Source organism: Tachypleus tridentatus, chromosome 1 (genome assembly GCF_004210375.1).
Source record: "Tachypleus tridentatus isolate NWPU-2018 chromosome 1, ASM421037v1, whole genome shotgun sequence".
NCBI lineage: Eukaryota > Metazoa > Arthropoda > Merostomata > Xiphosura > Limulidae > Tachypleus > Tachypleus tridentatus.
Window position 1 is genome coordinate 52339985 of NC_134825.1, and position 268601 is coordinate 52608585.

Consider the following 268601-nt stretch of genomic DNA (forward strand, 5'->3'; position numbering starts at 1 on the left):
AAGACAACTGGAAAAGTTCTTCCTGTGTAAGGTAATCAAGCAAATCCACTGAAGGTTCTATATTTGATGACCCTGTGGAAATGTTCTTGACTAGAATCTAAGCTCCTCTGCAGGTTGACATATTCTTCTCTGGAATTACCCATTTAGTTGTTTCCTCACTGAAATACTTCTAGAGATTATCACAGTGAATGACCTTTAACTTGGACCACCTGTTTTTCTGGATTCAATATGTAACAGCTTTACTGTTAGACATTTAAGTTAGTGCCTACGTTTGTTTTGTTATAGTTTTCATTTTTGCCTGTGACGTATATTCTTAAATGTGTATTGCGCAAGTCTCGTCTGTCCTTGAAATTTGTAGGACGTTTGGTTTGAATTTCGCGCAAAGCTACAAGAAAGCTATTTTTGCTAGCCATCTTTAATTTAGTAGTGTAAGACTAGAGTGAAAACAGCTAGTCATCACCACCATTGCCATCTCTTGGGCTACTCTTTTACCAACAAATACTGGGATTCACTGCCAAAATTTTATAAACTCGCGTGATTCCTGTGAAAAGCGAAGGGAGAGGAGAATATTATTGGACAGCTACAGTTAGTGTGCTATAGGCCATGGAATCTGCAATTGTGATTAACGTCTAGTAATCGGAAAACTATAGAACTGGACTAGGAACATTTATAGATTTCGAACATTACAAACCGTGTAGCTTCAGTGAATTACTTCGGACGTTATTATTTCTACGAGGTCATTAAATATCTAGTTTAGGCGATGCGTAATAATATCATCTCAAATTAAGAGACCGAATATAACACTCAGTATAGTTTGGAAGTTTGTAAAACTGTTATACATATACATGTATATATCATCTTTTGTAATAACTATTAGTAATAATCGTTGTTATAAATTGTATTGTTTTTGGTTCTATATTAAAATATAGTAGTGTTAAAAAAGAAAATTGTGTGTATCAATCTTGTTGGCAAAGAACATAAATTTAATATATATTAACATTTAATTAACTACTAAATTCAACTTTTCGGTTAATTTAAATAATATTACCTAATATATGTAACAAATAAATCATATAATTGATTATTTTCATTGCAAAATATTATCATTAAAAACAACTGCTTAATGTTGGAGTTTGTTCTTTCCTGTTGTAGAGAATGTAGAGCCATACAAAATTACCTCTATAGAATTTCATCTTATCAGCTGTCTTGCTATAGTGGCTTTTCATTTTATCATTAGCCAATTTGAGTCATTGCTGGGTAAAGTAAAGTAATGGTGGTTTATAGTCTCTCTCTTTATATTCTAGTGATATGATCTCGGCCTAATGATATGAGCACAGAAGGTTCAATGGTAATTTCTCTCCATTATGACGGTTTAATGATAATACATTTATATGCTATTGCTCACTAGCTCAAAGGTAGCAGCGGAATATATAGGTTCCATATTTTATGATGTTCATACGCAGGGGCGTAGATTTTTTACACCCGATGAGGTGGGGATGATTTTTGCAACCACTTATGTGGACTGTTCAATTTGCAAACTGGTAATCTCTGATTACGTGAACCTGAAAGCTGTAAACATGCAGTCACAGTGTTATCTTGTTGCCACGATACTTCAAGGTCTCCATGTAGTTTTGTAAAAGTGAGGTGTTGTAAACAGTTTTCAAAATGTTAATAGAATAGAGACAAATGTGTCACAAGTTAACTGCCACATGAATTTACTCCTGCACACTACACAGTATAAAAGATGGCCATTATACTTGACAAGGTTACTAATAACTTTCATTGCATGAATTACGTTTTCAAATATTAATAAAATTAATAATTATCCTTGATAAATTTATATCTACTGAAAAACTGTTCATGTTGTTTGATAAAAATAATTAAAATGTCTTTGCGAACTCTTGAAAATTACACATCAATACAATGTAGCACATAATTATTCATACTTTTCACTGAAGTAAGATTATTTAGTCCTCTAGTCTACATGTTCCCAAACGTAGAACTCCTTTGTAATGATCTGTTTATGAATTATTTCACAAGCTCTTCTATATTTATCTTGTCGACCTCATCTTTGTGAGTGTGACAAACTGCCACATGGTTGAGGCGGCACTAAGACATAGTTGACCTTAATCACGTCTTCAACCGTCTTAATTCAGAAAAGCTGCGTTCACATTCGCATCTGGATACTGGACATACAAGCAAAATTTTCATGAGAAGAAACACTTCACTAAACATCTGCTGTCTTGTTTCATGCATTTTACAGTAAGCATCCTTCGCACCTTTCAGAGATACTGCTTTTGTTGTTCCTTTGAACCTAGGCAACTGAAACTCAAGCCGTTGTGCAGAGATTTCTGGATAGAAGTTTATAACCGAGTTGTCAATCTTGCCAGATGTGATCATGTTCTCAAGCGCCAGATATTGCCTCATGTCATTGTTGTCTACATTGAATCTAGTGGTCAGATATTCTATGACTGTGTCCACAAATTCAAAATATTGGTTTATGTAGTAATTTCTAGCTGTTGCAGAATGGTGTGCTGAGCCATCACCTGTGATTCTTCTGGGGGGTCTGCAAATGCGTGATAGTTCAATTGGCACAAGATCTAGGGAAGTTACCTTTTTCTCAGTTTCATCAAATATCTTGTTCTAATTTTCCTCTGTTCGCAATACCCACAATTGCTCAACTGTCATTGCAGATGCTTCAATCATGCCAGATACTGTCGCTGATTTTGCTTGGAATGCACGGTTTAGTTCCTCTAATGCAGCTAATGGATGCTGAGGCATCAGCAATCCTAAAACTGTCTTTCCTTTGTCAAATCTGTCCAGCAGATCTCGTGCTTTCACTGCTACATCTGATTTTTCATTTGCTAATTCGGACAAAGAATCAACAATGTCACTGTAGTGATCATTAGCACATGTAATTGCAGATAGGCGGCACAACCAACGTGTTGGACACAGTGGGCAGATGTATTTAACTGGACCATTGTGGCTGTCTGACAATACAATATTTTCAAAGATTGTCTTGTATTTTCCTGGCCTCTGAAGCAAGACACCTACTTCTTGTACCCACTGGATAGAATCTCGAACACATTCACAAGCTCATCAATTTATTAATCTGGAATGGTGATCACAGATGATCCCGAAACTAACATACTTGTGTGACTTGAGGAGTGTCGGAACAAGCTGTGGAGGAGGCCCACGAGTCGGAGAGAGATCGAAGACTGCGGCGAGAGACTCAGTACCTCATTAACCTGCACTTGAAGGTTTCTTAGACGTAAATGTGGTCGAAGAAAGACGAGACGAGCAGAGAGATTCAAACAGTACGTCAGCATAGTTAAAACTCATGATCTAAATTAACCGAAATGTTGATACTAATATTTGGTGATGATTATGATGCGTTCACACTGGCCTCTTTTCAGGGCTGGGATCTATAAATCCTAAGAGAAAAGAATTTTGATGTGGGGGAAACGGGAGTACTCCGAGAAAATCCACTTTCACTGGTGGGGCGCCGAAAGAAAACAACCCCACCAGTGCCCAACACTGGAAGTATGAAGGCATATATGGTTAGTCATTCGAGTTTACATTCAGGGCATGTATGTAATTATATGGTGATCGGTATCGCTGCCAAGATTGTGGGGTGGCTGCTCGTTGTGGAAATTGTCTTGTTAATTGTGTGCGGTTGTTTGCTTTTCTATAGTATTTAGCTGCTAGATAGGTGAGTCTTTATTTGAGAGGCGAGATGGTGCTTGCTTTATCAAGGTAAGCTATCGGTGTGTACCTGGGGAGTCGATATGCCAGTCGGATGGCAAGATTCTGGGACTGTTGTAATTTTGAAGATGAAAGAGGGGTGCGTTTGCAGTGATCATGTTGCCGTATTCAATGATCGGTCAAATGCAAATTCTGTATATGGTAAGAATCGTTTTTGTTCTACATCCTTTGACAATATTACTGATTCTTCTGAGGTAGTTGATTCGTTTATAGACTTTTGATAGAATGGTTTTAAAGTGATCAGTCCAAGTTAGCTTCTTGTTGAACGTGATGCCAAGGAATTTTATAGTTGAAGAAAATTTAAGCTCAATGTCCATCATATTAAGTTTAACTTTAGAGATAGACTTGTTTTTCCTCGAGATTTTGCGTTTGAAGATTATAGCCTGTGTTTTAGTAGCATTAAGTGCGACCCGCCAGGTGTTGCATCAGGTGGTAATGCTATTTAGTGTGGATTGGAATTTAGCGGCGGCCAGTAGGGGTTCACGTGACATGCTCCATACTGCTATGTCGTCAGCATATTGCGACGCATAGGTGTACTTGAACTTCGGAAAGGGGATGTCGTTAACATATAGTAAATACAACAGAGGGGTTAGTACTGAACCTTGGGGAAGAGATGAACAGTGTGGGATGTAGCGTTGTTAATTCTTACTTTAGCTGTCCTGTTATCTAGAAAGCTAGCTATCCATCTTGTTAGGGTGGACGGGAGGTTAAACTGAAGGAGTTTAAACTCAAGACCCTGGTGCCAGACAGAATCAAAGGCTTGTTTAACATCCAAAAATAAACCCACTGTGGTGTGATTTCTATTAAAACATTGAATAACGGATTCGGTTAACCGAACTAAATGATCGGCAGTCTGTCTTTTTCTTCGGGAAGCATTTTGTATTTCAGAAAGTAACATATTATTTTCCAAATACCATGTAATGCGAGTAGCTAAAATTTTTTCTAATAATTTACCAATGCTATTAATTAGGCTAATGGGTCTATAGTCTTTTGGATTATTTGATGCAGGGGTTGTTTCAGGTATGACTTTAATTATAGCGAACTTGCATTGAGGCGGGTAGTACCCTGAGTAAAAAGAAAGGTTAAATAAGGCTGCTAAATGACTTATGAATGAAGTAGAGGCTTTTTTAAGAATGATATTACGTATGCTATCCTCACCTGGGGCACTATTTTTAAGTGTTTTGGTTGCTAGTTTGATTTCAACCTGCGTAATGGGTCTAGTAAGTTTTTGAAGGTCGGTGAGGTGGACACTGCTATTGTGGGATAAATAGCATGGGAAATTCGTACTAAGTAGTGTTATATTATCTTTGATGAAACTCTGGATTGTGCAAAAATGATTATGATCAAAGTGTGGCGAGTTCGGAATGGTGAAAACCTGTTTGTAGTAATCGACTAATAAGTTGGCTTTTTCGAGTTCGCTAGTTGCTGAGCTGCTATTGAATTTTTAAATTGGGAATGTTGTTGGTTAAGTTATCGTTGCATATGCTCTTGAACTTTCTCCAGAATATAGCCGGATCTTTGTATGAATTGTCTAATGACGCACATAACTCGGACCAATTTTGATCTTTTTGTTCATTAATTCGACGCTTGATAAGGTTAGTTACTTGGTTGATTTGGGTTTTAATCGCGGGGTCGCGGGAGATTATGAATTGGCGTCTGAGTTTACGTCTTTTGGTTATAAGTGAATGCACTGCTCTAGTAAGTTTCCATGAATTTGGATGATTGTTGATACGGCGCTTAGGAACTATTATGTTTATTGCATTAGTTATCGTGTTGGTGATGATTGATAGATAATCATTTATAGAATTAGGGTTGTTGGCCTGAGTAATAACTTGTGGCAGAGTGTTATCGATGTATTCCCAAAAAAAGAGTCCCAGTTAGTGGCAGAGTAATCAAAAATACTGGGTCGGGTAGTTGTGGTTTGAGGACAGGTACTATCTATAGATATATATATGGGGTAATGGTCACTGCCGATATCACTGTGCACTGTAAAGTCTCGTATATATGGGGAGTAGAACTGAACTGTACAATGTATTTAAGTCAAACGTGCGAACCTCACAGTGACTACCGAGCCGACTGATCGCCTGGGCATCGCTGGGACAATAATGTGTGCAAGTTACAACACAAGTAATTGCAAGTTTCTTGAAAAATACTTAAACAATCACAAATATATTACATTCTTGTTAAAGCTCATCAAAAGGCAAACACGTTGTGATATAATGTCTATAAGCACGTCTATTAAATAAAAACACCTAAACAAAAACTAGCAATACAATTAGAGTAGAGGCTTCAGGCCGTTGAAATCATTCCTTTTGTGTTCTAATCATACAAGTAAATACAATATTTTTACTATCTATGATAAGATAATATATTGTTCTTTTACCATAAAGCACCAGTACTTTATTAGAGATATTAGAGATAGCAGATATGATGAGATGGCGATTTGAACCGGCGATCTTCTGATTGTGGGTCCAGCGCCCTAATCATGCCAGGCCCACGATTAGTAGAGACGCATATAATATTGATATGGTAAATAACATTTATAAACCTTACTCAACAGAAGAAAATACTGGAAATAAAAAACAAATATTTTATATTTGAATTTGAGTTGCAACAAAAATAAGCTCCATTTAACGGTGTTACTACAATTGTTTCAATTCATAATCAGTGCGACTCGTAATCTGAGGGTCGCGGGTTCACATCCCCGTCGCGCCAAATATGCTTGCCCTTTCAGCCGTGGGGGCGTTATAATGTGTGGTCAATCCCACTATTCGTTGGTAAAAGAGTAGCCCAAGAGTTGGCAGTGAGTGGTGATGACTAGCTGCCTTCCCTCTAGTCTTACACTGCTAAATTAGGGACGGCTAGCACAGATAGCCCTCGAGTAGCTTTGTGCTAAATCAAAAAAAAAAAAAAAAATTAATTACTAATATTTGATGACACGCGCGTGTGTGATTTCTTACAGCAAAGCCACATGGGGCTATCTGCTGAGAAGAAGGCTTTACTGAGTTAACACTGAGCAAAGAATACATGTTAAAAGGATAAGTACGTAAATCTCTGAAGGGTCTAATAATCGTTCATCATATTAGTACTTTTGAAAGAACTTAATTTGTAAGTGAAAACAAAATAAATTACTATTAATCTATTTATGGAGAAAGTAAATATGGTTATAGTCCATCAGAATAAAAGTTCCTTATACGTTACCGGTTAAAAGTTCTCAAAGTCAAACAATAAATAGGCCTATGTTACTGTCATGCCTATGTATTACTATTACTATAAAGTAGAGATGCTTAAAATAAGCCTATAATTTATAGTTATACTAAGTTATAGCTAGGAAAACCAACTATATCGATATTTTAAAGTTTAAGCTCATTATGGTTGTATTAAACTTTTCCAAGATAGATTGCGTTCTAATTATTTTTATTTCTGCTTTGGTTGTGGATATTTTACGAACACGCAACGATATAACTGCAAACAATTCTAGGATTACCAGTATCAGTATGTGTTACAAGAAGTGCATCAACTCTTTACTCTCTAATGGTAACCTTACTGGTAACTCTAATGCGAATAGTACAAACGTAACCAGTGCTGAAGAACGCAAGGTCAAAAATTCTGTTGACAATAAAGGAATCAGAGAGATGGAAAATATTACTTTTGGGAATTTAAAACTTTTCAGTTCTGTTTGGTGCTATGGTTTAGATAATACAAATCGACTCTGTAGATTCCGGAATCTGTGTTATTTTCCAAAAACAAATGACTTTGTATTTTTTCATGGATCAAAGTCTGTGTACTTCGGTATTCCAGAGAATCAATTCAACCCAGCATTGGTTGATATGGCTTCAGTTGAGAATCATAATACACAGTACTTCCATTTCACAGATATGCCTGAATCAGAATCTCAAGGTTTCAATAAAACCTTTTTTGATAAAAGATTTTTTATATTTAACAGATTCAATCCAGGTAACTTGATGCATGTTTTGCATGATGACTTGATTCCACTGATATCATCCGTTAGAGAGATTTGTGGAGCAGTAACTATAAATGAAACTCAGGAGTGTTTGAAAAGCTTTGAACTATTCCTTGCTGATGAACATCCATCAGGAATGTTTTTCAACCTTTATGAAGAATTATCAGCAGGTAGTCCACTGTTAGCTACAAATCTCACTGATAATATATGCTTTGCAGAAAGTTTTGTCGGCTTACGTAAGCATACGTTATGGTATCAATATGGTTTCAAAATACCTCAAGGTCCTCTAAAAAGAAATATGAAACTTGTATCTGATGAAGTTAAGATATTTATAGAAATGTTTAGGGTAAAATTTGGTAAAAAATATAAGCACACAGATGATGAGAATTATGCTGTTTTAATAGCGAGGAATAACCGAATTATTATAAATGAAGCTGAGGTTATGAAAGAACTACATAAATGTTCTGGTTTAAAAGTGAAGAAAGTTAGCCTTGAAGAAAACAACTTGCATGAAATTATTCAAGTCATACATAATTCAAAGATGTTAGTTGGCATGCATGGAGCTCTTCTTGCTCTACTCATGTTCTTAAAGCCAAATTCTGTTGTAATTGAGTTGTTTCCTTATGGAGTAAATCCAGACAGTTATACTCCTTACAAAACATTGGCTACACTCCCAGGATTTGGTTTAATTTATCATTCATGGCAAAATACAGAATTAAACAATACCATAACCAAACCAGATAACCCAGTTGAATTGGGAGGTATACGTCACCTTCCTCTAACAGTTCAACAACAAATTTTGGACAATCCTGAAGTACCACAGCATTTATGTTGCAATAATCCTGAATGGTTGTTTAGGATTTATCAAGATACTGTAGTAAACATCAGTTCTTTTTCTCAAGTGTTACAGCATGCATTATTGCAGCAGGTGGAACGCAAGACCTTTCAACAACATAACGAGAACTTAATGAAGAGGAACCTCTACCCAGGAGAAGTGCAGAATCTAGCATGCCATCTTGTTTACAGAGATGAAACATGGGCTAGTTTGGTGCTTTTATGGAAAGAACCATGGAATTTAAAATATATAAATTCTTCTCTGGTTGTGTATGAAGTATTAGTGCAGGAAGCAAATACAGAGAAAGTGGATTATGTTCTGGTAAAAACAACCAAACACATTTTTCACAAACTTCTGCTAAACACTCATTATGTTATTTGGTTACGTTGTCAAGTAGATGGTAGATCAGGACATTTTAGCACGTACCCATTACATTGTTATACGTGAAGCTAAATATTTGTGTGTTGTCAACTTGTAATTCTGCTTCATGGTTATGCTACCAAGTGTATATCAGATAAAAAAAAAAAAGGTTTAATTTGTTGGCTCCCATGCCTATTTTGCCGATACTTTCCAGAGTCACACTAGTGATTTTACAATTACATTTTTAGTAAGAGTGTATATGTAGACATTGTGTCTCAACCAATAAGTCACCCTTTAAAAAGAAAACAGAGCACAACTCACTGGCAGGTCATGTAGGAGCCAATGTGTTAATTTTTAACTTAAAAACCTTCAGTTGAGTGTGAGCTTGTTGAAATGTACTTAAATCTGTAAACGAAATAGTTCAACAAACTGAATGACAAGAGACTCATTGAGCTGAGTTTAATATTCATACAATTTATGTAGTTATGCTTTCTGACTAGACAGACTTGCTTGTCTGTTTTTTTATGTTTTGTTTTTAATGTGAAAAGTATATAAAACCACCAATTTATTAATGCATATATAATAGTACAGTTGCAAGAGAAGGGAAAATTAATAGGGTGCAAAATACTTTTAACTAAATTTGATTTCATTAACACATGAATCCATTATTGCAACTTGTTCTGTATAATTACATGTGGCTCTTTATAAATACTCTGAATAAAATATTTAAAAGAAACAAGTGTACTGGTGGAAAGATATTAGATTTTCTTTATTTTTTTAACATTTTTAATTTAAAAGAAATGGGGTACAGTTGCATTTCACATCTGTTTACAGTAAAATTCCAAAACCTTTGTTGTCAGAAAACAATTGTTAGATAATTAGAATTTAAATTTGAAATCTCAGAAGATGTACTGAGGCTTTATTAGGCAGTTGTAAGCACAGCATAATGTTAGGTCAGCATTTAGGATTAGGAAAAAATTATAAAATCAATGTAGGAAATGCTCAAAAATATTCATGCATCTTGCAGCTCTCAGAATGTTTTGGATTTAGACAAAAATTAAAAAGGGGAGGATCTTTTTCTTTGAAGGATTTCCTTCCCCTGTTCTAGTGTGTTAATTAGACCATTTTGTTGTAATGAAAGTTCAATGAATATTTAAAATATTTATTGAAATGGTTTAGATTTGGTTTTGTATAGTTTTATTAAATGAGTATAGCACAAATTAAATTATGTGATTGATTCAGAATACTTGAACAGTATTTTGTAACTATACTTTGAAATTTTATTTTTAATTTACTCAGAAATTTTCAGTTTGAGTTACTAGCAGCTTAAAAGAAGTTTAATAATGGTGATTTAAAACTATGGATTGCATTTTTGTTTACTTTTTTTGTTTTAGGTTTTGTTTTGAATTCTTCTTTCCTAAATCTATTTTGGAAGAGCCAAAATTTTTGCTCTTTCTTGTGCCAGTTTTCTTTCAGCAAAACATCACCACTCCTCAGTTACTTTTAGGATTAATGATGCTTTGATAGTTGTACCTCTGTGAACAATATTTTTTTAAATACAAAATCTGAGTACTGTTGTTTGTATGTTATTTATTTAGATGAATAGGTCTATTTAGATTGAAAGTATTCATTCAAGTGCTTTTGTTAAAAACTTATTACCTACTAGACTAAAATTATTAGTTTTAAGTACAAAAACTTGTTAGTTTTATGAACTTGAAATCATTCCTTGATCATTAGAACTGTAAATCAGAGGAGCTTGTAAGTTAAAAGGTTTCCTCTAAACTTTTTTTTTTGAAAAATCGCTTGAAAAATAACACTTCTGTACAGTGGGTGGTCAGTTGAAAAAAATGTCCAAAATATGTTTCATACACACACACAACATAAGCAAGTTTACAAGTTTATTGAATTTTAATACCAAATTCATTCAACAAGTTTAAGGATTCAATGCAGCTGTAAAGATTTATTACTTCTTATTGTTAGTTTCTCAGATGGTTGAAAAATAGTTAACACATGCTCACATTCACAAGTTCAGAGCTGGGTGATTAGTGGCATTTGCTAATTCATCCATCAATAGACTCAGTAATCAGTTTCTACCATTTAATTATTGTGGCATTTAAAAACAAAGGTCATCATAAAAGTAAAAAGAATTGCAATGCTAGCTATTGGACTTCAGTACCAAATGTTGGAAGAACACAACCCATTATGTATTTTGTGTTTCAAAACAAATATTATGACAATTTTTCAATTACTTGAATACTTAGAATAATCAAAAACCCTAATTTTCATAAGTTAATTATTTTAATGAGTCATAATACTAGTTCAATTAAATTGAAATTATAATAGAAAATCTGGTACTTTTCTGTTGACCCCTGCAATTTTAATAAATTAAAAAAAGAAATATATACACACACACATTTTATTGTATGGTAAATGTCCATAATAAATTTTCTAAAAATATATTAATAAGCATTGTATTCATATAGTGAAAACTACCATTTTCAGGGGTATAACAAAAAGTACCAAAAATCTTATAGCAGTATTTCGATTACTAGATAAACGGAATAATTTGACACATAAATTTCAATCAGTTCATTGTTTTTGTGAAATTAATTAATAAATTGTTGGAATATCAAAATGGTAATAACCCAAAACATTTTGATTAGTTAACTATTTTCATGAAATAAATTATCTTCAATTACAATTATAATTAATGGGTTTGTAACTTCACACTAACGTAATCAATGCACTAAGTGAGATTATGATTTTTAAAAAAATACTAGATATTTTCTTATAAGAAAAATCATTTTAAGAAATAGTGATATTAATTTTCTATAGTCTTTTTTATCATGATGCTCATGTTTCTTTGAGTTTTAAAACAGAATAGTACCAACTGCACAAAATGATTATATTTCCTTGAGTTTTTATTAATGTAACACAAGCTTAATTTTGCACAGTTTTGAGTTATGAAATATTTTATTACCTTTTTCATGTTTTATATAGACAAAAATGTTTATTAGATAGTGAAATATATTTTTCTGATATTTCCAGTAAAATTTAGGTTAAAAATTATATGAAGCCCAGATAAAAGAAAGTCAAAACTCGAACCAGAGATCAATATTGTTTGTGAAAATTTAAAGTTGAAAAAAAATTGATTTGTTATTAATTAGCTAAATAAAATTACATACAGCTGGCATATTTAAAAAAAAAAAGTGAAATACAACCAAGTCAGCAATGCAAAATGAACCATCATAGATGAAGTGTAATATTACATAAACTTTACCTATGATTGATCTGTTAAAATTATCATTAATAAATTGCTAGAAATACTATTTGTAAAGTGTATCCAAGATTAAATGAGTTAATAAAATAGTACTGAACAAATTTGTAAGTCATAGTTTATCATGAGGCTACATACATGTAAGTCAGTCTTGATTTAGTATGGTATATTGCCCATCAGGATGTGTTTATGCATTGTATGTAGCATCAAACTGTATCCCATGCTTGTTGATATAGTGTTTTTAGAACTAATACCAAAATTTAGTCTTGTGTTAAATGTATATTGAGATCATTAACTGCAAAAGTCTACCATAGGGATCATTTTCGTTACTTAGAACTTGGGATTTGCTGGATTATTATGTTTTAACTTCAACCACAGATAGACAATCTTGTTGTACAGGTTGCATCACATGATTAAATTATTTTTGCATTAGAATTTATTTCTAAAAACTGTCTTTTATTCATGGTTTTATTATTCATTAATAAAAAGCAGTATGATAATGACATAAGCAAACATTTTCTTTTAAGAGAGTGATACATAAATCATGTTTCAAGTTGCAGAAATTTGTGTTTAATTATCAGTTTACAATAAATGAAAGTTTCAAATGCCATGGACAGAAAAAAACTCATTCTTAAAGTTTCAAGTTTCAGATACCCCTAACTTATGTTCTGTTGTTTGCTTGCACAGTGGTTACTTGATATTGTGTATTGCCCATTGTTTATCAGCCAGTCTTCTCTGTTGCTAATTATTAGCTAAAGTTTAAAAAGCAGCTATGTGTAGCTTGTATCTTATAAGAAAGGTTTAAGTAATTTATACTTCAACTCCTGAAGTCCATTTAATGACATTTCACCAACTTCTGTGTTTGGTACAACTGTAAAAAACATGTTTTTCTATTGAAGATTTATTTACCTCTTTTTTTAACTTTGCTTTTTATGAAAGTAAATACATTTTAAAATAATAAACAATAAATTTGCATGCATTGTAACTGTTATTCTATGGAAACAACTTAAAAATATTTACAGCATGCTCTCTTTTTCATTTTGGTTAACAGTTTTGGGACTGTTATGTTTAGAAACATTCTTGTGATTCATAAAGTATTTAAAGTACATCTTAAATTGTGAATGGTAGCTAAGGAATTAAATACAACGTAGTACCCAGACTATTTCAGCACACATTAAAATTGAGAATAAAACTTTTTATTCAGGTTTCTTCATACCTATAAAAACTTTTAGAAAAATATTCAACATCAGAAACAATAAACTGTTTAATATGCACATTATACAAGAATCTTTAACTTGTTTTAAATAGAAAATGCATTACTAAAGCTAATGATGTACTAAAATATAACCTATAAAAATACAAATATATTAAAGTTTTCTTCATACCTATAAAAACCTTTAGAAAAATACTCAACATCAGAAACAATAAACAGTTTAGTATGCACACTATTCAAGAATTTTTTAAAACTTAATATCTTCAGATAAGTGATAAAACATAATACAATTTAGACTATATTTATATTAGCAAATATGACTACTTGTACAGTTATTTTCCAAAGATGGAAAATAGTATACATTTTTTATGCTAATGTGCAGCTCTAATACCAAAGAAAAATAGAACACAGACAATTTTTTTCAAGCTGAAGTTGACAGTTCTAAGAGTAATAAAGACTAGCTTTATTAACTGAAAATATTTAATAAGTGTTTGAACCAATAACCATATACGCAAGTACAAAAATAGCCATTTTAGAAAACATTTTGTACATTAACCTTTGTGCACTTCTAAATGTTTTCAAAATGGCATTCAGTTGATCAATGCAACTTTTATACAAGAAATATCATTTGCAACAATGCATTATAGTATTTATATAAAGATTAGTTTTAAAGTGGTTGCTGGAAACACTTTTCCTTCACTAAAATCAAAGTTATTGTTATTCTTACACTATTTAAATAAAACTTCAAATTAAACAATGAAAATGTATACCAAACTTTTCTGAAATTAAATAAGGAAAACAATAACATTGTTATGAAAAAATATATAACAAGTTTAATATGAACTGTAATAATAAATAATATGAGACAATTTACTTGTCTATTATAGTTTTAATGTTTAACTATCTTTGTATCTTTTGTTATTGCTATATTAAAAAAAATATTTGGTTATTTACTTTGAATCACATATTTCTAATATTCCTCAAGATAATTGTTTCTTATTAATTTACAACAATATATTATATACATTATCAAAACATGTCAAAAACGAAAACTGTAAGATATTTATAACACAAGAAGTTACTGAGAAACCTAATTAAAAAAAAAAAAAAATTTACTTGTATTTATAAAATTACCTGTATGTAAATTACATATGCCATCTGCAGTTTTTGACTGCATTTTACTAAAATTTCCTATAAACAGTAAGAATATAAAAGCTATCTAGAAAAAAAAAAAAGAACAAAGAACTTTTACAGTACATAGAAAAACAAAATTTTGTAATAAAATAGTAATATTTTACAACATAAAATTATGGGGAAAAACAAAAAAATACCTTTCAAGTTATGGCTAGTTCTGTTTCATAGTTATAAAAACTACCTAACACAGCACTACAGAGATTAACAGATGCAAATCACAAAGTATTAATAATCATACTGTTAGTGAGAAGTTTGTTACAAGTGAATACAACAAAGAAAAGTATATTGAATGTATTAAAAATATGTATCCTTTAACAAACTTATATTATCTACTAGTAAACTGACCTGATAACTAAATATATAAGGCAATAAAATAAAATAAAAAAAATGGTTACAGTAAATGTTTGATTTTCTGTAAATAAATCATTTACTGTAGCCATTAACAGCTGCCTTTTAAAATAATACATATTTCAATGTTACTGTGTAATCTCCTGAAGATGGTGTTAATGTTAAAGTTTTTTTTTAAATAATGTAATTTATAGTTTCAATAAATATGTTATTGGTATACAGAAAGATGTTGCATTCTAAATATTCATTTGATTTCTAATTATTATGAGTACCAATAATTCATACTTGTATAAGAGATTATCAGAGCAAACTCTGTTAAAAGAACAAAAGTAAATAAGTGGCAAGTATCATTTTGTGATGCTACCAACTGGTCCTTGCAACATTATGCTTATATTTTGAATTTACTGCATCCATAAGTTTGCACAATCTTGTTTGACCATACATTCTACTTTTGCACCATTTTGAAATGGGAAGAATTTGTTTGCCAACTTCTTTTCACCTATCTTTAAGACTATTTTATCATTGCAAAAAATAAATAAAAAAATGCAGTAATAAAACTATTAGGAATTTTTATTACATACTGCTACATTTATTGTTAGGTCAATTAAATTTCGTTGCCAAAGGGTTTAGAGGCCAGTCAACTACAGGTTAAAAATGTTTTGGTTGCTCTTCTGCTATAAATGATGAAAATCTTTGAAGATTCATAAACATAAAGGAGCTACGTGTAACACACATACATTTAATGTAAAGCTAATGAATATTGGCTTCATTTTTATATTATTATTTTAAGTAAAGTTGTGAACAAAAAATATTTTATTTTAAAATCAAATTTACTGATATGTTATTTTGTTGGATCAGTGTTTGAACTACTGACTCTCTTTGTTTAGTGCTAATTGTGCAATTTATAAGTCATTCAATGATTACGAGACTGTCTTTATTATTGTGTGTGCATGTTTGAGGAAAAATGCATGTTAGAAAGATTTAACTTGTATGCTTATTTATAACTTCCAAGAAAAAAATAAAGTTTGGTAACTAAGAACTTAAGGTGCTGTTTTAGTTGGTTTTTCTATTCAAATTACAATTTGGCTTAAAAGTTTCTGTAGTTGATGTTTGTCTATAGATTTGTGGATTTTGTTCACTTCTGAATATTAAAGTGTTTTCTGATAATATTCTTTTGCTTATAGATGTATCTGTTTTATTTTAGCCTTAGAATGCTAGTGTTTGGTTACAAAGTTTTCCTATAAACCTATGCAGGTAGGCAATTCTCTTCCAAACCATTGGAAGTTTGTTATACTTATCATTTCTTTGTACTCATCAAAAGTGGTGGAGTATCACTTTGCCAGTTGGGTTGGTGTAAAGTTGTGTGACAGATTTAATATACTTCTTATAACTATTTCTCTTCAGTGCCTGTGGGAAAATCTCTGCTATCTGAACAGTTGACAGTAAATAGGCTTTAACAGAATAAAAAGGGAGAGTCCTTTAATAATGATATAAAACAAAGAGCGTCTAACAGACACTTCATTTCATGCATTTGATTGTAATCACACTCTGGTAACATACTGCCCAAAACCCAGTAAAACTGTGTTTTTCATCGTCTCTGAACAACACCTAATGAAAGAATGATGCTCCCTCCATAAGAGCCAGAGATAATCCATTACTACAATGAAACAGTATATCAAATGTGCATAATATATTTGTGTCAGGAAACTAATTTAAATATATACAACAATAAAAAGTAAGTATATGGGTGCATTGGGCTAAGGATTTTTATACGGTAGATGTCTCTGACTTGTCAACGATAAATTCAAAAAATAAATGAACAGCACGAACCCCACTGCTTTTCAAAATAACTTACATGTATATTCTGAACAAATTAAAAATTCCTTATACTATGGAAGTCATACTTATATCTTAAACACTATATAGCTTTCCTCTTCTTGTCTAAAGTCCACTTAAGCCTATTCAATTGCTTTAGAATTCAGTTGACTATTTTTTCTATATTTCTATCACCAAACAATCTGTGTATACTTCTTTTATGTTGTTGTTGAGCCACTGAATATAATTTTGAGCACATACTGTTAGATAGCACATTAATATCACCAGCAGTATTAGTACTATTAGTATTGGCCTAGTAATTAGGAGGCTTGATTCGCAATCTGTTGGTGGCGAGTTTGAATCCAAGCACCAAATATGCTTGCTCTTCCAGCCGTAGAGGCATTATAATGTACCTATCAATTTTACTATTCGTTTGTAAGAGGTGGGGGTAAGTGATGTTGACCAACTACCTTCCTTCTTGCCTGCCACTTCTAAATTAGGTATGGCTAGCCTTCAAGTAATTTTGTACAAAATTCAACACACTGGTGCTACTGATACTGTATTATTACATAACATACATCAAATATCTAATCAATTCGATTTTTGTGGGTTTTGTCAATGAATACAAGTACTAAGTAATTACATGGCATTTAGATTATATAATACATATTGTTACTTTGTATTACTGTTCTGTGTTCATCAGGAGTTATTGTTAGTATCAATGACATATTTGTAAACTACAATATGCAGCTAACAGTGGCTTTATCCACCTCTAACATAATATGCATTGATACTTTGAAAAGGTCTGTCATTGGGATTATAAATTTAAGTTTCAATATCCATGGCAAACAAAGCACAGATTGCCATTTGTGTGGCTTTGTTCTTTTAAAAAAAAACTCATACTTTATCATCATCACTTTAGACTGTTTAAATCCCAAATTTAAACCTAACTACTTTATTTCACACACAGTAATCTAAATAGCTTAAATAGTTGCAAAAGTTGTGATAACTTAACAAAATACAACGTACACAATTTTAAATAAATGTAAAACCACATTTATCAGTCAATTTATCACTCGTCTCTTGCTACTGAATTAATACGTATACACATATTTGCTGCAAGTACTTAATTCTAAAGTAGGGATAAAAGTATTTGATTGGTTGGTTGATTTGGTGTTTTATGCGCAAAGCATCTTGGCTATCTGCACCAAATGATTTGAACATTTAAATTAACTGATATTCAAAAGTAAAATAATCTTACTAATTACAGTACATATGACATTTTTAATTCAGGTTCCCATCAAAAGAAGTTCCTTTTAAATATACACAGTTTACAGAAGAAAAAGTTATAAACTTTTAGGTAAAAACTTGCCAGATTGTAATAATTTGAAATCCCTTTGTAAAAGTTGTTTAACAATCCAACAATAATATGAAATAGTCATTTAGAAATACCTATGACATCTAAGTTTAAATTAAAAATCCTATGAAAAGAAAACAATGAAAATTAAGTAGTTTCATAAAATTATGTGTGCAAATGTGTTTGATAAAGTTTATTTAAATATTTATTGGAAGCATTAATATTATTAATCAGGGAACACACTGAGTTGAGAACTTTTAATTAAAAGTTAGGTGATTTGATATCAGGTATTTTCAAAATGAACAGAACTTTAATTATGTAACAGATAAGTGAGAGACCTTCAGGATCAGAGATAGTGATGCCTGATTTAGAGCTGCTGACCAGAAGGAGCATGACAACTAAGTAACACTAATCACCAATATGTAAATGATCTATATTATGCAGGCTTATTGCATTTTCAAAATTTACACCTTTGTCTATAAAAGTTTTTTGATATTTTGTTTTTCAAATTAAGTATTTTGTGGCTTAATATAGAAAGTCAAGGTAAACCTATTTATGTTCTTTACATCCTAGTTACCATGGAACTGTGTCAGTCAGTAAGGGTGCCACTTTTGTTTTATTGTTGGATAGATTGCTATAATGTCAAACCTACATTATAGAAAATGACACTGATTTTTTTTTTTCTGACAAGTTGGGTGATTCCCCAAAAAAGCATCCCATGTTTCAAAGTGAGAGTGCCTCTCAGTCACGTGTAGCTTTTACATTCTGACAAGAATGCCATGCTTTTTTTTCTTTTTGTAAAGGCTGGAGCAACATAAAGCTTTCCAACTTACTTAAAACTTGAAATTCTTAACATCACATATGGTCTAGCATGACCAGATGGTTAAGGCACTCAACTTGTAATCCCTGTCACATTAAACATGCTCACCTTTTAAGCCATGGGGGTTTTATAAAGTGATGTTCAGTCCCACTATTCACTGGTAAAAGAGTAGCCTAAGAGTTGGTAATGACTAGCTGCATTCCTTCTAACCTTAGGGATGACTAGTGCAGATATCCCTTGTGCAGCTTTGAACAAAATTCAAAAACAAACATCACGTTGCTCTCCAATGAAACACCACAGTTTGTACTTGTTGTTAACACTAACTTTTGTTTGTGTGGAGCTTGCGTCCAATTTCTATCTTTGTGTCAAAGTCAGATTTCTGCTCTTCAATATGCTTTCTGGATAATTCTAGCTATCTGAATATTCCTATCCAATTACACCATGGAAACTCAGTGAAGCTAAGAATACTACAGCTATCAACTAATTAGTAGGATTGACTGCATCAGTTATAATGCCCCATAGATGAAAATATATATTCTTCAACTGCATATCACTATCGATTTGGACCTTGGATGTTTTATTGTTAGTCCAGGAAACTAACCACTGGGCAACATTTTTACTCCAACCAACCTGTTAGCTCTGCAAGTGTATAAATGGAAGAATTGATAATTTAAAGAAAAATAAAGTTTGTGTTTAAACTTTTTGTAGCAGAATTTATTCATGGAAATTATCTACTATTTAATGGAAGGTGTATTATGTCCTATATTACCTTGTATACAAAATTGTTCTATACCTGTAACATTGAAAAAAAAATACATTTCCAAAATTATGACAGCATTTGTAATTTTTTGAGACATTATTTTACCTCAGAAGAGTCAGGACTTACATTGTGTTTTTTCATTGGTTATCCTGCTGTTCGTGTATACTTGTTTTAGATAAACACCCTCGCCATTGTAGTGTTATAAATTGGTTTATTTTAATTTTCACAAAAATTTTGTTACTACTTCAAATAAATACCCTTTTATCTCATTTAAATTTCACTTTTATTTAAACCACAACACAAGTTCTTAATTCATTCTTTTATTTACACCTGTCCTCCTATAAGACTTCTACTAATCTCTTTTTCTTATAATACCAAAATTGCATATTTAGACGATAGGATTGAGTTATTTTAAAATACTGTGTTTGTGATTCAAGCATGTATACATAAGTGTTCACTGTCCCAACAAGGGACAGAATCTTGATAATCATGTGATATGATCATCAATTCTGATTTGATCATTAGGTGCATACAAACATATTTCTTCTAATCTTCATGCTTACTTGTCCCATTAGACAGTTGCAGTTAGTTGACCAATTAACTATTAGTGAATAAAGCTTTTTATTTGTTCATTATAATTTTGTTTCAATTGTTTGTTTTCCATATGCAAAATTATTCTCAACATAAAATACCCAGAACCTGTTAAGTTGCAGCTATTTGTAACTACCTGTTAGAAATCATTGTATCTGAATATTAAAGTAATACATTAATTTTGTCTGGTATTAAGATAGTGTGCATTATACGTGTGTGACATACTGATGCAACATCTTATGTGAATTTAAATTAGTCTGGTTGTGTTTTTTCAATTCAAAATTCATGAAATAAAGAATAATTGAAAGAATTATTTTATCCTTAACTAATTGGGTTGTAACAAATGCTATAATGTTTTAACATATAGACTCAACTTAATGCAAGACTTCTGAATTTTTAAATTTATAACTGCATTGATATACATCTATATATTTCTTAAATTTTAAATACCTTACTTTCATATATATCTAACAGGGGAACTCTTTTTATTAGGTACATGGTGAAAATTGCCATATTTAAACATCTGACATATTTGTTTAGACTATTTACTGATACACGAATAAGTATCAAGTGCTGAAGAGCAACTCTTATGATTTTTTTAAACTATTTAATTACCTGATTTGGGTTTACCCATTTCTCTCGTGGTGGAAATAACCCAACAGATAGCAAGCTATAGATTTTAGTTTCTATAGTAATCTGCCTGCTTCTGCCACAAAATTGCATTCTGTATTTTTGAATAGTGGGTACATTATAAGCACGGCAGTCAAAATTCCAATGTTAGATTAAAGTATCTTGAACTTTGGCACTGGATGCTGGTGACTAGTGGCTTTTCCTGTAGTCTGTCAGTTCACAAAATAGATAGCAGAAATTGCCCCTGTGTAGTTTTGTACAAATATTCTAAACTAAATCATAGCTATTCCTTCATATACATGACTTTTGAATGTGCAATAAAATGTGTTTAATATATTAAAAATACTGATGACATACAACACTTAAAAACAAGGCAAGTTCATTTGAAGAATGCATGGTTTTTATAGTTTTTATTTTTTCAATGTAATTTAAAAACATTATTTATACAGTATTCTCCTGTTTCTTCTCTTTCACAGTGAGTGTTATCTATCAAAAATATTGCTTTCTATTAATAAGAGTGTGATGTATTGTAACAACTACTATGAAATAAAATGTTAAAAAACCTTAACAATATGGCTTTGAACAATGTAGGTTTTCTGTCTTATATACTTTACAAGGGAGCGTAGCCAGTGGTTATTGCATTTGGATTATGAATCTGAGAGCCCACATGTTGCCTCATGTTACATTTACTTGTTTGTTTGTAGTTAAACACAAAGCTACACAAATGAACTGTTTGTACACTGCCCACCACATCTATCGAAATCTGGTTTCTAGCAGCGCAAGTCCTAAGAAAACACTGTGCCAATGTGTAACTAAAATTACACCTTAAATAAATACAAAGAAAAACAACACACTTCACACTTTTTAAAAACCTAAACCAAATATTAACCAGTAAACTCTGAAACATACAATACAAACTTTGGTTGTATTATCACATCCCTCAGTAATAGTAAGCATGACTTATAAGACAGTACAAAAACTTTCACTACTGATTTTAACAGCATTAATCTACTTTTATGAAATTACCCAGTAACAAATGATAAATATTCAAGCAAAAGTTAACATCAGTATATTATCTGATGTAAAAGAAACTAATTACAAGCAACAAAGAGTTACACAAATAAACACTGACACTGAGCATCTCATGAAAATTTGTGCAAATTAAAGGATTTAGTTTACTGAATTTTTCACAGCTACAAGCATTAGTCGTCAATAATTTTGAAATGATAGACTACAAAGAAAGTAGTAATTCAATAGCACCCACTGCTGGGCTATCCTTGTCTAATCAAGCAGTAGGATTTTATTGTTCTCATATAATCCATTCACAGCACTAAAGTGTGAAGCACTTGTTTTTTGTGGTACAGGACCTGCACTCAGCCCAATGGAACTGACACACAAAACATTAAGTAATACATCAGAATGCATGTAAGGATACATGTTTATTGACTTTTCTACAGATTTTAGTATCATATTTACATGGTTCAGACTGCACAATGTCAACCTGAGACGCATACAATTAAGAAATCTGGACACTTAATATTATACATACGTGTATACATATATGTTTTTCCTAGTACTTTTAAATTCAAGCACAGAACACAAACTGGCATAAACATTCTATCTATAGTTATCAATACTGATATATCAAACAAATCCTTTAATCAGTTATTACAATTGCTTAATTCACAAACACGATTCAATGATAGTTAAGGTATGATTCTGACTAGCTGTACTGCAGTCACAATTTTTCTAAAATTAAAGATCTTCACTTTGCTGGAATCTTTGATCATAGAAAATAAATGCAACAGGAGTCAAAGCCAGAAAAACTGCTTAAAAGTTGTCTTTGAATTTTAAATATTTGAAGTTACAGCTGTGACTTAATTCTTACTATCTTACAAAAATTACATTTGACTGTTTTCAAATTGCAATGTTAAAATAAGATTTTGCACAAACTAAACTTTATCCCTTTAACAATTTTTTTTTTAACTTCTTGGAAGTTACATCAAGGTTTTATATGTATTTATAATTTTTTGGCAGAATTACTTTTTTTGTTATTTTACTTTATGTATCTTCAATTTTGCTATTGTATAAAAGCAGTAAAAACAGTTTAGGCTAAAATGAAAAGTAAATAATTCTTAATTTTTTAAATTAATGGAGACAACTGATAATGTCAAACCAAGAAAGAAACGTTTCATTATACAAATAATTAAATTAAAGATGCAATTGTTCAACATCTATCTACTATTGAGGTTTAAGTATTTTGGATAGAACATCTGTCTCCCCGTGTATTATATTACGTATAAAATGATTCATTACTAGTTTTTCTATATGTGATTATGCACTTATCCATTGTCTCAGAACACAAGTGTAATGGATCAGAAAAAAAAACGTTTAGATTGATGATGAAATTTCTTTTTTCTAATATGTGATCAACTTCTCTTTCTTTTCCTTTGTGTGATGGGAAATATTAATACAGATCACAAGATTTTGTAAGTTGTGTTTGAAAAGCATTCAGTAAATACATTTAACCTTTAATACTACTAAAAAACAATTTATACATTTACATAAGTTAATTTAAGACATAGCAATATAAATACAACATAAATTTATATTCAGGAATCCTTGATTCAGAACTAATATGTGATTAATCTAGTTAATTTCATTGTAAAGTATATCAGGTTATTTTTCTCATAACTTTAAAGCAAACACAAGTTAATTAATCAAGTAACTTTATTATATTTTATGACTTATAAAGAATTGATGATACTGTATATAGGTTATTCAATACATCACAAGGAAAAGTGACTTGACCCCAAATATCTTCAAACTCAAGTTTTCCCTTTGATCTATAAGCTCACAATACTAACAATTCTTTCTGCTAGTCTTAAAGTTTTAACATTCTAAGAAATAACACGGTTCAACCATTTTATAAGTTTCAATTACCAATTAAATACTTTAAAACATTACTACTTTTATGTATTATCAAATTATAACAAAATTGCAAGCTTTATTTAAAACCAAAAAACAGTTACATCACATATAATTCTATTTTTAAAAGAAACATTTATTGAAGCACAGATTAGTCCTATTATGCAAGAAAATGTCTCAATGTAAGTCTATACCAGTTTTATAAAATTACCTATTAATAATCACCAGAGAACACTTTGTTAGTAATTCTTATCAGAGTATTAAATAAGAAAATACTATGCTCAATTATTTTTATATCAACCTTACACTTCTGTCATGAAGTTATCACGTAGACTGTGTTTGAAAAATTATGATTAATTACAATAAAGGAAAATTAAATATTTATGAAGTCTGTGTTGCTACTCAGGTTTTTATTACTATATATTTGTATAAAAACTGAAATTTTAATAATATTAAAAATAAGCATAAAAAATTTTACCTAAACATTTATTTTAAAGTTTAACTTGTAAGATTGCTCTTGCTATGTTCTGTGATATTAAGAGTGACTATGACCTGAAAACATTCCTCATTCAATCAATCAAGATTTAACAGCAAAGATTAAATAGACCACTGATTCAAACACATACAATCTTACTATAAAAACATGAGATCTAGTTTTTAAGAAAAAAGTAAAAAAAAAAAAAAAAAATTATACATGCTTTCTCAAATATTAGTTATTAGGACCAAATTGCTATCAACAATTCCAATAATGCAAAATATACTCTTGTCTGAGCTAGAAACATACAAGTATACCGTAAGTTACCTAGCCTATTAATAATTTTATGTAATATTTTATTATCAAATTTGTTTCAGATAGTTGGACAATAGTAAACTACAGGCACTCAGTTTATTAATTATTTTCACAGAAAAATTCTATATTTTCTTTCAAAAAATATTATTGTTAAATGAAAGTTGAAAAAACATGCTGTAATGAAATCAATTTTACAGTTTCAGAAAATCAAAGTTTCTATAGTTAATTCATATTTCTTTTCACACACATGCTACATATGCTTCCAAACTGCTTTACTGTAGTTAGTTGTGTTTTATTCACAGAAAGAAATACTTTACAAAAAACAAACTACAGTGTGTGCAAGAAACATTTACAGAAAAAAAAATCTAAATATAGTTTGTCATTAATGCAGATGCTTAAATAAATCACAGATAAATATATGCTTGAATATTACAAAACAAACAATAGAAAGCAAAATTAGTGTATCACTTCACAAACTTGTCTGTTTACATCAAGATGTTTTAAGTGCCAAATTGTCATAAAAACCAATCAAGGACACCACTTTACAGACTTATAGAAATGCTCATGTTCATGACAAACAATATCATTTAAAAGGAGTGCAGAAGCTGCATAAGTCATTACATAAAAAGACAAATGAACAAAAATCTGAAACACCATTTAAACTAAATAACAGATTTAACATTAAATATATTTTCAAATTTAAATTTTGAAAATAACTCCTTAAGCTGTAGTCCAATTATAAATAAATTCAAGAAGTTATGCATAAAAATAATAAACCAGAACCTTGTTTGCATTGAAAAAAACATGATTTGATGTGTTGTAATACTACTTGAAAAAACAAATTAAAGCTAAAGAAGGTTGAGGATGAAAAAAATATTGAAGAATAAAAAAAGATACTAGATCTTAGAAGAATACATGGGGATAATTCAAATTGGAGACTAAAAATTGTTAACAACACTGAAATTACAAATACATCAAGCCTCAATATTACTTTGTTACTGTAGCTACTTTTTGTACCTCAACAGCATCCCCCACCCTGACTGGAACTAGAATGTCCACCAGATGGCATGTTGGAATTTGTTGGTAGGTGTTGAGGACCAATTTTTATCCCATTGGCCTAAAAAATTATATTAAACATGGAAATACAATAGTTTCTTAATTATCATTCCCAATTATAAATTATGAATAACAATAATTAAAAGACCAATATAATTTAAAACAAACATATCAAAATACATTAGGTAAAAACATAGTTATTTAATTTTAATGCAAAATAAAACATGATATTAATACAGTTAAATAACTAGAACAACTACAAAAAATTAACAATGCCAATGGGACTATCTAACATGATTTAATCATCATTCAGATAACTAAGTTTACACACTGCAAAACACTAGTGAACTATTATTCATGTAAACAACTTAAAAATAAACCTAATGAGTAATTAAATGCCTCCAACACAAAAAAAAGTTCTTAATTTTATACTAGCTAATAAGTGGATTTAAGCCATGTTATCTCTGAACTGCACATACAGCTTCACACAAATTTACAATCAAGTTAGAACCTTTGATAACTCATCCAGTCTGTCTTTTTGGTTGATTTCTTACCTCATTATTTATATCAAAAACTCCTTCTTGGATTTTCTCATAAATTTCTTTAGCAGTATTGATAAAAGCCTATAGTCAAGAAAAAATAAAAGTATGTATTACTTGAGTGTATTTGATCAAACTGACATTAGAAATTCTCACTTCTGTAGTTATGAGAGGGAAAGGAACTGGTATCTTTTACATGTTATTTGTTGAACACAATCATTCATTTGCTGAGCAGTAAAAAAATGTGACAGTTAATATGAAGTTTTATAACTATTATTTAACAAAGCAGTAGTTATACAGTTATTCTGTCTATCAGATGACAAAAACCCTTCATCTCTGTCTTATGACAAGTGAAATGTCATGAACCAGAAATCCACATGAAATATTAAACTGACAGTATAAAATATCAGGCTGCACAAAAGGTTTTGGAAGTACAATGTTCCATTTTACACTGAGCAATGAGATCATGACTTATTCATTCACAAGAAGTAGCACACAAAGTTTTGTTTCTTTTTTTAATAGTATGTTTACATATATCTCAGAAACAATAACCAGTCTAGTCATTTTATGGTAACTGAGATGTAAATGATCTTTTTTATGTGTTACAATTAATAATGAAAAAAAAAATGCAACAACACAGTAACTTAAAGAAATTTAATGAAATTAGATGTTTAGTTATAATCCATTATTCCAGTGTTAATAAATCAGTGCCTAATTCAATGCTAACTTAACTGTGTCATTCACACAATGTTTCAGTTTAATGCAAGCCTTACAACTTAGATAGTTTACAAAATGTTGGTATTATATTTAGTTTATTTTTAAAATTACTGTGTTATTCATTTATTATGAATTAGCAACTGTTTAAAATAGTAAGATTGTTGCAACTATGATGCTGGAACTTTCTCAGTTTCTTGTTGCTTTTCATATTATTGCATCAGAATATCTAATATTATGTGGAATGTTCCAGACACCTGTTGGTGTATAAATATGAGTAGAAAAGTCATTTAGTTCTAGCTCTAGACTGCTTGATTGTTTAGTTTAGTGGTAAAGAGAGTATATGGCAATTTTTAAGGTGAAATTATCAAATATTATATTGTAATAACAAAGTAGAGGAGAATACTTTTCTTGTAAACTGTGTTCTGAAGTAATTGAATTGGTCTGCATAGACTTTGATGAAAAAGAGAATTACTTAAAGCTCTGGATACAACTATGGTGACCAACAGGATAATGGATATTTGTCTATAAATGTTTGATTTGTTTTTAATATGTAATTCTTAAAACAAACTTGCTGTTTTATTTACAGTTGAAATTTATTTGTAACAATTCACAGACACCTGCTGTAAAGAGTTCAGCCTCACAAAAACTAACACTAACTTACATGGTTACCAAAGTAGTTCAGAAGTAATTCTTCATAAATAAACATATGATATGAAACTAAACAAAAAGATACAAAAAACAAATCCAATGGCAAATAATTCATGAATAAATTGTTTTGGGTGTAAAAATAAAGATTTACAAGCTTTTCTTCTATGCTTAACATCTGTTACGTTTACTTACGTGCATTTTAACAATTCCATCTAAGTATCTTTTAAAAGTTCATTATAAAAAGAAAAGATTGAAAAATTTAGAAATAAAAAATATCTTTGGTTGTCTATATCAATACTTAATGCTTAAGAATAAAGGTTTTCTGTTGAATGTACATTCATAAATTTTAACAGCCATAAAAAATCAGCAACACAAGAATTAAATTATTTATTTACCTTTAGTTCAAAAAAGTTTTTGTAAGTTTTTGAATTGGATTATATTGGTTTTTAATAAGGTTATTAAAATTCTCTGCTTACATCTTCTCACGACAGTGAAATGCAAGTTAAAATATCATTAATGTCAGTTTATAGGTTTCTTGACATTCTACAATTAGGCATGTAACACTGAACTGTTTTAACGTGTTTTGATTTTTACTCCACCTCTTCAACATTAGCTGCAGTTTTAGCAGATGTTTCCATAAAAATTAATCCATGTTCTCTGGCAAATGCTTCTCCTTCTTCTTTTTTGACTTCTCTTCTTGATTCTAAGTCACTAACAAGATATATTTTGTTTATATTAATTAAAAACCTTTTTAGTTGATACATCTATGAGAACTTACCAGTATAAAGGATTAATTGTAACCTTAAACTTTTAGTAATAAAATGAAGCTAAAGAAAAACTTTCTTCTAACACTTAACTATATTTTATAGCAGTTATTCATAGCTATAAAAACAACTATTACATACTTTGAGAACTAAAATTAAGCTATGTTGTAAGCTTAAGTTGTGAAACATTAATTTTTTTTCATTCCAATATGAAAGATATGTTGGACTTAATTTTTAACTGACATGTTATAGCAAAAAGGTGGAATCAAAATGAAGAAGAAATCAAACATTTATAACATGACAACATTATGGGATCCAATGGTCCATCTCGGCTGTTTCACGCTCGAAACTAAATTACCTCAAAGAAAAAAACAAACTTAAAGTTATCATTCATACATTTCTCAAGTATTTCCTTAAACTCTTAAATTTACTGCCTATACAATATCTGAGGGAACCCATTTCAAAGGCCAGCCACCATGATGTAAAATTAAAATTGTCTTAGCTAATGATTCCTACACTACCAAAATTTATAACTGTTCCATAGTCCTACTGTTCTAACTGTTAAATTTGAAAAAAGAAGATGCATCAACACTATCCATTCCCTTTACAAGCTTAAACACCTCAATTAGACACCTAAAAACTTCTTTTTCCAACAGAAAACATTTTAAGAGATTTCATCCTCTCCTCATATGACAATCCCTCAACCCAAGACATCACTCAAGCAACCCTTCTCTGAATCAAAACTTTGATGTCTTTCCTGAGGTGGCCTAACCAGTGACCTGTACAATAGATTCAGATAACAATTTTATGGATCAGGAGATAGAAAAAGTCTACCTTCAATTAATTCTAATCTTTGAAGGCATCTTTCACAAACACAGGTTGACAAAAGTATTACTGTAATGGCATCAAGCAAAAGTAAATTTTTTTTGTATCTCTATCTGTATTAACCTGCAATAAACAAAACTAAAATATTAATTATGATTCAGAAAAAAGTATGCAAGAAAGATGCTTTTCATGACAATTAATGTTCCTTCTGAATGTTTGAGTCCGAGGGAACCAACTGGAAAAATGATTCCTTTTTATTTTTACATAAAACAAAAAACAACAGGATATTTTTAATTTTCTCATTTATTACATAGTAACTACAGTAACATCTAAATGTATTCTAAATTGCATAATGTTTTCCTTGCTCTTCCCACCACAAAATTCTCCTCACTGGGTAGAACACAATTTTAAAGACAGACACTCCCTCAGACAAGTCAATTCCCCAAAACATAACAGAACATTCCTGGCAGCAACAACATAACAAAAATATAGAAGTTGCAGTGACAAACTGATGCAAAATTTAGAAAAATGGTGAACACCATTACATGGTCAACATAAAAGTAATTTTAGTCTAAATCCTCAATGTATTTAAGAAATTGTCTCTGTCCCTGATGTTAAAATTTATACATAAAAAGTGCATTAATCCAAACAAACACTGTTTACACCACTGCTGCTCCACTCCAAGTATAACTGCAGTCTGGTTAACCCTTTCACAATGGGCTTGGTATAATGAGTTTGTATACATATTTGCATATGTTAAGTATTTATTATAGCATATGATGCACCTTGTGCATCTTCACAAAATTTGGTAGACTTTTAGTAAAGATTACAAGTACTTTGTATACTAAAACTTTAATTTTTATGATGAAATATTTTTACTAAAGATTTGTTTGTGAAAATAGAATCTGTTTTGTTACTACTGAAGCTTAGTAAATAAGTTGTATTCAAGTATAAAAAAATATGAAGCTTTAAGTAGACTAAAGATATAACCTACTTCCTTAAAATCTTGGTTTGAAAGAATGTGTTAGCCTTTTAACAGATTAAGATGGCTGATAGGGGGACATTCTGAGCTGTCAATTAGTTATTCGCATGTTATATATTTAAGTACATATAAGGGACCACTTTCAAAAATGAAAATAGGTGAACTGGGCCACTATGTTTGATTCAGTATGCAAACCATATCTCAACAAAATAAAAAGCTACATTTTTTCTTTACATATTAGCTTGTCAATATTGGTAATATGAGTTCTTAATTTGTATGAAACTATAGACTTAACATTTTGAAATCATAAAAAAGGCAAATATTGGTTTATTCACTGTTAACAAACTAATAACCTGTACTGTTTCAGTAGGTACCTTTGAGTCAGAATGGGATTTATTTTTTTCTCTCTTTGATATTAAATAGGAATACATTTTATTGTAAATCAGAAAACTAAATCACTTGTATACCTCTACATTACTGATTACATAATATTTATGGTGCTTCAAGTCACTACCGTTCTTTTATCTGCAATTTCAATAAAACTGGTAATGTGTGATGTGGAAGTTTTTCTTATAATACTGTAGCTACCATGTTAAATGGATGAACTAAACACTACTTTGTTTTGTACATCCAAGTTTTCAATGGTGTGGTACAGTGGTTCAATAATCAGATCTCCAGCAACATGTCAAAAGTGCATCTACAACCAAAAACAGCTGTGTCTAGGACTGACTGAACAGTTTTAAGTTGTCTGAAAGGTGGAGAATTAGCTATAAATGTAAACTAATTATCCCGATAGCTCAAGGGATGACAGTGTATATGCTTCTATTATCACTTCCTTATTCATAAGTCACTAAACCAAAAACATCTGCTGTATATGTTATTTTATTTGTCATTAAAGGTAAGTCTTTTGGTTTCCAATGCTTCACCAGCTTTTTAAATTTAAACTAAGGTTAAAGTCTTATACTTCACACACACAAGCAAACATATGTGTGTGTATATGTATGTACATATTTTGGTGAAACTTTAATCTATCGTTGTTAAGCCCAACTGATGACTACTGATACTGAACAAAAGGTCCTATGCAACAAAAAAGATGAATCTGAAATTGTCAATATAAGAAAAGATGATGAAAAAATCAGGAGATAAATTATTTTTACCTTAAAAACAAGGCCTATTATAATCAATTCTTTACCACTCTTAAGTGATGTTTTGCATTGTATTGATACTAGAATACTGATACTACCAACTCCTTATTTTTCGTTGGGTGATATATAAAAAAGTATTATTAGCAACCTGCTTTCCTAATACAGTGAATATAAAACACTGTCAATGATAGAGGCACTTTGCAAGTTTATCAATGTAAGTGTCCTGGAACAACTTTTCACAATTTCCTACCAACTTACATTTAATAAAGTAGGCATATCTGTGCTTCAATGATTGTTTTTTTTCGTGTGTTGTTATATTATAAAACTCTAGAATTTAGTATTAACAGGTCTTTGTCTCACTCAACCATTTATTGTGCAAGGAGATACTCAATTAAAAACAATTTAAAATGATTACAACTTCCAGAAAAATTTTTTTACATTTCTACGAAAAACTAAATTTTACTATACCTCATTCTTATACATGTAAGGCAGTGGATAAGCCTTTAGTTTTGTCTATCCATTAGTTTCACAATACAAATAGTAAGTGCCAAACAGTTAAACCAGAGTATTTAATTCCAGCATGTGGACTGTTACTAAAGTTATTCAAATGTTACTGCACATATACAATTTTAATACTTGGAAACAGATCACATATGAGGGGGTTACACTAGTTTTTTTTCCCCATTATTTTAAGAAACAATCTGTTTTAAACAGTAACCTTATTTATCAGAACAATAAAAATCTAAAACTCCCACTTCGAGTGAAAACCAAAACAGTTATAAATTACATCAGGTTATATGTTAATCGTTCATATTCTTCATTTAAAAGTAGTTGTAAACCTACGAGTTTAATTTATAGTAACCTATAATAATATAAAATTTTACTTTTTGTTTCCAATAAGCATTATGACCATGTTGGAGTTGGAGTGTTGACGAGCATCTTCTAGCCATGTAGTTAGGTGATTGAAAGTGTCTCGCCTGAAACAATAACAGAATTATACCTAATTAATGGAAAAATTGATGGGCAAGTCAATTCAAATTCATCCTATAACTAGATGGTACACAGGAACTGGTGTTGAACTCTTGTTTTAATAGCCAAAGTATACAAGAATATGACACATTCACCTTGAATAGGAAGCCAGGCATCTGCAAGTTAAAACTCATCTACCTCTTGGTAACCATTATACAGGAGAGTATAATAATAATAAAAAAAAAAGATAACGTGTCTTTCTCAAAAACACAGCAATGTCATCAGTAAGCCTTAAACTCCAATTATGAATCTATAGCATTAACCACTAGCCCATGCTGCCCTGTTTAGCATGAGTAAGACAAAAATGAGTATGTATATTCTGAGAGAACAGGATCTTTAAAACTTTTAAAATACAAGTTTTACAATGTTCGTAAGAAAAAAATGTATACATGTAGGTGTCAGTCAAAAATTATACACCTGGCATTTTACTTGGCAAACACAGAGCTCACATTACTGTATTGAATGATGTAATGCCCTAACAGCTTGCAAGCATATTTGGAGTATTTTTATTATTTTTCATAATCTTACCTATTCTAAGCTTATATAACAAGTTTCTAATTTTTTATAGTTTAGTTACTTTTGTAATAAATTTATAAAATGTGCATAAAAAAACAAGAAACATGCTGCTTGCATTTGATGCAATTTTTGTTGTTGGTTGCTAAGAAAATTAACTTTTTTTTTATAATGATGGTACTAAAACACTTATTTTTATTTACTGAAAGAAGAATAACAAATAAATTTAATCACTTTCTAGCTAAGATATGAGGGCTGAAATTATCTCACTTAGTAGATTGATTTGAATACCGTGAGATAAACTTTCAAACTGAATAAAAAATTGACAATACTCTGAACTGAAAACAAAACATACATCATTTGATAGGTTAAAACTTTGTCTTTCCATTGGTTATAAATCACTTAGTGTAAAGCATCAGAGAATTACTGGCAATTTGTAAAAGAGAGAATGTAGCAGACGGATATGATTTTTATAGTTATGATTCCATAAACTAATATAGAAGGCTATAAAAATTAGACTGCTTTTGTAAAATCTATATTATAATGAGTAATTTACATTAAATCCCATACTTCAAATATGTTTGCAAATAAATTAAAGAAGGGGGAAGACATATGGGAGACTGAAGATTGTTTTAATATTTCCTTGTAAAATTAAAAACTAGACACTTATATAATATTAACACTTCATTTATTAGCCATGTTTTTATGCTACGTTTATTCACATAACTGATATTAAATTAGTTTAATGAAATTTTGAATGTAAACTCTGTAAGAAGTTGTGGCATGTGCACTCACTTGTTACAAAAAAAAAAAAAAGAATTAATCAAAACTAGAGTTTCCAATTATTCCAACAATCAATTAATCAAAAATTATGAATAAATAGACTGTCATAAAAATAATCAACTAATTGATAGTGTTCTTTATTATTACTTATGATCATTCCAACAACATATTTATTGAAATTATGGTTTCAAATTATTACAATTTTTTGATTATATCAACTAAACATGTAACTGAAATATTGTAATTACATTTGTTTGTTTGAAATACATAGCTGCTTGATGGACTATTTGTGTGCTGCAAAATTTTAGCATTATAAATTGTTTTCTCTATCTACTTCAAGTTTGTTTTATTTCTTGCTCATACTAAGGGATTGGGGCTTGATTTCAGGGTTTTGGGTTTGATTGTCATTACCATCAAATTTTCTCACCCTGTGTTTGTCATGACAAAGTTACTAAGGCTACCTGCCAATCGATAATGTTTAAAAGGTTGGCAGCACTTGCCACTAACATTTTTTTTTTTCTTGAATTACTAATCAGAGTGAAGGCAACTATTTGGCAATACCTACCACCAACTTTGTTTTTTTGTATGTACCAGGTTTTCAAGAACTTTGCATTAATCTACAAAACAAATGTAATTAATTAATAGGGCATACATTTATGGACTAGAAAATACTACTAATCTCCTAGTTCAAACTAACAACAATATAAAATATATCACCTGAAAAGGATTACATAAATAACAACTTATAAACATTGTTTTATTTGGTATAAGCGAAAAAAACCCAATTGGGATATTTCAAATATAAACTATCCTTAACATATTCTTGAAAGTTATTTGCATTACTAAGAAATTTCAAAGTTGTATACAAAAATATATAATGCTAAGTGAGACTCAAACTAAACAGATTATCTGGTAGAATGACTAACCAAAACATTTACCATCACACATTTTACTACCTTAAATTTAACTTAATTTAAATTTGTTTATTACACCCAAATGTAATTTTTTTAGAAAACACTTCCTTAATCATCTATATTTTGTATCAAAGAGCAGAGCTTTTCCTACCTTGTAATGTCATACACAAGTAAAGCACCTGCTGCACCTCTGTAGTATGAACGAGTAATGGATCGGAATGCTTCCTGACCAGCCTGAGAATTTACAAACAAAGAATCTCATAACTAACTTGTATTGTTTATAATTCATTCAAGTAAAACTTTGCCAAAATATGGCCATATATATAACTTTTGAAAATTATATATATTTATCCAGCTTTGTTTTTAGTCAGAGAAAGACAAATGTCAATAAACTTAAGAACAGAAAACTATTTGCAAAACACATTCAACCACTCATTTCTAATTATAATAACAACCAAGACGTGCATTACTATAATTCCTAAGCACAAAATATACTATACACTATACACAAGTACAGTATGAAGTATACCATAGAATAAAATAGTATATAATCAAATTAATTTCAAAACATAAGAAAAATTCTTTGATTTTGGTTGTAAGGTTGATTTAGTGTTTTATGGCACAAAGCAGCTAAGCTATCTGTGCCAAACATCTGGTGAAAAGGTAAAAGTAAAGTAAATGTAGTAAAATTCATAAAAGGAAATGAAGGTAAAGCAAAAGTTTAAAAACAGAAATAGCATAAAACCAATGTTGACATCTAGTCTACAACGTTAAGAAAGAAACTACAGTAAGAGAAGTTGTAAAGGACTGTCTGTAGCAAAATAGTAATTATCATAACCTGCCAGGAAGACCAACAGGTAAATACAAGAACCACTGTCAGTCACCTGAAGTTGACCTTTCCAGTCCTGGTTCCGAGTTGTGTCATTATGGCCATTTTCAAAAAGTAAAGAAATAAAAGTTTTAAAAGACGTGTAGCAAAGTTTTAATAATAACTCGCCAGGATGACTAAAGGATAGTTCAAACAGCAGCGTTAGTCACCTGAAGTTGGCCTTTCCAGTCCTGGTGTTGGGTTATTTAATGTTATGGCCATTTTCTAATTTCAAATCAAACTAGAGAAACTGTAATTCTTAAAGGGAACCATATTAAAAAAGGTTAAAAGTATAAATCTAAAACACTTAAATGACATTAAAAAGATTTATGGCCATTAAAAAACTAAAAACTTGATCTAAGTGGACAGTGTCACCATCACCAATAACACTGTCTAACATTATGGATAAACCTTGGGACAGAACATGTTTAAAATGGTGCCGTCGTTGAGAGTCGTAATAATGGCAAGAAAGTAAAATGTGGCTTATTGTGATCTGAGTGTTACACAAACTATACACTGGTGCATCAGTTCCAGATAAAAGAATATGATGAGTTAAAAAACTATGACCAATGCGAAGTCTAGTTAGAACAACTTCCTCCTTCCAATCCCTACAAAAGCAAGACGGCCAAAGTCCAATATAGGGTTTTATTCAGAAAAGCTTGTTTTCATGTTGCTCACTCCAAGTCGACTGCCAGCTGGCATGGAGCCAAGCCTTGAATATAGGACCATAGTTCATGTATGGAATAGGCACAGCGGTGATAGTGCCAGAGCAGATAGCATTAGCTGCCACGTCTACAAGCTCATTCCCGCGAACACCAACATGGCCTGATATCCAGAAAAACTAGATAGAAGTAGATATTAAAGAGAAATGGGCCAGTTGGTTTTGAATAGCAGCGAGAACAGGGTGTGAACCAACGTGAAGCGATTCCAGGGCCAGTAGAGAACTAAGCGAGTCAGTATAAATAGTGCAGTTGGAGTACTGCTTTGCTTCTATGTGATCCAGGGCAAGAGAAATGGTGTACAATTCAGCAGTGAACACAGAAGCTGTATAGGGGATTCTGCGAGCAACCACAGAACTGCAACAAACCATGGCAGAGCTCACAGAGTCACCTGATTTGGAACCATCCGTATGAATAAGAATGGAAAAATGTTCAGTATATAAAAGACGGTACTTCCAATCAGGAGTATCTGCTTTTCTCAGATGACTTAAAAAAAGGTCACATGTGGGGACTGTAATAAGCCATGGAGGGATGGGCTGACCAGTGGATGCTGCAATGTTATCCAAGAAGAGACCCAATTCATCCAATTGTGCCTGGATGTGAAGGCCAAAAGGAGCAATGGCAGATCGTCTGTTCTGAAAAAGTATGACCCACCGAGGAAGAAAAACACAATCCCATGTGGGATGCTTTGGTAAGGAACGAAGTTTTGAAGCAAACGGTGAAGGTGCAAAGAAGGTTCATGAAACTATGTATAAGCTCTGAACTGGGGAGGTGCAGAAAGCCCCAGTGCAGAACCAAAGTCCTTGATGAATGGGATATAGCATCTTTAAGGTCAAGGGTCTAGCAGAGCCATAGACCAGTGATCCATAGTCAAGTTTCGACTGAATAAGAGCACGATATATCTTTAGCATAAAACAACAATCCACTCCCCAAGTAATGGTAGAGAGGACATGGATGATCAGTGCTCTTGTATATTTGACGCAAAGCTGCTTAATATGTGGTATAAAGGTCAGGTAACAGTCAAAGATAAGCTCCAAAAACTTGGTCTCAGGGACCACAGGCAGCACAACTTCACCAATACAGAGTTCAGTATCAGGATGAATACCCCATTGGCAGCAAAAGTGCATGCAAACTGTTTCAGAGAGAGAAATTAAAGCCATTTGCCATGGTCCACTTCAGTACATGATTGAGGGCAGTTTGTAGCTGCTGCTCAATATATCTCATGTTCGATGACTTTCACATTTCATGTCAGGGACTCCAAGTTACTGTAGAAAAGAACGGGAAAGTTCTGAACACACACGAACTTGGGATCTCCTAACCATTGAAAAATATTTAATAAAAATGGGCAAATGGTCATATAACCCATATATATGGAGGTCTCACAAAATGCCATACCTTTATGTTGTGTCATAAGCGTTCTCAATGTCAAAAAATATTGATGCAAAATGTTGTCTCTTTTGAGAAAGGCTTCTCTGATTGATGTTTCAAGTTGAATCAAGTGATCCAAGGTGGAGCACTGTTGTCAGAACCCACACTAGGTGGGTGAGAGGAGGTTGTTTGATTTGAGGAACCAAACAAGACGAGCATTAACCATCCTCTCTAAGGTCTTACAGAAACAGCTCGTCAAAGCAATTGGATGGTAGTTTGAAGGAATCTTGGGATCTTTCCCAGGCTTAGAGAAAGGCAGGACAATAGCCTGGTACCAGGCATCAGGAAAAACATTCTCCAGCCAGATCTGGTTAAAAACAATTAAAGAATATCAAGAGAAGCAGGAGATAGATGGCACAGTATGCCATAGTGTACCTCATCTGGTCCAACCAATGTACTGCCAGACCAATTAAGGGCCAGTTCCACCAGTGTAAAGAGATGATTATAGTCATAGAGACAATCAGCTTGAAAGGAAATAGGTGATCGCTCTGCCCGAGTCTTGATGGCTAAGAAGGTGGAGGAAGAAGCAGAAGTGCTAGATACCCAGTAAAAGCTTTCACGTAGAGTATGGGCAATGATCTGGGTATCAGCTACTTCTTGGCCATCAGAGGGCAAGATCGAGAAGGGGACAAAATTATATTTCCCACTGACCCTTCGAATCTTGTCTCACATGACTTTGGAACTGGAGGCAGAAGATACGCTGGTTGTGAACTTAATCCAAGATTCCTTCTGCCTTTGATGTCTTACTCACCAAGCATGTGCATGGGCCTGCTGGAAAGTGATGCTGTTTGAGAGTGTGGGATATCTATAAAAAGTATCCCAGGCCAGTTTTTGAGCCTTCAGTGCCATGTGGCAGGCAGGATTCCACCACGGACGAGGATATAGTGAAAAACGTGTCAAGGTTTTAGGAATACATTGAGCAGCTGCTTGTATAATACAGTCAGTTACTGCTGCCACACAGTCATCTATTGATGGCTGACAGATGATGGCAGGAACAAGTTCTGCACGAGTAGTGAAAGTGGCCCAGTCTGGCTTTCACCAGGGCACACAGGTTGGGTGGCATTGATCATGGCCAGTCTCTCTGACTAGGTGAGTGAAAATAAGAAGAACCAATATTGAAAAGAGAAAGGTTTTGATCAGAGAGCATAAGTTCCACAGAATGGCCCCTCCTATCAATAACAGCACTTCCCTAGAGGTGATGATGTCCAGGATGAGAAAGGGAGATGGCAACTGTTCAATGAGAGCATCAAGGTCTGAATGATCATATGTCTCTCCAGGTGACAGGTAGAGAGAATAAACAGTGATGGTATGACCCAAGGAAACAAGGATGGCTATGGCCTCCAAGGGTGTGTTGAGTAACAAAGACAGGGTGGGCACATGCTGATCAACTAACAATGCCACCCCTCCATGCACTTGTCCATCATACAGCCAGTCATTTCTGTACAAAGAAAACTGCTGAAAGGTGTATCGGCAGGTTTGAGAAATGTTTCCTGTAAGAAAAGACATGCAGGATGGTAGGAAGCAATCAGTGTTTTGATATCATTCAGATTAGAACCTAAACCTTGACAGTTCTGTTATATCAAGGTGGCCATTTTTAATGACATGTAGGTGAATTGGCTGGAGAACCCTTCTGTTTACGACCTTGTCATTTTTCGTTACTGTTCTTATTCGAGGGAGATCTACTGACCTCCATGGATCCTGCCTTGGGTCGATTGGGCAGGTCTTTTTTGTTGGAAGGGGATTCCAGTGACTGAGGATGCAAATGAATGTTTTGCATCTCAGGGTGGGAGAAGACGTATCTGAGGAAATGTCTGTACCTGGAACCAAAGAATGTGGATCTTGTGGTTTGTTGGAATGTATGGAAAGAACAGAGATGGGTGTAGAAGTTGTTTCATCAACTTTTTTAACCACTGAGGTCAAAAGTCTTTTCATTTCTTTTGAGAACAATTCTCTTGGAGGCAAAAAGAATCTGTCTACACCCCCACTGTAGTTTTGGAAGGAAGTACAGCAACATATGTCCAAGATGAAGTGGTGGACAGCAATTTTCAAGCCTCAAGTTAAATAACGTTATGAATTGTTTTCAAACCCTGCACATCTTTTTCTTCCAACCATTTAGAGCAAGAACAAAAGTAGGATGGGTGATAGCCATTGCAATTGACACAATGTGGGTCCGTTTCACACTCATCGACATCATGGTCCTTGCCACCACAACGAATGCATGCCAGGAAACCACAACATGACGTCTTTGAGTGATCGAACGTCTGACACTGGAAACATCGGAGAGGGTATGGAATGTATGGCCGTAACCTGCAATTAAGATAACCTGCCTTGATGGTGGCAAGTGCACGTGGTGATGTAAATGTCAGAACGAGGATATTGGTTGGCAATGTAACTCCATCTTTGCAAGTGGAGATATGCCTCAATGCAGAAACTCTGAGTGGAGAAACCAGCGAGAATTTCTGACTCAGGGATGTTCTTCAAATCCCTCTCAACAATAACTCCTTGTGATGAATTCAAAGTAGCATGAGGTGTAACCTCAATAGGTATATCCCCAATTGCCTTTGAATTCAAGAGGAGTCCACTGAGATGTGGATGTTTCCACCAATATGTCTCCAGATCGAAGCTTCATTACTGACTTTGGAGAGCCAGCAAGTCTCTCCAGTCCCTTATGAATAAAATAGGGGGACATTTGCCCTAAAGGTTTATCTGAAAGAGAATGTAGGATAAGAAAATGAAGTATAACAGGTGGTACAGATGTTGAAGATTGCTGCTCAGAAACTTCAAAAAGTGGTCATTTACCTATTGACTGTTTTTTCACTATTTCATTTACACTTTTATTTGGAAAAAGGAAATTTCAGTGCCCACTGACCCCACCCACCATGGAGCCCTACAAGGGAACACACTACGATGTTAAGCAAGGACACTTCAGCAATGCCAGGGTTTCATGAGCACTATACCCAAACACCAGCATCAGACACAATGTCCACAACACTTGTTGAGAACTTCCAACACTGGTACTTGGTTGACCCTAGCCAAAGTGGACCAGCCTACTGACCCAAAGGCTGCCCATCTACAGGAATTCAAGGCCAAAGTGGTGTGTTAGGGTTGGACCCCTCAACCACCAGGATCCTATGAGAATAGACCTTCTCGGGTCACCACACACAGCAAACATGTGGGTGGATGTTTATATCCCAGAAGAGGTAAACTGAAAGAACAGAACCTTCCCTGGGATATCCCCTCACCATGTACAGGAATCCACACCGAGAGGAACTCTTTTTGATGTTAATAATATTTTCTTGTATGAACAATCTAAAATATTTATAAGTTGCACTTAATATTACCTTACTCATTTGCACTGCTCATGGCCTGACACTGAACAAAACACTTTTCCTTACCAGTTTAACTAATTCCAACTACAAAAACTGTACAACTGTTCCAAAGCCATACCTCAATTCATTCAACTAAACCTTGTCATAGAACTTAATTTCCTACTAAGTTGTTTTTCAGACTGTTCTGCTTTCACACAGTTTTGACAGAAAGTGTTTGTACCCCTGCATCCCAAGTAGTTTTTTGCTCATAACTTAAAAAGTATCATGATTAGGCTAATAGGCATATAATATGGTATAAATATTATACTAACACACATCTACACAAATTTTTATGTAAATTAAATGACAAATAAACTGTTTATAAACAAATAATCAAAAATAGAAGTAGAAAGTGTCCATACAGTTCAGAACATGTGAAAAAACTGATATTCCCATAAAATTTTTTGTTTACTTTGGCGAATAAACTACATTATATCATTCCAGGACTAGGCACTTGGAGCATAATTATTGGAATTTAGTCAGCAAAAAATTTACTTCCGGCAATTTAGCATCATCTCCATTGTTATCTGCTTGGTCATCATGGTGAACAGGAAACAACTGTCCAATGATTTAAAAAAATAAATTATTGTAAAATACAAGACTCGTGTCTCTCTTTCCAGTATTGCTGCACAACTTAATGTGCCAAAATCTACTGTTCAAAGCATAATTGTCAAGTTTAAGCTTACAGGATCAACTGCTAACCTCCCTCGTTCGGACGCCCCACCAAAATTCTAGAGAGAACCAAGAGGAAGGTTCTCAGAGAAGTTAGTAGGAACTCTCGTTTAACACGTAATGACATACAGAAACTGGTAAGGGAAATTGGGGTTGAAGTTAGCACCTCTGCAATTACGAACATGTTACGCTCTTCTGGGTTCAAAGCATGCCGTCCTCGTAGAACTCCATATTTAAAGCCTGTTCATTTTGAAGCACGATTGAGGTATGTAAGAAAGCATGTAGATAAACCCTTTACCTACTGGAAGAGTATTATTTGGTCAGACGAGACTAAACTCGAGCTTTTCTGCCACAATGATGTTCGCAATATTTTCCATAAGAAGGGGGAACGAAATCTTCCAAAGAACACCGTCCCTACAGTTAAACACGGAGGTGGTTCGATCATGCTATGGGGTTCCTTCAGGTATTCTGGTATAGGCAGCCTTCACCGCGTCAACAGAATCATGAAAAAAGAAGAGTACGTTGATATATTCGGCACTTATATCAAGAACGATGCTTGGAACTTACAGCTTGGGCGTCATTGGATCTTCCAGCACAACAATGACCCTAAGCACACATTAAAATATGTGCAATCCTGGTTGCAGAGGAACCATGTAAGCAATCTGGAGTGGCCATCTTAGTCACTCAATCTCAACCCAATTGAAAACGTTTGGCATGAGTTGAAGACCAGGGTTTATCAGCGTCATCTGAAAAAAACTTGCAAGAGTTGGAGGCCTTCTGTAAAGAAGAATGGAAGAAAATACCAGTCGAGTACTGTCAAAATATCATGGAGGGCTATGAGGAGAGTTTGCACCAAGTAATTCACCTGAAAGGCTACACAATTGACCATTAAAGTAGATGCACGAACACTTTCTGCCCCTCCTATGTTTTGTTATTTGTTTATAAACAGTTTATTTGTTGTTCAATTTACATAAAAATTTATGTAGATGAGTGTTACTACAATATTTATAATATACTATACTTTCATTATCCTAATCGTGATATTTTTTAAGTTAAGAGGAAAAAACTACTCACAACGCAGGGGTACAAACACTTTCTGTCATAACTGTACATATCTAACAGTAAGAGAATTGGATTTAAAGTTCTTTCAGTAATTACTTGCTGCTTAAGATGAGGAAATGCTCAAAGAATATTTGATCTAATGTGCACAGGCTCTGGCCACTTGTCTAAGTCCATTCTATAATTCTAAATTTACTATCTTTATGTATGTAAAAAGTTTTTAGTACAAGTCTGTTGTTCACAAATATATTTGTATTCAAAATATGTCTGTAAATAGACATGAGCTTTATTCAGACTTACAAGCTGGAATGCATGGTGATGTTCATGTGAATAGATACTTTGAAAATTGTCAAAATGCACATCTGTAATTTTTCTCAGTATTCCTGTATACTGTATTTGATATTTCCTCTTCCACAAAGTGTCATTAAATTAGCAGTGTAGGGTAAAGTGAATATCTGACAATTGACAACAAATACATTATATCATATTGAATGATCATCAGTTTGTATATTTCAAGTCCCACTAGTGCACATATCGTTTATATGGTACTCTAATGTCAGTTTAGTGCTTCAGTTGTTCAACATATCTAAATTGAGTGAGATTTGTTTCAACTGAGTCTTATTTCTCTTTAAATTATGCAACTTTTTCCCACAATACTTTTTTTCACAATATGTATGGACAACTTACGTGACTTGTAAGAATATAGTAAAAAACAAGTATGCATTTCATTTCTGTACACAAAAACTTAATGTAAGAAAAAAAATTAAAATCATATTTACAGTGTCCCAGATCTGCAACTTAATCTGCTTTCCATCAATGGTAATCATCCTGGCTCCAAATTCCACACCTGCAAGATACAAGCAAGCAAGCTTTATAAACAAATTAACAATCACTGTATTTTTGCTTAGAAGCCTAAATAATATCAACAAAAAAATTATTTTGGGGCAATATATCTATCCATTCATTTCATTCCTTACCTAATATTCATATTACAATACTACCAAATGAGGTCTTTACTACTTACTTGATGCTGATCAAACCTTCTAAAAAAAGACTTACTCCAAAACATGTTATTTTTTTATATTTCTGCAAGATACAGACCCACTTAAAATTACCCCAAAGGGACCCAACAGGCATTAATGAGCAAAGGCACTTTACTATCACTCAGTTTTTTTAACTATTACATACTTGTCAGAAATGGTATTCTTTAACAAAAATCAAATACTCACCAATAGTTAAATCATGGACAGGTTGAAATCTTTTATCTGTAAATTGGAGTAGAAGGCAAGATTTTCCAACACCTACAAGCAAGAAAATAATTATATAGAATATTGTGTAGAGTTTTGTGTTATTATTAACAGTAAACATTACTTTTAGGAACTGGTTTATTTTCACTTCATATTTTATCAACACCACAGAACCTGTGATCTCCTAGTACAATTTAAAACCTATGCAAACTAATAATTCATTTGAAGAATTGTGGACCAAAATCATAAATTACAACCTTATGAAAAATTGTATACACTATTTTATGAGCATACTATAACAGATATTCAAGACCACACATGATACATAAGAATCTATGAGCATACAGACTTATAATGTCTACATTACATAAATAATTATAGGATTATACAAGTAATAAACAGCTGTTATTTCTGCAGTAACCCATTATACTGGATGTAATAGCTTTATGAAGAAAATATGCTGTATTATTTCTTGTTAACATGTAAAATAATGCTTAAATCAATCTTATAAATACCAATTATTATTAAAAAAGAGTTATATTTAGTATTTTGTTTTCTATTTTAAAGTTTCATAAAATAAGGTATTTCTATTAAATAGTTTTTTTTCACAATATAAGTCACTTGAATGCAATTTTCTTATTATTTGATAGTTATATTATTATTCTGTATTAATAAAGTTCAGGATCATAAATAATTTCTAACTTTGGAGTAATTAAATAGTGTGAAAAAATTATTTTGATTAGCTTGAACATTCTAGAACTGTGTTGCAGTACCACTGTTGACTGAGAATTTTCCAGAAGGGACATTTTACCCTTTGTGTTGAAATGTTATTCTGTGAAAAAAGGAAAAAAAAACAAACTTTTTTCTATTCAAGAAGAAAAGTATAAAGCAAAACAAATAAAACACTGGCAATGTCTGCTGCTAAACAGTTGTCTTTCCTCTAATCAGTGGTTCATTAACAATAAAAACATTTCTGTTAAGGTTACAACACTACTTTTTAGACAACTGTTTAGAAGCATACATTGCTAGTGTTGTAACTTGTTTTCTACTCACTATTCAACAGTTATACACTAGTAATGTGGCATATAGCCTTAGTATCTTTGCCATTACAAAAACAAGATTAGCAAATTTGGTGGCAATATTTCCATCACTTAGATAATGGAATAATCAAAAGGAATAATGATGAAAAACTTCAATTTGGATTAGTTGATTACTTTTCCGAGAATCTAGTAATAATCAAAAACACTAATTTGGGCTGATTAATTCAATTGTGATTTAAATTAACCTACTAGTTTAAGTGGTATTAACTGTAAAACACCAGGAATGTTATAGGTAGCAACATCAGTTTCAGAAAAACTCTTGTGACAGAGATATGACAAAAATAAATAAAAACATTGTAGGTATAATCTGTTTTGCAAATTTTGCATTTGATTGATCTTGCAAACAGTATAAAACACAAGTTGCATTAACCATAGATTGTGATATGCACAATTCCAATAAAGAAAAAAATTATTTTCACAAACTCACAGATGATAATGTTTCATTAGTGAAGAAAACTGAAAAGCTAAATACCAGTTTAAACAGATGCTAATGTAGTTTTGTAGTTATTGATGCACACAAGCAGCTGTAGGTGTCACTGGAATTCATGTGTATTGGCAGTGATAAAGGATATACACAAGGTGGAATTGTAACTGAAGTAACTGAGTTATTGTTGATTTTTTAAACTAAAGTTTCATTAATGTTTTATTCAGTCTTTCATAAGTTAACATATCAAAATGAATTATTAATCTAGAACAAAAAGATAGCTTGACAAACCTAAAGAGCAATGCAATAGTAGTTCTGAACACAGGTATGTTTTATCTAATAGATAAAATTATCACAAAGCTTAACAATCCTTTAGTTTTGTGATCTTCAAGAAAGGCATCTAGTGCATTTTCTAATAAATTCAGAATGATATGAAACAAGATTTGACTATCAAATTTGTTAATTAAATAATAACTTAACAGAACATCTATAGTTTTATGAGAACCACACTGCTGTATGTCTACCAACACTTGACACTATTAACTTATATGAAGCAGAACCTGTTTGTTCAGTATGTGAAACAAAAAAGTGACACTGAAAAAATAAACAGGTTCATGGTAGTTCTAGATTATTACATTATAAATCTTCTTATCATGCCATGAACATTTAAAGTTATTTGTTATGCTGCCAATATCATGTTAGCCATTGGAAGTACTTCCTAATATGAACAGAACTAAGACAACATTACGAGAATCAATGTTAACAAGTCATCTCTGTTTTCACAGTTATCAACTGAAAGGGAACTGTACAACTCATCTGACTATGATAGTATCATTGACATATTAAAAGTGAAGAACCAGCACCTAACATGTATAGCATAAAAGAAATTAACAAGATACATTGCACATATTTACTGTCAAAATACACTAAAAAAAACATTCAAATAATTCAGTGTATTATTACTTCATTGTTCTGTAGTAGTACCAGTTTTTCTTCAGAAAAAAATAAATTTTGCTAATAAATTTATCTCGAAAAATGTCAAACCACAATGATTGAATGTTGTAATAAAGCATATTAGTCAGTTTTAAACAGTTTTGACCTATATTCTCCTTAAAGAAAAGGAACTATTAAAACCTATGCACACAATAACAAAGCTGTTGCCATTCTAATGTTTAATTTTCCTTTATAATTGATTTTGTCTACCAAATTAATTGGTTACTATCCTTTGTTGTTTTATTTTTTGGTTCTATAATGCATTAGTTGATTTAATTATATATCTTGTGGATTTATATTTGTTAACTGGATAAAAAAAAAAAACAGCATGGTTTATTTATTCTGAAACAAGTAATATTTAATCTGGAATTGCATTAATTAATTGTACATTAATATCTAAATACTGGTACAAGGAATGTTAAAAATGTAATACCTTTAAGTACTATACTGTGAGTTATAGGATTTTTTCTTTTCTTTTTCTTTTACTTTCCATGAAGGATAACTCTCCATGGTACAGTTCCAGCAATGAAGTATTTCAACTGTTTTATTTTACATTTATCAACAATAATACAGAGCAGAGAAATTTATAAAATACATAAATTTCAAATTTGTTATCTGATATGTAACTAGTAAATAATTTATAAATAAATTATAGCCAAGCCTCTTCCAATAATTTTGTTGTTGTTGAAAACAGAGTACAGCAGTTATGTCACTATGAATGGATCTACTCATACCATTTGTCTATAGAAACTGTAAATCATGGCCATGCCACTGAGAACACTTTGTGAATGTAACACACATTGTCACTGGCTATATCTAAGAACTTAAGACTACAATATTATTTACTATTTGCTTCTAAAGGTGCTTCCTTAACATGGAGACCTCAAATTGAGAGATTAGTTTGTCAAGCTTTCTGTTTGCAATATTTTTATCACTAATTTACATAACCTTTAACAATCTATGTTTATTATTTACTGTTATGTTATTTAAACATTTTCATTTCTGGGACTAGTTGTCTATGTTAATAAAAAAAAACAATGGCAGGGCCACTAGGATATAAATTCAGGCATTCTCTGTATAAATTCAAATAAAATTCATCCAATTTTTTAAAATTAATGATGACAGTCTTACATTAGTGTATGAGATACTTCAGAATATGATTGTACTCTATGTATATTTCATTATAATTCAGAATATGATTGAACTATGTATATTTGAGTTTTGAATGCCTAAGGGGCTCTTGTAATGAGCTAAATGCAATGAAGTATCTGTACTATTTCTTGGATGCAAACAAAATTGTAGTCATTATATTCCTGAAAGATTAATATTTGAAAGATTAATCATTTACATATGATAAAAAATAATATTAAGTTTTTGCAGTTTCTTTCATCAAAAGAATCAATGATATGAATAAATTTGTGTGCTTGTTAAATGCTTTTAAAGCTTCACTAGTTACAAATTTACAATTAGAAAACTCACTCGACACATAAAAAATACCATATATTTTTTTTAGTTGACATAGTCACAATTTAAAGTGAAATGGAATTTTTTTTTGCTTTGTACATGCTTATTATTTACTGAGATTTTATTAATTCATTATATTTTGTAAAGTTCCTACCACCATGTATTTTTTCCTAAAAGGTATATAGGTAAAACAAACAGCATTAATGCTCCCAGTCATTCAGACAAAACTGTTAGAAATTTGATCAGCTGTAAGAGAAAATTTAAAAGAATACAAGTCCATGTGTAAGTGATTTACATTCAAATTCCTTCTGAATATGGTAATATTCAAGCAGATTACAAACCAATCATTTCCCATTTATTTTATACGTACAAAGCTTCATTTCTTAGGAAGGTGTCATTTTGAATAGATCTGAAACAAAAGAAGAGTTTTTGCTCTTACAACATAAGACATGTATAATATCTATGCAATTGTGTAAAAAATATGAATTCAGACCTCAAAGATAAATGCCAGTAACAGGAAAACAGTGAGAAAAGTTTGATCAGTTTCAGCAAACTGCAGGTAAGCTCATGATCTGAATATCTCAGGTATAATTCCCATTGCTGCCAAGCTTTCTCACCATCTTTATTATGGAAAAACTACTTTAGCAAAGAAAACCATGTATTATGGCCTGAAATAGATGAACTCTCTGGGTTGGAAAATAACATTCACCCATCCAGACAAGGTGTTTTTGGGTCTTTAGCAGAAAGATGTTCATAAAATGTAAGCTTGGCAAAAAAATAACACTTTAGGACAGATATACTGTATACTTCTGAAGAATGTTTGAAAAAATATTTACCTGTGAGCAGTCAATTGAAAATTTGTGAACACCACCATTTGCAATAAAAAACAAGACCCAGGCAGAGGTAGCAACTACTACCTGAATTTTGCTACTGGAAACAGTTTTTCTGCTTATATCTTTCCTTTCGTTTATTAAACATATTACCGATATAATGGATACAGCATTAATATCAATGTCTATTCAAAATAATGCAAATTTAAGTCCTTGAAATACGAAAATCAATTCCATTAAAAAAATATAATAAAATGTTACAATAAGTGCACTGCATTAACCAGGTCATTATGGCAAATGCCATGGTCAAAACTGTAAAGATTCTTCTATAATATGGACATTAAATACAGAACCAAATATAAAGCAAGCATCATCACAAAGGCAAAAAAACAAACTTATTTTACACATTTGTACTAATTAAATATGTTGGTAACATTACAAAATTAAGTTTAGCTTCCACAGTTAAACCTGAGACAGCAGTTTAGTCATGTTCTGTCTGAACAATATTCACCTGTCTTGTGAAGTCAAAATGAACATTGATTATTCTAGCAAAATACATTGAAATAGTCTTAAAATCTTGGTTTTTCATGATGTTAAAAAAACATAGGTTCAAGTTTGCCTCTGAAGAAAGTACACCTTTTGAAAGTGCTTGGGTTATAGGGTATCATTTTTATGCTAAATTGAACTCTGTTTTTAAAATATTGATGTTCTTTATTATTCATTATAACATAAAACTGCTCTTTTCTGTCTGCTTTCAATGAAGTAGTATCTAAAGTATGTCAAAACTATCATACTTTTAAAGTAATACACTTCAATGATTCATGATTCATAAACTTAATCATACTACACATGGTTTGACAGAATACACATTGGTTCTGCTTTTTATCATATTTTAATGAAAACAATGTTTTATTGATTAAACTAATAAAACATAAAATCTAATAGCCAAAGAATTATCAATTGTTTAAGTAGACAGTCTGTGAGAGACGGCAGCCTTCCACAGAATCACTCAAAAATATATAGTCATACACAACATACACACACACAAAAAAAACTATAAAATTAAAAGAAAAACAATAATTTGTTTTGTCTGAACCTTCTACAAGTAATTTTTGTGGGTATTATTCAATCATATTGCATACTCTTGCTTAACTATAATTTCTTTTAAAGATATTCTTTTAGGAAAACAGATCCAAAGTTCAGAGTTAAGCAAACAGGACATTTACATTTAATTTTTTTTAAGGCGTGGCCAATTTATTAACCATTCTCACACTGATGGTATATTCAATTTTATAAATGTCAGTTATTCACTGCTGTAGCACATCAGTTAAGACAATGTGTTACGATATAACATGCTGTGTATTTTGCATTTTTAAATCAGTCATATTACTCAGGCCCAACAGGTCTTCCAAGTCACCAGCTTCACTTACGAGTTGATCAAAAAAGTTTCAGCCACCTTTATACCATGAATAAAAGCAAGCTAAATCAATTGGTTTTGTAGTCACTTAGTTATATGCTGCTATGATATATGTTTGTTTACATCAGATAAAATTATTTTTCTTATCCTTTTCACACAAATTGGTGATAAAAACAAACCACAATAATATTAACTGTTTTCTGTCAATGCATACTTTTCAAAAATACTAAGTTTGACAATAAGTGTAATATATGTCATAAGTAACAGTTAAATTTGCTAATAAAAACCTAAAGATATTCACCACAAAAGTAAGTTTGTGTATCTTTCTTTTTTAACTACTCTTCATTATTCACATAGTATTTATTAGAGTTATTTCCAAGTTAAAACACTTTTAGGTATGATTACACTGATTCTCAAAATGAGAATTAGCAATTCAGCCTTCTCCTAAAAGACTGAAATGCCTTGGTGTAGGATTTCTTTTCAGGCACCTGAGAGAAACCTTTATCAAATAAATTCAAAAGAGCAAAACAGTTTTAATGCATACAAAAAATTGATATAATGATATAAAACAATGTATGGATGAATGAAGAAGGTAAGATCATTCAAATGTTTCTTTTGGGACTACTGTCCATGTACTAACAATTTCAACTTTTTGGACAATAATGTTACCAAATTAGTTGAAGCAACTAAACTTGGAACAGCTGATTTTCAGTATTTTTAATTGTGAACATACCAATAAAATTTAGGTTAAAATAGAGAAGTTTTTACTTCAGTTGTGTGATGGAGTGATATATTACGATTTTCCAATGTTAACCTGATCATGTTTGAGAGAATATTACAGCATTCAAAAGTCAGTTTAATTTAATCACTTCTCGTGGCCTGGAAAACTTGAAGTTTAGGTTTTGGATCAACTGACAAATCAACAACCTAAATTTTATATTAGGTTACCGAAAAAAATGTTATACATGTTTTCTTATATGAGGTTCATATTCTATTATTTATTATCATTCCAGTTTATCACGATATTCTCTGATATGCTAATATTTCAGTATTAATCTTGTATATCTATTAGGCCTCTAAGTTCTAGCTTGAAAGCCTCAAGCAATATCAACACTATGAGACTGCTAGAATAATTGTTTTAAACATTCAACACACCTACGAAATATTGTTCAGTTGCTAAACAACCACAGAAGTAACAGTTTTTAACAAACTGCTCCCAACTGCATAGTGTTATCATATGTTATATCAAAACCTTTTGATACAATATTGGGACTTAATTGGCAGATGGTACCCACATACCTGTAATATTTATAGTTATGGAATCTGAAGTCTACATGAACAAAACAAAAATACTTTTATGTTTCAAAATAAAACCATTATAAGAAAAATGTATATTCTGTAATGAACAAACTAAATCAATAAGAAATTCCACATAAGTTGCCATGATCATGATAGGATTTAACTATTTTAAATTGAGTACAATACTTTCTTCTTATGTATAAAAAATCCATTGTTTCAAAAATGAGAAAAAGTGAGTAGTTCTAGGCTTGAGTTTACATAGTAAGTAGAGAGCAGTTTTGTTACTGAATATGCAACCAAAAAACACCATGGAACCACTTAAGATTATTTATCAATGAATTTTTCGTATGCATTTTAGCAATTCAAATTATAGTCAGTAGCTTATATGGTTATTGACAAGCATAATCCAAGTGAATGGTAGCCTGTGATTTTCCCATTCAGAATTAAGGCAAAGAAAGTTTAATTCATTGCAAATCACAGAGGTAATATACCAAGGAATTTTGTACTGCTATGCACTAGTTCAGTAAAGAGAAGGCTGTAAAAATGATTCTAGACATATTGGATAAGCTAAATTATACTTTTTCATGATGACTTAAGTTATAAGGAGCAAAAACATATGGGTCAAGCCAAACTACAAAAATAGAAAGTCACTTATCCCTCCACATGCCAAAATGAAAATTTTTTGAAAATAGGTAGATTTAAATTTCTTTATCAAATACAAAAATATCATTTAATAAATAAATTTTAATTAAAAGGTTAATTATTTCAATTACATGATGTATATCTATCTATTTATAGACACAAAAAATTCATGCTGCAAATCACCCCATGTAAATAAAAGTAATAAACTTTAAGATGTGATTTACCTGGAAGACTTACTATCATGAAACACATTTTATACCAATAACAAACAATATCTATAATTTTCTCAAATACTGCTGTTAGTCATATTTATAACTAAAAGAAAGAGGTAAAGCACATAATCATCTGTTTTATTTGAGCCATTAACATCCATAATATGCTATTAAAATTTTGGATACAAGATACTGACTGGAGAAGTAATGAAATTTTTTAACATGAATTAGTCACAAAGGTATATAAATTACAGTAAATTTTGTATAACAAAAACAAAATTAAATGAAAGAAGTTGTGAAAAGTTAATAGGCCTAAAGCTCTTAAAGTATATAAAGGTATTTGCCTAATACAAACTGCAGATAACTCAAATTTTGCCTTTGAGGAAAAAGCAAAGTTATAACTCTGAAGGTAAAACTTAAATGCACTTTGACCACTCACATGATATCTGTATACAACATAGATTAAGTATATTCTTTGTTAAGTCACTTTTGGTTCATGTCAGTAAGACTAATGCAGTTGCTAAGTTTGCAAATACTGATCTAGTAAAGCTCAAAACTTATATAAATACCATAATTTTAAGAATTATGTACAAAGTTATGTTGTATAGTAACTTACATAATGCAAAAAATAAATAAATGACATATATACATATCTTGTGGAATATCGGCTATTGACAAGCACTTTATCAATATCAGGTGAAAGCTATGTCATCCCTGTTGCAATATTTGCTTACCTTCCAACAACACAAGCAACACAGCCATTTACACTTCTTGTAAACTAGGGTTAGGACTACTTTGATAGACATTAGCTGTATCACACTCACAAGAAAATTCGTTCATTATTATCTTCTGCTCAAGTAGCCTTTTCACAAATACAAAATTATAAATTCCCTAAAAAACACCAAAATAAATACACACCTGTATCTCCAATAATTATATACTTAAAGAGATATGCGTAAGACATTGTATAACTGTAATTTAGTATTTTTCTACCACAAACTGATTCAACATCGAACAAATATCAACCCAGAGCTCGTCGTATTGTCTGATTTATAGTTTACGTCACGAACAGAAACGTAGAAACACAGAAAACAACTGCTTAGTAGTGGACTCTAGTGTGAATATATGTAATAAAATAATTTAGCAAAATGATACGCTTGTAAGGGAAAAACGTGTTCGTCAAAAATATCATACTTGTCATTCCTTTGATAACATTGCTTCAACTGAAAAAATCAAAATGAAAAGAAATACCATGACAGTCTGTATTAGTCTCTTAATTACCTATATGACGAACACTTTTAACACTTTTAGCGAACCATATGTTTAATTACAAACCAATATTTGTGAAAGTCTAAAAGTCGACACTAAAGATCGAATGTTAGTCGTCTCTTATTTATCAGGAGCAAAAATACAGCCCATGTCATATATTAACAAAATATAAAATACGTACAACAAAGAAACACTTGGTCTTTTAAGATTGTTCTTGCACACTCACCCTTGAGAAAAGTAAAATAATTAAACCCACCCAACTTCCGATAACAATTACTTCCGTAAACTAATCATCCCTGTTAGAAAAGTAAAAGTGTCTTAACTGGAGCATATTCTGTCGTTTATAAATTTTAAACTTGTGTCACTTCGTCCTACTGTTTTAAAAATACAAAGAAACTAAGGATATTTAGCTTATCTATCTCTTGAAAAATATTGTAAATTTCGCTAAAACCACTTCCTCCCCTCCTTTTCTCAAGAGAAGATAAGTTGAAAAGCCTAACCCATCCTTATAAGTAACAATTACTTCTGAAATCATTATAGTTGTCTTACTCTAAACTTTCTTCTATGAGTCAATATCCTTTCTCAGATAAGAAGCCAAAGGTTGCACAGCATTTCAACGAGAGATTTGTATATAAAGAATATTACCTCATTTGACATCTTATAAGTATGTCTAAAAGTAGATCCAAAAATTAAAGTATTCTTATTACTATAATAACTGAGTGATTTATCCATGAATATGCCAAGAAGATTTCCTTTAGTCACATTTTTGAGTGGGTTCCCATATACATATTAAACATGTGATCCAAATTATGATAACTGAAATGCACTATCTTATATATTGATAAAAATAAGGATTTGTTTGTTTTTTTGAAATTTCGCACAAAGTTACTCGAGGGCTATCTGTGCTAGCCGTCCCTAATTTAGCAGTGTAAGACTAGAGGGAAGGCAGCTAGTCATCACCACCCACCGCCAACTCTTGGTCTACTCTTTTACGAACGAAAAGTGGGATTGACCGTCACATTATAACGCCCCCACGGCTGGGAGGGCGAGCATGTTTAGCGCGACGCGGGCACGAACCCGCGCCCCTCGGATTACGAGTCGCACGCCTTACGCGCTTGGCCATGCCGGGCCATTAAAAATAAGGATGAACTGTTGATATTTATATAACTTACCAATAGAGCCAAGTCATTATGTAGTAGATTCACATCCTTAATACAACTGGAAATAGCGAAGAATTTAGTGTCATCAACGAATTTAACTAATTTACCACTTATGCCCCCACCAATATTATTAATGGTTTAATTCGAACCCTAATGCTTATAAAAGGTTATCGTCGACAAACTGAGCTCTTCAATGATGAATAAGCTTGTCAAACATTTTCTATCCTTTAAATTAAATGCATTTCATTTTCAAAATTTCAGTACTTGTGATTAGTAAAGAAAGTTGTGAAGGAAATTATTAAGTTCTTGTCATTCTTTTTACTCACTGGACTAGAATGGTCACCAAATACATCACATGTTCTCACTATCAAACAGGATTACTGTATCTTGGGACATTCTGTTGATATATTATATTGAAGATTATCATATGTTTTCTATGTGTTTTAGTAATATAAAAATATTTAAAGTTTTTCATTTACTTAATTTCTATGAAGTTTTAACACAAGCATAGAAGCTTCCTTTATTCTAGTTCTTTTGTTTCTTTGTTCTCTATAGCAGATAGTAATTAATCTGTCTGAGGGAATCTTGTAGTATACTTTCTTTAAGTACTGGAAGGGTCAAGAATTGCAATTTTATTTGCTGGCTGAAGAAATGGTGTCTGCTTTTAACAACTGGTGAATGTTGTGAAAAAGCAACAGTGTGTGGTGAAGCATCTGTGAGTGAAATAATACAAGCTTTCATGCAAGATCAAAGCATTTATTCTTTCTTAGTTTCGTTTAATTTTAGATAATTACTAGATTACACTGGGGAACACTTTTTCAGTAACTTTGAGTTGCATTGGATATTTTAACTGATTCTGAAGGAGTTTTAGGCGCTGATTTCAAATCTGGAATTAGTTTTTCTCTACAAGCTCTAGTTTGTATGCAATTTGAGGTTAATGAAATTGTACAAACGTGAACTTGCGTAAACCATGTATAAGCATTTTCACGTCCATATATATAGATAGCTTCTAATATTTTGATCATTCTTCTTTTGTTTCAGATCAAACATGGCTTCCAAAAATAGATATCATTGCAGAAACAAGCCTGATGCCTTCTGCTACATATGTGGATGCTACACACTCAATCGTCAGAGACGTAACATATCCTCGTTCGTCAAGCGTGCCTACAAGGCATATTTTGAAGTTCATCTTGGTGATCAAGACAAGCAATGGGCTCCTCATGTTGTGTGCCACAATTGTGAGGAAATGCTTTGAGACTGGACCAAAGGAAACGCAATAGTCTGCCTTTTGGTGTTCCAATGATTTGGCGCGAACCCACCAACCATGTAACTGACTTATTTCTGCATGGTAAACACAACGGGTGTTGGGAAGAAAAACCGACATAAGATTACGTATCCGAACATTCCCTCAGCTATTTGGCCTGCTCCGCACTCTGAAGAAGTTCCTGTTCCAATTTTCAAAGGCTTGCCTTCATTGGACGATAAAGACATCGGACATGATACAAGCGAACAAGACAGTTGTGACAGTGAATTGTCAGAAAAGTGTACAAAATCGGAGAACTGTTCTTCAGACACTGAACCTTTCCCCGTCCCCAAGCCTCTTCCCCAGGCTGAACTGAATGATTTAGTGCGGGATTTAGGTCTTTCAAAGAAAGCAGTAGAGCTTTTGGCATCAAGATTACAAGCCAGAAATCTTGTTGATCACTCTGTTAAAGTATCATATTTCAGAAAGCGTGACCAGCTTTTTGTGACCTTCTTTTCAGAAGACAGACAGTTTGTTTACTGCCATGACATCCAAGGGCTTCTCAAAGAACTGGGTGTACCTTACTATAGTCCTGCTGAATGGAGACTCTTTTTAGACAGTTCAAAACGCAGTCTAAAGTGTGTTCTTTTACATAATGGGAATGTTTATGGAGCAGTACCTGTCGGTCACTCAGTGCATTTGAGGGGAAGACTATAATGATATGAGAATGGTCATGGATTTATTAAAATATCATGAGCACAATTGGATCATTTGTGTAGACTTAAAGATGGTCAACTTTCTTCTTGGACAACAGAAAGGTTTCACCAAGTTTCCATGTTTCCTCTGTATGTGGGACAGCCGAGCACGAGACAGACATTGGGTCCAGAAGGACTGGCCTATTCGTGACACCCTTGAAGCAGGCATGCCAAATATCATACAAGACCCAATTGTAAGCAGAGATAAGATCATCTTTCCTCCTCTTCACATCAAATTAGGTTTGATGAAGCAATTTGTCAAGGCACTGGAAACCGAAGGTGAATGTTTCCAACACATCATCACAGCTTTACCAGGGTTATCATTTGAGAAGATCAAAGCAGGCGTGTTTGATGGCCCACAGATTCGTACCCTAATTCCTGATGATCAGTTTGTTGCTAAGATGACCGCTTTAGAAAAGCCAGCATGGTTATCCTTTGTGGCAGTCGTTCAGAACTTCCTTGGAAACAATAAGACGGAGAACTACAGTGAACTTGTGAACAGAATACTCCTCGCTTTTCGTGATCTCGGGTGCAACATGAGCATCAAGCTTCATTTTTTGAACAGCCACCTTAATAAGTTCCCTGACAACCTGGGGGCTGTGAGTGACGAACAAGGAGAACGATTCCACCAAGACCTAAAGGTCATGGAAGAACGCTACCAAGGGCGCTGGGACAAAAGTATGATGGTTGACTACTGCTGGAGCATTAAACGAGATTGTCCAAATGAAGTGTACAAACGCAAAAGTTACAAACGCAAATTCCTACCTGAATAAAATACACAAACAAATTGATAAGCTATTCCTATAATTTCCTATAATAACGAAAAATTAAAAAATAAATAAAAATGTCAAATTGCATAAAATCTGTAGCTTGCAGACAAAAACCGACTTCAGATTTGAAATCAACACACTCAAATTGACTATAGAAAAGTCTTTTTTTAAATGCAACAAAATGAGTGTTCCCCAGTGTTATTAGAGATTCATCTCAAGAAATGGTAAGTTAACAAATTACTCCACAATCCTGCAGAAGCAACTGTACTTTGTACTTTCTTTTGTTATTGTTGTTTGGTTTAAATAAATGTCATATTAATTTTCTCTCACACTTGTCCAGTTTTTCCTTTTCACACAATAAAACTCAGTCAACTTTTGAAATACAGATTATTACTTTGGTTTTATGTTCAATTCTGTTGTTAAAGTGAATGTATTTAGTATCTAGAACATCTATGTAAGAAGTCAAGCTTTCTGTGGTACCTAGCTTCAAAGTTTTGAATTTACCCTAATGGATTGAACTGTTATTCACCATATCAAATCTTCAATGCAACAAGCTCCATAGTTGCTCCTTGTTCAAATGCTTAATGTAACTCAAAGATGGAGTATTTAGATTCATAATTAATCAGTTGAACAACCTATTCTGCAGTATAGCCATTTTGAAACACATTTGAAAATGGTCCAATACTTTATTTGTTTTACCTTCAAATATGAGAAGAAATATGCTTCATTTGTTCACAGACGTCTATGATCATGGCCAGAAACTCTCTTTTCTGGTTTCCCAATTCATCACCTGATCAAGATGTTGTTCTTGATATTGTTTGCACAGAATGGTAGGAGATCACATTGATACTCTGGTGAGTTGTAAGCACTTGATACAGGGTGGTGTAGCAATCAGTTTCTTTTAGCATGCAAAAATTGCCTCTACTGGATCTCAATGTTCTCCCTGGATCATGTTTTCTTCTGGAGTATCCTCCAGCCTGATGAGGATCACCATTACTCTATGATCAATTCACTTGGTTGTTCCATCTCACCTGCTTGTGAGACAGTTTCGTTTGGTGTACAGTTACCACCAAGAGTATTATCAGTCTCCCTCCATTCCCACGTAATACAAAACAGAGCTGAGGTTTAGCTACTCTGGCTGACTTTATTTTGGGATTTTTGTACAAACATCCCTATTCACCTTCATTCAGTGATCCACTGTTCCTCTAAGTCATAACTCCTTATAGTTGACTATAAAGTCATTACTTGCACTTAGAAACCTTTTCAAACTTAATAACAAAATCTAGCAATTAATAAAACTCTAGAATAATCTAGGCTTTACTTCTGGTCATATCACCAAAATTTCTTTTTACTTATCCACTTTGTATTATATTCAAATGAATGTAATATATGTTTGATCTTCACTTGATTCAAGACACCAATAATTATGGCCAACTTTCAGCAGGGCCCTCTTATTGTTTGCTCACCAGCTCGATTCACAACTGGTATACCTCCTGCTCAAGCGTGATTGTCTTTTAAATTGGATACTTCTAGAAGGCTGTAACAGCAATACCATTGTATGCAGAAATCTACTCTAACATAGGATGGTTTATTATTAACAAAGGTATCATCAGGAGTTTCATTCTTGGTAGTCTCTTAGGCATTTCTCAAAGCAATTTGGTAGGTGATGCATTGATAGCTGCTATTGGATATACAAGATTTTAGTGTAGGGTTATTATATAATTTATTTTGTGAGTTAATATTTAATGATTACTTAGTTTTAAGATAGGAGCGTTAAAGATGGATTGTTTTAAAAGTGTTAGTTGCGACAAAATTTAGTTACATAATTCTGTACGAGTAGTACCTTGTGTCTGTAATTACACCGTTGTCTAGGCTTTATCAATAATGCTGACGTCACGTTACACCACTTTTTTACATTTTTGTCGTTATCTTAACTGAGTTTGTAAATCATCGAGTTGCGTAGTTTAGAGAAAGTTCGAGGCCCCAGTGAACAAAATATAAATATAGGTGACCAAGCAATAGCAAGTCAAGTGCAGTTCAGTCAGAAAATTAGTCAAAGAAAACGTGAAATTAGCAGACGTATTAGTGACAAGCGATAACTGGTGATATTTTAAAGTGAGTTTCACAGTTTAGTAGAGATAAGAAGAACAATTTTCCTTGTCAATTAGATTCTTAGATAACTGAATAAGCCTAAGTAGTCTTTTGATAATAAAAAATATATATTTGTAGTTTGAGCTATAATCATTAAATCTATACTGCAAATAATGTGTGCTATACATTTGTCATAAAATTTATTGTCAACAAATCACAGACTTACATTAAATAATTCGGTCCCAATAAAACACTGACAATTGCTGAAGTAGAGATTAATTTACCTCGTCCACTTGATGGTCAATCTTGTCATCGACCTTAACTGCCCCTCATGTATGGTATAGGCTAGGGATGGGCAACTTATTTTTCATGGTGGCCACAACTGTGGCTAATGAAAACAACGTTAGCCACGCTATTAAAAAAAATTGAAAGACGTTTGTTTAATCAAAATCATTACATAACAACTAACCTTAAATGTGAAAATTGATGGGGGTTTTCATCAACAAGTTTCGTGAAATTTGGCTTAATACCTATGCTCGATGAGCATCTTAGCTCTACCTCTCAATTTATAGCAGTAAGCCAAGATCTGTGTTTAAACTTGAGAAAATCTAGCGTAGAAAATGTTGACTCACACACCCATGTGGATCCAAATGTGGAAAATAATTTTGAAATTGTTATTTTTAAATTTGAAAGACTCATTTATCAGAATAGTGACACACATCTCTCTGATACAACATTTTTATTTACCTATTATATGTTCTACACTTTGCAGGGTAAGCATCTCGTCTTCAAATCCACACTTATCTAAGACAAAAAAGATGTAATTTTCTTTTTTTTCTCTAATGTAAATTTCCTAAGTCAAATTGAAATACATCATGCAAAAATTTAAACATCAATTTCAAAATCTGAGAAATGTGATTCCAATTTTTGAGACAGATTTTTGATCTAGTTTACATAGAGATCATCTTTAGCATCAGAGAAATCATAGCTCCTATTATTTTCCAGAAAACTATTCAACTTTGCAAAATGTGTCAAATCATTTTTTGTAATTGTTCCGTAAGAAGGTTTAGCTTTAATTGAAATTCATGAATAGACTGTGATTGCTCGCTTATTATTTTACCTTTTCCCTGAAGCTTTGTATTCAAATTATTCACGTGAGCCATCATATCACACTGAAAGTGCAAATGACACTGCCATGAAAAAGTTTCAATTTCAGGAAAATTTTCAACCTTACCTTTTTCAACAAGATATTCTTTTATTTGAAAAAATAAGTAAATCGTTCCAAGACTTCTCCTCTACTTAACCATCTTACATTTACAAAATCAATAATGTCATCCAAAGTGCAGTCAGTACTTTTCTTAAAAGACTCAACAAACTGTCGATGGATGAGAGAGCTACCACTTCTAATATACAGTCATGTGAAAAAGTTAGGACACACTATGAAAGCCTGTGTATTTTTGTAACATTTTTGGATATATAGATATTTAATCTCAATTTAAACAATACTGAGACACTATAGGAATATAACTAAACAATTAAAACTGAGGAAAAGACTTTTCAAGATCTTCTGTAAATGTAATTCTACAAAAATGCATATTCTAACTGAGGAAAAAGTTAGGATAATCTCACATTTATTCCCACTTAAAATGTCTCAACTCACACACAGAAGTATCACACCAGGTGCACATGATCAGAAAATTGTTACTCAGCATTTTGAATTAGGCTTGCTCTATTTAAACCTCAGACATATAGTTTGGTGTGCTCCGACTGTTGAAGTAAGAGTGAGAATCATGGTGAGAGCAAAAGAGCTGTCTGAAGCCTTTAGAAAGAAAATTGTAGCAGCTTATGAGTCTGGTAAGGGATTTATAAAGATCCCAAAAGATTTTGAAATCAGCCATTTCACTGTCCAGAAAATAGTCAACAAATGGAGGGTTTTCAAAACAACTGCCAACAGGCCCAGGTCTGGTTGTCGAAGCAAGTTCACCCCGAGAGCAGACCGCGAGAAACTAAAAGAGGTCTCCAAACACCCTAACATGTTGTCACGAGACCTACAGCAGGCTCTGGCTACTGTTGATGTGAAAGTGCATGCCTCTACAATCAGAAAGGGACTGCACAAGTTTAACTTGCATGGGAGGTGTGCAAGGAGGAAACCTTTGCTCTCTAAGGGAAACATCAAGGCCAGACTGAAGTTTGTCAGAGAGAATGTAGACAAAGACCAGGACTTCTGGAATAATGTTCTTTGGACAGATGAGTCCAAAATTGAATTATTTGGACTCCAGAACAGAGGACATGTTTGGCGTAAACCAAATACAGCATTCCAGGAAAATAACCTCATACCAACTGTGAAGCATGGAGGTGGAAGTGTCATTGTTTGGAGCTGCTTTGTTGCAGCAGGACCTGGATAGCTCACAATCATAGAATCCACTATGAATTCTACTGTGTATCAGAGGGTGCTTGAGGAACATGTGAGTCCATCTGTAAAAAAATTAAAGTTGAAGCGGAACTGAACCCTGCAAAACGATAATGACCCAAAACATACCAGCAAATCCACCAAGGACTGGCTGAAAACTAAGAAATTGAGAGTCCTGGAATGGCCGAGTCAAAGTCCAGATCTTATCCCATTGAGATGCTGTGGGGTGACGTGAAACTGGTTGTACATGCAAAAAACTCCTCAAAAATCTCACAGCTGAAAGAATTCTGCATTGAGGAGTGGGGCAAACTTTCTTCAGGCCGATGTCAGAGACTGGTAGATGGCTACAAGAAGCGTCTCACTGCAGTTATTTCAGCCAAAGGGGGTAACAATAGCTATTAGGGAGTAGGGTGTTCTAACTTTTTCCTCAAAATGTTACAAAAATACACAGGCTTTCATAGGGTGCCCTAACTTTTTCACATGACTGTAATTCACAATTTTTACAACAATGTCCATCAAATTTTTCAATTCATCACTTTTAGACACATGAGCACATAAATTTTCCTGATACAAAATGCAATGGAAAGATGACAGCGTGAAATTCACATTATTTTCAATCAAATGTTACTTTAAAAGAGAAACAAATCCTAATTTCGCCCCAGTCATGGCAGGAGCTTGTTTTGTTTATTTGGTTTGAATTTTGCGCAAAGCTACTCGAGGGCTATCTGTGCTAGCCATCCCTGATTTAGCAGTGTAAGACCAGAGGGAAGGCAGCTAGTCATTACCCCCACCGACAACTCTTGGCTACTCTTTTACCAACGAATAGTTGGATTGACCGTCATATTATAACGCCCCCACGGCTGAAAGGGTGAGCATGTTTGATGCGACGTAGATTCGAACCCGCAACCCTCAGATTACGAGTCGAACGCCTTAACCCACCTCGCCATGTCAACAGCTTTGTGACAAAAATAAGTTTTTTAAAAAACAGATTGAATTTTTTTGATATTTCAAGAAATTTTTGAAAGATGTTTTTCCACATGTTCGATCTCGTAATCCACAAAGGCCAAACATTTCTTCCCTCACTTGAAGATCTGAAGTTACATATCGAACTCAACATTTCAACTGTGCAGTGTCATTTAGTGTTAAAGAAAAATACAAACAGTCTTTTATTTGTTCAAGCAACTGATTTTCTATGTCTTTCGCTAACTCTAGCAATCTGCAAACAATTGTTCTTCGACTTCATTGCAAATTATTTACCTTTTAAAGAACATCATCTTTTATTTTTGAATCATAATTCTCAAACAGAGTTTCAATGACCACAATCAATATTTCTTTCACGAGTTCAGCATCAGAGAATGATTTCTTTTTTTGAGCTAAAATTCAAGGTACTTTATAACTAGCTAAAGTAATTAGTTCTTTCTATGATAAAATCATTTTAGGCCTCCCTTTTGTTCATGAAGTTGTGCTTTCAGGTGGCTAATTTCATTCACACGATTTTTGCTATCAAATGGAAATTTTACATCAAATTCATTGTAAAAATTGTTAAAGTGTTGCTTAAGGTTGTATACTTTATTATTTCTAAAATTATTATTATTATTAATAATTATTATTATTCCTAAAAGTTTGTTACAGAAAAGACACACTGGCTTATTATTTGCTTCAATCACTGCAAATTTCAAACTTCCAACTTTCATTACATTCTCGTTTCACGTTTTTCCAGTCACGCACCATTCTCTTTTCAGCAGTAATGCCAGAATCACTTCAATTTGTTTATTTTCTGAGTGTTCATCGTCATCTGGATTCTTTCATTTTCGTATTATCCACTTATCCTTATTATGGGATTAAAAACAAAATATATGTAAACACTTGAAAGTTGCACAATAAAAATATGTTTGCATGTGCATGCAAAACAACGCACACTCGACAACAAACATCTAAATCAGACTGACGTTACAAAACGGGCGGAGTATGTAGCAGTGATGAAGCGCGCGACGTTAGCGATGACGTGAGGCAGTGCAGTTGCTAATTGCCAAATTTGCGATAAAACAAATGATGGAAAAAGTTCATTCATAAACTCTAGCTGGCCAGTGGCCACGGAGTTGCCCATCCCTGGTATAGACCCTCAGTCTATGCATTGTTGTGGTAATGGTAACAGTGACAGTGCTGACCTCGTAGTAAGGACCTTTGTGGCGAATGACATCATTCTGTGACACACACTTAGAGCGTTGTCGACCTTTGAGAGGATCAAACCAGTAAGGTTTTCTTGTGTTTTGAAATGTAGTGCATTCATCATTATTTTATTACTTTACAACCTTTGACAGAAAATCTCAAAAACAGGGTTTAAATGCACTATTAGTCATCAACTTCTCAACCACATGACTATTCTAGTTTATGAAGTAAATTAAGTAGCTATTACCTGGTATCTGGTGAATATCTTATCTACTAAAACTCTACTTGATGTCTTGGAAAGCAAGAGATCCTAAGCTCTTTCAATTTGGTAATTCGTATGATCAGCAAACCATTCTGCCCCCAGTGATACAGTGGTATGTTTGCATACTTACACCACTAAAAACCACATTTCGATACCCGTGGTGGGCAGGGCACAGATAGACCATTGTGTAGCTTTGTGCTTAATTACAAACAAACAAATTATACAAACGGTGGCAGTCAAGTTGAAATCGAATAATTTAATTTAAATATATTGTACACAATATGGAAAACTGAATGAACAAATCATTATTTATTACAAAAACAGAAAAATAACGTGTCTACTTACTTTTTGGGTTATGAATGATCCCTTTTCATTTGATTCGTGAATTGTTTAACTGGCTTTTTACGTTCAAGATGTCTTCCTTTTAACTAACTCACTTAAAATCCAGTACATGAATATTAACTTTATCAAGATCTATTTCAAAATGTTTAATTATAATGCTTATTACTTAATGGGGATGGGATACGATCCACAAAAATTGTGAAAAATGTATCCTCGAAATATCATCTGGACTACTGTAAGAGGACGCTGGCTATTACCATTCTTGCAAAATGTACAGAATTACAGTTATGCTCTTAATTGTCAAAACAAATTTTATCTTCTTAGAATGATAAGTGGCCAAAGGCAGCTAGAATGAAGGCAATCTAACGACCTTTTCGGCTATATATTATGCAAATATTGCACCGATTTAGAATAAATGAGAATTCAAAAAATTTACATTAATTTAAGAAAGTAAAAAATAACTGAAGAATCTAAACTTAGCTTCAAATTAGCAAAATAAAAAACGAAAAGCAAAATAAAAAATGAAAAGCAAAATATTGTTAAAGATCAAATACACAGAAAGTTGACAAGTTTTTAATTTTTTTTAATTTAATAAATTGTTGATTATTTGCGATGTCTGCAAATTGTTTAATGGGCTAATAAACTGGTGCTTAAACCGTCATTCAGTAAAAGTTTTAATTTTAGTGAAGTATTTGGAACAATGTTAGCTGTTGCGTATATCAATTTAAGTTGATTCAACTGCCATTTAAATTGTACAAGTAAATTTATTTTTTGTTACCCATTTTGAAAATAATTAGTAAACTTAATCCTACAATAACAAATGCTTCGGCCCGGTATGGCCAGGTGGATAAGACACTCGACTCCTAATTTGTGGGTCGCGGGTTCGAATTCCCTTCACACCAAACATGCTCACCCTTTCAACTGTGGAGGCGTTATAATGTGACGGCTAGTGCAAACAGCCCTCGTATAGCTTTGCGCGAATTGAAAAGAAACCAAACAAATGCTTCTATTGATATTGATTAAGAGCTGAGGATAGGTAGAGAATTGATGTCAAACATATGAGCTGTAATTTAAAAAAAAGCCCTTTAAAAACAGTATGGGTAGTTACAGTAATAATCTGATGGAGCACTACTTAAGAGACATGGTGTTAATGTGTTTGGTCGTCTGCCACAGAATAAGTGTGGGGAAAAATATATTATGATTGTGATGAATTATTTCACCAGATAATCAGAAGCCTATGCTCTTTCTAACCAGGAAGAAGAAACTCTAACAAATAACCTCATCAGTGTCTTCTGTGATACATTTGGGCTGCATCTTCAGTTTAAATCTTGTGAGATATTTTACTTGTTTGGCCTAAGGCATGAAGTCTGCAGTAGGAGATGTATTGATATCATGTGAGCAAGCTAAGTAATATCTTGAATTGATCAACATTATCTTGAAAAAGATAATTGGACAAGTCGTTCCAAATCTTTCACAAATTAGGCTAAAGTCTCTCATTTCTTTCGTATCTTTCTGAAATTTTGCTCTAGCTACTTGCTTCTTGAATGTCACTGTTGAATAAGACAACTGCCAATATTCAATAGTTATAATAGCTCTCAGCAGAAAAGTTACTTAATTCCCTTGTTTGCCCTTTACAATAGTAGCAAGATGAATAGCTTGTGATTTACTGTTCCACTTATTCACTTTGGAAGTAATTTTCATAAGCCTGGTATGCACGCATGATACATTTCCACAATCGTCTGTTTCTCTCAACTGACTAATTTTCAATGGCCAACTAAATTCTGGAATCGGATTTGATAGTAAAGTGGCTATAGTAGTTCAAAAAGACCATGCAGTAATAGTAATCAGTGTAAAACAAATAAATTATCTTATTCCATATGTTGTAGCAAATAAAGTTTAGTTTGTAATACTTGAACCATTGCAAAATGAGATATGGTTAATTTGAGTTTTGCATTTAATAATCCACTTTCCAGATATTTTATTTTATCACTAATGTGACTTCTTCAATTTTGTCATTATATTCTCTATGTATTTCTTCAGTCTTGTTGCTGTAATATCTCCGTACATTTTCAATAGCTTTCTCGATTTTCTTTCCAATCAACCTTGTTTGTGATCTAAATTCTTCTTTACGTATTAAGTTTCTTTTAACTCCTCTCTTAAATTCTGTTTGTTATCACTTGGTCTTTCTATAATTTCACGTCTTGTTCCTCTAATTTTTGGACTTTTCCTTCTTGACCCTTTTAAATATCTCTCACTATCTTTAGCAAAGTATTCCAGTCTAGTTACTAGATTGATACTGATCCCAGTTTTGCATATGTATCAGATAGATACATCCAAGTTTTATTTTGTTTTCATCAAATTAATCCTACTTCTCTCACCAATGCTCAATTGATTTTTTAAAACTATTTGGCGAAGGTAAGGCCAAGTTTTTTTTCTTTCTTAACCTATAGGATACTATCATTTATACACATTTGTAGGTTTAAGTTCACAAATAATGATTTCAGTTTCAATAGATATTTACTCTCTAATAATGTTATGGCTAACATACAAAAAACTTACATGTACAATTAATGGTTGACTGAGTAACTGAACATACGTGGTAACTAACAATTATCCTAATACTTTGGCCCAGCATGAGCAGGTGGCTAAGGCACTCAACTCGTAATCCGATGATCGCGGGTTCGAATCCGTCACACCAAACATGCTCGCTCTTTCAGCTGTGGGGGCGTTAAACTGTGATAGTCAAACCCACTATTTGTTGATAAAAGAGTAACTCAAGAGTTAGCGGTGGGTATTGATGACTAGCTGTCTTTTCTCTAGTTTTACACTACTAAATTAGGGACAGCTAGCGCAGATAGCCCTCGTGTAACTTTGCGCGAAATTCAAAACGATCCTAATACTTCACCGAACCACTGGTATTCTGCGAACTGGGAAACTGACGCAATTATTTATTGGCTCTCATATTTATAATATAGTTATGCTTATAAACACATCACAAGATCTCTCGATCATTAATATTTACGAACATTCTAGTTACTTTAGGATTATGCTTATAAATTAACTTGACCTTAATGTCATGTGTCCTCCAGCTATAAAAAAACTTTTAGAATACAGTTTATAACAATATATTTAATGTAATGAACAAATTAAAAGTTTAACTAAACTTTGGTGTAAGCTGGCGCGTACTTACAAATCAGAATGCGTACATAGAAAGGCTTTGTTTTCTTAAAGTTAAGTGCAAAATTACATAATGGGCTATTTGTGCTCTGCCCACCAATTGTATCAAAACGCGATTTCTAGCGTTTTAAGTCTGCAGACACATTGCTTGCTACTGGATTTTATGTGAAAATATATCCATGAGGGAAAAAGAAAGAAAAAACCGAAAAGCAATTTTTTTTTTACATATCAAGATACACAGAAAGGTGACAATTTCTGATTCCAAGTGTAAATGTATCCATAGGAAGGAAAAACAAAGAAGAGGTAACACGAAAATTAAACTATTTTAAAAGATCGAAATACGTAGAAAGCTGGCTATTTTTTAATCATTTTTTGTTTTAAAGTTTAATATGGCGTTGATCATTTGCAACACCTGCAGGTTGTTTCACGACAGTATTTAATCTGTATTCAATGTGTATAGTGCTCTAAGTGGAGAGAAACGCAAGGATACACGTACTCCCATTTCTTGTGCGTGATCATCGCGTTTCGGCGTGTGTGATTATGGATCACATCATCCGATATCCACAAGAATTGGGGTATGTGTATTTCCGCGCTACTCTCCGTTTCGAGCACTGAATATGTGTGTGTGTGTGTATAACAACAATTTTTCAGTTTCTTTTCAATGCCAAATGAACAAGAACTTTCCCAGAACTACAATATCAGCCGCACGCACACACTTATATAATTTTAACTAATATAATAATGCATCTAATTTATTACATTTAGTTAGAGGTATATGAATGTTGTGTTAGGCACGATTGAAGATTTAAAATATCTTCCAATGTTTAAAGTGGTTAAGAAAATGTGCCGGTATTCCTGCATTTGAAATGAAGATGGATTTATTTTTCTCAAACATACTCATGCTATTGCTATGAAAGCGCCAGAACCAGAGGTATTTTCTTACAAAATCCAGTATACGCGAGCAGGATGGTATGCAGCACTATATCTTCTTTCTCTCTTCTTCTTCAGAATTATCATTATGCCATATTATTTCTTACCACCTCACTGTCTATTCTACTTTATCAAGCTAACTCAAAAGTATTTTCTTCGACTTAAGTTATATAAATGGTGTAGTTAAATGGCAGTACTCTACCAATAACAAGTATGACCGAAATAACCGGATAATTTTAATAAACACTACTAGCACTAGAACAAATATTTGAGACCTTTAGTGCGCATACACAAATACATTACACAACCTCGTAAATTTCACTGATTTAATTCATAAAATTCACACACGATCATGTTTTCGATGAAATGATTCACAAAGTAAAATTGTAACTTACGTAGTATTAAAAATAACTTTATTCAGTTTTTTTCAATATCTTGTTTGAAGCGTCATCACTCTCACTATTCCAAAAAATACTGTCATTGCTGACTCTATAATCACACGAACTATCCAAGACGAGTTGAGCCTCTGACACAAATTATTTAGTTTCTCGTCCCTATACATCCGGGCCTTTATGAAAATTAGCGTTTTCCTATTGGTTTGCTTACCGGGCGAACAACATAACTCTTTTTACTTTGTAGCAACGTCAAATGCCATGCTATTGGACAAATGCGTGAATGTTTTATGATTGAAATTATTGATATTTGAAAAGTATTTCAAACAGTGAAAGTTCCAGAGATAAATAAAATAAAAGATAGTATGTTATTTATGACTGAAGCGTTAGATTTATTTAAATACTGAGAGTTAAAAGACAAAAATAATAAATTACCGTATTTTTATACTTTTGAGGCTAGCCAATCAGGGCAGACTTAACATAACCGAAGCTGACATCAACACGATGTACAATGTAAGCGACAAAAGCGACTCAAACTTAGAAAATCACGAATCAATGGAGTCTGGTATCTTTGATTGTAGAATGTAAGTACAAATTGAGTAGATGGCGTCATATGATATATTTTTTTAAATTTTTTAATGCTGAAATTGTAAATAGTAAAGATACTTGGTTCGTAGGTTGATTGTCAAATATCATCTTCCAGGAGAAACGATCACGAATTTGATATCTGATAACTCTTGAAAATGGCGTTCAAAGAAAAGTTAGCATGGTTCATTGTTCTCACGAGTTTACTCGAAAATATTTTTTTAGGATAATTAACGATTTTAAGTGTTTTATAATTTTGTTTGTTGAAATTTTCACCCTATACTAGCCCATATAATATATCTGGTATGTATACATAATCATCTTGACAGAGTTACCACATGTCATAAGGCAAATGACCTGATGCTGTACTATGTAGGGGCTTCACTCTGGGGTATGGGTATTCATGCCAAAGTTTGACGGTTGTAGTATTGCAGAATAGGCCTAATGTTAAGCCTAATCTAAATTGTATAAAAGTAAGGAAAGTATTGCTTAGAGTAAGAGAACTACAGTAATTATTTCAGTTGTTCAGGTCCAGCAGAAAATTTTTTTTTTTATTAAGAAAAGGTAATCCGAAATTTTCTTGGTATGTCTAGTGTGATGGTATTAATTATTATTATTAATTCAAGATCTTGAATTTGAAAATGTGGACTGCAAGTGTAGAAATGCACAATGTCATAGGCATGCATTGTAGTTATTATTTCTTGAAATGATAAAATATACATCATCAGTAGGTGGTACTATATATTTTGTAGCAATCCTAACTTTGTTTCATGCAGTCTACCTTGACCTGATAGTGATCTATGTATTTAAAACATGAAGTAAATATTAGTGTATTATACAAAAATATAATTAAGTTATACACACATTGATGTTAAAACTTAATTAAAAATATTCGACTTGCAACTTATTATTAGAATGTGCATATTTTGAACCCTAAGCAATTGTAAGAGGAACACATGATGTGCTCTGGTGATAGTAGTCTATTTATAATTCATTTAGGCTAATTTGTCATGAGCAAATTTGTTTTTCCATATTTTATGATGTAAATTTTCATTTACATATAGTACTGTCTTCATTCAGAAGGTTGGCAGTTATTTCCATGTTTTTTGTATACCTGTTGATGTAATTACTAATGGAAGATATTAATAAATTATAAAGATCTAATTTATTAATCTCTTCCATTAATCTCCTCCTTGTCTGTTTACACACTTGGCAAAGTTGCATCTTTTTTTGTTATTGTTAAAAGCAAAGTTCAACATTCCCCCATTTCCTTCGTTTACTATTTTGCTATTTACCTTGTCTTTCCAAAGTTCTAGTTCTTGTGTGTCTAATTTAGTGTACATCCTTCACACACCTGTAAAATATACTGCTGAATAAATGTTTTATCTCAGAACTTCTTTCTTAGCTTGTATGCTTACCTTGTGTCATGACCTGTCACTGTTTGTTTAGGATACATTTTTGCCATAATAATTCTAGTTTTATCTTTTCCAAGTATTTTCCCTCATCTAGTATTCACATCACTAATTACTTTTATACTTAATTGCTTTAGTGCTTTGAGATGAATATTGTGTTATGAATAACTACCATTTTCTTATTTAGATGTATTGGAAAATAGATATTGACATTGACTGTTTGATGAAGTTTTCATTGTTTGCCCATCTGAGGCATGATAGTGTCACCACGGTGAAAAATCTATCATGCCCAATATGGGCAAATAATGAAATCTTCATTGAACAATCCTTTTCATAATGGTTAACGACTAGTAGTAGGCAATCAGAACCACCAATGTAGGTTAAACAAGCAATCTCTAGGACTATTTGTAGTTGTTCATACTTTGCTGTAAGCTAATTAATTAATTGTTAGGCTTATTAATTGATTATTTTTAACTTATCAATTATTTGCATGAGATGTTTAAAAAAATGCAAGTCTTGAAAATTTAGATTTTGGTTTTTAAGGTAAAACTTTGTTTGATCAGTTATTTTTCCTACCATAACATTAAATGTAGTTAAATTATCACTGTGCGGTAAAATTAAATTTTGAAAATTATGAATAATATATTGTCGTTTTTCCATTCATTCTTTTACTCACAATTTTAACTTCTTACCTTTTGGTGTACTTTTAATTTTATTGTATTATTGTCAAGCTTATAATATGGCATAAGGTTTTCTTATTTAAAAAAAAACAGTGTATAACAGTGGGAACACATTAGCATAACCTCATTTACAGATATACTGTGTAAATAGCTAACTTGGACTAGCTTGTTTTCTCTTGAGTGTGCTATCAAATTTATAGGTTGTATATGCATTACTTAGTGTGAATGCTGCACTGTTAAAGTTGTAAAATTAAGGAGAATTGATAGTGCTTATATACCATGTGACAACAAAAGTGAAGATTGAAAATGTTTGTTTTCTTTGGAAATTAAGAAATTAAAACTTGGATAACATAAAGTTAATTATAAACTACATTGTGATAGTAATTTTATTCATATAAGTGAATAATGAAATTTTGAATGTAACTGTAAAATGTTAGAACATTCAAAATAGTCAGTCCCATATTAAAGGATTAATGTAGTTCTGAGTGTGCAAGTGCACCCTTAAAATACCAAGTGGTCTCTTGTCTTAAGGTAAAGTAATAAAAATCCCACCAATGTGAACTACTACAAAATCAGTTGTGGTTGTCATTGCTGTCAGTCAAGGTAAACGGGCAGGATATCCAACTGATGAAACAATGAATTTTAATAATTATCAATAAGAATGTAATAAAAAGTATTTTTGTTATGCTTATTACCAGGATGAGTTTGTTTTATTCTAAATAGGTAGATTCTGCGATTGGTATTTGATATTAATTCAGTTATATTTAGTATTAAAAATTTACATCCTAACATTTATAAAATGAGTTTCATATGTGAACATGTTGAATGACATGATAAGGGTAAAAATTACTTAATTTTAGTTCCTTAATGACGTTGATTCAGGGCAAACATTGATATTAAACAGTTAGTTTGAGGTGGGTGTTGGGTATGTGTATGTAGTATAAATTACAAATTGGCTTGACCCATATAAACAGCTGCTGATCTCATGGATGTTGCATGGTCTTTTGTATTTGTAGAGACTTGTTTATGCAACTGTCAATGAAACTAGGGAGTGCTATCAAACTAATTTACATATTTGAATATCACATCTAATTAGGGAAACCTTCATAACTATAGCATTTATACTCAAAAGAAACCCAACATTAATTATTTCTTTGTTTGCAAAGTGATTGATGAATGAACACTAGCTGTTACATGTTCCACATTTGGTAAGCCTGCTCATACTTGTTGTTATTGCTTTATGTTCATATGTATTTATTTGAAATATTTCAAAGCTTCACACTTTAAATTTGACACCTCAAGCTATTTGAACTCAAGTTCTGCAGAACCCTGTATAATAATTATGTTACACTTAGATTTAGTTAATGGAATTTTAATAATAATAATTATACTCTCTACTGTTGCTTACACATTAGTCTTGTATGATAAATCCAAAAATGATTTATAAGTCAATCTCAAGTATGGAAGCTAATGACCTGGTTAATATGTTCTTTTGTAACACAACCGTAATGAACATAAAGATATTGTTTCTCATCATGAAATTTTTTGCCATAAAATTATTAAACATTTTACTCCTTTTTTGCGTTACAATTTAATGTCTGCTTTTTAAATAATTTATGGGTGTTGGTCATTTCCCTATTTCTCCAAGCCCGTTCCCTTGGCTGTGGTTTTGATATATAGTATTTGCTACAAGAAAGTAACAGAAAAGAAGTAGTTAAAATAGTTTCTTCCCATGGAATAAGTACCTGAAATGTTGCATGGGCTCCATAAAATTAGTAATCTTACAATAGGTGTTGATACTTTTAAATCTTTATTTAAAATGTAAGAAATTTAGTGGAACACACTAAAGACAAGTATGTGTTTTTTCATATTTTGTAGCTGTATTTAAGACTTCAGATTTGATGCATATGACTAATTAAACAGCAAAAATAAAAGCAAGTATTAACTGTTGTAGTTACTTTTTTGAGATATAACTTAAAGACAGTGGACTGGAAGTAAAATGTGGTGTTTTCAGTCTGGCTTCAAGTTAAAAGACTGAAAGCCATATTATGTAGTTGTAAGAATCTGATGATTTATGAAATAACTGATATTTTCATTCAATGTGGTGTTTGCATGGAAGTACTTTTGCATAAATTTATTCAGCATTTTCAGTTTTATTACATTAGTATCTTCTGTTAATATTTTACTTTGATAATTTTAATATTTTAGATAATGTAAATATGCAATTTTTATCTTGTATACACACACACACACACACACACACACACACAGAGCTTCATTTTCCTTTTTGTATTCAATGTATTTCATCACAGTCTTTGTGTTCCTGCAACAGTATGATGTGGGTGGTATTATTCTCCTTGATTATTTAGACAGTAAAATTAAATGTGCTGCATGGTCATTTGGACAGTGCTTCATTAAATCTTTTTAATTTCCAAGGATTTCTTTCAAAGAAAATAACTCTTAAAAATACTCTTAAGTAAACTGCAATAACAGTTAGTGTACCATATGTAGTATTTTATTTTTCTGTGACATTAACTGTTTTTATACTGGACTGCTGGAAATGACCAACCTTGTAATCTTAAAGTAATAATCAAAGATTCTATACTGTAATTTTTAATGTTGTGTGTATTCACAAAATTTGGCAAAATTTCAGTAAATATAAAAAAAAGATTCTCTATTTTTCTGCAAAAGATTTGTAATCAAAGTGTTTAATATCTTAAGTGTAAGATAATTTTCATGTTGTGATTAAAAATATTTTTTTTATCTGAAAGTTTTCAGATTTCATTTGCATAGCCTCCAAAACCTGCTACATAAATATCAATTTTTCTTTCAGTAAAACTTTTTTTTTTTTTAACAACACAGACTTGGTTGATTTGACCGACCTTGTACCACCATATAAAGTATAAATGACTGTAGATTGTAACCAAAAGCTACAACTTTTTATTATGAATGGCCTGAGGTCATAACAGTTTACATATTTTTATACTTTATTTTATTATTTTTTGAACCATGTCTAATTCCACCATACACACTAAGTCACTTTTATAACAATAAAGAATATGTATAAAAAACAAAAAAAATATAGTACTTGCCTTTGATTATTTTATTTTTAGCTGTTGGTTATTGATGAAATGTAAATTTACTTTTTTGGTATTCATAAAGGTATTAGTACATACCCTAAATGTTTGGGTATTTAAATAATGTATCTAAGATCACAGAATAATAACATACACAAAACAACAATGTCCTGTAACTATCAGTGTAATCGACTTTCTAAATATGGCATGAGAGTCTTAAAACGATTAAAATATTTGGTCTGAATATAATTGGAGAAACTTTCAAATGGTTGTTTGGCTTTCATTAATGCACAGCAACTAGGCTATATGTGCCTTGTCAAAAGGAAGACAAAATAGAACATACTATTTATTGAAAAAAAATGTAATACAATATGCTGTGTGATAGATTAAAATTTCATCTCTTTATTCATTATTAAATTTTATAAAATGTCGAAGAGAACTATTGGCAATTTATGAAAGAGGGTATGTGATGTGTGTATATGGCAACTGTTATATTTTCTAGTTTGTAACTGTAAACAAATAAGGTTTTTAGGCTATAATAATTAGTCTTTGTCTTTATAATATCTGTATTATAATAAGAAATTTACATTGTGTTTGGTACTTCAGAGGAGGGTAATAAATAAGCTAGAGGGGAAAGACCTAAAGAACAAATGTTATTTTTTTCATACTAGGAGAAATTGAGGATGAAAAAAATTTTCTTTTGAAATTAATAACTTACAAGTCAATTCTTAATATTATACAAGTTACTGAGGATGTTTTGTGATACAAAGCTTATATTATATATTGATAATTAGGTATTTTAATTACATTTTTAAAATGACTAAAAAGTCATGACGTGCACTTTGACTTAACTGTTGCAAGAAGGTTTCAATTTAAATCAGGATAAAGAAAGCTTTTTCCTAGTTATGTCCTGGATTTAGTGGATGAGATATTTTAATTTGCAGTTACGTAAGTGTTTGATCACTTCTTTGTATTTACTGAAAAAATATTGTTTATGCACATATCTTTGGCATCGTTCAAAATATATTTGTTAATTTGATCTTGTTTCAGTTGCTTTATTTTATAATGTAATCACTGGTTGAAGTGTAACAAGTTTTGTGTGACATGAACAGTTATTTCTTGTAGAAACTTTTGCAGTCTTCACAATAAAAATATAAAGAAGAGAGGGATAGAGAGAACCAGATGTTACTACCAAACTACATATCTGTAAACGTGTTTAATTAATAATACACAACAATCTATGAGGTTAATTCAACAGAAAAATTCCATTTTGATTACTGCTAAGATATTGTAGTGACAATAAAGTTCTTATATAAGCTGTTAGTTTTACTGTTAAAAATTAAGTATATATTTATATTTTTTTAGTTATGGTAAAGAAACTATTTATTGCTTTTATGTCATATATTGCTTGTCATAGGGAAGACACCTAGCTAGTAGCATCTTTTTCAATCTGAACTACTAGACTTCAGAGTAACCTTGACACATGTTGACATGTAACATTAAATTGAAATATAATTATACCTGATAGCAAGCACAAATGGCATGCATGATAAAGAAAAGCACAAGATTTACAAAGCTAAAAATATATACAGAAAGCTGTGAATTTTTCTTGTGTTTCTGAGTTGTTCTTTTTAAATTTAATTAGTTTGTGATAACTTGCATTATTTGCATGTTATATAATGCACTAATTATGGGTTAGAATGCTCGTTATAGCATTTTTACAGAATTATTTTGTGAAAATTAAACTACCTTATTTGCAAGGGATATCAATAAATGTAGCATTAAAATGTGTTTTTTATTAAAATTTCCAAGTTTTCTAAGTTTAATTTCTATCAGAAATAGTTAAACTTGTCATTTTTCTCTTCCCTGTGGACTATAACTTTCTCCACTTTGAATTTTTACTTGTCTTTTTTAAGTTTTCTTTTTTACCTTATAAGGGCCTTCAAATTTCTACCAATTAAATACACAGAACTAGGTTTTTCAGTGAAAACTGAAGTCAGTTTTGATGAGAAATACAATTTACATATTTTTCTTTACTTTCATTCTAATTTTTGAATTTTTTGTTTTTGTTTTGATTGCATATCTGAAAGTATCATGAATTATCTTTGGATGATCAAATCACAAAAATGTAGGGTTAACAAAGGGTTTTTCTAGACTCTGCATGGCTGCTTTATGATTTATTACTATTCACAATACTTAGACAGGGTCCAGAGAGCAATAAAGCAATAATGAAAAGTATGTGTAAAACTCTGAAATGCAAAATAGTTTAGGATAAATTATTATAATTTATTGTTACAACCTACAGTCATTCTTGAAAGAAAAAAGAATAATTTGGACTATTTTTTAAATTAGCATTAGGGTTGACAACAGATAGAGGTTATGTGTAAACTAAAATGAAAAACTTATTGACAGATTAGTCTAAGTAAGACTGACTAAGGTTAATTGAGAGACAGATCTTTAATGGAAATACTTTACTAATGATATTATATACTTGTTTACGAGATTTTGTGAAAATGCATTCAGGGATCAAAATATTGCACTCCTGAGGAATTTAACTTTGCCTGAGAAATTACATTTTGTAGTTGGCTTTCCCAATAGGGAATACATGGTCTATCTGTATTCTTTTAGTTATCAATGAAAATTAATATAGTGCATAAATGGAATAAAAAAAAAACTATTCTTGAAGAAATGCAACTTTTTACTTGAAGAAATATAGCCTTTCCAATAGCTTTCCATTTGAGTGTTTGTAATTTAAGTTCATTATTTCTATCCTCAGCATTAAGTCAGTTTGAAATTGTAAATTTTACATTAAAACTCAATTCTAAAACACTTGAGAGGACCGATCTTGTGCACATAGGGCTAATTCTAGATTACATGCAAATTGGTTGATTAGTTTTAATTGTGACATGTGCACAGGTATGAAATTTATACTGAAATATTTTGGGGTGAACCTCAAGTTCAAAAGCTAACAAGTAGAGGTAGTGTGACAACCATTATTACTTTTTTAACATGCAGGTTAAGGTCTACCATGATGTTTAATTTGAAAAAAATGAAAATAAACATTTTTGTGGTCAAAGTTAATGTAGTGCTTCTCAACCTGCTGCAATATCTTTTGCCCTTATAAGTTTTTCACAACAGGTCACTGACCCAAGTTTAAAGACAAAAAAGTAGTAAATTAAAATGCAAAATTCTCTATTGTGACTTAACTGTACAGTACATCAAACTACAACTAGAATATGTAATAACTGATTTTTTTTTGCTCTTAAATTGGTTATATAATTGATAGCACTAATTCTGAGAAGCACTGATTTAGTGCTAGAAGGTCAAAAGTGTAAAAAAATGTCAATTTCAAGTTAATTTTAATGGTTTGTGTAATTTTCAGTGATAAGATCAATTGCATAAGATTTTGTTAAACCATTTCACAACAGCCTCTGTATAATATACTCTAGTTTGTATACACATTTGCACATATAAAGTGTTTGTACAATAACTTTTGATATAGTATGTGCATCTCCACAAAATTTGTTAGACTTTTAATAAAGATTACAAGTTTTTTGCATACTAAAAACCAAATTCTTTAAGTATTTTTATTGAAGATTTGTTTGTGAAAATATTGATCCTGATTCATTACTAGTTCTTGTGCAAAGTGAATTTATGACTGAAAAATCTATTCTTCATCCTAAAAATCTCTAATATCATTTGGGTAATCTCTGAGACTTAGTAAATACATTTCTTATGTTTGTTTTTGCTAAGACTATATTTTCTGTTATTTTCTCTATCCTAACTATGTTTGATCTGTTGATTTGACAGACCTCATGACCATCATAAAAAAAGTAAGAAATGTGAATTATGCTGTTGTTTATGCTATAATGACCATAGATTATAACATGAAAATGCAAATGATTGGTCTAAGCAGCTTACTTCTCATAACTGTTTATATTTGTATATAGTTATTTTTTTTTTATCATATTGACCTTCCAGTCGTTCCTGGTTAACATTACATAGCTTGCTGTGTTTTATGGACTAGTATTTTGCAATATGTAGTGACATTTCAATTATTATACATTATGTATGTAGATTATTACTACCTAGAAATAATATATTAAAATTATATTTTTTAAAATATAGAATATAGTATAGCAAATTATATGTTTAAAAATGGCTGGTATGGGTAGAGAAAGCACTAGTAGAGGAGTGAACAACATTTCAACCTTCTTCAGTCATCGTCATGGGTTTTCTCATCATCACGAAGTATAGCAAACAATTAACTCTTCCAGCTATGACTTGTGAACTCATTTGCAGCTGGGCAGTGGTTGCACAGTCTTTTAAAATTTTGCATGTGAAGAATATAAAACAAACTAATTTTTAGGTTTTACATATACAGTTGAATAATTAAGAAATCATAAGTTACTATATTAATACTATAAAATTCCAGTAATTTATCAAGCTTAATAATAAAATGTTAGTCAGGTCTTAAAAAAAATATGAAACATGATCTACATCTTTGAAATCATGGTTTGAAAGAATGGCATTTGACCCTTGACCTGTCACAAAAGGATTAATAACAGAATTGAATGCATACTATGATATTTTTATTCATAATGAGTGAAATTGTGGTTACGTCTAATACTATATATTGTGTGTGACACTTAAATATGATAGAACTTAAGCACTGTGTTAATTCATCAATAATGAATTTGATATGTTTTAATTTCTTAGAAAATACTTAATAGATGGAAAAACTTTAAGTCATTTCACATTTTTTAGATGTGTAAAGGGGAGTGAAGAATAAAATGTAAAAAATACAGATTATTTGCCGCTATTAAAACATTTTTAAGAACAAGCAGTATAAAGGCATCTAAGACTACTTTAAAAATATATTCAGAATAAGGTTAGTATTATCCTTCTAATAAAGAAAAACAAAACATTTTATTGATCCTCTTACAGAGTCCTACAGTTCCTACAGTTTAGTGCTGTTGGGACTTGAAATTTTACTGCTATACATTGCTTATTTATACAAACATTTTTAACACCCTATTGATGATGAGAAATCCACTTGAAATAAAAATGTTCCTCAGAATGGCTGGTATGGATATTAATACTTTTATTGATAAGGAGAGAGTAATGTTTTGACCTACCTAGGTCATCTTCAGGTAAAGAAAGACAGTTTGCAAGTGACCTTTGCGAGACATGTCTTAGGAACAAGAGTATAAACATGTACAGGATTATAGGAGGTGTGCAGTTGAGTGCTAGGTTATCAATTAGTATAGGTATAAAGGTGTTCCTTTATATTGGTGTAATTTTGGTTTTAGTTACTGTATAAGAAGGGCTTCTTTGATTTTGCCTTTCTCCTTATCAGTAAGTGTTAATACCCATACCAGCTGTTCTGAGATACATTTTTAACATCCTCTGCTCTTACAGAATTACAGTGCATGGACTTCTGGGAGCCATGCAAGTCCTGAAAATTGTGAGCTGCAGTAGTCCAGCATGAACATGTACAAACATTTAAAATTGCATAGCTCTAAGTTTAAGACCACACTACACATCCATTAAACCCCTCTCATCCTTGGTAATCTTTACTGGGTCTTACACTCAAACTTTTATTAAACATTTTGTTTACAAATTAGTGTAACATAAAGTCTTAGCTTATAATCCATATTTTTAATAGTCTATAAGTTTTATTGTTCTTAATTCTACAAGGCAATATTTAAAAAATCCTAAAATTCCCTTAGTGTGACACATGACACGTTTTCTCTAGGAATCTTGTTTATTTTATCCACTCATTAAAAAAAATTATGAAGTTACTCATTATAAATTTTTTATTGCTCAGACAAATGATAATTTTTGTCTTCAATTTTTCTTGGTTACAGAGCTATCGAACAGAGAATCAGACCGCTTTCTGTTACATCCTCTCATTCAGGATTTGTTAATAGTTCTTTCTTGCACTTAATTATATATTACCTGTAACCAATAGAAAGCTAAGGTTTTCATCTATCAAATGATACATAATGTCATGTTTTGAACTGGTTAGCATCAGTTTCGCTTATAATACATGGCTCATTCTCTTGGGGAAATTAACAATAAACTTGGAAGAATTTGTAACGGCTCTTGTCACTTAGCTAGAAAGCCAGAAAAAGCTTAAGAGTTAGGGAAAATTATGTACATTTTGTATGTTATTAGTTTACGTACTTCGGTTGCTGAATTAATGAAAAATAGTGCAATACTACCATCAATATATTAAAAAAAAGTTATTAATTGTCATTTAAGAAATGACAGTAAGAAAAAAGAAGATTGGGTAAGTACTATTTCTCATTTTTCATATATATTCTTTAGTCGTTATTATAAAAGTAGCTAAAATATAAAATATAGGAATCATTTTAGTTAAGTTTAGATCAGGTAAAATAACAATAAAATGAAGTTGAGTATGCATGTGAGCAAGTAACTTGTTGATAATGTGTGATGCATGTTCCCTAAGTACTTTACAACTTTTAATGGCACCAATAGTATTTAGACATGGTTCAAAGGGCAGTAATGTACACACACACACACACACACACGTATATATATATATATACACACACACGTATATATATATATATACACACACACACGTGTATATATATATATACACACACACACATATGCATACATGTGTGCCTATGCACACACACACAAACAGGTGTAGTGTTATGAGCTTAATGCTACTTAGGATAAATGAATGTAGTTTCATGTTACAATCTGAAGTCATTCTAGAAAGAACAAACAGGAAATTAGATTTCAGTTTTTTTTTTGGTGGTGATGAGGTCAGTCAAATTGGCTGATCCTATATAGAGATGTGGTAGGGAAAATAACATAAAATACAGTTACACTTGGACAAAATTTGTAATGTGTTTAGGAGGTTTTAAGGATTATGCAAAGGTAGTTTGAGATTTCTGAGATAAGAAAAAATATTTTTAATCTTACAATGAAAATAACTGTGGACTATTCAGAACTCAGTATACTCATGGACAGATCTTTATTTTAGTTTACTAAATGTGTGTTGTTGTTTTTTATGTTAAAGACTTATTAACCAAGAGGTTGTCAAAGTTTGTTGAGACATGCAAACTGTACTGAAAGTTAGAAGTATTAAATCTGTAAAGATTTTAGACAAATACAAAGAGGTTATGTGGTTGGTCAAACTGACAAGCCAGTGTTAAGAGTTAATTCACCAGCCATTAATCATACAAACACTCACAAATAATGAAGTATTTAAATTAATGTAATAATATTATATTGCTTTTCTCTACAGTGTATATTACAACTGTTCAGTGATATATATTAGAAACTATTTGTAGTGATAGCATTAACGTAAAACATGATTTCATTTTCAGATTGTGCACAGGACATTTTACATGCTATGCTACTTAGTCCTAATTAGATGTTAATGATATATTCCCAAATGCATAAAATACATATTCCCAACAGCAGATAGCCCGACGTGGCTTTGCTAAAAGAAAACACACATATTTCCAAAAATTTCAGCTGTCATTGGTACTGTATTTATTGTGTTTGTTGTATGTTCAGTGTGTAGTCAATTTTTAAGAAAGATTAAGGTTTTTCTAGCATTTTATTCCTTGGACAAGAAGTTTTTATTAAAACATTTCACATTACTGTACTAAAATTGCATAATTATGAAGTATTTGAAGATACTTCCTACATCAGTCAGTAACAGTATATTTGAAAATGATAGACAAGTTAAAACTTAATAATCAAGTTCTAAAGAATTACAAGAAAGGCCAAAAATGTAAGTATTGTATAAGTATGTTTATTTCAGAACTGGAATGGGAATCTCTAGACATTTAGTTCATGAAGGTGGATGCTATAGTACTTCAACTCTCATGCTGTGGGCTCAATTGGTTCAACATAGTTTGTGACCCCAAAGTGACTGTCAGAGTTTTCATACTGTAACTTTTAATGTGTTATGTATGTCTTCACAATATTTGGCAAGCTTTCAGAAAATGCAAGTCTTTTGTACATAAAGAATTTTTTAAAATTGTTATTAAAAATGTATATGTGAATATATGGAGTCAGTGTTGGCTACTTTAAGTGTAAAGATATTTTCATGTTAAGATTGAAAATACGTTTTCTTCACTGCAGATTTTCAAATTTCATTTGCATAATCTCTAAAGCTACCTAAATGTATATTGATGTTTTTTTTCCCTCCCCTAATTCTGTAACCGATCTTATATCCACCCTAAAAAAACAATCATAATTACCCTTTTTTTCTTTCTAGAATGATTGCAACTTGTAACATGAAACTACAATGGTTCATCCTAAATACCTTAATGCTTGTAATAGTATACCCCTATTTATACTTCATTTTATTGTTTTACCTCTTGAATCATGTCTAACTGATAATCCCACCACACAAATTATAAATTGCTCTGCAAACATGTAGCTCACATTATCACATCAAATTACATGACACGCTAGCTGCTCATGAGCATGCCATTATTTTTAATTATATCATGCACAACTTTGCATTGTGTACACAAGAAAATTTAGTAAAATACAAAATAATTACATTAGATTTTAGATTTTTTATGTTCTATTTATATGTAAATGTATTAGATTTGTCAATTCCAACTGGCTCAAATTACTTAGTGTTGTTTGGTTGTTTTTTTTTTTTTACTTTTGCTACCAGCTTAGTTATACATTTGCACATATTAAATTTTTACACTGTAACTTTTTATACAGCTTGTGTATCTTCACAAAATTTGGTAGACTTTTAGTAAATATTACAAGTATTTTATGCACTAAAAATGATTTTTAATGAAATATTTTTACTAAGGATTTGTTTGTGAAAATAGTCTGTTTTGTTGCTACTTTTGAGTGCAAAGTGATTTCATGTTATGATTAAAAAAAACTTTGTCCCAAAAATCTCAAATTATTTGTGTAATTTTTAAAACTATGTAAATATATTTCAAATGTTTGTTTTCAGTGATAATTTTTAATTTTTTTAAATTTTCAATACTTTAAGTGTGATCTATCTCTGAACCAATCTTGTAAACATCATAAAAAATTGGGAAATAAATATAAATTATACTCTTTTCTTGATAGAATGACTATATGTTAACACGAAAATACAAATGTTTAATCTAAGCAGCTTAAGTCTCATAACAATATACACACACACACACACACACACATTTTTTTTATTATATTGACCTTCCAGTCATGCCCAGCTAACATTATGTAACTTGTGTTGATGCAGTGCAGGGGTAGTTGTTACGAGTTTGTTGGGTAACATAAAACTGACCTTTAGTCTTCTGTCTTGGTTGTGTTTTAGTGGATTAGTATATTGTAATATACAGTCACATTTCAATTATTATTTATATTTGTGTGTGTGTGTGTAGATTATTACTGTTTAGAAATATTAAACATTTTTATAAATACAGAACAGTAAGTCGGAGTAAAGGAAACAATTGTCTCTTCTCACTATGACTTTTGTACTTGATTGTTGCTGGACATATATTGCTAAGCCTTTTATTTTTTAATTTCACACATGAAAGATATCAGAGAAAATTTTTATTTTAGGTTTTATATATACAGTTGAATAACTAAAAATCATAAATAACTAGTTTTTCACTGTTTTGGCTGTGTTTTAGTAGACTAGTATGTTGTAATATACAGTTACATTTCAGTTATTATACATTATATATGTATATAGATTATTACTACTTAGAAATAAATTATTAAACCTATTTTTCTTACAATATAGAACAATAAATCAAGAAGTAAAGTGAATAATTCTTTTCGCCCTACAACCTTTGTACTTGTTTGTTGCTGGATGTAGGTTATGAAGGCTTTTAAAATTTCACACGTGGAGGATATCAAACAAAATTTTTTTAGGTTTTAAATATACATTTGAATAATCAAATAACTACACTGATACCATGGAATTCCACTGTAATATATTAATCTTAATAACTAAGAATTATTTAGATTTTATAAAATATAAAACTTCAAGTGGTCTAAAGACACAACCTACCTCATTGAAATCTTGGATCGAAAGAATGTGGAAACTTTTTCAAAAAGTAACACAGTTTAGAAAAATCACTGGGGACATTCTAAGCTGTTGATTGGTTATTCATATGTCATATATTGAAGTAAGTGTATATAAGGAACCATTCCTAAAAATGGAAAGAGTTGAATGAGGCCATCATGTTTGATGCAGCACATGAGCCATATCTCAGTAAAATTAAAAGATCGTAGGTTCTTATTTTATATTCTAGCTTGTCAACTTGTCAATATTAGTAATTCCTGTTCCTAATTTGTTCAAAACTATATTTTGACATTGAAAACATCTAACTTTAATCAGTTTAAACATACCATGTGACTCACTAAAATCTATATTTGGATGTGTGTGTTTTTAATATTTACTTTTAAATTAACAAGTTAACTTGCATACAATATTAATTTTGAATTATCTACAATATGATTCCAAACTTATTGACATAAATTCATAAAATAGTAGTTTAATAAAGTTTGATTGCAAGCCAACAAATGCAATGACTTGGGACTTTTGACCTGTGACCTGTTGCAAAAGGATTAATGCAACAAAGAAAAATATTTACAAGCATCCTCTTGTATCTAAACCTTGTAGTAGTTCAGTATGAAGATTGAATTAGGCAGGAGATGTTTCAAGACTTTAGTTTGGCTCTGCCCACCAGTTGAAAATTAAAATGATGGTGTTATCATAATGATTAGATTTTAGGTTTTTATTTATTTTCTGATGGGTTTCACACTTTGGAAGGTAATGCAACTGAAAATATTTTTAACACTTTAGACTTAAAACCTTCTAGTGAAGAATGTGGGTCTGCCTCAGACTTCTGCAGTAACTTGTCGCTATGTTGTCTGTGACATATATTGAAAAGTGGTTGTCCATCAGGGGCTTTGTAATTTTGTAGACTTTATCCTATATTATTACTACAGCAGTTTATTTTGGTTCTTGTAGCACTTGAAGGGAGTATGAAGTACTTATTAATCTTTTGAAGGTTACTTGAACAATCTCTATCAAAACTAATTTTCATACCACTGAGACTTCTAAGTTAAAGCATAGAGCAACATAATAAATAATTAGAATCTAATGTATACCATTTAGGAATTGAGTGACAATACTTATTTATTCCATGTTAATTTCTGTGCAATCATATCCACTATCCAAAACCTTGTTGACCCAATTTTCCAAATCATGGTTTGTCATAATTTGAACTAGAGCTTCAAAAATGTGCAGTATTGTAGTATTAGGGTTTGCAGTCAGTACCAGTACAGATGGCATTTGGTATTCAGTACTGGTACTGGTTTATACTATGCCATATGTTGAGAATAATATCTGTTATTGCATGTGCCATCTTTGGAATCATGACAGAATGCATTTTTCACTTGTCACAGAATTATAAATGTTTGATGTGGTAGTTTTTAATTCATATTTCAGCCAGTAAGAGGATCTCACTGTGACAATTGGCAATAGCATGAAATATGAGAAATTGGAGGCTTCTACACACTGGAAGAGAATGTGAAGTGCCTATGTGATTAATTGCATGTTAAGTATCCATGCATGATATTAACCCTTAGCATGCAGGCAAGTCAAACTGTGCATATTGTTGTTTTAGTGAGTTACATTCAAAATTAAACTACCTAATTATCGTGGTATATAAACTTGACATCAAACCACAGATAATAAATTAAATTTTATTATTATATGAGTTTTAAGTTTTTAATTAAATAAGGAAATATATAAAACCAACCTCATTCCCCTAGTGTAGAATTTGGATATTTGTTCTTGAGCCATCATCTCTTCTGGATTTTTTTGTCCATCCAGGAGCATCTAAAAAAACCTATGAAAATGTAATTTTTTTTCTAAAATTTCATCACTGATTTTCTGAATCTATATATTTTTATATTTTTCAGTCTTGTGGGGCTAAAGAGTAATCAATGAAAATACAGAAACCACTTTTCATATCTCTCTCTGATGTGCTCGAATTTACAGCTCAGGGTTTTCTGAGGCTGACTCTCATGAAATTTATAACCAGTAGAAAGTCTAGATGGGGTCTTATTCATCTTGGTGTACACAGCAGATAGCCCAATGTGACTTTGCTATAAGAGAATACACAGATTTTAACTGATCCATTGACCTAGTCGTCACTCCATGTGGGCTTACAGATAACTAACAGTTTGGTTTAATATGAAAAACCTTTTACCACAAATGCACACTGGGAAGAATAGTTGTTCTTAATGCTAAAGCCATGATTAGAGATGTTTGTGTACCAGTACTGACAACCTGGTACCACCAGTACTATTGCAAACTTCTGTTAGTAAATCCTGTATATTTTAAGGTCATAAAATAATGGATAGATTCACCATTTTTATCAATATGACAGTACATAAGTTCCCCCTCTGTGACAACTAAAGCCAGTTGCACTAACATTCTTGATGAAAAAGCTCTTAATTTGCAAATGTTATCTACTACACATATTTAGTTTGCATAATTCAGAGAGCCAATTTTAAACAATGAGAAAAATTTAATTGAGTTAACAGTTAGATATTAAAAAAGTTGTTGATTATGGAGATTTGGAATCTTTTGTGCTATTAATATTAAAAGCTGATTCTTTAGGATTTGTGTTGAATTCTTAGTCCATTTTGTATCACTTTAGCCTTAAGTTGTACACAAGAAATTGAGAATATATATGTCAAGGAGATGTATATACGGTAGTTTTGTTTAAAGTTGATTCCAAAGTTATTGGACTTAATTTTGATTATCTTTAGTAAATTTTCTAAAAATCTGAAAGGTTGATGTCTTATCTTTGGTATTTTCTCAAAATCTGAATGATTTGTTAAATTTGTTCATTTAATATAAGGTTTGTCCTGATTTCAGACTTGTGAGATATGAACTAGTTGTCATCTGCTTTTGTTATCATTCCAGATGTTGGCTGAAAGGATATTTCTTGAAGTACTCTATCTTGATACAAAAATATGATGCAATGTAGAAGTAAAACACAAAATTTAAATTAATTCTATATGTGTATAATAATAAAGTTGAAACTTAAAACCACTATCCTTGTGAAATGAACTATTCTATATCCTATATTACTTAAAATAATTAAAGTATAATGAGGTGTTGATGGGTTCATTTTGAAACTTTAAGGAGAAACACTGATGTTCAATATTGATGAAATTTATTTATTACAAGTGTGGGTAAAGAAAACCAAGCAAGTTGAAAATGTCAGAATTTGGATGCAAATATATCAAAGAAAAAATAACTTAAGATGAAAAAATGTAAAATGAGTGTTTAGTAGCTGATAGGTTCCCCTCTCTTACATATAGCTTCTTTACACTTGTTTCCCATACTGGTGGTAACGTTTCACATGACTTGCTGGGACAGCATGAGACAGTTGTATGAGCATGTTGTTTGTTTCAAATTACATTTCATAGCAGTTCTTGCATGTGCTCAATTATATTTAGTTTTAGTGACTTTAGCAGGCCAGTCCAGTACCTCTTTTTTGTTTATTCTGAAAATATTATGACATGATCCTGGTGGTGTGAGGACAGGCATTATTGTTTTGATACATGAACTCATCTCTGATGGCACCACTGAAAGGGAAGCAGTGGGTATCGGTTCCTGGTCCATGTAAGGTTTTGGTGTCAAGAATCCTCTATCCACTGCATAGAAGTCTATATTGCTCCCATGTGCTAATGCCACCTCAGATGGTGATTGGGCCCCCTACCCAATGCATCATGATGGATAATATTACACTTTCCTTCATATTTCTAGACCCTTATATGTCAATTACCTGAAAGTGTATAGAACCTGCTCTCATTTCAGGGGCTGTTGCTAAATGTTCAGGTCCCTTCAGGGCAGTACAGGAGCTTAAACTGGTATTTAGTCTGTTCTTGACCATTGGCTTACTGAAGCATGATCTGGATGCCATTTGCACTGTTTATGTGGTTTCTGTAAGGGCTAAATTCTACAAATACTGGTTGTCTGCTGCAGCTGTAGCCCTTCTGAGTGCTTGGCTTGGCCTCATGGTGCTGTACTCGTATGTCTCTGGTATCTGTGTCACAATCTACTAACCACAGAATTATGACATCCCAATGACTTATACCATCTCAGTCTGAGTATGGCCCTCCTGAAGAGTGTGAGTTTCATTTACCTGGCTTCTAACAGCTTCTGCACTCTTTGTAAAAATCAATAAGCCTGCTCAGTTTTGGAATAATTTTAATTATCTAGTGGCTGTTCTAGGAATTGTTATGCATCTGTAAAATGCTCTACATTACATTCTGTAAGAGGTTCAAAACCAAATGAAACAGGCTAAAGAACTAGACTTAAGTGAACATGAGTGTGCTTTGTTTCTGAATTATTGGAAAGTTTGTATTTCATCTTATATATGCTATTTTTACATTATTTTTTCTATATCAATAAACAGTTATTTAAGTGATTGCTCTTGTAGTGTATTGAATCCATACTTGTTCAACATGAGTGCTTTCTTGACCAGTTAGTTATAATGTTTCCTCACCTGTATCGCTAGCTGGTGCACATGGCTACCAGTGTTTGTGTTATAACGATGCAGTGCTGTATTACTGCCCCATTCTGGCCTTCTCCATTATAGTTCCCATTCTTTTCCACCTATCTCAAAGGGATAATATTTCATAATTTTTTGATATGTGTTTCACAAGGACATTTGGCATCTACAGCTTTGTGAATGGCTCTTATATGGTCCTCTAAATGAAGCTAGCTTCTTCCCCCAAATGTCACAATCTTACAGATGTTTAACCATGTCAATGTACAAGCCATGTTGCTACCCTTCAGAGTTGGTATTTCTAGAATTCTGTTTTTTCTGTTTGTTAGTAGTTTACATTATTTTATCACATCACTGTATTTTTAGGCTTGAAGGTACTTGTTACTTGTGGGTTTTGATGTATCTTGCACAACAATTATTAACCATTTCTATGGTGTCTGGGATGGTGAATAACTTTATCTTTAAAACAGATACAAAACAAAAAGATACAGCAGTTAGTTTGCTTTTATTTTTTAATATTGAGGATATTCTTTTGATTTGTCCAGTTAGAACTTGCATGTTCTTTAACCTTTGCACTATTCTAGGCAACCTAACTCATTTGTTTACAAATTCTTTGGTTATATACATACAAACAACAAACAAACATGTTGTTTACTTCTGTGAAAAAGTGTATTTATTGGTTGTCATGTTGCATATACTTATGCTCTATACTTTATGCAAGATCATCATCAGAGGATTGCATTTTAGGATAGGGGATGCTATTTTGTATCTGAAGATGCCTTAGCAGGCACCTTTCCTATTTCTGCTTGCATGTCTGCATAACAGCAGAGATCTTGAAATGGAACTCTTTTTTTTATCAATAACTTGGCCAATTGTGTGACTCACTGGCCATTTTTTATATGGATGAATAGGGGCTGATCCCCTGAAAATGTACCATTTCAGAATCAGTATTCCTTCTACCTTGTTTATGCTATCATACGTGGCTAATTATAGGCCCTGTTGATTCATTACAAGAGTGACCACTTTGCTTGCATTGAAAGGTGTCATTGGTAAAGAGGAATTTGCCTTGCCGAGATGAATGCCTTCTTTTCAAGTGTTTTCTTAATGTTGAATCTTGTCTGTGTTGGCTTTATACAGCTATCATACACAACCTGTTTGGTGGTGATAGATTATGGCAGAAAGATATCTATGTATGCAGAGACCATAGTGGAAAATTCCAACTCTTTGGTTGCAAATAGAAGTTTGGCTTTTAATGCAAGATAATGATATTTATTTAGACATATCTCACTTGTATATTTTTTTAAAAGATGGATCAGAAGTGGCATGTTTTTATGGATTTAGGACATAAAACTACATCAATTTACATATTGAACTATACAAAATATGGACTGATTATTGTAAATAAAAAATAAAGATTTATTGTACCATGTACACAGACATATGTTTGTATAATGAAGACTGTTTTCACACCTGATTTAAAAAATATGTACATGAAGAAATTGGATGACCCCACCAATTACTGAATTAGTTTATTTTCCTATTAGAGTTGATGTAACTTTTTCAAAAATGTATTTATTTAGAAAAAGTGTAGAAAACATTTGCTATATAATTCCCAGTTCTAAAATTATGAGGAAGGTTAGAAGAGAATTAATAAGGGCTCTATTATGTTTCAAAGGACTTCTGACATCAAACAAGTTAAGGTGACAGGAAGGTTGCCAGTGTAACCATAGTTTTTTAAATAATTGGTTAAGAGATGATTCAGGAAGTTTTAGGCTTGATTTGTTTAAAAATAAAAATAGAAACTATTGCCAGGAGTTATCTAGAAAATCATTTGGAAAGTTAGCACCTTATGATTCCTGGTAAGTAATTCCTGTATAGTGGTGTGTTAAATTAGACAATTGATTCAGATATATGTTAGGACAGGCATATATGATGGAATATTACTGCAGTACTTATGACTTGAATTATGTAAAATCTTGCAAAACTAACAAATATAAATTTATTTTCTAGCTTTGAATATATTTGAAATTCAATAACAATAACTTATAGAATAGTTTTTCTAGATTATATCTGAATTTGTTACTATGATTTGCATGATAAACAATTACTATGCATTAGAAACTTTAACTTGCAAAGAGCTGTAAAATGTGGCTAAAAATAATTAATATATTCTTGTGGGGTTGATTCTGTTTGTTCATCTTTGAGATTTTTCAGAGATATGATTTCATGTGAAACATTTGTTGTTGCATGTTTTAAACCGGAAAATATTTTTTTCCAAGAATCTAACACTGTGTATATGTTGTTGTTTTGTTTGAGTGCTTCACAATATGAAACATAGTGACTTGCTATGGTTGACTGAAAGTCACAGTCCACAGCATTTGTTTTAAGTATCCATGAGTAACATTTTCTTATTTTTATAAGGTAAGCCAGAGACTTGTGTCATGGAGCCAAAGTTAGTTGTTTTTTAAGGTAATTGTTGTGTACAAGTGTTTTGTTAGTGCATAATCAAGACAACCATATTGTCTGATTTGTTGATGGTAAGTAGCTTTTTACATTACACATTTCTTAAAAATAACTATTTTACTTGAACATATAACAACTGTTTAAGGAGGAATTAGATTATAGAATTATAAATTTAAAAAAAATAAATACATTTTGTTTATATTTCCATGAAATTAAAGACAGTTTTGTAACTAGAGTTAATGAATTGATATTTATATGATTTGCTACTTTTCAGATAAAAGTACCTTCAGTGCTGCAGGAGTAGTTACTGATTTTTTTTATCATGCATGTATTAATGTTACTTAGTAATTACCATTCATTACCATTTTCATTTTGTGAATGAGTCAGCAATTTCTTTCAAGTCTGTGTTGTCCATATATGTTAGGAAATGGTGGATAAATAAACATACGTCGTAAACATAGTCGTACATCTTGATTAGTGAATACTTGATTTTTATAGCATTTTCATAATATAAAAAAGTTTTAGATTTTAGTTGAATAGGCACATCATTTGATAATTCATGATAGAAGAACAATTAAAATAAAAAATTAGTAATTTGTAGCAAAGTTAAGAAGCTGAAAGGTTTGATTAGTGGCAGAAAGCAGAATAATGAAAAAGATGGGAAATTGTGACTTGTGAGGGCTCCTGTGATGTACATTTTATACAATTTCTTGGTATTGTTCATTTCAGCATTTTGCATAGTAGCATTTTCATATTCCCTATTAATGGAAATGTGGGAATGAAACAGATACATTATAACAAGGTAAAGCTGTTTTCTAGAGTTTTGTGGCAAACCTTGTTTTGAAAGTATGCCATAGTGTATGTAATATGATGAAAATGTCCAGATTACAGCCGAATTTGTAGACATGACTGCTGTCTTGAGCTCTTGAGGAATAAAAACTATATATATGTTGGGATACTTGAATAAAACTTTTTACTTGTGAGATAGTTAAAAAATTTTTTATAATTTTTAACATGTTTTTATATTTGCTTGAAATTTTCTTTACTCAATGTACAAAGTAATTGAAACAAAAGTATAATAATTGTCAAATTGAAATTGAAAAATAACGAATTGTTGTAAGTAATAGCCCAGTAAGGATAAACTTACGTAAGTTATCCACATGCTGTAAAATATTTGTTTGCATGTTACTAACCCTGACAAAGAAAGTAGGGTAGGTTGATGTGCTGACAAAGAAAGTAGGGTAGGTTGATGAGAACTGTCTTTTTGGTTTTAGACCTTCTCCATAGTTTCTTTCAGAATAACGTACAGAAGCAGTACTTGGCACATTGACTGAAAGAGGAAAAAAACAAACTGGATACAGCTGAGCAGTTTAAAATTATATATAACTGTTAATTCTGTTTAAGTTCTAGCAGTGATGCAAAGGGTTTTTGCCATGATGTTTTATAGTTACATTCAGAATTTAATTAACTTTATTATATTATATCAGTAAAGTTAATGAATCAAGTGTTAGTATAAGGTAAGTTTTAATTTCAAAATAAATATTTATATTCTCAGTCTACACTTTTTCACTCCAAATTGCCCATTTAAACATTCTTTTCACCCCTCAGTGTTTGAGTTTTAATACAGATTTCAAACTTAAGATACTGCTGGGACATAAACTTATAGCCTCCATTAATCTTGGTTCACAGAAATACAAACCAAAAAGTCAAACCTACATGCCATGCTACCTTATTGCATACTGTCTTTTGAAATCCTTTTGAAAAATTAGTTACATTATAGAGTACACTAAGTCTTAGTGTACTAAATTATGTACAGGGTGTTTGGAAAGTCACTGTGCACTTATATATTTATTAACAGACATGTTTCAATATAGAATACAGGAGGTAAATATAAGTGACATTTATAAACAATGTTGAAAGTGACTCCCGTTGGCATTAATACAGGCCTGGATCCTTCTTATTTTGTTTCTAAACACTGCTATCAGTTACTGGCTTGAAATAGACTGAATAAAATATGATTACAAAACTGCACAGTGACTTTCCAAACATCCTGTATAGTGCTAGCTTCAACAACAGCATTTGAGTTATTTCACCTCTAAATTCAAAGATCATGTATTTTTCAATGTATGAAGTTAATTATATACCATTTTGAAAGTGCCTCCATGTTCAACCATTTATGCATATTACAGGTAACTGTAGATTACTTAATACCAATGAGAGTACTGCCAGATAAACTTTGACTTTGCTATATCAAGCAAAAACTTGAAGAAAAAATTATTTATTTTCAAAACCTTATCATACCACTCTTACAGGTTTAGCCATATTCATTCAGTGCTGCTCTGTGTATTCAAAAACATTCTTTCATTCCACAAGACTTTGAATTCCCATTTTACCCCATAAAATAATGTTGAAGGACAAGGGACATGTTGGTCCATCTTGGCTATTCCATCTTGTAAGCCAAACTAAAACTTTTAAAGAAAGTTTAAAGCCAGCTCTTATCATTCACATATCTATCAAACTTTTTTTTTCAAACTCACTCAAATTTATTGCCTCCACAACAATAGTAGACATCCCATTCCATAGGCCAACCACCCTATTTGAAAAATAAGATTGTCTCAGCTGAAGACAGTTTCTACCTTGCCTAAATCCATATTTGTGATCCCTAGTTTTATAATTCTAGCTTTTAAGTATGAAAAATGTTGATGCATCAACATTATTATCAATTCCTCATAAAATCTTCAACACTTCAATCAGACCCCCCCAAACTTTTTTTTTTTTCAAGAGAGAACAATTTGAAGGATCTTAATCTCCTGTCAGATGACAACCCCTCCTTCCTAAGTTCAATTTTGGTAACCCTCCTCTGAACTCTTTCCAACAATTCAATGTCTTTCTTAAGGTATGGAGACCAAGACTGAACATAATACTCCAAATGTGGCCTAACCATTGACCTATACAATGAAATTATAACCTCTTCAGACTTGTATTCAATATTTCTGAAGATACAACCTAAAATCCTATTAGCATTCCTACAAACAAAAGTATGCTGCTTGGATGGCTTAAGAGACTGATCCCTGAAAGATCTTTTCTTTCATGGCACTTAAGGTTATTCCCATTCAAATTGTAATTCAAATAATAATAGCCTACATGTAATATCTTGCATTTAATATAAAGTAAAACCCATCTGCCATTTATTTGCCCCACTCACTAAGTGATCTAAACACTTTTGTAAAGCATCAGCATTCTCTTTGCAGCGAGCTACATCCAAGACCTTTATCATCAGCAAATTAATGAATTTGTCGACCATTCCATCGTCTATGGAACAGGGTCAAAATACTGAGCACTGAGGTACCCAACATGTGCTATTAATCCAGTTTGAATGAATTCCATTTATAACAACTTGTCTTCTTCCATCAAGTCACGCTTCTATCCAGTTGATTAATTTATCCCCCACATCTTTAGTGATACAGGATTCTTTACAAGCCATAACACTTGTCAAAGACTTTCTGAAAACCCAAATACACCAAATCTACACCTTATCCTCTACATGTGTAGTAACATTTTCAAAGCATGTCAAAAGTTTTGTACTGCAAGATTTTCCTTTAATGAAACCAAATTAACTGTCTGATAAAATTCTAAACTTTGTTAAACGACTTTGCAAAGTATCTTTTATCAGACTTTCTTAAACTTTTCCTACAATTGATGTAAGAATAATAGGCCTATAATTACTGTAACAACTTCTAATACCTCTTGAAGATAGGAGTGACATTAGCTAATTTCCAATCTGTTGGAACTTGTTCACTATTTAAGGACAAAAAGTGTGGAAAGTGGCTCACATATCCAATCCTTGACCTCCATTAAATCCTCTGGGGAAATATCTGGTCCAGGACTCTTATCAGTCTTTAAATTTCTCAATTTTATTTTAAGAAGCTTAGAATTCGTGCAGTTGTCTTGTTCAACCTTTTTATCCACTGATTGCCCAAGATGAGGAATACTGTCTTTATTAGTAAAAAAAAATAAAGAAAAACAGAATTTATTAACCTAGCTATTTCTTAATTGTCAGATATCACCCCTCAGAGAGTCCTATCTCCATCCTAACATTTTATTTACTCCCAATGTACTTAAAAAAAAAACTAAAAAAATTTTTTTTCTGTCATATTTTTGTACATCCTTTTGAATAACCTAATTTTCTCTTTGATCAAATTTGTTGATCCTCTATAATTTTATAAATCTTCTATAATACCGCCCAGTTTAGATGCCTTAAATTTGTGATGGTTTTCTTTAATTTTATTTCTTATAACCTTTGTGACCAACCTGGTTTTCATTTGCAGCTATACCTTTTTTTTTCTGTAAGGTATATAATATTTTGAATCTTGGAAAATTTTCTGCATTTGGTCAGTGTCTCGAAATACTCATCTGTCCAGTTAACAACAGATAATTTTTCTTGCATCCCTTCAAAATTAACTTTTTTGAAATTTGGAATCAAAATATGATTATTCCCAATTTCTATATGAAGCAAAACATCAAACCTAATATAGCAATGATTTGTGATGAATAGAAACCCACGTGAAGTAAAAATGCATCTTAGAACAGCTGGCGTGGATATTAACACTTTTACCAAAATAAAGCAGAGAACAAGTTTTTGACCTTTTCAGGTCAAGTTAACCTTATTGGGTATGAAGTTTTGCTTGATGGCACTTGTATCCAAATAAAATCAAGTGTATATTATTCACATTGCAGTTAGTTGCTTTGGTAATTCTAATTAAAATATTTGAAAGATGGTACTTCTAAATGTGACATGAGAATAAATAAAGTATGTTATAAGTGATTGCACAAGTGCCATGAGTTCACCAAATGTTTGCAATCTCCTTTTTTTTTTTTACAGGTATCTTTATTCTTTAGAAAATAAGCATCATTTCTTTTTATAATTTATAATGGTTCCTTTTTTGGTGTTTAATGGTGAAGTAGTTTAATGAGCTGAAATTTATATAAGTATTCATGCAAAATTTTGTATAAACATATTTAGTAGTTTTCCTTCATAAAGTTCTTTTTTACACACTAAAAAGAATTTAAACTTCCAACTTGAAAGAAAAGTTTGCAGTAAGTAGTTCTTTTAATTATTCTACCTAACTCCTTCATTAGTCTGATTTTAGGTTTCTTATTTAAAGAAATGTAATAAATAATTACCAATTTGGTCATAATTATCAGCAGTAAATTAAAACAAATTTAGAAGAATTAGTTATTTAAAGAAAAAATTGAGCTTATGAAAGACATTTTTAACTTGGGTTTATTTTTGTAGTTTATTTGTGCTTGGGCTAACAGGTTGTTTTTCATTTGGTTTGATATGACTTTATTATATGATTGCTTAGAACTTTGGTTTTTATTTTAATGGGTAGTGAGTACAATATAAGAGAAAATATATGCATGTTTCATGAATCCTGTTTTGATATATAATTTAAGTAGATAAATTAACTTGTGAAGACATTAAAGTGTATGTCAAATATCATTTAAATTTACGCCACTAAGCCCACATAACATTTTCTCCAATGAACCACTGTTTCCTAGTGAAACATTTTGCATTACCAACTGTTGAGAGAGTGAATACTGTATAATTTGATCATCATCATTTACCACATAATGCATTGCATTTGTTTACTGAAGGTTTGCGTAAGTTGTAAGTAAATATTTTTATTGTGCATTACAGCTGTATTATTTATGAAGTACATAATTGTCCTTATTCACATTATGAAAAGTACAAATGAAAATACCTTATTTTTTTAGAAACGTTAACAAGATCACTTAGATGGATATACACATACTTTGACAACTTGTTATTGCCTAAATGAGCATTACCTATTCTGTATTTGCAGGTATTCAGGTGAAAAGGTGTTGGGGGCATTTGGTTCATCAGTTGCTATTGAGCTAAAAAAATTTTTTTAAATACTTAATACAGTGTAAAAAACTTTGCTGCTTCAGATATCCTCTATTTAAAAAAAAAGTTCCCATATGTGTATTTTTAAATCTCATAGGTTTTGATAAGATGGAGTAATTAGCCAGTAGAGACTATTTAAGCATTTTGTTAGACAAAGCCTCCAGATAAGAATTTCACAGCTGTCTAACAACAAATTTTCATTTTTTTTTGTAAAGTGTAACCTAAAGCTTTCATGTGGTTGAGGGTACAGAATTTGGGATGGTGAAAGATATCCTTAGTAACTTAGCCGTAAATGAATAAAATTTTCTTGTTTTTTTTTTTTTTTTCATTTTGTTTTGGTTTTCATGCTTTGTAAAGTTATAATTATTAAGTTTTATATTAAAAATAAATTGACATTATTTTTTATGTTGTTTAATTTTCAGTTCAGACAACTTGAATATCCAAAATACTAGGCTTTAACTTTGGCTAATTATGCATTTGTCTATTATATGAGTTATGGTTTGTTTTGATTTGTTGGAAATTGTCTTATTAATTGCTTAGTTATAGATTACAATACTTAAGGCTTTAATATTTAATATTTTTACATGTTTGTGTGCTTATGACAGTGTTAGATCCTTAACACTAAACTATCTGTAATAAGTTTAGCAAATTGTATACATGCTTGGTGTTTGTTAAGCATAACTTTTTTGTGTACTTTTGCTGTTAATTAAGCTAAAGTAATGACACATTGGAGAATAATTAATTTGATACTATTTGTAAAAAAAGTAATGTCAAAAAAGCAAATTTTGAGATGTGTTTAAAAACTTTTTATTGTTAATTAATAATTTTGTATATTTGCAGGGTTTTTCATTTAACTGATGTTACTGTAAAATATGATAATTTTGTACTTTTTTTGTAGGTTTATTTAAGCAGTGAAATTCTCCTTGCTGAGGTGATGTATCTTAGAATTCCTGCATCTGCAGCCAGACATGGATAAGTGAGTGATATTCGGCATGGATGACTACCACCTGCTTGGCGGAGGTATGTACGAGATGAGTGGCAGTGGAGGAATGTTGGAGGATCCAAGTCGCATTGTGGGAGGGGTAGGATATGGACCTGGACCTTCCCAAAATGTTGCAGGATCAGGTATGATGTCATCACATTTATCACCTAACCAAGCACAAAGCCCAGGACAAATGATTAGCAGTGTAATGACACAGCAACCCCATGCTAATACAGAGGGTTACCAGATGGGAATTCAGCAAGTTCAATATCAACAAAATGAGTTGCCACAGAAGTTTCAACACTATAGTGGTTATGGGAATAGGATGTCAGGTATGGTAAATAACCAGTTCTCAAGTGGAGGAAGACTGCACCATATGAGCAACAACTCTATCCCAGCTCCTGGGGACCAGGCACCACGCCCATTAACACCCTCTCAGATTGCAAATTATCAGCAAGGAAATATGCTGGCCACTCAGTATGCTCAGCATAGCCAGCAGCCTACGGGACCTTCAGTTAATCTTGGTCAAAGTGCATCACAGTATTCTGGCTATAGTCGAGGATCTGTGCCCCAGCAACAACCACTTAGTCAGACTGGAGATATGTGGCAAGGAAGTATGGGACAGCAGCATGGGCATCAGTACCTGCCTCAGGCTCCCTCCTACTCTCACCCTTCTCAACCAGCACCCATGTCATCAATGCAGAGGTGCATGGGTCCAATGAGTAATGCAACTGTGTCCATGCAAGCCCCAAGATCATCAACTCCGAACCAGTATATGTCACGGCAGGAATTTTCAATGCACTCCCCAAGTCAGACAACAACTGGTCAACACCCAGCAATTTACACTGCCCAACCTAGTCCTAATGGACCATATATGAGTCAGATGCGTGTTGCTGTCTCTCAGCCTTTGTCTCACATTCCTGTTACACAGTCAGAGCAAGCTATGCCCTCATATTCAGCTCAGGGACCATACTCTGTTAATTCTCAACCAGGGGTCACAAGGCCTCGTTACTCTCCTTCCAGCAGCCTTAATGCTATCACTCCAGGGGACTCACCAGCCATAGGGCCCTTACCTGGTTCCAGACCTATGCAGAGGACAGGATATTCATCCTATTCTCACTTGAACTCAAGCCAGCAGCCTATTACTCCCATGCAGCCAGCTACACCTACTAGAATACAACAGTATCCACAACAGTCTTACTCCCCTAGCCAATCTTTTCATCATCAATCATCACAGCACCAAGGACCCATGCTTGGAAGCTCTAGCCCCTCACAGTTGTCACCTTATCCTCAAGTGCAACAACCACCTCAAGCTCCTAACAGTCCACAGTTTCGCCCAGCTTTTCCTCCCTCTCAAGTGTGTGTTTCTCCAAGACGACCAACACCGACACCTCCAGCAGGTTCACCTATGTCCACTTCACACACACCTGAACGGCTTCCTCATCCTCCTATGTCTACAACTCCACAGTCTCAGGGAAGCTATCCAAGCCCTTGTGCAAGTCATTTGTCCAGTCCTGGTCAAGGACTGTCACCAGGAGGAGGTAACAATGGACCGTCCAGCAGTCTACAACAGTTAGAGCAGATGGTCATACCCCATGTAGGTGGTTCTGGTTCATCTAAAGCATCGACACCAAATACCAGTGTGTCATCCTCAATGGCTGGCCACCATATTGGATTAGTTGGTGCTTCTTACTACAACACTGTTGGTCAGTGTCAATCACAACAGCCACAGCAACAGATTAATTATCCATCAACTCCAACAGTATATTCTCAATCTCTTGTATCACAACAGTATGGGCACCAACAATACATTGGACAACCAGGTATATCTGTTTCCAGTATGCCTGCTTCAGTAAACAATGTAGTGGTTCATGTGCCAAATTCTAGACCAGTGAAGGCCTCTGGGCCCAGTGTTATAAATGATGGTGTAAGGAGTGTTAGTGTACCACCATCTGAAGTGTCGATGGCAACCAGTGTAACTTACAGCACAACCAGTAATGGAAATATTATGCATTCTTCACCTTCAGCATCTGAGATGTCCTATTCTTACTCTCAAGGTGCTCCCGGAATTTCTTCAAATCATAGCTCGATCTCCTCTTCAGGCCCACAATCCTATTCTGCTTCCCCTGCTTATGCTGAATGGAGCAGACCATCAACGTATGAAGTTCATGGCATTCAACAAGAACTGCAACATCTGTACTCATTACCCCAGTCTCCTCAGAATCAACAAAAGGTATGAAACTTACTGAAAAGTACATTTAAAATTAAAATGTTGTGATTTAGTGTTACTAAACAATTTATAAAATGGTTATTCTTTGCAGTGTTAATAATAAAGTGTAGTAGTCTGTGGGCACCTGTTCATGAATGAGAAGTGTACAACAGTTTAATTTTTTCTACAAATGTCAAGAACTATAAAGATACTGCTAATAGAAAACTTTGTATCAGATTACTTTACTGAGTGTATTAATATTTCAATTGTTTGACAGGCCATAAGTTTTAACTTAGAATTTATTTTTTAGGGTAATTTTTTCTTTACGTTTATTCAAATGACGTAGTGGTAACTGATTGTCTTGCTTTGATATTATTGAAACACTGATCTTAGATAAAAGAAAACGAAACAAACTATAATTTATAATTGTTTAGAACCAGTTTATTGTTTCAGTACAAGTGCAGTAAGTTGAAAAGAGCTACGACTATAAAAATCTGGAGAATTTTTAACTACACAAGAAATGTTGTATTAAGACTAAAAGCTAAATATATGTTATTAAAATTTTGTATTAATAAAAATAGTAAAGGTGGGTGATTATGGTATTTGCTAATAATTATCAGTGCACTGTACAGGGTGAAAGAGAGAGAAAATGGGAATTAACTGCCTTCATATCTCTTTCAACTATTGCATTATTTTACTTTTTTTACTTCTGTATTCATTTACAATTTTTTGTTTAAGTAATTTTCAAATTATTCTTGGTGTTTTCTATCACAGAACTCTTCTGAAGGTTGCCATTTGTGCATTTGAGAAGTTATTTTCTTGTCTAAAAAATGTGTTGCTGCAATTTTTTTTTCTTCAGATAGCTTGAAGAACAAGCTTGGTGAACAAATTACTAATGTTCACCACATACAAACATGGAGTCATCATTGTTTCTAATATATGTAACAATCCTACCTCGTTTTTACAAATATTGCAACTTAATAAAACTGTAGCATATCTATTGAAAGATGAAAACTATAATTTTAAACAAAGATTGGTCCAAGGGATTGACCCATAAACCATTCTGTGCTTGCTATAACTCTTATAACAATAAGTGTTCATGGAATTTTGTAGAGTATTTGTATGCAAAATATCAGATTTTTAAGTAATTTTATCATGCTTTTTTTAACCCTTTCACAAAGGGCTTGGTATAACATGCACAAGTTTGTGTACATACTTGCACATTTGTATTATAACTTGATACAGCATGTGTATATTTACAAAATGTGGTAGACTTTTAGTAAAGATTACAAGCTTTTTATACATGAAAAATTTGATTTTTAAATGAAACTTTTACTAAAGGTTTGTTTCAGAAAATAGTGTTTTGTCACGAGTTTCAGTGCAAAGTGATTTCACATTATGATTAAAAAAAACAATTCTTCCTTCCAAAAATCTCAAGTATTATTTGTGTAATCTCTAAAACCTTAATACATTTCAAATGTTTGTTTTCAGTAAGACTATATTTTGTTATTTTCCATACTCTAATTATGTGAGGTCTTGTCACTAAACCAACCTCGTAACCATCATCAAAAAAAAAGGAAATATAGTCTGTGTTTGTGCTAGAACAACTAGGTATTGTAACATGAAAATATAAATGTTTAATCTAGGTAGCATAAGTCTCATAATGCTGTTTATAAGCATATATATTTTACATTTTTTTATATTGATCTTCCAGTCATGCCTACCTAACATAACTTGCATTGACTCAGTGACTCAGGTCACCTATCGAATACTATAAAACTGCCCATTAGTTTTTCCCTGTTTTGGCTGTGTTTTAGTAGACTAGGATGTTGTAATATACAGTCACATTTCAGTTATTATACATTATATATGTATATAGATTATTACTACTTAGAAATAAATTAAACCTATTTTTCTTACAATATAGAACAATAAATCAAGAAGTAAAGTGAATAATTCTTTTCGCCCTACAACCTTTGTACTTGTTTGTTGCTGGATGTAGGTTATGAAGGCTTTTAAAATTTCACACGTGGAGGATATCAAACAAAATTTTTTTTAGGTTTTAAATATACATTTGAATAACCAAAAAATCAAATAACTACACTGATGCCATGGAATTCCACTGTAATATATTAATCTTAATAACTAAGAATTATTTAGATTTTATAAAATATAAAACTTCAAGTGGTCTAAAGACACAACCTACCTCATTGAAATCTTGGATCGAAAGAATGTGGAAACTTTTTCAAAAAGTAACACAGTTTAGAAAAATCACTGGGGACATTCTAAGCTGTTGATTGGTTATTCATATGTCATATCTTGAAGTAAGTTTATATAAGGAACAATTCCTAAAAATGGTGAGAGTTGAATGAGGCCACCATGTTTGATGCAGCACGAGCCATATCTCAGTAAAATTAAAAGATCGTAGGTTCTTATTTTATATTCTAGCTAGTCAACTTGTCAATATTAGTAATTCCAGTTCCTAATTTGTTCAAAACTATAGACATATTTTGACATTGAAAACATCTTACTTTAATCAGTTCTGCATTTAACATACCATGTGACTCACTAAAATTTATATTTGAATGTTTTCTTTTAATATTTACTTTTAAATTAAGAACATAACTTGTATATAAAAGTTTGAATTATAATCTACAGTTTGATTCCAAACTTATTGACATAAATTAATACAGTAGTAATTCAATAAAGTTTTGAATGAAAGTCAACAAACGGATGACATGGTCTTTGACCCTTGACCAGTTTCAAAAGGGTTAATGGTGACTTTCCATTATGCATAGTAATTTTTATTCTTATTCTAAAAATACTTTTGTGGATCAAACAAATTTTGAATTTCACATACAGAATCTTCATAACCTCAAGATAATTTATTTTAAATAGAAAAACCTTACATTTTGTCTGTTATTTTCATTATTTTTATACAGATATTGGTCAGTTTAACCAACCTTGTTACCACCAAAAAAAAAAAGGTGACACAACCACTATATTAACTCACTACCCTGTGCACTAACACTCATGATTACTTTTTCTTTTCATCAACACTAAACCACACAGGTGTGTTTAAAATTTTTCATCTTCAGTTTGGTGAGATTTAACCTAGTCAATGAAACTTTGATTTTCTTTATACCTTGGACATTGTTCTCATTCCTTCACTTTGCAAGTGACTGCTGCTTACTCCAGTGTGAGGAAGACATTTCACATTTGGGATCTGTTTCAAGAATGGCTTCTGGTGGACGGACAGCTGAGGACAACAATACAGTGGGCTGTAGGGTCCATTATACATGCAGATTCTTCTGTTTGTGTTCATTTTTCTGGAGTTCTATCTCCTCAATTTGATATCAAACCTGAAGAAAACACTTGATAACCTGTACCCTCCTTGAGTTTTCTTTCTGTATCTTGCTGCTGGATGAGGAAAACTTTCAATCTTTCACATTGTTTCAAGAATTAATATATAAAGTATGTTTAATGATTTAGATTTTGCTCATGTTTTGTAATGCTTCACATTCTGTGCTTCACTGCTCTAACTTTCATGATTGTTTTGTTTTCATCCTTCATTTGATATCAGTTTTTCACCCTGACTTTTTTCCTGAAACAGCTTCTTACCTGTAATCTTATGCCTTGCTTTCTCATGTCTTGGCTTATAACCATTCTAATTTTCCCTTTATTGATTCCAAGTCTTTGGTCTTTTTGAAATTTCTCTTACCTGTTTGTGGAGTGGACTCCTTTAAATCTGTTTTACTCTTTAGTCCTCAATGTTCCAGTCTTCATTAGTTGTTTTTTTTTTTATTTCCCTTTTTCATTACCCTTACTCTTTGCATCTTATATTTGAGGTGATTTATCGTGATTCAGATAAATTTTCAGAGGAAATTTGTTCCCTTCTACTTACTGCTATAGCTCATACAAATGCTTCTGTTCTATCACTACTTATTTTCTTTGCTGTTGGAACTTGTAACATAATGATAACCTTTCCACTCATTTTTGCCTACCTCCTTCCTTTCTCTCTGATCTTCATGTTCCCTTTCTTCATCCAGACATCTTTGGTGGCATTCTTAACTCTTTAGAATCATGGACTGAAGCAGCAGTACCTGTCCTTGCTATCTTCATTGGTATCTTGCTTTTCAAGGCCTTATTCTCCTACCCCCTTTTTCAACTTGATCCCTTTACCATTCACCTTTCCATTTCACATTCTAAGCCTTCCTTCTCTACCTCTCCCCTCTCTTTTAGCTGTCACATTAGCAATACAACTTGCCATTGCCAGTTTGATACTTGCCAGGGTTTGTTCATTGTGGTTGGTAAACAATTTTTCTGCCAAGTTCTCACTCATGAACCATTTTCCCATGTCTCTTACTTTCACAGTTCAATTTCTCCCTCCAGTCTTGAGGAGATAGTGTTAATTTTTTGATCAAGCATGCCATTTAAAGAGTATACAAACCTTTTCTAAGTTTCTACTTGCATCCCTTTGTGGTCCTCAAAAAGAGGGATTAGCATCTGGTAATATACCTCTCTTATTTGCTTTCTGATTGTTCCACACTTTTATGTGGAAAACTTCTTTTCTCTTCGTTAGTCGTTTTCACTCAGCTTGTGGAGGATTAAGGTCAACATTTTGGATGCATTACTTCCTATCCTGAATGCCCCATCAAGATGTTTTCAGCACTTTGTCCATTAGAATAATTTCTTCCAATTTTATCTTTATCCTTTCAGCATTATGTTGGCCCATTGTGTGTTCAAGTGCATCATGAGACTACGTACACAGTTTAACTGTTAAAAACAAACTTCTCTTTGCTCATTCTTAGGAGGAAGATTCCCTTCATACTTCACTCATTAAGGAGACTACTTTTTTGGGGTATCTTGTGAAAGTACTCAAATTCTTGCTTAAACCTATCAAATACTTTGCACATCTGGGAAGTTTCAACTTTCACTTTAGCCAAGTTCAGCCTCCTTTGTTATAAAGTGTCTAATCATCAAGATTTGCATTCCTCCTTTTTGTCCTGCATGAAAAGTTCTTTCCCTTTTGTGGACTCTAGCATCTCTGGAATCACTCTTTCCTTTAGGTCTTGCACACCTGTGCCTTCTCCAGTGGATATTGTAAGACCAATGGAGGGTTTACTTTCTTCAGCTGCCTTCTTTTTTACTTGAGTAACTGTCTGGGTGGCTGGACCATTACAACAAACTCCTCAGAAAATGCTTGCTTCCCTTCTTACTGAACTTTTACTTACTCACCAGTGTATCCCTCTCTGAATGACAACATGACTTTTAGCATTTGGACACTGGATGAGTACTCACTTCACATCAGTATACTCAGACTATTTACTCTCTATTGGGCATGCTCTCATTATCTACTTTTTCTGATGGATTGTTTAGTAAAAATGCATCAGACAATTCCAGGCTTGTTTCATACATCATACATTAACCCTTTGATGTATTGGTTGGACATGAAACACATATGCTTGATTTGGGAGACAGTTATGGGAAATTGCATGCATTAATTATGAGCAATCATCACACAATATGGTAAAATTTCACTTAGATTTCTAAATATCTTGTACACAAAGAATAGCATTATTTTAATATTTTTTTCTAATAAAAGTGTTCTTTATTTATAAGTTATTTGCATTAAAACTACCCAGAGTTTGATAAAATGCAAGGTGATTTTCATTATTTTGATTATAAAAATACTTTTCTTTATCTTATAGTATCATATTTCTATTACATAACCTGCAGAACCTCTTCAATAAATATCAGAAGTTTTCAAGATAAATGTTTTATTTTCTATTTTCCCTGCCATATCCATAACTCTAGCTCTATATCCTCAACATATAATGAATAAATGAAATAGTTAAAGTTAGGACAAAAGAAATACCTTTTAAATGTTTGTGGAATATCAAAATTCTTTTGGTTATATTTGTAAGTTCGGGTTTTTTCCCGTTTCATATTTAGTTAATTTTTAATGTTTTCTTGTCTTTTGCCATTTGTAATTCATTTTAACACGTCATTGGTACCATAGAAGCATATAACCGTATCTTTGGTGAAGAGTACAACATTTCAGTAGGATTTTTCATGTATTATTGTCAGTCTTGCGGACTGATACAATATGATGTATATTAAAAAAAAAACGTTTAAACCTCTTAGTTATGTCTATTATTCTGTAGTCAAAGATACTACAGCCAGTTATGTGTACCTCTTGATCAAATTGCATACCAATTTCAGAATAGCTGTGGTTGGATTATAGTTAAAAATTAGCACTTTCTAATGATTGTATGTTGGCTTATAAATCTTGCAAAAATCTATTGAAGGTGGGCATAGCATCAATCAGTAGTGACAGAATTTGTCACTTGTTTTGACAGCATTCATCCAGAGAATACTGAAATGTACATCTACACAATTGGCATTGTGTTACTGAAGATAGAGTCCAAATGAAAAGATTAAGTCTTGAAATTACACATGAGAAAAATATGTTTATTCTAATAGATTTTACAAAGAGTTAAGGTATGTGCATATTTCTGTTTGTTAATTTTAAGCATTTCAATCCATGTATGTTGATGATAATAGAAATAGCAGAGAAAATGGAAAATAAAAATATTTATCTAAAAATTTTGGTATTCATTTATTAGGTTCTAACGATCATGCAAATGAAATGTGAAAATGTAAGATAATTTGTATTTTTAAACTTCATATAAAAGTCACCTTGGAGGTGAATTGTTCAAAGTATGTGTGCACATAACTGCATTAAATAAGAATTTTTATTAGAAATAAAAAAATCAGAAGAGGGGTTTGTTGAATGGAACTTGAACCTAGAACATTTCTGAACTCTTGAAAGTCTGTAACTATTTTTGCATTATTATCCCAAAGTTGAACTTAATTTCTAGGATTTTAATGGTAGATTTCAGCACTTTTTTTTTTTAAGGAATGAAGTACTGTGGCTGCACAACATTATTAATTTTGCATCATTGTTCTTTAGTTTTTTTTTTGTTTCTTTCAGTTTAGTCAATTAGTGTGCATGGTTAGTCGTAGATGGGGCCAAGTGCAGTTAGTTCAAGCAATACTGTTAAGTGGCTATTGATGTCATATGATCTTTAGCATGAAGCTATTGTTATGAAAGTAAATAAATATATACATTTGTGCCTCAATTATCTGCAGTGGTCTGGGGAAAGCAAAATATCAAGGATAATAGGAACAACAGATAATTCAGGCATTAGTGTCTCATTTGCTAGCCCATTATTTAATCTAATTTGAATGTGTTTAAGTTCCTTGTTTTAAAGTATAATATTTTAACTCCCATCTTAATCACGTTGTGATGAAAAATTATTAAAGTTGTCATCATCATAACAGTAAAAGCCAAGAATTTGGTCAGTCTATCATATCTGTGTCTACATTTCATGAGTTACACAATTCCATTTTTTTCTTGTACATACTTCCCTTTTGATTGCCCATTTCTAGTTGAATTTAATCACTAACATAGGTGTAAATAGCTCCTATTTTTTAGCACTTTTTGTGCTGTTGACATGAAATACATCTGCACACTATCAATGTCTTTGAGAAATAAATAAAATATTAGTGGAAGTCTGTGCTTGGGAATTATGAAAAAGCCTTTGTAAAACAGATTGAAGATACCAGTTATCTGTATGGAAATGGATGATGCATAACTAAGCAATACTCCAACACAACCTAAATATGCATCTGTGGTTAAAAGATGCCTGCTTGCCATGTAGTAAAGAACAGTGGATGACAAGTAGAGTGAAATATTTAAGAAATCTTAATGTGTGTTTTTGTATTCTTTGCTTTTAATTAATAATCAAATAAAGTTAACCAAAGGACAAATATTTTGTATTCCTGTCTTAACAGTTAAAAATAAAAAAAACTAAGCAAGGCTTGAACCAACTAACTTCAGATTTGAATGCACTTCAGATCTAACGTGTGAAACCGTGGATATCATACACATGAACTTTTGCAACCAATATTAATTTCTGAATAATGATTTCTCCATAGCATGTAAATTATTGATTAGAATTGTAAAGGCACAATTATTTTGAGAAAGTTTTGGGGAAGAAAAATTGAATAATGGAAGTGCAGATAATCAAGGCAGTAGTGTAGCTCCTATTTTCTGATACAAACAGCAGTGAAATTAAGTTCAACATACCTGGCTTCTGAGTTTTTGGAATGCTCCTTGATATGAAAGTATTTATGGAAACATGTTTTATATAAATATCCTCTTCATCTTTTATACTTTGTGTCCTTCCCTTCATCAACAAAACCCCTTTGTCAGATCTTGGTGACAACTCTTTAGCCAGCTCAACCTTGACTTTCTCTGCTTCTTTGCTTGGCAACCAGAACCACTGTTTCTCTGCCCAACATCTTCCTTTCTTTCAGCCTCACACGTTATGTTTCATCAATGTTTATTATTCTTCACATTTATGGATGGAATTTATCAAGTCCATTGCTAGTTGAGCTTGACTTTCTTAGTGTATTGTCTTTTTTCTTCTTTTAGTCCTGTCACCCTCTTACTTTGTTGGCTTATCAATGTAAGTGTATGTGTATCATAGCAGGCCCATCTGCCGTTCTTCTACCTGCAACTGTAAACCATGTTTCTGTCTTCTCTACCTGGTTATATGACCATAGTTTGTTTTCTACCATTGCTGATTACTAGACAATGCTATTCACAATATTTCACCTTTTCCATTACTGAAGGATGTTTTCTTTCCCTGTCTTCTTCATATTATTCTGAATTTTCCTTCTCCACCAACCCTTTCCCTTTTATCTATAACTGACTGGGATTTTAGTATAGTAATTTTCTTTGCTGAAGTCAGTTATGGAATATATATCCTATTATCTCTGTTAAAAGTGGACAGAAGCTGTCCTAACTATTATTCCTATCACTAGAATTTGTTAGAGACTGCATCAAATTTGCTGAATTACCTCTGTCAGCAGAAGTAAATTACAGACTATATCAAAACACTACTACAACTATACCTGCTAGCAGAATTCATTCAGGAACTGGACTTATTATACTATGTGTCAGTGAAGAGAAACTCGTGCCTTAAAATATGTCCACCAACTATGGCTTATTATTGCTTAGTAAATGCATCAATTAATAATCTATATTTTTAATACATTAGTACAGATGAACCACAAGCAAAATGTACACAATTCAAGTGCTGTTAATTTCCTTTAAGGTGATACATAATCATCTGAGGAATGTTTACATATTTATTACAACATTGAAGAATGGAAAGACTTAAGGTTGAAGTCTTATAAAACCTAGACATAAAGGAATGGGGTCTACTAATGATCAAAAACCAAATGTGTTAAAATAAGAATTTCACAGAATATATCTTACCTCATGAAGATTTCTTTGTTTAAGGTTAAGCACAAAGAAGCACAATGTGGTGTCTGTGTTCTGCCTATCATAGATATTGAAACCCAGTTTATAGTGTTGTAAGTTCGTAGACATGCAACTGTGTCACTGAGGCCCCTTGGGAAGAAGCGTTGTCACGTATAAACATTTCTGAAACTTGTATAACAGAGTTTTAAGGATCGTAGCTGTTAATAGAAACAGTATTTGTAAGAGAAAACATACATCAATTCATGAGGTGCAAGTTTAATATAATGATGACCAATCAGCCATTTCTTTAATTTGTGGTTGTATTATTCATTGGTATACAGATGATTGCAGAAACTGAGAAGGGCATTTTTAGATGAACTGTTAAGTTCATCACCAAACATCATTTATAAAAAATGTTTCAGTTGACAGTTCTGCTAAGGGCTAACAAAAAAGGAATAAATACCAACATATTAGATTTCTTTGCCTCTTCTTCCCTTACTTTCCTGGCAAAGAATATACCCTGGTTAAGATGAGATGGAGTATCCTTTTGGGGCCTCTGGCATTAGATGTTGCACTCAATGGGCTTTTTTATCAGGCACTTTGTAAATGGAATTCTTAATGATAAAATTTTGCCCCAGCTTTTTTACTAATTTAACATGGAATTTTATATGAGTTTGTTTGAGGGATGAATTACTGTTTTGAAAATTGACATTTTCCTGATCTGAAAATGTATTTCCAATAACTCCTTACTTCCATACACATTCCCACCTGTTTTTCTCACTTTTTTTTGTCTTATGTTGTCAGAGAATGAAGTTGCCACTAGTGTACATGCATAAGTGGGAGGTATTGTTCATGGAAATTGTGTTATTGTTCTATTGATGGAGGCTTATGCCACAGGATGATATTGTCATACACCTGTGCAAATCATGTTTAATTCTGAAATTAGGTGGAAGATGTATCAAGGCAGATATAAACAGTACAGAAAATAACAAAATATGAAATCTTACTGAAAACAAATATTCAAAACATATTTGGGAGATTTTAGAGATTATACAAATAATATTTGAGATTTTTGGGACAAAGCATTTTTTAAATCATAACATGAAATCACTTTGCACTTGGACAAGTTATGAAAGACTCAATGTTTTCACAAACAAATCTTTAGTAAAAATATTTCATTAAAGAATCTAATTTTTTGTGTACAAAATTTTGTAATCTTTACTAAAAGTCTACCAAATTTTGTGAAGATACATATACTATATCAAAAGTTGTAGTGTATACACAAAAGTTAAAGTAAAAAAAAAAAAGTTTCAAAATCAGTTCATATGGTTCTTTTCTATATTTACCATACATATAATAAACAGATAACAATATGATCACATGAAAACAACACGTGTTTAGGTTATGAATAGAAAATTTTAGTATAATAATCCTTAGAGGTACGAGTCCATTACATCACTCCCTTGAACAAAGCCCTCCTAAGAGTCGGACAAGACAGGAAACTTTAATAAGAGCAAGCTTGGCCCACTTTCATTTATTTTAATGAGATTTACTTGCTGTATGAATCGTGGAACTTAGTAATTGTCTGCAATATTTTATTTAAAACAGGATCTTTACATGTACACTTTATCTGCTGTTGTGGAGTGACTATTCACTGTACAATGCAAAATTCACAGGGAACATAATTGTATACTTTTTATGGGAATTTGTATTTTTTTCCCTATTTTATACAGACTTCCTGTATTTTTGTAATCTTTGTAGCAAAATATTGAGGTATGAAAAAAAATCTGTAATTCTTCTGCCAATTTCAAATTTTTGAATAGTAGATGAAATTTCAACAGCTGTTTTTCAAATTCAGATTTTAAGAAATGTTCTCTGTTTCTTTATAAGTATCAGTTGGTTTTTAATACTTCTAATATTTCAAGAAATTGCTAAAAACCCTGCAGAGTCACATTCAAACTTTTTTTTTTCATTTCAGCCTTAAGATAACTTTCATATCTTGCACAAAAATCATTTAAAATCCATTTCACAATAAAGAATAATTGTAACTAGAGGAGGTAAATGTGTTGATGAGTTTCTTTACTGTTAATTGGATGAGTGTGTCTTAAAAATATAACTGCAAAAAACTTAATACTGATTAATATTACAAACAAGTAAAAAGAATTATATTTCAATTTAAATTAGTGATGAGGTTGTTAACTGTACAACTCTAGTAGTTGATTTAAAAATAAAAAAGCTTGGTCTAAATGCATATTTTTACAGCATTGCCTTCGAGTTACATGTTGTACATGCTTTCATACTGTCTTATTTCATACAATTCAGTATTGTTTTATGTGTTGTGGGGAATTAAGTTTTGTATCTATAACTGTGCAGTTACTTGATGTTTTGTAACTAACCAAGGGAAATGAATAATCATGAATGATTTTATTTATTAGCCAACAAGCAGTTAGCCAAGGTAAAAACCTACTGTTTTTGATATTCTTCAAGCAACCAACTTTTAAAGTCAAACAACATAGAAATTATAATTTGAATTTTATTTTATAAAATAAAACTTGGTAATTATAATGGTATCTTATTAATATACCTCTCATAAGATATTAGTATATTTTCAAACACTAACATGAGAAAAGTTGAATTTAATTTAAAAGTAAAAAAGATAGACTAAAACATTTTGTTGAACTGAAATGTGTACATAATTGTAAGTATGCCAAATTGATAGCTATAAATGTTTTTGATATAATTGATTGTTACTCTAAAATTCACTTGATACTAGAAACATTGTGAACTAAAAGCAAGTTAAGCACCATTCTATAATTTGTAAACAATTTGTGGTTGAGTATTACTGCTATGATAGTTGTCTTCCTGTATAAAAACGGAAAAATTGTCAAAGGGTAAATCAATCTGTCAGTTAAATATTTCTCCACATTTCGAAATAGATATAATGTAAAAATATTAAAATGTACTGTAGGCTAAAACAATGTTTTGAATTCTAAATTTTATATTCAGTTTCACATTGCTTATAAACAAAGCACTTGCAATTTCAACATGCACAATTTTCAAAAAATGCCCTATTTAAATGTGTAAATGAAGATAATACCAGTGAAAAGTAAGAAAACATTATGAATTTGAACAATAAAAAAAAGTTAATTTATTAGAAGACAGTGCAATTTGGGGACAGTAATGTGTTAGAATTATGGTAAATTTTATTTAATCAAAATGTTAAATACTAAAAGAATTAATGTAAATTAATATTAACTCCAGTAAAAGCAAGCTGCCTACTTAAAAATATAGATAAAAATCAAATGATAATGAGTAAAGGTTTCTTAAGATTATAATGCATTATGTTATTAATTGGAGTCCTCTTGCTGATAATAAAATGTTTTGTGTCATGAACTTAATATCTTGAAGGTTGGCTATCCTTGGATATATAAGTTAATTCTTGCTGTTCCTAAGGTGGTAAAGTTGGATTTTTCAGCTGTTTTTGCTCCTTCCTATAAAAACCTATATATGCTCATTTGCATGTAAATAAAACACAACAAAACTCAAAGGGTTAAACAATGGGGTAAAAAATATGAAAATATCCAGTGTGCTTGTCTGGATAGAACAGTTTTTTCTTTCAAAAAATTATCTTAGATCAGCAGAATTAAGAGATACAATGTCTTACATCACATTTTCTATGTAATCTTGGTTTAGAATCTGTGCATGTGTCATCAGAATCTGACATGCACATTAGGAAAAAATTTTATTTTTGAGTCAGAGCACAATTAATTCACTTTTGTTTTCTTTTGGGGTAAAAAGAAACTTTTTCCTTTTAGTTAATTACCACATGAATTTAGAAGCTTTTAATGGTATGGTGGAATTTTAGAACCTATAGTATTGTTTGTAAGTTCTACAGTTAAGATACTCTGTGTTTGCATTCTGTGTGCATAGTGGTAATTTTGAGGGGCATCCTTGAGATGTATTGTTATTTATATTGAAAAGTGTTAATAAGGGTATGTATTTAGCTGATGGAAATGGATTGTGTTAGCACTGTTTTGCTGGTGAATTTTGTATTAAGTAATCTGTGCAGATATGATAACATTTAATCATGTGTGAATTAGCTGTGCTGAATCTGGAATGCCTAACACATCATTGTTAACCTTTTCCATCTGGGCCATGGGTCAAAGACCATCCCATTTCATTTGTTGACTTGCATTCAAAATTTTATTGAACTATAATTTTTGAATTTGTTATTAAGTTTGGTATCAAACTATAGATTATAATTAAAATTTTCCAATTATACATTATATAATTTCTTACTTGAAAAAGCACACTTAAGCATAGATTTTTCGTGTGTTGCATGGTACATTGAATGCAGGAGCAGTAGTTCAGATTTTGATATTTGTTATTTTAGAATATGAAGTTTATAGTTTTGTATGAATTAGGAACTCAAATTACTGATATTGTAAAGTTACACTATAAAATAAGATCTTCCTATATTTTTTATTTGGTGAGATATTGCTCATTTTCTGAACCAAAGTAACCCCACTCACCTCTTTCCATTTTTGGAAATGGTTTTCTTTTTATACACTTCTATATATGACATTTGAATAATCATTCGAGAGCTCAGAATATCTCTCTATTGATGTTCTGAGCTATTTTCAAATATAACTGCAGTGTCTCTCTTTCAAGACAAACTTTTGCAGTAGTATTAATATAGCAATTTATGCTTTTTTGGTTCAAAATTTCTTAAGGTTTGGTAACCTACAGCAAAGAGCAACCAAGTACAAAGGTCATGACCAGAAGTGATAATTATAAGGTTTAATACTTAATTCAAAAATCTGATATTTTGTGTATGAAAGTCTTGTAATGTTTACTAATAACCTGCAACGTTTTGTAAATATGTGCATACATTATCAAAATTTATAGTATGATTACTGTCAAGGATATTTTTTGTGGTTCTAAGCTGGGTGAATCCATTACAACCTGTAATTTGCAAAAAATTAAGCATGATGTAGGATTGACAGTGTTAAAAGGTGCAGAAAAAATAAGTATAAACACAAAAATCACTATACAAGTACTTTATCCTTCCAGGAATAATTTTTATTTACAACTAAACATTAAACTCCTGTCAGTTGTGTGGATTCAGGTTTGATCAAAAGCTCCTAAACTCACTATACCACCTTACAGTAGATAATAATTCTAAGATTATAAGATTAACACGGTACTTTCTAGAAATGTCTGCTGTATAATGTTTTGATAATTAAAAAACTGGTGTACACATCTCAGTTGAATAAATGCTGTAACTCCTTGGTACATTGATTATTTAGGTTATTTATTTTGTTGAAATTGTTTTGGCAGGCATGTTTATGTAAGAAAATCTTACAAAAAGAGACATTAATTCCGTTAAAAACATAAAACAAGACAAAAAAATAAAAATTCTAAAAGCAGATAAAGGTAATGCTATAGTCATAATGAACATGAATGAATACATCCAAAAAATGAAGAACATCCTATCAGACACGAACAAATTTTAACCAATACACACAAATCCAACAAAGACACACGAGACACAACTAAACAAATTACTACTAAAAATGAAAAAAAAAAAAAATGTAATTTCACAAACACTTTATTCCTACCTACGTAAAACCGACTCACGCACACCACAAATATACGGCATCTCTAAACCTCATAAACCAGATTGTCCATTATGACCAATAATGTCCACATGTGAATCGTTTAATTACAATCTTGGTAAATACATAGCATGGGCATTCTCCAAATATGTAACATCAGCCAGCTCATTCATCAGAGACTCTCTTAATTTCAAGTCTAATCTAAATCACCTTAATCATAAAGCCTTAATGGCCAGTTTCTATGTTATATCCCTCTTTACAGAAGTTCCAACCACTGAAGCCTGCAAGATAGCCTTAGAACTCTATGTCCAAGACCCTAACCCAACTATAGACATTCCCAGCAACCAATTAGCAATCCTCATATAATTCACCACGATAAAGACAAACTTCATGTTCAACAACCACAACTAGATACAAACAAATGGCCTAAGCATGGGCAACCCAGTGTCACCAGTTCTAGCCAATATTTTTATGACACAAGTTGAAACACAAGCAATTAACACAGCATTACATCCACCACTATACTGGTACAGATATATAGATGACACGGTTGTGGAATTCAGATCTACAGAACACACACTTAATTTTTTCAATCACATTAACACTATACATCCAAACATCAACTTCACATGTGAACAGGAAGAAAGCAATCAAATATCATTTCTTAACCTCAAAATTACAAGAACTGACACACAATTCAAAACAGAAATCCACCGAAAAATTACCCATACTGGACTATACATTCCTTGGGACTCAGCACATAAAACAAAACAAAAACTCAACATACTAAGAAACCAAATAAACACAACCATAAAACTATGCTCACCGGGTAAAATTAATGACGAATTAGATAAAATAAAACAATACTTCATCAACATCAATAAGTTTCCTCTACAAGCCGTAGTAAACATTGTACGCACACACCTAGACAGAAAGCAAAATCAACCAACAAAAGTAAATATATCTCACGAATCAAAAAATCACGAAACCATATACTGCTGCATACCATATATTCCCGACATCAGCAGACAAATAACCAACATTTGGCAAAATGTAACAAATATTCCTATGTTAACTCATAGGAAAGTTAAAAATTTCAAAATATTTAAAATGTTTTGATGATACCAGAAAACCCCATTTATCTTGCACTTTTTTTTTTGTTGTTGAAGACATTTTGTTTTGTTCTCAGAAATGTATTACAAATATGCCTTGCTTCTATTTTGGGCTCTTATTACCTTTGTCAGAAGTAAACAATTTGTGGATGTTGGACTTTTTAATTGTGCAAAAAATATCAAAATTGACTTATCTTTGTAACATTAGAATTCTATATCTTTAAACAGATTTTGTAACAAGTTTTATAAACACAGTAAGTGTATACTGTATAATGTAGTGAACATGAATTAAATCAAACTGATAATTTTCTGACTACATAACTTATATTTTCACCAAAATATTTATTTCCTCTGCCACTAAAGGTGACTGAGGTAATGTTTTCACCTCTGTGTGTTTGTTGTTGGCAAGATTTTTCAAAAATGGCTGAATGGATTTCCACAAAATTTGTTATGTATTTGAACTATTATCCAACAGAAATATTTAGTTTTTGGAAGGTCAAGGTCATGAAAAATAAAATTTAACATTGTGACTAATTTTTTTTGCTACTTTTCAGTAACTCGCCAAAAATGATAGGATTTTGACAAAATATGGCAGCTATATGTAGAGTATTATTTCCCACTGTGGGTCAGTTGATAATAATGGATGAAGAGAAACATTTTACTTTTTAAGAGTCGAATGTGATCAGTGTTGCATAGGGAGGATATACACTCTGAGTACTCACCTAGTTTTTCTTAAAATTATAATAAAGTTTAAGATTTAAGTGGTTTCTCACTCCCTTTAAACTAAGCTATCTCTAAGAGGCTATGACCATTTTAACAAGGTCACCATAATTTTCATATGAATTTTTCAAAATTTATTTGTGAAGTATTCTCATAAGCTCATTTGTTTTCGAAGACCTCTTAAGTTTTTCGTTTTCATAATCAAACCTTTTTACAGTTGTCATTGAAATTTCAGACACTTTTAAAATATGTTTTAGAACGTTTATGTAAACCAAGTAGGCATCAGCTACACTTTCATTTTGTCTTTCCCTAAAATTAAAAAAAAAAAGATGTTTTGTAACTTTTGTACATTATTAATTTCCAATTCCTGCTTTGTAAAGTGTGGCTTACCAAAACTGAGTAAATGATGACAGTGGAAACACAATAAGCGTACGGAAATTAACATAGATGCAATCTTCAGTGTTGTGGAAGTAAAAAGAACGCCAATGTATTTTCTGTTGATTGCTGTGTGTGGTTAACTCTTTCGGGGAACAAGTAGAATAGCGTGTTGGTTTGCCGGTTCTTCTGAATGGCACTAAAGTTATTTCAGATAAAATAATGAGTAACCGGTAATGAAAGCGAAATAAATAATATGATGTTATTAACCCCCTTCCCCCCAAAGTTACTTGTAAATTACTTAAATAAAAATTGATAATATTTACAATTTAATTAGTCTCCCTCGCACTCCAACAGTTGTCGTTCATGGCATTTGATAATGTAAATAACACCTAGACAAATATTGTCGTATCCCAGCTGGCCTGATGAGCCCTATTATTGAAGAAAAGGCTTCGTTGGCATTGGATATGGCAGAAGTATTGTGGTTGACATGTATTTCTTTTAATTCCATCTTTTAGAATTATTATAATTAACCTTGTGTATTTCAAACGCTTGCGTAGTGATAACACTGAGTAACTTTCTAAGTATTTCGGTTACACAGTAGTGGTTTGCTCAAGTTGTAGTGGTTTGGGAAGAAATTGGGTTTTAAAACTGGATTTAGCAGAACTAATTTTTGCACTAAAAGTTAACAGGAACTTTTGATTTGTTGTGCACAGGATGAAGGAAATTTCATCAATAAAACCATTCATCAACTACCTCTATCTTGTGGATGTTATTATTCGGATATTTGTAAAATAGATGTTTTCATGAATATTTCGTTGTCTTGTAACAACCATAATTATCTAAACAAAAAAACATTGCATTTTTTTGGTAACATGGTTTTGCTTTCAATTACGCAATATATTTATTTTAAATGTAACATAATTTACGCTGGAGGATAATATAAACATTCCCATAAAGTAAAAGATATATATGTAGAAAAGCGTAAACGGAAAGCAAACTTATGATTACCTTTAATTCTCTTAGGAATGGTTGTTTTCATGTAAATCCAGATTGGCGCTGTTTACATAGTTTAAAAATAGCATTGGTAACTTATTTGTATGATTGTAACTAGTCTTAGTTTTTCGTAGGTTTTTGAATACACAGTTGTTAATGTATTCGGAAACTTTTAGTATGATAAGGTTAAACCACTGTACGCAAGATATATAACACGAACATTTATTACCGGATATTTCGTAGAGGCGAGATGCTTTCATAATTAGTATAAAATGTCCTTCCTTTTCTTCTGATTCATAGAAATGCTGTGTGGAACTATTTAATGCCCGTATTTATTTTGTAACATAGAAGTTAATCCTCTTTCACAATATGGATTGAGGAACGATTGAGGAACAAGTAAACGACAGAGAATGTGATTTGATATCTCATAGGAAAGTAAGAACTAGATTTTATTACGAATATAAATCGATACATCGTTCTCCTCACGATGGTAGCATCGGGAGCAAAGATAATTGCGTTGTGAATTTGAAAAAAAGCAACAAAACTACTTATTGATCCGAATACGCTCTGTAACCTTGTAGTGTCCTTCAGAACGGTGATTACATGTTAGACTTCAATAACGTATTTTCGTGGAAGAAATTTTTTATTTCGTTTTCCAGATTTAGCAGGAATTACGTGTAATGTTTGATTCAGTGTTGTTGCAAACGACAACTTATTTGACACGTCGCACTACAAACGACGAATTCACAGTTTTCTGTAATTTTTTTACAAACGTATTTTTACAAACTATTTTTAAAGAAATAACGAATAAGATGAAAAAGAAGTAAATGACAGATTGAAATAAAATTTCCTTGCATAAAAACAAAAGTACCATATCGAAATAAACGTTTAAGATATAAAAAGAAATTGCAGGAAACCTCGAAATAACAGAGTGAGCAACTGCAAAAAGCAAGTATATGTATTTGGTTGCATGCGAGATTCTGTGAACGGATATTTTTATTTATCCACTGTGGTGAATTATTGAAGATTTCATTCAGTAATTCATTTTTCGTAACGGGCACTTTTTAAATTAAGTTACTAAAGAACCCAATTCAGTATACAAGTTAAAAATACCCTATGTGGTGTCGTACCTGTAGCTAACTATGGGTTGCCACTCAACTATTTCAGGTTTTGCCATTTCCAGAAGGGTAGGTCTTATGATAATCTACTGAATTTTCGTTTTTCAGAAAGACTTGGATCTTAGAATTATGAGCACAAAAATGTATTCTGTGGTTGAAAGCTATAAATAGATTAATGACAAAAGTTATTTAAGGTGTTTTCGAAAGGTGTCTCCTGTTGACCACGTATGCATTGTAGGTGCAAGTTGTGACTACGCGCATATAAAAATGTGTATCTTAATGCGAATTTTTAGTTTTGTTCAATAATTCTTTCACAAGACTGGACGGAAAACATGAACAACTTTTAAGTACATCGATATGTCCGATCCAAGTAAATCAGTGAAATTGACGTAGAACTAAAAACTATCCGGAATACATGTTTTTTTATCGCGAATAAAGCAGAACTGAAAACAATTTGAAGTACATGAGGTCGGTGTCTAATGCAAGTACGCTTTTGTGATAATCTGTATGTAACTTTGTTAAAATATTTAAGGGTGGAGTGGATTATGTTTGATACAACTACCGTTCTGTGCGTCTTTTTTGGAAAACCTTTTTTCACGAGGCTCTTTCTACCTGAGCTTGAACGCTTTTTGTTGTTAAGAGATAATACAAAGCAGTATTCTGCAAATTTAAAAAAATAATTAATATTTTAAGGTAAAGTTTTTCAAGTCTATAAATAATAAACTTAGTTTACCAGTAACAATATAAATAAGTTTTATTGACTCACGCTATATAACTGATTGTGTGCTATCCTACTTGGCACTACACTGTACTAAATTCTCCCCTTGCGTTTCGTAACTTTAAAGATAATAAAATTAATCGAAGTAATGACGTGGCCAGTCATCCCAAAGGGAGGAAATATTATACGCTTCCTTAAAACTGTTATTCTTATTGGACATTGAACGTTTTTGGTCTTTGTGTACGTACCAACATGCATGTTACGGTCACAGAGATAGGTTTGTACTGGATGTGATGTGGCACCGGTTTAGTTATAACCCCCCTTCTCCTGTACACACCCCGATGAACGCCCCGTACGTTTTCGTGTATTCGTATATAATAGGAGGTAGTTACCATATAACGTTCAGACGTAGCGCATTGTTAATTTTTTTTTAAAATTAACTTTTAGGGCTATACCATTTTGATTTTAGGGGCTCACACTGCAAGGAGACAGTGAGTTACTTGATCATCTCTTGTGGACACATCAAACCCTGGGTCACTAAGCAAAATAATATGTAATATTAACACAATTTAAAATTATTTGTACTTTAATGACTCAAATGTTTTCAAACAAAATATAAATGTACTGATTAGTCTTTCGTGAAATATGTTAGAAGAGTTACCGAGTACAGATAGGAGAAAATTGACTGGCTACTCTGTGGTCTGAGTTAGTAATGGATTAAAAGCCTTTTTAGCAGAGTAGAACTTGTAACTTAGACTTACTTTTGAAAAATATATGGTTTTACTGTCACTTGTGTTCATTTACCAAACTCGTTATATATTGGGGATATAAAAGGCCTACTCTAATTACAAACTAAATTCTATAAATTGTCCTCGTAAGTTGTGTATATGGGACGCTTTTGTTATGCAGTTTTCAAAATATCTTCGCACCATAAAAGTATGCTATGTATCAAAACTTGTGTCAAAGCTGGTTAGATAGTTTGTTCGAGAATAATATGCTTCTGTTTTGTAATCAGGTGTTTTATGTGTCTCTGTGGAAACTTTCATAAGTTGAATATTGCAACTAATTTTCGAATCCAAACGTATCTGTATAGCGCAGTTATGAACAATAATAACTATTATGCATGTAATCTGATGTAAAGAAAAATTAACTTACACTGTCACTGTACGTTTAGTATAACCTCGATTCTTGGTGACTCGTTTCTGAGCTATTGTTACAATGCATGTATGTTTGTCACTTTACACACAGGTGTCGGGTCGTTTAGCAACTCGATGAGCACGAGTCATCGATTTTCCCCAGCCGTAACTGCGATTGTCAGTAATAATAATCGTTCGTGTTCCCTAAACATCGTTTTTGACTACCGTCAATCAGGTGTTTTGTGTGTGTTTTCGTTTTGCTTTTCCCCCTGTAATATAATCAGTTACTTGGATGTGTTGGTAAGTCATAATCGCCAGTAGCGTTATGATATTAACTGTAGTTAAAATATGTTTAGTTGTTAGGTTTTTCTTTTCGTATCTCGTATCGTTTACATTGGTCGTTTTGTTTGAGGAGCGTGACAATTGCTATCTGCCTTACCTTATAGCAGAATGAGTCTGATCCCATTCAGCTTTGAAGAGCGGCTCCGGCCTGTGAGCTATTGCTGGGGCACATTCAATGGTATTTGCATTCATTACGCATATCTGTGTATCATTTTTCCGCAGAGCCGCACTGATGACGCTTTTATGACTCCACCTCCATGTTGCTTTTCTAGTTTTAAATGAGTCAGCAGTAGAGCTATTGTTCTTGACCAACTCTTTGCTCATTTGTTTAGAGACGTCAGACTAGTATTATATATAAGAACAAGTTGTTTGTTTTTTATTTTAAATTTTTTTAAGCATGTGTGATTCTTCTTGCCATAAGAAATTTCATCTTTAAACCGTGAAGGTCAGTAAGTAAAGAATTAAGCGTAACTGTGTAAAATCAAAGTGTTAATACTAATTTATTGAGAACGGAGGCTGTAGTGCTTTCCGTCGTGCTTGGTCTGTTGCCGTGATCGTGCTGATGACCTGAGTCGAGTAGTTTATTTAAAAATATTAGAGCAAGCAGGTTTTGTAAAGCCGCGTGGCTGGCTGACGGGGCACGAAAAGGGGCTGTAACTAAAGTTCTTTGTCCGGACAGTTGCTAATACTGTACTCTAGGCGACAAGATGTACGCATTCATAAAGGTTGAATTTGTATGAAAGAAAAAAAATAGTATTTTTGTGGAGCATAGAGTGAGCCGTTTCGTATATTATATTACCTTTTAAGTAGTTCGGAAGTATGTGAATTAAGAAACGTCACCGCGCCGATACTGAGTTAGTACGTTCCATGAAAAGAACAACGTATAGGTATTGCTTGTCTGGTGACGTTATGTACCGGAAGTTAAGATTAACCAACCTTGGTATAATGATATCGCCCATTTATAAAGATCGCTCTTGTAGTTTCCTTATTGTTTTTTTTCTCTATCTCTTTTTTTTTTTAGTTTGTGTAAATCTTCACGTTTTTAATATTTTTTCTTCGTCTTCTCACACTACTTTGCCTGAAACTAAATACAATTTAACGCTAAGAAACCGAGTGAAAACAAAATGTCATAATATGTCAGCCTTACTTTTATTATTTACGTTTGCAATGAATCTTTGGTTGGTTATGACCTTGTGCTAAAGAAGATATTTCGTAATTTTATAGTGAGAAAAGAATTTTTTTTATAAAGTTAACAGTGGTTAATATATTTTAAAGTATTTTCATCATGAAACACTGGAGACAGCTATTATAATAATCTGACTATATTCACTACACCTATAAGAAACACTTGGACCTTGATCTTGAAACTTTGTAATTTATACATTTTGATTATTTAAATATTTAGAAACTAAAATTTAGGTATGAGAAAATATATTATTCAATAAACTGGCCATAGTTGTAATTTTGTATGTATACAATACTGTATTGAAAGGTAGTGAATAATAAAAAATAAAAAAATAAAAAGGAAGTTTAGTAAAAAGCCAGTGCGATAATTTCACTTTTGTCACATTGGAAGAAAATCTCCCTACAATTCCTGTGAATTAGATATAGTGAAAATTTAAGATAAACTGTGGAATGCAGTTGAAACATTTGGTACGGTGTTTGAAGAAGCTCCATGTTAGCAGCTGTTGCGTTTACAAAAGCATTTTGGGTTGAAGTGTTATAATACATCTTTGAAACTAGTGGACAACCATAAAACATAAACGTATTAAGCACTGATATGGTACAGAATAAGATGTTCCCTACAAAGTTTAAGTATAGTTAACAGATTTATATCAGAACTGCTCTATTTAGAAGCATGGCTCAAATTTTAACACTATAGCAAAAGTAGAGCTGAGTTTATGCATTTAAATAGCATCATATAAATATTAAGTTAGTGATGATGGAAATGTAGTAAGATATTTTTGAGGTTATTACCTACATTGTTTATGAACTTCAAAAAATAAAATTCAGTATTTATGTATAGAGAAAAATACAAAGTAACTAAACATGTTTTTCATGTAGATTTATAAATATTCAGTTACAAAAGTTTGAGTAAAGACAAAAAATTGATTTTTTTAAATATCCTGTGGCAGGTACCAATGGTAGTCAACATATTTTGAAATTGCAGTATATATTATCAGATTAAGTGTTTTGTATTTGTGGAGGAAAACTTGTAAAGGACAGCTTTGTTAATTTTTTCTCTCTCTCAAAATCACTGAAGGTGAATATTTAAATCCAGACATCTAAAGTAATCTGAGACTAAAACATTGATTGCATATTAAACATATTTTCATGGCTAGTTTTCCATGAATTTGTTGTGAAATTTATATTTGTAGTAGCAGTGTTTTGATGTAGAATACCTAATTTCTTCTTTCAGAATAAGCTATTTTGGGTCCAGGTGAAATTTTCTTATAATCACTGGTGAAAATTCAGGGTTCAGTAGTTGTTGTTTTTTCACAAGCTTGTTAACAAGAATTCTTGTTCATACAGTTCTCAAGCATACATTTACTGTCATTATGACATTAAATTACACAGTCTAATAGGTGTTTTAGTACTTAGGACTCTAAAATGCTGGTAATTGTAATTCTGAGTTGCCAACCGAGCATGGCCTTGGGTGATTTAACACAATTTTGAGAAAATATAAAATATTCCAGCTTTTTTTTTAATTCAATATACATGCACATATGTATTTGATAACTTTTTTTGTAGTTATTAATAAAAAGTTACAGAATGGTGTTTCTGTTGGCCTTTTCAAGAGTCACCACTGCTTACCATATTAGAGTAAGAAGAAATAATTGTTTCTCTTAAAATAGAAGAATTATTTATAGTATTTGAAATTTAATGTTTTTTTTTGAAAAGTAAGTAGCAAATCAAACCATGATACATTAAGTTTTTGTTTTCAATAATACATAGTAGAATTATGTAGGAAACATCAAATATTACACTGTTTGACATACTTTTTAAAATGCTTTATATTCAGATTTTCAGCAAGAGATGAAAATTTAAACAATCTATTGCTACATAGACAGTACTTCTATAATTTAACTGGACTTGAAAGAATGGGAATGTAATGTATGTGTTGGTTAATAATGCACTGTAGGAGTATATGTGTACAGCAGCTGGATAGAACTGGTTTGGTGTGTTTTTGTATGTAGGTAAATTCAAGTAATGCAAGTTCTGAAGGCTAATTGCCCAAAATACAGGTGTTTTATCAAGATACTACCTTTTTTAGAACACTAACAGCAGTTTTGTTTAATGCTATTGCACATGTAGCTGGAAATGTTCTCCTGTACGTGCGTCAGATATTAATTAATTATTGCCCAAAAATATTTTGAACAAAATCAGTAAGAATAATGATTATTTTAATGTGGATCAACTTAAATTGATGTGGATCAACTAGGGATACTAAAACAATTTGGAGCCATGGTAATTAATATGCAGAATGTTGTAATAGGTATGAATTTTTGAACATAGAAGCCAGTGGCCAGAATTGTTCACATATCACAGTTAACAGTATGTAATGTAATCAAAGATCTCCACTTGAAACAAGACTAACAGGACATGGATTCAACAAGATAAGACATTAGTGATATTTCCCATTCAACCATTTCATTCCTTGCATAGTTGAAGAAGTAAATGGGTATTTATACTATTCCATTCTCCTGGTCAAGTTGTTAAATGGCACTTACAGGCCTCTTTGCATTTGGACTGTTAATTTAAGTACTTGAAAAATGTCCTCTTAAACTAGATAGATTTTGGAAAACCAGAAGGAAAGAGAGATGCGTCAGCAGTTTTATAATGCAATGTAAATTATGTTTTAGGGTTACAGTCAAGATACATGGTCATAAGATAATGTTTGACCAGATGTGATGACAGAATGTGAGCAACTGTTATCCAATTATCTTTCAATATTTGTTGAATGTTCCTTCATGATGGCAAGAATGTTTCTATTCTGAGACATGAAACAGATTGGCATCACTGTATAAAAGTATTTGTGGTCAAGATTTCTCAGCAAAATACATTGAACCCCTTGCAAACTTTTTTTTTTACTTGAAGATGTTAAATAAGCATTTTATATCTTCTTTATAAGCACAGTAAATATCATTTTGTTGCTAACAAAACCTCTGAATGTAATAGTTGGGATTTTTGGTATAATCATTTCTGAAGATTTCTGTTGTCAAAATTTGCTGATTAAATCGTATTTAGTTTGTTTTTTTTGAGACAAAAAATAGTGTCAATTGTATTTGGTTTAAAAAGTAATACATTTTAGGAAAATTTAAGTATAAATTTATTTTGTTAAGGATACTAAATAAATTTGGGTGATAAATCTGCTTATGTTTCTGTTATTCAGTTGTCTAAACAAACTTTTGTGTTGTTTTAGGTCACTATATATACATTATTGGGTGAAGCACAAAAGTTAACTTTTCAGTTCTTGTGGTAAGACAAAAATAAACTCTATGAAGTGCTTTGTGGTTTGACTTTATATTGAAATTGAACTTTATTTGAATCAGTTATTTGAGCAGTGATAAAGTAAGATATCAACATAAATAGTTTTCTTTAGCTGAAAGCACTGTATATCAAATTCACTTTTTTGCAATTAATAATAAACAAATTGCAAATAAATGAATAAATATTACTAGTACTAGTCCCATTTGTTGATTTTTTAATATAAAATTTTTAATCATTTTAACTTCAAAACTGGTTTGGAAAGAAAAGACAAAGCCATATTTAAAAACAAAAATATTTCAAGTCTAAAGGTTAAAGAGCAACAGCAGAGATAAGCCTTAAAGGAAAAGTATTTGAAATTTGTATTGAAGAAATAACTGTGAATCAATTGTTTTAAGATCAGTTATAAATTCTTTCTGAAGACTTGCAGAAAAAAATAACCATTACCTGAAAATTTCTTATTTGAAATTTTTGCAAAATGAATGTTCTAATTTTCTGGCATTGATTAATGAACATGTATTAAAGAATTTCAAAATTTGACTTTTAGTTCCATTTTCAAAATAAAATCTGAGACTTTTAAAAAGAGAGGTGCTGAGCTAAGTGTTTCAACTATGTGACATTTAAAAATGACATTGAGTGGAAACCTTTGACTTGTATGTACAGTTACAGGTTAAGTCCAGTAGGGGCTATTGCTTATATCATGGATTAAAACTGTATCATTCAGTTTAAAAAATTAATACTTATTATGGTGTGTGCAATTAGAAAGTAAATTTGAGTATGAATGCTGAAGCTGATGTAAATGCTGTATTTAATTGTACACCATTTAATCAGTCACCATCCTCATGAATATTTTGTTTTGAGAAACTAAAGGTGATAGGAAAAAAAAGTTTAGTGGTTGCAACAACTTAGCCTTCTTGCAAGTAATTTGCAACATCAATATTGAGATTTATGAAGTTAGAGTTATTATACTGAGATGTATATTTTGCTTCTGAGTGCCAAGTATAAACTGTTAATATGACTACTTTTTTTATTTAACTTACATTCATTAGGTATATTCATATTGATTCACAGATACGACTATGGAAACCTAAAATTTTTATCATCATTTGATTTCATTCTGGACTTCAAACTTAGGTGTAAGCAGCTGAATATAAAAGTTTTTATTTTTGTTTCTAAAGATTAAAATTTACCTGAAAAAAAAAGCAACACAAATATGTATTGCTTCATTATTTTTTAAGTAATTCTGAATGAGACAATAATTTACAAATAACTTTATCATTTGGGTTAAAGATTATAAGTGATTGCTTCAAAATGATATATTTCTAAAAATGTTTTGGTGTTTTGTAATGGTTCTGGTAATATTAATATTCATCATCCCTGTGTAAAAGAGAATCTAAATAGAAGTAAATTCAGTTGAACTTCTTTAAATACTTCTGCAGTGGAGCAAAGTATGTGTGGCCCTAGAAGAATTAAGTCCAATAGTTAAGTGGCTCTAAAATGAGTTCAAGATTTGAACAATGATATTTAGGCAAATCACATAAAGACTAAAAATACAAGATTTTTATAAGTGCTGTAAGAGCATTTGTTGAAAAAAATGAAATTTCAGTAAAAATTCTTATTTGTTAATAATAAAGAATAAAAACTAAAAGAACAATTACTGAGAATAAATGTGTGTAGAAAAGTAATCCCACAAACATTCTTAATTAAAAACAGGGTAGAATGAGGTTAGAGATTGTTTCACTCCTATCCACTAAACTGGTCTAGAAACTCCATCAGTAAATCTGTCTGTATGAGAATGGATGTGTGGTCCTCTTAGGATGAATAAAGTTGCCAAAAAAGAAATTGTGTGTAAAGTATGTTGTCTAACCATCTTGAAATACTCAAATTTTTAAGTGAAAAATATTATGGTTTACATTATGATTTAATATGGTATTTATGGACTTGTATCACAGTTCACTTTTGCTAGAATTAATGGTATTTTTAACATTTTGAAAATGTTTTTCAACAGCAACACAGCAGTAAATCTGATTAATATGTTGTTCACCACTGTAGTTTATATAATATATTTACAAATAAAAAAATCTCCTTGGTCATGAGATGAAAACTGAATATTTTGTGGTTAACGTGTTCAAATAACATGTTAGAATTATTTTTTTATGCAGCAATGTGTGTAAAATATTTATTTTTTGGCATAGACAATATAAAAGTTTGTATAGCCATTAGATAATTATATGGGTGTAACAGTACACTCATGCACTAGTAAATATTTTTTGTTAATTTGATGCCTTCTGATATGAAAGTGGTGGATCATTTTTTTCCCATTTATTTTTGTGAATGATAAAAATTATGTAATTATTTAGTCAATCATTTGATGAGAGTTTTAAGATTCCATCTGTGAATTTTTTAAACAAGAGCTCTATGTAAATTAGTAATTGTCAGTAATTGTATGATAATTGTAACAAAAGTTTTAACAAACGACGCTACAAATTTATTTTAAAACATTAGTTTTTGTTTTTTTTAGGTATTCTTTAGTTCTTATTAAATATTTAATGTTAAAAAAGATTTGAATTTATACATTGTTATTTCATAAAAGTCGTGTTTTTTACAAAATCGTGAACGATCAGAAGGAGGATTTGAGTTTATTGCAAACAGTCAAAAGTGATATTTGGAAACATTTTTTAATTAACAGTACGTTAAAAGATGGTTTTGTTGATTGTTAGCAAAATTACAAGTGTAGAATGTTTGTAACACATTTTAGTATATATTACAATACAAAAAAATTCTGTTGCAGTATATTACATTGTTTTTTCTCGTGTTTATGATATTCAATAAAGCAATAAACTTTATTTGTGTGGTTAATTCATGTCAGGTACTCTCTTTTTTTCAGCTAATGAGGGTTTATTTTATTATTGTCTGTAGAACTGAAGATTAAGTTTTCATTCTTGTATTGTGTATACAGCTCTTAGTTTACAATATTCTTATAAACACGCTTTGAAGATTTACTGTGTGATGCTTAGATCAGCAAGGAAAATTGTCCTAATGTTCAGAAACCTATGAGGCATATATTCAATAAAAAAATATTCTTCTAGTTCAAAAAGACTCATTTCAAAATGAAAGTCATTGCAGCATTGGTTTAATAGCTGGGTTCTGTTTTGCCTGCACAGCATCTGGTTTTTCAAATAACCTCATGAAGAAGGAAGTGGCTACAAGTTTTCACTAGCCATTCCTCAAACATAATAGTCTAGTTCCTTTGCACCATAAAATACCAAACCAACCAACCAATCTCAAAACCTAAATTATACAACAAACATTTTGTATGATGTTCCAGACTGTGTACACTTGTAAAGTATACATAAAACTGTTAAATTTTATAATTTCAAAATATTTAGGTATTTTAGGACAGTAGTATGACAGTGTATATTATATTTATGTATTAAATATGTTGAACAAATTCAGGTAAATTGTATAAATCCAGTTGTAGGCATTTTATTCATCTTATGCTGCTTTAGCCTTTATTCAGTTAATGTCAGTGGAAGTATAAATATTCATATTCACAAATACATTCATCCTGCTGTTTAAGTACTTGTATTTGGTGTTTGTGAATGAATGTTGGGGCAAGTGCATGTTGTTGGGTCATATTAAACAAATTTACCATCATTTTAAAAAGATGTTTTTATACTTTCTGAATAGGAAAGGGGAACAATTAACTAACAGTATGCAGCTGTAAAAAAAATTGTTTATGTTCAGCAATTTTGCAGTTGCATTGTTTAGGAACTTTTCAGTGTTATAAGTGGTAGAGTTTAGGTAATTTTAAACTAAAGTTTTGCCCTTGTCAAAAGATATCTAGAATCTGTTAATTATATAGTGAAGTAACAAAGAATAAAGTTCATAAAACTATCTGTAAGGTTGTTGTAAAATGTTTGCCAGTACCTAAAATATGTGGTAGATGTGAATAGTTGCTCCATCATGAACATTCAGTATGTTAAGGTATTAAGCACTGTATTTTCAGAATGAATATATATTTGATCATAATCTTAGGTTTTAATATAATAAGGGATTACTGTTGAAGGGTGGCATTTTGAAGTTAGTCTATGGTGTTGCAGCAGGCCAAAATATGATAGGTTGAAAAATGTTTTTAGAAGAAAAGTTTGATGCCAGTAATCTCCTTAGAAAAGTAGTTAGAAAATTATTGAACAAAAAGTATTACTTCCTTTTTATTGAAATAACTGTAGTAAGATATCTGTTAGAAAAATACATACAAATAGTTGATATCTTTAATTTTGGTCATATATACTCATAGTGATAGAAATAAAACAAACACAAAAGTGTAATGAACTAATGTAATGTAAGATAAAAAGAACTGTATAAACATACAGTAGCTTACTGTGCTGATTTGAGCTCATAAACAATATTTCAGGAAGCAGGGGTGTAATTTTTTTTGAGTCTTTGTGAGTTAATGCATATTATGTTAGTGGTAGATTTAAGGTTAAAATTTTAACAAATAAGAAAGTAAACAAGAAGAAAACTGAATAAAATAAAGTGAAGGACACATGATTTAGAAATGTTTAACCATAGGTTAGGAATACTTATGTTAATATGAGACTGAACGATTACTACTTTTCTGATGCAGATTGGAGAACTTCAGGATCGGCTACGTATGTTACAGTCTCAAGTAAGCCAAGGTCCAAACACTTCACTTTCCATGCCTCCAACTGTCACAAGCCAGGGTGTACCTCCGTATCCTCAACAATCATCACAGTATAATTCTGTCCCACAGGCCCAGTATATACAACAACAGCAACATCTTGCACAATATGGATCTCCTCTCCCTCAAACCCCTTCTCAACAGGGCCTTTCACCCATTCCTCCAGCATCACAGTATTCGCCACGTGTCACAAATGATGCAAGTTTACCTACAGTTCCTGTTGGAGTTGATCAGGTGATTAGTTTAAATAATAATATTCAAAAGTTAGTTGCTCAGAAGGAAATGGTGTGTTGCAGTTAAGTCAAGTTGAAACATGTATCTTGAAAGTATGAAGATAGCAGGTATTAGTCATTTAATTTAGGTAAATATTTTATAGTGTTATGTAGCTAATAACTTAATGGTATAAAGTTTGGAAACCTTAGAAGTAAAACACCTATCAATAATAGTTGGTGAAAGTTTCATTCTGTATGTTGTTGAAAAAGTAAAACACCTGCCAATAGTAGTTGGTGAAAGTTTCATTCCGTATGTCGTTAAAAAAGTAAAACACCTGTCAATAATAGTTGGTGAAAGTTTCATTCCGTATGTCATTGAAACTTTTTGAAGGTATTTTTATACTTTTGGCATCACAGTGTTTTAGAGTTTTGATATTTGAGTACTAGATTTTAAATCTTTGTAAGGAGAACATTTTAGATAAGAATTTTTGTGACCTGTTACTTGTGAATATTAAAATATATAATTCATGCTCTTAAAATTAAAAGCATTTTAATTTGTAAAAATTTAAAATTAATGTTATTACTTATTGTGTGTAGGGTCCAGTCTCAGCTGTCACAGCTGATCAACAGATGGATACTTCTGTGATGATCCCTCAGCTTCCTCTTCAAAATGGGGACATATTTCTGGGACAGGGAGAAGGAATGTATCCAATGCCTCCTGAACAGACTTCTCTTCAGTCCCTTTCAGATCAAGCACCTACTGGTAAAAAATCTAAGGGTACCAAAAGCGGTTACAAATCTAAAAAATCTCAGGCAAAAGCAAACAGAATAGTAATGGAAGCAGTTGCTAAAGCACACTCTGCTGGTAACACAGATATTCCAAAGGTGGGGTTAAAAATAATTTAGTGTTAGATATATTTACAATTATACATTTCTGGAATGAATATTATTATATTTTTTTTTACTCAATATAAAGGTAGATTTGACAAAAATGAATAATTGTTGAAAAGAAATTTTTGAAAAATAAAAGACACGGAAATGGTATTCAAGAAAAAATATTTTTCTTTCCATCAAAACTTCATGTAGAAATAACATGTTTATCTGTTTAGCATATAATGGCTAATTTTTAAAAGTATATATTACTGTATTAAAACTTGTAAAAAAAAAAAAAAGAGTACTTTATCTTTTCAGGAGTTTACTTTTACCTAAAATAGTTATGAATTTAAATGAGCACCTTTTTAAAATGAATATTAAAGAAAATTCTATTACTGTTACTTTGTATCAATATTGTTTTTACAGTAGATTTTGATGGAGAAATTTTTTACTCAAAATTAATATGTTTACTGAAATAAAGCTGTATTGCAAAAAGTATTGCTAATATGTACTGCAAAGAATATTACACTGAAAGATTTTGCTGATTTGTACTGAATAAAGAATTTTACTTAAATATAAAAACTTAGAATAGCTGTAATAATGAATTATTTTTGAGAAATGTTTGGTAAGTAAAAAATGTACCATACACTAACAGATCTAACTGTGGACAAATGTACAAGAAAAGTATTATCCAGGTTTTTGTATTTAGCAAGCAGTATAGAAACACCAGTTACAGTTTACATTTCTAGAAATATTTACTTTATCTGCTTTTATTAATGACATTTTATGTTTAATAATGATTAAAAAAAAGTCACTAACTGCAGTAGATCTAGTTAAATCCTGTTGTTAAAACTTGTGTAAATGAAACATCTTAAAGTAAAAAAAATGTAAATCTTTTATTCCTAGTGTAAATTTTACATTATAACATTGTGAAAGCCTCTGCATTTGTATTAAGTTTTCACTTCTTTGTTAATATTTTTGGTTCAGGTTTTATCTACAGAAGAAGTGACATCTATGGGTTTTGAATTTGATGAGCAGTCTGACCATAAACCTAAAAAAGCAAAAAAGAGAAAAACAAAAGAAAAGGAAGTTAAAGATGGTGAAGAACCAAAAGAACCTAAACCTAAAAAACCAAAGAAAGCAAAAGCTCCAAAAGAACCAAAAGAGAAAACACCAAAACCACCTAAGCCACCAAAACCTCCCAAACAGCCTAAACCGAAGAAAGAATCAAAGAAATCAAAAGCTAAAAAGGAAATTCAAGGAGAGGAAGTAAAACACGGAGAAGGAGAAGAAGTTAAACCTGGAGAAGAAATTCAAGAAGAGTCTGCTGAGAAGAAGGAAGTAAAACCCAAAACAGTTCAACCCAAAGAAAAGACTAAATCTTCACCTAAGAAAAAATTACCAAAGTAAGGCCCCCTAAATTTTTCTTTAAAGTAATACATAATGTTGTATTTGTTTTTAGTTTTTGTCTTTTATTCAATTTTGTTTTATCTTGAGAAGAAGGGTTCCACAGAGATTGTAATAATGATATAAATTGAATCATTAACATAACTGAAGAAGTCCTTAGAAGAAATACCTGATCCTTGAAATTTTTTGTGTTTGACTTGACAGAATGTTATCTCACAGGTGGATACCAGTTATAATATCACTGCAGAAAACCTGTAAATGAAAACGTTGTGTCCACAAGCAAGAGGAAATGCTAGTTTCCTTGTCAGATTGAGAAAAAAAAAAATCAAATAATCAGAGGTTACAATAATGTACTCTGAGGATGAATAAGTAAACAGCTTGCTGGAAGCACATCAGTACTACAATTATTTGCCTTCTGTCTTCTGTAGAACCTGATGATAGCCGAGTAAAAGTAGACCATGGTGGATGGAGGTTCTGTTTTTGTTGGAACATAAGCATTGCTAGTTACTCATATATATCAGGTCATCCCATAAGTAATGTTTGAAAATTTAATATAGAAAGTGCATCATCATTTCTGTCTTTGTAAAAGGCTTTAATGAGTAAAATATGTAGTAGAAAGTGTATAAAATTGTTCAGAGAAATAAAAGAAACTAACCCAACTCCACTTTTTCAGATCATTAATAAATAAACTCATGAAGGTAGATGTGTGTGAGGAGTACATTAGGTATGTAATGCTTTATGAGTTTAAAAAAGGTAATAGTGCAGCAGAAACTACACAAAACATTTAAGGTGTTTATGGTGCAGTCTCTCTCAAGGAAAGAAAATGTCAAAGGAGGTTTCAGAAGTTCAGATCAGGTGACTACAGTTTAAGTGATGTGCCACATTCAGGTCATCCTGTTGAGTTTCATGATGACTTGCTGCAGGTTGCACTTGAAGATTGTGCTGTAACAGTTGAAGAACTAGCACAGAAGTGTAATTTAATCCATTCAACAGTTCACCATCATATGCAACAGCTAGGAAAGGTGTCAAAATTTGGAAAATGGGTCTCCCTTGATTTAACAGAAACAAACCTTAGACCAAGAACGGACATTTGCACTTCTCTGCACTCTTGTGAATGTAACTCACCTTTTTTGGACAAGTTAGTGACTGGAGATGAAAAATGGATATTTCATAAAGATGTTAAGCCCTGCAAACAATGGCTCAGTGCAAATAAACTGGCTAAAGCACAGCCCAAAATGGATCTCCACCGTAGGAAAGTCTTGTTAAGCATTTGGTGGGATATTGTTAATGTGATCCACTTTGAGTTGTTGCCACTCAATGTGACAATTACATCAGACTTCAATTGTCAACTGTTAGAGCAGTTGAATGTTGCACCGAAAGAAAAGAGGCCTGCTTTGATCAGTCATAAAGGTGTTGTGTTACACCAGGATAATGCACAGTACCATACAGCAAGGATCACATCTGTAAAGATTGAAGAGCTAGACTGGGAAAAACTTCCATATCCTTCTTATTCTCCAGACCTTGCCCCATCTGATAATTGTTGACCTGATATATAAAAGTGCTATTGAATTCTTGGTCAGAAAAATATTCATGATTGCATGAACATGATTCCTAGAATGAAATTCATGTCAGCTCATAAAGAGCACAAAAAGTTAAATGTCAGTAAGGGTAAAATAGAAAACAAGCAGAAAAAAAAATCTGAAGGCTACAAATTAACAGAGTTCAAAGCTACACAGTGGCTTTATGCATTGTGCTCATCAGAGGATCAAACTTCAGTTTTTACCCTTATTTTTACTACTGATAGACAAGAAAGGCATCGGATAAATATAAGAAAATCCAGAAGTCGTATCTTGATTTGTTTTTATTATTATTTTACTCTTTCATCTCTCTGAATGTTTTAATGATTGATTTCATGCTTTAATAGTAGATCAGTATAATTGCCATAACTGGTGGCTGTAGACTAGAAAAAGCTGTGATGCAAAACATCAGTGGTGTGAATATTACATTTATAAGCAGGCATTGGTGGTTTTGATGTCAAATCCTGATTGACCTTTGGCATCTATGTCATTTCTGTGCTCCACAGTAAATTAGAACTTTGTTTAAAGGAAAGTATGGTTAAACATAAAATGAAATTTGCCCTTGGTAAGAATTATATTGTTAAGAAATTTCCTGCTACTTTTGTAGTAAGAAAACATTTTTCATGTTATCTGTGTGCTATTGTGTTACAACCTGGATTTATAAATGAGATTAAAATAACATATGAACAACAAGGGCTCATTTGGTTCTTTACAGCTGCCCTTGCATAAGTAACCCTGATTTAAAAAAAAAAGCAAGAATTTAAACCCTCTTTTTTCTATGAAATTATGTGCTTCATTTTTAAACTTTTTGTGCAGCACCAGCCTCCACTGTTGCTGACAGAATCTTTTTGTTAATTAACCAGCCACATTGTTAGGAAAGGTAAAATGTGTTAACTGGGACCTTTCCTGTCTTTTTCCAGTTCTTAAATTGCACTTTAATCTCACTGTTTTCAGAATATAGCACAAAAGCATCAGGATAATTTATCTTTTTGTTATTAAATTTAGATGCTCATGAAGTTTTATGCTAAACTGTTAAAATAATGAGTAAAATCTTTATTAGGTGTATGTATAAATTAATACCTTGGTTCTGATTTTTTTAGGGTGTCTTTAAAGTTTTGCAAGAAAAACCGAAAACGGTTAGGTTCGTCTGATAAATCTGATTTGGAAGTAACTCCACCTCCCTCACCAGAGGGTGAAGGAGTTCAGGTTAGTGGTACTGAAAAGATTATTTTAAAATAAGATAAATGTTCTCAGGTTTTTTTTTTTTTTTTTATTAAGTACTAAGTACACAGCTTATTTCAGTATAGTTTTAATGGAACTGATTTCAGGTGGAACAACCTGATAGGCTATTTAAAGTTATTTATTACAAACAGTGTAAGATATATAATTGAGTGTATTGTAATGAAATAGAAACATAAAGTTTAGAAAATGAGTTTCTAAAGAGTTTTTTTTATTAGATAATAGGTATATATTTTTGCTCATAACCTTTTGAAATATTCTTGTTGTTAAATGTCCTTGTGTTTTTCCATACATGCAGTTTTAAATGGGTGTGTTGAAGTTGGTAGTCATTAATAATTTTGTTTATTATTAGAAACGGCGTTCTGCAAGAAATACAAAAAGAAAGAGATATAGAGATGATATTGAGCTGGCTCTTAGTGATGATGATGCACTGCTAGATGCTGGACTTGGTTTGGGGAAAGACTCTGAAAAAGCTGTTCAGGTTCTTGTAGTAAGTTCAAAAGATACATTTTTTCAACAGGAAAATTATTTTAGCTGTGAAAGAGGTTTTAAATAGATTTTCAGTAAGATTATACTGTTTATTTTTGTTCTTTATCAGTAAGATGAAGTTAATATATCACACTATCACTATCTGTACAATTCTCACAGGTTAGAGAAATTACTAAAAGCTTTGGAAAAGTTTTGTTTTTTCCTGAAACTAGGTCATGGAAGATAATTTTACTACAGAGTATTTTCAGTAAATAACTTATTTTCATCTCTCATTTTACTGCATTAATAAAACAGTCCTTAGGGTCATTTTCATAGAAAGAACACACAGTACATTTGAAAAGTGTATGTGTTATATAAAGAATATTCAGTTTCACAATAGTGAACCTAGTGTGGTCCTTCAGTATATTAAAAGTAAAAACATAATGACATTTGTTAAAATAGAAAGTGTTTATTCTGTAATACCATTTTTGTGATTTAAGTTAGAATTAAATATGTTGACTGGTATGCATCGTCATAAACAAATGAATAAACTACCTTTGTTGTGTATATTCTGGTAAAAATGTTAGTAATTTAAGAATGGCTTCAATATTACTGAATTATTACAAGATAGCATATAAGCACACTGCAACTCTCAGTATATTGCCTGTTTTGTCTTTATTAAAAAATACATGAACAGTGTTTAGCATTTTCTTACTTTATCACATAGGTAAATAAATCAAATGTCAGGGAACAACATGTTTAGTTTCAGGAATAGTCGGAGAATTTCATTCTGTCAGAACCATTGTTTGAAGTCATTGAGTCTTATAACAGTGTGAAATTACATATCCTGCAAAACTTGGCTTTCATTCTATTATGAATGAAATATTTGGTGGGATGTAGATTCATGTAAAGTTTTCAGTTTTTCTCTCTAAACCTGGCAACTCCTTACAGCAATATGAGTTCAAATTGTGTAGTGTTATAACTCAATCATAAGGAATGTTTTGTCTTTGTGTACAATGTGTGAAGGATAATAATAGATTGTTTGATCATATTATTTAGCACTTTTTTATTTAAAAAAATGTTGACTAACAGAATGGCCACTATGGAAATTAATAAAGTCAGGGATATGAAAACCACCAGCTTGGAAAAAAAATATCTAATGTGATATTTTCTTTATAATAAGACATTTGATCAAAACTGATGTAACTTGATTTTGTGTGAACACTTTCAGTTTGGATATAAGTTATGTACGAGGTCTGTTCAAAAAATACGCGGACTGACGTCATAAAACAAAATGTACTTTATTTAGAAGTTACAGGTCTGGGACCCCTTCAAAGTACTCTCCTCCCCAACGCACACACTTATCCCAACGGTGTTTCCACTTGTTGAAACAGTCCTGAATGCAGCTTCTTTTGTAATGTCCTCCAGCTCCTTCGTCGCATTTGCCTTAATCTCGGGAATCGTCTCAAATCTTTTTCCTTTCAAGGGTCTTTTGAGTTTGGGGAACAAGAAAAAATCACAAGGAGCAAGGTCAGGTGAGTAGGGGGGGTGGGGAAGAACAATGATCGAGTGTTTGGCCAAAACTCACGAGTTCTGAGGGCTGAATTTCACAGCAGCGGTGCATCTTCAATTTTTCGGTCAAAATCTGCAACAAGATTCAACTGATATCCCACACTCTTCAGCAAGCTCCTGACAGTCAGGCGTCGATTTGCCCGCACCAGGGTGTTGATTTTGTCGGCGTGTGGGTGCGTCAGTTGGCGTGGAAGGACGTCCAGGACACTCATCATCTTCAATGGACTGTCGACCATCCTTAAACCGTTCATGCCACTTGAAACATGCGTTCATGCCATCACCGTAAGCTGTGTTAAGCATGCAAAAGTTTCAGTTGCAGATTTTCAAGTTTAACACAAAATTGCTTCATAGCAACATCACCGTAAGCTGTGTTAAGCATAGCAAAAGTTTCAGTTGCAGATTTTCCAAGTTTAACACAAAATTTCACAGCAAGTCGTTGCTCCTTCAGGTCATTCATTCTGAAATTTGCCAAACGAAAAAATCGCACTTCACTTAAAACCGCGTAGCTAATACACAAATGAAGATATCTGCAATCGGGAAATGGCGTCGTAATCAGCTGATCTGTGCGAACCTAGCGACACCAAGCGGATTCACCTGGAACCAACTGGAGCTGCACAATTCAAACAGTCCACGTATTTTTTGAACAGCCCTCGTATATATTTATAAAATATTTTAATTTCCTGTTTTAGTGTTTAATGAGTGATTAGTTTTTGTAAGATTGAAATGAATGTTAAGAGTGTGATAGTTTGTGGAACATCATTTTGATTACTGAGTTAGTGGTTATATCAATTTCATGTGGTTTTGGTTTATAAGGTCAGTGAATTTTATTCACTTTCAAGGGAAATATCAATAGTAGAAGCTATAATCAGGTTTTTTCATTATGTCATTATGTAGATTTTTATGACATCACATGCCTTAAAATATTTTCTTGTAGGATGTAAACCATGAAGATACAATGGTTGTTGAAAAAGTGCTAACTTCAAGAATAGTAAAAAGAGAGGTAAGGCATATTTGTTATGTTGATTGATTGTGTTTTGTTACAGATACTGTTTTTGCATATAATTCAATTATTTGAAAAGTATTTTAATTTTCATACTGTATGGAATTTTCCCACCCTGTTAATCAATCATGAGGCCCAAAGTTCCATTGACAAGTCAGAGAGGAGAGAACTTACTTTTGTGCCTTTTCTAAGCTATTGTCTTCAGTTATGAAAATTGTATATTTAGTTTGTAAGCATGTAAAATAAAAGTGTGAAAAGTAAAATAATGTAATTTTAACCATCTTAGATAAAATACTTTTTTAAGCTTTGAATACATCAAAAAATCAAAATGTTTAAGAGGAAGTACATCATTACAAAAATGGGAAAAGTATCTTTAAAAATGTTTACTGGATAACTAGTGTATTTATTTTTTTAGGTTTCTTCCAATGTACTTTTTCTTAAGAAATGTCAGTATTATTTTTTAAACAACATTTATTTTGCTACCAGATAGAGCAGAAAATCATATCAGTAAGCTATACAACTTTTTTTTTATTAAGATATTATAATGTTTATATCCTTAGACATTTGATTTGTCATTAGTGACTGACTACCCTTGTTAATATCAGTGATTATGAGTTGAATTTTGTGTAATTATCAGTCTGAGAAAAAAAGTTTTTTTTCCCCTTAAATTTACCTTCCTTTATTTTGAACCATGTAGTATCATTACATTGAACTCCTCATGCATATAATTAGTATTATGTATTATTTGCCAAGCAACATTCTTTTGTGATCAAGATCATTAAGGTGGTTTAGGACTATTCAAGATTATGTCATTAGGTGAATGTAGTGTGTTTCTGACTGAATATGAAGAGATATAATAATAATTGTATGAAACATTTTGTTTCTGAAAGACAACTTTGGATTCTTGTTATTTTATGGTTTTAGTAATTAATTATCTCGCTTGAGAATCTTGCATTTACGCGTGAGTAAAATAGACCATATGTCAAGGAAAATGTAGACAAATTCAGTAATACTATATATCTGTGTTTAGAAATTGTTTTCAGTGAAATAGATTTAAGTATATACATTATGTAAACTGATAAAATGTAACTTAACATTATAATGTAGTGCTTTGTGTTTGAAATTTGCAATCAAATCAAAAATGACCACTCTGAAATTTAATGAATGGTTTTCTGTTTCAAATTTTAAAGTTAAATTATTCTTACTATTCTTATCTTTCTAAATAAATTTGTGTAAGGTTCAAAACTGAACTGTTTTGGTTACTGATGCCAGTTTTTTTTAATGCTACTAACAAAACTGTCTGCTGCTCTGTGGCAAACAAAACAAATGGTTCATGAGTTCCATATTTTCTTTGTGGTAATAACTATTTTGCCATATGAAATGAAGAAAATATATGTGTATAATACAAACAGTGGTTTAGTGCTGTTTTCACTTAATTGTAATAATAATAACAATCCACAAGTGATTAGAAAGTTAACAAAACATATTTACATATTTTTTCATACATAGAAAATGGCAGGAAAATAGCTTGCCATGAAAACTTTTCAAAATGCCAAAATAGTTGTATGTGCTTGATTACAGGATCAAAAAACAAAGCATCATTAAAAGATAACTATATAAATATAATTAATATTGTTAACAGCAAGGGTATACAACTGATGAGACAATGCATTCTAATATTTATAAGTACATAAATAAGAAAAGTGCATTTAGTTATATTGATGGCCAGGTTGATGTTTAGTTTGGCTCTTAGCACAATAGCTTATTCTGATTGTTCATTTATACCTTAATGCTAGTATCAAGTTACATCCTCCCATATTTAACTGTAAATGTAGCCAAAAATTCTTCAAAGTTGACCCTAAGAAACTGTAATAGAGTAAGGTAACAAACACATTTGTAAATTGTAATGATTCATTTTGCTTTTCATATTTATTCAACTAATAAGATCATTTCCCAATATTATCAAGCTTAACTAAAAGAAGACCATTCTCTACCTTTATTGTACATTTTTATGATGACAACTACTGTCTAAATGAGTAATTTACAAGAACATTGACAAAAGCCTACCAGTAACTGCAAGCTGAAATTATGTATTCTTATAAATACTGGAAAATTCATTGGAAATAAGCAAAAGTAATTGAGGAAAGATGAAAAGAAATAGACATGCATGTTTTTCATTTACAGAACAGAACTAGTAGCATTCTGATTAATAGTATAGTATGTTCAATAAATAATGTCTGATTGTCAGCGTAGTTTGAAAATTACATTAAATGTAATAGAAAGTGAAAAGTTCAGTTTAAATATAATTTATTGTGTGTATTGCTGGGAATTTATTTGATAAACATGCAGTACCCTGCTTTGTTTTCATTGTGTTGAGAATAATGTCTGAAAGAAAACCATTAATCTTGGGTCTTGTTTCCTGTAAAGGCCAGTTGTGTAATAGTATTATTGACAAGAAATGAAAGAACAAAAATGCAGATGTATTTACTGTCTGTTGACTTTACTTGTTGATCAATCAGCCTAAAAGATAAACATGTACTGTAATATTGTTCTAAAGCAACTGTGTCAAATTATTACCTTTAGGTTGTGACTGAAGAGTCTGAAGAACAAACATTAGAAGCAGATGTTGAAGAATATTTTGTTAAATATAAAGGACTGTAAGTAGTTCACTTCTCTGCCACGGTAGATCACTGTTTTGTTTTTAATTCAATAATATTTTATTCTATAACTTGTATATAACTGTTGTATTGTATTCTTAGGGCTAGTGTTTGAGGAAAAGTCTTTAGTGATCAGTAACCCTGTACTTCTTAATCATGTACTGGTTTTACATTAGTTATTGTTACTGAAATGTTTTATTATAGAAATATTAAATAAAGAGTACCTCTTTAAAATTTTAAATTTTTAAAAGTTGCACTTTTTTTTAAAATAAATATACTTCCATATCATTTGTCAACATGAAAACTGGATTTAGATGTAATTGCCAGACTAATTTCTGTGGTATAAATGTACATGTAAATGACTTCAGAAAGTTATTTTTACCAATATTTAATTGCTAATTTAAAAATGTTGAAAGTGATCTTGAATATACCACTTCATAATATTAATATTGTGAATTTTATTAGCTACTTAGTTTTTGAATCTGTGTTAAGCCTACGAAATGTATTTATTTTGCAGTTTGAACCAGTTATTGACTTTTGTTTGGCTGCTATTTTCCAACCAAACATCAAACATATTGCTTCTGAAAGAGCTCATTAGCAGAGAGCTGTATGTGTGTGATACATATTATAGACAACGTAGAAAGAAACCAAGTTGATCAAAGAATGCATACCTAAACAGTTACTGGTTTATCGAGAACCAAAACTTGAATTGTTTTGCTTTCATGTTAGGAAAGAAAAAAAAAATCCAGGAAAATGCCTAAATGCAACTGTGAGAATATATTTTGGTGTAGTATGTGCTTGCTAGACTTGCAATAGCTAACATGCTGTGATTCAAAACAAATTAATGAAATTAGAATATTTGATGCCAGATTTACACGACATAAGGCAAACAAACAAATACAGCAAACAAAAGTAAAGTTAGGCAAACAGTGGCAAAATGTCAAATTAACTAGAGGCTAGCACATCAAACATGCTGATAAAATTTGTCTATATTCAGTACAGTATGATTACAAAAAAAAAAACTTGAGAAACATTACTTTTATTGCAACTTTAGTTATTGTAACAAAAGAAAAGAACTATGCAATAAAAAGAAAGTTTTCAAAATCATTTATTGTACACATTTAGAAGTATACTTTGTTTTTATATTTGGATTTGAAAAGTTTTATTCAATATTATTTTTTAGTTCTTGAATTATTTTACATGCCAACATTTTTTATATGGATTTTAGATAACCTGTGAAACAATTTCAACATAAATTTTTAATATATTTGACTTTCTTGAAGCTCATACATTCATTGTGAATGGAGGACTGCTGAAGAACTAGAAAGAGGAGACAGACGAGTATTGCAGAAATTAAAGAGGTTTAAACAGAAGAAGGAATCAACCAATAACTTTTTTGATTTTGTAAGGACTTTGTTTATCAACAGCTTTTGAGAAAAAAGCAACAGTGATTTTTGTTTTTAACATTTGTCATAACAATTACGATGATTTAGTCAAGTAAAGAAACAGGTCTACTGTAGTGAATATAAATAAGATTTTAATTTTTCTTGCACTTCAGAAAGTTAATTCTATAAAACATCCAGTTCAGCCTTTAAACCTTTTGTAGGCACATAAAGATAAAATATTTAAATTTAATGTGTGAGAAATGCATTAAGTTCTAGTGATAAGCTGTTTATTTTTGGCTCAGTAATATGCTGCAACACCCAGTGCTGCAATACATAGTTAATTGGGTTGGAATGTGCTGACTACATATTATAATTGTCTTCATGCTGCTTTGTTTTTGTAGGATTTTTATTGTGGAGATGACTTTTAAGAGCTTTAAAATTTACCTGAGAGCATTTTTTATTGATTTATCAGATGCAGATATTTTAAGACTATGAGCTTTAAGCACTATATTCTTATTAATTACTATTTTTAAGTTTGTAGTTTATTTCCTTTATTTTGAGAGACTGCTTTGTAAATGTGTTTTTAATGTAAAAAATTGTAGAAAGCTCATATATTTTTGTTATAAAAATTAAGTTTGGTGCTAAAGTTATTGATCTAATTGTCAGTTGGAAGAAGAACCTTTTAATCCTGATTATGTGGAAGTGGATCGGGTTCTTGATGTAACAGAAACAAGTGAACTCTTAGATGTAACAGACCTAAGTGGAGAACTTCAAAAAGATGATGCAATAAAAACTGAAGATGTTAGTAAAGAAGAAAGTAAGATTATTGAAAAACCACAGTTATCAGAAGATATAGAAATAGAAAAGTATCTTTGTGAACATAAAAGTGAAGATATTAGTGACATAAAAATAGATAAAGATGACATTAAACTTAAAAGTAATGAAGAACGAACAAAAAATAATGAAAGTATTGAACTTAGGAAAAATGAGGAAAGTGTAGAAAATGAATTTGGTAAACACATAAAGAATCCAGCATGGGTTCTGGAGGAGGAACTTGGAAAAATAAATAAATATAGCTGCAAAGAAGGACCTGAAGCTGTTGCTGTAATAGAATGCAAACTAGAAGATGAGTCAGAAATGCCTACAGAAGAATCTGAACATCAAGAAGTAAAGGAAGCAAATGAATCATCTGCATTTGAGGGTAAACCAAAGAAAGTCCTACGACACTATTTAGTCAAGTGGCGAGGATTGTCTTATGAAGACAGTACATGGGAATTGGAAGAAGATGTAGACCCCATAAAGATAGAACAGTTCTATCGTTTTCGTGAACCACCTCCAAAGGATAAATGGAAGGTATATTTGCAATTTTATTAATATTGGCAGTTAATTAGATAATGTGTGTGTATTTATTCATTCTGATTTTAATTTCAACACCAAAATTTGAAATGCTCTTAAAAGCTGTTGTGGAATTAACTTTAGAGTGTCAAGCTAATTTGGAGGTATTTCTGCAGTAATGTGAAGTAAATTGGTGTATAGCAACTTTCTTGTAAAGCAGAAGTAGATATAAATTATTAACAGGAGGATAACTATTAAAACCAGATGTCTTATTGCTCCATCGTACAGTTGATCAAAATATAATCTTTAGCTTAAGAAGAAACCTAAGCCATCCGAGTGGAAAAAGATGGAAGAATCTCCTGTTTATAAGGGAGCTAACACCTTGCGAGAGTATCAACTGGAAGGTCTTAGTTGGCTGACATTTTGCTGGTATAATGGGTAGGTATATAAATGTTTAGTTTCAAGTTCTAACATTTTTGCTACAGGCATCATTTTTTTAATGCTATAAGGTTTTAGTGAGTTACATTCAAAATGCAAGTAAACTACTTTCTTGTTATGATATTTGAATAGGTTTGGCATAAAAAAGTAGTTAATTCAAATTTTGACATAATGTAAGTTTTAAGTTCATAATGTTATAAGGCAATTAAAAGAAATTCTCAATTTCTCCTGGTGTGAGAATTGTGACATTTGCTCTATAGATACCCTCTTTTCTCAAATTAATTTATCACCCTCCATAGGGGTACTTCATTTAATGTAAATTAATTATTATAATGGAATTATCTTTCAGCCAATATAGCCTTTAATCCGATTTGGTTACAGAGCCATAAAATATAAAAAATCAAACCCATCTTGCTGTGCCTATCTCTCACATCCCCCTTTTTCAGAAATTGCGAGCGGCTTTTCTGCCAGTTAATACTGCACTGCTTATAGCCAATAGAAATCCAAGGTTATAGTATATGAAATGATGTATTATAGTATATTGTTTTCTGTACACAGCATTGTATATTTAGCTTCTGGATCAAACTTTATTCTTGCAGGAAACACATCAATGTGCTTGGCTGAATTTGTAACAGCTCTTGTGACATTGGTAGAAAGGCAAAAAAATTCTGATAATTATGGAACATTGTATGCTTTTCTGTGTGTTGTTATGATTTTTGGTGCATTATTTAGTTAAAAAAGAAGAGTGGTAGTACCGTTAATATATTAAAAAAAAGAAGGGTTAAATGTCATTGATAGTTGACAGCAAAAAAAAAATAAAGACCAAGATAAGAACTTTATTTCATGTTTTTCATGCATAGTTATTTATTACAAATGCAACAAAAACGTAGAGATTAAAACTTTTTAGATACAATTAAGTAAAATAAAGAATATTAATAATAAAAACTTTGATACAATATCTTCCCTCCTCCCACAAAATAGCATTTCTTGGTTGGTACTGTGATATATTATTGTTAATGTTCAATGCTTGCCACTAGCCTATCACCTCCTGCTTCTGCATATTCATAAATGATTATGCAGCAGCTCTCCGCCATTAGTAGTATAACAGTACCCTTATCATTTGCACTTTTAAATCACTCAGTTGGCAGTAGTACTCTACAGATGTACTTTTTTTTTTGCTCAGCGTGTTTGTCAGCATTATCCTTTATACTACAAACTTAGATTTTTTTATTCTGTTTTGTTATTTCCATTTACAGAGGCTATTTTTCTAGTGTATATCATGGATATCACTTTGTGATGCATCATACCACTCAGTTGTGAGTTGGGTGGTGGCATTTTGTAGGTGTTAATGGTATATAGCACTTCTTATGTGATATACAGTACTGACAGATTCCATTTTCATGTTGTGGCATTCCTTCTTTGAAAGTACATTCCAAGTGGGTATGGTATTGGATATAGGTAGCCTAGTCACAATTAGCCATGTGTTGATAATATGATACCTTCGTACAGCAGACCTGATGTACAGTTCCACACACTATCAAGTTTTGGTTGTAGCACTCCTCCATGTGTTCTGGTTGGTATTCTCCCTTCTTTCCGTGGACTGGGTAAAAGCTGCCTAGTGTTATCATCTTTTGGATTGGTGATGTTGTCCAGTTTTTAAGTCCCTCTTCCTATTGTCTGCTAGATGAAAGCTATAAGAAATTGTTTTACTTGAGTAATATTTATATTATAAAGAGTAATTTACATTAAGTTCTTTATTTCTCAGAAGAGTGCTAAATAAATTGGAGAAGAGGAAATCAGTGAGAGCAAATGCCACAAATCTCATACTGGTAATAAAGTAGTTTAATTAAATTTGAATGTAACTCTTAAAAGGTTGTGACATGCACAGTTTGACTTACCCATTGCAAAGGGGTTAGGAAATTGTTTTATCAAATTATTCAACCAGCTTTTTGTTAAAGCAAATGAAATGTAGTATTGTTAAATGTAGTTAGGAAGCTTTTATCAGAAATAAAATTAACCGTGAACAACTTTAAAGGTTATTGTTAATCACCTGACTGTACTATATATATAGTTTTAAGAGACTGTATAATGGGTAAATATCATATCTTCTTGCTTGAAAAGAACAAAGTTTTGTAGATAAATTTGAAGTTTTTTCAAGTGATCTGGCTTAACTTGAAAAGATTCTAAGGAGAAGGTTCATTTGTTTTTGTGTTGAAAGTTTAAAATATTATTTCCAATATAATATTTCTCTTCTTATTGCTACACTCCATATCTGATTTTTTTTTCTCTGTGCATGTCATAAGCATTCTTCTCCCACTCTGTTGGAATCAAATGATTCCAATGTCTCTCAAGTAAATCATGAGTAACTTCTCCAACAATAGGAGCATGAAAAACGTAACTCAAGTGACTCCCCCTCTATACACTTCTACCAAACAATTATTTCTCATTTTGTATGGCTTGTACTTAAATGTATTTTTTTCTTTCAAGTTTTACGCTTGGCTTTAGAATACTTGCAAAGGTAGTTTTTATTTAAATTACTTCCATGTTTATTTAAGCTGTTTTTTTAATTTAATTTCAGTTTATTATTGTTGCATTATTATCTATAATTTGAAAGTTTGGTTGACTCTTTATTATGAATACTGAAGCTTATGTTACTAATTCAGGGATCACTTGTGCCTTGACTAGCATTATGTCACAGGTCTTAGGTGCAGGCAATGTGGCAGGAGATTTATCAGTTTGTTTTTTTTTTACAGAGAGATTGATTATTATTTGGCAACCTCTGATTCCCTGATCTTGCTCCACTTCCAAACACACTGAACTTGTTCAGGTTGAAGAGGACTTGGTTTGCCTGTTTCCTCTTCCTAATTTTGCTCTCTCTTTCCATTGCCCCTTTTTGAGGATTTAATTAGGCCTACTATGATCTTTTTGGATTTACATGACCAAAGTACATATCTGTTGGCCCTCACCCACCACAGGTTTTGGATCAGTTTCCTTTTGCATATCATTGTGAATTCTTTTCTAGACCAACAGTTGTTAGGTCCTGTTTTACCTATTTTGGGGGCAGTCCCCCAACCTCTTGTAACTGTGACCCATGCCTTGTTTTCCCACCTTCTTATCTTCACAACTCTTTTACATCATCACTCTGAGGCTTTCCACCAAAATACTGAAGGGTTTTCTGGTGACTTTTTCTCCCTTCTTTTCTCCGCAATGGCTCATTTGTTGTCTTCAGCTCTGTCTTTGCATACATGGTTTCTCTGTTGTTGGGACGTTATTGGTTGGGATACAATCTTAATTTTTATTCAAGTGGAGTATAGGAGTCCTTGCCACTGATGGTGAATGGGTTCTGCACAAAGATGGCTATAACAGTTTAGTAAAAAGTAGGGTGATGGTACTCTCAGCATGTGGATAACATGATATTTTCCAATATACAATATACAGTCACAAAAGAGTGAGATGTTAAATTGCAGTTTGTCCTTCGATTGGGAGCCCTCATCCTACCCCCCATGTAAATGTTGGTACCCCATGGCTGGGTGTTGGATTTAGAGTAGAACCACTCAGCGTAAGTCCTCACACATGTTTATAGTTGTCTGTATTCCTCTCTAAATTATACTTCTTTTGTGTTGTGGGTTACAGTAGAGGTAAAGGGGATTGTACTGGTTGTGTTGTTTTTGCTATCTTTCATTGTGTTTTATATCGAGGATGTTATTGCTTTTCAGATGGCTCCGTTCAGTTTTGCTGTTGGGGGAAAGTGGATTTTTATTGTATAGATATCTTTTTGATTAGCTGCACTCAGAAATCAGTGTTTAGAGTTTATAGTCTCTTCCCAGACTTTGAAGTGATAATCTTGTAGAGGCATATAAAGGGAGTTACATGTAGAAGTGATACAGGATGATTTGCATCAAAGATACGTTCAAATCACTTGATTCCAATAGCGGGATGGAGGGAACTTGTAGCATGCATAAATAAAAAAATTTCCATGCAGTGAACAGCACTGGATGAGAATAACTAATCTAAGTACCAACGGGAAATACATTTTCAGTATAGGAAAATAACAACGTTCAGGAACTTGATGAATTACATGTTTTGGTATTAATTAGCATTCATGTATATCATAAAACTTAAAAAAATAAAGGTTTGAACAAAAAAAGCAAACCTTTTTTTTCCAGCCAAAACTGTATTTTGGCAGACGAGATGGGTCTTGGTAAGACAATCCAGTCTATAGCATTTTTGAATGAAATTGCCAACTATGGAATTCCTGGGCCTTTTCTTGTAATTGCACCACTGTCAACTATAGCTAATTGGCAGAGGGAATTTGAGACTTGGACAGACCTGAATGTTATAACATACCATGGAACGTAAGAATTATTCTTCTGCTTAAGTGTTCTGTTGATATTTAACTCTTGTAAGTTTACTGGTTAAGTAATTTATTAAAACTAAGAGTTCATTAAGAGTTTTTCTAAATTATCATTTCTTTATTTGTGTGTACACAATTATTGTATGAACTAAATATTCCATTGTATAAAACTTGGAATTTAATTAATTTGAAAATAACTTGAATTATTAGCTTTTCAAAATATATTTAGGTTAAACTTAAAAGTCTAATGCAAGTGTACAGGCTAACCAGATAAAAAAGAAGGTTGAAGTAATTCCAAAGCAGTTAAGACAATTAATAATATGACCATGCAAATATAAAGCTGCTTCTTTATTAGTGAACGTAGTTTCTGCTATACATGTATAATGTTTTATTGCTGAAGTGAAAGTTTTTTTTGTAGATTATACATCAGATCTTGAAGAATTTTCCAGTTTATTACAGTTTTGCACAAAATAAATGTTGAAAATGCTAAAACATCCTGCATTTCTCTATACATGTAATACTACTTTTTGCTTTTATTTAACCAAAATTGTAAAACTTGGAGTTGAAATAGTATTTAATCACTACTTATCATATATCTGTTTCCTTTGTAGATCAACAAGTAGGAATATGATACAAGAATATGAGATGTACTATAAAAATGAAAAGGTAAGAATATTCAACCAGCCAAACTTGATGGTTAATGAAACAAAAATCAGGGTAATAAAATGTGGTTATAGATGACTTGCATGAAATTGTTGCTGATATATTTTAATGAAATTGAGTATTGAAGCAGTAAATTCTCAAATATGAAGATATATTTTTATTAATTAAATGATCTGAATAATACATTGTGCTACTGAAATAATCTAATGTATTGAAATGTAAAAAACAACAAAATTTTGAGACAACAGTAATAGTTTCCTATGTACAGTTTAGTGGTTCTAGATGATTTTGTATCTTGAAGTTGTTTAATTTATTTATTCTAAGCGAGAACGAATCGATGAAATATACAAGTTCAATGTGATGATTACAACTTTTGAGATTTTACTGACGGACTGTCTGGAACTTCGTGAAATCCCTTGGCGTTGTGTAATCATTGATGAAGCTCACAGATTGAAGAATAGAAACTGTAAACTATTGGAAGGCTTACGTCTGTTAAATATGGTGAGTTCTTATAACTGCTTGACTATATTTTTATAAAAATTAATAGTGCAAAGTTTCACATTGTGGCACTTATTTCAAACAATCTTATTATAGAATACTTGTGTTATTGGGGTTTACATTTTTGATGAATAGTTGGAAGATGTGTGGTGAAAATGAAAGTATGTCATGAAAACTAACTTGTTTTACTTTTTTTAATATTCTGTGACTTTTTATTATAGAATAACAAAAATGATAGTGGTTTTGAATCTAAATCCATTAATGGTAACAATAATTAATTCTGGTTTCAAAGAGTGGAAATTTTCAGGTTATTAACATAAATATTCTGAGTTGCAATTTGCCTAAAGTAAATCCTTTTTTATTTTCCTTTAGAGTTCTTAAAAAAATAATGATATAAATTTTCATATTAAGTGTGGTATGGTGCTGAGAAGATGCATTTTCATTGTGAACTTTGCTTAATGATACAGTTATAATTACTTTGTACTTTCAGGAACATAGAGTTCTTTTGACTGGTACACCTTTACAGAATAATGTTGAAGAATTGTTTAGTCTCCTGAATTTTGTAGAACCCAACAGATTTACATCAAATGAAGCTTTTCTTGAAGAGTTTGGAGATTTGAAAACAGAGTCACAAGTGGACAAGCTTAAAGCTGTAAGTTTTCTCTTTCAGTATTTCAAGTGTAATCAATTTTCCAAAAGTATTATTAGAATGTATTTAGCAAGTTTTATTTTAATTTTCATTGTATGTATTAAGGTGATTATGAGACATTCAGTCACACTGTTGACATGCAACAACAGTGATTCCCAAACAGTGTGCCACAAAATTTTGTATATGTATGGCATCAAGAATACTTTTTCATAACCGTGTAAAATAATCTAGTTTATTTTGGCCAATTTTGCCTTATTATCCTAACACAAGGCTTCACAGTAGAGTAAATGGGGAATTCCTGTATGCATGGTGACGCTTGCGTAGCTTCGTTTAGATAATCAGGTAAGTAAAATAATTTATTTTGTGTGGATTAATTGTGTGTTCAATCATATGTTTTTTAATTATTTTATTAAATTTAAATATAATGAATTGTTAGTATTTTTCTTTATTCAGAATAACCCCAAATTAATGTATTTTATATTTTTAACGAGAAAAACTCCACTTTTTGTGTCTGATGAGCGTGAATGTGTTGTAACTGCATGGTTCTACAAGTTAATTTTTAAATTTTGAACAAGGTTTGTTTTCTCTCCCTCTCTCATGTGTATAAACTGCTGAAAAAAACTAAAGGAATAAGTATGTTTTCTTATATAATTTATCTCATTGTTCCAAATGTCATAATATTTTTATTTTTGTAGGTAATTTGCCTCATTTCAGTTCCACCTGTACCCACTTTTTAATGTATGTTGAACAGTAAAACATGGAGAAATAAGATTTTTTAAAAATGACCAATATCACCAGAATTGATATCCCATATGAAACAATACTTTAAAACAGTTTACGTGCATTTATTCATTAAATGTTTGAAACTTTCAATTTCGAGTGTGACCTCCACAGGATGTAACATACTCCTGATTCTGATTTGGCACACTTTGAATCAATTTATCAATGTTATCTTGGGGTGTGACAGCCCACTCGTTTACCAGGGCTTGTCAGAGTTCTTGTACATTCTGAGGAGGGTGCTGGTGTTCGCTAACATTCCTTGACAGCATATCCCAACAATGTTCAATTGGATTTAAATCTGGAGATCTAGCAGGCCACTCAAAAGTCTATTCCTTTCTTGTCAAGGAAGTCTATACATAGTCTGGCGTGTGGGCTTGCATGTTAACCTGCATGAGAATGAACCCATCACTGACAGCACCGGCAAAAGGCCTCACAGTGGGTTCCAGAATTTTGTCTCTATATTGTCGTGCATTCAGAGCATCCCTGTTGAGTATGAGTAAGTTCATGCTGCCACCCAAGCATATGCCTGCCCAGACCATTACAGAATGTCCTCCATAAACGTCGACTTGCACAATGTTACAGGTGGAAAATCGCTCTCCTCGGCATCTCCACACACTCACATGTCCATCATCATGAGACACAGTGAACCTGCTCTTGTCTGTCCACAGCACGGTGGCCCATTGACAAAGTTCCCAGCCCAGGTGCTGACGAGCAAACTCCAATCCCACTGCACGATGCTGCACTGTCAGAATAACGTCTCTTGCAGGACATCTGGCCCTAAGGCGTCCTTTGTGCATACGATTGCAAACTGTTTGGGTTGACACACATTCCAGTGGAATACTGAAGGTCATTTCACAGTGACTGAGCTGTAGCTAACCTGTTCTACAGAGTGGAAGTCACGATGTTGCGGTCCTATCTGGATGTTGTGCAGAGACGACGGCCTTGACCTGGTCTCTTGCCGTAAGAGTTTGTCTCCTGGTAGCATTGGCAAAGTCGATTGATGATGCTTGGTGACACACTGACATGCTGTGCCACCCTCCTTTGGGTCTGGACCACCCTGGCCACCTTGTTCTCTGTCAGGTGGCACCTGACTGCTTGAGTACACAAGATGAAGGGACACATTGATTAAACGAGCCTCAAAAGATCCAGGGTGGTGTTTATTTTGAGAATTAATGAGGAGTGCATAATTTCACTTTACAGCCTTATCTAGGGTACCTTGAGTTGTATTCTACTTGAGTGAGATAAGTTTCGTTTGAGTTGCTTCAAACTTCATTTGCAAGCTTCAAAAATACACTTGTTGACATGTGTATACATTTTTCATACACAACTTTAGTTACGATAAAGATGTACTGAAATATGTACTTGTTCCTTTATTTTTTTAGCAGTTTATATATGGTTGAATCAAGCTGTTAGTCTGTTTATTTTAATTTCATAGTTTTTAAGTGGTTTTGCTTTTATATTTTCTGCTTGTTTACTGACTAAACACACATGCACACACACTTGATTTGAAATCAGAAAAGAGCAATGTGCTTTAATTTTAATTTTGTTTTCAGATATTAAAACCAATGATGCTAAGAAGATTGAAGGAAGATGTGGAGAAAAGCTTGGTACCAAAGGAAGAAACTATTGTAGAGGTGAATACTTTACAATTTCTATTATTTTTAGTCTTTCATTGAAAGTTTTGTTGTATTTGAGTATTTTAAAAAATGAAAATCACATTGATTATAATAACAATTTTTTTTATTTATGAAGAATAAAGTAGGCTGATACCAAATGGTAAGAATGTGATTGATCTATTATAATTTATGTTTAAAAGTGGGAATTTCGAAGTTGTAGAATTTGGAGAGCAATTATTGATTAATATCGTTTGAGTAGGAAGTTGGTGTTATATATTCCCTAGAGAAATTTTAAAAGGTCTAATGTGAATTTTGATTTCCGTAAGTTTGTTGTTTGTTATTATATCGTCATTGTGTTCAGCTTTTACATTTTAATATATGTTTTCTTCAACTATATCCATTAGAGAAATAATGTCAAAAAATCAGAAAATTGAAAATAAACTCTGAAGACAACATTAAAATTCTTGAAAAGGAATGACATTTTTGTATAAAAACAAATGAGCTAATTTTGCTGAATAAATAATTTACTCTGCTCTTGCTAATTGTTATTGCTTATTAGTTAATAATGTACATTTACTGCACAATGATGACTTGCCATGCTAATACTGAGAGATCACCAGCCTTGGCTGTTGATTGCATTGAGTTAAAGCTATCATTTGTTTGACTGAGTGCAGGAAATTCTGTTTTCAGTAGATAATTTTAATTTTGATGGAGATAGAATAAAAAATGAATTACGTAAATCAATTTTTTTAAGCCAAACTGCTCACTAAGTACATCAAAATTAGAATTGATGTTTAATTGGGGGGGGGTACAAATCAGTTCTTTCCTCTATTTTTTTCCATAAATATTTAAGTAGCACAATATTTTTTTATGATCTTTTGTTCCTTGCATTTTGATAGAATATTTTTGATCTTATGATATGATTGATCTCATTTGTTTTTATGCAGTCGAGCTTGTGTAATAAAAGCATTCATTGGTTGTTTTGAATGACCAGTAGAAAGTGTTTGACAAAACTTTATACATTTATAATGCTGTTTTATTGACACTACTGGAAGTTTACACAGGTTAAACAAACAAACACATTTACTAATAATTATCATCTGTATTATTTTGATATAATGCCACACCAGCTACTGATCAGTAGATAAGTGTGCAGGAATAAAGTACTGTATATCATAAATAATATATGTGATAACTTTTTAATGTTTCAAGCAGGTGTAAAATAATTAGAAAGATTTTCCACTATTTGTATTCAACGAAATGCTGAAGCATAAATAAAACAAAATATATGAATTTCAAGAGAGATGTTTTAATTATAAGTGGAAGGTGCAGTAATGCATTTTTATTTAGTTTAAGATTTGCGTTTTTATTGTGTGTGTGTTATTTCCATAAGTAATTTGTAATTTACATTTTTATTAATGTTTGCATTAACTTCATGTCAATTGATGTTTATTTATATTAGGTGGAACTTACAAATGTCCAGAAGAAGTACTATAGGGCTATCTTGGAGCGTAACTTTACCTTCCTTACTAAAGGAAGTACAGGGACTAATGTACCAAACCTGATGAACACCATGATGGAACTTAGAAAATGCTGCATTCACCCTTATTTGATTAATGGTGAGTTAAGTTAACAAATACACAAAATCTACAGTTTAAAAAAGTTTTGTGAAAGAAAATTGTTGGTGATAAATTACAATGTGTAATATTTTTACCACTTTAAAAGAAAATCTTGGGAAAGTGTTTTGAGAAGGGCATGTTTCTTGTGCCTTTCATATTTCTCCTGATGAAGAGATTGACTAAAATGTCAGTAAAAATATTTTATATGAGTTAAGACACCTGTAGGTGCTGTTTGAATGTTTTTTAATGCTGATTTTTTGATGTATTTAATTCATTGTGAATAAATTGTTTTTTGTTACTGTTTTATAAGTGGATAGTTGCCTTTGATGATAAAATCATTGTTATAATATTTTGAAAGTTTATTTGACACCATTTTCCAAAAGCACAGTTTTAAGGTTTTTTAAAATTAAACTCATGCAAAAATAAGCTATAGGAATGATTCTTTTTTTCAGGTGTTATAGAATTTTCATTTCTGGATAGCTGAAATTTCTAACTGCTTGTATTAATTAAAATTTATAATTATCTTATTTTTCTCGGGTTTAATGCAGTTTTAAAAACTATTTATTGAGCTCTGGGAAATAAAAAAAAAATTATCTTGTTAGGTGCTGAAGAACAAATCATATCTGAGTTTAAAGCAGAACATGGGGATGTACCTGAAAGTAATCTAAGTGCAATGATCCAAGCTTCAGGAAAGTTAGTGCTACTTGACAAGTTATTGCCTCGACTGCGTGCTAATGATCATAGAGTGCTGGTTTTCTCACAAATGGTTCGATGTCTTGATATCCTAGAAGACTATCTTGTTCATCGTAGGTAAGTTTATAGGACTTTCATTGTATAATTTTAGGTTTTTGTGGTGGAGAAGAAGGACACTTGGCATAGGTAATCATATAAATTGTATTGAAAGTTATAAGTCCTTATTTAGGAACTATTTCTATTCTCTTCAGTGATTAATATAAATCTTTAAGAGTTGTGTAAGCTGTGACAAAATAGTGCAAGAACTTAAGACAGTTTTGCACACAAAAAAGTTATAAAAGTTAAATCTTTCAACATGTACTTGGTTCCTGGGACTAACATCATAAGCATGTTTTACTTGTTATAGTTTTCAAGTTATAATTTTCAAATTAGTAAGTTTATGTTCACAAAATTTGGCAGATTATCAGTAAACATTAGAAGTTTTCATATGCAAAATATCAGATTATTTTGTTAAGTCTGAAGGTTAGGCAGTGTTTTTCTCGTACCTTTTTTATTTTTAAATATTGGTTGTCCAACATGCAAAGTAATTTTCATTTTAAAATTAATTTAAGTTTAATATAAATAGCACAAATATAACATACAGTTATACATATTTGTTACTTTTATCATATTGACCTTTCAGTAGTGCCCAGCTAGAAATTGTAGTCATATGGCATGTGCATTTATTTTACTATATAAAACTGACATTTAAGCTTTAGGAAGTGACTTTCTTAGCTGTGTCTTAGTGGAGTAGTATTTTGTTAAATACAGCCACATTTCAGTTTTAATAAATTATATGTCCATTTACATGTTTATTGCTTTCAACAAGTTCTTAAATGTATTTTTCTTAAAACATAGAATAGTAAATAAAGAAGTAAAGCAAACAATCATCTCTTCTAGTTATAACTTTTGTACTTGGTTGCTAAGCCTTAAGAAATTTTGCATGTGGAGGATGTGAAACAAAATAATCTTTGATTTTATACATATATCCAAACAACCAAAAAAACTTAAACTGCTATATCAGTGTTATAGAATTTCACTATTATTTATCAAGCTTATTAACGAATCTGTATTTGGGTCTTAAAAAAACTTGAAATTTCAAGTGGACTTAAGACTCAAATTGCCAGTTTGAAGATTTGTGTCAGAAGAATGATATGACTACTTAATAATTAAAAATAGGTGAGAAAACCACTAGGTTGACTTTCTAAGCTTTCAATTAATTATTCACATGCCATAGATTAAAAAGTAAAGTGTATTTTATGGAACATTTCCAGAAATAGAAAATTGTTATAAACTTCTGATTTGAATAAGTTCTGCATTCAGCATACCATGTGACACAAAAATCAATATGTAGGATTCCTTATTTGGTATTTACTTTTATATTAAGGAATTAACTAAAATTCTTATCTACAATTTATACCAAACTTACTGATGTACATTCATAAAATATTAGTTCAATAAAAAATTTTAATGCAAGTTAACAAATACAGTGTGACATGGCCTTTGACATATTCCCTGTCACCATACGGTTTTCAAAACCAGTATAAAGGTTTTTTTCTTTTTTTATTATTTCAAGCTTGCAATCTTTTGTTTGAATTTAATGGTAATAGACATTAAGAAGAAGTGATTTATGTGTATAAGCTATGTTCATAGAAGTAACAAAACCTTGTAACTGCATTAGTGGGTTATCTGAAAGCCAGTTAGATTATAGTAGTTTTGGGACATTCTCTTCATTTGACTGAATTTGTTGTGATCTGAAATTTATAATTGAAAGGTACACAAGTTTTTTTTAAATGACAAATTTAGAGAAAAAAATAGACTTGTGTAACTGCTTATTTGGGTATGTAATTTCATTCCCTGTTGTATATCAGTGCTGGAAAATCCATTGATATGTTGCCTTTCAAAGAAGAATAAACTGCTTGCCTGGTACAAGTCAGGCAATAAAACATGAAAATTTTCACTTCACTCTACATTGATGGTTTAGTTCATGTCAGTGTTAGGTTAGAAAAGTAATAGATAGTGTGATTTTTTTAACTTGAGAAACTTTTGATATTTATTTAGGAGGTTATAGAAGTTATGAAAACAAAATATGAAAAGTGTGAGATATAAATGTATTTTTATTGTTAGCACGAAAACTGCATCTTAGACTGATTTCCTGAAGGCTTTGTAAATTCACAGACAAATCTGTAGTAAAATTACTCTATTAAAACAAAATCTTGTCTTTTGTGTACAACACATTTGTAATGTTTATCGAAATCTTGCCAAAATTTTAGTTAAATGCACTCAGCACATTCCAAGCTATAGTAGTATGTTTAGTTTTATGGTTACATGGTTGTTGTAAGGTTAATCAAGTTAGGTTAACTGATTTTTATAATTTATGTGGTATAATTAGAAAAGTTATATTCTGAAATTTTGAAACTTTCAATAATACATTTAGAATGTATATTTTGAGTAGGTAATATCTTAATTGTAAACTTTATCACGTTAATTGTGTGTCTTACTGTGGAATTCTAAGTTCTGTGAAAAGGTTAGAAGTGGTTATTTTATGTCTAAATAACTTAAAAATTCTAAGTTTGTATTTAGATTTTAAAGTTAGTTATTAAGGTATTTATCATATAATGTTAACTAAAAAGGGTTATTTTCTAATTTTTAATGGTTAAATATTTTTCTTGGATTAATGAAGTTTTATTTTTTCACTTCTGATAAGTAATATAAGGATTTGTGAAAAAAAAGTGCACTAATTAAGAAGTTATAGTTTTTCTGTGTATCTTGCATGTGTTGTTTTCAAGGTTATGAAATCATAAACGGTTAAGTGCTAAGCCTGTTTAATTTACCAGAAAAATATTTTTGATGTAATATTGTTTTTCATAATATCTAATTACACAGGTATCCATATGAAAGAATAGATGGGAGAGTGCGTGGCAACTTGAGGCAGGCTGCTATTGACCGATTTTGCAAACAAGGTGAGTAATTCTATAGTGTTTCTTCTGAAGGTATATTAGCTAAATTCTTCCTGAACAGCATGCCTTTATTAACTTGTGTATCTTAAGATTTTATTGAATAGCATAGTTTCTCCATATTGATATATCATGTATTATTTAGCAATCTGCTATAGAACAGAGATTGTTGAGTTATTAATTTTTTACATTTAGTTGCATTATTATGTATTTATGCTACACTTGACCAATTTATTATGCATTTTAAAACTGCAGGCATAATGAAAGTTGTGTCTTAGAATTATGAAAACAGGAGAGGCTGTTATTTGTTTGTAATTCCTATTATGTAAATATGACTTGCAAAGCAAAGTAATCACAGTGGTGAATTATGACAAGTAAAAACAAATGTACAGGTTTTACTTTTGACTGAGTTTCAAGGCAACAATGTAAGCAGAGCACTAATGTTAATTCTTGAATAAACTTTGTAAAAGTTTGCATCTTTGGGAAATGTGATTGAATGCATAGTGAGCTGTTATTCCTTTTTTCAATTTCAAGAGGAAAGATTTTGGGATTCTTTTGCTATTGGGCATTAAAGGAGCACTTCTCAGTAATATAAAGATAAAAGATTTTACTGACTTTTGTTAGATATTTGCACTTTATAATGATTAACACAAAATAGGTTGAACATTATATTCTGAGATTGGATGTCACATGAAATTTGTGTTTTATATATTTCGTAATAATATTTTCTTGTGTGTATGAAACCATTTTCTTTGATTTTAGTTTCCTCTTTGGTAATCAGCTTTGCTGAAAATGACCAAGGCAAAACATGGAATATATTTTTAAAAATTCATTAAACATTTAAATTATGAATTTTTAAACAAATAATACGTAATTAATTAAAATATAAAAGTAAACCTATGTGCAGTTTATCTGTATATCAAACTAATATCTGTAAGAATAGAAAAAGTAACCAATTGGTTGGGACCCTGCTTTCAACAGTGGACTAAATGTTATTTTGCCTGTTTGTAAACATAAATATGTCTACATTTACTGTTAATTTGGAGACATTTCAATGGAATATTGTTCTTTCTTTGGAAATGGGCATAATTTATTTTCAACTTAAATAATTTTTTTAGTTTTTCTTCAACACAACTTTTTGGAACTTGACTTGAGTAACTCGGAAAATAAAATATACACGTACTTTGAACGTTTGCAAGAAAACACCTAAATTACACCACTTTCTAAAGTTAAGGAATTTTGAATCACAGGATCATTGTGATAACTGAAATATGAAATTATTGTTTGAGTTTCTTCTGAAATAAAGGAATAAATTCTGAAATATATAATGCTTGGAATTATTTTCTTTATAAAAATAGTTTTATTAAAATACATTGAAATAAGTAATTTAATTTAATTTTAAATGTAAATCAGTAATGTGCAGAAAGGTTTGTTTTTTTTAAAATAGCATTGTCATTATGTGGTTAAAGTAATGGGCAAGTTTTGTATAGTTGGGGATTATTTTGTGTGTTTTGTGTATATTGTCTAAGTAAACAAAAATCTGTTTTAGTAGATTCTGGTGTTAGTATTTTGGACTGTTTCAGTTAATACCTAATGAGTATTGACCAGTTTATTTTTACTGAATTTGACCAATCTATAATTTTCTTTAAGTAGTTCATATTTTGACATTGTTTTTCATGAGAATCTTGCCTGTTTATCTTTTTACTTTAAGAAGCTGAGTTGTTTGTTTTGTTCATCAGATTCTGACAGGTTTGTGTTCTTGCTCTGTACAAGAGCTGGTGGACTTGGTATTAACTTGACAGCAGCTGATACTGTTGTCATATTTGACTCAGATTGGAATCCTCAGAATGACCTTCAGGTAGAGTAATTAATTGGTGCACTTTATTTATATAATATGTAAAGCTTCTAAACAAAGTAATTAAAATGCTTTTTATTCTCTTTGTGAGAACATTAACTACAAGTAAATCATGAATTATTCATATATCGTTAAAAAACGTTTGTTTTACTTTTAATGTATAAACAACTGTTTTTTTTATTTTAAAACTAAATACTAGAATTTTTTTACACAGATTCTTTTAGTCAAATATTTTATGTTTTGTAATTAGGTGTACAAAATCAGTGAGGATTAACTGATTGTTTAAAAGAAAGTATAATTTGTAGAAATAATGTTAATGATTAGGTTTTAAGAATAAACTATTTCCTAATATACTGGACTTTTGCGCAAATTTTTGTTACTGTAGTTTACTGACAAAGTATTTCCAGCACAATCCTAGTGTAAGCATTTAAAACCTGAAATATAATTTTATTTTTAAATGTTAAAACATCAGTGTAAGGTATTTTTGTGACATAGCTTGATTTCCTTTTGACACTTTTACCTTTTCCAGGCTCAAGCCAGATGTCACAGGATAGGACAGTCAAGAGCTGTTAAAGTGTATCGACTAATCTGTAGAAATACGTATGAAAGGGAAATGTTTGACAAAGCAAGTTTAAAATTGGGGTTGGATAGAGCAGTTCTACAGTCCATGAATTCTCAGAAAGAAGGTCCTAGTTTGGTGAGAGTCATTTAGTACACTACATTAATAAATTGCTCTCTTTTTCAGATATTTCAGGAAAGAATACCATAAATTGAATTTTTTACTTGATGTGCATTTTTTCTTTTCCTTTTGTGAATCATGGGCATAAAATATAGATTAGAAATAAGTTTTATTCATCTTTATTTTGTTAATTTGTAAATGAAATTCAGTTTTATTTCTCCATTTTTGATACGTGTAACATCACTATACTTTGCTAATTTCATGCCTATTGAAATTTGTTGAATAAGTTGTTTCATCTTTTGTTTTCTTGAGTTACTACACTGTAGAAAAAGTTTATGTTATTTTAAAGTTGAAAATAGGTTCAGAAGATGAAGAAAAGTAATTTATTGAAAGAAAAATGCTTGATCACCAAATAAATTAAGTTTGAACAGCACATTATGTTTAATGTATTTATAGGGAGGGCAAATGACTAAAAAAGAGATAGAAGATTTGCTCAGAAAAGGAGCCTATGGGGCTCTAATGGATGATGATAATGCAGGAGACAAGTTCTGTGAAGAAGACATTGATCAAATTTTGGAACGCCGGACACGTACCATCACCATTGAGAGTGAAGGAAAAGGCTCAACTTTTGCTAAAGCAACATTTTCTGCAGGGAATATCAAAGATGATATTGCTTTAGATGATCCAGAATTTTGGGAAAAATGGGCCCAGAAAGCTAATATTGATGTAGATGAACTTAAAAATAAAGTAAGTAAAAGGAGCAAAAAGTGAAAGTGACACAGTAAGTGAATATTGAAATTAATGAAAGAAAGAATGGGAAAAATACAACTTCTAGCCCTTTTGTTGGTTATATGGAGTTGGCTTTAGAACATCAATACTGATTTAAAAGTGAACCTGACCATAAAACAAATTCAATATTCTTATATATAGCATTTCTCAAAGTTTATTTTAATTAGTTAAATTATTTGTTTTAAGAATATATATACTGTGCTTATCACTTACAGGAAATCAAAAGGGCAATAAGAGAATAAAATTTTATTGTAAATAGAGCTTAAAGCTATTTAGGATAATGAATGTAGTTTTATGTTACAATTTCAAGTGTTACTCTAGAAAGAAAAACAGTGTGGTTTAGATTTCTCTCTTTCTTTTTTTTCTTTTATAGTTAAATGGTCAGTAAAATTGAACAATCCACTATAGAGATGTAGGGTAGAAATAATAAAATTAAAGAAAGTTTTACCAAAAATAACAATACATGGAATGTGTTTAGGAGGTTTCAGGGATTACATAAATTTGAGATTTCTGAGCTAAGGAAAAATATTTTTTAATCGTAATAAGAAAAATTACTTTGTACACAGTGTATTCAAACAAACTCTATGTATTTGCAGACAAACTTTATTTCAGTTTAGTAAACGTACTTCACTAAGAAATGTAACGTTTTGTATGTGAAAGCATTATCTTAACTGAAAGAATGACAAATTTTGTAAGATATATACACTAAATCAAAACAAAAATTGTGTCATATTATGTTTTTCCTCAAATTATTTAATTTTACTGAACTAAATTTTTCTTTATGTACTATGTAATATTTTAAATTTATTGTCAATTTTATTTATACATCTTTAGAATGAACTTATTGTCAAAGAACCAAGGCGACGAACTCAGACACGAAGGTTTGGAGCTGATGATCATATGTTAGATCTGTCTGATTTAGAATCTAGTGATGATGATGATGATGCAATATCTTCCCGTACCAGAGGAGGTCGTGGTCGCTCACCAAGAGGAAACATTTGTGGCAGCAGAAACCGTGGACGAGGAGGTCGACGAGGGGGGGGATTTGATAGAGAGCGTGAGGAAGACTTATTGGAAGAGGTTGCTCCTGGTAATTGGACACGAGCAGAATGTTTTAAGGTTGAGAAGGGATTACTTACTTTTGGGTAAGCCAGAAAATATTTTGCATTCAGCTGATATGGAATGACTTTTCGAGTGCTGTTGATTATTACAGAGTGAAACCAGTGTACATTGTTTTATGTAATGAAACCATTTACAGTACTGAAAAACAATAAAACTGCATGAAAATATGTCAAACAAGAAAAAATTTGTTCAGCAAAATTTCAAATTGTTTTTCATAAGTTCTCAATCTGAGGGGATATTGTTACTATATTTGTCACAGTCAAAAATATACACTCATTGAAATGCTAGAGTGACTTATAACTATACCTGTCTACTATTAATGAGACTAGGGGGAATTATATGAAGATGTCAGTTTGTGAAAAAAATACATGCAAAAAGAAATCTGTCTTGCAAAATACAATAATGGTTTGTATATATATTATTCTTGTATAATAAATGTTTATACTCTTAAAGTAAAGAGAGAGGTTACAAACATAGTATTAGATATATTTTTGGTTTTGTTGTTGCAGTGTCTTATGTTTTAACTGTTTTTCAGAACCTTTTGTTTAAAATTAAGAACAGTTTCCTTCCTACTTTTTCAAGCATTATGCAATTACAAGCTTGTATGATATCTTAATGATTTCTCATATGACATGACACACTTTTGTTTTTGTAGATTTTGTGACTCTGTATCTTTTTACAGTTGGGGTCGTTGGGAGGAGTGTTTAGCATTAGGTCAATTTAAGAGAAGTTTGACAATAAAAGATGTAGAAGACATCTCGAGGACTGTTGTGAGTTATTAGTTGTTTTTTTTCAGGAACTATTAACAAATTTTAATTGAGTAATTATCTGAAGAGAAATCTTTTAATTCTAATGTTTCATCATATTTTAGTAGAAATAGCCATCTGTATATAGAATATAAATTTTAACTCAGATTGTAAAAGATCTGATACTGATTTTTCTTTGTAATATAAAAATGCTCTGTATATAACTAGATGTTGAATGTTTGTGGTCTTTTTGATATTTTGAATGACCTATGAGTCATGAAGAAATGTCATAGTTTGATTGTTTCCTTATATAACTTTGAAGCCTTTTTTATTCTGCACAGGTTTTAGTTCTATTATGCTAATACATTATTAGGAATGCTGTAACTGGTAATTTTTGTGACTCTTAAATGTGTTGTAAGAACCTCGTATATTTAATAAAAGGTACAGGTAGATCATGTTTACTCAGATAATAAATCTTGAAAGTAAAAATCTAAATGTTTATGTTGCACCATTGACCTTAACTGTTAAAATCTCCTTTACCTGGATTGTTTTTGGTACTTTAGCTCCTTTTCTGTCTCCAACACTACCGTGGGGATGAGAAAATCAAAGGGTTTATATGGGATTTGATTACTCCAACAGAGGATGGTGAAACTAGGATTCACAAGAATCATTCTGGTAAGAATTTAACTTGACTGGTGGTTTATGATATAACTCTCTCTTTTCTTCCAAAATAACGTACAGTTCATTCTTTTGTAACACAAATGATCTCTGAATTTTCAAGAAAGCTTTTGTTTTGAGTACCACAGAGCTTAATTTCCATGCAGGAGACAAACAAAAAAACTGTACAGTTGTAAGAAGTAAATTAGAAGTAAATGTAGATTTGCCTGACTAAAGTTAGTTGTTAAATGCATCTTGTAAGATTGGTTGACTTTGTAGACTTATTCATTGTCATGATGTAGATTGTGTTAACCCTTTTTATCAATAGGCTTTAATGCAGGGTGGCCCGTAAAGTCCCTACTCATCCATATATCTTATATATCCAGTGTATCTGTGTGGTGTCACTAGTATTCTTGCCCTCATGCACCCACATACTTGTCACAATACGCTCTTGAAGTGTAAATGGGCTTACATTGGCCATATTTCTCTGAAAAGAAAGAAACAAATTTATAATGCATGCGTAATTGAATAAAACATAATAACATATGGATGGGTAGGGACTTACGGGCCACCCTGTAGTTAGTAAGTTTGAAATGTGGGAATTTCAAGTACATGACATACTTTAAAATATGAGTATAATTTTTTTTTCAACCTACAATTTGTAATACAGTCAAAATCACTGTAAAGTCTAGTTATTTGCAATGTTGATATGCATACATTGTGTAATAGCTGAACTGATTCCATATTAGTGCTGATACCTGTACCATAAGTAGGCCCATTACTAAATATATTATGTCACTTTATCGAAGTAAGTAATATGTTAAAGTATTGTCTAAAATATTGAAACATACACACAAACACAGTACTTTTCTTCTCTCTATTTTATACATAAAGCTTATTTGTGGCCTATGTATAATAATATATCTAATGTGTTCTTAAAAGATGTAGTTATCTACCTTTGATAGAAAAGTACAATTCTTTTGTTTATTGATGGCATGGCTTTGGACTAAAGTTATTGAATATAAAAAAATTAACTGTCAAGACAATAACATCAGTAAAATAAACATGCACGAAAAGTGAGATGATGTGTTATTTTTTTATTGCTTACAGACAACAAAACCATAATTGACAACAAAAGCCTTACAGTCATATTCATTCAAATTTGAGGCATTATAACAAATTTTAATTCATATACTCTCGCATATTAGGAAAGCACTTCAGCAAATTTGTTGTGAGAAAGAAAATCAAGGTTTTAGATGATATATTTGCAACTTAAACAACTTTAGAAACCAGAAAGTTATAAAACAGTTGTGTAGATAGTTGGATTTTAGTTATTTATGTTATTGGCTTGAAACATTAACTTTCTTTAAACTATTCCAACTAAAAACAAAGCTTAAGTTGTTGAAAATCAATATATTTCTGGCTTTGTTTCATCTACTGACAGTTTTCTTTCTGTTGAATTGTAATATCTTCCAGCATGTGAATAAGTATTCCAACAAGAAGCTAAACACTAACAACTAGGGCTAGAGTTTTTATTTTCTCTTAATTATTTTATTAAAAAAATGACAGTCTTAACATAAAACTTGCACTCTCATAATCATTTCTCATAAATATTTTGGGAAAATTTGTTAAAATACATAGCATATAATTTTTCAAAATTTGTTGTTCACATCTGTGGATAATACCTTGAATGTACTGCCTGAAATGGATTACCTAAGGCTGCATTATGTGGCAGTAAAATATTGTTTTGGAATTAAAGAGTAACATACTTCATTTGTATAAAGATTTTCTTTTGAAATTTAAAATAAATACCACGTTCTTTGTCATTTTTTAAATTCTTCTAATTTGTTGCAATTTCAAGATGCAGTAAATTAGTGGTTCCCAATCTTTTTTATGCCCTGCACCTCTAAAAAATTTTAATATGTTCTCGCACCCCTCACAGTAATTATTTATTTAAGAATAAAGGTGAAGGTAGCCAAAACACATTTTTATAATTAGTTAAGAAAACTGAAATGTTATCTCACACCCCCAAGGAGTGCGAGCACCCCTGGTTGGGAACCACTGCAGTAAATGAATTAAAGCTGTGAAGTTAACTTCTGTTAGTTGGTTTACACTTTTGTTAAAATGTGGTGTTCAAGTCTGATGTATAATATTTTCTAAGAAGTGAGGTAATTGTGCATCTTGATTTGCATAAGTATGAAATTATATACAATTATGTAGTTAAAGAAACTTTTTTTTTGTATAAATGCATTATATTTTTATGTAGAATCTTGATTACAAAAAGTAAGTTATTTGTTTCTACAAATATATTATTATACAAATACATATGCTACTATCAAAATAATGCATATTAATTTTTTATGAAAGAGCAAAGAAATGTTTTGTAATTCACTTTACCTATCCATGTATGAATATATTATTCAGATACTAAAGATAATTGATGTTCATATGATTTTCTTTAGGTCTTTCAGCTCCTGTTCCTAGGGGTAGAAAAGGTCGAAAACTTAGGAAAGATGGAAGAGGCTCACCTAATACACTGGATGATTCATGGGCAGATTGGGCTCGAAATGATAAATACAACCCTGACTTCCTACTTAATGACATAGGTTACAGGAAACATCTTCAACGACATGCAAACAAGTAGGATCATATTTTTTGTTGGCAAGCAAACCATTCCCCCCTTTTTTGTTTCTCTTTTTGACATCTGCTAATAATCATTCATTTTTCTAAACTGTATACACCAAACAATTTCCTCTGAGTGTTGTGGAATAACTATTAAAATTGTAGAAGGTATGAAAAATTTCTGATTCTACGAGTCATGTATTTTTGTTTTTCTTAAGCCAAGTTATTAAAAACCATAAAGCTAATAAACATTAATTGCAATGTTCAAATAAGAGTGATATATGAAAATAAACTGCTGTATTTAAAAAAAATTAATACAGCTGTAGTATTGAAATATCTGGAAAGCTGCTTGTCAAGATATTCTCAACACAAAGTTGAATATAATCTCAAAATCAAAGAAACGTGTATATACTTTGCACCTTCAAACAGTTTATAAGTAAAACCTTAAAGGAGAGTAATTCTTGTATTCTTCTCACTGACTTAGAACACAATTCCATTATTGAAGCGGCTATATTATGGTCTCCAGGTTACTGTTCTGTATTTGTGAATATAGAGGAATTTCAGTTGTTAATAAAATTTCAAAGATAATAAAATGTAGCTTAATAATACAAATATAGGCATGAAACTAAAACACAACTTACTTTTTTATGGACAAGGAATTAAAGATACACCTGCAATCAACTTAAAAATATAGGTGTTGTGTACTTTAGATTTTGTAACTAATACTGTCAAGTGAGTTGAAACTGATATGTTGTTAGTTAGGTAACATTCATAATGACTAATAAAATCCTGAAGTTAATGATCAACATATGTTGACAAATAAGTATGAAACCTTTGCACAGAAATTCAATAAAAAATTACTAGTTTACAATTAGGGTGAAATTGTAAGTAATGTGAATTAGGCATAATGGTAACTTTTTGTAATCCTTGCTGTTGATATCTCGCATATATTTATTTTACTACACAGTGATGTCATGCCATGCTAATACTGAGAGATTACTTTGATAAGTAATAGTGGTCTCAGTGATGTTAAACTCTTATTGTTTGAACTGAGTGTAGTTTGTGCTAATCTTTTATTCATTTCTGTATTAATATTTTACTCTGTTTTTCTCCACATAGTTTTGTATAAATCATGCATAAAACTGTTACTAAGTGGTTATAAAATGAAACAATGGGCTCTGTATATACTGCATAGATTTCATTGAAATACACTTTCTGAACATGGGCTTGGTCAATTTTACTGGCCACATGACCTATTTGTACTCATTTAAAGGCCTCATGGGTTTGATATAACTAATTTTTAATGTAAATATATCTTCACAAAATTCAACAGACATTCAGTAAACATTGCAAGTCTTTCACATACAAAAAATTGTAAGAAATATTGTTAATAAACTAAAAAATTATCTGTGAATATACCGAGTATTTGTTTTGAGTAGTTTGTGTGATTTTTATGTTAATATTAAAAATACTTTATCTCAAAAATCTTAGATTTCCATTGTATAATCTCTAATACCTCCTAAACACATTTCACATTTTTTTGTTTGTCAGTAGAACTTTGTATTTTATCTGTTACTTGCTTGACCATAATTCTGTACAAGTTTGGTCATTTTAACTGACCTTGTAACCCCCACCAACACACAATCTGAAGTACTCCTTTTTTACTTCTTTTGGAAATGACTAAATTGTAACAATGTTAGTTTATTCTAAGTAGCTTTAAACTTGTTACAATTTACATCTATTAAAACTTAAATTTCCTTTGTGTGCTTTGTGAAAAATGTTTATATTATTATTTTATATTTTACTTAATCTAACCTAAAGAAACCCATATTTTTACATTTTAGTTAGTAGTTCAAGGTAATAAATATATTTAGAAAAAACAAGAAATAAAAGTACTTATCCTAGATTTTTTTTTTCTGTCATCTATCAGTAACACTTAACCTTACTGTTTGAGTAGAAATTGGAGTACTGCACTAAGTTATTTTTATTAAATTGTGTAATGCATCAAAGAATGTAGAATAATAACATTCAACATGCAGACAATGTCTTCTAATTATCACATTTTTTCTGGCTTTCTAACTGTGTGATAATAAGTGCTACAAGTTCATCCAAGCTTGTTATCTTTTCCATGGAAATGAAGTTTGTATTAATGGAGAAACTGACAATTCTTTATTAAGGAAAGAAAGTAATATATCATTTGATAGATTAAAACCTTGGCTTTTTAATACTTTTAGGTGATATAGAATTAAACATAAAGAGAATTAGCAAATCCTTAGAGAGGATGTGAATGGATGGGTCTGATTTTTTACTTTATGGCTATGTAACCAAAGAAACTTGAAGGCTGTAAAAATAATGGGTTGTCTGAGCAATCACAGTTTTATATTGATTAATTTTGTGTGTTAGATTTTGTACTTGTTAAAGGGGGTGATGAATAAACTAAAAAAGAGGGTGTGCTTAGAGAGAAAATGTCTTTCTCACACTAGGAGAAATTTAGTACTTTTTCTAAATAGTGCATTATGAAATTAAGAACTTAAAACTTATATTAAAATATGGACTGTTAGTTAATATTTTATGCTACACTAATTGGTATAACATAAAGAAAAAGTAGTTTGATAACATTTTGAATGTAAGTAAACAACTCCTTATGACCTAGTGATGCTTGGACAGAGAGGGATAATTGTAATTTTTCAGGATGACTCAAAGTGTAATGTATTTACCATGCACAGGGGGACATGACATTACAAATTGGTGACATGCATGAAGAAGTTATGTTAAGTGGGACACGTCTGTTATTGATAAAGTGTTGGTCATATATTGAGCACTGTGAAATGATTTACAACCATTGTTGTTTATTACCTATAGCAAAGCATTTATGTTCAACACAGGCACTATTCAAAAGTTTAATCCATTGTAATTTATACAGTTAAAGGAGAGCATTTGTAAAGTATTTGTACATTGAAGTTTTGTACATTTTTATTATTTGAATATTAACTGAAAATGTCAGTTTATACCTTATGTTTTCATAATTAATTTTTGGAATGTTCATTTGACAGCAAAAGTGGGTATGAAAAATACTGTTAGTAAAACAAATGCCAAAAATAAATTAACCAAATTTTTGTTGTTTTAATGTGCATTTATGTTGACATTCATGTTTTTGTTTCACTGATAAGTGATGGTTTTCTTGTAGATTTGTAAGAACAATGTATACTACTGTAGCAAAGTTTTGGAAAAAAAATCCAAGCACTTGTAATATGGCTTATTTAGTCTGGTTTTTATCAGTTTCAGGTAATAATTGTTGTTTATTATGTATGGTGGATTAGAGATTGTATTAAAATTCATTGAGGGACTCGTAAAATATATTCTTGAGCAATAGTGAGTAATGAGAGTTAATATCAAGAGCTGAGAAATTTGATGTGTGTTGTGTGTGTTTTTTCTCCCTTGTTAGAGTTCTGTTGAGGGTGAGGCTTCTCTACTATTTGAAGCATGAGGTTATTGGTGAGCTGTGGCAGCTTGTTGCTGCAGGATTTCCATCCTGGTCAGTTAGTAATACCTGTATCTCTCATTTTAAAACAATTTTTGTTCTACTTTATTGTAAATAGGTTTTTGTGTTAAGTTTTTGTACTGTAATATTTGACTGTGATTAATGTTTAACACTTTTCTTTTACTAACTACAAATTTTCTGTTTAATAATGGTGGTGTTAGTCAATAAAGGTACTTTAATATTAAAATTTGTGTTAGTAAGACAAAATTCAGAATAAATTAAAATGTTTTTCATATTTTAATATACTGGTGATTATGGCTTGGGATAAAATTAGATACTGTGGTCCTATTAATATAAGATATTTGTTTAATCTGGTACATGACCAATAACATATGGTTAACTACTATAATTTGTCATTTTAGAACACACAGGTTGCTTTGTTTAAGCTTATTGATGTGTTAATTTAAAAAGTTTTATATTATATGGAGAAATTTTGATTTATTAGTATAGGGCAGTTTTTCAAATAACTGGCACTTGAGATGATAAGAACAAATGTCACAGTGTTCAAAAAGTAGATTCAAAAGTGCTATTTATGTTTCTTATCTTCATTATTATATTTGACAAGTTTAATTATTTCGTTTTAAAATGTCTGTATATTTGTACAGTGATATTCCTATCCCAACACCCTTTGCTGATGGAGAACCACCTGTCCCCTGGTGGGACAAAGAAGCAGATAAATCCTTGTTAATTGGTGTTTACAAGCATGGTAGGTTTATTTTTATGATGCTTTTTTCACTAAAAACAAACACTAATAGTTTGCCTCATTCTTGTCAGATTTAATAATAATTTAAACTAATATATCTGAAATATTCTATAATGCTTAAAATTATGAAAATAATTGGAGCAATATGTATTTGCTACAAGAATTGGAGAAAAATCAGAATGTTGTTAAATTTGATTTTTTTTAATACTTCTATATGATTTCATACAAGTAGTATATAAATATCTCATAAGTTAACATATTTTGAATGTGGCCCAAGTACGTGACAAGGTGTTTAAGGAACTGTAATGCGATCTCACTATACTGATATGATGTCTCAGTTCTGTATTAATACTATTTGAATTGTGAACCAAAATGTTGTTCCCCATGTTTGAAGTGGCAAAGAGTACACAAAAATTTAAGGAGTTGGCCAAACATATCTATAAATTCATTGGAAAAGACTGTTTCTTGATAATAAGGCTTGTCAAACTTGTTTTTGTGACTTTCAAGTGCACCTGGGATTCTTGTATTAATTGAAACTCCACAATAAGCTTAAAGAGGCTGATTGGTGGTCGTTGAAAGTTATTGTTATAATTATGGTGACACAGCATCGCATAAAAACCATTGGGATTGTACTCAAAATCATTTGGCTTCTACTCTTCAAAATTGGATGCTACTGATTATCACATGTTAGTCCCAGGTTTGATCTTAAATTCACAAACTCCTCTTGTAGAGACAACTATTACAGTCTTATCATGCTTCTGTTGTACATAGATGAGATTTCAACTATTTCATGAAGATGTGCATCAATCTCATTACCATGGCTTTACATGGACTGATCTGTTCTAAACTTTAACCCAAACAAGCATCTCAGGAATTCTTCTAGCAATCACTTTCAGTCCACTGTGCTTGAGCCCATGACATTTCATAAGCAGAATTACTTCATTACAGAGAAGTTGGCTGTAGTCTATAAATTAAGACAGAGGATGCTATGCAACAGTTGGTGCTTTTGAAAAGATTTTTGTTTTCTACTGAGGTAAAAACAAATTGTCCATATATTCTGTAATGTACCATATTGAGCTGTACATAGGAAAGCTGAGGCAAATGAGTACAGTTTGTTCAAATGCATGTTAATAAAAAGGATGTACAACTATCAGTTGATTTTAGATTATGTATTTGCTGTATTCATTTTGAAAAGTGATCTCCTAAATATTTGTAATCTTTGGTGTTTATATGTAATTGTAGAATAAAATATTCTTTGTAATGAGAATTGCAATTTTAACTATTTGTATGTATTAAAATGAATCATCTAAAAAAAATAAGATTTTCATAAATAGTTTTATAACCAAGGTTATTGTTTTTTTTTCTTTGTAAGGATATGAACGCTACAATGTCATGAGGCAGGACCCAGCTTTGTGTTTTTTAGGAAAATGTGGTCCACCAGATGGAGCTGCTCTTCTTGCTGAAATGACTGCGTAAGTTATGACTGAAGGCTTTGATTGTAAAGTGATAAACGAAAATAATCTACAAGTTTGAAAATTTTCTTTGCTTCATGAATTCTGCAAAGTTAAAGATGTGACATTTTTAATGAAAGTTTTTTTTAATGTTCTTACTATAATCATTTTTCTTAAGTTACAGGTGTATGTGGGATATACTTGTGTAAGCTTAGTATTTGAATGATTATCTTTAGAGAGTTGAACTATTTTGCATTTATTATAAGAATCCAATTTACTGATATGTTTTAGGTCTGAGTGGTTGAATTAATATTTATTTTTTCTTTATTTGATTTTTGCAGTAATGATGAAGATATATTTGAGAAAGTAATGCAGAAAGATAGAGGAGAAAAAGACTTCTTGGATGATGATGATTCATCTACAGCCACTCTCACTTCAGAAGCTCAAACTCCCAAACTGGTTCCTCTTCCTGAGAATGGTGAAGTCAGCAGTATGTCAATTGACGAACCAGGTAATAACATAAAGGTTTGGCCCCATATATGTTGTTTGATAGAAGAAAGAGTTAGTATGAATGTGAGTGCAATAGGTATTTTGTATGACACTGTATTTTGCAGAGGGGCAAGTGCACATTATATCTTATACTGGCTCTATCATTTTAATGAACCTTATAACAATGAAACTATATATACTAAAATTCTTGAATGTACTAAGTGTATGATAAAATTTGACAAGCTTTTAATAAACATAAACATGTTGCATGTATGCACATATGCACAAGAACAATTTTTATTGAAGATTTGTCTGAATTTATGACATCCTCACTGAGTCTGAGTAAAAATTTGGGGTTTTCTTGCTTCAAATGAAAATACTTTTCATACTATGTTTGCAAAAACTCTTGAATCAGTATCAAGTTTTTTGTGTATAAAACTTTATCTTCTAACTGCAACAATTTTCAGGTTGTAACATACAATTACAGTTTATTTATCTTAGCAGCTTTAGGTATCTTAATGTTCCACATATATACAAGTTTTCACCACACACATTTAATCCTGTGGTTACAGGTCCTCTGCACATCAAAAGGTTTTACTAAGTTTACCTTCAGACGTTAAGTAAGCAACTTTACTATCATTTTATCTCAGTGAAATTATTTTTATAATACAGTGTTTTATTATCTTTTTTAATTCTTTTAAGAAAGAAAAGAAACTTTTCGAACACATCTCAGTCTTATGTTTTGTTGTCCTGTGATGCACAAGCCTTAACTTTTATGTCTGTGTACCTAAAGTAATTCTTCTCATGTACTAGACATCTTTCTGGAGAAAAACAAGGCTAGTTATTCTGTTTAAACATCCTTCTTTTGAATTCCCTTGTGCAACTTCCAAGAAAGGAAAAATAAATCTCTTGACAGAAATAATGCTCACTTTCTACAAAGTCTGTTTATTTGTGTAGGTTTTTATAGATAATAGAAACAACTTAATTTAAACTACAATTTCCCAATAGTTATTTTCAAATTGACATCCAGAGTTCCTTTGAAAGTTCATGACACTGCACTTGACATCGTTACTGTTTTCATCCTTGCTGGTATTCAGTTGTTTGTCACTTGGAACTATATTAGGTAGATAGACAATTAAATTGTTTTAGATCTTAGTTAATTGTGTTATTTATGTTTTAAAATATATATCAGAAGGGTTTAATATCTTTCTAAAATTATAACCCAAATTTTTCTTTTGTTCATGAGGTTTAGTGTAATACATGAGTGTAACATCCTGCCATAAACTAAAATATCTTTGTGAATGATACTTTAATATTACATAAGGATGCCCATTGGCATTTTATGCAATAAATACTAGCACAAAATAAAAGAAATGAACAGAAAATATTGAAAATTAATTATATATGAAAATACAAAAACTTACAAATAGCCAAATAATGATAGGTTTCAGAGAAGTATGTTATTCGACACTTACTAAATTTCCTTTTAGTGATAAAACCAGTGGCTGAAACTGTTTCGAACTTGACAACAACTTCTGTAAAAGTATGTAGTTTTAGTAAAGTAAAATATTTAATTATTTTTTTTCTACTAGTTTCTAATAAAAATTTCATTATTTTATGTCGTATTTGCACTCACTTAGACTAAATAGTTCACCTATGAGGCAGTTTTCATTTTGATAATAAAAATATTTATTATCTTACAGTTTCACATTTCATTTGCATAATTTCTAGAACATTTTAAATAAATATCAGAATATTTTTAAAGATAAATCTTTATTTTTCATAACTAGCTATTATCATTAACATACAGTTCAATCAATTGTTTAAAATTAAGAAATAGAAATTTGTACACACCTTTTAATTATTTTCTTTTTTAATTAATCTTAACATATTCCTGCATAGTTTCACAAATAAAAACTTCAAAATTTTTAGTAATATTTTGGAGATTACTTTTCAAATAAAGGAATAATAATTTAAATATAAAAAATTTGAATTGTAACATAGTTTTTGATGATAATTTCATTGAAATGTATTTAATTAATCTTTTAGTGTAATTCAGTAACATATAAGGGTTTTAAAAATTATATTGTTATTACTAAAGTTAAGAATATAATGAAAAGGAGATTTTTTTTGACAAAATGTTAAAAAGGTATGTTCATTTTTTCTATTAATTTTAAGTATTTAGTTGCTTAATGGTAATAATACTTGAAATATTCAAAATTTGAGTGTAAATAAGTAAAATGCAGAAATGATAAATCTTTGTTTAAAATAATTTCACTCTTTGTATACAAAATACTTGTAATTATAAAATCTTACCAGTTGTGAAAATATCTAAAGAAAGCTCAGAGTTGTCAAAAGTGTTATTGAACTGTGTATCATTCTGTATACAATAATAGTATATTCATTGATTGTAAAGTGATGACAATTTTTGTCACTGTTTTTTTGTTTAAGGTGTTAAGGTTTCAATATTATATTTAGTTATTTTTGTTAAAAAATACGTAGCAATAAGCTCAGCACTTTCTTTACGTATTGAGGTTCCATGTACTTAGAGGTTATACTTCAATACCCCTCCTTTTTTTTTCAAAAAATAATTTGTGTAGCTTTCAAATATGCATTTTAAAACATAAATGGTAATTCAAAGAGTAAAACAAAATGCATCGAAAATATTATTATTTACATGGCCTTTTAACTGAAGTACGTATACAGTTTTAAAAATGTCACTTCTCGGAACTTGTTTAAATATTTGTTTGAAATTAGGAAATTAAAATGTATATCAAAATTTGGTTTATAAATTACATGTTGGTTCTACGTTTATTGGCAAACAGTGGTAATAATTTTGTTTAACTAAATTAGTAAATGTAATGGTAAGATTGTTTCTTGTGCATTGTGTACTCATAGGGTTAAAATGATTTTGAAAATTCAAGTCAACAAATCATGGCAAGGACAGCTGATGAATAGTTACAGTGGAGTAATGTGTATCAGAACTACATTTTGACATAGTTTGCCATTTAGTCTTATCACTTGTGAGAAGTTATGCATGCATTGGACATTTTTTGTGCAAAATATTTATATACTTAGATAATAAAGATTGTTCAAATTAGAGATTTAGAAATTTTAAGATGGGGATATTTCTTGCTCATAATGGCATTAGAATGCAAAGGAAATGAATTTGGGAAAAAAGGAACATCTAGATAGAGACCTAAAGTACAATGCACTCCAGCCATGTTAAGTATAGCATGGCCTCAAAGATCAGTGGCAAAAGTTACTTGTGTTTTGTGGGCAAGTGTGCAAAATAATCAAGAGGAATCTTTGTCTTTAAAGTATCCCAGTAAGACAGGTTCTTCAAGATAAACATTCCAGTCATAATCATATCCCAAGCAGCTCAGGAAAGAAATTTTTTAAGACATTGCTGAAGTCATCAGATGTGATAATTATGGATTTCTGTGCAACTATACTTTTGAAAGTGAGTGCTGCAAACTACTGTCCTTATATAATGGATGAGTTTTGAAAGCCTTTTTAAGGAGGACTGGTGTAGTTAGGGCAATTTTTTGATAAAACGAGGCTTTTATAATAGAAACTGCTACAGAGCCATTAGACGTGGCAGCATAGACTGAAAACAGCATGGTAAAACTTCAAACTCGTTTTAATATAATGTACTTAGCTTCTATTTAACATAAAAAGACTAATAATATATGGTTTTCATGGGTTAAGTAAAATGGAAAAAGCCTTTAAATATTACATTTTATGTTCTTAACCTGAGAAAAATTGGGAATGTTAGTAAATTTCTTGTGATTCACTGATGCTTTTTGGACATGGAAGGCTATAAAGTAAACAATAATTAGAGTAGAGAAGTCACAGATTAATTTTGGCACATTTAGCATATCATTATGTATATTTTAGTTTATTGTTAACCCTTTTGCATTGGATAAGTCAAAGGGTGAATGTCATGACCTTTTATAGAGTTACATTCAAAAGTTAATTAAATTACTTTATTATTAACATGCACAAATAAACTTGACATCAAATGCATTTGATTGGTCAAATATTAAGAATATTTAAGTTTTTAATTTCATAAGGAAATATTAAAAAATTCTCAACCTACTCTAGTATAAGAATTAACATTTGCTTTGCCTCTCTTCTCTAATTTATCTACAACCCCTCCAAGATGTATGGAGTCCAGTGCAAGTTATTTATTATATAATTGTTACACAGCTAAAGCATAATTTTTCTAACCTTCAATCTCATTTGATTTCAGAGTCATAAAATAGAAAATGAGGCCCATTCTGCTACATCCCACTACTGTGTATTTTTTTTTAACAAATTAGTTTTATTTGGCATTCAATGCTATGTTATTTATAACTAATAAAGCCAAAGCTTTGAACTATCATACATTGTTTTATATACAGAGAATTGTCTATTTCATTTTCAGTTCAAACTTATTCCACAGGAAGCACAACAGTGAGATTAGCTGAACCTTTTACAGTTCTTATATGAGATAGTTAGAAAGCCAGAAAAATTGTGATATCTATAAGACATTGTCTGATTTCTACATGTTACTAATCATCTCACTTCAGGTATCTGCTTTTCTGTATGTCACAAGGTTTCAGTGAGTCACTTTCAAAAGTTTCACCACTTCCTTTTCCTGTTAAATATAGTGTAAAAACATAGGTAATAATCCATATTTTAATACTAAGTTTTAAGTTCTTATTTTTATAAGGCAATATTAAAAGAAGAGAATTTTTCTCACTGGAGGCATTGGGGCATTTGCATTCTAGGCATCCTCTCTCTCCTAATTTGTTCACCATGCCTCCAAGAAGTACAAAATTTATCATAAATCAATTAGCATGATATTGCCATCATTCAGGCAAAGCATAATTTTTATAGCCTCTAGAAAATCAGATCCTTCATGCTATGCTCACCTGTTACATCCTCTCCTTGAGAAACTGCATATAGTCTTCTCTTACTTTCAGTAATATATTATTTGTAACTAATATAAAACCAATGTTTTTATATCTTAAATGACACATTGCAGTGTTTTGACACATTGACAAAGAGTATTGTCAATTTCACTTTCAGTTCAAGCTTAATTCTCATGTGAAACACTTTGAGAATCTTAAATGAAGTTATAATGGTTCTTGTTGCATAGTTAGAAAACTGGAAAATTTATTATAGTTATGAGACATTGTTTTTGCATATTCTTATTCTATGTTCTTTGGTGCATTATTTAATTGATTGAAAAAATTATTTAATGCAGTACTACCATTAATATAAAAAGTAGGGTTAAGTGTCATCAACAGCAACAAAGTGTGTACTTTCTTGTTTGTGATGTGTATTTGTTTACTTATAAAAGTAGCTTAAATGTAAAAGTAGGAAACGTTTTTAAGACTAGAGTTAGATCAGGTGAAACATGATGATGATAAATAGGTGTATATTGTTAAAGACTTTAAGCTACTTAAGATAAACGTTTCTGGTTTTCAGTTAGTTTCCACTCATTTCAGAAAAGACGAATAACTTAGAATTATTTCATATCATTTCTATGGTGATTATAAGGTTGGTGAAATTGACCAACCTTGTATAGGGTTATAGTGTAGAAAGTAATAAAATTAACCTTTTGTGGAAAAAAAAGTTATTTATTTAGAAGGTTTAGGGATTATGCAAACAAAATTTGAAAGTTTTCAGATGAATAAAACTTTTTAATCTTAACATGAAACTCGCTTTTTACTTGGAGCAATCACCACTGACACCATATAATTAATGAAAAAGTTGTATAAAAATAATTAATCAAAAATTCATATCCTCACACACTCAGAGAGAGAGAGAGACAAAGTTTACTGAAAGCTTGCTAAATTTCAGCTAGATGTGCTAAATACTTTCATAGTCATAGTACATATAATATAACACCATAGTTGAATAATGGTTACGAGGTTATGTTATGTAAAATAAGCAAGCTCATTGTGATAAGATGAATTGCCATGGATTATAAAAATGGCTCAATTCATTCCCAATCACCTAAACATTAAATGTGAAATTACAAACCTTATACGAGCAATAGTGACAAGTTTTCTTTATGACCTGTAAATAATAACATTCTTATTGTTACTGTTTAACTTGTAGTGAACCATAATTTATTTTATAATCTTCAATCAACAATTTACAAACTTGTATTTCACTATTTTTTCAGGTAAACTAGCATTCCCTACAGTTTCTGATTTAAATACCAGGTTACGAAGGGTCATAACAAGTTATCAGAGAACACACAAGAAAGAAGAACTAAGACTAGCACAAAGAGCAAGGGTAAGTGCTAGTTTCTTTTTGAAATAAAAAAATATTCTCTATGTATCATTTGGGTTTTAGTAAATTTCTGTATGACATGGAAATTTCATAAACTCTGGTATAAATTGAAATTTTCAGGTTCTGTATCTTTTTAAATCTTTATCATTACTGTAAAATGAAATGAAAAAGGAACTAGAACATACAGAATCCAACATATATTTTATATTTTGATTTCAATAAATTTTGAAATTGTAGATACCATGATGTATTTAAAGTTATTAAAAATTGTTACTGGGTTGATTGTTTTAGCTCAGATCAATAGGTAGCTTCATTTGATCAGAAGTTAATATTGATTACTGACTACTTAAAACATTTGTAGTTAATTGTATAAATTTATTAGCAAAAGTAATGTAGAGAACACATCTTAAAAGTGTTATATTTGTTTAAAAGTGTGTGATTAAGAAACTTACAGATTTTTTGTCCTGTTGTTAATTCCATCCTGTCACCCAGGATGAACCAATGGTGAGGGAACTTTTCTTTGTTTCTGTGTTTGAAATTTTCTGTATTTCTCTTGGCTGGAACGAATTACCAAGCAGCATATGTTCTTACTAATTCTTGTTTGCTTATCGGTATGGCAAGCTGTCTTTAACAGCACATTACAAAGCTTAAATACTACTTTTTTTTGCTTTTTTTTTTTTTCTTTGCTCACAAGAACTAGTTCTGTATATTGCATGTTCTGAAGGTTAGGTAGCTGTATATCTTAAGATAATGTATTGGATTTTTAAACCTATTTTATATCTCATTTTAAAGTTTGAAATTTAGGTATTAGTTTGTAAAACTTTTTAAAGTAAATTAATATTCAAATTGTGAACAGCATTTCAAAATTATAGTTGCATGATGGTATAATAAAATAGTCTAGATATTTTATAAAGTATATTGTAAAACAAGTTTGAACTGAATTTTTAAAATAAAGATAGTGTTTATTGGTATAAATTATATACTTTAGATATTAAAATGTTCAAACATTGTTTGTGTAATAATAGAAATCTTTAATTAAAATAATCAAACTAACTGGTATTGAACTTAAAACTGGCTTTTTGAAGAATGGACCAAGTATATATTCATCCAATCTGTATATTGTATTATCACAAATTAGTTCAGTAAGTTTCAGTTTTATCTGTCCACATGTCAGAACTAAGATAATTACCTCATTAAAAGCTATTTTTTTAGCTATACATTTTTGATTTAGTGTGTTGTTTATTATCCAGAAATGTTCTTGAATTGCCATGTTTAATGACATAATTGATATTTTCATTATTTGTTGACTTCTTTTCACTAATCCTGGTTTTCTTTCAACTCGCATAGTAAGCAACAATTCTGAAAAAAACTTAAATTTCTGCATGTTGTTCTCAACATTGTAGATCTAAAGTTAATAAGATTTTACTGTTGTTCCATCAGAATAAGCTGAAACTCAGTAATTCTTAATACCTGCTCAATATCTTCTAATGATTTTATTTAATTAAAATATAAATATTTTAATGTTTGGGAAAGATTTATCTTGCAAACTAAACCTGTAAATATATCATTTCTTAAGAGTGATATTTTTAATATTTGTGTGAGAATTTTTTTTAATAATTTGCAGTACTTTAAAAGCTGAGAGGGAAACATACTTTATGCAGTTCTGTATTATTTTTTACATGTACAGAAGTTAATGTTTCATTCTGTTTACTATGGAACTGGAAACTAAGAGTTGCAGTTTTAAAAGTGGATGATTTTCAAGACTTGCTTTACATCTAACTCAAATATTGGTTTTATTTTTATTGTAGTACACAATAAGTATTGAAATTTATTGCCTGTGTGTAATTGTCTTTCAAAAACTACAGTGATATAAGGTATTTAACTTGAAATATTTTCCCATGCATGTCATCATAACATGTACCAACTTTATAGATTACAGAAAAGAATTTCCAATTATTTTTTATTGTTTCAGAACAATGGTCAGTCAAATAATGCATAATTCTTTCCTGAAATAATAATTGTGTGTTCTGAAAATGATTTGGTGTGCTTTCCCAGCTATTTCCAAATCTTGATATTTTGTGCAGAAATTATACAAAGTGTTTCTTAGTTTAGTTTTTTAATTTCCATCAAAATGTAGTTCAGTACACTCGTGGAATAGAATTGTGGATTGTGTTTTATGACAAAAAGAAACCCCTTGCCAAACATCATTTTAAGGCAATGAGAAAGGATTTACTCATGAATTTCATCTTTTTTTATTGTATTTTTCCTGATTGTCCTGTCCTTTGTCATTTTGTTTGGAATTGTTTATTGACTACAAGAATCCTACTATCAAACAAATATTTGTCCAGTTTCTTTTGAGATCATTTTTTATCAACCAGAGGATGTAATAGGCAGTGATCAATTTTCTAACTCTAAATGTTTAGTACATTTCTTTTTTTTTTTAATTTTATAGTTCCCCAGGTTTACTTTTCCATTCAGAGACTGCTATGGTGGAAGCAAAAAACAGAAAAATATAGTTAAGGTAGAGGACTTTTGACATACAATGGGAAGAGATATTTAGATTTCTCACAAGGGATGGTATATCATTTGATTTGGCTACCTTGTGAACTGTTTCTGAAAAATTACCTTATGGAATATTAATACTACTACTTGTTATGACACTTGAAATTGTTCAAGGTCATGCACTAAATAAAGCAAATTCCATATTTTTTTAATTATTTTCATAGTAGTGTAAATCAATTATGTGTTCTATTGTGGACTAGAATGATAAATTGCCTCTCTTTTGGATGTTGTCCATCTTTTACCATCCAGTAAGATTTCTGTTCTCTTATTTCACATCTCCATATCTTGAAGGTTGGTGAGAAATTATTGCTCAATTTCTGGCAACCACAACCTGAAGGATCTGGTTGAAATTTTAGTTTTAAAGACAGTACTCATTTCTACAAATGATACCACTACATATCTATTAACCAGAAACAGCATGTTTAACATCAAAATGGCAGAATCTCTGATGGTTTGAATACCTTTGAGTTTCTTAACAAACAGTTTTCTTTCAATTATGTAAAGTTCACAGTGTTTGTGAAATGGAGTGTTGGAATATTTGACCCTTAAAATATGTTTTCCTCTTGTTAGATTTTAAAGGATATAATTTTTTTTGTAATTGCTCCTATAATGAGAATGTTTTCAAATATTTTTTACCATCTGTGAACACCAGTTTATGAACTTCATATCCAGATCATTGAAGGTGTAGATTTTCACTTTTCAACATTTTTTATGTTGGCTGCAATGTATTATAATAGGAAATACATCAGAGATTGTTAAAATTACATTAAAAGTAACCTTCAGTATGTTGAGATTCTCTGGCATTGCTGGAAATATATGAAATTGATTTTGGAATGGTAACTATGAATTGTAAATATTACTCCAGACATCAAACACCATAAAAGGATGATGAACTCTATTGATTGGGATAATTATCTTTTGTTGAACATCTATATTTCTAATGTTAAGTGTATCTGTCAGCTCTTATTATCTGTGAAGTTTGTTGATCGATTGTAGTTTGTTAAAACAAATTGTTCCATGGGGATTTTTAAGCATATGGAATATTGTTCCTTGCTTAAGTAGAATGAATGAGTGAACAAGCAGTCAAGTTATTCTTGTCATGCAACTTTCATAAACAAAGTAATGCCAAATTAAGGCATGCTTTTGGCATGGAGTGATTTAATTGGAATGGGAAGTGATGATGTTTCCACTTCTTCATGTGACATTAATATCAGTACACTAAGTGTACTCTTATTTTTTCTAAAGTGATTTATGTACCATTTTAACATATGGCTAGATATGGCTTTGTTTTGTTGTAGCTAAATGATAATAAAGTAAGGTTATGATGATTTTTGAAATAATTGTTTTTGTGATATTGGATTAAATAATTGTTGATTAATTTGAATCCATCATTACAAAATATGACCAAAGGTATAAAAATCATTAAAACTAAGAAGTAGGAACAGCATAGTAAACACATTATACCATTTTCTAGAAATGGCCCATCTGCATATGTATTGTATTATATGAATGATTTTTAAAAATGAAGTTAAGCATGTATGACTTGCATCTCTTGTGACTAAGAATTACCACAATAATATAGTATAATTGGATATTTCATCATTGTAAAACTTGTTCATATGCAAACAAAATGATCAATTCTGAATAGAAACAATTTTCAATTTTGTGATTTTTAAGTTAGTATCTGTGGGATATTGAATAAGGTTCTATTAGTTGAGTAATTGTTACAGTCTTACAATAAAGCATATTCTCATTGTAGTCATTATATTTAACATGCTTGTTAGGGCTAAGATTATCTAAGATTACAGTTCAAGTCCCTTTACCAAAAATGTAACTTATGTATGCCAGCAGTCTGCCTGATGTTAAGTCAAGTTGCTTTAAAATTTTGTCTGGAAGATTAAACCAGACAACAACTAGACAGTTTTTGGAAGCTGATTTCACTGATGTTTATAATTTAGTTAAAGCAAAGCACTTGCACTGATAGTAAAATAGAGACTTGGCCATTATTAGCAGACAGACATTTTAAATACTGAATAAATTCTGCATGTGAATTCAGTAAAATGTTCTATAAAAATCTGTCAGCAATTCAAGAGAGTAATCACATAAATTTTATAAACTGGTGAAGAAGAATGAAAAGTTAAATTTTAATGCAATGCTTTTATTGTGTGTTTGCTCTAATTCTGTTTACATGTTTATACTATAAATTAGTAAGTAAATATCTCTACTTTTTAATTCGGGTGTTCCTTTTTACATACATTTACATTTTTTATTACAGTCTCCTAGAAGCCAAACAATAGTTGGTAATTTTATAAAACTTTCAAATAAATATTATTTTAACTGTTACCCTCACCTTGTTTACAACTATAGAATAAATGACCCTGGTGTTAAGAAACTTGTGTATAGTTTTTGTACTTTGTTTGAAATTGTGTAAAATATGCAACTCTTTAAGATCAACTTAATAATATTTGAGTTAATTTGTATAAAATCATAAATATGGGAGTTCTAATTAAAACTACTGTAATGACCACATTAACTCTTCTGAGGCCATTATATTGTGATTAAGAATGAAATTAATATATGTATGTATGAATATTGAAAATAGGTATTTTCATGAGGTTTATGAAAAATTAATTTTATCTATTATATACATATTGAGATGATTTATCCTAGACTTCAGCAACTGATATCTTTTCTTGATGTATGTTAACCAGTAGTTTTGTGGTTAAGATTGCTGAAAACTTGTTAGTTTAGTGTAAGTTACATTATGAATTAGGATAAACTCTTACATATTTCCATGCTCTAAAGCTCTCATTTTTAACAAATCAAAATTCAGAATCTTTAATAACAAAAAATATGCACATGTGCAGGTTTATTCATGAATGTTTGTTTGATGAGTAGTCTGTATAATTAGAAACTGTTAGCACATATACAACAAGAGTATTTGGTCTTTGTAAGGCTATTTTGTATTTTTTAAAAGTTGTGTGAGATGTTGGCCTTTACTATTACCAAATGGCAACTTATTCCATAGCTTTAATCACCTTCTTAGGTGTATAAAACTATCTTAACTGAAGACTAGTTTATTTTTTTCCAAATTTTAAACCAGTGTGTGTATGTCTTGTTTCCATAATTCAGACCAGAGAAATTGGGAATCTCTTTCATTGAGCTACCCAAATAATCTTGTAATCTTCTCAATGATTGTTATCCTTCTTTTCTCAAGAGAATAGATATTAACCTATCCTCTTCTGTCTCCTGCATTATCCTAGTAGCTCTCCTCTGAACTATTTCCAATAAGTCATTATTCTCTTTTAAATAAAACTATTCAGTACTATACAGAGTATTCCAGTTGAAACCTAAGTAGCAATTCATGTATAAATAATAACCTCTTCAGTCTCACGATCAGTACGCAAACTTAACTACGAGCAACTCATGCCTTGAGGGTTTGAATGGCTTATCCACAACAGTCCAAGATCATTTTCTTTAGTTAAACAGTTTAATAATTTTCCCATGTATAGCAAGTATATGATTACTTTGTACTTACTAAAAGTAAAGGTCATTTGCTTAATTTTGCAATCAATCCAAGCCATTCTGTTCTACCTCAACATCCTAAATACAGCTATAAATACCTAAGAGTTTAATGCAATCAGCAAAATTCACTAATTTTGCTCCTAACATTCAACATTGAAAATAACGAAAAGAGGAGGACCAAGTACTGATCCCTTAGTCACAGTACTAATAACAGTGATCGAATATGACTGTACTCTTATTAATCCTTTCTTAGCTGGCAAACATCTTTCAAGTGTTGAGTGCACATCTGCATATCAGATTTTTAAATTTAAGTATAAAGAATTTTAATTATAAATATTTCAGTTAAAACTATTTTAGATGTATATTATGTCACTTTATGAGACATTTAGTTAATGTAATTCACAAAAAAATCAAAAACTGTTGAACTTTGCAGTTGTTTGCAACTGAAGAATTTTGTCTGTAAACAATAGATGTAAAATAAAGTAGCAAATGGTTGCATGTCTAAAATTGAACTTACTGAAGAACATTTAAAACGATTTAAATTCTAAAACAAAAATAAATATTTTTGCTTAAACTGTATCTCACAACAAGGTATCTCACAACAAGCATAAAAGGTGATACAAAACTAAAGTTAAATAAAGAACATTAAGCTGAGAAAAGATGCTATTTAGTAGTCTTATCCTAAGTTTACCTGGCTTTTAATTATGAGAGAGGAAAAATTAAGGGATATCATTATCATTCCCAGTCACAGTCTGGAAAGAATTGATAACCTTTTTCTAGTTGTCTCAGTCAACCTTTCAACTGGTTAATTAGTGTGCTTTGCAGACTTTCACTGATGTCACTTTCATAATTAATTTTATATGTTGCACAATGTAAATCTGAAGTATACCAAATCCACAGGCTTTCTAGCATTTAGATAACAAGTAACATGCTTAAAAAAGTTAATATGTTAGTAAAGTTAGATTTTCTTTCAGTGTATCTATATTTCATGAAATGATACTGTAATTTTTGTATTAGTCTGTTCACAACAGAAGTGAGGCTGTCTGCTTTGTAATTTCTGAGGTAGCTCTTATCATCCTCTTTGATAATGGCAGTAAAGTTATGTTAACAACTGTTCAAAATAAGTATAGTTCTTTTTCTGTCTGCTTATAACTTACATCAAACAAGCAAGTGAACAAAAAAGTTCATCTGTCAGTTGAATTGTTTCAGATAGTAGGAAGTGGAAATGAATGCGTGATAATGTGTGACATCAAAACACAAGTATTGTTTGTTTTTACTCATTTAATAAGTGTTAGTTTAGTCAGCTGTATTTCAAATAAATAAAATTGTGTAGTTGTGTGTGTAAACAATAGTGATACGAATGGAGAATAAGATTGCTTGGCTTGCAGTTGTATGCTTATTTTATGTTATTAACAAGCACACACTATTGTTAATTAATAACTGGTTTTTCATTTTTAACTTGTTATAAATTAAATTTGTGAAAACTTATTATTAGTTAATCTTTATAGAATATTTTCAGTTCAATTTTTTATATAAAGTTTACTTTATTAGTATTTGGGGAGAATATAATTATATTGAATATGCAAATATTACTTTACATTGAAAGAGTTTACATTGGTAAATTTTCTGTTCTAGTTGGAATCTTCTACTTATTTGTATTGTACACGAGAATTATGGGAAATTATTCTTAATTTAAATATTTTGCTTAATAAACTTTTCAGTCTATTTTTATAAAAGCTAAGTATTATCACCATGAATTGATATGGCAAGATTGTACTTTTCAGTTCATATGATAACTTTTGATTTAAAGCTAGAATACTTTTATTTTGAGCACAAACTGTTAATTGTAATGCACACAGACATTTAAAACTTTTCCAACCATTTGGTAATTTGAAAATTGTTCAATTAGTATATTATCAATTTTATTGCTAGCATTGTTGTGTAATATTAACATGATGCTTCATTTTGTACTAGTTTGTAGTAGCTGTGTTTGTTTGTTTTTTATTGTATATGTGATTGATGTATAAAGTTCATACAGTATTTTATGAGTATCAAGAGAAACTGCAGTGCTATTTACAAGCTGGAAGACATTATTAGCATCACAGAATTTGTGATTATTTATGCATTTATTTCTTATCATAAACTATTAGTGTTTTGTTATTTTAAATTTGAATGATGAATTTTAGAGATTAAAATTTCAACCAGTTTATTTTTCTGGTATGAAAAAATTAAAGTTACTTTGTACTAAATGAAAATTAATTTTTAACATGCTGATGTGAATGGTTCATATGGTATTAATGTAGTAATTAAGAGGTTATTATTTTGCTTTATTCAGAGGATGGAAAGAAGGGAAAAATTTGAAGCAGCTATCAAGGAAAGAGAACTGAAGAAAAAGGAACTTCAGCAAAGGTAGCTACAAAAATGCGTCATTTTTCAAACATAGAGGTTGTATAGTCGTAAAATTTTTATAATTATAATGCAATAGTAATTAACATTGTGTTTGAATTTTTATGTTTGAACTCCTCACACAGTTTTGGAGCTAGCAAGACCAAACTTAGAAGACAGACTTTAGATGGCCTTGTTTCTGTGATATAGCTACCCTAGCAAGGGGGCTAAAATGCTTCCAGAAGCTTGCCCAAGCATGATGAAAGTCTAGGAGTAGATTTCAGGATCAATGAACATGAATCTGGCATTAAAATGTGTTTTTGATCTCTTCCTTGGAATTTCAGGACACCAATTTTGAAACTGTTCATATTCGTCACTCATAAGCTAGTAGGTTATATAGTAGGTTCAGATACAACACACATAGGCAGGTGCTCTATTAGCATTTCTATACAGATTAGCATTTGGGTACAGATCCCAGTTGAAGTAGCTATAGAGGTAATTGGGAATAATGGAGGAACTTGATTGGTACATTGGGGCATTTGAATTTCTTAAAGAAACACAAGTATTTTATTCTGTTATTTATTATTACTGTAAAATATTAGGGAAAGAGAGAGAGGAGTTGAGACATTTTCTATGTAAGGCAGTTTAAAATATGAAAAGTTCTTTTATTATTGAGCAAAATATCTTTTGTAATAGTACTTGTTAATTATGAAAAATATTTCGTTCTTAAATATATTTTGTGTTTCTATTAGGAATTTTGGCTGCTCCCTGATGATCTTCAACCTAAATGAACTTTTTTTTATTGGTTGTCTTTTAACTTTGAACTAAGAGTAAACTTTACTTCAGTTAAATTATTATAGATACTGAATTGCTATATAAAATTGGAAAGTTTTAAGCTAAAGTTTAAAAACTTGTATTTATCTTACTAGTTAAGTAAATATATGAATTGTAAATACTTTTGAGGTTCAGAAATTAATATATATATATTTTATAAAGCTGTAACAGAAGTTTACAGTGTATAAAATGTTATATATTTCATTGAAGAGAAATTTTAAGTACTTGTATCTAAAATGCGTATCTTAGACTACCAGACAGTACTTGTTAATTAACAGAAGGTGATTTTTGTGAAGTCAATTACAGCTAACATGTTGTTTATTTTTATAAGCAGATGGTCTCGAAGAGAGGAAGCAGATTTTTATCGTACTGTGTCCTCATTTGGTGTGGAATTCAAGCGCAGTGAACAGAAATACGTCTGGAATCGGTTTAGGGCTGTAGCAAGATTGGATAGAAAGTTTGATGATACTCTAACAGAATACTTCAAAGCCTTTTATGCAATGTGTAAGCGAGTTTGTGGCAGAAAACTGACTGATGATGAAGGTATGTTTTTCTAACTTTGCACTTGAAAATTAGGGATATTAAGAAAGTTATATTTAATTTTGCATGTCAGTTTTCTTTTAATTAATAAATATAAAATGTAACTCATTTCAATAAAAAGCGTTAAAGAAAGGCTCTTGATTTTTTTTTTCCTTTTCAGTGTCGATGTGTCTTGCAAATTATTATTTTGTAACTTTCTTAACTATCAGTTATTAAACTGTTAACTAAATACTATGTTCAAAGATAATGCTTTGCTGTTTGATTTGAAATAAATATTTTAAAGTGTTATATTTAATGTAAGAATTTTATAAAATAAAATATAATATTTTTTTAATAAAGTAAAGTAGTGAAAACTAATTGAGAAAATGTGTGTGTATCGTGACATTTGCTCACAGGAATAAAACTGAATTTTTGTTAATATTGTGTTATGCATAATTCAATACCAGTCATTTCATGATGAAACATCTATAAATCTGGAAAGAGAAAGTATCTCTTGCTGATGCTTGTATACCTTGGAGAACTGAAAATAACTGGAGGTTTATATATATATACATATATATGAAAGATAAATACATATTTAAAATAATTTGAATAGTAGAAAACTTATTAAAAAAAAACTCTGCTTACAGCTCAACTTCCGTTAATTGTGGAACCAATTTCAGAGGAGCGAGCCAGTCGTTGTCTCCAGAGAATTGATCTCCTTAACAAGATTCGGGAGGAAATCTTGTTTCATCCAGAATTGGAGGAAAGACTAAAATTGTGCCAGCCTTCAATGGATCTGCCAGATTGGTGGCAATGTGGAAAACATGATAAAGACTTGCTCATTGGTGCTGCAAAGTAAGAATAGAACATCTTTGTTGTTGTATTCAAAATAGATCATGCTTTATGTAACATACTTTCACTAATCTGTCAATATAAACTTAATACAATGTGTTACGTGTAGGTTTGGATAAAAATAAGGTACATTAGCCAACTATATAACTTAAAATGTAGATCATCTTGTATATTAATATTAATAAATTGTTTTAATATAACCAGTTCAATATCTTTTTATGCACACACCCTGAGGTTTCAGTGAGTTACATTCAATTTTAAAATTTAAAGTACTTTTTTACCATGGTATATGAATGAATATAGCATGAACATGTAGCAAACAACTCGTATCTTTATAAGTATATAAGTTTTAAGTTCTTACTTTTATAAGGTAAAATATATATATATATATATATATATTTGCCCTTGTGTAAGAAGTGAAATCTCTCTAGCCATTCTCTCTATTATAATTTGTTTATGACTGCTCCAAGAAGTATGAAATTTAATGTTAATTACTTACTACTGTAATATTGTCATCCCTTGGGCAATGCATAACTATTATAGTTTTCAGTTTTAATTGGTTACAGAGCCATTAAACAGAAAATCAGACCTCTCTTGCTGCACCCACATCTTATATCCTCTTTCAGAAACTGCCAGTGGTACTTTCTGATGTTCAATACTGTTGTATTTATAACCAAGAGAAAACTAAGGTTTTTATCTGTCAAATGATGTATTATATTGCATTATTTTCTGTAAATAGAATTGTCAATTTTAAGTCGGGCTTAATTACCATGGGAAGCATCAGCAAGTTTAAATGAAATATTATTTGCTCTTTTTGCATGTTGTTGTTGTGTTCTTTGGTGCATTATATAGTTAAATAATTTATTTAGTGCAGTTACTACCATTAGTATTAAAATATAGTAGGGTTAAATGTTATCAACAGTTGACAGCAAAAGTAAGACTTGGGTAAGTTTTTCTTCTTGTTTTTCAAATGTGTACTTTATTTATTATTATAAAAGTAAGTAACTAAAATGTAAAAATAATAATATTTTGTTAAATTAGGTGAAATAAATAAATAAAATGTCTGTGTGGCATGTTCGTGAGCAGATCCAGAGAAGCTCATGTGTAATGTAATTCAATAGCATAAAGTGAGCAGCTTGTTTACCAAGTAATTTACAACTTATAATGGCATGAATAATATTTACAGGGCTGAAATGGTAGTAAAATAATGAATGTTATGAATGTATATCTGTATAGGTTAAATAAACAGTTTCATATTACAAAGTGAAATCATTCTCGGAAGAAAGAAAATTTGTTACAGATTTTTTTTCCTCAGTTGTTATAATTATGGTAATTCAAATAAATCAACCCTTGTATAAAGTTAAGGTACAGAGAATAACAGAATATATATAAAGTGTTACTGGCATAAAAACATTTAAAATTTATTTAGGAGGTTGTAGAGATTGTGCATATAAAATTTGTGATTTTTAAGACAAAAGTATTTTTAATTTTAACATAGAAATCAATTAGCACTCAGACTAGTATATAGAAATACTAAATACTCAGCTAACTCTTTTGTAAAATAACTTAAATATACTGATTTTATGTGTACAAAAGACTTGTAATGTTTACTAAAAGTCTGCCTTATTCTGTGAAAACGCACAAAGCAAATTAAAAGTTCTAGTATTGGAACAACAATGAGAACAAATTGGTTATGAGGTTGATTGATCTGACCAACTTTGTAGCAAGAGTTAGATACAGTTTGATAGGCCATTAAACAATAAAATTTAAACAAGTGTATACTGTTATGAGTTTAAAATTTTTAAGATAAATGTAGCGTGATGTTACAAGTTGAAGTCGTTCTACAAAGAAAAATGGGTATATTAGGATTTTATTTTGCCAGTTATAGAGTTCATCAAATTTAATCACCTTGTAGAGAAAATAACAGGTAAAATATAAAGTTTTATTGAAACAAAATGTTTGAAATTTATTTGAAAGGTTGTTGAGATTACTCAAATGAAATTTGAAATTTTTCAGAGGAATAAAATATTTTTAATATTAACATGAAAATCACTTTATGCTTGGAGCAATCAACACTTTGACTTTGTGTATGTGTGTAAATATTCATGGAGAAATTCTTAGTTAAAATACTTTATTGAAAATCCAAATTTTTCTTCTAGAAATGACTTAATGATTTGCTGAGAGCTTGCAAAAGAAAATTTTATAAAGAAACACAAAACATTTAGATGTTGTGGTATGGAAACTGTAAAAGTCAGTTTGATCAGAAAAGTGCTGAATGTTACACCTTAGTTATGGTTATTTTGTTTTTTCTTTACTATATTTAAAATGTTAGTCGTATTACCAGTTTGAATCAGATTGGACAAACAGTATCCCTGAATGATCATTTTTACTATTACAGATATGGCATGAGCCGACTAGATTATCACCTTATTCATGACCCCAACCTCTCATTCAAGGACATTCTTAGAACAGTGCACCAGGGAAAGGCTTTTGGTAATAGTAGTCAAATACCAACACCTTCAGGTAATTTTTAATAGTGTATAATATCACTTATTTTCATAATTAGATAACTTGTACCATGACCAGTAGAGTACAGTACTTTCTTGAAAATTTAAAATGTTAATTTAGTTTTTTGTGAAATGGTAATTATAACTAAGCTCTAAAAGAACAGTTACTCACTTTCTAGAAAAGTAAACTTGTTGAAGTAAGAGTAATGCCTGTGAAGAATGTACTAAGTTTTGCTTGAGATTCTATTATAGTTTAGTATTTAGATTTTTTTTTTTTTATTGGCTATGACCTAATTTCTTTGTGTTGCTGTCTAAAAGATTGAGCATAGGGATATAAAAGAAGCAAATTCTAGTTACTTGTATGAAATTTTATTCATGTTCAAAACTAGTGTGAGCTCTTGAATATATTTAAATATTTCAGCTAACCAGAAGTTCTAACTTTGCAGAAGGGACCAGCCCTGAAGAGTTGAAAATTAAAGAGGATGCTTATGTCAAAGAAGAGAAAGCCATCCCTTCAAAAGATGTAAAGTCTGAAGATGAGTTGAAGAGTCTATCCAAAAGAGAGAATTCTGAGGATTTACTCACAAAAGAAGAAAGTGAAGCTAGAGATATAAAAAAAGAAATATTAAGTGATGATACAAAAGAAGAAAACAAAATTAACAATGTTGTAAATAATTCAGAAATAAAAGAACAAGATGATCAGATAAAAACAACTGAAAGAAAGAAAGAAAGTCAGGAAGTTCTGTCAGAAGGAATTAATATAACTGGTGAAGACAAAGAAATACTTGAAGACCACTTCCTTAGAGAAGAAGCTACTGCATTGATACATAAAAACAAAACTGTAGAGAAAGAAAATAAGGAAGTGGCAGAAGAGAGTGAAACACCTTCATCCAAAGGTGATATAGAATCTATTGAAACATGTCTTGAGAGAGAAAGTACGACAGAAGTTCCAGGTGAAGAAAACTCTAACATACCTTCCTCTTCTTCCCAAGCAGTGGAAGACAAAAACCCAGAAGGGGAGACAAACACATGTTTCTTGAAATCTGAGACTCCCTCTCATTTAGAAGAGTTTCAGGTATTTCCATTTATAAGTGACCTCAAATTGATCTGCATAATTTTTGTAGTTATCTACTTGATTATGTAGAGTCAGTACTTATCATAATAATTTTAATATTATGCAGGGGTATGTGTTTATTCTGATTTTAAGAACTGAATTTGTTTTAAAAAAATCTGTCACAAGAGAAAGGCAGATAGTATTACTCCAATAACTTTGATTATAAATCCATTGGCTTACCAAATTTATCTAAATATTAAAACGTGGAAATCTTGCTTCTTTATTCCTTGATTTGCATGTGTAAGTATTGTAAATGTGACTAATGAAGTTTATTTGTTTGTTCTGAAAAAGTACATGTAAATCTTTAATGTTGTCTTTACGCTTACCTATTCTGCCTTTTTTGTGAGAGAAAAAATTACTTTTTTAATCCATGTAGTCACCTGCTGGTATGTCAGTAAGTCTATAGATTTACGATGCTAAAATCAGGGGTTCAGTTCCCCTCGGTGGACACAGCAGATAGCTCAATGTGGCTTTGTTGAAATAAAAGCACACACATAATCCATGTAATTGGAGTAGCTTATTCACGCTTGGATTTTTTTTATTTAAATGTTTTTAAAGTTTTGATTAAACACAAACAATTGTATTAAGATTTTGATATTTTTTTATTGTATCTAGAGTTGAATCTTATCTTTTTTTAAAAAGTAACTGTGTGAATCACATGTTTACATAAATTTGTTGAGTTTAAGTGTAGCTAATTTTATTATGAAATAAATTTTTTTACCTTTAAGTATAATTTTTTGAAGTTTACAAAAATGTGTATTTGGGATAAAAAAATCACAAATGCTATTTATATTTCTTTGCATAGGATATTTCCCAAAATGATGAGATTATGAGCCAGGATAGTTTCAATCTGGACTTTGATCATAATGAGCCAACTGTAGCTCAGCTGCTAGCCCATTCTTCAAGGAATCCTCTGCATTGGCCTAAGGTATGTGACAATTCTAATTATATCCAAGAATGTTGGTATGTTTTTCCCAGGATGTTTGTTTTTTAAATTAACTGATACCTTCCTCATGAGTTGTAATCTCTTATTTGTGCTTCATTTTTGGTACTGTTGGCAATATATTACTTTTTATGCTTGTCAAAGTAGAAAAGCAATAGTTTATAATATTTAGCTAGAATTTGTAACTTCATGTTGCTTGTGGTTAGAAAAGTAATTGTTATTTTACCTATACCAAAACATCTAAATCCAATGCACTCTTTTATTTTTTGTGTGATAATGTTATTTTTCGTTAGTTAATTTCAGAAATTTGTATATTGTTTGAACTATTGTTTTCTGTTCGTTAAACAGGATAAAGTTCTTCAAATACGAATTGAGCACATATGTCATGCTGTAGAAAAGAATGAATGGCCTGTTATAAGGCATACATTTATGCCAAACTTCATGATGATGGGAAGCACAGCTGGAGCATCTGTGACCCCTTCATCTACACCCACAGTTCCTGGCAGTGTATCACCAAGGGCTGTGTCTCCTACACCTAGCTCTGTAAGTCAACTCAGTGATGATGCCTCTGTCCCATCCCAGCATACCCCAGATCAGACACCTCTTAAAGAACCAATACTGCAAGACATGCTTATTACTGCTTCAGAATATGGAGTAGGAAGAGGTAGCCCAATTCAGCCTGGGGTAAGTTCCAATTCCTTGCTGCAGTTCTCTACTGTTGAAATATATTATTGATTTTTATTACATTGTAATTAATTGTTATCAAGAAGAAAACTTTATTATTTGCATTATTTTAAGATCTCATAAAATTAAAACTTGAAATATTTTTACAAAACTTTCTCATTGTATTGATTTAAACAGTAAATATTTATGATAAAACAACTAAAGGGAAGTACAAACCATACATGACTTGCAGAAATCATCATAAGAGACTTAAACTCAGTGTTATATTTTCAGGTATTGATTTCATCTTTTATGTTTCTATCTTGATAAAAAATACAATATTTCATTACTAATTGTGCTAATCTGAACATTTTTGGATTGGGTCAACAGAATGAAGCTCTTGGAGGACGTCGTAGGAGGAGACGGAGAAGAAGATTTGAAATAGAAGCTGAAAGAGGTAAGTTTTTACTCTTAAGTGGTTGATGTTAAATGTCATGTTAAGGAACTAGCTACTTATTGTTTTAACAGATATGGTCTTTTTATATCTCATGTGCCTAGTTACTTTAGTTTTTATTAGATTTGTTGCATTAACTTTTTAAGTGTTAATGAAACAAAATGATTAACTCACTTTTGTGCATAACAGTCACAAAGGATAGGATTTATATTCCCAAGAGTATAACTTCACCCCTTACAAAAATACTATCTTGTGAGTCTGCTTATGAAATTTGTATGCTTCTATCCTTGAGGTAAATCTTACTTAAACCACTTATTTAATATGTGGTGTAGTGCATAAGAGTCATGTGACAATAGCCTTCAACCAATTGGAGGTGAAACAACTTTTGTGAACCATAAACTCCCTGTATACTTACAATCATACAAATTTCTCTTTTCCTTGGCATTGCATTAAACAGACATGCTCAAATTTCTCATTTGCATTCAGTTTGTTTGGATTTCCATTTATTAACAAAACTTTGATTTTTGTTTCAAGAGTGTTGATTATTACTATTTTGAACTTTCAAGTAATGGTGAGTTATACTTAATCCAGTGTGAGTGATGATGTTACACCCAGGGGCCTTATTTTTTCTAATATGACTTCTGGAGGCTCATTAACTGTTAGGGACATTGTGGTCTTTGTTCAACATTTCGTGGATTCCCAAATATTTCCTGGGCCTCCTCCTTCTGTCTCATCAGCTGACATTCCTTCTCACCAGCTGAGTGGTTCATTCATTCACAAATTTAACCTAATAATAATGTGCTTTACGTCTGTGTAGTACCTGACCATTCATGGGATGGCATCAACTAGCCAAACTCTTTCTTGATTTCATTTTCAAATATGTTCCTTTTGTTATTTTTATTTTTTTTTCTATGCCTTTTAACTCTATTATTGACTTGGCAGTTTTAAATTCCTTTCTGTGCATGTTATAAGTTTAACTGAGTTACATTCAAAATGTAAACACTTTACTATCAGTGTATTATGAGCATTATAATTCAGAAGTTTATATTATCTAAGTTTTAATTTCAGTTTTATTGTAACGATGCACAAGCACTCAAGAAACTTTAACTTTTGTTTTTATTACTTGAATAATACTCAATTTACAGTGTACAGGGCTAGTTACCTATCAGTTGTTTCAAATTACTTTGCATCAGTTCAGATAACAAATCTTGTAACAACCTGACAATAGCCATGCCCACCTTCTGTACTAAGAATTGTGAATTCTAAGTCATCCTCTACTAACTTCAAGTATATAATTATAACCATTAGAAAGATCTAATTTTAAAGTAGTCTCTCAGTTGTTATTTTAAACCTGGCTCTCATTATTAATTAACAAGCACATCAAACTGTTAAAGCAATGTTGGAGCTTCATCTTTATTAGCATTTAGTTTTTTCTCACCTTATACATATTAGTTTGATAAAGTTAAATTGTATTTAAGTTTTATGTTTATCATATTTTAGTTAATTGTTTTATTTATGTTTTAAAATTCATATTTCAAAGATTTAATATTTTTAAAAATACATAAAAGACTTGAGTTAGTTAGCAAAAGCAAAAACATTTTGTTGGAAGCTAAAGTAACTGCTGATGTTACCATTATATGACCCGCAACACCTGTTTGTGCATGTTGACTGAGTAATAAACAGTAAAGATCAGAAAAGGAATATAAGATATTAAGAATAAACTGTTAAATAAAAGGGTAAAGATGTGAGGTGATGAATATAATCTGATAATGGTATTTTAAGACTAAATGAATAGTTAAAAAGTATACATATATTGATATTTCTTAATTTTGAATATTTAAATGTACTGTTCATTGTGGTAATGACTACATTTAATGATGTGGTAGATAAAATGAAAAAATACAGACATTTTGATGCTTATTTAGGAGGTTCTGGAAATTATATAAATGAAATTTGAAAACTAAGAAAAAAAACATGAAAATACCTTGCACTTGAACTTTTCAGAGTGCAAAAAACTACAATAAGTTTTAAATTGTTAGTATAAATATCAAAATAAAAATGTTTCTGAAACCTCATACCTTTTAACAAAATTTGTCAAATTTTGAACAATTTTATTTGTTAGTTTTACTTTTGTTATTTACATCTTTGCCATGGAGACTGGGCTTGTTGCATTATTTTTCACTTTCTTGTTCCCTACTTTCATGTATTCATCTTTTTCTCATCATCTTCCTGTATTCCCTTTTCTCTCTCCACTTTTTGTCAGAGGCACTTCACTATGCTCCAGTGGAGTTTTCTATTGACATTTATTCTCTCTTTTTGCTAGACTAGTCTGTTTCACTTTTTCTGTTGTGTTTTTCTTTTCTCTATTACCCTGCTGTTGGGATTCTATTTCTTTGCTTGGATGTCTTCAGTGGTATTCCTTTCTCCTTGGAGATTTCGACTGAAGTTTTAGCTGTAGTCCAAGAAGATCCAGACTTCTGTAGGTCATCTCAGTGCAAATTCATTTTCTGGAACTGAAGCTCAGGAGACTTTTTCCTTGCCACTTGGGTAGCAACCATGGAGAGGATTTTAACTGGCTTAGCTTAATACAATATTGTGAAAAATTGGGTGGTGGCCTGTTCCTATGAGACTTGGCATTCATCTAACTCTTCCCCCTTTTCATTCTAGGTGAGGAGTTTACCCTGGTTGAGACAAAATGCTGTCTCTCATGAGCATGCCCCCTGAATCCCCCATGATCGGTTATCACATCCCGTAGGTTCTTCCATGTAGGTGTAGTTTGAAGGGTGCTCATCTGTGTATTTTAGTTTTTTGCACCAGACGCTCCACAGTTTCAACATGGTATTCTAGCACATTTCTGTGGCAAGTTAACTGAGAAGTTATTTGCCGTCCTGTTTCTGGAGAGCCTTTATTGTGTGATAATGTCGTGCACTGATACAATTCACATTAATCATGTGATAGGACTTACGTTAGGCTAGTGGCATGCAAATCTCTTTGGCAGATGCACAAGGAAGATGGTATTTCTATGTATAAAGGCAGATACTGAAAATACTTTTTCATATTAGGAAAATGTGTGTTTTAAGTTGTAGCAGCTGTTCTTACTGTTATTCATTATGATAAAATCTGCTGCTTGATTACTTTTAATTTTCAGATTTGAAATATTACATTCCCTTATCCCCAAGGAATTTGGATTTGCTTGAGGAATTTCATCTTTTTTAGTTGGCTTTCTATATCAGGAATGCTGCATGGTTCATCCATATTCCTTTAGTTATGGAAAGTGAAAGTAAACATACAGCATGAATTTAAAATAGTAAAAAAAATTCATGAGGGAATATAACCTTCCTGATAGCTTTTCTTCAAGCAAATGTAATTTTATCTCATTATTTCTATCTGATTTTAGCAAAACTACGTGCCCTGGTCTCCCACAGTCTTCAACAACAACAGCTTCATCAACAACTGCAACACCAGTTTCTGGCTCCTCCTCCTCCACCACCCTCTTTACTAAGGACACCATTACGGGAAGATCATAGTACATCTGATGAGGGTTCCTCAACTGTGACATCTTCATGTGTTACTTCAACTACTTCCACCAGTGGTCCTCCACCAGCTCACCAAAGCTCAGCACCTAGAGTTTCAGCTAGCTCAGGAACCCTTGATCTTAGAGTTAAACCCACACCAACACATGCTGGTGGCACTCCTACAACCCTTACACCTTCAAGTCCAGAATCCTTAGGATCACCATCAGCCCCCATGGATCTGAGTTCTAGTTCTCTGCCATTAAGTCTAACCTCCTCAGTGAACTATCACTCTACACCTCGAGGCAGGTCTCCTACTCACTGTAGCAGGGGTTCACCTAGAAACTCTCCAAACAACCGAGGTCAGTCAAGCCCACGAATGCCTAGTCCAAATGGTCATGGGCGAGGAAGAGGTAAAAGCAGGGTCAGGGGCAGAGGCAGGATAGGAAGTAAAATTGATGCTTTAGCTCTGAGTCTACAAGCCAGGAAACAGCAGGAAATGTTACTGGAGCAGGAACGGCAGCGCCAACACATGGAGCTACTGCAGTCTCTTGAAAAGTCTAAAGAAGAAGAACGACAGTTGTTACATGCCACAAGATCCTGTAAGGTAGGCATATTTTGTATTATTTTACACAAAATTCAACAATATTGTATTGTTACTCCTATTATAGAAGCATTAAACATATCCAAAAGGTTTTGCATTATATAAAACCATTATTTTGAATATTAAACAAAAATTGCCTTTTTGTGATCCTACCATAGATTCTTTAAATTCTCATTTAAATATCTGTTGAGTCATCACACAAACAATTAGTTGTTAGTACAAAACTTTCTAAAAACAGGCGCTACACATGCACACACGCATATCAGTAATAGTATGATAAACCTTTAGGTTGGTAATAAAAATAATCATTTTGAAGCTTAATTAAGGTAATTCCTAGACATAATATGGAATGTATTTCCTCATAATGAAAATAATATTTTGTTTATGACTGGCATGCTAGTTTCTAGAACTTAATCATGAAGTGAAAGCTCAGTGTGATTTATATTCTCATTTATAATTTTCAAAAATGAAAAAGGATAAATAAGCATAAATACTTATTATTTTTGTTAGAAGTGCATTACAATATGCTATAATTATTAACTATCTTCATTTAACAATTTATTTTGTCAGGAGCTTTGTCTGCTCGTAGAGATGAGTAGTTTAACTCAAGTGATCAGTATACTATGAACATTAATTAAGTAGCAGAAGATAATTTAAGTTTCAACAGAGTAAAGCAAACTTCATATAACTAAGTAACACTATCTACTGAATTTAAAGTGTAATATGAAAAATTAAATATAACTTAGTTTTTGAAAATATTTCAAGTTTATTGTGTTATCTATTAACATAATCTGTGTTTAAAAAAAATAATTTTGATTTAAAATCCAGTTGCTTGTGTGAATATAATGAATATTACTACTTTGTTTCTTTAAAATTAGGAAAGCTTCATATTCTTGTTTAATAGTTTTGTAAGCCTTTCATAAGTTATTTACCATTTCAATTCTTGGGTGTTGTTTTGAATGATTAATAGAAATGCTAAAAACTAATATGAGAAGTATATTTGAAATTTTAATATTAATTGATTTTTACAATTCTTAACATACTGTTTCTGTTTTCTGTACTTGGGATAAAATTGAATATCCATATTGGTGTTTTACAGTGATCATTGTTAGGAAATATTAAAATAATAACATTGTGGTTTACCACTCTGTCCATCTTAAACAGTATTAAAAGTATTGAAACATTTTATTGCTAAAAGGTAAAGACTTCAAGTTTTTTTAACATAATTACTCATCCACCAAAAGAAAAATATTACAATTTTGGCAGTAATATTTTGAACATGAGTAGGAATGCAAAATTGTACACTCTTGTTTTACAGTGAGTTAAAAATCACACCACAATTTACCTTGCAGTACATTAAAACTAAATCCCAGCACCACCACCTAATTAGATAAACTGAAGACCCCTACCTCCTTAAACATTAAACAATTTAGGGGGAGAATGTAGTTAAGGGACCTTAATTTACTAGCTTTTATACTTCTCCAGAGTTAATTGACAGGTGAAAAGAAAGCTAATAAAAGATTTCTGCTGTTCCATTCTCTTGTTAACTCATACCAAAAGACATATTATATTTTTAGCAATGAACTACTTACATTCAGCCCAGGCCACAGTTTTTGGACTAACAGTACTTGTTTGATGTACAGCTTTTTCTTGTTATTGCATCTAGACAGGATCTCAAAACCAGAACATGATCATCTGTACTAGATTTGTTGTTACTTAACACATTTTCATGTTTTTGGTTGTCTGATAATCGGTTCATTATACCTAGAGCTACTTTTGAGACACTTAAAATGATAAACTACTTTGATACTATAACAAGCAATATTTTGACCTTTAATCTGAAAAAGAAACTTGCATCTTCATTCTTGTCTACTTGTATTTGGGAATAAGTTATATGAAAATACCTCTGTAGTTGCTTCTTTGCTAACTTAACATGTAATATTTTTTTACCACATTATAGGTGTGTTTGTAAACAGTTTCTGAACAATTTTGTATGATATTATCGAGTTCCTTATACAGGTATTCAAATGTGCTAAAATTGTACAGGCACAAAGAACCAAAATCTTAAATTTTTCTTAACTAGTGATAAGATTAAACTAGTTAAATAAAAATAGATCTTTACATTCAAAGTTATTTCCATTTTTATGTATCAAAAGTGTCCAAGAAAGCAAGCTGGTGATCCTTTTGATATTTGACAACAAAGTTGGATGCAATTATAAATATTGAAATATTTCTAATGAAGTTATATATTATTTTTCTGATTATACTTTAAATAAAATAGAAAATGTCCATGATCTGAAGTTTGCCATACTTCTTTTGTAAAATTTAAATATTAAAATAATTCTGTAGTTCATAAAGTATCATTACAGAATGTTTCTGAATATCACATATGGTCTATATAATAATTTCATAGTGTTATAATTGAAATAATTGGTGTTGCCCTAACAAATTTAAATGATTATAATTATTTTAAATACAGTAGTCTTAGTAGAGAGATAATTATAACTTTATAAAATTTGAGTAAAAAAGAAAAATAGTTTTATGAATAAACTGAAGGTTTGGTTATTGGAAAATAGTTGGGATGAAGTGCAATTTATGAGTTTTACTTCTGTTTATGAAATTTTCTCATTCTTTCTGTGTTTTATGTGTGCACAATTCTGTATGATACAGCTTATCAGTATGAGTATTGTAGTTTCATTATGTATCTTTTCATCATTTAATAGACCTCTAGTTTTGGTGTACATTTGCACCAAATTCAAGTACTTTGTTAATTCTCATATTGCTATGATTATAATAGTTACTTTGTATATCCTGATAAAGTGAAAAACACCATTGATATAATAGCTGTTAACAACTTTCCAGACCTTTGAATTTATGCAAAAAGTTTTGTGTTTTTTCCATGCATTGATTTCAAAGTTAATTAAATTAACTATATTGTATAATATTGAATGACGTAAATCTGTAAATTGTGATATGGTTTCAACTCGCACATAAGTTTTTTTCTGCATAGCTGCTAACTTTTCTAATCCTACATTCTCTTTCAGAGAAACCTTTAGGGCAAATGTCCCTCTTTTTTTATTCAGAAGGGACTGGAGGAACTTGCTGGCTCTCCAAAGTCAGTAAAGAAGCTTTGATCTGGAGACATATTGGTTGAAACATCCACATCCTAACACAGTGAACTCCTCTTGAATTCAAAGGCAATTGGGGATAAACTTATTGAGGTTACACCTCATGCTACTTTGAATTCATCACAAGAAGTTATTGTTGAGAGGGGTTTGAAGAATATCCCTGAGTCAGAGATTCTTGCTGGTTTCTCCACTCAAGGAGTTTCTGCAGTGAGGCGCATCTCCACCTACAAAGATGGAGTTATAATGTCTCGTTTTGACATTTATATCACCAAGTGCACCTGCCACCATCAAGGCAAGTTATCTAAATTGCAGGGTACGGCTGTACATTCCAAACCCTCTGATGTTTCCAGTGTCAGTTTCAGTCACTCAAAGACATCATGTTGTGGTTCCCTGACATGTGCTCATTGTGGTGGCAAGAACCATGATGCCTGTGAGTGTGAAATGGACCCACATTATGTTAACAGCAATGGTTCTCACCCTTCTTACTTTCATTCTTGCCCTAAATGGTTAGAGGAAAAAGACGTACAGTGTTTGAAAATGGCTCATAACAGAAGGGTTCTCCAGCCAATACACCTACGTGTCATTAAAAATGGCCACCTTGATACAATGGAACTGTTGAGGTTTACGTTCTAATCTGGATGACATCAAAACACTGATTGCTTCCATTCTGTATGTCTTTTCTTACAAGAAACATTTTTGAAACTTGCTGATACAGTCACCTTTCACCAGTTTTCTCTGTACAGAAATGACAGGCTGTGTGATGGATGAGTACATGGAGGGGTGGCACTTTTGGTTGATCAGCATATGCACACTCTTGGAGGTGGTAGCCATCCGTGTTTCCTTGGGTCATACCATTACTGTTTGTTCTCTCTACCTGTCACCTGGAGAGACATGATCAATCAGACCTTGATGCTCTCATTGAACAGTTGCTGTCTCCCATTCTAATCCTGGGGGACTTTAATGGACATCATCCCCTTTGGGGAAGTGCTGTACTTGATAGGAGGGGTCACTCTGTAGAGAGTATGCTCTCAGATCATAACCTTTCTCTTTTCAATACTGGTTCTTCCACTTATTTTCATGCACCTAGTCAGTCCTTTATTAGTATTGATCTCTCAGTTTGCTCCCCTTCATTATTATCCCATTTTTCATGGAGGGTTGACAATAATCCACAAGGCAGTGATCATTTTCCTGTACTTTTGAGAGAGACTGGCCGTGGTCGATGCCACCAAACCCGCATGCACCGGTGGAAGCTGGATCAGGCAGACTGGTGCACTTTCACTACTCGTGCAGAACTTGATCCTGTCATTGTCAACCATCAATAGACGACTGTGTGGCAGCAGTAACTGACTATTATACAAGCAGCTGCTCAATGTATTCCTAAAACCTCGACACGTTTTCCACTATATTCTCGTCCATGGTGGAATCCTACATGCCACATGGCACAGAAGGCTCAAAAATGGGCCTGGGATACTTTCCGTAGATATCCCACACTTTCAAACCACATCACTTTCCAGCGGGCCCATGCACATATTAGGTGGGTAAGACATCAAAGCCAGAAGGAATATTGGATTAAGTTCACTACTGGCATATCTTCTACCACCATTTCCAAAGTCATATGGAACAGGGTTCAAAAGGTTAGTGGGCAATACAATTCTGTCCCCCCCTCGATTTTACTCTCTAATGGCCTAGAAGTGGCTGATATCCGGAGCATTGCCAATACTCTAGGTGAAAGCGTTTGCTGGGTATGTACCACTTTCGCTTGTTCCTCCACCTTCTTGGCCATCAAGACTCAGGTAGAGTGATCACCTCTTTCCTTTCAATCTGATTGTCTCTATGACTATAATTGTCTCTTTACACAGGTGGAACTGGTCCTTCATTGGTCCGGCAGTACATCTGTTGGACCAGATGATGTATATTATGACATACTGCACCATCTATCTCCTGCTTCTCTTGATATTCTTCTAATTGTTTTTAACCAGATCTGGCAGGAGAATGTTTTTCCTAATGCCTGGCACCAGACTGTTATCATACCTTTCTCTAAGCCCGGGAAAGATCCCAAGATTCCTTCAAACTACCGTCCAGTTGCTTTGATGAGCTGTCTTTGTATGACCTTAGAGAGGATTGTTAATGCTCATTTTGTTTGGTTCCTCGAATCAAACAACCTCCTCTCGCCCACCCAGTGTGGGTTTCGATGACAGTATTCCACCTTGGACCACTTGTTTCAACTTGAAACATCAATCAGAGAAGCCTTTCTCAAAAGAGACAACATTTTGCATCAATATTTTTTGACATTGAGAAGGCTTATGACACAACATAAAGGTATGGCATTTTGCGAGACCTCCATAATTATGGATTACATGACCATTTACCCATTTTTATTAAAATTTTTTTAATGGACAGGAAATTCCAATTTTTGTCAGTTCAACACTTTCCCTTACTTTTCTATAAGAGCTTGGAGTCCCTCAGGGCTGTGTTTTGAATGTCACACTTTTCAGTATAAAGATTAAAGCCATCACTGAACAACTCCTTCTCACTGTTTCAAATGGGCTCTATGTCGACGACTTTCACATCTCATGTCAGTCATCAAACATGAGTTATATTGAGCAGCAACTACAAACTACCCTCGATTGTGTATTGAAGTGGACCACGGCAAATGTTTTTAATTTCTCTCTCTCTTAAACTGTTTGCATTCACTTTTGCCACCAACAAGGTATTCACCCTAATCCTGAACTCCGTATCGGTGAAGTTTCGCTGCCTGTGGTCCCTGAAACCAAGTTCTTGGTGCTTATCTTTGACCGTAAGCTGACCTTTATACCACACATTAAGCATCTACTGGTCAAATGCACAAGAGCACTGAACATCCTCTGTGTCCTCTGTACCACCAGTTGGGGATTGTATCGATGCTCCTTGTTAAAGATATATCATGCTCTTATTCGATCAAAACTCACTTTCTTTAAGCCATCTGAGAAAAGCAGATACTCCCGTTTGGAAGTACTGTCTTTTATTTACTAAACATCTTTCAAAACAGTCTTTCCATTTCAATTTATATGAATAGTTCCAAATCAGATGACTGTGGGCTCTGCCTTGGTTTGTTGTGGTTCGGTGGTTGCGTGCAGAATCCCCTCTACAGCTTCTGTGTTCACAGCTGAACTGTATGCCATTTCTCTTGCCGTGAATCATATTGAAGCTAAGCAGTACTCCAACTGCACTATTTATATTGACTTGCTTATTTCTCTACTGGCCCTGAAATCGCTACACGTTGGCTCACATCCTGTTCTCACTGATATTCAAAACCGACTGGCCCATTTCTCATTAACATCTACTTCTATCCAGTTTTTCTGGATACCAGGCCACGTTAGTATTCGCAGGAACGAGCTTGCAGACATGGCAGCTAAATCTATCTGCTCTGGCACAATCACCACTGTGCCTATTCCAAACATGGACTATGGTCCTGTATTCAAGGCTCAACTCCATGCCAGCTGGCAGTGGACTTAGAGTGAGCAATGCAAAAACAAGCATTTCCAAATAAAACCCTATATTGGACTTTGGCCATCTAGCTTCCATGAGGATCAGGAGGAAGTTGTTCTAACTAGACTACGCATTGGTCATAGTTTTTTAACTAATCGTTTTCTTTTATATGAAACTGATGCACCAGTGTGTAGTCTATGTAACACTCAAATCATTATAACCCACATTTTACTTTCTTGCCATCGTTACAACTCTCATCGATGGCACCATTTTAAACATGTTCTGTCTCAAGGTTTGCCTGTAACATTAGACAGTGTTATTGGTGATGGTGACACTGTCCACCTTGATAAAGGTTTTAGTTTTTTAAAGGCTATTAATCTTTTTTATGTCCTTTAAGTGTTTTAAATTTATACATTAAACCTTTTTTAATGTGGTTCTCTTTTAAGAGTCACAATCTCTCTTGTTCGATTTGAAATTAGAAAATGACCTAACATTAAATAACTCGACACCAGGACTGATAATGCCAACTTCAGGTGACTAACGCTGCTGTTTGAACTACCCTTTAGTCATCCTGGCGAGTTACTATTACAGTTTTTCTGCATGTCTTTTAAAACTTTTATTACTTTACCTTTTGAAAATGGCTACAATGACACATAACCCGGAACCAGGACTGAAAGGCCAACTTCAGATGACTGATGGTGGTTCTTGTACTTACCTGTTAGTCCTCCTGGTTGGCTATGATAATTACCATTATGCTACAGAAAGTCTTTTACAACTTCTTTTACTGTAGTTTCTCTCTTAACATTGTAGGCTAGGTGTCAACATTGGTTTTATGCTTTTTCTGTTTTTCAATGGTGTTTTGTTTTATCTTCATTTCCTTTTGTGCATTTTCCTACATTTATTTTATTTATACCTTTTTACTGGACATTTGGCACAGATAGCCTAGCTGCTTTGTGCCATAAAACATTAAATCAACCAACCAACCAACATTATAGCTTCTATATATTTCATTCTAGATGGCAGCATTTCATAGCTAATGATATGTGGGGATAGTCATTATACCAAGAAAGACCAGATTACTTCACTTTCCCCTGTACAAATTTAAAAAAAAGTTAAATGATAAGTGAAAATAATGGCTTATTAAACTGGAATTTAGCATTATACAAACTGAAAGTGCCATTATTTTGGAGAGTGAGTTGATTTTGTTTTTTTCCTCTGTGAAACAACTAACTCTCAGCCAGTGAAATACTTTTAATATGTTATCATGCTAAGGAAAACAACATTAATTACATGTACAGTAACAAAAAAGCATTTATTGTGGAATATATTGCATATTTTGTCAGTGCTCAAAAGAAAACTTAAATTTAACTGTTTTAAGATACACTGAATTATTTGGTTTTAGATTATCACATGAGGACTGTACATTTATGCCAGTCATAAAAGAAGGATGTCTTTACTCTTCTTGTTAAATGCTGTAAATGGATGTCTATTGTACTTCCATTCTAAAACTTCCTTCTGTAAAGAACTGAAGAAAAGAATGTTAGGGAAAAAAAAAATTCTCAGCCAACAGTTTCACTAGATTTTTCAGAAGAAATATGTTTGTGAATGTGAGGATTAATGAAGTACAGTATATTATCAAAAGAGGTAAACCTTGTGAGAAGAGGAAATCCACTTCACACTTTAAGCACAAGACCAATGATACAGCTTTTGAGTGAATTGTTTATTTTTATTTAACTTTTATATTATGTTTTACAAAGTTTTAACCACTTGTGGTGATCAGTTACCTGACTTTTATTTATTGGTTAGCTTTATTTCTGTTTCCAGTTATATTTTGATATCAAATATTCACTGGTATCATGTCAATACCACAAAAGTTTGTGTGTGTGTGTGTGTGTGTGTGTGTGATACACTAGAATTTTACTTGTTTTAAATAGTATTTAAAAGTTAGCTCCAAAACTTGTCTTTGGAAATATTCTATGACATATTAATTTTGTCATCAATTACAGTCAGAGGAACAGGACTGGCATCTTAGAAACCGTACTTTAAATGTTGGTTTGCCATCATCGCTGGGGTCACTATCTTCTGTTCATCCTCACAACACTGAGTCATCAGGAAGTTCTAGAATGAAAAAAGGTGTGTTTCCAAAATAGTTTTCTGTCTTCTTAATAAGCCAGCTAGTTTGCAAGAATAAATGTTTTGTACATACTATAATGCTAACCAAAGAGTTACCATACTCTTGTGAAGGTTAAGGTCAAAGTGGAGGCATAGGTGTTTTATAAATAAAATTTCCACATTTGTATTATGATGTTGGTGAACTCAGAGTTGTTACTGCATGCAGTTTGTTTAACATGATTAATTTGGAATGTTATATTTTGGTAGTCATATGTTTACCTATCAGAGTTTGCCTATCTTGTATTGGGTATTTTTAACAGATTATGCAAATGCAGTTAGCACTAAAAGAAATCATTAACATAACCTGTTTGAAGTTGAGGTTTATAGCTAGGTGTAAAAACTATTGTCTTAAAAGTACAAAGGATGAAAACACAAGCTAGCAGATAAAAACTAATTATTATAATATTCTTACAATTACTGAGAATGGAAAGTTTTTTTGTGACAGGAGTTTAGTTATATAATGAACATTAAACTATAAACAAATTTACTATAGAATTACTCGTGTAATAAAGGTGAAATTAATTTCTGAACTTGCATAGGAGATGCACAAAATTAAGACTGAAGGAATAATTATTTTCAAAACACCTTTTTATTATACATTTCTTTTACTAGTTTTTGAGCATTTTCCAATCCAAATTTAAAAATGGATATACCTTTCCAGATTCATCTCCTATACGCTCCAAAGCAGATGAAAGCTCTGGGCACTCTGGTAATATCTCGTTAGCAGAACAAGCTGCAGCAGTGCGACAGGATCTAAAGAAATGGATGGATGAGCATCCTGAACTGATTGCTTCTAACCCCAACTTAGCTGCTGCAGCAGCTGCTGCTATGGCTTTCAGTCCATTATCTAATATGCCACCTCATGTAAGCCTCTTGTGATATGACTGTTTATCCTTTCACTCTTTAGAACCACTGTCTCTTACTCTATAACACATTATGATTGAATATTGCTTTTAATGTACTTTCATATTCACTTTCTTAAGATATTAGTTTATATAATTTTCAAATTTTTATTATATTTTTATATTCATTTTAAACAGTATAAATATATTTCAAAATATAAGTCTGCTTTTCTTTAAATACATTTTTATCGTGATTTTAATGGTTTTAGATTCTTATCAAAAGTTTTAAATGTTTTATTGTGGAATAATTCTGTAATATAGAAATGATTCATAACAACAATAGATTACCAGACCATGATTTAAAGGTCTGTGGACAACCAGAGTAGTTTAATAAAATTGTTTTTATTTTTCAGACTGAACTACTAGAGCTTCCAGAAGGACGAAGACGTGGCCGTCGTCCACGTCTGGATCCCTCTAGATTGGACCCTACCAAACTTACTGGGGAAGAGAATGTGTCTGTTGTTAACAGAGTTACTGGAAAGAAGGTTTGTCATTTTTGTAATGAATAGTTATTGGAAGTAATTTGTGGTTAAACTGAAACAGTATAAATGATAAAATAAGTAGTAGATGTGTATGGCATGCTGATAGGGCTGACATTATATTTTTATTTTGTTTCATTGTGAGAACAGGTTTAGAATATTTTAAGTGTTTGACTTTCTTACAGTATTTTGATTAATTGCAAGTATTTTTAAACACATATTTGAATGATATGTGGAGTACTGATTTCTAAAACTATAGGAAACTTATTTAAGAACGATTTCTTTACAGTAATTTAAAATGTTCTTAAACTCCTGAAAAAGTACAACTACTTAACACTAGTATTGCATATCATAATGAAAACATTACTTACATGTCATGAAGAAAGGGCAATATATGACATACACATGAGGGAGAAATTGTTCTTTTTTCTTTTTTTTGATAACCACTCTGTTCACAGATCACTGGTAGTAAAGCTCCACCTCTTAAGCACCTATCTGAGTGGTTAGAAAAGAATCCAATGTTTGATGTTGACCCTAAATGGGGACCTTTAGTCAAAGAAAAGGTAGGACAATTACTTGTAAGTGTGTAGTCTGAAGTTTATTGATGTGATTAACCATTCTTTGAGTTTTAAAAAAAGAAAAAGTAAAGAGTTTTCATATCAGATATGTTTTTTTCTATCATTGCTAAAAATGCATCATAGTTTTAAAAAAACTTACCTGTTAATTCCTGTATAATATGAGGATATTATACTGGCAACAGTTTTGTCTTTTTGAAAAATTTCAGAGAAAACCATCAGTAAAACAGACTATAAATATGTGTGCTGAGCTTTTATTTTTTAAGATGCTTAATTTTACATTTTATAGTGCAACATAGTGTCCAGTTAGCTCTCTTGAGCATGTACAAGTTTAGGTTACAGTAATTCTGTATAGTACACAAACTGTTCTGTTTGTGTAAAGGTCAAAAGTCTAACATCCTTTCTTACTTTCAGTGGACTTATTCAGCATTTCCGTCAGGACCTAAACTTCTGTGTTTGTGAATCATGTTTTTGACATTACAGTTTTAAGTTAATACAAATTAAATGCAAATACTGGTTCTAGGAAGTAGAAATAAATGTTTAAGTAGGACCAAAAATAATTACTTTTGGAGATTCTAGTAGTACAAAGTCACCATGAGTTGTTTATAACCATTCATTTTTTATTTGGTGGTTTTAGTTTGGTTTTTATGTCATCAACATTAAAAGTAGCACAAAAGCTGCTGTTTAAGTTTCAGTTAAAAAAATCTGCGAACAAGGATTTTTGTGTTCAGTGGGTTATTTTTTATGTTAGGCTATCTATTAAAGTATGTGTATTCAGTTTTATTTAGCATTTAGAACATTTTACGATTTTGTTGGGAGAAAAAGTTTTTGGTTGCAGTTGTTTTGGTTTTTACACTTACACCTTTCTGTTGCTTTTATATTAAGATTTTCACATTATTTTAAATTACTTTGCAATAGGTATGAACATGTTAATTGCTAGAGAAGCTGACTCAATCAAAGGAACATTTATAAAAAATAAAAATGCTCTGTATTGCTTACTTAACTAACATGTGTACTGAGTACTTCAAGCATGTTATTTGAGAGAGACTTAATCATTTCATAAATGATAATTGATATCTGTAACATTTATTTGATTTTTTTTTTAAGATTAACTCTGGTCAGTTCCAACTCTGTTGATATGACTGACTGTGATTTATTTGTACTGATTGTCTTTTTAGATTTAATACTTTTAAATTTTCAGTATAATGTGTATATCTTCACAAAATTTTGCAGTCTTTCAGTTAATAAGTCTTTCACATTTTTTCAAGTGAACTATTTGAATAAAATAGATTTTTCCATGAATTTTTTTAAATATTTGTTTTCAATAATGTGTGAAAAGAAATTTGTATGTTAGAATTATAAGTACTTTTATCTTATACCACAAATCTAAAACTTTATATATGTAATCCCTAAAACCTCCTAAATGCATTTCAAATTTTTTTCAGTAAAACATTATAATTCACCAGTTATTTTTCTATCCTGTCTCAAAATGGAACTGGTAAATTTGGCCAACTTCATAACCACAAAAAAAATTGAAATTACCCTTTTTTTTTCTTTCTAAAATGTTACTTCAAATTGTAACATGAAACTACACTTCTTTATCCTAAGTAACTTGATGTTTGTAACAGTATACATATGTTTATAATTTTATTTTATTACACTTTGAACTGTGTTAAACTCTAATCCTTGCCATTATAAGTTGTAAATCACTTAGGAGTGTTATGCTAGTGAATTCCATTAGCTACAAACTACTATGTGTTGATTTGTCCTACATGTAAATGTTGCATACCCTTGTGTATAGTCATCACAAAAAGATTATTTTACATTCTAATATAACTGGTTATTCTGAAATTGGTGCACAGTTGTCATCATCGATCACATGAAATTGACTGTAGTATTGTTGCCTGCTTGATTGACTATAGCATTTATGGTTATTTCTTACCTAAATACGTTATAGTTAGAGATACAGTTTTAAATAATATTTAGATCTTACTGTCATATTTTAATTATGTTTTAGAATGTATAATCAAAAGGTTAAAACATTTTTTTAATATGTATGATATTTAATACACACTGGACAAATATTTTGCCAAAGAATTGTGGATGTTTCACAAAGAAACTGTAATATGCCTGTACAGTAGGACTGTGTAATATTCATTTTGTGATTTTCAGTATTTATATGTTGTAACAGTATGAAGTTAATATTTATTTATATGCATGATTTTTTTCCAATAGGGTAACCTCCCTGATAAGCTTCAAGGTCGTCTTTTGATGCCCACTGAAAGACGAGGAGGACGAAGAACTGCAGCTTCCCTTCTTGCTAGTGTGCACCAAAACCTAAGCTCTCCAACAACCACAATTGGTTTTCCATCACCATCTAGTATGAATCCACTGAATTTTGCTAGTAGTAGCATGCTTCCAGGATTTTCAGGAGGAATGAAATTTTTTATGGATCCTTCTAAAGGACCATCAACATCAGCTATTTCCACACCATCATCTGTTGCATCAGCGGCCACTCCTCCTTTGTTTTTACCATTTGGTGGGCTTGCTGGAATGGGTCTAGCAAATCCCTTGTTTAGCTTCCCTGGCTTTAGCTTTCCTGGCCTTCAGGGAACAAGTTCTCTTGGTTCATCACCTGGTCTTGGCTCAGAGAAAGACAAAAATGATAGAGAACAGACTGAAAAAGTCAGAGAAAAAGCAAGTAGTGGAACATCATCCAAATCTAAAGGAGTAACACTTCCACCTATGTCAGCAACAGGGACATCTTCAGCTTCGGTCTCAAGCAGCACATCATCCCTACCTTCTGCTAGTTCACTTCCATTTCTCTACCCTACTTTAGGACTACTGTATAATCCACTCAGTCTAGGTGGTTTTTCCATGCCTCCAAACATGCCTGGCTCTTTTGCTTCCCTAGCCCAGAGTGGCCTAGTTAATGGACTAGTTGGACTTAATAACCCTTGCAGTACACAAAGTATTGTATCTCCTCTTCCTTCAGTGACTGGATCCCTCTTTTCATCTACAAAGTCAGCTTCTATCTCTGTCATAGACAGTCTCTCCTCACCTCTTACTGTTACTGCCACAGCTGGCAACACGCGTTCTACAACCACGAGTATTACTAGGGTCAGCACCATGTCTAGTGGAAGAGACTTACCAACTAGTAACCTTCTGGCACCACAAGATTCTGATGATGAAAGTTTGAAGTCTTTAATGGGTAACCATGATGATGACGATGATGATGGTGATTTGGATGATGAAAAACTTGACACAGCAGACAGTTTAGGTAAAGATGACAGTGAAACAGAGGAAGATGTTGAAAAGAAAGTAACAAAAGAATTATCAAGTGGTTCAGATATTTCAGGAACAAAAAAGATAGAAATTTCTTCAAAAAACAACAACAAAGGTGCAGATGGCACAGCAGACACTTACCCATCTGCACAGACCTCACAGGATGAACACAAAGTGAGCAAAACTACTACCTCAGACAGCAGCAACTCTGTGGAAGACAAACCGTCGTAGCCATCTTCCCATATTAAGTAGACATAAGTTGATTGGCTTGGTTAGTTTCTGTGATACCACGTTGAAGAAGATATGCCACTCATCTTCCTCATCCTTGTCAAGAGTGTGAAATTATAAGTCTTAACTGTATCTGCTTCTAAAGGTGACAGTACAAAAACCGCCTTCTTTTGGAAGGGGAAAGAAATAACTTTCAAGAATGTGACAGCTGTTTTTTTATATATAAAGGGAATGTGGTATTCCTTTGCATAGGAAGTTGTATGTATGTATGTATGCTTTATTATTATAACTGTTCACTGACCTTTTTCCACGTGACATAAATCATGCCATTTTCTCCCTCTTATAAATCTGCCAGAACCATAGTACGGGTTTTGTAGACTAGTAGAAATAGTTGTATTGACAATATCATTTTGTATGATCATTCTTGACCTTTCTTAGGTTTTATGGGTTAGTGATTCAGGATTTCTGTTTAATTTTATTCACAGGTTTAAAACAACATGTCATTATGTTTTTCCTTGTAGTCACATTGGCTGTGTTGCTACTCATAGTCATGTTTCACTCTTTTTAACGTTTTTAGTGTTGTGCTCAAACATATTCATATGATGATCATGGCTGTCTGTCTAGACACGACATTCCTCAATCCCTTTGTAGTTCCCAGCCGTTGTACTTAGCAAGAAGTATATAGGAAACTCCTTGGTAGTTTGATATTTATATTGCAGTCTGTGTACATAACCACTCACTTGAAGATTGTAGCAGCTCTATTTATTTTACTACAGTGAAGTTCACAAATACCATATCCGGTTCCCCAGTAGTGATTGGCCTAGAGACAGCCGTTGTTCATACGTTGATTTTTGTTTTGTTTTGTTTTTTAATATGGCGGTCCTTATACTTAAAGGCCTAAATGTTCGTGCATTTTTATGTTCCCTATTCTTATTTCTTTTGTGTTTTTTTGGTGCATGATAATTCTCCACTACAGTATTAAATGATAGTTACAATCTGGGAATGAAGTTCTTTGGAACATTTTTACACAGTTTGTTTTTAAATGTACATTTGCGTTAAATTTTAAAATTAGTGAATATCTCCAAATATCTTTTGAATTTAAAAATGAAAAAAAAAACTTAAATTGTAAATTTAGTGGAAGAGGTCTTGCTCAAACAATGTTTCTTTGTTTTAACTAAATCATTAACATATTAGGTTAATCATTGTATTTGACGGTTTCTCTACTTTCGTACAACTGATAATATATATAGTAACATAACCCACTTCCTTATAGATGAGTTGGAGTTTTGGTAATACTTGCATCACTATCGGACGTAAGGTAAACTTTGTAGAGTTCGTTTGAACCTACTTGTCGTGTTTACTAGACTCGTGGTGGTTTTTTTTCCATTAACATAAGTAACTGGAAATTCTTTATTAAATTTTTTTTGTGCTATAAGATTGTTCTAGTTTTACCTGTTGAAGGCGACGTCATATTAAGTACATCCTAAAATAACAAGTGAATTGTTCGATTTTGGTTAGCAAGAGTATTTTTTTAGATGCATTTATTTCGAAACAGACAACGTGTTACACATGGGAAGAGAGTGACTTGAACAGTCGTTTATTTTTTAGACTTCAGAGAAAGGAGTCGTGTGTGGAAAGTAATAAATAGAAAAAATTTATGTGCTGAACTTTTTTGTCTACCTGTAATTTTTTTCTTAAAGTTATAATTTCTTTATGTGTGGTGGTGTCACGGGCTGTTAATGGTCCTTATTAAAGTAGTATAGTGTAAGGTTTTTGTGTTGAGAATTATGTGAACAATTCCTAATCGATGAATTAGTGTGAATTCAATAAAATCACGTGAATAATTTAGGTTTTAATGAAATAGTTGAAAACTATGGTAAAACAAAATACTTTGGAAATTGAAACAGGTTAAAAGTGTTAAATTTTTTCAGGAAGCTTTGAAGTAAAACTTAAATATAATTATGAAAATAATTTTTTCTTACTCATATTGACTGATAAAAATGTTTAATATTAGGATTGTATAAATGAATGAAACGAATACTTGTTAATTCATTGTCTTGTGTATGTAGAGAAACGTGTTATTTGCATTGATTGAAGAAAAATTGAAAAACCTCTTCTAGAATTTCTCTAAGATTTTTTTTGTCTGATATAATCTGGGTTCGTTATAGCAGGTCTATATATCTCTGAATGTATGTACACAGCTTGAACAAATCGTAACCATTCACGACATTTCAGTTCATAGTGTGTCAAGTGTCAGACTTTCACAAAGTAACTTGCTGTTTGATGGCTTTAATTGGATAATTATTATAATGAATTTTAACAGAAGTATATGTTAAGTCTTGAATATAAGATGGAAAGTATGGTATGTAATAAATTTTACGGTTTTTTAAAAGGGGAAATGACAGATGACTATATATGACATTTAAATCGCACTGTGTATTACATTACCCTGTTAAAAACAAACAAAAGTACACTTTGGTTCTTCCTTTTAGTGCCTTCGGTAACCACAACTAGGGTTAGTGTAGAATTTCTGTCACGATCCTGTGTAAACAAACAGACGTATGCAAAAGAAAAAGAAAAATATAGCAAGATTTGATTAGCATTAAAGCTTCAGGGATAAACAGAACTATTGCTAGACGTCATGTGTAAGTAACTACTTCACTAGGTGTTGTGAATGTGTGTAAGCTTTGATTTTTACTGGTTGGGCGGTAGACAGGTTTCAACTTGTACAATTATTATCCACGTCCCTATTATTTTATTAAGTTATTTAATGTCTGTATAATTTAATTGTTATCTGACACGGATAAAACTACTTGTCATTCTCTCACTCGAATCTCAGGATATTGTATGGTATATAATCCTGTACATCAGTTCGTGTATTCCTAGCTTACACACAGTTTTTGTATTTATTTTGAGTTTGACCAAACTGTTGGAAAGCGTGTGGGAAAAAAAAAAGTATATTGTATTTCTTCTAATAGGGTTTCCTCAAACTTTTTTTTCCAGGTGGTGTAATTATTTTAATGTTGAATTTCTCATGAGTAAATTTCATTCAAAAGGCAGGTAAGCAAGAAGATGGCAACTGTAGCCGAAAAACGGTCACTTGTGCCTTCTGGCTTTTCGGTTGTTACAGACTGCCACCTTAACAACAACACAGCTCTCTAGGCCTAAAGACAGAAAACACTTTTTAAAAAGTCTGCCTGTGCTCTTGTGTGCTGAGGGGACTAGCGCTCCTTGTATTCACGACTGCATTACTTTATATAGTGTCTGTACGAGTGTAATAAATACTTATATGAAACATGAATTTGTGTTACATTCTTTATTAGTGTGTCAATGATTTATACAATATTATTCACTTATTCATTGCCACGTTGTGTATTGATTTTTACAGTTGAAGTTATATAAAAAATCATACGGGTTGTAAGTAAGCGGTTTACATCTTTAAATATTTCTAGTGTATTTCTTTTGTGGTTTTTGTTTCTGATGTTTTCAGTAAGGGATTTAAACCTATTCTGTTAGTATCATTATGCATTCAATGTTTGCGCTGTGTGCGGAGGCTTATTTCGCTTATTTTACACTAAAGCCCAGAAAATAGTTCTAATAACTTGTGAGTGAAAGTGAAGAATGTTTAACAGTACATTGACCATGCTGTATCAGTGTCGAAGAGTCCTTTCTCCAATACCAAGCCTGCATAAAGTAAATCTCTTTAGTTTTTAGTATGTTTATCGGCACATTTACTGACAGATGAATCTCGAGTTGAGATAAACATATATATTTCAGTGTTCTTCTGCGCCACCATAACGGTGAGCTTCCCAGCAAGTTTACTTATACCATGCTCCACAGACTGGTTGGTTGTTGAGCATTATTTTCGTGAATTAATTATTGTTTGTGATAAAACCTTTAATAGACGTATGATATTACCACAAAATCATGTGAATTTCCCTCGTGGTTGTATGGGAGCATATGTAAATTTTAGGAGCAGAACAGTCGCATTATCTGTCTATACAAGTTACTCAACGCTCAGGACAAAAGTAGACTTGAGAGATAATGAATCTTACAGTAATACATGATTCGGTCCAAAGTACTCGATTATGAAGAAAGCCAAGCATTAAACCACGGTACTTAGCAATAAATCGACACAGTCATATAGTAACGGAAATATAAGGGAAAAAAGAAGTGCAATTATGAATGTATTTATTGTGCAATTTCTTAATATATATATATATTAATAGGTTAATACATATATATTGTAAGAATAATGTTTTTCTTCAGGTGAACAAAATCAGTTAAAACGGATAATGCATATTTTGCATTGTATTACAAGGTAATGGACTTTCAAGCAAATTATTTTGGAATTGACGAATAGCACGTCGAGTTATTAAAGTATGAAACTTAGTGGCTTACTGGAGAAAAACTACAGTGGAATCCCCCTAAGCAGCCACCCCTAAGATTCGGGCACCCCTTGAAAGCGGTCATTCAACCACAGTCCCTTTTTTTGTTTACATAATCCTTAATTGTGTACAGTGGAACCCCTCTAATCATCCAGTTTGTCTCAGTCCCGAAGGTGGCTGCTTTAGAGGGGTTCCACTGTAGTTACAATTCTAACAAACTGACATTTCAACTATATCCCTGGATACCAGGAAAACAATTTTCATTTTTGAGCACGAATTACAAAAATAATAAATGCTGTCGGCAGAAAGAAAAAAAACATTTTTCTGGTTTTGGTGAAAGTCTCTGCTAAAAATAGTTTAATGAACAGCACAAACTTTTATTTTCTGTTTTTGACGTGATATTGGATATCTTAATTGTATGGTATCTCGTACAAGTCGGTCTGGCAGTGGCATAACGGTATGTTTGCGTACTTGTACTCCTAGAAGCCGAGTTTCGATACCTATGGTGGGCAGAGTACAGATATCCTTTTGTGTAGCTTTTTAAAACAAATCAAATTAAAGGTTTCGTGGAACAAGAGCACATGGCTGTTAGGATATTAAGCTATTATTATATTAAACCTAACTTTTTACAGATTATTCTTGTCTTAAACGAGCAATATTTCTTACTTATTTATGTCTATATTTTACGAACACCTTTTAAGTTTGTCAGTTTGATTTACCGTGTGCAATATTCGGATGTTTCTGTTCAGCCAAAGCACACGTTTATATTAAGTGTTTAGAATACGTAATTTTCTAAAGTTTGTTTGTTAATGTGTAGTAATGTGTTTGTACTAAGGTAACGTTTTTGTGATTTGAGAAATATGAAAATAATTTTAATCAAACAAATGTAAGATATTAACTTTTGGGCTGCTTTGAACTGATCCCCTTTCTTATGCTAGAGTTTGCAACCCTTCACGGTGACACCACTATCCCTTAGTAACTCAGTAAATGTGAAGGCTCATATAATGCTAAAACCGAGTTTCGATACACGTCATTGGCACGAAACAGATAGCTTGTTGTGTGTCTTTGTGCTAAACAAACAAACCACGGCGCAAAATAAGTAATGTAAGATGTCTTTAAATAGCCCCTTCACCCGCTAGTACAACGGTAAATCTACGGATTTACAATGTTAAAATCAGGGGTTCGATTCCTCTCGGTGGGCTCAGCAGATAGCCCGATATGGCTTTACTATAAGAAAACACACATACGCCTTTAAATAGTTTGCTACAATTGTAACTAGATTCGTTAAAATGATTTAACAGAACGTACATACAATAAACATTGTCATAATACATTATTTACTTTAATAGAAATGAAGTATTAAATTATCAAATTCAAATACGTTCTTTCATCAACATACACAAGTTCTCGGAATCTATAGTGGATGATGCTTCATCTGGGCTGCAGGAAAGGATGTGGTCCTTTGAGATCATTTTCTTTATTAAGGGAATGACTGAGAACTCGTGATATAAGAGACGCAACCTGTATTTTGTCTAACATTATAACGATAACAGTTGGAAAGGGTATTGACAATTTGGAATAAGTCGGTTGTTCAAAACGATATTCAGTAACTTCCAATTATTGATATGGTTGACCGCCTCGACTATCCAGCGCACGTTAGTAAACAATCTTCAGAGATTAGCTTTCTTATCTCTCTGTAGCTTGTATCCTTGAGAGAGAAGGAAACATGACAAACTGTACCTTAAATATAACGTCAGTATAGGTTCGAGCGTATCTTTAAAACTATTGTCTGTGAAAGCAACATGTTTTAAAAAACATGAATTACTGCAGCAGTGTTATTTCGTCCGACAGCAAATTGCGGTTCTATAATCACTATTATGAATCAGTCCTCAGACATGATCATTGGCTGCTTTACAGGGAACCTTTGCTTTCAGAGATATATATTGATATACTGTAATTATTTTCATTGAAATCCACAGTTGGCACTTTTTTATGTAGACAATCCTTGTTTGTTTGTCTTATAGCAAAGCCACATCGAGCTATTTACTGTGTCCACCGAGGAGAATCGAACCCCTGGCTTTAGCGTTGTAAATCCAAAGACCGCTGTCCCAGCGGAGGACATAGACGATGTTATCAACAACTAGGATTGCCAAATTACTTTTTCTCATCAACCACAATTTTTCTTGCCAATGGATGAAAATAGGTACCAATTATTTCTTGGTGACTAATATTTCAAGTCCAAAATAAAGTGAAACAAAATTACCGTAACTACACGATTTGAGTGTACTGTTCTCTGAATGGCATTTTTAAACCTTTAAATAGTTCACATTTTTATTTGAGAGCCAGTATAAATATTTTGCAACCATACAGTTGAAATAAATTTCAGAACATACTTGGCATATCTGCATGTTGATCTAATCAAACATACTGGTAGATAAAACCTTCACAACATTAATGTTTCACACTTTTCAATATAATATAGGCTCAGCTTATCGCTTTTTGGTTAACTTTTATCCATAGTTGCTGATGAGGAATGGTTATTTCTGGAAATAACGTAACCCAATAACACGTTAGTTAGTGTAGATTGAATTGGGTTTCCTTAGACTTCGAGACTAAACTGTTTTTGGAATAAGTTTATTAGTTATGTTGATGTAATAATTATTTTCACGTGCCCTTGGCTTGAACAAAAGATCACTTTTTTTCTGTACGGTCATCATACGAAGTAGATTGTATGTATTGAAAATACTACTGATAGCACAATCGCACATTATTTTGGTTTCAGGTGCAGTTTCTTTTCTTTCTAGAAATATGTTCTTGGTACTATAATTGAGTGAGGGAGCACGTTATTTTAATACAATAATAATAATACACTCCATTTCAAGATCCAGAAACACCTGCTTTTGCAATGTGCTTAAGATGACAAACTATAGATATATTTCTTGTAGCATTGTGGATTAGGTAACTAGTTTGAAGAGGACTGAGAGGTGTTTTTTAAGGAATATGAATAACACTTTGCAACTCCTCATTGATTGACAAGTGAATATATATGGCTTAAACCAACTAAAAAAAACTGTCGAAATACGTGATTGGTTGTGTTCACTAGCGTAATATCACTTTCGTTGAATACGTTGCAACCCTGTGTAATGATTATACTAGTTTGCATATTAACCTTATCCAGTGTTACTAATGTCTCGAAAACATCACTAAGTTAAGGATAATCTTAACACGTTATTTATTAATATACTTAGGCTGCAAAATGTGTAAATGCACTACAAACTATAGAACATACTATGGTGAACAAATACTCAAATGATTTCTTGCTTAAAAATAGTTTTCTATTCTTGAAAAATACTCTGGAAGTGTAGAAAATTAACTAAACACTAGCAGAAGTAAATAGTAACATTACTTTAAAAATGGGCTCAGCAGGGACAGGTTAACCGGTTAAGGCACTCGATTCGTAATCTGAGGGTCGTGGGTTCGAATCCCCTTCGCACCAAACATGCTCGCCCTTTCAGCTATGGGAACATTATAATGTATCAGTCAACCCCAATGCTGGTAAAAGAGCAGCCCAAAAGTTGGTGGTGATGACTAACTGCCTTCCCTCTAGTCTTAAACTGTTAAATTCTAAAACAAACTTTAAAAATGATACAAATGTTAAGTCATAAAATAAACGATATATTTAGGGCTCGGAATGGTGTGTTAAAACGATTCTGAATAAGAAGATTATAAAGTAACATGAGAACGACAGCCTTGGTAGTTACAATGAAATGGTATATATCAGATGTACATTTTGTAGGCAGTAGGATGTCACTGTGATGCTTATAAGAAGGATATGTGACACCTTTTCCAACGCAAAGTATTCATACACTAATATGATAAAGATGTATTTAGACCGGGTAAGTAGCACTTGCAAGATGGGGATATCCTTTGTACTTAACAATATGGAAAGATCCAAGAAATGTGGATGAACGATTTATAAAGAGAGCTGCAACTAGTCATATTGAATTCATGGTTAGTAAAGTGTAGTAAGTTAGAATTCAATAACACAAAGCTCAGTAACAGAGGCCACTCACACACGCCAGAAAAAAATATGAATATAATCAAGAAGGATCGTTTGGAAAAGCAAGACAAGTTGCTTCCACGACGTATCTCTTCGTCCAGAGCATATCATGAGCAGTTCAAGAATGAAATAGGTATTTATACTTCTACGTATGAAGAATAATGGTCATGTTGTCAGTCACAGTACTTATCAGTTTATGTTCAACGGTCTTTTGAAGTGGGCACTGATCATTAAAAGTAACAAGGAGATTTTTATGGATTATTGGAGTGTGTCTTGGATATGAAATATCTGCAATGGAGCCTTTAATGGAACCTCAGTTGCAGGGCTATTGTGAATATCTGTGGTCATCAGATGAAGCACGACTGCATATAGTATCATAACCTATAACGAGACTTTTCTCCAAAAATGTTAAGATACAATTAATTCAAATCCTTGTATTTCAAATTGGCTTATGTATCTCTTCAACGCATAGAGAACACACAGTATTGCAATAGAATAAAAATAAGTAAGTAGCTGATCATACGAGTACTATTTCCTGTATATCTAGGTTCTCATAACTTATGAATATCGCCAAAGAAGGCTTGAGTAAAACATATGCAAATCATGATATCTGTAACATCGAATTACTAACGATGAGGTTATTTGAACTATATGTTCAGTGGACCTTCCAACTTTTGGTGAGATTCACATCACAGTGGGAAACGTGTACTTGCTGCCACTGGGTGTGTAATAGAATAACATTAAAAGCAGATAGATTTTTGTTTTATTTTTATGTGTAGACTTTTCCTTACGCTGCCCTTTTGTGTAATGTATTTTGATCTAATGTATTGCCTAGTTGTAATTTACTATCGGTATATAGCCACTTTGGTGTTTCCCTGTTTTCTGAATGTGAGTTACCAATTTGAAATCTATTTGTATGGTCCGATTACAAATAAAATTAATGAGCAAGTATTAGATAGGTTTATTTAATAATAGGAAACTTAACAGCAAACTTAGAGTAACCTGAATTTTAAAACTCTAAGATATTAAGTGTTTGTTTTTGAATTTCGCAAAAAGATACACGGAGGTTATCTGCGCTGGCCGTTCCTAATTTAGCTACTCTTTTTTTTTTTTTTCCAACGAATAGGGGGTGATATTAAGTGAAAAAATCTCTAATACAAATCAAACACAAAACAGCGTAAGTGGAAACACGAGACCACTAGATTTGTGAACAAATCAAGTTTCTTCCCTCAAGATAAATCTCAGTAAAACTATTCAGTGTGATAGCGAAGTAGAATAAGAAAATCATAGAGGTCCCTATCTTGCAAGAAATCTCGTATTCTTTCTTTGAAATAGTGTCACCACTTGATTGGCCATTCTTTCACAGCAATCATCCGCTATAACATATGCACATTATCCACTTGGACAGCAAATGAAGACGCAACTGTCGACTCTTTCTAAATGGATATATGAAGTTTATCGCACCGTCTCCTCTGGCAGAGTAGAACCACTTGCAACAAAATCGAAACGAATTCGTTGGTTTTTCTGAACCACGTGATCATGACAAAACTACACAGAAACAAACTGAGTAAAAATTGAAAAAAAATTATTATATTAATAAAGTTAGTGGGGAAAGTGCATGATATGTTTACAAATAATAGAAATATTATCCTATGATTAAGATATGCATATGCTTAGAATAATCTTAAAGCGATTTTAGTTCAGTGAAATATTATCTAATTCAACTATCTTAGTGCGGGGAGGAGACTTCGATCCCTCCCAGAATGGAAAAGAGCTCTTGAATGAGTTTCTAACTTTCGGACAAAATCCACATATTGGAACCAGGCCAAGTATCCATTAAAAAACAACAACTAGCAAATCTATGTTTTGCAGCTGTACTTTTATTAGTTTAAATAACAATAATAAAATCTCAGTTTCTTGCCATTTTTTGAGACAAAATAAAAAGAAGATTAGTTTTAACTTGTCTGTAAAAGCTTTTGCCATGCAATACAAGTATCATTATGTCTGTCATATTCCAGCTACCCTGATGAATTTTGGTATTGGATGAAATGCTTCGCTGATACTTGACATAGTGTTGACATATTGTTATACATTCTCTATTTATTTTAACTTATAAGTTCTTGAAATATTTGTCAGATTTAGCTTTAATTAATGAAAGACGTCATTAAATCATTATGCTAATCCGATTAGCGTACTGCTTAGTTGAATAATGGAAGCGAGCAAGTATCATAAGACCAAACTTTGAATTCTGGTCACAGCCACCATACAAACCCTTTTCTTTTCGAACTTTCCTGATTCTTTGTTTGTTTGTTTTGGAATTTCGCACAAAGCTACTCGAGGGCTATCTGTGCTAGCCGTCCCTAATTTAGCAGTGTAAGATTAGAGGGAAGGCAGCTAGTCATCACCACCCACCGTCAACTCTTGGGCTACTCTTTTACCAACGAATAGTGGGATTGACGGTCACATTATAACGCCCCCACGGCTGGGAGGGCGAGCATGTTTGGCGCGACGCGGGCGCGACGCGTGGATCACGAGTCGCACGCCTTACGCACTTGGCCATGCCAGCCCCCCGACTTTCCTGAAGACGACAGCAAAAACGTAGGATTAACATTAATGAATAATTAATAAATAACGTATTTGCCCGAATATAATGAGCACTATTTTTCTCCAAATACTTCCCGAAAACTTTACTGCGTAGAGAAAGGGTGGGAAAAGTGAGCCGTCTAACTTAATTCAGTGATAAAATAATTTATTCATAGATGTCCACCTCGTTCTTTATCAGTGTGTGATAAGGACAGTTTCTTCCATAAATTACAAGAAATAATTTGCCGTCATTGTTCTTAATTTTAAAAAAATAATAAAATATAAAAATTCCTTTCAATGGCCCATTTTGCCTATGGTGCAAGGCAAAGTGGGCCTACCAGCTCATTTTACCCTAGTACACTTTATCATTGAGATTTATGTTGAAATCATCATTTTACAGTAGCCCTTCCTTCGTAACACTGTGTAACATCAAATCCAAATGCTTCAGGTGTTCAAATGGTCACCGTTCTTGGTCATCTGAGAAAACCTTTCGGAAACGACCCAACTGTTGTTTTGAGACCATCTACAAGTAGAAAATATATTAACCCTCGATAAACCACAAACGATAAATAAATAGATAAATAAAACTGATTACTGATAAAATTATTATTGTTGTTGATGTTACTGTTGTTAAACGTTGGTAATTTATTCAGTTAGGTTTATTTATTCATTTAACACAAAGAATCACAACAAATATGCGACATTGTTTTATGCCGAGTTAACATTATTGACAATGCAGAAAATTTAGTGGGTAAAGTGAGCCATGAGCGTGAGCATAATGGGCCATGACTCACTTTGCCTAAGGGGTCATGCCTAAAGAAAATTGTCGTCTGGTGCACCTTTTATCTAAAATATATAAAACTTTTGTTTCGTATGAAAAGCCAACTAGACATTCTTTGGGTTAAGTACGATACGGAGATCTTGAAGGGGTGTAGAGACAAGGCATCACATGATGTTTAGTGAGGGATTTTGGTAAAAATGGTGCAATTTCTAATCTTTCCGTGTTGCTCAGAGGCGACAAGACTCAGGTAAAGGAAGTTCTAAAATTTTATGACATCATAATCACACAATGGTAAAAGTGCCCTTGTGATTGGCTAAACTGTTTTATTATGTAATTAGGCCACGTGGGTCACTCTGCCCGCTTTGCCCACCCTTCCCCTATTATATTCGCGCACGTTCATTTTTTGTAATGGATTCATCAGAGATTTGTCATGGTATTTCTGTAGTCACTGAGACATGCATTGTTATTAGCAATTTTTTGACACCAACAAAATCACTTGACAAAAAATACCAAGCTATTAGTGATCTGTGATGTCGAGAAAGTCACCTTCACACGTTTTCGAACACTGCAAGTCAAATAAACACAACATAACCATAGAAAACACTCAAATACTAAATAAAGAAACAAACATAAACAAACGCAAAATTAAAGAAGCCTTACTTATACAACAACTTAAACCCAAAATAAACCAATATAAAGGAACGCCTTTATACCTATATTAATAAAATAAAATTATATATTCAAACATTTAACACCGCCCTCTACATTCCGACACTCAGTTACACAACCCCTTTCAAACATGTGGTCAGCTTCCGGTCAGTTACCTCTTTCTTTGTGAACCTGACGATGACCGAAGAAGGTCGAAACGTTGTTCGCTCTTCTATGTAAAATATTTTCTCAACCCAAACGAGCCGTTTTTGCATATGAATTATTATGATCTATCAAATGCTGAAAAGTATTCCTATCTTTAAAAGCATGTGACATTATAATAAGTTTCCTACCATCTTTTATTATCGGTGTAACCACAAGTTTAAAACAGCTTGATTTAAAAAATACCCATTGTTATCATACATGCCAAAACTAGATGACATTTTTTGTGGTCGTTGTGCTACCTTTTTCACAGTGTAGAGTGGACGTGATAAATCAATACTTATTCATCATTTATTTAACAACTGGGTAACAATTAATGATACTTTAAGCAACCATTCTAGTATTGTTTATCTTCGCGATTATAAAAGGCTATTGATGCTTTGAAGACTTCCATTTAACATCCATCATTCACTATAATTAATATTATTACCAACAGTACCCTACAATAATGCATAATTCAGAATAAGCATATTCTTCGTCACGTTATTCGTTCCATTTTATTTTCAGGAAAAAAGGCTTGGACTTTCGTGACGATACCGAAGATATAAATTGTTCTAAATATCCTTGCACTTTTCTAGCCTTGTTGGAACGTTATGTTGAAAATGATGCAAATTTATCTTCTCGCTCACAAAATGATATCATCAATGTAAAAAATTAATGATGGAGTAAAGAGGCAGGATTCTACTCTTTTCTTGCTGATGATGCTCTCTTAATGTGAAACATTTACCAAAATATCAGGTCCAAACCAAGACATTGTTTCTAGTGTTTCCCTAATAGAAAAATGCTGTAAAAAACTGACTTCGCTAAGAGTGAACGTAGATAATTATTTATATCGTATTACAGCAGTAACATTGCAAACAGCCTAAATTTAACGTTAGTGAGCCAAGAACTAGTCAACAACAAGACCAAAGTGCAAATACAAGACCAGAGTACAAATATAGTTAGGTGGAGCATTACTTTAAGAAAGCAGTAAACATTCCTTTTATTGACCAAATTATCAGTGATCGTTTATCCAGATTTGATACACATGTAAAGAAAGCGGCATCAATTCAGAAACTTATTTCTTCAAAATTCACACAAGTTTTCTACCTAGAATATCAGAAAGGCTGTAGATTCTTACGGGGAAGATTTGTTAAATCCTAATATTTTTTATGAAGAACTTTATCGAAAGAAGACAAGATAGCTTTCTACATCTCTCCGGGCCAACCAAAGATTACTTATTTGTAGCAAAATGTAATATTTAATGTAAGAACCTTCATAAGACGTTTATAGAAAACATTGATCTTGTATTTAATGTACTTTCAACTGTTAATTTACTTTGTTTAGGACACATGGAGATGACAATCAATATCAAAGGATTTTCTTATGTGGACTGTACTGAGTCACTGAAAGAAACAATATGAGAACAATTTGTTAATTTTGAGAGGGAAGAAGGTATGTAACTTGCCACTTGCAAACACACAACCTCAGATATTGAGGCCTAGCGCAGATATCCCTTGTGTAGCTTTTCGCGAAATTAAAAAACAAAAAAACGATGACACTTATTCACCCATGAAAATTAGTGGATATGACTTCGAAGTGTATTTGACACATAAAATGAAATAATTTTATTGAAACCCATTTGTTGAAATTTGCATTCAAAGTAATTACGTCCATTTTCTAGTTTACACATAAAATACATTAATCGTCAATGTTCATTTTAGTTATATTTTGTATGTACAGGATATTTAGTGCTTCCCTCTTTAGTATTAAAATAAGCGTTTCACATTCACGTGTATTTTTAAAATTTTTTCGCACATAACACATTCCTAGTTGTATGCGTAGCCTAAAGTGGAATGTTGATCATAGAATGTAGCTAGGTTCCTTTCCTCCTAGATACCTATTCTTTTGGGTCACTTCTCTTCATGCAGTTTCACATAAGCTTTCTCGTACTAAATACAATTATATAGTGAAATATGTCGTGTAAAGGTGGGTAGTGATAATTTGTTGTTAGGTCACGTGATACATTGAAAAATATTCCTCTCCCTCGCAAATATACACAACATAACCATAGCAAACACCCAGATACAGTGGAGCGCCGTTAAGCCGCGGTATTTGGGGGTCAACCTGCTTAACTGCGGCTTAAACCTTTGTGACTGAGAAGCCGAAGTCGCCAACAGCTCCGCCGAGGAGCCTCATCCGGGCCATTGCGTGATCATTATAATATTAATGTATAGACTATTCAGATACAATTGACAAGTGCCGTTTTAACACAAACGACCAATGCATTGCGATGGTTCGCTTTTCCCTGTAAAATTTCGTCTTCCCGTGTTACATGCGGGCCGCCATTTTAAATCTCGTGGTAGCGATATTGCGCAGTTGCATAAATTATTAAATTCTCGTTCACATTTGTCATGTCAGTGTCAACGATAAGGAGAGTGTGAGAAACTTTAAAAAGCCAGGTAGTAGATTTAATACATCAAAAATTGTGGGACAAGACTTGCTACAGCGGCTTAAGCGATTTCGCGGTTTACTGGTCCGCGGCTTAATGGCGCTCCACTGTACTAAGTAGGGAAACAAACATAAAATCAAAGAAGCCCTACTTATGCAACAACTAAAATTAAATTTAAACCAATATAAAGAAACATCTTTATACCTATGCTAATTAATAAACAAATATCTAACTGCAACGCTCCCTACAATCCCGTACCCGTTTACACTCTCGTCTCTGAGACATGCGCCCAGCAACGACCAGTTACAAACTCTCCCTTTGTTAACCTGAAGATGACCTAAGAATGTCGAAGCGTTGTTCCTTGCTTTATTAGTAAAAGTGTTAATACCCATATTATCCGTTCTGAAGATACATCTCTCTTCCCCGTTTATCAACTGGAATGACCAACCACCACTCGAGTACCGTACGCGCTTTTGGAGAATTGATATCATTATATTTTGTATGTAATTCTTATATTCTCCCAGGCTTACCAAGAATGATTTCAAAACTTTGCACTGTTAGGATTGTCTTCAGAACTTGGCCAATCTGGCTTCTAGGCAGAAACAGCGATATTTGATGTCCTGTACTCTCGTTAAATTTGATTAGTGTTATTTGTTTAATATGGGTCATGATAGTTCACTTTGTTTTTACATTGTACCTTGTCTTTTTTTTTTCAACTCACTCAGAGTAGGAGAATGCAATTTAACTGCATGATACATTTTATATACAAAAAAAAGTCATTTGCGGACATTACTCATCCTGAACGGAGACTAATGGTATCTGGGAGTAGCATAATATAAATTTAGTTTGTGTTTTCCATATAGCAAAGCCACATTAGGCTGTCTGCTGAGTCTACCGAAAGGGATCAAACCCCTGATCTTAGCGTTGTAAATCCGTAGACTTACCGCTATACTGGCCGGGGGCTCATAAATTTAGTGCAAAGGTCATTGCAAAACTCAGGTGAGTATTCAAAACGGGTAAAATACTAATAAGATTTGGAGGAATATTATGCAAGGCATTGTATTTTTTTCGGAGTAAATAGAAATTCGCGTATATATATTTTGTATTTTTGCTTTTGAGCAAAACCTCACTGTGCTATTTGTCGTGCCCACTGCGAAGAATTGAACCTCACATTTTGGTGTTCTAAGTCCATAAATACAGAAAATATTAAAGTAAATCGTTCATAACGTACAGTGCTCTTGCTAAATTTCACTTGGTCACTGTATAAGTTTACCGACGTAAGGTGGTTGCTTAGAATAAAACAACGCAGTATACATAACATTTATAAAAATCCCACAAGCTTATTGGTCTTACCTGAATTTGCGTAATAAAAAGTGTGGTATAAGACACTTTTTTTTTTAATCAACGCAATTTAAGTTACAATTAGTGTTCAAGAACCTAGCTAAACAAATACGGTTTTAAGCTACTAAATATTATTAGTATTTGAGGTTTGCAGGAGTATTAAGTTTGTTTATTTGTATATGGGTGTGAGGGGGGTGGATGTATATCATAAGAAAATGGTCTCCAATAAATATCTCAAAGCTACAACATTTAAATGGTATAGTTTGGTATATTTTAAAGCAACATTGTGTATATTTGTTAATTGTTAATTTGGTTATTATTAATATTATATAAAACAAGCGTTTATCACACGTAAGTAAATGAATTTGCTTATGTCAAAGGTAAATGAACTTACTGGTGTAATTAATTTGACAATGGTTAATGGAAATTAAACTCGTTGAAGTTAATGCATTTTACTTGGCAAGAGAACTGAAACCTTTCAAGGGGGAAGGTCTAATCCTTTTTGTCTCTCCCATTTCTCTACACGACAATTACTAGCAATGAAAAACAAGCAGACAACAATGTGAATGAAAAAAACATATAATGAAATTCACCAAAAACCGAACTCGGAGACATTTGCAACGGTGGTTAACTATATAATACTTGATGCTTTTACATAAATAACTCACACACAGTTTCAGTGTTGTTACATATAGTGTCGTAATGATATATATTAAAGCTAGAGTCTTTCTTCGACCTGTGTACACCTCAGGTAATTATTCAGTCAACGGGGAGCAGATGCCAAACGTTCACATGAACATGAACTTAGTGACAGTGTGGCAAAGAGTTTCAGTAACAAGATATCTAGTGCACTGAAGCATGCTTTTGAGCTCTCATCCAATATCTGTGGATGTCCTGGAGAAATATAGAACGCTATCTTGTCTTCCATCGATAAAGTTATTCAAGTTGCTTTTAAGCTCTCATTCAATATCTGGGTTTGGTTTGTTTGGAATTTCGCGCAAAGCTATACGAGGGTTATCTGCACTAGCCGTCCCTAATTTTGCAATGTAAGACTAGAAGGAAGGCAGCTAGTCATCACCACCCACCGCCAACTCTTGGGCTACTCTTTTACCAACGAATAGTGGGATTGACCGTACATTATAACGCCCACACGGCTGAAAGGGCGAGCAGTTTGGTGTCACGGGGATTCGAACCCGCGACCCTAAGATTACGAGTTGAACGTCTTAACCCACCTGGCCATGCCGGGCCTAAGTGCTGCCGGATCACTGGGCAAAATTCCGGTGGGCTGGTGAAGCCTGGACCAGTGTGGAGTTAACCTAATTATTCTGTCTCACTTTTAGTGTCTGACCGTCTATACATCTCATTTTTTTCTCTCTCAGTACATATATAAATATATATCATTCTGATGTCTGAAGCCATTTTAGACTCTAAATTCGCCTCTAGTGAAGGGCAAGGTTAAGGAAAAACTGGTGTGCGAAGTTATACGACACATATATGCGTAAAAACGGCTGGTTTGGGTTGCAAAAAAAAATTTTTGAACCTGACGAAAACCGAAGAAGGTCAAAATGTTGTTCGCTCCTTTGGATAAAAATGTTCTCAACCCAAACCAGTCATTTTTACATATATATTTTTCTCTACAAGTGGGTTTTCTCGTCATCACTGATTATACGACACAATTTTTTTGTTCTAAAATATTCAAAGTGGAGTGAATCAAAACCACTTCTATCTACATAATTAAATTCTTATGCTGATTTTGTCTGAAGTTTGTGTCTCATCCATTTTTCTGTTTGTCACTAAAAATTTCTTTTGATACCCGTGAAAGGTACAGCACAGATAACCCTTTGTGTAATCTTATGTGTAACAATAAAATGGAGAATATCTGTTAAAGTCAAATACGTTTTAATTCTTAAGTTGTATGTAGATTAAGTTGCACTGTTCATTTAGAAACAAGAAAAAATAAAATGGTACATTGATGTTACAGTAGTTCAGTTTTTATAGGTTATTCTTTTATATCGAGTTTAAAAAAACTGTTTAGGTCATTGTTAAAATCACAGTATTTTAATGAAAGGTTATAAAATAAGGGGAATAAATCAGGAACAACAAAATTATATTTATAAAAAGAACAATGTGCGTCAATATTGACTAATTGTACTTTTACGTTTATACAAGTGCAAAAGTGGACGACGTTTAACGTGCAATGTTGTATACGAACACAAAAACTACTACGTTTGTAATGTTAACATTAAAGATAATTAACATAAACAAACACACAAGGAAACACATTATGTTAATTCTTTACTTTTCAGTGGCTTGTAAATAGTCCAATACCATTATGTTAGTTAATATGTTAGGTCAATCTCACTATTCATTTATAAAAGAATAGCCCAAGAGTTGGTAGTGGGTGATGATGACAATTTGCTTTCCCACTTCTCTCACACCTCTAAACTATGGACGGCTCGTGCAAATAGCCTTCATGTAGCTTCGCGCGAAATTTTAAAACAAACAAACAAACAAACCTTAATATATATTTTGATCTGGTTGTTTTCTCTGAACAAAAGTTAGAACAAATACTAGCAAATCAAAATACAACTTTTTTACAATACTCTACGTCGCCTGTTTTCTTAATCTTTTATAACTTCTGTACACAAAAATGTTAATTAGAATACACTCTTTCAGGTTTAAATATAAAAACTTTCTATGAGTCACTACTAACGTAACTTGCATTTATCTACGTCTCTGCCTAGTTAAGTACATTTTAAAACTCAGTCAGAAATATTTACATTATGTAAAAAAATAGTTCATTGGAAAACTTAATCTCAATAATTCTAACTCACACTAAAATGTTAACTTAAAGAAAGTATTTAAAATCATATATAGTTTTGAGTAAAAAATAACTATCTTCAGATTTTTAATCCCATACCAAGATGATAGAATAATATACAGGGTGGCCCGTAAGCCCCTACCCATCCATATGTTATTATGTTTTATTCAATTACGCATGTATTATAAATTTGTTTCTTTCTTTTCAGAGAAATATGGCCAATGTAAGCCCATTTACACTTCAAGAGCGTATTGTGACAAGTATGTGGGTACATGAGGGCAAGAATACTGGTGACACCACACAGATACACTGGATACATAAGATACATGGATGGGTAGAGACTTACGGGCCACCCTGTATATATTTATGTTTATTTTGAGGTGTTTTCGAAATCTTGGAATGTTTACTATTCATTTTTGAATGATGAAGCTATTAATAAGTTAAATAAGTGTTAAAATATGATAACTATATCCTATAATGAACATCTGGGCTGCAATAACAAATGAAGATAATTAATTCATTTCCAACAGATTTTAAAATAATATTACGGTGCTGGAGTAATTCAAATACAGGTACAGTTACAAAAATATGATCTAAGTACTTTTTTACTTATTAGCTTATTTTTAATATAAAAGTAAAACTGAAATAAACTATATTTATGCGAAAAAGTCTCTGACATCTTATTAAAGTTCTTTAGAATGTATTCATTAAATCGAGCATGAATATCATATGATGTCAAAAATAACCTCTTGTTTGTTTTGGAATTTCGCACAAAGCTACTCGAGGGCTATCTGTGCTAGCCGTCCCTAATTTAGCAGTGTAAGACTAGAGGGAAGGCAGCTAGTCATCACCACCCACCGCCAACTCTTGGGCTACGCTTTTACTAACGAATAGTGGGATTAACGGTCACATTATACGCCCCCACGGCTGGGAGGGCGAGCATGTTTAGCGCGACGTGGGCGCGAACCCGCGACTCTCGGATTACAAAATAACCTCTTACCTGAAGCTATTAAAACTAAATAAGTGGAAATAATATTCCCATATAACAAGGTTGTACGACCACCAATCGAATCATTCTTATTTTTAAGAATGATTTTTTTAGGAGTATTTATTATTATGATAAAATGAAATAAATACTGAATTTTAGTATTTTAGAATGAATTGAAATCTGTGTTATCAGCTAATAATTATATCACTAGCTGTAATGCTGTCTATATTTTCATACTCGACTGATTAGATGGCGCTCTCTAACGGCAACTTGTACTTCCTATTGCAGCAAGATCGTTAGCGTCACAGTTTAGGCGCATGTCAAGGTTGTTTGACGGTCGTTTAGCTGTGGCTGTTATTTACTATGAGAGTGAGGGGAATGCAACGTTGTGAAGTTTTGCGTACGTTCAGCGTCAAAAACCTGAAAAGAAGAGTTTCCGTTATATTTCTTATTACTCATTTTGTTACTACTTTCAGATCGCAAGGCTTAAGTTTAATTGTTAGTTCCGTATTATATAACAATCGTTGTACAAGTACAAGTAAGTTTGTTTGGTTCTATTCCTAACGGAGAAGTGATAAGTCACACTGTAAGCTGTGGATGGTTTTAAAAATGACAGAAAAATATAACGAATCATGGCATATTCCCTGCAGTGTGAGTTTAGCAAGTTGTCGATTAACAGCCGAAGCTCTTGCTCGAAAATTACATTGTAAATTATGGGATGTAGGAAGATTTGATTTTGTAGAAGGTAATGATACAAATGATGAACTAGATGATGATATTGATGATAACCCTGCTGCTTTTTTAACAAACTCTGTTTACAGCAAGTATAGGCCTAGCACAAGTTACAAATGCCAAAGTACAACACCAATCATTGACAAAGCTCCTCAACCTCAGAAAAAGGTTTATGGGGCTAATGATGGCACATCGTTAATTAATTCTAAATATATGAAAGACAAAATGTTAGGCAGTGAAGAAGAAGACGATTTTGAACATGAATATTCGTCGCCGCTAAACCTATCAGAAGAGAACGCACTGGTTGATTCGCTGGAAAGCTTATCAACTCTACCGGTATTAGTGAGTAACGAGATTTCGCAGGTTTCGAGTGGGGTTGTGAAAACTAATGATACAGCACATTTAAAAAGTGAAATTACTGAAGCATCCATGCAAGAAACTAAATCGGAAAAAGGTATGGATATAAGTGAAAAGCAATTACTATATGAAAAACTACAGATGTATGCACAGAAGTGGAGTGTAACAGATGATAAGGAAAGCTGTTGTTCTGAAGGGATGGGGGGCACAGAAAGTAATAGCGAAAATGACGAATTTGAATTCGGTAAAGGGATTAATATTGAACCTTGTAATCTACAGGATTATGAAGAAGGTGGAAATATGTTTTTAATATCTCAACCACAAATGCAACAAATTGCAACGAATGCTAGTTTTGTGCATGATAGCAAGCCAGAAATCTTTGTTAGTCCAAGAGCTAGCTCCACTTGGGACAGTGGTATAATTTCTCCGGAGGAGACAGCTGAAGAAGACCAAGACGATTCGGAGCAAACCAAATCTTGTAGATATCCAGAAGAAACAGAAACTGGAGAAATAAGTGTAAGCTTTTCTGATATTACAGGTAAGATATCCGAAGAAGTGTTCGATGAAATTACCGATATTAAAGAACATAATGACAAACACGAGCTTAAATCAGATTCAGAAGTTAATATTTCTGTTGCATTTGTTGATGAAACGAGAAAGAGTACCTTATGCCAGACTTCAAGTGTAGAAAGTAGCACAGAAGTGTCTTTAAGTCAAGAAGTGAGCTTAGACTTAGACTGTGAAATGCAGAAAGAAATTTATAATTGGTCAGTAATCGATGATTATGAAGAGGATGACATGCGTTATATCCCTGGACGCTTAAAGCGTAGTAGTTCTTTGAAAACGGGTAAAACTCCACCTGGTACTCCACACAAACCTAAAATAGTTCGTTTTGCTGATGCTTTGGGTCTTGACCTAGAGGCTGTACGTCACATTGTGTCAGATGATGCACCTAATATACCTGCTTCTGCTTTTAATGATCTGAAGATAAGTGATCAAAACTTTGATAAGCAAGAGAAAAGTACAAACTGGACATACTTTCCCGTTCGAGAAACTTTTATTGGTTCTTCCATAATGCATACACCGTCTCAGTGTGCACGTTCTCTGGTTCCATTGTTTTCTCAGCCTGGAGGCGAAGGTAATTTTCTAGACAGAGTGCGAATGGAAAAGGTTTGTTTGGAAAACGTTGTTGTTTCTGACATGAACGTACAATGTCACGTAAGAGTTTTAAACATTTCTTTTGATAAGAAGGTAGTAGCTCGTTATACTACTAATGACTGGATGTCATACGAAGATATTCTTGCTAACTACGTCCAGGGATCTTGCGATGGCTTTTCGGACAAGTTTTCTTTTAATATTTTTGTTCCTCACATGTGCGATGGGCAGCAATTGCAATTCGCCGTTCGATATGTCACCAATGGACAAGAATTCTGGGACAATAACTGGAATCAAAACTATATTCTACGTTGTCATGGAAACATCTCTTTAGTGTCTACGGAGGAAGAGGAAACTTCATGGTTGCATCACTTTATGTAGGCCAATGTATACCTCTTTTGTTTTCGTTTATATAAGGATATTTAATGTTACAAAGTTAAAAACAACAACATTGAAAATAGTCTCATTAAGATTTGGGAGTTTTATATAAAAACGTATTTGAAATTTCGTAAATATTTATGAAATGTAATAACAGTTTTGGGACGTTAAATTAAGTATATTGTTTCATATTAAAGATAATTTTTACTGTAAAGTCTATACTCTAGAAGTTACTTAATCATTTTAAGGATTTAATGTTACCAAAATTCTTAATTATGATGTTGTGAATCTACAGAAACAGTAAAATTTTAGGTTGTGCTAATTTAATTTCAGATCAATGTTTCCCAAATTAAGAGGAGGTTAAGAAAATTCAGGGAGAAAAAAGTTCCCACAATAATTATTCACAATAACGAGTAACGCGACTCGACTGCAAGCAATACTTGCTTACGTCACCGACCACTAAAACGTGGGCAAATAAACACGTGTGATGTGCGTTTGTTTAATTCAATATTATCAGGTTTTATTATTAGAGGTCCATCTAGCTAAAAGGTTTGAGTGTTACTAGTTTAAATATTTAGGTTTTCTGATTTCACGTAAAGTTTGAAATTGTTGTAACGGTTTGATTAAATAATAAACTCTCCTGTTATGCTTTTGTAATTTCAAGATAAGTATCCCGTCAAATTTAGTGGTTTATAAGACACAAAATATAGTGTTTTTGTGTAGTATTGCATCACCTTTAGATTAAGTTAGAACTGGGAAAAAGTCGTGTGTTTTATTAAAATACGTATATAAATTTTGAATGAAGTATTTATAATGCATGGATTTTATCCTTTTTTGTTTACGTTAGGTATGAATGTAATTAAGAAGTTACATTTGTTAAAAGTTCCAGGTGTAACTGTTAATCTTAAAGTTGTAGTGAATTTTGCTGCAAATTGTACGAATCAAGCTAAACAATAGAAATTCAAGTGTTACGTGCTTCCACTAATTTATAGGAAACAATTTATTATTTTTAATTTTTAGACTCGATTAATAAAATCAATATTACAAGCAATTGAAAAAAAACAGAAAAGACATCAGTGTACACTAAAACTCAAACTGTGACCGTGTGATGACTTGTGACTAATGCACAAATTCAGATTTGTTGATTACCGATCTACTAACATTGTTGGAATGGATTACTAATTCTTCGTTTCAAGTTATTTCCTATTTCACAGACTTTTCTGTAGTAAACTCAGTTTTTCTCATTTTTTTAGACAAATTCTACAATTAACAGCGTAACTGATGTTTATGATTTTTATATTACAGTTTTATGTGAGAAGTACAATTGTTTTTTAAATGTCCAAATTCTTCTGCAGTATAGCTTATAAAAATAATGTCACAGTGCATAGAACTGTAATGCTGAAATGTGACTGTTTTTATGTTGAACTATAAAACAACCAGACTGAAGTGTTTGTAGTATTTATTATAAGAAACGAACAAAAACTGGTGTTACCGAAGCTAGATAACTGCGACTAGACCATTTATGAAATATTAATTTCATATAGAAATTATAAATAACATACGTCTAGAATTCCTTTGGATCTTAACTGATTTTGGACAACTTGTACGTCAAACGTTTACTCGTAATACTCTACAAAGCCATGACAAAACAACCCATGGTAACACAGTAGAAATATTACTACATGGGGTAAAAACGAGCAGTTTTCTATTAGCTCTAAATATAAATTGGCGTTAGGTGTGCAGACAATCATGTCTTGACATCAGAGCTAGAGAAATCACGTAGAACCTTGACAAATATGTTAGTAAGATCACCCTTTAGCCCTAAAATATTCAATAAACCTACAGACAAATGTACAGGTTGTTAATCAGGTTTAAGAGGAAACTAATGATAATATACTGTATACATGGGTGAAACAGACATGTTTTATTAGGCTTCACGCACACTAGATAGTAAAGGCAGAGTTGTGGTTGAACACTTTGTTGACAGACACAGTATAAATTGCCTGTTGTCTGATAACAGCAAACATTCTTACAGACCGCAACAACTTTTTAGATAGAAATACAAAAGTTATACTAATTTAAAGGATTAAGCAAAAAATGAACAAAAAAATCGCTCTGGAATTTTTAATTCTTACTGCTTAAACGTCATTAGTATAATAACCAAGAGTGAAATTCCACTGGTTGAGTACCGGTACTGGGGAATTTAGATGAGCTGCTTCGTTATTTTTTTATACTTACACATGCATTTGTTTTTCGATTTCAGAAACAGGTCCACTTCCATTAGCTAAGTATCTCTACTCTTTTTTTTGTTGAGAATTTCAATCCTGTTTATATGTCTGGTTCAGAGAGTTAATTTCCATGTACTTCCAATTTCTCGGGTGAAGTCTTCGTTACTTCACAGCCACGTATTATTTTGAAATCTTTTGATATCATCCTAAATCAATTAGTAAGTGTTGTTTGCCCCAAAGAATCCGTAATGGCGAAATGTTGGTTTAAATAAAACCAATTATGTTTGGTGGAATGATAGATAAATCGTGTTTTATTTTTTCATTTTGACTCTCCAGTTTGCATTACAAACGTTTGATCTCGCTTAAGTGATCTATTGTTTTATGTTCATAAGGGTTGGATGGCTGTATTGTAGACTCCAATGCAATGACTTTTGTTTTTCAAGTTCTGAATCAGTTTTAGGCTTGATATACTTATACCTTCATATTGTGTACCGAATTTTTTATTACTCACAGTTCGCATGCAGACATATTTGCAATGGCGGATTTAAGGTTGTGTGGGCCCTACATCCAATGTAATTTTACATAGAATAAAATTATTAATGGGCCCCAGTTAAGACCATAAGCTTCCCCCCTTCATATAGCCCCTACCTAAATACACTACTGCGTATTTGCATTGATAAATTTTTTACATAATTTTGGCCTGATATTCTCCCAGGTGGGTTAAAAGTATACACCTGAAGAAACAAATGTTGGATGTTAGATAATTATCACCTAACTGTAATTTAAGAATTAATAAGTAATATCTTGTCATACTATATTTTTCTTTTTGCTTAAAGAAAAAAAATATAAAATGTTTGTTCGTATAGTAAATTGAATGTGTGTTCCTGTGTTTTTAGAAAATAGATTCCTAAAGGCGAAGCTTCTATAACATTGCTGAGTGTCTATTTGTGCCGCGCATAAAATCACAACGTTTTAAAATAGATGTAATGTAAGGTCTATAAATTTATCTGTTCCTAAAACCAAGTAAACCATACGTTATTTCGATGCGCGTTGTGTGTGTTCGGTGTTTATTAAAAATGCCTTCCCCCTTTTTTATAACAGCTGAGGAAAGCTTTTAGTCTAGCCGAGTACATACATTTCAAAACGACATGAACATGTAGAAAAGTCAGTTTTTTAACAAATATTTTTAGGTACTGAATTATAAATAGTGGTTAACAGTGACGAACAAGTTCTACACACTGGCGTTTTTTGTACTTTTGTATTGCACTACTTAACACTATTTTCTAATCTTTATATATGAACATAATAACACTATTTAATTAGCTACCCTCATCATTGGGTTAATTTATATTCTAATCTAAGTAGTGAGTTTGCCCTGATCATATTTACTTAGCTACAACAAAACATTTTACCCTGCAGATGTATGATGTAATACAGGTAATACTGATTTTTCCTAAATGAATACCATCAAGACTTAGACAAGACACAAGTATATTGTTTGCCCCATACTAATTACCAAAGTTACGAAACTACATACGAAAAAGCTGATGTTCGTAACACGTTTTTTTCTCAACAAATTATCATTATTTACAAATACGTATTTGACTGTCATTGGTGTCGAATAAAGTTCTCAAATACGTATTTATACAAAAGTACATGGTAGGGTTACACTTATTTATAAATCTTTTTAATAAGTGAAGATCATATACGTACAAGTTTTGGTGTAATTATGATTACAGATTGATTATTATTTTGATTCATTAACAACATTTATTTCATATACATCATTGAATGCGCAGTGAACTTCTCCCTCATTGACTGGCGTGCCAGACTATGAAGGGCTAAAGGTTTCATACTGTTACCATAGAATTGTACCCGTATCTGCTGGACGTGAGTGCGTTATAGGAATAACGGTCAAATTATTCTAGACGATAAGAACTCGAGAGGTGAAGGTGATACTGTTTAATAGCTGCCTTCTCTGTGGTCTGTCAGCTCAAAATTAAAGACTCTAGTGCATGTGTCTATTATGCAGCTTTCTACGATTGTTCAACGCAAACTCTATAGTGGAAGTCATTTAGCTAGCTGAACATACAAACAGTACATACTTTTTGTAAGATAATTTTCCTTACTAGCAACATATTGCATAGTTGAAATAACGAAATATGGATAAATCAGAAATAAAAACAACGTGATTCCATTTATTTAATAGATGGCATTTAATTTTAAGGTAAAATTTACGAGAAGTGGTTAACGTGGTATGTACTGTAGTGTAAAATAAAATATATGTTCAGAATAATCTAAATGTTTAATTTTGCTAAACTATACTGTTTATTTGATTAGGTTTAATTGCGATTACGATAAATGCGTCCTCTTCATCCACAGAACAAACAAGAATAGCTATAATCGCAGTTCCTGTAACTATTAAGTGACCGGGCATTATGAAAAGTGCAAGTGACTTGAAATTTACGATAACATACTAAGTTATTTCTTATTATTTTTTTATAGTATGGACGTTTTACTTTTCCTGTAATGTAACACATTTTTTATACATACTATAATAGCAGCGCCCCTAGTGGCAGAGCAGCATGTCTGTAAACTCACACCGCTAGAAATCGGGTTTCGATACCCTTGGTGGGGAGAGCACTGATAGCTCATTGTATACCTTTGTATTTAATTCTAAACAAACTATAATAGAATCGAGTCGCAACGTTTTCAAAGTGTAGGTTAACAGAATTTTAGATTTAATTTATCTGTTTCAATCTCTAGTTGAGTATGAAAAAAAATTATTCAGTGTTTACTAGGAACTAATGAACACGTATTAAACAATAAAAAGCTGATGACATGGTGAAGATAGGTTTAACTGCTGTGGCATGTGCTTGTTTAGCTAGCATATTCCTTAAGAATAAACGCAAAATTGGAACGAATAAAATATAGATAGTACCGTTGTTAAAACATGAACACAAGTATGTCAGTATAAACCTATAAATAGCTTGATGGCTGTGGAAATCCATAAAATACCTGTACTACATTCTCGAGTTAGACGGTGCCTAAGCCTGCCTGCGTGATGTGTGTGTGTACAGTGCTTGTCGTTGTGCTGTTTTCATCGTGTATTTCCACGTAAGGATTTGAACTTAGATTTATTGTACGGCATTCAACTGTTTAATGAACTGAGCGCTAGCTAGTAATGTAGTTGTTAACAGCTCAAACTACTACAACGTTATATTTGATCTATAAAATCCAGCGAAAGCCATTTTTACATTATTGACAGAGATAAAACAACAGAAGATAAGGTAAAATATGAGAATGGGCATCGTTAGAATCATTATGAACTAAATTTCTATGAGTTAATACTTACTACAACACACGTACAGTATGTGACTACTGTAGGAATGTCAGATCAAATACGATTTTGCACTTTTCGTTAACACTCCTACGAAAAGTGGGGCCTAATAGGCCCCAGAGCAACTTGAAAGGTTATTAATATTAGGCTAAATATTAGGCTGTATTTAAATGAAATTGTTAATCGGGAAACCGTTTTTCTTTACGCATTAATTTGTGTACAAACATAAAACTGGAAATATTTAAGTACACATTTTAAAATCTTCAGTACCCCTTCCTCTCCCCCAGTTGCACAGTGGTATGTCTCTAGACTTACGACGCTAGAAACCGGGTTTCGATACCCGTGATAGGCAGAGTACATATAACCCATTGTGTAGCTTTGTGCTTAATTTGAAATAGATTCAGTACCCGTAAGCTGTAACTATTTTTTCTCAGTTATGTAGAACACTAATGTTTGATTATTGTTGAAAGACATGAATACACTACACTAAATATTTATAGAGCTTACGGTTAACATGACTGATAAGTATGTGCGTCGCAACTGGATAGTTTTATAAATTAGCGGAAAACTCCTGGTTGTTTGTAACATTCATTTCAACTTTTGCAATAATCGGTTTTTCTTTCCCATGTATAAAATTCAAGAAAACTGATTTATTTAGGCGATCAAATAAAATAAACGGGAAGGCGAAAATATTTTTTCAGGTTTATTCTTGATCTGTTTCACCACTGAAAAGTCATTACACTAAAACTGTGTGTTGTGTGTGTACATATATATATAATTAACAATTTCATGACTTGGGTGCGTTTTTGATAATAAATAAAGATAACGTCTTTTTCTTAAAAGTCAATCTACGACTCGATTTTGTAGTTAAAAAGGTACGTTGAATGATTAAGGGTTAGTATATTTGTTAGTTTCTAAATTTCCAATTTTCAAACAGAAGTGGAAATCATATTTTTGTCAACAAACTATTATCTTCAAATTGACAACAACAACAAACTAGTAACCCTTTTTTCGAAGAGTTTGTTAGTTTGAATTTCGAACAAACCTATTCGAGGGCTATCTGTGCTAGTCGTCCCTGATTGAGCAATGTAAGACTAGAGGGAAGGCAACTAGTCATCACCACCCACCGCCAACTCTTGGGCTACTCTTTTACCAACGAATAGTGGGATTGACCGTACATTATAACGCCCCCACAGCTGAAAGGGCGAGCAACCCTCAGATCACGAGTCGCACGCCTTAACACGCTTGGTCATGCCGGGCTCTTTTCGAAGAGAAAAAAAAAAAAATTTAAAATTGATTAAAAGCATAAACACCAGTTGCACATGTTCATACCAAAAATGTATCTGTGAAAAGGAGTTGATAAAGTAGTTTTAAATAGCTTCCAAATATCATGTGACAAAGGGAATATTTTAGACTTTGGTTGGTTAAAGCTGTCGTACCTACCCCAATACAGTAATAAAAAGAAAGAAACCCGAGGCTCTATCCATGAAGTTCGAGCGACAGGGCCCGGCACGGCCAGGTGGATAAGGCACTTGACTCGTAATTTGAGGGTCGCGGGTTCGCATTCCCATCGCGCCAAACATGCTCGCCCTTTCAGCCGTAGGGGCGTTATAAAGTGACGGTCAACCCCACTATTCATTGATAAAAGAGTAGTCCAAGAGTTGGCGGTGGATGGTGATGACTAGCTGCCTTCCCTCTAGTCTTACACTGCTGAATTAAGGACCGCTAGCGCAGATAGCCCTCGTGTAGCTTTGCGCGAAATTCAAAACAAACCAATCGAGCGACAGACGACTTTAAAGATATGGCGAAACAATCGGAGAATTAAGTATACAATATGGTCCCGTGCGTTATGGGACTGTTGAAACTTGTTTTATATCAAACAAACATTCAAGTAACCTCTCTCCATTTAATTATTAAATATATCCGACATAGTTGGATCTATGTGTCTCACGTTTTGTCGTACATTTCATTATATTACCTTTTAAATCTGTTCTTTCGAAACTAACGATTGAAGAAGAAAACTTGCTTAATGCAAATGTTGTTTTTGTAGTTCAAATATTACGAACTATAATTAGATATTAACGACGATGATGGAAATTCTGAATCATCCATATTAAAGATGTTTGGTAAATAACGTTGTTAAGATAAACTATTATAGAGAAGGGGTTAAATATAACAGCTGTATCTTTAAAATATCAACTGAAAACAGGGAATTTGGATCTGATTACATTAATGACAACAGGGAGGAATTGATGTTATCATTTAGTGTTGGGTGATCATTGAAAATGGGGAGGCTTTTTTAAAATAAAACTCGTTAACCTTAATGTTGTTTTTATTGTTCGAATATTATGAACTGATTTTTTTAAAAATATTAATACTGATGATGGAATTCAAGGAAATCCCAAAACAATCGAATTAAAGATGTTTTTTGGTATTACCGTATTTTTAATATTTGTTACAGAAACCACTAAAATGGTGACTAATGTGTGTAATGATGGACAAACGTAACAATCTGTAGTTTTATCCATACTGTATGGCTGTTTTCTCACATTTTCACGTTTTTTTCTTTTAAATTCATAATGTGGGCTGCCGCTGTGCGTTTCTTAGTCATTCAAGAATTTTGCATATCCAGACTATAATTTTATTAATTTTTAAATAAGTCTACGTCCTCGATGTTTAAATTATAAAAGCGTGTATGATTTCAGCTCTACCTATTTTACACGTATGTTCGGATTTGATTTAAAGATCTAGGTTAAAAAGTGAAATAATTTTTTGCAAGTTTGTCGTGATTCACTCGGTTTTTATCTGTGATGCCCCCTTCCGTCTGCTCAGGATACTTGTATCTACGTGATGTGGAATTTATTGTGGATATATTATTAAAGTTGTAAATTTGTACGATGTTTTTCACGACAGTTATTTCAACATGTGTTCATATTTGAAAAAGTGCTCTCAAAGTGTAAATCAAAAACAACTGAATTCTTCTTGAACTAGGTTTTGTTTAAATATATGTAATACCTTAATTACTGAAAAATGATTATATTGACAGCAATATTTCATTCGTAATAGAACTAGTTGTAAAGTATATTAGGTGTATTACAATTGACTAGTTTATGGTATCTAATAATAAAGCACGTAAAAGATGGAATACTATGTATTTCGGTGCCATTGCAAACACTGTTTTTGCATGCAAAATAGATATCCCGTGATGCAAAGTGATAAACAGCACGTGTCTCACCTTTGTAGTTATGTGTACAACACCTGCTTGTAGCTTTTCAACTATATCATATTTTGGGAAATTGTAAATTTTGCATTTGTGTGTTTTTATTGTAAAGCAACACAATTGACTGGCTATTTCCACATTGCAGGAATTGAATCCCAGATTTTAGCTGTAATTACGTATACTTACCGCTAACGCACCAGGGGTTGTATTTGTATCAATGTCAAGAAATCACAAAAAATTTGTTGTTGCTAGGTTTGTCTCGTAGCCCTCCAGTGGCACAGCGGCACGTGTGCGGACTTACAACGCTCAAAACTGGGCTTCGATCTCCTGATGGGCAGAGTACAGATAAGCCATTGTGTAGCTTTGTGATTAATTCAAAACTACAATAATAGTCTGTATTTGAAATAAAGGCAGTTTATAATGGGAAGAAGAAACCCACGTGATTCAATAGTTAAGTGTAGTTGGTTGTAATGATATTACAACTAATTTATATATATTTCCATGGAGTACGTACAGTACCATTAATAATAGGCTCGAGTGGGTCAGCGTGCATATAGATCATTATGTGGCTTTGCAATAAAAACAATAATAAAAAAAACAACGTGATGATTTTGTGAGTGTAATTTCTGGATAATCTGTAACTTTTCACCAAATTTCATTTTATTTTACCTAATGAAAATACTTTTGTTAAGAGTTTAGAAAGCACTCGTGTCTTTCCAAAGTTTTATGATTGGTCAGTGTCATAAGGAATTCTATTTTTTCTTGTTTGTTTCGAATAGATCTTGTACAGACAAGCTCACGTGGTAACTGTATATGACTTTGAAGAAATGCCGAAAAGATAATACCGTACTGTTGTATCCCATAATCTGGCTTCCAATATTCGCCTCGTGTTTTCTCGTTATCTGTATGTTCCACTCATCAGTGAAGGATCTTAGTGAGTGACATGCACAACACACACAGATATTTAGACTCCCAGTGACTCAGCGGTAAATATGAAGGCTCAGTGCACCAAAAGCGGTTTTCGATATCCGTGGACGCATCACAGATAGGCCACTGTGTTGCTTTGTGCTTAACAACTTACAAATAAACTAAGCTTATTTTATATTTTAAGTGGAAATAAATAAAACTCTTGAGACTGATTTTACAATCGATAGATTGCGAAATCTGGGTAAGAACTAATGTAACTATGGACATTAACCTGATGTTGATGTTTGACCTCACGTCTATCAGAAACTCCAGCAGTCACTAGGTATAGACTGTTTTTGTGGAAAAGTTTCACAAACGTTTAACATAAATAAATCCTGACAGCGGAAAAATGTTTAGATGTTGTCAGATGCAAAAATATCGACAAGAAAGTTGTGTGTTTTTGTCTTTGTACGTTATAGGTGCTACACTCAAAATCATACTGTTGGTTCTATACATTTCAAATGTTGTTATATCGACATACTGATAGGATACCGTTGTTATAAAAGTCCAGAACGGAAGAACTCAGGAAAACCCGGCCATTTTAATGTTATACTGATAATTGTTAATTTAATATTGGATAATTAACGTTCATGTATACCCGGATATTATGGGTGCAAAACAAACCCGAATTATTCGAAAGCAAATGGTTCGGGAAATGGATAACAAATAATTCATTGAACAAGTGAATAGAACACAATTATTGAAGAAGAAAAAAGTTATATGAGTAAGGAAGTAGGCTTAGAAAGTATTGGTATAAGTGTAGAGTAAAAATCTAGAAAGGAATAAGTTATCTGAAATATTAGAGCATGCAAAGAGAACATAAAGTGTATACGAAAAAGGCTTGCAACAAGGCTGAATTAGTTAAAGGAGTAGAGCGGAAAAAGAAAGATCGGTTCAGGAGAAGGCACGAAGTGACGAATAGAAATGGACAAAAGAGTAGAGATGAAAAAGATTAAAATTATCCAAGGGGAGCAGTGGTAAGAGAACTCTAAAGAAAACTGGAGAGAAAGTGAAATAAGTAGTTAATGGAAAGTACAGAAAGGACGAGAGAAGACGAGTAAGAAAAATGTTTTTTAGGAGTGAAGGGAAAAGAAAAATGAGCAGAACGAAATGAAGAATAAAACAGGGGTGTTTGTAAATAAAAATGATAGAGAGAAGGCAATAATAAAAACATGAATAATTGTATTAATAGGAACATACAGTTTATATTACATTATATTATCTTATAGTTTTATATCTACTTAAATAGATATAAAAATATATACTGTGGAGAGAAGAATGAATAGAAAAACGTGAAATTTAGTCAGCAAAGAAACAAAACACAATAAGCGTGTAATGAAATAGAAGACAGGAAATAGTAGAAAGGGGGAAAAAACTAAAGTAGAGAAACTAACGAAGATTCCACAGATTTTTCAACTGGAAGATTTTCAAAGTAAAAAAGGAGTCGTAATTGTACATATCATCTGACTATGTAGGATATTAAAATACAGTGTAAGGACAAAGAAATAAACACATCGTGTAGAAAGAACAACAGATCGAAATAAACACGTTAAACGTGGCTCGTGTGAAAAATTTCGCGATGAAACACGATTTGACTTAAATCATTCAGACTGATAGTTCCAGATAATTTAAAATTCTTTTTATTAGAATTGTGGAATATTATGTGTTTATATACACAAATTCGCATGAATATGCATGTTTATACATGTACAGGGTGTCCCAGCAGTCTGGACATATAGGGAAAGTAGACGTTATATTCAAAACGTCAGTAGTACATATTTCAGGAAAAGAAATATTCTGAAGGAACAGTATACGAAAAACTGATAGTGGTGTTAATGACATCTAAGTTGAATAATAAATAAATTAAGAATAAATTGTGTATTTTTCCTTATGGGTTCAGAATTTTGGAACACCTTGTATACAACGTTTTTAGACGGTTGTTTTGTTAAACACCATTCGTATGCGTAAGAAATACAAATGATGCGAATAAAAGGAATGTATATATTTAACTTCATTTCAAGAGGAAACCTCTGGACCACCTGTAATCAAACTTCCTATAACCAGCTGTGGAAAGTAAATTGCTTTCGTGCGTGTGAAGATTCATATAGAAGGAACATTATGTATACATAGGAGTAGATGTGTGATGTTATGTTCTCTTTCCCCACATTTCGTAACGTGTTAAAATAAGATTGACTGTCTTACAGACAATGCATACCGACTTTTATATGAATAGTGAGAACTTAAAATTTCATTAATCTATTGCATTGTTTTTATCTAACCACTTCTTTCATATATTGTGACGCATGCGGGCCTAATGATGTTGTCATGACAACAAGATCACCTGGCAGGTAATAACTATAGAACAATCAATACATGTATATAAAGGTGAATTAACTGCGTGGTTCATGTACCATTTATACTTTTGTACTGTTTACTGCACGCCATTTTTTTTTAAATTTCGTACAATATATTCCAGTCTATTGACACAAGAACCTTGTAACCTTTTGCATAAAAACATTACTGAATATTTATATTTTCAATTACACCGCATCTCTTTCAACTATGCAAGGGCCGTAGTTTTTATTATTGGTTTTGTTGTACAGATTTTTTTTGTTTAATAGTTTAGTATAGCTGTCACGTTTACTGGTTTCGTAATGTATAATGGAGTCTGATTCATAAATGTACTTCTTATTGCCTTAATTTTAAAATAGCAATGTAAAAAGTTTTAATGAACACTTTGTGTTTATTCAGGTCGAACTAAATATTTATTTAAATACATACTGACTGATAGTTATGAATCGTAGCTAGATAATTTTATAAGCCGTGACGAAGATGAAACAGCACAAGTAAATTAATCAGTCATAAACTCTGTTTATTTGAATAGTTACACCCCTAAAGGAGTTATATGCTGCAGTCATTCGAAAATTATCGCATAACTGCACTGCTAAAAGCTGATGAAAACAATCTGAGTTGGCTATAAATCAAATATGTACAATCGTAAATATAATTAGATAACTAAACGTAGATATTAGATTTCTAAGCAAGGCAATTTAGTCAAAATATTAGAGTCCTCATAAGTAGTTGTTTTGTTAACATTGAGTTCCACCCTTTTTATTGTGTTTCTTCACTGTTTCACAACATCAACCCAATACGTAAAGTGTGTTTTATAATACTGAAGAAGGATGATGGTTCACACATGCAGCCAGGGAGAGAACTGTCTAATAGTACCACTGGTAACCTTGATGTCATCTCATGTTTATCAACTTTGAACCGTTTATTTCTCCAGAGACATGTGATGCTTTTATTTTCGTTTGGTGAAAAAAAAAACAACAAACTTTTTGTACTTCATTTCAACAATGGATAATATTTTCTGTTTCCAAATATGATGGAATAGTAGTGGATATAAATACTTTTATAGTTTCTATTGTTTTTTGGATAAAACGTTCTAACTTATTTTCTACTACTAACAAGTGATTTAAGAATTCCTAAAATTTCCATGTTAGGTTGCATTTTCTGAAAGTCTAGTATACTTTGTTTCACACACAAAATGTTTATTTCGTATTCTTGTGTAGTTAGTCTTCACACTCGACTTGTATAAGCTGTTGTTAGGCGCACAGTAGGTGTCGCTATCTGGCATTGAACCAAATACGTGACATTTGTGAGCAGTCTGGCATATTGTATCGAATTGTCTTCCTTTTACTTAACTAAGGTTTTTCAGTGGCTCAGCGACAAGTCATAACTTTTCACGCCAAAGACTGGGTTTCAATACCCGAATTGGAACAACAAAGATAGCTCATTGTGAACATTTGTGCTTAACAACAAGCTAAAATATTCTAACAAAAATAACGACTTATTGAGAACAACCATCAGTTTCTCACACTTTAATAATGTATTGAAATGAGTGTTAGTCTATTTGTGTGCTTGATTGATATAGATAGATAGTCTCTATTTGTAGGTAGTACTGTAGAACTGAAACTGCACACACATATATATATATATTGAAGGCCATTTAGACTAGCTGGTTGTATTCAGGTTCGTACTCTGTCTACTGTGCTTCTGTGAAAAGAGGAAATAACCTGTAGTTTATCGATGCCAAATTAGGAATCTGTTAGCGAGATATGTAGAGGAATGACCTTAAATAAGATATCATTCATCAGATAATTATATGTTCTTTAAAGCTCATAAATAAATGTTAAAACGTTACTGTAATCTACGACTTGCGTCTCCAAGTCAAAATTTAAAATGTTTTGGAAATAGTGAGCCCTCTCTTTGCTTGTATATATATTTGAATCAGCCTGCAATGTTGTCCCTACTTTGGTTGACTTTAGAAACAATGAATACATTAGTAAATTGAAATACATTTTAGTTACATTGTTTATTTATCAAATAAATAATACACTGTTGTGAATGTTAGTAAAATAATATTTGCTTATTTTTACTACAAAGGATTTAACGTACCCAAAGGTAAATTTTCTGTTGTCCGTAACTAATACTTTATTTTGTCAAAAATTTAAATGGGGCGCTTTGGCTGTTGTCTTGTTACCTCGCTCATGTGTCTACGAATCTCTGGTTTAAGCAGATGTAAGTAAGTAATTGTACTGTTTTAAAGAGCAGTAACCGAGTTTATAGTATAATGTTTTCAGTAGATTTATTGTTGTGTGTCATTCTTCATTAAGAATCCAAGAATAAACTACCGATTTATTCGGTAACATTATTATCGATATTCAGATTTGTTAGTAAGTGTATTGAATGTATAGTAATAGCATTTCATTTAACAAAAAACTAATAACATTTCATTTGAATAAATACATTAACATATTTGAAAAGTTGTAGTTTCATTAGAATAGTAAAGTAAGCCTTAAAATTTCTCTCCTCACTGTATATACATATATTTATTTATATCTGTAGCACGTGAGATAACAAGAACGAGTTGTAGAATCTTTAGAAAATGTTGAAGATTAACACTAGAGAGTAAATGTTATGGTTGAATTAGAATGTTATTTTAGTCCTTAAAAGATTTTATTTTATTTTGTGTATAATAAAATATTTTACGATGATGTTCACTATTGTAAGTTGTGTGGTATTGTGTAATGTAATGTGAATAGATAGCCAGCTACTGAAATTTCGATTGAAGTATAATTCAAGGTTTGTAGTATGGCCATAGTGAACTTTGACCTGAGCTTTGTGACCAACATTTCAGATTTCAACTCTGTTAGAATACATGTATATACATATAATAAATGATGTACCTCTTTCCTTGTACAGTGGTTGTAATTCACTGTTATGTACATTAGAACGTTGTATTATTTTCACTGAGATAGAGTTTATTTTCTGTTGCTGTTGGATGTAATTAAGATTCTATATAGTAATAAACTATATATATTATAAGACTGCTAGACTTGCTTGTTTCTTTTGTGTTCATTGTTTCACTTTCTGCAACAAACGCTTTTTAAAACGTAAGTAACAGACAAATAGGAAGAAATATGAAAGTGAAATATAGCTTAATATGAAATAAAACATATTGTAATGACTTCATTCTGTGACATAATTATTCACAAAAATATTTTGTTTGTGATCAAATTATTTATAATCCCTTCCAAAAGAGTTTGAATTATTTGGTAAATCAGAATTTTACCAACTTACTGGTTATGAAATCTAAGAAATGTGTTAAGGAGTTCATATTTATATGTTACCTGACTAAACTCACAGATTCAGTTCGTTCACTGCTTCAATAAACGTTCTTCAGTGGGTTGGGGGAAAACCCGAGGCTCAATTCATCGTGGTGGACAAAGTACTAAAACTTGGAAAACAAGCTTTAATAGACATAAAACTTGGAAACGATGAAAAAACATCGTTTGTGAGATTTTATCTGTTAAAGTGAGATGGAGAAAAAACATCTCGAATAATTATAAATTTGCCAAAAATACAGACTTTATAAAACGTCACAGAAGCCAGATGTTGCTGGCTGGTTGTGCTCTCTTCTACAGTTCTAAATTAGGATGACTATAATCAGTCCTTAGTTGAACTCCACTCAGATTAAAATTATCAATTATTTTTTATTAGGCATCTGAGAATCTAAAAACATAAAGGAATAAAATAATATCTCAATCAATCAATTCAGTTTTGATATATTCCGTGCATTTTACAGTAGTTTCTTTAAATGAATATTGACTATGTGAATAAACAGTTTAGGGGATGTGCATTTTTAATAGGAAAATTGGATGACGAAATAATTTTAAAATTGTTGAATGTAAAAATTGTTCATTTGAAAGGAGTATACTTATGTAGAATCCTAAAGATGCCGAAACAACAAATAAACGTGTTTTAAAGTTCTCGGTTTAATTTGATCTCAAAGCAGAAAACCCAACAAAACAAAATAAAGGTTTTCGTCACAAATAAGACGCTTTAGTTTATCAGAAAAAAAGATGTAAAAATAATTACACTATTTTGCTGAAACTAGTAATAAATTTATATAGAAAAATGGTTAAGGAAAAGTAGATTTGTAATATAAAAAGTGGAGATAAAAACAACTTTAAAATTGGTGAAATAATTTATAAAAATTGCTCATCTCGAAGAGGTATACTTACGGAAAATTCTGAAGACGTTGAAAATAACAAGTGAAAACAATTGCTTATAAATTTTCAGCTTAATTTGTTCTTGGAGTATAAAATAAAAGAAAACTAAGAGTTTCGTTACAAACAAGATGTTTGATTTAAATTATTTTAGAAACGAATAGGTAAAAGTAAAAATTACTAGAACTATAAAATAATAGGTTCCAAAAGAATTGTAAACTTTTTTATAACTCTTACTCTCGTGAAAAGTCCGTCATTTCAAAGGTATGTAAACTGACTTTACACCACGTTGCCAAGGTAACTAAGATTTTGGAAGAAATATATTTCCATATACATTTTCTGGCATCTATATCAACGATTATAATAAAAGTTGGGTCAAGACAAGTAAAATAGTAAACACGTATAAGTGGGTGAATAGGTCGGCATGGTCAGGTGGTGAGGGCGCTTAAATCGTAATCTGAGGGCCGCTGGTTTGAATCTCCGTCCCACCATACATGCTCGTCCTTTCAGCCATGGGATCGTTAGGATGAAATTGTTTAAGAGGCAGAAACTATAAACCAGGATTTCCTAAGTAATTTAAGTACAGTTATAAATTGTATTTATTTCAATTATTTGTGTGTAGAAAGTGTAACTGTTCTTTTCATAACTGAATACAGAGAAAGGGAAGAACAATTTAAGTCACCTGTAGTAAGGGAGAAGAGGTTGGTAACTAACATTTACCTTACTATAAAGCAGAGGTTATGAAGTGTCACTACTACCATGTAAAAACAAATGGAAACAACAGCAATAGCTGAAGGGCAGGTCTGAGAGATTATTAGTTTTGCTGTGAATTGGATCAGCACCTTAACAAAGACCACCACATCACACCTTTAATTGTGGCAGCAAGTGGGGAAAACACTACTGGTCTTGGAAACAAAAACAACCTACAAAAATATATGATTAACTTACACTTCCTTAATTGAAGCTACTCTGGCCCATGAAGTTTTCTTTTTCTTTCATTTCAAATAGAAGATCGCACAACAATTGATTCCAAGACAGAAAGAGGAAAACATACGAATACAGAAGATAAACCAGTCTGGTTTAAAGTGTATAGGGAGGGTGTAGTAAAGAAACAAGAAGATTACTCGGAACTTCAGAAAACCAGTTACAAGTTCAACAAAAAAGCAAATGAAAATTCAAATATGTAGTTACAAATGTGGTATCTTCAATCAACAAAAACGACAACAAAGTTTCAATATTTGTAAATACATGCGAGTGAACATAAAAATGATTTGTAAATAAAGTTTATTTGAAATATAATTAAACATGGGTTTCCATATTTGTGTAAAACAATTTGTTTTGAAACAGTAATCTGCCACAAAGACCTATTATTACTCGCAAAAATATTTTAATTTACAAAACGGAAACATAAAATGATCACTGAGTTTTCCATCTCGTAACTTTGTTTCATTAAAATATTTTAAATGTGGTCACGCTTTATAATTACCGCTGTTCTAGTGTGGCTAGAAGCTACTGAATTTTGATTAGAAGATACTTGCAGCTGCTTTCTTGATTTGTATAAGTATGTACTTTACATTCATTATTCATTAGCCAGGGTATATCTTATGGAAAACACAAGCAACAAATATTCAAAATGGGGCCAAATCTGTCCTGTTCGTATTCAAATATTTCAATTTCTTTATCATCCCTCGTGAAGTGTAAAAGCACGTTCAATTGAGAATCTTGTAGTCAAAGTACATAACTAATTTTGTCTTGTCTCGTTAAATGACCATTAACTTTGTATGCAGTAATTAACTATATTTGTAAAGTGTGTTTGTTTTGAATTTTGCGCAAAGCTATACGAGTACTGTCTGCACTAGCCGTCCCTAATTTAGCTATGTAAGACTAGTGGGAAGGCAGCTGGTCATCACCACCTACCGCCAACTCTTGAGCTACTATATTACAAACAAAGAGTAGGATTGGTAGGACTGTGCGTGCCCACTCACGAAGTACATGTGTCAGCAAAATCTTTCCACAGGTTACGTGCTACCACAAGATCTGCCCATGAGACACATATTGCAGCTGTGGTTGATTATTCTGCCTGAATATTGTCCAGAACAGGAAGAGCAAAGCATTTGCTTTACTTATGGAATAGTGTAGCGCTGACAGAGGAATGATCTATACTTTGTCATGTAACAAAGATGGTTGGTTGTTTAGCGTGTATTGGCGTAAAGCACCTAAGCTATATGCGTCAAACAACCAGTAAAAAAAGTAAAAATAAAAGTAAATTTATTGAAATATGTAAAAAGGAATGATGTTAAAACAAAAAAGTTCAAGTTTTGAATTAAAAATTTAAAAACACAACTGAGGTGGACAGTGTCACTATTACCATTGATACTATCTAGCGTCAAGGGTGAACCCAAGATAAAAATTTGTCTAAAATTTTTTCGTCACTCACGATCGTAACGACGACACAACAGTAGAATGTATGACTTGAGTGACACATATCACACATAGGTGCATCAGTCCCAGATAACAGAAAACAAAAAGTGTAATCAGTGCATAGTCTAGTTAGAACAACCTCTTCCTTCCCATCATTACGGAAGCAAAATGATCATAAAGCAATAGAAAGTGGAAAAGTTTGTTATCAAGTTGCTCACTCCAAGTCGACTGGCACGGAGTCGAGCTTTGAATACAGGATCATATCGTAGTCCATATACGAAACAGTCAACCGTGATAGCACCAGAGCAGATGGACTTAGCTGCAATGTCAGCGAGCTCGTTTTTGCGAATACTAACGTGCCGGCCTAGTATCCAGAAGAAATGGATGATAAAGATAAATGAGCCAGTCGGTTTTGAATATCGACGAGAACAAGATGAGAACTAACGTGAACTAACTTCCTGGGCTAGTAGAGAGCTAAGCAAATCTGTATAAATATTACACTTCGTGTACTTCATAGCTTCTACGTGATTCAGGACAAGAGAAATAGCATACAACTCGGCAACGAAAGCAAAAACTGTAGAAGGGATCCTGTGTGTAACCACCTAATCACAGTAAACAATGGCAAAAATTTGTCACACAGAATCATCTGATTTCGAACCATCCATATAAATGGGAATGGAAGGATGGTTTGAATGATGTTCGGCAAATAGAAGACGATACTTCCAATCAGGAGTATCATCCTTCTTCAGATGACTCAAAGAAAGGTCACCTGTGGGTAAGGTAATGTACTATAGTAGGATGGGCTGACCAGTGAAGACAGCAACATCATTCAGGGACAGACCTAATTTAGCCAACTGTGCCTGGATAGAGAGGCCAAAAGGGGACACTGACAGACCATCTATCCTGAAAAAACATGGTCCACTGAGGAAGAAAAACACAATCTCAAGTGAAATGCTGTGGTAAGGTTCGAAGTTTTGCAGCGTACAGTAGATATAGTTGAAAATAGTGAAAGTGTATAGGAGGATCATTAAACTCAGTGTGTAAATGCTGGACTGGAGGGCCTAGCATGGCCAGGTGGTTAGGGCGTTCGATTCACAATCTCAGGGTCATGGGATAAAATCCCCGTCACACTAAACATGCCGTAGGAGCGTTATAATGTGACGGTTAGTCCCACTATTCGATGGTAAAATAGTGAAAGAGTTCGTGGTGATGACTAGATGCCTTCCCTCTCGTCTCACACTGATAAATTATAGATGGCTAGCCCAGATACCCCTCGTTATAGCATTACAAGAAAATTCACAAACAACTAGAAATAAAACTAGATTTGAGAAGTGTGGAAAGTTCCTGTTCAGACCCAAAGCCCCTGATGGTAAACAGGGTCCGACATCTTTAAGGCCGAGGTTCTGGCAGAGCCATAGATTAAAGACCCATTGAATGAGGGCGCAATAGATTTTTAGTACAGAACATTGATCTACTCTCCGAGAGGTGGAAGATAGAGCACGGAGGATGATCAGTGCCTTTGTACACTTGACACATAGCTGCTTGATGTGTGGAATCAAGGTTAGCTTATGGTAAAAATAATCCTCAAGAACTTTGCCTCAGAGACCACGGGAAGCAAATGTTCTCCAAAATTGAGCTCAGGATTGGGGTATATATCCCATTGGTAGCAGGAGTGCATGCAAGAGGTTTTTTAGTGAGAAAAGTTAAAACCGTTTGCTGTGATCTGCTTCAACAAACGATTGAGGGCAGTTTGTAGCTCTCGTTCAATAAACATCATGCTCGGCGACTGACACGAGACGTGGAAGTCGTCAACATATAGACAGTTTGCAATTGAAGAAGGGAGTTGTTCACTGATAGCATTAATCTTTATAGTGAAAAGTGTAACACTCAATACACAGCTCTGAGGGATTCCAAGTTCCTGTGGGAAAGAACTGGAAAGTGTCGCATACTTAGAATCACCAGTCCATTAAAAAAATGTTTAATAAAATGGCAAATGATCACGCAACCAGTATGAGTGAAGGTCTCGCAGGATGCCATACTTCCACGCAGTGTCATTAGCTTTCTCAGGATAAAAATACAGAAACAAGATATTGTCGCTTGATAAAGACTTCCATGATTGGCTTTTCAAGTCGAATCAGGTGGTCCACACTAGAGTGCTGTCATTCTTACCCATACTGGGTGGGCTAGAGGAGGTTGTTTGATTCAAGGAACCAAACAAGACGAGCATTAACCTTATTCTCTAAGACCTTACAGAGACAGCTCATCAAAGCAATTGAACGGCAGTCCAAAGGAATCTTGGGATTCTTCCCAGGCGTAGGAAAATGGAGTACAATAGTATGGCGCTAAGCACCAGAAAAAGCATTTTTCTGCCAGATCTAGTTAAAAAACAACCAAAGAGTAGCAAGAGAGGCAGGAGAGAGATGTTGTAGCATCTCATACTGAATATCATCAGGTCCAACTGATGCACTGCCAGATCGATGAAGAACAAGCTTTAGTTCTATCAGCATACAAGGGCGATGATACTTATAGAGACGATCAGCCCAAAAGGAAAGAGGTGATCGCTCTGCCCGAGTCTTGACGGCTAAGAACGTGGAAGATGAGGTAGTAGTGTTAGATGCACGAGAAAAGTTTTCGCTGAGTGTATTGGCGATTTTCTGGGCATCACCAACTTCTTGGCTATTGGAGAACAAGATTTAAAGGGGTGAAAGTATAATGCCCACTAACCTTCTGAATCTTGTCCAATATGACTCCGGAACTGGTGGTAGAAGAGATGCTAATTGTGAACCTAATCCAAGATTCGTGATGACTAGAAACCCACTTGTTGACCTGAAAATGACCTTAAAAGGTCAAAACGTTGTTCTGTACTTTATTTTAGTTAAAGTTTTAATACCCATACCAGTCGTCTTGAGAATACATTTAACCCAAGATTTCTTCTGGCTTTGACCTCTTACCTGCCGAGCATGTGCACGGGTCTGCTAGAAAGCAATATGGTTTGAAAGTGTAGAATGCATACCAAAGGTATCCCAGGCCCGTTTTTGAGCCTTTTGTGCCATCTGCCATGCAGAATTCCACCATGGACAAGGATACCATGGAAAACTTGTCGAGGTCTTAGGAAGAGATTGAGCAGTTGCTTGGATAATACAGTCAGTTACTACTGCCACACAGTCGTCTATCGATGACATACAGAAAAGGGCAGGGTCAAATTCTGAGAGAGCAATGAAAGAGAGCCAACTGGTGGGGATAGAGATAAGTGTTGATGTTGACTCGTCGACTTTCTTAACTCCAGAGGGCAAAATATTCTTCACGTTGTTTGAAAGCGACTCTGTTGCAGACATGGAGAGATTTGTATGTATTGTCACTGTAGCAGTGAAACAGAATCCAACAGCATACGTTCGAGATGAAGTGGTAGACAGCAACTTTCGAGCCTCAGTGTAAGTAATGTTTTGAATCGTCTTCAAATGCTGCACCTCGTTTCCTTCCAACCATTTAGGGTAAGAAAGAAAGTAGGACAGGTGAGAGCCACTAGAATTAATACAATAAGGGTCCATCTTGCACTTGTCGGTATCATGGCCCTCGTATCACAACGAGCACACGTCAAGAAACTATGACATGATGTCTTCGAGTGACTGAACCACTGACATTGGAAACATCTGAGAGGATTTGGAATATATGGCTATGCCTTGTAGTTTAGATAACCTGCTTTGATGGTAGCAGGTAAACGTGGGGCCGTAAATGTCAAAATTAGGACACTGCTGGTAGAGATACGCCTCACTGCAGAAACTCCTTTGATGTAGAAACCAGCGACGATATCTGACTTGGAGATGTTCTTCAAATCCCTCTTTATAATAACTCCTCATGATGAATTCAAAGTAGCATGACGGGTAACCTCAATGGGTATATTCGCAATGGCCTTCAAATGCAAGAGGAACTCACTCTGTTTTGGAGTGGATGCTTTCACCAATATATCCTCAGACCATAACTTTTTGACTGACGTAGGGAAGATAGCAAGCCTCTCAAGTTCCTTCTAAATAAAGAAGGGAGGCATTTACCCTAAATGTTTGTCTGATGAAGAATGTAATATTAGAAAATTAGGTACAGGTGTTGAAGAAGTTGAAGATTACTGTGCAAAATCTTCAAGATGTGATGTTTTATTTTGAGTTGTGGGATCCATAATAAAAAATAATACTTTGGTGCCCATTGACCTCACCCACCATGGACCCCTGCGAGGGGACACACTACATTGCCAAACAAGGGCATTGCAGCAATGTCAGGATTTTGTGAGCACTATGCCCGAACATCAGAATCAGACACAATGTCCACAACACCAATTAAGAACGTCCAACACTGGTATTTGGTTAACCCTAGCCCATGTGGACTAACGGATTGACCATATGGTCTACCCAAGGTCAAAGTGGTGTGTTAGGGTTGAACCCTTCAGTCACCAGGATCCTCTCTTCCTTTTCTCGGGTTGCCAAGCATGGCAAACATGTGGATTCATGTCCAGATCCCAGAGAAGGTAAACTGAAAAACAGACACTTCTCTGGGAAGTCCCCTTCACATGTAAAGGAATCCACACCGAGGGGAAGGAAAGATGACAGAGCTGTTAGTTTCAGCTGATATTTATGCAGATTCTGTCCAATCCACAACGTCAGCACTTTAATAAGCAAAAAACGGGTAAGGTTATTGATACTGGACATCAACCAACAGAACTAGAAAATCTAGCAACAAGCAGTGAACTCTGCAGTAAATGTTCCAAAAACTGGGAACCTAAAGTTGAGCATGGCTACAGAAATTGGTTGCACAGCAGAAAGTTTGCACTAAAGACATTAGTGGTTTACTCCAGCTCTGTAAAGGCTGGATGGAATATAGTTTATACTGATAAATATAAAGACAAGAGGTTGGGTTCCTGGTATACTTTAATTTTGCCCAATGAATAATGACTTTGTTCTGGTAAATGGACATAAACCACACATTAGAGGATAATTGTATTTTCAGCTCAGTGGTTGTTTACAATCTTTAATCTAGAATTATTACCATTGGAATGAACATATTGTGGAGCTTTTCCATCACTTTTGCCTGTGAAATGGTCGGGCTGATATTCCATAGAAAATTCAATCAATAACAACCAAATCAAGTCCAGAGACAGTGGACTGCATAAATGTATTTAGCAAAGCAGATTGATAGTACCTTCATTTATACAAGTGGTGTTCTATAGTTTAATTTGTATGTAGTATAAGGTTCTAGTGCTTTGTAATGTGGTTACAAAATCCATGTATTAAAAGAACAGTTTTCTGTCGAGAAAGATAGTAGGTTGGCTCAAGTAGTGACTTATTCAAAAATGGATGATGATTAAATGCTGCTTTGTTCCTATGGACAACAGGCTTTCCAGCTGTTCTTTGAAAGAGTTGCAGACAGAATGGGTGACGTGGAGGTAATAAATGTTAAGTGCAATGCTAGGTCTGAATCCATGGTATTTGACTGGAAACGAACACGTGGCTATCACACTGTTGCTGATTGTACTGAAATTCTTTACTTTAAGCAATGCCACAAAAGCAACTCAATAATTTTGTTAGCTGACTATGCCTATTTATATGTGGGGCCAGATGGCTAATTAGTCTGAATAACAGTGACTCAGCACCATATGTGGACACAGATGAAGCACACCTGGTAAATTAATCACTGTGCCAACTTTCTTTGAAACCTAGAGAGGTTAGAAGCGCTGAAAGGTAATAGATGGTTCAAAATAGAGTGGTATAACAAATTAGTGGATGGTTGGTCTCTTTAAGTAGTGGTTGCCAGAAAAATAAAAGTATGCCAAGGTTCTTTGCTGATTTCGGATGGATGAACACAGTGGCTCATGCATGTTGGCGTCTCTTCTTTATTGTAAATAGGTAAATTTTTGGTATTTTAGAAGGTTCCAGTTGGGTTAAAACACTGGATAAAATAAGTCAAGCTGAAACATGAAAGTAGATCTAAGTCTATATTAAAATTTATATGATTCATATGTTAAGCCATGTGGCATGTGTAATACATCAGCTACTTTTAAGTGGATAATGAAGCTTGCACTATAGGAACTACAACTGAAGGGAGTCCTGATCTATGTGAAAGGATGTTTTGGTGCTTAATTGTACTTTCAAATCTGCATCTAAAAACCTAAAGATGGTACTAGAGTGCACAAGAAAGGTAAATTTGAAACTGAGACCACCCATTTTCATTCCTGCAAGCAGATATAAAGTTTCTGGATCATATTTTTCGAAGAAACAGATCCTCAATTGACCCAGCTAAGATAGCTATGACGAGAGATCAGCCTCAAACCGTGACGAAGTGAGAAGTTTGTAGTTTTCTTAGTTTTACATCATATTATCGATAGTTAACTTCTTGAAAATACCATCACAACTGTAGGCCATCACGAAAACTGAAGTTCACTTTAGATGAAGTAATGAATGTGATCAATAATTGTGATCCTTAAATTTCAATTTGATGGGTGCTTGAGTGCTGACCTATTTACACCAAGTCTATGGATTTCTGTTGACTACTGATGATAGGAACAATGATGTCAAAACAGTATTATCACAGTTACAGGATGGAGTGAAATGTGTAATTGCGTAAGCTAGTCATGTACTCATGACTTCCCAGACACACATATTTAATGATCAAAAAGAGTTGGTGCAGTGGTTATTCTTCATAAAACCTCATTTGCACAACTTGCATGACAGGAACATGTTTTGTTAAAATGGTTAGTAAACTTTAAAATACATAGGGCATGTTGGATCATGATACTGCAAGGCTATGACTTTATAAAAGTTAATTGCCTGAATCTGTAAAACGAAAATATGAGTGGGCTATCTTGCTGCGTGGTGAAACCTTGTTCATTTGTGGAATGCTTTTACTCAGTAAGGAGATAAGCAATCCTTTGCCATCAGCAAGGTCAACTCTAACCATTACCAGCAGATGAATTTAGTACGAAGCATGGTGCTCCATTAGTGCAGCAGCTAGTAGTCTCCAGGGCCCTGAAGTGACAATACAAATTCTAGAATCACCAAGTTTTAACTAACGTTTCTACTACTATTCAGTGGCTGTTCTTATGTCCTTTAGTGAGGATCAAAATGTTCAGTGCAATTTTGAGCACTTTAAATTATGTAACTCCCAAAGGAAAAACTGGATGAGCCAGAGTAAACTTCATCCAGGAATAGCTGGATATCTTGTTCAAAGAAAAACTTTGGATATTACTGGTCCACTCCTAGAGACTGCAAGAAAGCATCAATACATATTCATCAACATGAGAAAAAGCTTATCCATTGTTCAATACACTAACACAGACCATCGTACATATGTAAAATGAGAACTGGGTAGCACAACTTGGAGCACCAGAAGAAATCCACAGACACCATAAAGCTAGTTTCAACAACCGAATACATACTGAGTGTGTAAAAGTTTAAGTGGTAGAATTCGTTAATATCAAGAAAATCAACTGGGACAAACACTTTCCATACATGACAATGACATATAAAGCAGTTGAACAGGGATCTATGGTCTGTTTGTAGAGCTTATTCGTATTCAAGAAGGAAATAGATGTGAGATATGATCTTCCAACAGAAGAAGCAGTTCCACAATATCCCCAAGAGTATTTATTGTATCCGAGATCAACGATGGTCGAAATACAAGAATTCGTCTGACAATAATTCAGAAAGGCAACACGGTGAGAAGAAATGCTATAACCTGACAGTAAAATAATAGATGTTTAAATGCAGAGACTGAATGTGGTTGTAGCATGTGCCAGCTGAACAAAAGCAACTTGGATCCAACTAAACTGGTCAATACATGATACTCCATTAAGTTGGTCTTCTAACATATGAACTGTGGTAGATGCAAGGCGTATGAAACATGTAAAATACACTGATAAACTGCATCCATACAAAAAAGACGAATCTTTAGTGCACTGACTTGATCAGGAATCTCGAAATTAAACCAATGAATCAGTGTAAAATGGCTCTCAGTAGTGAATCAGTGGATAATAGCACCAATGGATCAGCAGGAAGTATAAAGACCTATAGTACTAAAATCCATATTTTGATACCCGTGATAGGTACAGTATAGATAGTAAATTGAGTAGGTTTACACTTAGCAACAAACAGAGGATAATTATGACATCATCTCGAGTCTTCTTAACCCACTTGCCAATGGAAAGATAGTTACAGTGGCTTATCAGACAGTCTTAAACAAACTAAATGAATAGTTATTGAAAAGTAAAGCAACTATTAGCTCCAACCGGTGAATAAAATGCCAACAACAACCTCTCAGTCAATATAGATAGAACTATAAGTAGTCGCCAAAACTAGAACAACTATTAGATTGAGCATCTGATGAATGAAAATAAGTGGCATTTCTCAACTTTTAAGAATTAAAATAATATACACTACAGTGTATTTACTACATTGTGTGATTTCCACTTAATTAAAAACTAGAATGACCAAGTAGTTGGAAGATTACTGGCTGAAAGATTGTAATGATCCTTTCTCTCTGAGCCGTTGAATAGTATTAGAAGACACAATGCGCATTTCACTACCGAATTATTGCTCAATTATCAAATATACGACGATCACTTAGTGATAGAAAAGAAGTACCTTTTCGTGCTTTCTGGCAGTAATTTAGTTATATTTTGTATCGTCTAGTTAATTATTTATATTACGACGTTTACTAAGTTGCACAGTCGTGAACTAAGAGAAAGTGGCAATCTTTGCTTTCCAAACTATTGAGTGACACTGAGATGTGATTTACATATCACATTATAGGATCATCATTCTTATTCACAAGTAGGATGGCCATGTTATAGAAAAGTCTTTTTGTCTGTTTGGTTTCAGAGCTACTGAATGATTTTTTTTATGTGAAACATTGTCTAATGTTTTGAGTAAAATCTCTCTAGCAAATCAGTTGAATGATTAAAATTCTGTAAAACACGCCATCTAGCATTTACCAGGTTTTTAATCTATTTTTGTATAAAATATATCAGATCTACGAGGGAACAATGTTTTCTCTGACTACGTATTGGGGTACAATAGTAACAACAAGAAATCTAATGTTGGTAAATATACTTTTAGTTTAATAGGCTTGATTCGTCTATTATTATTTATTTCCTAAAGCCTGAAGGTAACTCGAACATGATTCATGTGGCAACCGTAGGCAAACTTTATGAAACACTAGAGTATTTAACAAAGTATAATGGCAGTATATGGCATTATCTGCATATGAACATCACATAGAGTCATTCATGAGTGTTTCTAAGATACACTTGCATTCATATATCAATTACACAATGAATGTGATGATAAAAAGAAAACAATAAAATCACGGAGGTAAAGAATTTTATCTGGAAGTTAATAATTGATGAATGTGATGACATTTGTGATGAGTAACCTGCACCATTATTGGGAAATTTTCAGTCACTGAAATTGAAGTAACGTTAATGAGGAAACACTTTACTAAATATTTTCCTAACGTTGTTTCAGTACAAAACAAAGTTTTGAAACTTGAAATGCTGACGTTGATTGTAATATGTGAGAACATAAGGTACCGCTCACGCAGTGACATCTTTTAAATCGTACCATACCTCTTACATAATTGATAAATTGAAGAAAGTTTCTAAGGTAAGACACAGAAGGTAAGAGAGATTAGTGTCGCCTAACTCGAGTCAGTTCGACTGTCTAGTACCTAAAAAGTTTACACTTCCATTCCTTTGTACTGGAACCAGGCACTGTCTACATAATAACCAGATGTTAGGCTAAGATTAAGGCCAGGTAAGAGAATTTTGTGTGTGTGTTCCCATTGTTCAGTAAAAACAATAAATGGGTAGCATAGATACTTAGTAGCTGGTTGGGTGGAAAACAAGAAAATAACTAAATTTATGGACAAATATTCTATGGGCGTGGATGGACATTAATAGACATTAAACCTTTAGAAATGCTGTTTCACTAGTAATAAGTTGATAATCATAACTGCACATTGTAACCACTTTAACCTATGCCCTCGGCTGAATCTATGCCTAGTTAAAACTCAGTCAACTTTGACCCTTCGTATTTGAATTGGGAGTTCCACTATTTAAGTCAAGTTTTAATCACGGTTTCTCTCTCTTTTTTTAATTACCCAGTGGTTATCCCTTGACTTGTTCATGTGAAGGTCCAAAATAATGTGCTTTGATAATTTAAGAATGCCCCCTTCTTTTGTATTCGTAAGAATGTATTGGGTTGAGGAATAATTCGTGAGCGTTTTTTCAAGTTAACAAAATATATTCATAAATGAAACGCTTTCGCAAAATATTTCATGTCATTTGGTAGATAATTTTTCGCTCTAATAGATGGTGTGTTTGATTTTCATATGTCTTTAATTTTTGCTTTCATTTTCAGCTCATTAAATGGAATGTCAAGTGGACAAAATCGAGCATTTTCGACACCATCTGCTTTTCGCATTTAATTTCTTGCAATTTCGTTTAAAACAATGCATACTATATACCTAGGTATTACATGAAATAAAGTATCATAATAAATGTTTTGGGTGTAATGTGTTCATGCATTGAAGTATTGTATAGTCTTGCATGTAATGCTTGAATGAAATTATTTAAAAACGCTCACGAATTATTCCTCAACCTAATACATGAGAATATAATAGTTCTTCATTCTGTGATGCTTTCTGTATTTTCATTACAGAGTCTACAGTACTGTTTAATCAGTTTGAGCAATTTATTTTAAGCATTCAGTATCGGTAACTGGTATCCGTGATACTTGATAACTATCATTTGATAAGGTATCAAACCATAAATTGGCAGCATCGCCCATCACTACTAGAAGTCACGCATCATCATCATCATGTCAGACCAAAAATTCCCTCTAACAAACAAAACACCTGAATTACTATATTAAAAACACATGACTTACAAAAATATTGTGTAAAATATAAACAGTAAGTAGAGATCAGTCACTACTTGATATATTCTTCTCTGTGTATACGCGGGTGTAATAGATCATTATTACTTAATAAATTATATAATCCTAGGGAAACTGGTATAGGTTTTTTTATTTGTTTGAAAATATCTCTAGCATTTTGAGAGCTGATATGTATCTAGCTTAAATTATAAATTTATCTTTAAAGAAACTGAAGTGATTCACTCTCTAAACTCGTTTTACATCTCAGGAAATATTTATGAGCACAGCACTGATTAAAAGTGTTTACGCAAGTATTTATGTCCTGTTACTATGAGAGTAAACTTTAATATATTTTAATTTATATCATATAATGTTTATGTGTTTTCTTATGACAAAGCTATATCGGGCTATCTGCTGAGTCCATCAAGGGGAATCGCACCCCTGATTTTAACATTGTAAATATATAGACTTACCGTTTTACCTAGTGGGAACATAATGTTCATAGATAAACTGCAATAACCTTAGTTTA

At 32.0% G+C, this 268601-nt stretch overlaps 4 protein-coding genes and 2 non-coding genes across 11 annotated transcripts; 5 read left to right on the forward strand and 1 right to left on the reverse strand.

Moving 5' to 3' along the window:
• Positions 1 to 6734: 6734 nt before the first annotated feature.
• On the forward strand, positions 6735 to 9657 carry LOC143248674 (protein O-linked-mannose beta-1,4-N-acetylglucosaminyltransferase 2-like). The gene has a single exon (XM_076497276.1). It carries the CDS (start codon positions 7137 to 7139, stop codon positions 9009 to 9011), a length of 1875 nt encoding a protein of 624 aa, XP_076353391.1. The 5' UTR covers positions 6735 to 7136; the 3' UTR covers positions 9012 to 9657.
• A 12692-nt stretch (positions 9658 to 22349) lies between these two features.
• LOC143248678 (ras-related protein Rab-2A) lies at positions 22350 to 53423 on the reverse strand. The gene is made up of 8 exons (XM_076497289.1): positions 53223 to 53423; positions 43906 to 43977; positions 43456 to 43523; positions 34714 to 34796; positions 32208 to 32300; positions 28207 to 28318; positions 26258 to 26326; positions 22350 to 25764 (listed from the first exon to the last, which is right to left on the reverse strand). Exons 1-8 carry the CDS (start codon positions 53266 to 53268, stop codon positions 25666 to 25668), a joined length of 642 nt encoding a protein of 213 aa, XP_076353404.1. The 5' UTR covers positions 53269 to 53423; the 3' UTR covers positions 22350 to 25665.
• A 16311-nt stretch (positions 53424 to 69734) lies between these two features.
• Positions 69735 to 218825, forward strand: kis (chromodomain helicase DNA binding protein kismet). 5 transcript variants are annotated; one of them, XM_076497301.1, is made up of 46 exons: positions 69735 to 69858; positions 98877 to 101193; positions 131760 to 132068; positions 132644 to 132931; positions 133907 to 134325; positions 137004 to 137109; positions 137495 to 137632; positions 140117 to 140182; positions 142766 to 142839; positions 144123 to 144243; positions 144891 to 145577; positions 145870 to 145997; positions 150164 to 150352; positions 150963 to 151017; positions 151339 to 151515; positions 152003 to 152164; positions 154495 to 154575; positions 156020 to 156176; positions 156779 to 156986; positions 159795 to 159871; positions 161605 to 161723; positions 162250 to 162417; positions 162856 to 163146; positions 164023 to 164333; positions 164993 to 165080; positions 165620 to 165731; positions 168176 to 168353; positions 171781 to 171870; positions 172482 to 172582; positions 173952 to 174051; positions 174372 to 174541; positions 180701 to 180813; positions 189233 to 189306; positions 190448 to 190659; positions 191286 to 191493; positions 193889 to 194013; positions 194444 to 195072; positions 195917 to 196039; positions 196403 to 196738; positions 197108 to 197174; positions 200569 to 201290; positions 209890 to 210016; positions 210717 to 210919; positions 211311 to 211442; positions 211895 to 211999; positions 214247 to 218825. In XM_076497301.1, exons 2-46 carry the CDS (start codon positions 98971 to 98973, stop codon positions 215525 to 215527), a joined length of 11850 nt encoding a protein of 3949 aa, XP_076353416.1. In that variant the 5' UTR covers positions 69735 to 69858; positions 98877 to 98970; the 3' UTR covers positions 215528 to 218825. The 5 variants fall into 5 exon arrangements, with proteins under 5 accessions (XP_076353416.1, XP_076353435.1, XP_076353424.1 ...); XM_076497320.1 differs by having other exon boundaries at positions 190451 to 190659; XM_076497309.1 differs by lacking the exon at positions 69735 to 69858 and adding an exon at positions 70004 to 70162.
• LOC143233874 (small nucleolar RNA U6-53/MBII-28) lies at positions 155136 to 155230 on the forward strand. The gene has a single exon (XR_013018368.1). It is a non-coding gene; the product is annotated as a small nucleolar RNA U6-53/MBII-28 (small nucleolar RNA).
• Positions 169297 to 169393, forward strand: LOC143233875 (small nucleolar RNA U6-53/MBII-28). Its single transcript, XR_013018370.1, has one exon. It is a non-coding gene; the product is annotated as a small nucleolar RNA U6-53/MBII-28 (small nucleolar RNA).
• A 17270-nt stretch (positions 218826 to 236095) lies between the features above and the next one.
• Positions 236096 to 253555, forward strand: LOC143248706 (uncharacterized). Of its 2 annotated transcripts, none has more exons than XM_076497361.1 (2): positions 236096 to 238418; positions 247977 to 253555. In XM_076497361.1, the coding sequence occupies exon 1, from the start codon at positions 236385 to 236387 to the stop codon at positions 238410 to 238412; it is 2028 nt and encodes a 675-aa protein (XP_076353476.1). In that variant the 5' UTR covers positions 236096 to 236384; the 3' UTR covers positions 238413 to 238418; positions 247977 to 253555. The 2 variants fall into 2 exon arrangements, with proteins under 2 accessions (XP_076353476.1, XP_076353467.1); XM_076497352.1 differs by having other exon boundaries at positions 236096 to 238408.
• Positions 253556 to 268601: the final 15046 nt, after the last annotated feature.

What these genes read in the sequence shown, in the direction of transcription:
- LOC143248674 (XM_076497276.1), top strand. Translation starts at nt 7,137, where the DNA reads ATGGTTGTATTAAACTTTTCCAAGATAGATTGCGTTCTAATTATTTTT.
- LOC143248678 (XM_076497289.1), bottom strand. Translation starts at nt 53,268, where the DNA reads ATGTCTTACGCATATCTCTTTAAGTATATAATTATTGGAGATACAG. An exon ending in TGTCCATGATTTAACTATTG is followed by an intron (nt 43,524 to 43,905) that starts GTGAGTATTTGA and finishes TGTATCTTGCAG; the next exon opens with GTGTGGAATTTGGAGCCAGG. An exon ending in AGTTGCAGATCTGGGACACT is followed by an intron (nt 34,797 to 43,455) that starts GTAAATATGATT and finishes GTAAATTCTCAG; the next exon opens with GCTGGTCAGGAAGCATTCCG.
- kis (XM_076497301.1), top strand. Translation starts at nt 98,971, where the DNA reads ATGGATGACTACCACCTGCTTGGCGGAGGTATGTACGAGATGAGTGGC. An exon ending in GTAGCCCAATTCAGCCTGGG is followed by an intron (nt 196,739 to 197,107) that starts GTAAGTTCCAAT and finishes TTGGGTCAACAG; the next exon opens with AATGAAGCTCTTGGAGGACG. An exon ending in AAGTTCTAGAATGAAAAAAG is followed by an intron (nt 210,017 to 210,716) that starts GTGTGTTTCCAA and finishes ATACCTTTCCAG; the next exon opens with ATTCATCTCCTATACGCTCC.
- LOC143248706 (XM_076497352.1), top strand. Translation starts at nt 236,385, where the DNA reads ATGGTTTTAAAAATGACAGAAAAATATAACGAATCATGGCATATTCCC. An exon ending in TCATGGTTGCATCACTTTAT is followed by an intron (nt 238,409 to 247,976) that starts GTAGGCCAATGT and finishes TGTTTCGAATAG; the next exon opens with ATCTTGTACAGACAAGCTCA.